Source organism: Carassius carassius, chromosome 9 (genome assembly GCF_963082965.1).
Source record: "Carassius carassius chromosome 9, fCarCar2.1, whole genome shotgun sequence".
Taxonomy (NCBI): Eukaryota; Metazoa; Chordata; class Actinopteri; order Cypriniformes; family Cyprinidae; genus Carassius; species Carassius carassius.
This window is the reverse complement of record NC_081763.1, coordinates 29,154,616-29,363,481: the sequence shown is the minus strand read 5'-3', so window position 1 is coordinate 29,363,481 and position 208,866 is coordinate 29,154,616. Positions and strand designations below refer to the sequence as shown.

The window sequence follows — 208,866 nt, the reverse complement described above, 5'->3', positions numbered from 1 at the left end:
TTTCAAAGCATGTGGATGCACAGCACTACAGAAGGAAAGGTGTGGTAGTTGTTCCTGATTAAAATGTTAGAGTCAAAGAAAATGATCCAACAGTAATAGAAATAAAGGAAAGAGGAAATATGTGATTCAGACAAGTAGGCCTAGAGAAAGATAGATCAAATTCAGGAACAGGAAGGAACTAAAGCAATATTTTGAAATTATATTGGTTCCCCACAAAAAAAATAGAGTTACAATTATTAACATAAGACCTCTGCGATTTAATTTAGCCTATTGACTTAGACATGACTGAAATATTGTCTGGATGTGTGGTCATGAAACAGTTACCATAATTATAATGTAAATAATTAAGCATATAAATTACGGTGATGATCACCGAGCAATCTGACATGCGCGTGAATAATATCGTTACGTTAGCTAGGCTAATTGCCATATGGCAAAAGGGGAGGAAATAAATCAGAGAGAGAACTTAATGAACTCGGATACTCAAATTTTTGTTGAAATCACAAGTAAGAAATCGGCAACGAGAAAAAAAAACATACTAAAAAGCCACACAATGTAAACATGATTTTACCACAGAGCCCGCGCGGACGGTGCGAGTTCCTTCCTCCGCCAGTGAGCGGCAGTAGCGCGCTGACGTGCTGCTGATCTCCGCGGCGTAGAGGAAGACGAGCAGAAGAAACACACCACGAGTTTACCGTCCGCTGGAGGAAGCGTTATTTACTGAAGAGTACACAATGAAAACAGACAAACAGCTCAAACAACAGAAGAATGAGAAGCATTCCAGGTAAATCAGAGGCTTAAACCTTCTTCAATAAGAGTGTTTCGGAGGGATATGTGGCTATGTCTGGAAATCTTTTCAAGTGGTAAACTAAACATCAATAAAATGAAGTAAACTAACAACCAGATACTAGAACACATTATTTTAGCCATATACGTCATATGGATTTACAGAAAATGTTGAAGGCGGTGCAGAGTTTCTTTTTGTTCGGGTATGCCTAAAGATGTAATGCTTAATAGCTTGAATTCTTCCCAATTTGACATTTCTTATTACAAGGCCTAAATCCCACATGAAGATGTATGAATATTCACTATGTGTTTTCAAAATTGAAAATGCCACATTCATAGACCGTGTATTCATATGACAGAAATGACATGGAAATGTATTTGGTTGTGGAGCTCATGTATAGTTCTTAAATGTTGTTCATCCTGCATTTTTATTCATTTATTTTAAAGAAATGGACAGTAGGTTTTTTCTTATACACTTACAAAAAAGTTTTTATAATTAATTAATTTTATTTTATTTTTAATATATGTGCCAGCATTGTTGAAAACCATTTTGTTGCTTCACAGTTGCACTATTTAACATTGCTCAGTCAGACATTGCTTTTTAGGTTAATATCTAATTGTAGAGAGTTTTGTCTTCTTTTAGTAAAAAGAAGTCAAAGAAAAGTTATGACCCTGCATCAGATGACCACCTCCAGCAGATTCCTCATCGCTTGCGTGAAATCATGAAGAGTAAAGAGATGATGGAACAGGGCTCCAAAAAGAAGAAAAAAGGTACTGCCAGTCTTACACAATCATGTTAAGTGTTTCAGTTTGTACCGCACAATAAAAGCAGATCCATACTTACACAAATAACAATTCACATTTTTTTATATTAAGTTAATTCCTTAACAAAAAAGTCTCTCTCTTTAAAATAAATAAATAAATAAGTAAATACAGGTTTTTATTAAAAAGTGACTTAAGCCTTGGCGATTGATAATAGTGCCAATAATGTTCCTGTAGCTCAAGTGGTAGAGCATCTTGCTGTATGTTCATATATGTTTCTTATTTTAGCCTTTAAGCCAAAGATGCTCTCAGGAGATATTCCTATTCCACACTTCCGCAGAGAGCGATACGAGTCCGAGAAGAATTATATCCGCCGCATGACTGAAGAGGCTGAACATGTCCTCTTCCTCACAAACAACCAAGAACAGAGACAGCCGGAGGTCAAGCTGAAAAAAGAAGTAGAGAAAGAGGAGAAGAAATCCACTAAAAAGAAATGGTTAGTTCAACACAGGGTTGTTATTATTATTAACTAAAACTAAACCTATGAAAAAAGTTTCTTTTTCATTATTTGTAACATTTTTATAATATTTTTTATTATATTTGTATTTCAGTTAGTTTCCAATGCAACATTTTTCGTTTTTGTTTAGTTTATCGAAGTACTTAAATAACTCCTAATATACTAAAAATAATAATAAAAAAATTATAATGCTAAAATAATAAGTAATACGAATACTAAAATGTATAAATAAAAATGACAAAACCACACACATTTAAAATAACTAATTATTAAATAAAAAATTTAAGTGAAAACAGACAATATACAAATACAATACAAAATATTAACAAAAACTATAATAGTATATACAATTATTATTATGTGTATACTATTATAGTATACAAAAAACTCTGGTTCGACATGCATTTGATGTTCATGATTTAAAGCTAATCAGTTGTTGTTGCCATTTTTTTTTGTGCAAATGTATATAGTAATTATGCAGGATTTTCTATAAATAAAGCCTGTATTAATTTCTAATGCTGCACTAGTGTTAAAGTGTCTTTGTCTTTGTTTTAGGCTCAGTAGAGGAAGACTTCAGAAACAGAAAAAGAAGATAAACCAGCAAGAGGAACACGAAGAGGAGGAGATGTTCAAAGGCATGCATTACTTCTATTATATTTAGTCTGTAAAATTCGGGATCAAATTGCAAAACGTATTCATATTCCATCATTTCTCTTCCTCTTAGATGAAGTACCGTTTGGAGAGGTTGCTATGGCGCCCCCATCACTGAGTGTTAAACCAAAGAAAGCCATAGTTAAGCCCCAGGTAAATTCTTTAGGTGCATACACTCCTTTATGAGATGCTAATTAATGCTGTTTGTTCATTACTATCATCCTGATCATTCCTCCAGGGGGCAAACAAAGGTCTTCTCCTGAACTCCCTCCTGGGTCACAGTCCTGTGTCGCTCATCAAACCATCTATGGCGAGGAAGAGGATCGTGGAGGAAGAGCGGGAGAGAGTGGTGCTGCTGTACAGACAGATGAGGCAGAAGCAGAGAGACAAACAAGAGCAGGACAGAGCTGCCAAGACCTCCACATGATGCACTGCTATTTGTATTAAATAGTATTGTATTATCTCTCTGTGTATCTTTCATTTTTCTACAACTTTTGCTACGTCTGCTGGTCAACAATACCATATTGATGGATCTTGTGCTAAAATATTTACAAGCGGATGTAGCAGGACTGTGTATAATGCAAAAAAATAAATTCACACTTTAATGTAATGCACAGTGAGTTCACATGCATTTGGTCTCTTAATACTCAAAATGACTCAAGTAAAATACTGATTTTTGAAAAAAATTAAAGGATTATCTGGTGTTATAATATAAATATAGGCATTTATTCTCATCCTGCTCCTTTTATGCTGCAGAATGATAACTGAAACTGGCTTGTTGAAAGCTGTGATGTTACTTTTTAAAAGCAAGTGATCATTGATTGTATATATACAACACACATTTTTACATTATTTTTATTTGTATAATTTAACACTTGGATTGTTGATGGTTTTATTTCCCTTTCATGCTTTCCCATTTAATTTTCGAGTGGATATATGGTGTAGACTGGGTATTCTTCACACAGTCATTGATTTGTGAATGCGTTTGTTTAAAGATGTTATTAAATCCATAAGGAATCCAGCATTGTGCAAGAATGCACAGTGATATTTATCTTCCAGTGTATTCTTTTTCTTTATTTGAGCTAATACAGTAACAATAGACTCCATGTGTAGACCGCATCCCACTCCAGACGCCCACTTCAGTCCCAAAAAAGCGGCCCAATGCCACAGATCGATATCATGTAACATTGAAAGAGGAGAAACTCACAATCAAAGCGGTCGTCATGGCAACAGCCCAGCTGGATTCCACCAATCAATGCGCTTCATGAGGCTGAGTGATGCTCAGCGATGTGCCAACGTCCTACATAAAGAGTGTGGGACAGGGAGACTGGGCAGCACACACACACAGAGAGAGAGAGAGAGAGAGAAGCTGGAGTGGAAAAAAGGCAAGGTAGGACGACATTAATACAGGACGAGAGATGGTGAACTCTGGAGGAAGCGTTCCTGTCTGGGTCTTTCTGGCCAGCCTTTGTGTGGCACTTTGTGTAGGAGGTAAGATCAGAGTTTTTTTAACAGTTGATAGAATACAGGGGTGGACTGGGAGTAAAAAGTGGCCCTGGACTTTCTGGGACAGAGCGGCCCACCACACCCGGACTGTTTTTTTGGTGCTTTTCTATTTGGTCTTATATTTGTCATTTTTCAGGAGGTTGACATCTTTTGTCATTTTATTGAATAGCGCTCCAATTGTGGAGTATAAAAATTCTTACGATGATGAAAAATACAGTAAACAGTAACATTGTGAAATATATAATGTTACAATATGAAATAGCTCTTTTCTATGAGAATACATGTTAAAATGTAATTTATTCCTGTGATGCAAAGCTGAATTTTCAACACTATACTGCAGTCTTCAGTGGCACATGATCCTTCAGAAATCAGTCTTATATACTGATTTGCTGCTCAAGAAACATTTCTGATTATTATCATTGTTGAAAACCGTTGTGTTGCCCAATAGTTTTGTGGAAAATGTGATACATTAGCATTCAGTCAGGGGTAAGATTAAAAAAATTATATATAAATTAATACTTTTATTCAACAAGGTTGCATTCAATTGATTTAAGTGACAGTAAGAGATTAATACAAATTACTGATTTATAAAAATAACTATTCATCAAATAATCGTGAAAAAGTTAAAGTATCACAGTTAAAAAAAGTTTTAATAAGAACCATTATTAATAATTGTGCACAAATAATAACTGATAATAATTAGCATATTAGAATGATTTCTGAAAGATCATGTGACTGAATACTGGAGTATAGGCTAAACTTCAGCTTTGATCACAGAAATAAATTACATTTTAAAATATCAATAAAATATCTGGCCAGTCAGCCACTGCGGTTATAATGAGATTTTTCCATTTGTTTATTTATTTATTTTTTAAATTTTTATTCAAAAAGCTATCTTTAATATGATCCGAGCAATTAAGATTGAATTTTTTATTGAATTTTATTGTAATTTTCTGTACAGCAGTTGCATTATTTGCACAAAAGCACAATGATATAGGCTATCTAATATAGATTTCAAACATGATTTCACTTAAAAATCGAAATATCTAAAGCATTTCTTTATGTAGACATAATCTTGCACTATTCAGCTGCATTTATAAGAGAAGCCACCATCTTCACAGGAAATGCAGTAGCTTTCAAACAAGTGAACTGATCAAACTGTCTGGTGTGAGTGAATGAGTCACATGATTTGAAGAGCAGCAAGCTTGGAGTCTTTCACTCAGATCTTGCTTGTGATTCAAACTTTTTCTTCATTTTTTCGGCCTGAACTTGGGCTCTTTCACACTTAAAGTGCCTTTGGAAGCCAAAATGCATTATAATTTGTCTGACACTTAATTTTATAGTCCTTTGATTGCTTGGAAAAATATAAATTTGCAGTTGAGAGCCATAAAGAAATGGATGGAAACATTTTTTTTGGGTGTGTTTTGCATTCAAAACACTGGTTCCAACTGCATAGATGACATACAATCAAGAATGGCTACAATTATTTGAAAGATTATGTTCATGCATTATTCAATAAATGATAAAATATGCAGTGCAAATGCATGCAAGAACATCTAAACTATTCATTGTCCTAGGTTTTTGAATGCATAAAAATGATTTGCTACTCTTCTGAAGTTGTGAGATTTTAAATAGCCCTCGTTCTTAATCCATTCTGCTCACAAATCTCCCATTTCTGTCCTGCAGCTGCATTAAAGTCGGATGTGGTGTTGGAGAACAGTGCTACCACACTGAACCATTCAATGGTGCTGGTGCAGCGCATGGAGGCCCTGCTGACCCAGGGAAACGGCAGCGACGTGATCCTGCGTGTTCAGACCTTAAACACAGACGAGGTGAAGCTCATCCATGTTCACTCGCTGGTGTTGACTCTACAGAGCGACGTGTTTGATGAGCTCCTACAGACTCGTAACTCCACTGCGATGGTCCTCAGAGAGTCACCGGACTGTGCAGCTGTCTTTGACAAGTTCATTAGGTGTGTGATTCATTACTAATTGTTCACTTATTACAAACACAACCCCCAGGGAACAACATAGGGCTGAGGTGATAGTTAATTACCCTTGAGCCTACAACCTTACAGTTACCAGCCTAAATCTATAATAAATAAACCATAACAGTCCACTAGCTGGGAGCAACCTACTGGGCTTTCTAGGAAAAGGTCTATGACATCTTTTTGCCTTTTTAGTTGACTTTGGTAGACAGTAATGTATTGCTCACAATGATCTAAATTTCTCTTTTTGAGTTTAATTTTGAAGTACTGGAGCAAAAGATTCATATTAAATTATAATGGCCCAAAAGCAAGGTTTATTAATTAATAGGTTTATTTTTACATTTTTAATGTTATATTATAGATTGTCAATAAAACTTTAATTCGTTTTTACTGTTTGTATTTGATATTGTAGATTAACAAAAAAATGCTTAACTGAAATCTACTTTATTAATATTTTAGATTTTAAACAAAATGTTTACACACACACACACACACACACACACACACACACACACACACACACACACACACAAAATATAATTGTATTAGATGTTGTAGATGTTCAACTAAACATTAATTTTATTTATATTTCCAATTTTTTATTACAACCCGAATTCCGGAAAAGTTGGGACGTTTTTTAAATTTTAATAAAATGAAAACTAACAGACTTTCAAATCTCATGAGCCAATATTTTATTCACAATAGAACATAGATAACATAGCAAATGTTTAAACTGAGAAAGTTTACAATTTTATGCACAAAATGAGCTCATTTCAATTTTGATTTCTGCTACAGGTCTCAAAATAGTTAGGACGGGGCATGTTTACCATGGTGTAGCATCTCCTTTTCTTTTCAAAACAGTTTGAAGACGTCTGGGCATTGAGGCTATGAGTTGCTGGAGTTTTGCTGTTGGAATTTGGTCCCATTCTTGCCTTATATAGATTTCCAGCTGCTGAAGAGTTCGTGGTCGTCTTTGACGTATTTTTCGTTTAATGATGCGCCAAATGTTCTTTATAGGTGAAAGATCTGGACTGCAGGCAGGCCAGGTTAGCACCCGGACTCTTCTACGATGAAGCCATGCTGTTGTTATAGCTGCAGTATGTGGTTTTGCATTGTCCTGCTGAAATAAACAAGGCCTTTCCTGAAATAGATGTTGTTTGGAGGGAAGCATATGTTGCTCTAAAACCTTTATATACCTTTCAGCATTCACAGAGCCTTCCAAAACATGCAAGCTGCCCATACCGTATGCACTTATGCACCCCCATACCATCAGAGATGCTGGCTTTTGAACTGAACGCTGATAACATGCTGGAAGGTCTCCCCCCTCTTTAGCCCGGAGGACACGGCGTCCGTGATTTCCAACAAGAATGTCAAATTTGGACTCGTCTGACCATAAAACACTATTCCACTTTGAAATAGTCCATTTTAAATGAGCCTTGGCCCACAGGACACGACGGCGCTTCTGGACCATGTTCACATATGGCTTCCTTTTTGCATGATAGAGCTTTAGTTGGCATCTGCTGATGGCACGGCGGATTGTGTTTACCGACAGTGGTTTCTGAAAGTATTCCTGGGCCCATTTAGTAATGTCATTGACACAATCATGCCGATGAGTGATGCAGTGTCGTCTGAGAGCCCGAAGACCACGGGCATCCAATAAAGGTCTCCGGCCTTGTCCCTTACGCACAGAGATTTCTCCAGTTTCTCTGAATCTTTTGATGATGTTATGCACTGTAGATGATGAGATTTGCAAAGCCTTTGCAATTTGACGTTGAGGAACATTGTTTTTAAAGTTTTCCACAATTTTTGTACGCAGTCTTTCACAGATTGGAGAGCCTCTGCCCATCTTTACTTCTGAGAGACTCTGCTTCTCTAAGACAAAGCTTTTATAGCTAATCATGTTACAGACCTGATATCAATTAACTTAATTAATCACTAGATGTTCTCCCAGCTGAATCTTTTCAAAACTGCTTGCTTTTTTAGCCATTTGTTGCCCCCGTGCCAACTTTTTAGAGACCTGTAGCAGGCATTAAATTTTAAATGAGCTAATTAAGTGGATAAAAGTGTAAAATTTCTCAGTTTAAACATTTGCTACGTTATCTATGTTCTATTGTGAATAAAATATTGGCTCATGTGATTTGAAATTCCTTTAGTTTTCATTTTATTAAAATTTAAAAAACGTCCCAACTTTTCCGGAATTCGGGTTGTATATATATATATTCTGTTGTATAGATTTAAAACTACTGCAACCAAAGTGCAGTTAATACAGGGACATTCCCAGAACTAGACCTCACATTTTGTCAGATAACTAAATGGATTATGAACAGAGAAAAACACTATTAATGCACCATTTTGTGTAGCATTATCAATCTTCATGGAGGCTATGGAGATATAATTTCAAGGAAATCAAAGGTTGATTTTTCCCCTGCAGGTACTTATATTGTGGTGACATCACAGTGCATCAGAACCAGGCCATTCCTCTACACAAGCTCGCCAGCAAGTACCACGTGTGGGACCTCCAGCAGGGCCTTACCCAATACATGACCCAGCACCTGTCCAGCGACTCGCTCACGGGTCATGTGGTGAGCTGGTACCAATACTCCATGCAGATTGGGGATGTTACCCTGCAGAACAGCTGCCTGCAGTACCTGTCCTGGAACCTGTCATCGGTTCTACACAGCACTGAATGGAGCTCAGTGAGTGAAGAACTGCTGCTTGCTTTGCTACAGCGTTCAGACCTGGTTCTGCAGAGTGAACTGGAGCTGTACGAAGCTCTGGAAGCCTGGATCAACCAGAACCAGCCCTCAGTTGAGATGGCCAAGAACGCACTTAAAGCAATACGTTACGCCATGATATCACCTCAACACTTGTTCCACCTACAGAAGAAGTCATCTGTGATGCTGAAATATTACGAATCGGTACGCGATCTGCTCTTCCTAGCCTTCCAGTTCCACGCAGCCTCACCCATCCAGCTCGCAAAGTACTTTGATGTAAACTGCAGCCTCTTTATGCCACGTAACTACCTGTCACAAGCATGGGGCTCCCCATGGGTGATCAACAACCCAACCCGGGACGACCGCAGCTTCAGTTTTCAGACTCAGCTTGGACCGAGTGGCCACGATGCCAGCAAACGTGTGACCTGGAATGCTCTTTTCTCACCCCGCTGGCTTTCTCTAAGTGTGCGATCTGCTTATCCAGAGCAGGGATCCATGCAGCCCTCTCGTACCGATGGAGGACGTCCGCGGATCATCGTCACACCGGCCACCTCAAGCCCAGACTTTGCTGGCGTCAGCTTTCAAAAGACTGTCATCGTTTCAGCCCGGAAGCATGGGAAGGTGGTGGTCCGTCATGTCTACAACTTTCACCAGAGTACAGAGGAGGCGGGAGACTTCCTGTTGGAAGCGGACCTGCAGCGTAGAGCATCCGAGTACCTCATTGACAGCTCGCTTTACCTGCACATTATTGTGAAGCCCCTATATCACAGCCTCATAGTAGGGAAAAAGTAAGAGTCTTGTTCCTCTAATCAGTGATTTCTGATGCAAGTTCTACATGTCCAAATTTATTTACATGTATGTATTTGGCAGATGCTTTTATTCAAAGCAATTTAAGTTGCATTCAAGGTACAGATTTACATTTTGATTTTACACTCATTTGGACTCACTTTTGATTAGCACAAAATGAAATAAAAAGTGAAGCTACTTTCATAGATTTTCCTGTTGCATTCTGGTGTGCAATACCTATTTTTCTCCATTCAGTCAATCCCCAACGGATAAAATCAAAGTCCGTCCTACTCTTTCTAATTTTACATCTTAAAATAAGAGATTTAAGAGGTAAAATGAGTTGTGAATGGTTACTTCCGTAACCAGTTTTTACTATACTGCATGAAAGCTCAACCTAATTTATTTGTACTTGGAAATCACCATAGTCACATTTGTAATATTGCTATGTTTGACTTCAAAGTGTAATCCCTTAAATTGTATGGTGAGCATGCTGAATGCTTTCATAAAAAGAAATAATAATAATAATAATAAATTGCATTGATTTTTTTTTGCGCACTTGTGTTATATTGCAATTCATGTTAAATTTAAATAAAATCACAATTTATAAACCCACATATTACTGTGTCTACTCATTACTAGACTAAGGCTATATTTTATGCACTGGTAAAATAAATAAATAAACGCACACACACACATGTTTGGTTTTGTGAAAAGTGGGGACATCTCATAGGCTTAATGGTTTTTATACTGTACAAACTGTATATTCTACTGTATATTTGTGTCTGAGCCAGAAATCTCCCTCAGTATCACTTAAATACATCAGAATTTTCAGGTTTATTCCTTTCTATTCTTTGAATCACATGAAACTGAAACCATTGTGAAACCATTGAAACTACATCTGTTCTCTCATTGCCCTCTGATGGTCAAAACGTGGCGCATGCTGTTGAGCCATCGAGCTATTAGAACAGAGAGAGTGGGTTATAGGCTGGCTGCTGGTATGCAGACGCTGACTCTCGTGTTGACAGGTTTCATGATGCCATTTGGCTTGAGTAAAGCTATCAGAAGATAACTATTAGAAAGCCAACTGGAGCACAGCAGTGCAAACACAGCGTTTAGAAGCAGCTGCTGGAGTGATTATGGATTCTGGGCAGGTGCATGTTGGGGAAAATAAACATCATGCTCAGGGTACAGTATGTTTGGAACAGAATACTAGCTTACTGAAGCCTATATACACTGTATACTACAGACTAGAGGTTATATTAAAAAATGTCAAACAGCACAGTGTAAAATGCAGGGATAAACATTTAAAAACGTGTATTTATCCAAATTAGTGTAATAATGTAATAACTTTTAATCTGATCAATTACAAAGTTCATTAGAAAGCATCACACCAGTTGAGTCAAGTGCATTGCATTGTGGGATACATTACACACAGAGCACTCTGCTGAATAATACAAAATTTGGCTAATGTATTAGGTAAACCAGGTATTCTTTCCATACACAAAATGTCCATGCTGCATACTTTAGTTATAGTTTTAGCATTGCAGTGTTTCCCATACATTGATTCATTTGTGGAAGCCCGCCACAAATAGATTTTCCAAAAGGCTTCGACTTTGTTGTATAAGCATGAGCTCTGCACATTTCAAAGTCAACACGTGGCCCTGGTCTTTTATATGAATGTATCTCTGAAAAGATCTTCAGAAAAGGTTTGATGTCATTTTCATTTAGTGAGGACAAGCTCTGCTATGTATACAGCCGTTAATGGGGAAACCACAAATTCAGATGTGCCAAAAGTGCCTCCTGCTGGCAGGGAATGAATTTACATTTTCAATAAACCTGTTTGCAGTTTTATATATTTTCCTCTGGGGAAAGTACCACCACACAGAGAAAGTGTAAGTGTGTGTGCATTGTGAGAGTCAACACTTGATTCAATGTGGCTAGAGGTCATTAATGGAAACAGCTTTATGTAATCAGTGTTGGAGGGAATGTGTAATGCGTCAGTACTGCTCAGTCAATCATACTGCATGTGGAGATACCAACAGAGACAATAATACAGTCTCTGGAAAAGAAACCTTCCTATTCATCTCGTGGTTTGACATATTTTAATCTTAAAGGAGCACTCCACTTTTTTGGAAATAGGCTCATTCTCCAACTCCAACAGAGTTAATAAATTGAGTTTTACTGTTTTTGAATCAATTGCACTGCTATCCCCAGTGCATCTGGGGATAGCACTTTCAGCATAGCTTAGCATACATTATTGAATCCTATTAGACCAGTAGCATCGTGTTAAAAAATGACCAAAGAGTTTAGATATTTTTCCTATTAAAATTTGACTCTTCTGTAGTTATATTGTGTACTAAGACAAGCGTAAAATTAAAAGTTGCGATTTTCTAGGCCGATATGATTAGGAACTATTCCGGCGTAATAATCAAGGAACTGTGTTGCCGTATCATGGCCGCAGCAGGTGCAGTGATATTACGCAGTGCCTGAAAATAGTCCCCAGCTAGTTTGTGTAGTTGCAGCAATAGCAGAGTTGCTGGGAACTATTTTCAGGGACTGCATAATATCACTGTGTGGAGTGTTCCTTTAATAAACTAATTTTCCGCATTTGTCTTTAAAAAATAAAGCATTGTGAATAAGAGGCTAGTCGGCTGTTAAAACTGTTTGTCGTTTAAATCAGCGACAAGTAATAGGCTACTCAATCAAACTAACCTCTCAAATGGGTGTCATTTAATTTCTATTAATTAAAACACAACGATTTTGACCAATTTTTCACACATTTTAATAGAAACTCAGAAATTAACTAAGAAATTTAAAGCTTACGTGGTTGAGCAGAGTTGGGCTATACCCGTTGGAAGTCAGAATTGACAGTTAATTAATGATGTAGAGTTCTTGAAGTCTCATTGGCTAGAATTAATCAGGTGCTGAAGAGCTGATGCACCTTTAATGTATTAGAATATCAATATTAGTTTTTCTTTTTCTCCCTTGCAGAAATATTTAAGAAATGATTACACCACAAAAAATACCAGCAATGAATGAATTAATAAATCAGTCAACGATCTGTACATTTTATTTAATAATAGCCTATATATTTAGGCCTAACAATATGAATACATTGTATTACAACAAATATATATATATATATATATATATATATATATATATATATATATATACAGTACAGACCAAAAGTTTGGACACACCTTCTCATTCAAAGAGTTTTCTTTATTTTCATGACTATGAAAATTGCAGAGTCACACTGAAGGCATCAAAACTATGAATTAACACATGTGGAATTATATATGGAATTATATACATAACAAAAAAATATGTCATAATCTAGGTTCTTCAAAGTAGCCACCTTTTGCTTTGATTACTGCTTTGCACACTCTTGTTAATGGCTCTCCAGGGTCGGAAGTCCTTCAGGATCAACAGTCGATTATCAAATCCACGTTAACTTCAACATCCACTGACTTCCGGGGTGTGAGAGGACGCTGGCTCAGCTGGATGCCGCTTCTCAACCCATGTGTTTTAGTTATTTTTTATTTTAAAATTTGTTTTATTTTATTTTGCTACCAACTTTTTAAATGATTTAATAGCCTATTAGGCCTACCTCTCGTCTCGGCATTTGGGTGTGGGGTTCCTGTTGGGCTTGGATTGCTGGTCGCTTCTGGGGTGGTTCCTCGGCGTTCTTCTTGTTTCGGGTGGCGGGTGGCGGGTGCCGGGTGCGGCGCCTGGACGGGGCTGGAGGCTGTGTCGTCTCTGGTCTGGGGTCGGTGTGTGTCTGCGTGTGTGGATTCGCCGGCAGTCTGTTGCTCCTGCAGCCTCTGCGTTCTGGTTGCCGGGCAGCTCCCGCGACTCAGAGTGTTGCGATCTTCACAATTTTATCAGGATTCCATTGGATGTGGGCATGCTGTTTCCTTTTGCTGCATTCTTTTCACTGATGGTCTGTGCTGTGACTGGATCCTGTGGAGCACTGGAGTCAGGATTGTGGAGCTCCAACATGATAAGGTACTCACATTCTGAGCTTTTTTCATTGGATCATCATCTGCCTCCCAGCGCCTGTATTATTAAAACTTTGCGATCATTCAAACTTTTGCATCGGCCAAGATATTTGCATCGTGGCTCCCGCCGATGTCTCTATCCTTCACCTGCTGGAATAAATGTACTTCACTCCTCATTTAGGCGTTCAAGTCTTCTGAGCTCTCGTGGCATCTGTTCATCTAACTTACATTTTCCTCAGAAAACGTTGCAGAATCGCGTAAAGAACGCAAGGTCTAAAATTAGACTCGCTTAATTAAATGTGCGTTCAATGAACAAGAAAGCCGCACTGCTTCACGATATAATATTGGACAGAAAACTTGATTTTTTCTGTCTCTGTGAGACATGGCAGCAACCAAATGACTTTTACAATCTTAATTTAGCCAAACCACCTGGATTCACCTACATTGACAGACCTAGACTCACTGGTAAAGGTGGTGGTCTTGCTATTCTATACAGATCTGATTTGTTTATTGCAGAAGTAACAATACCTGCTGTGTCATCTTTTGAATGTTTGACTATCAAAGTTAACTGCACTTCACCAGTACTAGTTGTTTTAATCTATCGCCCATAAGGCTGATGCGAGGTTCTTTTCTGAACTTGCAGAATTATTGACTCTGCTAAGTCCTATTTGTCCAGACATGCTGCTAATAGGGAACATGAATATTCATGTTGACAATCCAAACTGTTCCTCTGCAGCGGCCTTCCTGCATGTGTTAGAGTGTTTTAACTTCATTCAACATGTTGACTTTTCAACTCATAAATCGGGACATACATTGGACCTATTATGTTCTGTGGGTGTTGGTATAGATCAGCTTTCAAAGGATGAAGTTAACTTTAGTGATCATAAATTACTGACAAGTGAATTTACCATCTCTGCCTCCCTGCAGTCTTCTAAACAGCGTGTCATATCCTTTAGAAATATTAAGAATATTGACCCTGAAAGGATTTCCAACCTTGTTGCGGAGCTTCCTGTGATTGGCTCTATTGACTTACAACTCTGCACTTTCCTCAATTCTTAATGTTGTTGCACCAGTGAAAGAACGAGTTGTATCTTTTTCCAAGTCGTCTCCCTGGTACACAAATGATCTGCGTGCACTTAAAGCTGAAGGAAGGAAGATTGAGCGGTTGTATAAAAAATCAGGCCTCACCGTTCACAAATTAATGTTTGAACAACACCAGCTGCAGTATCATCTTGCTTTGAAGACTAGCAGAGAGGCATATTACTCTCATGTTATCAATAAAGGTGCTGCTAATCCTAGGACGTTATTTAAGACAATTGATAGCCTTCTCAAATCTCAAAAGAAAAGTGTCTGCCCTTCTGATGAGATGTGTAATAATTTTAACAAATATTTTACAGAGAAAGTTCAGAGTATTTATAGCTCCATCTCTTTTGACTCTCCTTTGCTGACTAGTGAGTCTTACTCAAAAAAACTACCTTCTACTGCCCTTTCGAACTTTACTACTGTCAATGTAGACAATGTTTTTAAATTGATCATGACTATGAGTTCAACCACGTGCCTTCTTGACCCCTTGCCTACTGAGGTTCTAAAAAAGTGTTTATCACATGTCTGCCCTTCCATCACTGTAATTATTAACAACTCCTTAGCCACTGGCCAGGTTCCTCCGGCCCTTAAGGTGGCCGCTATCACACCTGTTCTAAAAAAAACGGGCTGTGATGTTGAAAATTTAGCTAACTACAGGCCTATTGCGAACCTGCCCTTTGTGGCAAAGGTTCTTGAACGAGTTGTTGTTGGTCAGTTACGGCAATATCTGTCCAATAACAACTTATTGGAACCATTTCAGTCTGGTTTCAGATCTGGACACAGCACTGAGACTGCACTTGTAAGGGTCACCAACGACCTACTTGTTTCTGCTGACACTGGTGCTTGCAGCATTCTAGTCCTGCTAGACATTAGTGCAGCTTTTGACACTATATGTCATATTATCCTTCTTAACAGGTTGCGTGTGTTGTTAGGCATCTCTGGTGTTGTGTTCAAATGGTTTGAGTCCTATTTAGCAGACCGTTTTCAGTATGTTTGTATGGGGAAACATAAATCTGAGGCCACATTAGTTCAGCAGGGTGTCCCGCAGGGGTCAGTGCTTGGGCCGACTTTGTTCAGCATTTATATGCTCCCACTTGGTGACATTATCAGAAAATACGGTCTGAGGTTTCATTGTTATGCTGATGACACGCAGATCTATGTTAACACTCTCCCTGATCCTAATCTTGCAATCACAGCTCTGAGCGCATGTATGGAAGAAATTAAGTTATGGATGCATGCCAATTATCTTAAACTTAATGAATCAAAAACAGAATTTCTACTTGTTGGTATGCCGGCAGCCTTGCACAAGTTTAACTGTCAAAATCTGATCACTGATTCTGATTTACTGGCCCCAGCATCACAGGTGCGAAATTTAGGTGTTATTTTTGATTCACATTTGTCTTTTGATGCCCATATCAAATTGGTTTCAAAATCAGCTTTTTTTCATCTAAAAAATATTGCAAGAATTCGACCTTTTATATCCCTGCCAGATGCAGAAAAGCTCATCCATGCATTTATCACGTCGAGACTAGATTACTGCAATGCACTATACTCTGGTCTCCCTGATAAACATATTAAGAAATTACAGTATATCCAAAACTCGGCCGCACGTGTACTAACACAAACAACTGTTCAGCAGCATATTTCCCCTGTTCTTTATGAACTCCATTGGCTTCCAGTAACGGCACGTATCGATTTTAAAATCTTGATTTTAACATATAAAGCCATTCATGGGATAGCACCGGAATACCTTTGTGATCTAGTTGTTCCTTACATTCCAAATCGTTCTCTCCGCTCATCTGACTCTTATGCTCTACAGCAGCCCACATTCAAATTAAAGTCGATGGGTGGTCGCTCCTTTACGGTTACCGCTCCGCGGTTGTGGAATAAACTTCCATTTGCGATAAAAAATTCTTCTGGACTGCTTTAAGAGGTCTCTAAAGACCCATCTTTTAAAAAATGCTTATTGTCTTTGAAGTGTATCTTATTTAGATTTTTTTTGTCTGATTTTCCTGTTTTTAATGTATTGTTTAATTATCTTATATTATGTTTACTATACTGTGTAGCGCTTTGGGTTGGAGAAAAGCGCATTATAAATAAAATGCATCATCATCATCATCTTGGCATTCTCTTGATGAGCTTCAAGAGGTAGTCACCTGAAATGGTCTTCCAACAGTCTTGAAGGAGTTCCTCGAGAGATGCTTAGCACTTGTTGGCCCTTTTTCCTTCTGTCTGCGGTCCAGCTCACCCCTAAACCATCTCGATTGGGTTCAGGTCCGGTGACTGTGGAGGCCAGGTCATCTGGCACAGCACCTCATCACTCTCCTTCTTGGTCAAATAGCCCTGATGCCTTCAGTGTGACTCTACAATTTTCATAGTCATGAAAATAAAGAAAACTCTTTGAATGAGAAGGTGTGTCCAAACTTTGGTGTGTCCAAACTTTTGGTCTGTACTGTATATATATATATATATATATATATGTGTGTGTGTGTGTTTGTGCATTATTGGGTGTTCCAATTAGGTCTAACTGGGGTTTGAACTACTGTAATATGTTCAAATATATAATCTGTCTGACTTTGTCTGAAAACAGCTACAAACCAAGTGGTTCTCTTGTTGACATTGTGCCGTTTTAGTTAAGTATTTGATGAGCTGTAGAATATATTACAGTTTTGTTATGGACAATTTATTGTTTACATTTAACTGTCATTGTCACAAAAATATAATTTTAATGCAACATTTGCATGTAGATGAAAAAAAGAAAATAATAAAAAAAATAATAAATTATAAACTGCAGTGGGGTTGCCCACTGAAAACCTACATAGTGCCCAAAGGGCAAAGCTGCTGTGGGCCTCACGTGGGCTAACCTACATGGTTTTAGGGTCAAACTCACTGCAAACAAAAATCTGATTTTTTTTTAAATCCTGACTGATTCAAATATACTGTAAGAATGAGAAACATATTGATGCAAATTCTTAAACTCACTAGGCTTGAACTAAAACCCATTGACTCACTGCCCTGTGAAACTATGCGTCATAGATTCCCCTGCAGAACATGATAGAGGGATAATCCTAATCTCACAGACATTAGAGATTAAATTGACCACACCTGAACGGATACTGCTCCGTTAATAACTTTCACTGCAACAGCTGGTTCATATTTCCTTAAGTACCTCATCTTGTAGCTCAGATTATCTATCTATCTATCTATCTATCTATCTATCTATCTATCTATCTATCTATCTATCTATCTATCGTATTTAATTATCTGTTTGTTTTCTGATTGTTCATTAAGCATCTGATGGCAAATTAAGTAATTAAGCTGTCCCCCCATCCCGTCTCCCTAGTAAAGAGGACATGTCATTGGATAATGTGGAAAATTCCCTCAGGGTGAAATTTGACTTTCAGTAGAACAAAACCGAATCCTCTCATTGGATCTCTTGTGTCCAGTCGATGCTCTGTTTACACAAACTAGAGTCATAGATTTTAATTAGTCCAGCCAGACAGTCTTTTTTTTTCTGGATGATCTCAGTGACAACTATTTACAGTCTAAAATTAATGAATTTTCTCTTTAAATATACAGCACGTTGAATATGTCAAATAGATGTATGATGTATCACTTTGGAATGTTATCTGTCAGGATTACATAATTTATGATGTGATTCAAATACAATTATCTAAATGAAATATGAAAATATGTTGCAGACCTAAATACAATTAGAAAATATAATATGGTGTCAAACAAGCATTTTAAAATGAGCTGTGTCCACACAGACCTAAATACAAAGACGAGCTATAAATCATTTTTAAAGCACACTGCATATGATATTTTCAATCGCTGTTAAGTTTTATTGTGATAGCTAGTGTCACAGTTTTATATAAAAAATCCTTTGATTAGGTATTGGTTCCCTACTTTTTCTGTTTTTTAAAACCTGCCAGCAATGCAAGTCATTATTGCTTTGGTTGTCACACATTGTCATATAAAACACAATATTATACCTTTTATCAACATATTTATCTTTCAGCAGCAGATAAGTAACATTCATGTCTTCTTTCATAAACATTGACTTTCATGTCTTTAGTCACTAAAGCTCTATTGCACATTCACTACATGAAAACAATAATTGCCCTAGATTAGCATTACTCTCATTAAAAATGTATGGCTAATCTTCAATACTGATATTATAGCACATTACAACCAACACAATCAATTATGCACTGTATGTATATCAACATTTCTTTTGTACAGAATTGCATTTGTAGAAAGAGTAGAGAAATACAACATTGTTAAGAGACCAGCTCATTAACAGGTTTTCAAATCATCTGTGATCCATAAAAGCATATCCTGCCTGTTTTCAGTCACAACCACACGTGAATTATGGAGGCTAGGTTTCCAACCTTGTGCTTCTGGTTATTTATCTTAAATCATGACATAATTGCAACAAGTTTCAAATGTTCAGTGTGTTCCTGTATTGTAGATGTAATGGCATTGACCAGATCAAAAGGAAACATTTGGTTCTCATTTTCACTACAGCCATCATTTCATCACCTCTGCTTTTGAAGTCAAACATAATTTTATCTCTGGTTTTTGCACAAGGTATTTTCTTAAACATGCTATTAAAATCCTGTGTGCGGGGGACAATCCAACAAAAACCTCTGTCCTGCAAAGTCAGGGATGTCAAAACCTGCTCCTGGAGGGCCATTGTCCTTAGATCCAACTCAAATTAGACCCCAATTGGAGCTAAACTCTGCAGGACAGTGGCCCTCCAGGACTGAATTTGGATATCCTCTGCTCCAAAAGCTACATACCTAGACAGCATCATAGACTGGCTTCAGCTGTGAAAGCTGTTCCCAAAGTAGGTAGGTAACAGCATTATGCTACTCCCTTAGGTAGCCTATACCTTATTTTGGCCAAATGTATCCTTAATGAAGAAAGCAATCCCAGAATGCATTGTGACAAGCTCAGTGAAATAAAAAAATGCATCCAAGAATGGTGGCCAGGAAACTAAGTTAAATAGACTGGTAGCACTGTGTAACAAATAAAACAATGCGTTTTCTAAAATTAGGTCAAAATATCAAACGTTGTATTTTCTGACTGGATGAAAAAAAGAAAAAAAAAATCTGTGACCTAATGCACTGCCATTTTTTTATTTGACCAGTCTGACTGCCCAAAATCTATAAAAACCAGGTGAAAACTTTGTGCAAAAGTTATGTAATGTATTTTTCTGTTCCTTGCTTATATTATCTTCAATATGTGCTGCTCTAGTCTATATTACAAATTAAATGCATATAGACTGTCAGGGTTGATTTGAAAGTTAATGCTTGTTGATCTGTCTTCTTAGATAACAAGGCTAAGTGAGTTACAACATCTGCAATCCAGACTTTTGAGGTTCCTGACAACATTTTGCTTTTAAAATAGCAGCAAAACACCCTTTTATGCTACACACCAAATAGTCAACAAAAAAAGTCTTTCTTAAATCAGTCATAACTCAGGCTGTTGTCTTGAAGGTTTGAGTTGTAGTGGTAAAGAATCCTGACTGGAAACTGTGCTTTTGACATCATCAATATTAGATCCTTCCAAGAGCATGCTGTCCCTTCTGATGTTCTTCTGGTCTTTATCATCATCATCATCGTCGTCATCCTCTGTTTCCTCTTTATCCATGAATGCTACTTCATTCTCATAACAAAAAGAGTTGGAGCTAGACCTTACGTACTTTTTTTTGGCCAAATCTCGAGCGCTGCATTGAGGTGTGCTGAGAACCTCATAGGTGTTCTCGAAGCGTGAGTAGTCCACCTTGTAATGGTTTTTCTCCTCAAAAAGGACCGGCTCAAAGAGATGACCCCACAGGATTTCACTCGTAACGTAAGAGCTCCGACACTGAGTGGTCATAGACGTAGCTTCCACCATGCCCTCCAAAATCACCACAATCTCCAGCCCCGAACTTTCCAGTTCCTGTTTGCTCATATCATAGAAAGGACTGTCCTCAGAAATCTCATGCACAATGGTGATATGGGACACTAAAAATATGCGGTCAATACCAGTGTCAAATCCGACATCAATGTCTATCTGATCCAGCGGGATGAACTCGCCTTCAGCAGTTGTGCGAGATTTGAGCAGCTGGGCACGAACATGAGCTTCCACCAAGTGGCTTTTCCGGAGATTCCCGACCCTCCACATTAGACACAGTTTACCATCTCTCATAGCTATTGTGGCATAGTGACTGAACACAAGCGTTTCATTTCTTTTCTTAGGCTTGGCCATCTTAGCCATGACTGCACCAATGATGAAGGCATCAATGATGCATCCCAAGATGCTCTGGAAAACCACCATGAAGACAGCAATGCTGCAGTCCTCTGTTACATATCGGTAGCCATAACCAATAGTTGTTTGTGTCTCCACGGAAAACAGAAATGCTGCTGTGAAGCTATCAACATTCGAAATGCATATCTGCTCTTGATTCTCAGACTCCCCAGACAAAAGTGCAATGAGCCAGAAAATTACTCCGAAAAGAAGCCAGGACAATAGGAAGGAGAGGCAGAAGAGGACCATCATCCAACGCCAGCGGATGTCAACGCACGTCGTGAAGATATCGGCCAGGTAGCGCTGACCTTTTTCACTCATGTTGATGAACTGCACATTGCAGTGTCCGTCCTTGTTGACGAAGCGGGTTTGCTCTTGCTGCTGCATGTGCACTTTGCCGCCCACATTTCCATTGCCGTAGCCATTTTGCATGGCAATAGGGGACAGCTTCATCCCGCCTTCCTCAGAGGAAACTATGCTGTACCGGTGTGTTCTCACACTTCCCATCACCGCCGTAGGAGGTGGTTGAGACTCGTCTGCTTTGGAAAACAGTCTGAGTTTTTGGTAGACTCGTTGGAGAAACACTTTCGACCTCTCACATGTGCCACCACACAAACGAAAATCTTTAATACCTTGGAATCAAGCAAGCATTGGGATGACCACTCCAAAAAAAACTGTTTTCGCTGAGGCTACGAGGATCTCTCCTCTTCTGTGGATTAAGTGGACCTCATCGGCAAAGCACGGCTATAGAAATAACATATAGACAAAGTATGAGATCTGAAGAAATGAGTCTGAGGAATGAGAGGCCAATCTATTCAGTTTGCACAAAGAAAATGATTATTTATGAACGGTGACATTACAGGGCTTTAAAGATTAACTGTCAAGATCAAGAAAAATATTTCCATGCATGTAAGGTAATTTATCCTTTGAACTTGCAGAGCTGTCCAGAAACACAGATGTTCAGATTAGAGCTACATATTCAGTTAGAGAATTATACACCACATATATAATACCAAATATATAATATATAATATGTCAACTATTAGATGAATATTTAGTTGACATATGAACATGGACAAATACACTTTTAAAAGTATGAATGTTCCATTTACAGGTATAGTTTGTTAATAAACATGAGGTCATTAAAAAAACATCCACGGTAATTATAATAAAATGATGGGGAAAAAATTCTGTTTCAAGAAGTTTTAGATGAAGTTTAGTGTAAGGACAGTTTAAAATGAGAGGATGGTTTATACAGCGAAGGAGCCACATTTGGTCTTCAATTCCATCAATGTAATTTATATTATCTAAATAGATCCAATACACGAACAGAAACAAGTTTTGAAATCAACTGAATTAAGAGTCACACTATAGGACAATAAAAGTAAACATTAAATGAAAAGGTTAAAACTAAAATGCAAAACATAAGCTCAACAAAACACAATACAAAATTCAGTATCTGAGTAGAAAGGAAAACAAATTAATGAATAAATATTTAAAATAATTATTTAATAACTGATTCAAGGCTATAAATTGTATGATGTCATTGAGACATATAGAGAAAGCTGATAATTTATCATAAAATACACATCAAGAAGGGGCTTCATCCCAGATATAGTTATATTTTATTTGAATGTCTTTTTCATTATTTTGTAACTTGCTAAGATAAACTTGTGCTTATTTATTTTGCTCAGGTGGAATTACAAAACAAGGTTTATATAGGTGGATGGAAACAGATTACACGAATAAACACACTTGATTTGTCTTTTGTTCTGAGGAGAACAATAGAGTGTTGTCTGCTATAATATGATTTTTTTAAAACATTGTAATATTGTAATTTAAACATAAATAAACATAATATAAATATATAATTATGAATCTCGAAAAAGCGTTCCACAAAATACTATATAATAATATTATTATTAAATTGATGCACATTGAAAGATAATGAATCTATCATTAAAATAAACAAAGCATAATTCACCACTGTTAAACTGATAGCATAAAATTAAATTTGACAACTGTCAAACAAGTTAAAATAGCTACTCAATAAAAAATGCCTAAAACTGACATTTGCACAGAAGTAACTACTCGTTTCTAATGACTGCAATAATAGTTTTAGCAACTGTTAAAAAAAGATATCGCCACATAACTAAACCGAAGCTTACCTTCTGGAGTTCAAGAGCAACAGGAGTTTAGATCAGCACATTTCTGCAGATATCAGTTGTGGTAAAGATCAGTCAGACATGATGGGGCTTGATGGGGGTTTTGATCATCTCACTCAGTGTTGGCCAAAGCTCAAGCCAATCGAAGAATAGTTTTAAAAAGCCTGTTAATCTCCGCCCTGCTGTCATGACAGGCAGCTGTGATTACTGCATCTCTCACAGGATGCCGTCACGATTGCACGATGACGTTAAAAAAAACAGTAAAATTATAGCTATATATATATATATATATATATATATATATATATATATATATATATATATATATATATATATATATATATATTAGGGCTGGTTATTTAACGCGTTAATTAGATTAGTCAATTATGGAGAAAAATAACGCGTTACCTAATATTATTAACGCATTTAACGCACATTGCCCCGCCCCAGACCTATGTGGATCATCTGCCATTTCATACAGTCGATTGATGACTAATATGAGGCAGAGCAACAATTTACTGCTTAATGGAGCTTAGAAAATGTCCCTAAAATCCAAGATTTGGGGCAAAACGCCCGTTTGAGAATGTGTCTCATATTTACAACACATAGGCCTAGTTAAGAAATATCACATAAGAAGTAGGCTAAGTGCAGTATCACAAGAGTGCAAATGCAGGGCTCTCAAGTTTTTAAGATAGGCAAGAGTGACACCCCCCCACCCCACCCCCCACCCCCCAAGAAGAAAATATTTGACACATGACACTGACAATTTAACCAAATACAAAGTGTTTATTCAATTTCCATTCATAAAATTTTTGTGTGTGTGTGTGTTTGAGTGTGAGAGAGAGAGAGAGAGATTATGACTGGTGTTGTTTGTTGTAAGTGTTTGTTGCCTTTTTGGACTCCTACCATTTTCGCCACCTTCTCTGGGCCAGCATCCTGTAACCTGCTCTTTTTGGGGGGGCTTTCCTCTCAGGGTGAATGAAAAGGATGCTTAGTTGCCTTTTACCTGACATCTTTGAAAGACAGATGCAATGATTAATGCATCCATGGCCAGGATTATATAATTATAAAATATGACATGATTTTAAAATTTACCTATAACATCGACAATGCAATACACTTTAATTAATTTAGTGCTAATAAAATTATTTAGCCTATTGGAGAGAGATACATTTATAATGTGACAATATGTCGTGTGATAACGAAAATATGACTAGGCCTAGACTAACGTTACTTGTTCTGAGCAGATGTTGTCAGTGAACAGGCTGTAAAAAAATCTTACCCAGATACAAAAGTGCTATTTTCTGATTGGCTATTGTGTAGCCTATTTCTTTTTTTTTGATTGGCTGATAAGTGGCAGACTCGATTAAGAACTCAGTCCAGGGGAGACGCGCTTGATTCCTGCCGGTTTCCATAGTGAGAGTGGCGCGACCAGATAACTTTTGGGCGCTGCGGCATATTAAATATATTATAAATAGTTTTTCTGCGTGAGAAATACAATGTGTGACGGGAGTGCGTGACAAAAGACCGAAATGAGTGACTGTCACGCTCAATGCGTGACACTTGAGAGCCCTGCAAATGTGATACTCATCTTATACAACAGTTCATTAAGAAGTTAATATTTTGTTATTTTATACACAATGTTGTCTGTTTTGCTTAATTTTGCCAGCCAGAAGATAAAGACAGAGCAGAACTGTTCATCTCCGAACAACCCACAGCGGCTTCATTTCTAAATCCATGTTTTAAACGAATTTGGTGAACCATTTGGCACGCTGAACCACTGGCCATAGTCGCATTGGCTTTGAGGTGGCACTGCACAGACCGATCGGTGTATGACATCAAAGTACTGCAAGAGAGATTCAGAAGCACAAGGAGTCGTCTGCTCTCTAAGCTCTTGCGGTTCTTTGATGTCACACCGATCGGGCTGATGGTGATGATCCACTTCAAGTCGAACAAGCCTCATGAGTTAATGGACCATTCATAAAGAACCATTTACTTCACTCCTGAATGAATCAGCCATTTGAACGAATCAAATGAATGAATAATGACTCGATGACTTAATCATTAAGACATTTACCACCACCTACTGGCAGTTTTAGTTTATTATTTAGAGTATAATTTCATTAAAGAAATAATTTCATATTTTCATAGTAATGATAATAAAATTAAGAAAATAAATTATTATAATTATAATTCACCCAACCGAAAATTACAATTCTCTCATCATTTACTCACATAGTCCAAAAGAGTAGGCTGTGTGTAATCAGTTTTATCAAACAAAATATTTATTTCTGAACCTTCTTTTTGTAATGCCTGTCTGATGCTTTACACAACAATGACTTTAAATTATCTTTTGGGAGTAATTTCTCCAAATTTGATGTGTGATTAATTCAATGAATTACTCACCACATGTAATTAATTAGATAAAAAATGTTAATATATATATATATTTTAGGGGTGTAACGGTACGTGTATTTATACTGGACTGTTTCGGTACAGGGCTTTCGGTACGGTGCACGGAATGACCGAATGCAGTATTTTGTGTGCGGAACCGAGGTACATTTTCATGTTTCCAAACGAACATATTAATTGGCGTAAGTCTCCGCGTTCAGCGCAAATCCCGCCCTGCATCTGATTCTAAGGCCGGTGACACACTGGTTGCGTGGCGTGGCGTTTCTGCTGTGTGTCAGTTGCGTGACGGCTGCTTCCCGTTTTCTGTGTCTTTACACACCAGAATCGTGCCTGACGCGGCGCTGGCGCGCTGCTGCTACTGTTGGTGACATAGAGGGAGACCGCAGAGGCGCCGACAGACCAGGATCTTGTCTTTACGACAACAATCTATACTTCATGCTGAGCATAAATATAAAGCCTACTGATAAAGGACACCGTCAACAGTATTGACGGCAAAATAGACTATGCTTGACAGGTACAATATGCCAGTGTGTCACCGGCCTAAGGTTTTCAAAAGGCATCACGCGAGTGTGAACATCTCTACAACTAGGAAAAAAACGATTGTAATTCAAACGCAGCTCCCGTCGGCATTTAAACAGACCTTTGCTCTTAATTCTGATCGGTCCAACGCAATAACGAAATCTGAGCAGGTCTAAAAACTGAAACTGTTGATGCTGCACTTTACACTTTGGAAAAGTTATATATATTTTTTAAATATGAGCAGGCCTAGATGCTGGGATTGGTAATGCTGCACTGTAATCATAGTTATTTATTTATATTTTTCATTATATTTTATTATATGATATTGGTTTGAGACTGAGAGTATTTTATTTAGTGGAGAACTTTGCAGCAGTATTTTATTTCTTATTCTTTTTTTATTTTATATATATTTTATTAAAAAGTATTTTAAAAAAGTGTTAGCAAATTGTTAAAAAAAAGTTTATAGTAATAAACAACCTGCAGTTTAATGTTTGCATTTCTTTCCCTTACTGTACCGAAAATGAACCGAACTGTGACTTTAAAACCGAGGAACGTACCGAACCGTGACTTTTGCGTACCGTTACACCCCTTATATATATATACATTACAACAAGTAAAACAAGTAATATATACAAATACAAACAAGTAATATATGTGTATGTTTATATATATAAAGGTCATTAAAAAGGACTATATGGTCAGTAGGATAAAAAAAAAAAACTCTTATCTGATCAAAAATACAGTAAAATCTGTCATATTGTGAGCTATTAATACAATTTACACTACCTGTTCTCTATTTTAATAACCTGTGATGGCTAAGTTGAATTTTGGCATTACCTTTCTGATCCTTCAGAAATCATAGTAATAAGCTGATTTGCTGCTGTTATCTCTCTCTATCTCTCTATTTATTTTGTATTATTTATTTTTTAATAATGTATAATCAGCTCACTGATTAGCATGCATAGTCACTGAAGCATGTCAATGCTTGCATCATAATATCAAGTACCGATAACCATCAATTGCTCAGTATCACAAAGACGACAAGGCCTTGATGATCCTGGTCATTCTCCAGACCTTCTTGACCTAAACTCATCAGCGTCCTGGGATTAAAATTTTCACCTCTGGCCAGTTATTTAACCTGAGCATCCGTCAGATCATTAGATCCAGCAGCTGAAAATATAGAAATGAATTCAAAATTAATATTTAACATTTTTTGTACAGTATTTGATTTCATTCTTAATTTCTCAGTAATGTTATGCAGTTTTCACTGGCTGCTTGTGATTGATGTTTTTACTTTTACATTCAGTGAAGTGACATTCAGCCAAGTATGGTGACCCATACTCAGAATTTGTGCTCTGCATTTAACCCATCCGAAATGCACACACACAGAGCAGTGAACACACACACACACACTGTGAGCACACACCCGGAGCAGTGGGCAGCCATTTATGCTGCGGCGCCCGGGGAGCAGTTGGGGGGGTTCGATGCCTTGCTCAAGGGCACCTAAGTCGTGGTATTGAAGGTGGAGAGAGAACTGTACATGCACTCCCCCCACCCACAATTCCTGCCGGCCCGGGACTCGAACTCACAACCTTTCGATTGGGAGTCCGACTCTCTAACCATTAGGCCACGACTTCCCCTTCACAGGGTCAGTTTAGAGTAAACAGTGTCAGAACGTTCACTGGTTTTCACTAAAAGACTTGTAGATTTGAGCTCAATCCCAGTATAGATTTGTTCTATTGGTCGACTTACACTGTCTACAATTAATAACAGACAAAGGAATACTTTGTTTAACTTGATTTCCTCTGCTAATATCACAATGAAAACAAACAAAGATGGATCTGTTTTTCACTTTCTTTAGAAAACAACTAGTGATTCAGAAAAATCTTAAAATATTATGACAAAATAATTTAAATGAGATCATTAGTTACCTGTAATTCATCAAAAGACTCAAAAATATGATCAGTTCCTGCAATAAATTCATACATTAATTTTGAGAAGGATTATAATTATTTTATCATGCATCTTATGTAATAAATTCCACAGAAAAAAATATATTGTGTTCAGGTTGAAAACACTCCACTATTTTTGAAAACTCCCCTAAAGTTAAACAGTTGAGTTTTACTGTTTTTGAACCCATTCAGCCGATCTCCGGGTCTGGCTCTAGCACTTTTAGCTGTAGATTAGCATAGATCATTGAATCTGATTAGACCATAAGCATCTCACTCAAAAATGACCAAAGAGTTTCTATATTTTGTTCTACTTAAAACTACAGAGTGAATGAAAAGTTGCAATTTTCTAGGCTGATATGACTAGGAACTATACCATGGGTGCTGCAGGCGCAGTGATATTATTCGGTGCAGGGACTAATTTCAAGTGCTGCGTAGGGATATGCCAGTATCTAATTTTCCTGTCACGAAACAAATTCCTTGTATGTGTGAACATACCTGGCAATAAAGCTCATTCTTCTTCTTCTTCTTCTTCTTCTTCTGTTGCGATTAATTGCTCATGCTTTAATCATGTTATACGGTATTAAAACAGTACTGAAATTTACTTTTAAAAAAATGGTCATAATACAGTATAACAGGTTAAACAATTTTTTTTTTCTTATAACAAGTTAAAAGTTAAAGGTTTTACACAGATTAAAGTGTAAAATAACTATAAAGACCCATAGGTATCACTTTACAATAAGACCTCATTAATTAACCATTAACATTCACAATGAGCAATAGCAACCGTCTACATTGCGAGTAAATTTATCACATATGTGACTAAATCTTCATTCTGGTGACTAAATGATGTCTAATATTAGCCAATAGCTAATAGCTTCTCAGATTTTATTCACCAGTGTGTTAGTTGGAGGCTAAGTGAAAGTTTAACACAGATATATTTTCACTCGGGAACACTCTCAGGCTGAGGGCTTCAGAGTTTTTTTCAGTTCAACTCAATGGATGTGCAGTGCTCCTGTATTTAATGTACCGTAAACTCTAGTGTGAATGTATTTTCCTGTCAAAATAACAGCATTCCTATGGAAGTCTTCAGCATAAGAACAGCCAGGTTTTCCAGTAGTGGGTGGAGTTAATGTGCAAAAGGCAATCTTATTGGCTGGCACTCACCTATTATCATCCCAGTTTTGTTTTCAGCAAATCAGTTCAATATTTTCTGTCTGCAATACCGGAGGCCGCAATTTCAGAAACTCATTTGAAGGACTGCATTTCTACGACCCTAGTTTTTCGTGACAGCACCACCTACCGAGTCGTGGCACTTTTTTTGGTCCTGGAAATGCATTCGTGGGACTGCTGTTTTCCGACTCGGTAGGTGGTGCTGTCACGAAAAACTAGGGTCGTAGAAATGCAGTCCTTCAAATGAGTTTCTGAAATTGCACCCAGTTTTAACTACTTAAGAGTTTTAGAGGTTTTTAAAGGTTTATTTCACCCAAATACTACTCTTTATTGCAATTAAACTTGGTTCCTAGGATATTGAGTAATTATTGGGTCTAAGTGTCATAATATAATAATTCTGAGGTAGATTTAAGATTGTGTATATTTTATAAAATAATATATTACAACAGCTGAACTTGAACACACACAAAAACTAATTTGTTCATGACGTGGACAACATAGAAAGAATTTCATCGACAACATCTTCACTGACTCCTAAGCAGTGTTTGGAATAACGCCGTTCTTTTAAACTGCGTTTACGACGTTATTTTTTCTGTAACGGGGTAATCTAACTAATTACTTTTCCCGTCGTTACAACGCCGTTAACATTACTGGACGTTAAATGCGGTGCGTTACTATGCATTGATTTAATAAACTATATAATCCGAACGCACCCCTGGCTCACACAGCGAGTAAGGAGGTGGGTTAATAACGAGATAAGCGATTATGATTGGCTAAGGCATTTGAGTCATTTGTTTCATGGTAGCCAATCAGAGCCAGTGTTTATACGCCAGCGGCACCAAACACACACACATGCACGAACGCAACAGCTAAACAGAGATTCGCAGCAGCAGCAGATATGGCGAGTCAGGCAAGCGATGAAAAGTTGGCATTTTCAAGGTGGAGATATTAGCACTACTTCAAATTCATTACGGTCAAAGGCAAGAATGTGCATGTAATGTGTACATGTAATGTGAGACACACGCATCTACAAAGCTAGTGGCCAAAAACACTTTTCTTACAAAGATAATACTTGATGTGCAGGATAAAACTCTTGCTGTCTGTTGACGTGCAATAAATATCGAAAGTTTGTGACGGTGGGGTGAATGAAGGACTGGAAACAATAGCGAGTTTAGACAATTTAATAAAAGTAAATAAACAAACAGGAGTACAAAGACGATGTTGGGAAGACGACACTCCAAGATGGTGGTGAGCTGGTGAGGAATCCGGATGATGACGGTGAGAAGGCAGCAGGAGAGGATGGCACAGGAACTGCGGGGAATAGAGCCGAAGGTAAGTCTTTGTGGCTGAGTGAAAGTGCGGAGAGTGGATGAGGTTGTGGGGAAAACACGGACCTCCAAACGCAAACAACACTAAAGCCAACAAACAGGGGAAGCGACATTAAACAACGTTCTCACAAACACAAGACGTGAGACAAACCAATATATAGGAAGTGAGTAATGAGTGACAGCTGCTGCTGATGACAATTAACGGAGACACCCACAAACTAAACAGGGCAGACGCGAAACACCCAGACTTCACCACAAAGTGCAAAACCCAGAGATCACGGTTTACCAACCGTGACAGTACCCTCCTCTTGGAGTTCCCAGAAGGGCCTACCTGCTGATTGTAGTCATCAATAAGGGAGTGATTCAGTATGTCCCTAGCAGGTACCCAACTCCTCTCCTCCGGACTGTAACCTTCCCAGTCCACCAGGTACTGGAATCCTCGTCCCCTCCGTCTCGAGTACAGAATACGATTTACCGAATAAGTCGGTTCCCCATCTACGAGACGCGGTGGCGGGGGAACCGGAGTAGGCGGATTAATACGTGCATAAAACACAGGTTTAATCTTGGACACATGAAAGGCGGGGTGTATCCTCCTGTACGCTGGAGGTAGTTTGAGGCGGACTGTCACCGGACTAATGATCTTGGTGATAGAAAATGGGCCAATAAATTTGGGAGCTAATTTATTAGAAACGGAACGCAGAGGAATGTTACTGGTAGAAAGCCACACCCTTTGACCCACAACGTAAACGTGAGGCTTTGACCGGTGGCAATGATGAAAATCGTGACCGCTGTCTCCTTGGCTGTCGGTAATTTGGGCAAGGGAATGAAATGTGCTGCCTTCGAGAATTGGTCCACTACGGTCAAAACGACCGTCATGCCATTAGAGGGCGGGAGGGCGGTAACAAAATCTAGAGCGATGTGGGACCAGGGTCTCGAAGGGACAGACAGCGGTTGAAGAAGCCCATCAGGAGGCCGGTTAGCAAACTGAGCAAGCCAAAACAAAATCGCGGACGTCACAAGCCATACGTGGCCACCAGAATCGTTGTTGAACCAACCCATTAGTTCGACTTATCCCTGGGTGACAAGCTACATTAGAACAATGACCCCACTGGACGACTTCGGACCTTAACTCCTCTGGCACAAATAAACGGTTCGGTGGACATCCGGACGGAGGCGTTACCCCTTGTAAGGCAGTCTTGACCTTCGACTCGACCTCCCATACGAGTGCTGAGACCACTAATTTCTCAGGTAAAATACACTCGGGAGTCACCGAGCGGGCGGAGAGATCAAAAAGACGTGATAAAGAATCGGGTTTGACATTTTTGGAACCCAAACGGTACGATAAAGTAAACTCAAAGCGACCGAAAAAAAGTGCCCACCGAGCATGTCTGGAGTCTTTTGGCAGTTCTAATGTACTCTAAAATCTTATGATCAGTCCAAACAATGAAAGGTACCCCTGAACCTTCCAGCCAGTGCCGCCACTCCTCTAACGCTAATTTGACGGCCAACAACTCTCTATTGCCAATGTCATAATTACGTTCAGCAGGAGATAATCGATGGGAAAAAAACACGCAAGGATGTACCTTATCGTCCGAAACAGCACGTTGGGACAACACTGCTCCTACCCCCACCTCTGACGCGTCGAACTCCACCACGAACTGCCGTGTGGGATCAGGGGCCACAAGAATGGGAGCCGAAACGAAGCGGCTTTTGAGGTTAGTGAACGCAGCCTCAGCTGCGTCCGACCACCTGAACGGAGTACTGGGAGAGGTCAAGGCTGTCAGAGGTGAGGCTAGTTGGCTGAAATTGCGAATGAAACGCCGATAGAAATTGGCGAACCCCAGAAACCACTGTAGGGCCTTACGGGAATCTGGAGATGGCCAATCTATCACAGCCTTAATCTTGTCAGGGTCCAAACGTATTCCCTCGGACGAGACGATATACCCTAGGAAGGGAACAGACTGTGCATGGAATACGCATTTCTCCGCCTTGACAAAAAGCCCATTCTCAAGTAACCTCTGGAGCACTCGTCTGACGTGTTGAACGTGTTCCTGGAGAGATGAAGAAAAAATCAGTATGTCATCCAGGTAAACATATATAAACTGATCTACCATATCTCTCAACACGTCATTAACGAGTGCTTGGAAAACCCCGAGCGAGTTGGAGAGCCCGAACGGCATCACCAAGTACTCAAAGTGCCCTTTGGGGGTACTAAAGGCGGTTTTCCATTCATCCCCCTTCCTGATGCGGACCAAATGATAGGCATTACGTTAAATCCAATTTTGTGAATACAGATGCTCCCTGCAACCTCTCGAAAGCTGAAGACATGAGTGGTAATGGATAGGTGTTCTTTATCGTGATGTTGTTCAGCTCTCGGTAATCAATGCAAGGTCGCAGAGAACCATCCTTCTTACCCACAAAAAAGAATCCCGCCCCCGCTGGAGAAGAGGAAGGATGGATGAACCCAGATGCTAAGGAATCAGAAATGTATTTCTCCATGGCCTCCCTCTCAGGAATAGAAAGAGAGTATAACTTGCCTTTAGGCGGAGACTTACCTGGCACTAAATCTATGGCACAGTCGTAGGGACGATGCGGAGGAAGGGAAGCAGCACGGGACTTGGTTTCGCGATGATTGCCAGAAGTGAGTAGTGTGATGGGTTCTGTGTGGTGTGTGACGTGAGGCAGTTCCTGGCCGACATGGGGAACTATCGCCAGCCGACACCACGAACGGAGCCGAGGTTGCAAGTCCTCCAGCCGGGGGAGGACGTTGAGAACTTATTGCGTCGTTTCGAGCGTCAGGCCAGAACCTGGAGATGGCCAGAGGATGAATGGAGTTATCATCTGGTTCCACTGCTGTCTGGGCAAGCGCTGGAAGCCTACCTGGCCATGGACGAGGACCAAGCGGAGGTTTACAAGGACCTGAAGGAGGCGCTGTTGGAAAAGTTCAACATTTCGTCAGAGATTTACCGCCAATGGTTCCGGGCCACTTCTACTCCAGCTGGAGAATCACCGACGGAAACGTACAATCGACTGCGGAACTTGTACCGACATTGGGGGAGGCCTGAGTTGCACACAAAGGAGGAGATTGGTGGGACAATAGTCCTGGAACAGTTTCTGCGTGTTCTACCCTATGATATTCGAGTCTGGGTCAAGGAGCATGAGCCGACAACTGGACTGGATGCTGCTAAACTGGCTCAGCAGTACCTCAATGCTCACCGTGGCAGTCAGCGCTCTCAACCTATGAAAGGTATCTTTAAAACGCCCCCCATTAATTCTGGGGAACTTAACACTGACTCTGTCACTCAGGCACAGAAAGCAGCTCCTGAGAAAAAACTTGTTTGCTTTTACTGTCAACAATTGGGTCACAAAGCAACAGTGTGTCCAGTGCGTAAGGCAAAACTGACTGGCTTTTGTTACGTCCCAAGGGAAGAGGACAGTGTGAACAATGTATGCAAAACACAGAATGTGCATGTGACTGTTAATGGACAATGTATGAATGCTTTGTTGGACACTGGAAGCTCCATATCACTGTTAAAAAAGAGTCATTTGTCACATGTTCTGTCTGATAATTTGGTCAGTGTACAATGTGTTCATGGGGATGTCAAGCAGTACCCCCAAACAGAAGTTAATGTATGTGTGCAAGACCAAACTTACCTATTGAATGTGGCAATTGTAGATGACCTACCTGCTGATATGATTTTGGGAAGGGACTTACCAGTACTCACTGAATTACTGCATTCTGTTAAAACTTGTGTGTATACCTCTAATGCTGTTAATGTTGCTTGTCCGGTAATGACACGAGCCCAGGTGAAAGCAGGTCTGCAGCCATTGCCAGACTTTCATCATAACCTGCTGCAAGGCGGGACCAAGGGCCCCAGGAAAACACGTTGCCAACGGTGACTGGACAAGGGCCTAGGTACACCAGACCCTAAGATTCAGACAGAGGGTCTGGGAATTCATGACTGGCAGGTCCCAGAGAATATTGCAGAACTGCAAAGAGCTGACGAGACTTTGAAACCCTTGTTTACTAAGGTGTTGGAGGGAAAACAAGCTGACTTGTGTGGGGAAAAATATGTTATTGTTAATGATGTATTGTACATGCGAAGCCCTAATTCTACCCGTTTGGTTGTCCCTACATGTTGTCGTCCCCTTGCATTACACTTAGCACACAGTGTTCCATGGGCAGGGCACATGACACTCCAAAAGACCTATGCACGCATTAGCTTACGATTCATTTGGCCCTCCATGTACACTGATGTTCAAACATACTGCACCACATGCAATATATGTCAAAAGACCAAAGCTGTGCGCCAACGAGACAGGGTACCATTACATCCTCTCCCTGTGATATCTGTCCCCTTTCAGCGCATCGCCATGGACATTGTGGGGAAATGCTGGAGAAAAGCAGTGCAGGGCACCAGTATATCCTGGTCATAAGTGACTATGCGACAAGGTATCCCGAGGCTTTCCCTCTCCGTTCCATCACTACACCAAAGGTCATCAATGCTCTCGCCAAGCTGTTCTCCCGAGTGGGGAGACCTGAGGAGATCCTCACAGATCAAGGGACCAACTTCACGTCGAGGCTGATGAAGTTACTGCACCGGCAGCTGGGCATCACTGCCATAAAGACTACGCCATACCATCCACAGACCGACGGGTTGGTGGAGCGTTTTAATCAGACACTAAAGAATATGCTTCGCAAGTTTGTGTCAGACACCGGAAGGGACTGGGATAAATGGCTACCATTCTTGCTGTTCACCTACAGGGAGGTACCACAGGCATCAACAGGCTTCTCTCCATTCGAGCTCCTGTATGGATGGCAGGTTCAAGGGCCGCTGGATCTTCTATGGAAAAGTTGGGAGGCCACTTCATCAGGAGACGTAAAGCAGTCTGAGAAGGGCATTGTCCAGTACGTCCTTGAGATGAGAGACCACCTAGAGAGCTACAGGGAGAAAGCCCGAGAAAACCTCCGACAGGCACAAAAAACACAGAAGATGTGGTACGACCAGCACGCTAGATCCTGAGAGCTGCAACCTGGACAAAAGGTTTTGTTATTGCTCCCAACATCAGCGAACAAACTACTAATGAAGTGGCAAGGCCCGTACAGTGTCGTTCGGAAGATGGGACCAGTGACTTATGAAATTCATCACCCTGACAAGGGCAAGACAGTACAAACGTATCATAATCATATCAACCTCCTGAAGGAGTGGAAGGAACCACCCAGGAAGACCGAAACATCACTGCTGATTCGTGAGGTGGAGGATGATCAGGATGAAGACCAGCCAGAGCCGAAAGTGAGAGAGTCAGCACAGCCAGCAGAGGTTGAACTCCGTCATCTGGGAGAAGATAAACAGGCTGAACTGCACCACCTTCTGGGTCGAAATCCCTCATTGTTCCGCCAGAGGCCTGGGCGGACCAGCTTGGTACAACATCAGATCCATCTGCTCAATCAGAACCCTTCACAACCGAGACCGTATCGTGTTCCTGAGAGACTGGTGGCACCTCTGAAAGCAGAGATTGGGACGATGCTGGAGTTGGGATTTATTGAGCCCTCTAAGAGTGAGTGGAGTAGCCCAATTGTTATCGTCCCAAAGAAGGATGATACCTTGCGTATCTGCATTGACTTTCAGAAGCTGAATGCTCAATCGAGGTTTGATGCATATCCAATGCCCCGCATCGATGACCTCCTAGAGCGTATCGGCCAAGCCAGGTACATTACAACTTTGGACTTATGTAAAGGTTACTGGCAAGTCCCCCTTGAGGAGGCATCCCGACCCTACACGGCGTTCCAGACCCCGCTGGGACTATACCAGTTTACCGTCCTACCATTCGGGGTGCATGGAGCACCCGCAACATTCCAGCGACTAATGGACCAGGTCCTCATAGGCTGTGAAGAATGGTCGGCTGCATATTTGGATGACGTGGTTATCTACAGTGCAACTTGGGAGGACCATCTTCTACACCTCAGAGAAACCCTGAGCAAGATCCAGGAGGCTGGCATGTCACTGAATGTGGCAAAGTGTGAGTGGGCAAAGTCCGAGACCAACTACCTTGGGTACCACCTGGGAAACGGAGAGCTAAAGCCTCAAGTGGACAAGGTAGAAGCAGTGCGACGTAGCCCAAGGCCAAAGACAAAGAAGGAAGTCAGATCCTTCCTAGGACTGGTGGGGTGGTATCGACGGTTCATCCCCAACTTTTCTACCACTGCTGTTCCGTTGACCAACTTGCTCTGTAAGAAAGTGAAGAACCCGGTTGTTTGGACTGAGGAATGTGAAATGGCCTTCAACACCCTTAAGAGGCAGATGTGTTCTGACCCAGTCCTTATAAGTCCTGACTTCACCAAGATGTTTGTTGTCCAGGTAGATGCTTCAGCTGTTGGAATTGGAGCAGTCCTGGCCCAAGGCGATATGGGCAAGGAGAGGCCCATAGAATTCCTGAGCAGGAAACTTCTTCCAAGAGAAAAACGATACTCTACTGTGGAGAAGGAATGTTTGGCGATCAAGTGGGTCTTGGAGAGCCTAAGGTACTACCTGCTAGGGAGGGAGTTTACCTTAGAAACGGATCACAGAGCCCTGACATGGATCCACACCATGAAGGACCACAACTCTCGGGTAACTAGGTGGTACCTTTCCCTGCAACCCTACCAGTTTAAGGTCAGACATCGACCAGGACCCCAAAATAAAATAGCCGACTACCTGTCCCGAAATCCGGTCAGTTCGCGACCTGGAGAGGGGAGAGGTGATGTGACAGAGTGACCTGTCCCTGTTGGTTATCGCAGCACACACACACACACACACACCATCTTACCTCATCCTCCGTTCCCTGCTGGGGCGTTGTGGGTAGACATGCACGCCATTAGCACACTGGTCATCATACATGCAAACATAGCCACTCCATTTCCATCCCCTTCAGAATCCCTGCTGCGCATAACAACATGCATACATACCTGAGTTGTGTTTGTTTCTGTTTCCATGTTTTATGTTTCGTCATGTTATGTTAATACATACCTATGTTCTGTGTTTGTCAGCGTCTGGGTTGCCGGTCTTTCGCGTTGCTTCTCCACCATCGATCGACCAAACCGAGTGCCACCCAGCGGCCTGGATAAATAGTGCCAGGACCGCTGTGTGTGGCCGCATCGGCGCGAAGCAACTGGAAGTCGGCTCATCCATTGTCTTGGTTCGTTAGGGGGGATAATGGAAATTTGTTATTATTAATATTATGCAAATTTTTATGTGTCTACATTTGTATTTGTTATTTTTGGTTTGGAGTTTGTTCCTGTAAATATTTTGCTATTTTTGTGTGTCTATATTTTTGTGATGTTGTGAAAATTGTACATACTCCCCTGAAATACTTACCCACTAATTTAGGCAATGGTTTTAACAAAAGGGACGGGGCTTGGACTATAAAGAGGAGCCCCAAAGAACTTTTGGGTGTCAGTTAACCTGGCGAGCGAGCGTGCAAGTGTGGTGCCGTGAGCAATCTATCATTGGAGGAGTTTGCGTATATATATTTATATATATATATATATATATATATATATTTTTTTTTTTCCCCTTTTGTATAGTGTTTATTGTTTCAGTTTTTTTTTCTTTGTTACTTTTGTATATAGCTTTTGGTTGTTTGTGTACTGGGACTGTTTCACCTCTCGAGCACTGTAAATAAACATCACTTTACACCTTACATCTCTGCGAGTATTGCCATATCTTTTTTTTTTGGGGCAAACCCAGTTTCACCTGACAGCGGGCCTGTGAAGACCCGTTGTCCCACAATCCCACTGCGCTGCCTCGTTCCACTGGCATGCGGCCGCCAGGGTACGGAATTCGATGGAGTAGTCCGTGACTGAAGATGTGCCTTGACGCAGATCTGAGAACTGGTGAGCGGCCTCCCTGCCGGCCGCGGCTCGATCAAATACCCTTCTCATCTCCTCCGAGAGGGTGTGGAACGAGGCGCAACACGGATGTCGATTCTCCCACACCGCCGTCCCCCATAGGGCGGCCTTGCCCGACAGTAGCGTGAGTGTAAATGCCACTCTGGTTTCTTTGGTGGCGAAGGTGCGGGGCTGCAAAGCGAAGTGCATAGAACATTTATTCAAAAAACTTCTGCAAAAAGCTGGCTCACCGGAGTAGTTTTCTGGCGCCGGAAGTCACGGCTCTGGCCAGAAGTGATCCTGGGAGGTCTCCCGGGGGACGGGCGGCGCAGGCGGTGCGATGGGCGCAGTGGGAGAGGTGAGCTGATGGATCTGCTGGGTGAGCTCGGACACCTGTGCCACCAGCGCTTGGACAGCGCGTCCGGTGTTCGAGATACTCTCCTGCTTCTGATCCATACCTTTCGCACTGTGGTGCATGAAGTCCGTGAGGGTGTTGGTGCTCGCTGCTTCCATGGTGGGTGAGAACGTTCTGTGACGGTGGGGTGAATGAAGGACTGGAAACAATAGCGAGTTTAGACAATTTAATAAAAGTTAATAAACAAACAGGAGTACAAAGACGATGTTGGGAAGACAACACTCCAAGATGGTGGTGAGGTGGTGAGGAATCCGGATGATGACGGTGAGAAGGCAGCAGGAGAGGATGGCACAGGAACTGCGGGGAATAGAGCCGAAGGTAAGTCTTTGTGGCTGAGTGAAAGTGCGGAGAGTGTATGAGGTTCCGGGGAAAACACGGACATCCAAACGCAAACAACACTAAAGCCAACAAACAGGGGAAGCGACATTAAACAACGTTCTCACAAACACAAGACGTGAGACAAACCAATATATAGGAAGTGAGTAATGAGTGACAGCTGCTGCTGATGACAATTAACGAAGACGCCCACAAACTAATCAGTGCAGACGTGAAACACACAGACTTCACCACAAAGTGCAAAACCCAGAGATCACGGTTTACCAACCGTGACAAAGTTATGTTCGAACACCTGTCTGTTCTACTCATTTTAGCTGACTTGTGAAAACTGCTAAAAAAAATATTCTTTGACATATAGCAAACTTTTTTACAGTAACGCAAATAGTTACTTTCCCTGGTAACTAGTTACTTTTATTATAGAGTAATTCAGTTACTAACCCAGTTACTTTTTGGAACAAGTAGTGAGTAAAGTAACGTTCCCAACAGTGCTCCTAAGAAAGAGAAAGAGAGAGAAGTGAATGAAATTAGGAACATTTAGCTGAACAGTTCTACTCTCTAATTTTAAATTTCATATTTAAAAGATCTTCGTGAACACAGAGTGCACACACATTAACAATACAAAAATAACTATATAAATCTTCATACCAATTACAATGTTCATAATATTGTTATTGCATACTGTTGAAAGATTTGAAAAAAAAAATTCAGCCTCCAGTTTTGCAGGCAGACACTTCCGAGTTCGAGCGAACGCACAAAACCTGATTAATATTCATGAATCCAGCAGCTCATTAATCCTTACTGTGTTTTATAGTTCTTATTAGTAGAATTCATATCATTATCTTATCAGTATTGTTATGATGTCCCCTGTCTAGGGTAGAGAAGAAATAAAAAAAATAAAAATAAAATAAAAACTATTAAATTAAACTAATTGTACGTCTTCAGAGCCCCTGTCTCTTGTCCAAGCACTGATTCAACACCTGAACCATAAATCAAGCAAAATAAAGATTTATTGATGGAACATAAGAAACAGTAACAAAAGAAAACAAAAGATGAAAGCAGTTAAATTCAGGAGGGGGTAATGGCCAAAATGCAAACAAAAATAAGTCTAAATATTTTAGTAAATAAATAACCTAAACATAAAATAACGATGCAACCAAATGAAAATACTAACCTACCTCCCTTACTACCCATAAACAGGAGAAAGATATTTAAAAATAAGTGGCACCCACCTCCCTACAGCTTCCTTAAATCAAAATATAAAGTATTTTTTACATCCATCCATCCATCTTCTTCTGCTTTTCCGGGGCTGGGTTGCGGTGGCAGCAGTCTAAGCAGAGAGGCCCAGACTTCTCTATCCCTAGACACTTCCTCCAGCTCTTTTGGGGGGATACAGAGGCATTCCCAGGCCAGCTGAGAGACATAGTCCCTCCAGCGTGTCCTTGATCTTCCCCAGGGCTTCTCCCGGTGGGAAGTGCCCAGAACATCTCCCCAGGAAGGCATCCAGGAGGCATCTGGAACAGATGCCCGAGCCACCTCAGCTTGCTCCTCTCAATGTGGAGGAGCAGCGGCTCTACTCTGAGCTCCTCCCAAATGGCAAAGCTCCTCACCCTATCTCTAAGGGATCGCCCAGCCACCGTGCGGAGAAAGCTCATTTCGGCCGCCTGTATCCCGGATCTTGTCCTTTCAGTCATGACCCACAGCTCATGACCGTAGGTGAGAGTAGGAACATAGATCGACCAGTAAATCTAGAGCTTCGCCTTGCAGCTCAGCTCCTTCTTTACCACAATAGAGAGGTACATTGACCGCATCACTGCAGAAGCTACACCTATCCACCTGTCAATCTCCTGCTCCATCCTTCCCTCACTCGTGAACAAGACCCCAAGATACTTGAACTCCTCCACTTGAGGCAGGAGCTCTCCACCAACCTGAAGGGTTGAATGCATTTATTTAAACAATAATGAAATAAAACATTAAACAACTGGCCCTGCACTCAGGGATTCAATGAAAAAAGTCCTATAACAATTAATAACTGAAAGAAACCACATGTCTACAACAGGCAACAGGGACTCTTCGCAGGAGAGACAGAGGGAAAACCTCCCATCCCCACAACACTGGAGAACTAGCCGGATTTTGTGGTAGGAGACAGTCACAAGAGCAAATCAGCAGAGGTTGACAGTTAGAAGCGCTGATTAACAACATGTGTTGCTACTTAACCTAGAAAAGCAGAAACAAGAGATACAACAGGCATACACAAAAGATACGTACAATTACGTAAGAGTATTTTTATAAGTTGTTTCCCAGAGGTTTTTTTTTTGCAGAAAATGACCAAAAAAAGCACAACCACAAGTTCAGTTAAAATGCTTAAAAAACTGCGCCATTTTACAAATTCAATTTTCAATTGCCAAGGTGTCCGTAGAGGGTTTGTTAAAAAATACAAGTTTTAGTTCATGTTAGCTAATTAAACAATACAGTTGCAACTAGATTTTAACCGTTTATTAAATATTGGACTGCCTAAGATTAATGAATGTTCAGAAGAATTTTTCAGTTTATGTTAACTAATGAATTAACTAATGTTAACTAATGAAGCCCTAATGTAAAGTGTGAATTAACAATAAAGAATCAAAACACCTTCAAACAATATCTAGAGCATGCTGTAGTCTTAAAAAAAAGTAAAAAAATAGACTATTAAGTCTAAATACTTAAGTATCTGGCACTGTGATGAACATCATAGCAAATACACAAATCTGAATGGCTATTTAAAATGATTTTAATATGTTTTAGAAAGTAGTGGCTGCTTTATTTATGGGGTTTCCAGGGTAAGGGCTGCATTTTCTGCAGTTTAGTGCCATCTGCTGTCAGAGAGTGAATGTGCTTTCATTTAGCATGTATCTCACGTGTTCCCCCATGTGCTTCTCATGCCAGCACACAGCTTAGCATACAGCATGTTGTGCATTTTGACCAGTTTATCGGAATATTATTCTTAAAATGCATTCTAAATTCTGAATAATTTGTAATATATAATTATTCACGGTGTTTAGAAGTGCCCATGATAACAATATGAGCGAGATGCCCGAATCAGATTCAATGATCTATGCTAATCTGCAGTGCTATTGCCAGACCCGGTAGATTGGCTGAATGGATTCAAAAACGGTAAAGCACAACTGTTTAACACTAGGAGAGTTGTAAAATGAGCATATTTTCAAAATAGTGGAGTGTTCCTCTAAAACTATTAAGAACTGAATGTTTTGTTAGGCTACACATTTTTTTTTATAATAAAATAACATCCAGTTGACATATGTTAGTGTAATAAATATCATGTTAATTTTTTTTTCCAATTGTGACATCAGTCCTGTTAGTTAAAGGTTATTTCTAAGTGTCTTTCATCTCAGCTTGTAAAGACTGACCAGGCCGCAGTGTGTTGTAAAGCACGTCACTCTGGTTCTGCTCTGATGTCTGACTGCTGTTCTTCTGTTGACTGACATGAGGGGGAGACTGAGATCTTACACCTAGAAAAACATAAAATTATTATGTACAATTTTTAAAACTGACTTTTAATCTCCTTCTTGCATACATACGTGTGAGAATGATAGTGTTTAGCGACTTGTTTTTTTTTAATCACATTATAGATTTGTTCAGAAACAGCTGCTTCACTGTCTGCTGTCTTCATAGACTGCATCTTACTGTAACTCAAATAGAACAAAAGTGACTTATTTGGAGCACTACACATATGCAGTAACTATGTGTATCATACAAATATAAAGGACAAGAAGACTTTATGGCCTAAGCTCCAGCCTTTTCAGTCTGTCCAGAAGAAAACTGTGCAGAAAGCTTCTAAAACTAGCCAACAGCTTTACCATGTTGGGAGACCAGCTAAAACCAAAACCAGATAAGACTGTTGCAGGAAAGCAGCTCACAAGATTTAGGATCAGAGTTAGTGTCTACCAAAATGTTATGAATTTTAATATGACAGATGAAGAACCTTTGTTTCTGTAGCGCCACAGAAGGACCAAGAAGACAATGATCACAAATGTGACGGTCAGTCCTGCAGTCACTCCAATTATGACGAGACTGAACCCTTCAGATCTTGATGTTCTGGAAGAAGCTGAGACAAATATATTTCACATTCAGATTATTGCTGTTAATGAAACAGGCACATTTTAATAGTGTTCTAGTTCTCAATCTCACCTCTGACTGAGATCCAGCTCTTGGGTGACTCTCCTCTCTCTGAGTGTTTGCAGTAGTAGAAACCCTCATGTGACTTTGAGACAGTAGAGATGATCATCTCTGTAGTTTGATTCTGGATGAGTGATCCATCTTTATAGAAATCAGCTCTGAGGTTTGATGGAGTTGAATGTTGATATAAACAGCGTAGAGTCAGAGTATCTCCTTCAGTCACAGGATGAACAGGAATCTCCAGAATCACACCAGCTACAGAAACAGATGAAACATGAGCTGAGTGTAAACATAAGAGTGTGGTAACATAAAAATGATAATTTAAAAAGTATATTTTCTAATAAAACTAATTTTTTGTGTGTTTTTTGCCCACTGATGCTTCCTGCATGTTTTTACTCAACCTGCTTTACGTATTGATTGTAAATTGCCAGTGAAATTAATAAATACATAAACAGACCCACAGTGTACAGTGATATTAACAGGATGGTAGTTCTCTCCAGATTCAGCCTGACACCAGTACACTCCAGTGTCTGATGTGATGGTGGAGCTGATTGTACATGTAGATCCTGTTTGTGATGCCCACACTGATGATGAACAATCTTGCAGCCCCCAACTCTCTGTGTATCTTCTCACTCTCCATCTATCAGAGTTACTCTGGTCCTCACAGCTCAGAGAGAAAGAGACAAATGTGAAGTGTTGAGTTCTGCTGGGACTGATGATCAGAGAGACTCGAGGAGAAACACCTGAGAAGACAATTACAGCTACAATTTAAGAAATGTTTCAAAATAAATGGATATTAAAGTGGTCAGAGCACATATCGTTTTTATCAGGCATGTTTATATATTGTCCCTCATATCCTTATCCTTTGTAGCCGGCAGCCATATTACCCTGGAGCCCAAGAACGGTTGCCCACTGAAGCTAAGCACGGTTGAGCTTGGTCAGTACCTGGATGGGAGACCTCCTGGGAAAACTAGGTTTCTGCAGGAAGAGGTGCTAGTGAGGCCAGCAGGGGGTGCTCACCCTGTGGTCTGTGTGGGTGCTAGCGCCCTAGTGTAGTGATGGGGACACTATACTGTTAACAAGCACCATCCTTCGGATGAGATGTTAAATCGAGGTCCTGACTCTCTGTGGTCATTAAAAATCCCAGGATGTCTTTTGAAAAGAGTGGAGGTGTGACCTCGGCATCCTGGCTAAATTCGCCTGTTGGCCTCCGACCATCATGGCCTCCTAACAATCCCCATATCTGCTGATTGGCTTCATCACTCTGTCTCCTCTCCACCAGTAAGCTGGTGTGTGGTGGGCATTCTGGCGCAATTATTATTATTAATTAGTAATTTTGTTCCACAAATAATTATATTTTAGTTTATCATAAACATATTCCAATCTCTCTCTCACTCTCAGAGTTAAATAAATACCTCATCAGTCCCTGCTGGCAGATGTCATAACTACACTGTCTAGCCGCAAAATGTTTTTCTTTTTTTCTGTATCGACAGCCGTTCAAATGTAGCTGTGAATTATGAAAGAGTACATTTGTAACATTTGTAAATCACAATATATTAGAGCTTTCTTGCATCTCATTGCTTATTACAAAACTGAAGTTTAAACCCTAAATTCTGATTGGATGAGTCACATTTTAAGTGCAAATAAACACCTGCAACACACATTCTGTGTTTATTCATGTGGCAAACTGCTACATTGCATTGCAGGAGTAAACAGCCTACAGTAATAATGAACTTGCCAGAAGATGAAAGATCATTAGACAGTAACAGGAAATATAAAATAAAAAAGTAACATGTAAGTGAATAAAATGTTTATTAAGAAATTAAATGAGTAAATGAGAATTACAAAGTAATGTGAAAGAGATGAAGAAACAACATAAATAAAGTGAAGCCCAGAGTTATGTTTGTTCTCTTCAAGCTGCATATACAAAGATTGCTATTTAATAGTTCAAATGAGATCCTCAGATCCTTCACTTATTACCTGTGGAAAATTCAGTGTAATGCTCAGCCTAAAGATGATTCTACATTTGCTATATGCTATATTTTGGAACGGAGACTTCTGATTTTTTAAACAGTATGTAAACATCAAGAATTTGATTTCTCATGATACAGAGTAATCAGTTAGTGTATCATATAACACTCTCACACATTCTTGTTTAATTTGGGCTTCATTCATTCTGTTTGAACTCACCAGTGACCAATAGTGGCTGTTTGTTGCTGTAGGTTGTTTTATAGGCTGGTTTTCCTCTCTCTGCTCTGCACACATAAACTCCTGTGTGTTTTAGAGCAGCAGAACTGACAGTGTAGTTTCCTCCAGCTCCTCTGCTGCTGTCTGAGAGCAGCTGATAATGATTTCTGTAGTCTGTAGAAAGTGAAAATTTCCAGTTACCTTATGAAGCTGTTTACACAAGTCTTGTAAATTACCTCTGGTAATAATAATAAATATTACATTTAATTTATAACGCACATTATATTTCAACAAAAAGTGCTACACTAAGCAAAAATAATTGAATAACAATAGATAATTCAGATATTAAGGCATGGAACACATTATATCTTACATTATATCTTACCTGATGAAACCGCATACCAGCTGAATGTCCAGCCTGTAGAGGAGTTGTTAACCTCACAGATCAGAGTCACTGAATCTCCTTCAGTCAACCACTTCTGTGAAGAAACACTTAAAACTGTATCTGAAATAGAGAAATCACTCATTAATAACATGTAAAGAGTGTGTGTATGTGAAGAGATGATCAAACTCACCTGATACTGTCAGTGTAACTTCATCACTGATGTTTGATGTTCGTGATCCTCCTCTCTCTGTTCCATTACAGGAGTATTTACCTGCGTCAGACTCAGTAACAGAACTGAATGTGTGTTCCTGTAGTTCACTGAAAACACTGTTTGAATCATCTTTATACCAGCTGTACTGCCAGCTAGTGACTCCTTCACCATCAATGTCACATCTGAGAGTGAATGTCTCTCCTCTGAATACATGATGATCCGGTTTAATGCTCACTTTGGCTTTTGGTTTTTCTGTACAACAACAAAAATTCACAATGAAAATAATGTGCTGCTTTTACTGTATGAACAGTTACTTAATTGTAAAAAAAAAATCAGGTTAGATTGAAGTGTTGTTCTCTATAGGTGTTTTAGTCATTTATTTAGTGTCTTTGAATCATTTTCATTGTGTTCTTAGAGCAGTTCATTTTATGAGAAAAATATACTTGCCGTATATTATCACTGTTAGGGGCTCACTGTAATGTGTGTAATATCCTTCTCTTCGTGCTCTGCAGCTGTACTCTCCTCCATCAGAGACTTTCACTGAATCGATTGTTTTAGTTGAAGCTTCAGTAGATTCAGTGTTTGAGTTTTTACTCCAGAGAAACTCCCATCCATCCCATGAATGATCCACCTCACATCTCAGAGTAACTGAGTCTCCAGTGAACAATGAACTCTGTGGCAGCACAATCAGAGTTGGTTTGGGAATATCTGTCAATAAAAAGTCACATAGAATTTGGAAACATGAGTGGTGAACGATTTTCAGCAGAAGAGCTTGTCCTCTTACTGTATAATAATTTCTGTGCTGTAGGACCTCAGGGAACAAACACACAAAAGGGCTAAAAGCCCTTGCTACATGTACTGTACTGTGTTTAAGCTAACTGAGACTTGTTATTGCACTTGTATATTATTGTTCTTTTGTTGTTTTTGATTGCTTCCATTGTCCTCATTTGTAAGTCGCTTTGGATAAAAGCGTCTGCTAAATGACTAAATGTAATGTAATGTAAAACCTATGTCAGCATTAAGAGAAGTGATTACGTGACTCCACAACAGAGGACATCTGTTCTGAAATACTCCCGCTCATCATAAAAACTAATCATAAACTAATCATGTGACGTTGATATCCTGATTTGGTTTCCTTTCAGCCGTGTTGTTATCCACTCAAAAGAGTTGATGGAATTAACTCTTTTCACAAGATACAACCCTGCAGGATTCATTAATAATTAATAGGGGATGCACTGATACTGAGCACCTGTACTTGTTCTTGTACTCATTAAAATGCCCCGATCCCAAACGCCGATACCACATTGCATGTGATAAGGGCCATATTCAGACAAAGAAACACAGAAAACAGAACAACAGATAACATAATGGAGTTATTAGAGATTAAAGTTGTCTACGTAGGATATCTATGCAAAGAATATAATATTAAACATTCAGTATTAACGCCTGTAAAGCTGATGTGCGCAAGCTGATAAAGCACACTGAGTGGATTGAGCGTGCTGCGGTGGCGATGTACGAGCTTCGAGAGAATATACAGTTCATCACTAAAAAGTAGGAAGGTATTTGGATTAAAACTATATCGTAAAAAAAGACAATTTATATGGGTATTCACTATAAACATCATTTATTTTCAACCTTAGGCATACATGACTTTCTGGTGAAAGTGAATCTAGAAGCCTGTGTGTAATGCGCTATGCAGTACACTACTACTGTTCCTCTCGTTCTGCACCAGTACAAATACATTCAAGATATTTCTCCATGTGATAAATTGAAGTCAAGTCACCTTTATTTATATAGCGCTTTAAACAAAAAACATTGCGTCAAAGCAGCTGAACAACATTCATTAGGAAAACAGTATGGCAATAATGCAAAATGACAGTTAAAGGCAGTTCATCATTGAATTCAGTGATGTCATCTCTGTTCAGTTTAAATAGTGTCGGGGCATTCATTTGCATTCAAGTCAACAATATCGCTGTAAATGAAGTCACCCCAACTCAGTAAGCCAGGGCTGTAGAGGTCCTTTCTAGGTGCCAATCCACCATCTGGTCTGGATACATACTGGATCTGGGTGACTGCAGTGACCCTCTGATCTGGATACAGACTGGATCTGGTGGCTACGGTGACCTCGGAATAAGAGAAAACAGACTAATATTAGCGTAGATGCCATTCTTCTAATGATGTAGCAAGTACATCGGTTGTTATGGGAAGTGTTCCCGGTTCCGGTTTACCTAATTAATGCAGCCTAAAAATCCTTTAACGGATATTGATATTGATATGAGAGGTTAAAGAGATGGGTCTTTAATCTAGATTTAAACTGCATCATGTTAAGATATGCACGCTCCACCTTGCAACAAGTCGATTGGAAGATCGCGTTGTGGGACCAAATCAGCTTGGACAAAACCCCAATTGTGAAGAAGGACTTGCTGTTACGGGGATTAGCCAATCAGCGGCTTCGTTTCGGGGTCACAGAGAGAACACAGTTTTAGCGCTGACAGTTTTTAGTTTCGTTTTGAGTTGGTCGTGAGATTGGCCGGTAAACGCATCGTAAATATTACTGAGGTGAATAGTTGTCGTCCGTGTCGATATCTGTGCATGTGTGCGTTCAGAGACATGTGAGTACCCTGGTGTAAATGTTTATGTGTTTATGTGTAGTTCGGTGCATCGGGTTGTTAAGAGTTTATTCTGAGATACTCTATTGAAATGCAGTATGTTAGCATAAAGTTCGCTAGCATCATGTTAATGCCTATTAATATTAGTTTTTATATTAATATTGTGTTTATGTGTGTTCTCACTTGACACTGTATAGTTATTATCTGAATGTAATTATGGTTGAGAAGTAGAGAACTATGTTTTTTGGGTTGATAGTATTGATAACTAGCAGTATGAAGGCTGTTCTTTAATTCAATAAGAAGATAATGTGTTATCAGGTATTTTATTTGGTTATTTGATATGTATAAGCAGCTAAAACTACTTAAAGGGAAATGTATAATAATTACAATTTATTAGCTTTGCTAATTGAATTCTGTCAGCACTGTTGTTTAATTGTATGCTGATATTTTCTTTCTTTTATTGTTTATTGTAGAACCACACACATACTGTACATACATGAAGACAGATAATCCTCTGCTGACTGTCAATAAACCCATCGAAGAGATTTACAGCATCCAATCGCATTCTTACCGATGCACCACAGTGGTCACTTATCCCCAACTAGCTACAGTTACAGTCCTAGCTATCAAGTCGTCATTACAAAATTGGTCCTTCGAGCCGGATAGTTTGTGACCGCTGTGCGTGAGGATGTTCCCATATTCGAGAGAGGAGGCAACGCCACTTCCTGATACCCGCCCGAGACGTCAGATACGTCCGCCAACCTGGTTTGCTGACTATGAAGTCTCCCTGCCTGTTGTGGAGAGACCCTCCCCAGCTGCAGCACTCTCCTCACAACCTCACCATCAGATGCAGGAGCCCTACTACGGTGGTGACAGGATCGATCAGCTGTTAACATGCACCTCCCAGCTTTATGATCAGTGGAACCAGACTGTTGCTCGCCCTAAGTATCCCAGAGAGTCAGCATTCTCAGGACCCCATTATCAGAGCACCCCAGACCCACTGTCTCACAGAGTAAACTCAGGGGCTTCACCTGAAATATTAGATGAGCTGCAAAAGATTAGGGAGGATAACCAGAGACTTCAACTTATCATAATGGAGATGCAAACACAGCTTAGTTCAAGCAGAGGCCCAGATCCATCACACCACACTGCTCCCTCCCCCGAGGAGTACAGCCTGCACGCGCAGTCGGGAGTGCTCGCCGCGGCTAATAGCTCACCAAGGCCCACAACACAAGCTACAGTCCATAACACATTAGCACCTGTGCAAGTACCCAGTGAAGTAGAAGTGGACGATGAAGACTGGCCCCTCCCCCCCCCCTCCAGTGGCAGATGTTGAGGAGAAGCCACAACTATCCACTACCACACTGCCCAAAGAGTTATTAGCAGAGCTGATGACATGCCTTAAGAAAATGGGGATCACTCAAGAGCAGCTTCCTGGAATGCCGGCATTTGGCAGCGATAATCGGGTTGCATCTGGTCAGATGGGGAGGTCACACCAGCCAACGGATCCACAAGTCCGTCCACAGATATCACCCCCTTTAAAACCTCATGAGCCAGGCGCAGCTAATGAAACGAGACACGAGGACTCTCACTCTCGCCGAGCAACAGAGTACATATATCGGGGTCCGCAACCCACCATCCCAGACTTTAATAGAGGGGACCCATGCGAGTTTGCTAGGCTGAAGACCTCCCTGGAAAATCTCCTCCCCCACGATGTTACGGAGAGGTTTAAATATCAGATTTTAGTTGATCATCTCAAATTTGAAGAAGCGCTCCTTATCGCAGATTCATACACCAACTCTACACAACCCTACACTATCTGACACTGAGCAGCGGAGAGACTGGATTAAGAAAAACAGGCGGTGCTGGCGTTGTGGTCGTTGTCACCGGGCCGCGCAGTGCAAACTAAAGGCCAGGTGCAAGAATTGTGATGGCAGACATCTGGAAGCTCTCCACGACCTTAACATTAGACCAGCCATAGTGACACCAGCCACAGAGAACACATCATGCTTAGTGAGTACTGCTAATGAAGTTCTCTATCTGGATAGGCCGTCTGGCAGCAGTCAGGTGCTCCTAAAGGTGACAAAGGTTGTGCTACATAATGGACAGAATGCCATGGAGACCTACGCGATACTGGATGATGGGTCCTTTTTAAACTTAAAGGGGAGTCAGAGAACCTTGCTTTAAGGACAGTGCGCCAGGATCTTAGGGTTCTATAAGGAATGTCGGTCTCATTCTCAATTTCTCCTGCTAGGCACCCCCAAAAGACTTACAAGATCCGGAGAGCCTTTACCGCTGATCAATTGGGCATTGCAGAGCATTCACAACCGGTGAAGACTCTACAGCGCAAATATAAGCACCTGAGGGGACTTCCTTTGCAAACAATGGAATGCGTTCACCCCATGGTCCTCATTGGGTCAGACTATACGCACCTGATCACCCCAGTAGAGCCGGTTCGTATGGGTCCACCTGGCGGACCAGCTGCTGTAAAGACCAAGTTGGGCTGGACTATTCAGGGCCCAACCAACTTCATCCGACAGCATCTTCAGCCGCATCCGACAGCATCTTCAGCCGCAGCAGTGTCTGCATATATCCACACAGTCACCCTCTGCAGAGCTCCTTTATCACGTGGAGAAACTATGGAAAATGGATGTACTGCCGTTCAGGAGTGAGAAGATAGTGATCCGCTCAAAGCAAGATCAAGAGGCAGTTCGCATGCTGGAAACCAGGACAGTGAGGGTGGAAGTCGACAGAGTACATCGCTACGCCACCCCCTTGCTTCGTGTTAATAACATGCCGCGTCTCCACGCCCCAAAAGATGCTGTACTGGCGAGTCTGCGGAGCACTGAGAGACGTCTGATGAAAGACCCAACATGAGCATCAGCCTATGCAGCAGAGATCCTGAAATTGGAACAGGCGGGGTACGTGAAGAAGGTAGCAGAGGAAGATCTGGGTACATCAAGAGAGTCCTGGTTTATACCTCACCACATGGTGAGTCATAATGGGAAAAACAGACTCGTATTTAACTGCTCCTTCGTATACAAGGGCTACAACCTAAATGAGCTTCTACTTCCAGGCCCCACATTGACCTCCAGCCTGCTAGGTGTCCTGTTGAGATTCAGGGAGCATTTTGTTGCTATAAGCAGCGACATAAAAGGCATGTTCCATCAGATCAGGTTAAAATCGGGCACTTCATGGTCAAAATCGGACGGCGTAATGAGAAACGTTGGGGTATACTATTTAAGTGCCTCACTACCCGAGCTGTCCACATAGACGTCCTGACTAGTCTCGACCAGGATTCCTTCCTTATGGCCCTCCGCAGATTTATCTCACGCAGGGGAAAACCAACGGAGCTTCTGTCGGATCAGGGCACAAATTTCAGAGGAGGTGAGAGGGAAATCCATGAGTCTTTCAAGGCACTGCACCCCACTTTACAGGCAGAACTGGCCAAACATCAGATCCAGTTTAGATTTAACCCTCCAAGTGCCCCTCACTTTGGTGGTGCATGGGAGAGGGAAATTAAATCTATCAAAGCTGCCCTGTATGCAACAATTCAGATGCAGACGGTGACAGAAGAAGTCCTGCGCACGGTCCTGATTGAGATCGAGGGCATCCTAAACTCTAAGCCCTTGGGGTATGTGTCCAGTGACGTCGCGGACCCTGACCCAGTAACCCCCAATTTGCTCATGATGGGGCGGCCAGACCCCTCGCTGCCCCAGGTGTTGTATCCTGAGTCCGAGCTGTTGAGCCACCGCCGCTGGAGGCATACGCAGGTCCTTGCCGACCAATTTTGGAGGGCATTTATCAGGCACTATCTGCCGGCCCTGCAGACGCGCACCAAGTGGCAGAAAGAAGTGGCCCCATTACAACCTGGTACTGTCGTCATGATCATTGATCCGCGGCTCCCAAGGGCGCTCTGGCCTATTGGTCACATCACAAAGGTTATCCCAGGTGCAGATGGGAGGATAAGGACAGCGGAGATCCAGGTGAACGACAGGAACTACATCAGGCCAGTTGCCCGTCTTGTTCAACTTCCTGCCATACCTGAGACAGCATCTGAGACCAACAGTCCTTCTATGGGACAGCAAATTTGACTGTGCAAATTTGGGGGCGGCTGTGAAGAAGGACTTGCTGTTACGGGGATTAGCCAATCAGCAGCTTCGTTTCGGGGTCACAGAGAGAACACAGTTTTAGCGCTGACAGTTTTTAGTTTCGTTTTGAGTTGGTCGTGAGATTGGCCGGTAAACGCATCGTAGATATTACTGAGGTGAATAGTTGTCGTCCGTGTCGATATCTGTGCATGTGTGCATTCAGAGACATGTGAGTACCCTGGTGTAAATGTTTATGTATGTGTATTTCGGTGCATCGGGTTGTTAAGAGTTTATTCTGAGATACTCAATTGAAATGCAGTATGTTAGCATAAAGTCCGCTAGTATCATGTTAATGCCTATTAATATTAGTTTTTATATTAATATTGTGTTTATGTGTGTTCTCACTTGACACTGTATAGTTATTATCTGAATGTAATTATGGTTGAGAAGTAGAGAACTATGTTTTTTGGGTTGATAGTATTGATTACTAGCAGTATGAAGGCTGTTCTTTAATTCAATAAGAAGATAATGTGTTATCAGGTATTTTATTTGGTTATTTGATATGTATAAGCAGCTAAAGCTACTTAAAGGGAAATGTATAATAATTACAATTTATTAGCTTTGCTAATTGAATTCTGTCAGCACTGTTGTTTAATTGTATGCTGATATTTTCTTTCTTTTATTGTTTATTGAAGAACCACACACATACTGTACATACATGAAGACAGATAATCCTCTGCTGACTGTCAATAAAACCATCTAAGAGATTTACAGCATCCAATTGCATTCTTACTGATGCACCACAGTGGTCACTTATACCCAACTAGCTACAGTTACAGTCCTAGCTATCAAGTCGTCATTACACCAATGTATGAACGAATTCAGCATGAGGAATACAGGGTTTTGGCGCATGTGGAGGCGGGATTGGCGACAGCTGATCTGTGGCTGTAGAGTGCATGGTAGGAAGTGGCGTAGAGTCCGGAAATGATCCTGAAATGGAGGATGGCATTTTTGATGCGGATGAAGGCGGGAATGGAAATAATGAATGGAATATAGTGTAAAGTCAGAAAAAGTAATGCATCAGAAACTGACAGTGAAAATGGACTCATCTGACAAGAAAAAGGAAGGAAGAGTATAAGGTAGTAATGAAACTTTAAACCGGATCCTTCAGTGTCATTAATCCGCTGAAGTTATCTAAAAATATTAAAGAAGTGATAGGATTGATTGAAAGTGTTAAGAAGTTGAGGGATGGTAGATTGCTAATATATTGTAAGGATAGTAGGCAACAAAAAAAATGGGTGAAAGTAGTAATAACAGGGATCCCCTCAGATGTAACAGTTGAAAAGATTAAGATTTATAAGCTTCCTGGTTTGGCCCTATGTACCCCCTCTCCTCTAAGATGTTACCAACTCCAAAAGTTTGGGCATGTAGCGGCTGCAGAGGCAAACAGGTGCACATGATGCTGCAGAGGCAAACAGGTGCACATGATGCAGCAGAGATCACGAGTGTGGCAAATGCATGGTGAGGAAACATGCGGCTCAAGTTCAAAATCTTAAAACACAGGAAGGATTGTCATACTCTGAAGCTCTAAAGAAGTTAGGGAAAAAATTTGCAATCAGGAGACAAAAGTAAAGAAATCATTCCACAAAAGAATGAAATGGCAAAAGAAAAAACTAAAGAGAAATTTGGGATTAAAAACAATGTTGCATTTTTTACTTTTATAGCTGAAGTAGTGAACTGTTCAGCGCAAACTGAAAGCAGGACAGAAAGAATCAGAATTATAATCAAAGCAGCCCAAAAGTATCTAGATATCTAGGGTATTTTGGTGGATATGATTAATGAGAAATCAAAGATCTCGTCATTATTGCAACACGCTTTCTCTCACAAAATGCTTTTACCACAACTAACAGCAAACACATGAATACACCACATGAATACAGAAAGAGCTTTGTTGTGCAGCATAACAGCGTCATTCATTGTAACGGCAGTTTAGGCAAGTGTGCAGATATACTCGCAATGTGTGACAGCTCCGAAAAAATAAAGGGAGCATTCTTTGATCGCTCTCTGTAGTTAAATCACAATTTACATTACAGATTTGTTTCATGCTACTAAGAGAAACAACGTGGAGTTGATCGTATAGTCACTGGCTTGATTCACTGATGCATAAACAGTATTAAACGATTTAAAAAGAAAGTCTGTGTGAACTTGAATAATTTGCTACACATCAGAAATCACTGATCACAGATCAGGCATTAATGAACACGGTTACTCACTGTTTTTGGCGGTGCGGTCGAATCCATATCATAAAAGTCTGTTTGTAACGCCTGTGCTGACATTGCAACTGAATTCTATGTAAATATTTGGGCGGGCAAAACAGAGAAAGGGGAGGTAACATTTCTCCTTATAACGTCACAAGGAGGAGATTCAAGATCAGACCGGTTGAGCTTCCATTTTCTCAAACGCAGAGAAAGATAGCAAAATCTCGATTTACACAGATTAAAATTTCTAGAAACTTGGGGACCATATACAGGCTAGGGGAACTCATATTAATGTTAAAAAACCTCAGAAAGTGAAAATTTCATGTCATGGGACCTTTAATATTTCACTGGAATACGAGAAGCTTATAGCTAATGGGCAAGAATAAAAAAAGAAATCATTTCTGATTTGGAAAATAAACATGATATAATATGAATTCAAGAATCATGGCTCATGAGTCTTTTTTGATGTAGAAAAATCTTACGATATGTTGTGGAAAGAGAGCCTTTTAATAAAATTGGAAAGCTTGAGAATTGATGGAAAAATGTATAACTGGATTCTGAGTTTCTTGTTTGGAAGAACGATTCAAGTAAGGGTAGGGACTGCTTTTTCTCAGATAATAATTATTTAGATAATAATAATTTAATTTATAATTTCTGTCCCCCTCACTTCTGAAAAGATGGCTACGCCCTTGCCTGCACATGTGGGTGTTAATGGAAATGAGGAAGTAGACTTGCAAGCAAAGAAAACATTAAATCGTCCACAAATAGAAATTAAGTTATAAAGCTGAATTCAGGAGACTGATTTCATTAGAAATAAGTAAAAAATGGCAACACCTATGTAATACTGGGTCTAAAGGAAGACATCTATTCCAGATTCAGGAGGGAGTTGGAAAGGAGAGGAAAAGATATGGAAATAGGGAGAAAGATGACATCCTTTCAAGACTGAGAATTGGACATAAAGCATTGAATTATAATATAGATAAGCATGAATCAGGAAAGTGTGACAAATGTGGACAGTTAGAAACAGTGAAGCATATTCTTTTTGAATGTTCTGCATATCAAAGGGAGAGATTTCAATTAATTCAAGAATTAGGATGGCTGGGAGTTGAAAATATTTCTTTGAATGTATTGTTAGAAAACGGTTCAAGGCAATCAACAGTGCATGAAATTTTGTTCAAATACCTGAAAAACACTGGAACAATAGGTAGAATCTAGTGTTTTTTTTCCCGTTATTTATTTATTTTGGGTTGTTTCTGTCTTCCAAATTTATGTACACTCCACACTCCAGATCAGTAGGTAGCAGTAATGCACAATTTTCGCTGGTTTGCCAAACCGCCATAAAAAACTAGAAGAAGAAGAAGAAGAGGAATTTTTGTCCGACGGGTGTGCGCCGCCGTTGAGCTCCACTTAGGTTTTGCTGTGTAATATCTGATTGAGCTGCACTATAAGTCTACTCACTGATCAGAGCGTGTTTTTTGGCGACCGGAAAGCGATTCGCTAGGGCGCCACGTGGGACTGGAGGAAGGACGGAGTAGGAAATGATGGAGGTAGAGGGTGCGGGTGTGAGTGGAAGTAAGCGGAAGAAAAAGAAATCATTGGAAATATCAGATGATTATAATGAGGTAAAAGATAGGGAAAAAGTAAAAGAGTTTAATGTGTTCACACACAAATCACACTGGTGCAGGAGGGAGTGACTTTTGATAGATGGAGTCCAATACAACTTTCGAAAGCTATACATAAGGAAATAGGGGAGGTAAATAGTGTGAAAAAATTAAGGAATGGATCACTATTGGTAAAGTGTAAGGATGAGGTGCAACAAAAGAAGGCAGTAAGGGCAAATGCATTAAATGGACAGAAAGTAAAAGGGGAGAAAGTTCAAAGCCGAATCAGAGGAGTAATAACAGGAATCCCTGAGAAGGAATCAATGGAAGGAATGTGTACAAATATAAAGAATGTAAAGGTGAGTGAGGCAAAAAGATTAAAAACAAAAAGAGATGGTGTAGTATGTGATAGTCTCTCAGTACTGCTAACCTTTGAAGAAGAAAGACTTCCAGAGAAAGTTTTTATAGGGTACATGAGCTACGATGTTAGGATGTACATACCGCCCCCTTTGAGGTGTTTCAACTGCCAACGATATGGGCATGTGGCAGCAGCATGTAAAGGAAAAATAAGATGCAGTAAATGTGGCGGTGAACACAAATATGATGAATGTGAGGAAGGGGCAAGGAAAAAATGTTGCAATTGTGGTGGAGAGCACAGTGCTGCATATGGAGGGTGTGAAGTGTACAAGCGAATGCAAGAAGTTCAGAAGGTTAAAATTAATCAGGAAATCACGTATGCTGAAGCAGCCAGAAGAGTACCAAAGATACCACAAAATGCAGTGAACAAGAGTAAAGGCAATGACGGATGTGTAAAGTGTAACAGGATTCAGGAAGAAACATTGATAGTGAGCAAAATAGGCTTTGTGCTTTTCATGGCAGAAATCATTAACTGCACAGCCCAGACGACTAGCAGGACTGAAAGGATTAAGATTATAGTAAAAACTGCTGAGAAGTATTTGGATGTAAAAGGGTTACAGTGGGAAAATATTAGAGAAACCCTTGAGGAAACTCAACAATCTCAGTCATGGGCTGGATCCTCTTAATGGTGTTAATAATACTCCAATGGAATGCCAGGAGCTTAATTGCGAATGGCCAGGAGTTTAAGAAGTATGTGGAAGATGTTAAGGAAAAACCCAATGTTATATGTGTCCAAGAAACGTGGTTAATTCCCAGGCTAGATTTTATCATAAAAGGGTATAATGCAGTAAGAAGGGATAGAGAGAATGGGAAAGGTGGAGGGATCATGACTTTTATACAGAAAGGGCTGCAGTACAAGGAAATTAAGAAAGGAGAGGAATTGGAATATGTCACTGTGGAAGTGTGGGCAAAAGAGGGTAATATTAAAATTATAAATTTTTACAACCCATGTAATCAGTTAAAAAGCAGCCAGCTTGAGGAAATTTGGAAAGATTTGGAGGGCAGAGTTATTTGGTGTGGGGATTTTAATGCACATAGCACTTTATGGGGTGATAAAGATGATGTAAATGGGAATGTGTTGGAAGAATTTATAGAAGAGAAGGAACTAGTATGTCTTAAGGATGGAACTTGGACAAGGATAGATGTATCTAGGGGAAAAGAGTCAGCAATAGATTTAACCTTGGGCACGAGAAATGTGGCAGACAAATGTGAATGGGAGGTGTTAAGAGGAAATACAGTGGGTAGCAATCACTACCCTATAAAGGTACACATAGGTGTGGAGATGGAGAAAGAGAAAGAAGTGAAAGTAGAGAAGTGGTTTGTGGAGAAAGCTGATTGGAATAAGTTTGAAGAGCTAAGTGAGGAATGGCTATCATGTATTGATGGTAGTGAAAGTATTGAAGTGTTAACTAGAGAAATAAGGTCAAGCATTATAGCAGCAGCAGATGCCACTATTCCAAAATCCAAACCCAAACGCTTGAATAAAATAGTGCCATGGTGGTCAAGAGAGTGCAAGGATGCTGTTAAAGAAAGAAATAAGGCATTTAGATTACTTAAGAGGACACACAATTTCCAACATTTGATAGAATACAAGAGAACGCAAGCAATGGTAAGACAAAATGTCAGGAAAGCAAAAAGGGAGTACTGGAGGACGTTTTGTGACTCTTTAGGACGAACTACTCCAATAGAGAAGGTTTGGGGGATGATTAGGAAAATGAAATGAAACGGTAGGGAATATGGATATCCTGTGATAATTGATGGAGATGGCAGTATAACTTCTAGTAAGGAGAAAGCAGAAGTTATAGGCAAAACACTAGCTAAAGTACACAGTTCAGAAAACCTTAGTTATGAAGAGAGAAAAGGGAGAGAAGAAACTGTGTCTAAATATCAAAGGGTGTTTGAGAATGGGAATGGGGAAAATGATAGTTTGAATGAGAAATTCACAAAAGGAGAATTGAATAGAGCACTGAAGAAGTTAGGAAAGTCAGCCCCAGGAAAAGACACTATATGCTACTCAATGTTAGAGAATCTGAGTGATAGTGGTAAGGATGTCTTGTTGAAGTTGTATAATAAGATATGGATGGAGGGAGTTATCCCTAAAGAGTGGAAGGAATCTATCATTGTACCAATTAAGAAGCCAGGGAAAGACCCTCATAGTCCAAGCAGTTATAGACCTATAGCATTGACATCGCAGATGGGTAAGACAATGGAGAAAATGATAAATGATAGGCTGATGTATTGGGTGGAGTCAAAAGGATTGTTGCAATGTTACCAGAGTGGTATTAGAAGGGGAAGGGGTACTATGGATCCAGTGGTATGCCTGGAGGAAGCCATTAGAAAGGCCCAAGTGAATAAAGAGACTGTAGTGGCAGTGTTTTTTGACATCGAGAAAGCCTATGACATGATGTGGACAGAAGGACTATTAATTAAATTAAATCAGATGGGAGTTAGGGGAAGGATGTATCAGTGGGTCAGAGACTTCTTATCTGAAAGAACAGTGAGAGTTAAAATTGATGGGGAAATAAGTGAGAGTTTTAGAGTAGAAAATGGAACCCCTCAAGGAAGCATTGTGAGTCCTTTATTATTTGTAATTATGATAGACCAGATATTTAAAGACTTGCATGGCCTAGATGGAGTAGCGTTATTTGCGGATGATGGTGCAATGTGGAAGAAGGGAAGGAACATTGAGTTTATTGTGCGTAAGATGCAAGATGCTGTGAATGTAGTTCAGCAATGGGGAGTGAAATGGGGATTTAGAATCTCAATAGAGAAGACAAAGGTTATGTTCTTTACAAGGAAAAAAATTTGCAGAGAATTAAAAATAATGGTGTCAGGTAAAGAGTTGGAGAGGGTTGAGATCTTTAAATATCTGGGAGTCTGGTTTGATAAGAGGTTAACATGGGCATGTCACATCCGATAGATGGTAGAAACATGTAAAAGGATACTAAATGTCATGAGGTGTCTATGCGGGATAGATTGGGGTGCTACAAGGTCAGCATTGAAAACCATCTATACAGGTCTAATGAGATCAGTGTTTGACTACGGCTGTATAGCATATGGATCAGCCTCCAAGACAAGCTTGAGCAAACTTGATGGTATGCAAAATCAAGCAATGAGGATAATTAGTGGTGCAATAAAAACTTCTCCAGTAGCTGCAATTCAAGTAGAGGTGGGTGAGATGCCACTGCATTTGAGGAGGGACCAGCTAGCACTGGTATACTGGGCAAACATCAGGGGTCATAAAGAGAACCACATGTCTCAGACAGTATTAAGAGAATGTCAGGAAAAAGAAAGTATGAAAGTTAAAAGTTATGGGTGGGTTATAAAAGATAAGGTGAATAACATGGGAATTGGGTCACTGAACATCAGCCCTACAGTAGCATATCCAGTAGTGCCTCCTTGGATGTTGGAAGAATTGAGGGTTGATTTAGGACTGTTGGAGGAAAGAAAGAAAGATGGAGTGGATAAGTATGGGGTAAGAAATTATATAACAGGAAAATACAAAGAGTGTGTAAAGGTTTTTACAGATGCGTCTAAAAATATTGAAAATAGAGTAGGGGTAGCTTTTGTAATCCCTGAGATGGGAATAGCAAAGGCAAAAAGGATAAATGATGACCTATCAGTGTATACTGCTGAACTGGTTGCCATATGGTTAGCACTCGTGTGGATAGAGTCTAACAATTGTCTGCAGGCAGTGATTGCCTCTGATTCAAGTTCAGCAATGTTTAGTGTTCAGAATTATCGGTCTGATTCAAGGGAAGATATTTTAATCGAAATTTTACAGCTGGCAAGTGGAATACAAGCATCAGGAAGGAGGGTGACATTCTTATGGGTTCCAGCCCATATAGGAGTAGAGGGTAACGAACTGGCCGATGAGCATGCAAAGAGAGCTACAGACAAAAGCAATATAGATGTAGATGTAAAGTACAGTAAAGCAGAAATAAAAAGTATAGTAAAGGCGAAAACGATTAAAAAGTGGCAGCATATTTGGGATAATGGGTACACAGGAAGACATCTTTATAGGATACAAGGGAAAGTGGGAAAAGACACACAAATAACCAGATCAAGACAGGAAGAAATTATACTAACAAGGATGAGGTTGGGTCATACAAAGTTGAATAGTACAATGTTCTTAATAAAAAAGCATGGAGATGGAAATTGTGAGTATTGCCAGAACAATATACCTGAAACAGTAGAGCATGTAATAATGCACTGTCATAAATACAATGAGGCAAGGCAGAGGCTTGTTAATGAGTTGAAAACAAAGAAAATGTCGTTAGAAATTAAAACACTATTGAAAAGAAGCTCAAGGGAAAATTTTGATTTATTACTTCTTTTTTTGAAAAGTACAGGCCTGTTAAAAAGGATACAAGTGTTTTTTTTTTATTTTTTTATTATTATTATTATTATTATATTAGTTTAACGTGCTGGTATATTTAGTTTGGGAATAGTTAGTAACTCCCGTGCCTACTTCAGTCCAGTGGTGGCGGTAAAGCACAAGAAATAGTTGAAAACCGCCAATCAAAAAGAAGAAGAAGAAGAAGAAAGAAGAAGAAGAAGAAGAAGAAGAAGAAGAAGAAGAAGAAGAAGAAGAAGAAGAAGAAGAAGAAGAAGAAGAAGAAGAAGAAGAAGAAGAAGAAGAGGAATTCAGCGTGCTTCCTTTTTCGCCAAGGCTTGAACTACCTACTCCAAAACGCTGCTAGCGTTCTTGCCATCCAGAACTCAAAACACTTGCAAACAGCGAAACTCTCAGATGAACTTCCGAAGCTCCTACATAACCAGGCAACCAAGCAATCACCAGGAGGGTTTTCCCAAAAGACCTTATACAAACGACAGATCTGCAACCAATCCTAGGAGCACGGATTTCCTGAGACGAGGCAACAAGCGAATCTCCAACTCTTCTGAACCCAGCGCAAATGTAAGTAAAACAAACAAATAAACTTAATTTCTTGCTGAAATAGGTGCAAATTGATCTTAAGCAGTAAAGATAAGACAAATCTCTGCTTCTGTGATTTTCTTGGTCGATCTAATGAATAACTAAGTTAGTAGACTCCTGGGACTTCATTCAAATTCCGTTAATCCTCCTCTTCAGTAACTCTCTCTCTCTCTGTGTGAGTGTGTGTGTGTGTGTGTATGTGTGTGCTCTTTAGCATAGTTTCATGTAATAACAGTTAGTAAATAAATTATTGTTTAGATTATAAAGAAGTATTGTCTTGTGTGGTGTATTTTAAAGTTCAACTTTGCCTACATCCCATGCTACCTAGCTTATAGCTTATAAATGATCAATGTTGTTTGTATGCTTATTGGCCAAGAAGTAGTATAAACAGAATTGTGAAAATACACTGATTTTAACATTCGCTGGATGAACCGTTGAAGAAGTATAAACTAATTAAATTTGGAATCAGTTCAATTAAAGCAATTCAAATCTTTAGATTTGATTCTCCTCTCTTAAAAAAAGTGAATTTCTGTACAGTGCTTTGGTTTCAGTATCATTTGATGTCGGACCTAAGTCTTTCACATGAATAAAATAAATAAATAATAGATGTGCATTTATAATCATAATAAAATGTAACTCTCATTTCTCAACTCTAAGTTGGTTTGTAAGTAGAATTACTCGTATGTGAGAAATATATGAATCAAATTCACTCACCTTCAGTGTGTCCAGAGTGGAAGTTTGAAATCAGCACTAAAAACACAGAGAAAAACTCATTACAGGTTGAACATGGAGCTGATCAACTGTGCATTTCATCTTATAATTTGTCTAGAGATAATGGCATCTGTATGAGTACAGATGATGATGATCTGGTTAAAAAATAAGATTCAAAACATGCTGCTAAAAAAAGAGCTTGATCCGTCTATAAAATAATGAATCATGTTACATTACTAAAATACACATTAAAAGTGTTTGTGAATACACAGTAAATGGAATTCTTCCTTTAACAGATATCAAATACTTAAACGAGAAAGATATCTTGTTGTACATGCAGTGTTGTCGTGTTATATTGTACTTTTGTGTTTGGCATTGCTGTGATTTTGTTGTTGTTTAGAGTTTACAGTACCTCACAAATTTTACTGCTTAGTTTACAACACAGTTTTACAAAGACTCCTGACCTTTTTACACAACTAAACAGACGTCCCGGAGTGAGTTTGTTTCAGGAGCTTCAGTTTTAAGGACCTGAGAATTTTCAGATACAATTTCCTAGAATATGATAATTGCAAAGATTAAAACCTATTAAGAGGGGTATGGGTCCAGATAAATATTAAAACATCTGACTAATAGCAGAGGTATCTAAATATCTATAGACAACGAACAATAATGGCAAAACATACCAACAGAACTGGATCAACACCATTAAACAGCACAAAACTGAAGGACTGAACAAACACACACACAGATCTACAACACAACAGAGTGCAATTCACAAACAGCACTAACTTTCTCTTCCTCTCTCAAACTCATATTTAACTCATATATCATGGACTAGAGCTGGATTTTAAATTCAGAGAGCAGCAAGAAAATACATAAATAAGTATCACTAAAACACTTGATCATTTACATAATATAATAGCAATTACCAATATACAGTAAATAAAAAAAAAAAAAAAAAAAAAATACTCACAGAGCACAAGAGGAAGTTGACTGAGCTCCATAACGACTGAATAATGACTGACAGTTATAGACACAGAAAGTGTTAAAGCCTTAAGACTTCCTGAAAACTTACAGTCATCATGACAGACTAAAGATTCAAGATTTAAGATTTTTATTCGTCACATACACGATTATTTAGAGCATATATAACCAGCAGTGAAATTTGAGTCAGGTCCACTCCATGGACAGTGCAATTATTAAAGAATACGACACAGATTAAAGTATACATAAATATAGGAATTAAAGAATGAAATAAAAGTAAACAATAAAAATATAAGAATAAATTATAAGAAAATTGTATACTGTAGAATTAAGTATAGAAAATAATGTGCATGAAAGTATACTGTAGTCTTAAATATTAAGATACACAGGAATGTGCAAGAGGTGAATGTGCAAACAAGACATACAAATGTACCAAATGTAAAGTTTTCTACAGGAATGTTGTAATGACTTGATTTCCAGAGAAAGGCTCAAGACACAGGATACTCGTAAATCAAATCGGTGCGCCAGTCACTCTGAAGCAAGCTAACCAACCAACTCTTTCACAGAACAGCTTTCAACATTAACAATGACAATTCCAACTCAGTAAGGAGATAGTCAAATTTGGGGCAAGTAATCAAGATTGATGGTCAAAGAGATGCACAGCATGACCATCACATATAAATCAATGATAGTAATCACAATCACAAGCTCTTTGGATTGATTTCCCCGACCTAGAAGATGAGCCAGGCTGATGTTACACACACATTTGATTATCATGTTCTAATCACTTATTGTGTGTGTATTTTGAATAAAGTGAAAAGTGAAAGTCGTGCCACGGAATTGGTGCTCTGCATTTAACCCATTTAACCCATCCAAGTGCACACACACAGCAGTGAGAAGTGAAAACAGCATGAACACACACCCGGAGCAGTGGGCAGCTATAGATCCAGCGCCCGGGGAGCAACTGGGGGTTCAGTGCCTTGCTCAAGGGCACTTCAGCCATGGGTATTGAAGGTGGAAGAGATCGCTGTTCATTCACCCAACCTACAACTCCTGCCAGCACCGAGACTCGAACCGGCGACCTTCGGGTAACTAGTCAAAGTCTCTAAGTTCATGCTTTAAATGTTTCTATCAATCAATACTTTATCAAATGTGTTATACAGAAATTTAATGGATGTGCATCGGATGGTATCCAGTGGTAACGGGTAGGTTATTGTACTAAAGGCAGTGTGTATGTATAGTCCAGTGTTGAACTTTTAAAGTTAAAGTGCAGTGTGTGGCATACCATATTGTGGGAGTATGCTGTAGGGTGCTGTAGGGTGTATTAGTTCTGACTGTTCATCAATCTGATAGCCTGAGGGAAAAAGCTATCCCTCAGTCAGCTAGTGCAGGATCAGATGCTGTGGAGACGTCTTCCTGAGGGCAACAGAGAGAGCAGTCTGTGGGACAGGTGGCTGGAGTCACTGATGACTCCAGCCACATTTTACACAACATTTCATCACAAAATAATTAAGGCAATAAAAGAATTAAGACTAAAATGTTTTAAAACCTTTGTTAGTTCTCTTATAATCAATTACAGCGTACAAAACAATCGCAGCAAAATGGCAGCAATTGGGTTTGTATGAATTGAGAGGGAGTCCGCAAAACCAGGATGATATAATTAAATAATTGTACACCATTTTTTCCTCTTTTTTTATTAGCAAACAAGTCAAAATGAAAACAATGTAACACCTTAATTTAACATCATCCAAACCCCCTCCCCCTCGCTCTTCAACCTTGTGGTCTCTTTACAATGGGGAGCACCCTAATAGAGTTAACAGAAAAAGTCACAGTGATCATGGAACATACATTTCTGGGAGAAAAAAATAAATAAACAACAACACCCATTTCATTCTAAGTCCATTCATTGTCCTGTATAATATATTTGTAGATCTTTTCAGCAGCTATAGTCCAATGTAAAAAAAAAATTACCATATTCACCCGGCAGTGGATATTTCTAACATAATAATCTCTTGAAGTTGCATTAGCCACTTTTACATAACCAAATTATGTGGAGGGAGCCAGTGTTGAGCTAACAATTTTTTGGCAGATGTCAACCCGGCAAGTCGAATAATTTTTTTTTGCAACTCAATATAGAATCGTCATTCAGTAGTAATACAGCAGGGTTCACTGGTATAGGGTACTCAATAATTTTTGATAAGACAGTACATACTGCATTCCAAATTCTTTGACCTTATCACATTCCCACATTATGTGGAAAAAGGTTCCAAGTTGTAAATCAGAACAGTTATTGCAGAAGGGGCTGAATGAAGAGTCAATCTGATGTCTTGATGGGGTGGGTGATGGGTGAACGACTACACCAAGGTATGTAATTGAGGACTGAATGGGAATATCACATGGCATTCTGACTGCTTTGGCCATACTATTAAGTGGAAGCAAGGAGGATTTTTCCCAGTTCATTTTGTAACCGGACAGAGTGCTAAACTTTCCAAATACCTCTAGAATCTGCGGTATTGAAACTTGAATACCCCAAAATAAAAAGTAATATATCCACATAAAGAGATATATGTTGTTAATAAGAACTAACTGAGATTGAACAAATATTTTCCTGTCTCATCAGATGTGTTTAAGGCTCGAGCGACAATGCAAATAACATTGGGGATAAAGGGCACCCTTGTCTTGTGCCTCTTTGTAAATTAAAGGGTAGAGAGTTCAACCCATTAGTTATTACAGAAGCCATGGGGTTCTAGTATAAGACCTTAATCATATCTACAAAGCCTTCGCCAAGTCCATATCCATCCAAAACAGACCAGAGGTAGTGGGACAGACCTGAGTCTCATGTATGACATGCATAAGTCTCTGAATATTGTCCACAGCCAGACTGTTTGGCATAAAGCCGGTCTTGTCTGGATGTACTAGTTTATTTATATACCGCTGTAATTGCAAGGCAAGGATTCTAGCAAACATTTTAATATCAGTATTTAACAAACAAATGGGTCTATAATTTGCACAGTCTAAGTGATTTTCACAGCCTTTTTTAAGTATCAACAAAATCAGTGCTGTATTATTTGCGGATGAAATGCGCCAGCCTCTACAGCAGCATGTATGGAAGTTAGGAAGACAGTCCCCAGTTAATCTAAATATTTCAGAAAAAGCTCTACTGGGATTCCATCTATGCCTGGCACTTTGCCTTTCTTAGCACTTTGTAAAGCCTCTTTAAGATCCTCTAAGGTGACCGGCTGCCCTAAAAGTTCAGCATCTTCATAACTTAGACGGGGTAGATTGAGAGACTGCAGAAAGTCATTATGACTTGAACTTGAAGAGTTAAGTTCAGAGGTGTAGAGTTTGTAATAGAAATTAGAAAATATAAAGATAACTTCTTTTCCATCCCTGACCAACCCTTTTAGATGTGTGATTAATTATGTCAATACAGGCTTTCGCCTGACGTTGTTTCAGTCTTAGGCCTAAGAGTTTGCCTGGTTTTATCACCTCTGAAATAATAGGTCTGCCTGGTCCTGAAAATCTCTAATTCAGCTTTCTTTCTTAAAAGATCATTCAGTTCTTTAAGGGTCCGAATTGTCTTGAATACCAAACTAGAATAAGAAAAGTTTAGTGCAATTCAAGCTTTTGACATTCTTTTTCTAAAAAGTCAATTCTTTGATTTTGCATCTTTTCATATTGGTGCCAAAAGCTATAGAGAAATCTTGAAACCATCCAAACAAATATAGGGTCATCAACAGAACCAAAATTAAAGGAAAGAAATTCAGACAGACCGGCTTTGAAATCTTTGTCAAACTGGCTATTCTGCAAAAGAGAAATATTAAAACGCCACCGCTGAGATCTTTCAATCAGCGGATTGCACTTAAATTATGTCATTATAGGTTTATGATCTGCAAGAATAGCTGGATGTATTTCTGTATGCTCAAAATCATTTAAAAGTTCTTTGGAACACAGTAAATAGTCTAGTCTTGAAGATGAAAGATGTCGTGTTGAGAAAAAAAGTGTAATTCCTACTCGAGGGGTTCTCAAATCTCCAAACATCAACCAGATTCAGTACTTTTACAAAATCTTTAAGTGCAGCAGAAGAGTTAAGCTGAACTAAATTGGAGGAAGAATCTGTCCAGTACTGGGTTTATAACTGCATTTATACGCCCCCCCTCCCCCCAATAATCAAAGAATAATTTGTTAAAGAAAGCAATTGACTAGAGAAAAAAAATCAGCCTCAAATATTGTAGGAGCTTAGACTGATATGAATGCTATGTTCTTCCCCTTAATATTTTTGCAAAAATAAGCAAGCCTGCCAGACTGGTCATGACTTTCCCTATCAACCTTGAAGTTACAGCTGTGAGAAATCAAAACAATGGTACCTTTAGTTTCAGTATTATACGTAGAAAAAGCAGCCACTTCTTACAATTTATATTGTGTCCTCTGTACGTCCATTCTCTTTAAATGTGATTCCTGAATTAACGTAATATCTATCGCTTTTCTGCGCAAATAGATAATAAAATTGTCTCTCTTATTTGGACTATTGAGCTCTCTAGAATTCAGTGATATAATTTTGAGTTTATTCATAATCTACTAAAAGGTTACAGATTTTAATATATTTAGCAAAACAAAAATGTTTCAGTTTAACCTTTGACAAAACCACAACAGTGTAAAAAATTAATAAACATAAACAAATATCCCCTATCAGAGACCGCTAAAACCCCTAATAGTACAAGGGCCCATGACAACATTAACCGCTATTCACCAGAACATCAACCTCATCCACCCTCTTCCACTGAACATGAAATATGCAGTATATTAACAATAAGTAAAGATAACAATCGTATATGCCTACATGAACAGACTGAATACACATCAAACCGTTTGACTGCACAAAAATTAAATTAAATTAAATCGTTACACGACTGCAATCATCTGAAACCGATGGAGGATGCACTTCATAAACAGAGCACTCACTCATTCCTGGAACTTTTAAAGGCTCGCTTTAGTCATCCATTAATTCTGTAGGAAGTGGAGGTCCATAAAAGGTCAATTTATGCCCTGCACCCGATGCCTGACCATTACAAGCTTCGGTCAAGAATTCTTCAGCTTTTTTAACTGATTTGGACGATTGTTGACTGCTTCCAGAACCAACGTGAAGTACAGCGGGGTAAATGAGAACAATTTAAATTCCCATCGCATAGAACTCCTTCTGAATGCTTCTGAAGGCCTGTCTTCTGCGGGAAGTGAACCCGCTGTAATCAGCAAAAAAATGCAGCAGGGGCTCCTTATCTCATATTGGTTCTGTTTTCATCGCTTCCCAAGCAAATGGAAAATCACATTGATACGGCATGGCCTGTCTTCTAACAGTTTTGCTGCTCTGTTGTGCACATCTTTATATCCTTCTTCATCTGTCGAGTTTCACCCTGAAGCTTGTCAACCTTTGACGTTAAGTCTCGTAGAGTGTTTGTTTGAGATTGTACTTCTTGGCAGAGCTCAATCAAAGAAGTTTTAACATCTTCCATAGCCGCTCGTGTCATATTCTGGACTGTAATTTCCAGAGAAATTTGTTGTTTTGAAAGTGACTCTGTAATGGCCTCAGTCAGTTTAGCCTCAGCACTGAGCCTGAGGGAGTTGTGGATGGCAAAAAGTCAGTTTTTTTTTGTTTACGTACATTAAGCGGATAATATTAAAAACAGAAAAATAAAGGTTGATGATACTGTAAGTCTGTTAAAATGAAAAAAGAAGAGGGTTTGGATAGAGCGTTAGATTCCCTCGACCATCTTGTGAATTGGTCAAGTGACTTCTCCAATTGTACATCAGTTTGAATCAAGTTTTAATATTTTATTAGCTAAACAAACGTAAAGTTTCCACCAAGAAAAAAAAAATAGTTCAAGCAAGATCACAGCGCCGACTGGTGTTACCCAGATGAGTCTATGTTATAAGCTTTAACAGGTTGTTATCCAGGAATAACATAGCTCTGAATGTCGCGACTGACCGATCAGAATCAAGTATTTCACAGAGCAGTGTAATAATGATTTGTCTGTTTCCAAATAAGTATGCACCTTTAACTCATTAAAACATTTTAATATTGTAATTTAAACATACATAAACATAAAATAAATATATAATTATTAATCTCGAAAAAGCGTTTCACAAAATACTATATTATTGAAAACTGTTGTGGTGGCTTCTCCCGGTGTTGTGAGGAATCTTTCACAAGTCTTGGGGTTTTTGATTCCAGAAAAGATTTTATTTTCAGACAATAAAATCGAGAAAGCTCTGCAGAAACATCTGGTGAATATTTTTGTGTATTTTTATATACAGTTTTTTTTCTCTAGGCATGATCAATACATCTCATTCATGTTTTGCATGAGATCACAATGTAGTCATGAGGCCTTAATGTTATGTTCTGTGAACACAAGGCACCATTGTGTGCCATCAGGTGTTCCACCATATGTCTGCACATTGGATTCCCTTACAGATTTCCATACATGCAGGCGAATATACAGGATTATAGACACTTTGCATCATAAAGGGCTATCCTTGGGCAGAGCTTAGGCTAGCAGTTGCACCCAGGGTATGGTTCATCTTTATACTTCTTCTTCATCCTCAGTTGAGGAGCTAGAGTCTCCATCATTTGTCATTGTTTGTGACTTCCAGTTGGGTGCATAAGGCCAGTATTGTTAATGTACATTTGGGTTACTCTTCAAAGTCAATTTCTCATTATCTTGAAATCTTAGATTTTCCAATTGAAAATTTCCAATAGAAATTTTTGCAAAAAATCGCTAATATTTGCTAATGTCATATAATTACAGACTGCATGATAGTGCCACAACATATGTCTGATCAGGGCGATAACTGCCGTAGACATTGATGGGGGCTAATCCCCCCAATAATTAGAAATCGCTAAACCATTTTATCAAATATTGCCTAATCTAGAGAGAGAGAGAGAGAGAGAGTGTATTCGCGTCTGTGTGTTTATCTATTTAGAGTGAGTTTACTTAAAAACAGCGATTGTATCCTCTCTTCGCTGGAAAATATAATGTAGCGATTCAGTATTTAAACTGTATTTAATAAAAGTCGTGGGGCAGCGTTGACAAGTTTTATTTTCTCCTGGATGTGTGAGCTACGCGATTTCCGATGTGTGTGTGTGTGTGTGTGTGTGTGTGTGTGTGTGTGTGTATGTCAGTAAGCAGCTCATTAATACAGAACGATAATTAAAGGCTCTAATGCACACCAGTATATGTGTGTATTGAAAGAGCTAGATGACGAATGATGGCGTGTGACGTCATGGTAGTGGTGTCCAAATACTTAGGGGAATATTTTCTCCCCTGTTTCAAGGGACAAAGGGAAGGGGTAGGCGGAGGGGTAGGGGTAGGGGAAGGGGTATAAAATAGAATTGGGATTGGGCCTTACTCAAACAGTACACTGACTGAACTTCTGTGAAGAGAGAACCGAAGATGAACACCGAGCCGAGCCAGAACGAAACGAACGAAAGATTGACTTGTTCCTTTTGGTTTATGGAAACACTCATATACTTGTTTATAATCTGTTATACCATTCTGTAACTTTCTACTTCTCTTTTTTTTCTATTTTCATATTTGGACTTACATCCGAATACCTGACACCAAGATCCCCAGAGCGGTCTAATAACATAATCTTTAATCTTTTAATTACCCCAAAATCCCAAAAGTCTTGTAAAGTCTGTTAAATGACAAAAATATTCTACCAAATTCAGCCCATAATAGATAATAATGTGGATTTGGTGTGGCTATTACTTTGTTTAAAGGAGATTTGGAGCACAGCAAGCAATTTTCTTTTCCTGGTTCTTTGGCAGTAAAGGTTGCCCATCTATACCACTCATTATTTTGTGCTGTCTTCCATAACTCGTCATCTTGACTAATTTCTTCATCATCTTGGGTATCATAGTCAATGTTTCTATTGTAGTGAATGTGACAGACATAATTCACCATTGTTAAGTGTAGTTCTGTACACTGTGTTCTGCATAACTGTTCAGGGGTCGTGGTCCCTTTAAATGTTCAGAATGCGTGATGACGTAACACGCCGATCAGCGCCTTTGTTGGATTATTCTTTTTTCTGCTTAAAAATAAACGAGACACGCATTTCGTGTGCTCAAAGTGAGAAGTTGTCTCTTGCAAATTACTGCAATTTCCACACTATGATATTTATACATGTTTTGGACTTGCATTATTAGATTTATTAGGAATGTGATTATCATCAGATATATTGTCAGACATATCCTTTCTCCTCTCCTGTTTGTCTGACAGGAGAATGTGAGCTCCTTGTGGATCTTTTTTTGAGCTTTCACCCTCTCTCCTGGGATCATTCCACTTTTCTCTGGAATACCCTGGATATACATGGTCACCTGGAACATTTGGACATTCTGACTCTTTTTTTTGTTTCCTGTAAATAGATAGCTTTATGTACGTGTAACGGGACTGTAAGTCTCGCCTCGTAGGGGAAAATTAAAACGCTACCTTGGAAGACTTAAAAGCGAAAGGATCTTAGTCCCCGCTCGAGTGCTTTGAGCCTCAATATGCAATATGTTAATGTATATGTTTTCTCTTACACTATTTTATACTACAGGAATAGGTAGCGTAGGCTTCAGGTGAGTATGTCGACACGGTGGCTTCCTGAAGTGTATGTAAGTGAAAAATAAATTGAAATTCACAACCCCACCCACCTAATCCTAATAGTGTAAGTGAGACGCCCCTACCCCAAGGTAAGTTCAAAAATAACTGTCAAATGTTTCACGTTTTAACAATTAGCAATTTATTTTCCTTCTCTCTGTAAATTATATTTCTGCTGGAAGGATCTGTTTCAATAGCATAAAATACCAAAAAGTAACAAAAAAAAAAAAATTAAACCGTTTTGAGATTGTTTTGTTTTCTTGAAAGATCTTCAGATAGTTAACACTTTCCAAACAAGCCTCTTTTAACACAATCAAAAGTGTTTCCCCAAAATGATTGTCAGAATAGGGCACAAACTCATCTACAAACAACACTGGATGTTGATGACCCTTATAGTTCAACACAAATTATTCATTTCAAAGAACCTCTTTCAATAGAATAGATAACACTGACTTCACTTAAATGACTCACTTCTAACAACTCATTTCGAATGTAGGTGACCTTGAAATCACTTAAACGATTCCCATGAATCAATTTGATGATTCAGTTTCCAAACAACTCAGTTATCACAAACACAGTTCAAATTGACAGTTGAAACCCTCAGTTTGTTCAAACACTCAGTTCAGTTCACACTATATCAGTGAAATGTTCGTGTGTGTGTGTGTGTATCGAACTGTAGTACCAGTCTGTGGCAACGACAACTTTGATGTGATGACTTGCGATGACTTGCAATGACTTGCGATGACTTGAACAACAGCTGTAACGATGTAATGAACAGCTGAGACAGGACAGTGAGATGTCGTAAGGATGGCAGGGCAAATAAAAAAAAAAAAATAAAAAAATAAAAAAACAAGAAAGTTTCAGCACGGCCCAGGAAAAACTCAGGAACTTTCTGGAACAAAATGGCGCAGCTCAGCCAGCTCACACGCGGCACGCATAGATCGAATGATCTGAATCACACACAAAAATGTCTCTCAAGAACAAATTTTGATGTTTCATGGACGATCATCAGTCGCTAAAAAAAAAAAAAAACGAATCACTCCTTCAAAATCGATCGTTCAGCTCACATACGCATTCTCGCGCACTAACAAGTGCACTTAAATGATTCACCAACAAAAAAAATAAATGTCTCTCGTTCCAAAACAGTCTGTAGATCACCCAGAAAAACAGTAGGACGCTCAAAATTTCTTAGTCATACTAACGTTACGGAAAAACAAATGTTCTGGATTAAACTCACGGCTTTAGCAACTCTCTCTCGTGCTCTCAGCCAGTCTCCAACACCGTTCTCCGTCCGATGACGCGATCGACCGAAATTCTGTTTCAACTGTGTCTACAGTCTCACATGACAATGTTGATGTACACTATTACTCACGAAACTTAATCCGAACTTGCATCACTGTTTTACATTACAGCTTAAACGGAAAAATATCGACCTCTTGTACAGCAATCATGGCGTGTCTCTCTCGTAAAACTATTGCGCTCTCTTCTTCTTCCCAGATGTCTTTTCATCTCCCGCGAGCACGCCGGAGAAAAAAAAACCTGTCAAAATAAAAGTCCCCATAGAGAAAAATACCTCTGTTACATTCCCCCCTGCTAAACCCTGCCATACCATCGACATCTCCAGACAGCCTGCCCCTGGAACATAAACAGAACACAATTTAAAAGTGCAACATTGTACAAAATACATTCTTTTCAATCTCAAACAAGTTCATCCATATTCCTCATCACAACCTCAGTTAATTTTTCTTCTTTCTACCTTATTTCATCAGATAATCAGCTCTATACCTCACAGGTAATTTACCACGAGTTTGCCTTTGAGAGCGTCTGAGCTCTGGAACATTTTCACATTCAACATCTGAAATGTCAGCATCATCAGAAACTTCTTGTACTCCCAACTCTACATCAGAGACCACATCTTCCACTACATTCCCCTGTTCTTGTGTTACACTCCCTCTTTGTTCTACATCATTGGTTTCCATCTGTACCACCCCTTTATCTTTACTCTGTCTATGTGCAGTGGCTGGAAAACAAACAAGATCTGGGAATTCGGTTTCGGAGTCTGACTGGTTTACGGGCCTACATGTGGTTGTAAGTGGCATAACAGGTGACAAAGGAAAGGTGCAGTGACGGAGCTGATCTCTGTGTACTACTCTGGATGGACCCCCCTTTTCAGGTTTGATAGTAAATACAGGTATGTCTGAATGATTCTGCTTTACTACAATGTACGGTGCATGTTCCCACTTGTCTTGAATCTTATTTCTGCCCCTATGTTTGTGATTACGTAGCAACACACGGTCACCCGGCCTTACAAGCGCTCCAGAAGATTTGCGGTCATACACTCTTTTCCGTCTCTTGGAAGCTTCCTGTGCGACCATATTTGCGACTTCTACGGCAGTCTTTAGTCGACCATGATGACTCTTCACCCATTCGTCCAAGTCTTCTGCATCACTTTCCTCCACATCCTTTCCACCCAACACATCTAATGGAAGGCGCGCATCCCTCCCAAACATCAAGTAAAAGGGAGAATAGCCAGTAGATGAGTGGACGTGATTGTTGTATGCCATTACTAGCTCAGGTAGGTGAGTTTTCCAGTCTTTCTTTTTCTCAGGTGTCAACGTTCTCAGCATATCATGCATTGTGCGGTTGAACCGCTCGCACTGAGAGTTTCCTTGAGGATGGTAGGGACTTGTACGACTTTTTCCAATACAATAGGCTTTACAGAGTTCCTTGATCACTTGCGCCTCGAAACATCTTCCCTGATCTGAATGCAGACGAGCTGGGCACCCGTAGCAGACGAACCAATGTTTGATGAGGGCCTTTGCAGTGGTACTCGCTGTTTGGTTCTTGGTTGGGACGGCAACTGTAAACCGGGTAAACATATCAGTGAGAACCAGTACATTTTCATACCCTCCTGAGGACATTTCCAGCTGAGTATAGTCCATTGCCAGCACTTCTAAAGGAGCAGTGACATTGCTACAGGTCATCGGAGCTCGGATTCTTGGAAAGACATCCTTTGCAAGGGTACATCTTTTACACTGTGCTATCCATCCTTGAACATCCGTAGACATTTTAGGCCAATAGTAACTCCGCCTCATCAGTGTCAGAGTACTCTTTTCTCCGAAATGACCCCCATGCTCATGTTGACTGTCATAAACTGATCGCTGTAATGGGACCGGAACAACCAGCTGCTTAATTTTTTCTCCATCCCTTGGATCAAGAATGCATCTAAACATCACTCCATTATGCAGTTGAAGACGTTCAAACTGTCTGTAAAGCTTTTTCCACTCTGGTGGCATACTCTGTTGTTCTGTCCTGCTTGGTTTTTTCTCTTTGAAAAGTGCATTGTACACGGGACCCATCAAGGCATCAGTTCTTTGCAGCTCCCTTATTTCATTCCAGCTGTAACCATTCAGCACTTTCTTGATGGACGCTTGTACGGCCACTTGAACATCAGTCTCGCCCTGCTTGGAGTCTTGCGCGGGCCACAGGCATGCACGCACTTCCTCAGAGTTCAGTCTGATGAAATCCTTCTCTGTGTCTTCCTGTTCTGGAACTTCACTGGAGGGCATTCTCGATAGAGCATCCGCATTGGTGTTCAGTCTTCCAGGCTTATAGAGAACCTCGAAATTAAGCTCCGCTAACTGGGCCACCCAGCGTTGCTCAACTGCACCAAGATTTGCGGTCTCCAGATAACGCAGTGGATTATGGTCAGTGATTACAGTGAACTTGGAGAACATCAGGTACTCTTTAAATTTTTCTGTTGCAGCCCACTTAAGGGCCAACAGCTCCAGTTTGAATGCACTATAGTACTTGTCATTTCGCTCTGATCCTCTCAGGCCTCTGCTAGCAAATGCAATGACGCGCTCTGCTCCACCTTGTTTTTGGCTCAATACAGCTCCGAGTCCCTGTTGACTTCCATCTCTAGTGAGGATAAACGGAAGGCCAAAGTCGGGGTAAGCAAGGACAGGTGGCGACATCAGGTATTGTCTCAATTTGTCAAACGCAGTCTGGCATTCGCTACTCCACATGAACAGTTCAGATGCTCTCCTTTTGTCTTTGCTGCCCATCAACGCATGCAATGGTTTGGCTATTTGAGCAAACTGTGGTACAAACCGCCGGTAATAACTCATGAATCCGATCAATTGTCTCACTTCTTTCACACTTTTAGGCACGGGCCAAGCATTCAAGGCACTAACCTTTTCACTGTCGACTTGGATTCCTTCAGAGGAAATCACGTGGCCCAAGAATTTTACTTCAGATCTGAAGAGAAAGCATTTGCTTGGTTTTAACTTTAGGCCATGCCGCTTCAGTCGATCAAAGACCAGCTCTAGTCTCTCACAGTGACTCTTGAAGTCTTTAGAAAACACGATAATATCATCAAGATATATCAAGAGGACATCGAAGGTCAAATCCCCGAGCACTACTCCCATAAGGCGCTGGAAGGTGGCTGGCGCGTTGCACAGCCCGAATGGCATCCGCGTCCACTCAAACAGTCCAAACGGGGTAGTGACTGCTTTCTTTTCACGATCACGCTCATTTACAGCTACCTGGAAATAGCCAGCTGTAAGATCTAAGGTGGAGAACAGCTGAGCATTTCCCAGTGCGTCCAGAGATTCTTCCACTCTGGGAAGTGGATATGCGTCTTTGCATGTGACTTGATTTAACCTCCTGTAATCACAACAGAAACGCACACTGCCGTCTTTCTTCACAACTATCACTGCTGGGGATGCCCAGGGACTCGCACTCTCCTTAAGGATGCCTTGTGACACTAGGTCCTGCACGTGCTTTTTTGAATTCTTGGAAAACATGTGGCGGTACCCTACGGTGCCTCTGTTTCACTGGTGGAGCTTCACCGGTATGAATGTCATGCGTTACTGACTGTGTGTACCCAAAGTCACTGTCACTTTTGGAGAATATGTCTCTGTACTTTGCTAACAACTGGTTAAGTTCCTCTCTTTGTGCAGGGGTGAGCTTTTCGTAATTCACCTGAACTGGTACTGGGGGGTTGTCAGAGATTTCGACTGCTTGAACATGCACCACTCGTCTGACATGAAGCGTCCCTTCCTCCTCTTCAAACTCCAGTGTATTCTCAGTTAACACCTCCTGTGGTTTAGAAACTACTGCCACTCTGCATCTTGGGTTAAGTCTGATTGTCCGCTCGCTCGAATTCATGACACGTACAGAAACTTTACCACCCTCAGTTTTTGTTAGCACATTAGCCACTAGCAGCCCCTTGGGTAGACTCACACCAGTGGTGGGCTCAATTAATACTTGGCACTTCACTTTAGGTGGCACTCTGCAACGACCTTCGAACACCTTTTCACTTAGTGGAGGGATGGTGACGGCCTGTTTTCCACCGACTTTGACAAACCCAATCTTGCCGTCAGGACTCAGAGTTTCGGTTTTCTCAACGCTGGCTAACATCCTTCGTATCTTTGCTTCTGCAGGTTGTCCATATTTGTTAACTGACTTCACATTCTCGCCTGTGACGAACACTGAATTGAACTCACTGATTATATTCATTCCGATTATTCCTGAAAGTCCTTTTATCTCCTCTGCTTGTGGGCTTGTGTCTGTTAGCACAAAGATGCATTTTCCTGGGAGAACCTTCCCCATACACTCCACATCAGCTTGCAGACATCCTAGAACCGGAATGTCGAGTCCATTAGCTGCAGTGAGTCGTACCCAGTGAGCAGATGACAGTCTCAGCTCTTGTTCTCCGAAGTGCTTCCTAAAGTGTGACTCTGTAATAGTGGACACTTCTGAGCCTGTATCCAGTAAGCAGTTTGTCTTAACACCAGCTATTCTAACTTTGACAGTCAGACAATCTCCAAATGCACCACTTTTCAACTTCTCTGTCACGTCGTCAGTCCATTCAGCTGTATGACTTCTTATCATAGATGGCCCAGGGCTGGTTTGAGCTGTACTGGATGGAACGTTTCTTGTGTTAGTTCCAGGCATCACTGTAGAACGTCGGGACTGATCAGTTACTGTAGTTGCTTCAGTACCTTTGGGACAGTACCTGCTAGTGTGCCCAGGTTCACCACATGAATAACAGATGTATCGGCCATCACTGTCCTTTAGGGGTTGTCTTTTTGGACGACTCTGTTGAAGTTGTACTCTGCTATTACTGTGTACTGCTTGGTAAAGTTCATCTTGACGGGCGGCAATCTTCTGTATAGCTTCGTGCAGTTTTTCCAGTGTTAACGCAGAGGAAGCTTGCTCTGCATCAGCACTTACAACTCTGACACGGGGGCTGTGTTTTGGAATGTCTGGCGTTTGAGTTTCTTCTTCTTCAGCCCAAGTGATTGCGGCTTGCATCACCTGAACAAAAGTCAAACTTGCATCCTCTTTAACTCGCCTTTTCATTTCACGCCTCAGAAAATCATCTCGGAGGCCCAAGACAAGTTGTTCTTTTAACACACTTTCGGCCTCTGGAACTCTGTTTGGCTCTCTGCGCTGAACTCGGCTGAGTCTTTCTTGTAGGTCATATGCGTATGAGCGTATCATCTCACCTTGCATTTGCTTTCGTTCGTAGAAATCTTTCAGTCTGGTTCCAATTGGTACTTTGTCTCCATAGGTGTCTAGTAGGACTTGAAAGATATCATCGGTAGATTTTTCACCATCACCCAACATGAACCTCACAGTTGCTTTGGCCTCATCTTTGAGATGTTGTTTCGCCAACTCTACACGATCTTCTGCAGGTACTCTCATCACTTGGAAGGCAGATTTCATTGATGCAACCCACTCTTCAACGCTCAACTCTCCAGTTTTGGTCGAACGGCCACTGAACTCTGGCAGTTTTCTGTCCCTGGGAATGTAAATGGTAGCTGGGGGTGCTTGAGCGGTAGCCTGATGCTCGATGACAGCTCTTGCTAGTGACAGGGCCTCTCTTTGTTCAGTTCTTGCCTGGTCGAGTGCTCCCGCCTGTTCGGCAAACCGCCTCTGCATCTCCGCCATCTCCCTCTTCAGTTCCTCAAACTCTGCCATTTTTCAGCTTGTAGGCCTGGGACGTGTGACACAAAACAAAAAGGTAAATACAGTCTAATTCTATCCTGTTCGTGACGCCAAATGTAACGGGACTGTAAGTCTCGCCTCGTAGGGGAAAATTAAAACGCTACCTTGGAAGACTTAAAAGCGAAAGGATCTTAGTCCCCGCTCGAGTGCTTTGAGCCTCAATATGCAATATGTTAATGTATATGTTTTCTCTTACACTATTTTATACTACAGGAATAGGTAGCGTAGGCTTCAGGTGAGTATGTCGACACGGTGGCTTCCTGAAGTGTATGTAAGTGAAAAATAAATTGAAATTCACAACCCCACCCACCTAATCCTAATAGTGTAAGTGAGACGCCCCTACCCCAAGGTAAGTTCAAAAATAACTGTCAAATGTTTCACGTTTTAACAATTAGCAATTTATTTTCCTTCTCTCTGTAAATTATATTTCTGCTGGAAGGATCTGTTTCAATAGCATAAAATACCAAAAAGTAACAAAAAAAAAAAAAAAAAAAAAAAAAAAATTAAACAGTTTTGAGATTGTTTTGTTTTCTTGAAAGATCTTCAGATAGTTAACACTTTCCAAACAAGCCTCTTTTAACACCTCAAAAGTGTTTCCCCAAAATGATTGTCAGAATAGGGCACAAACTCATCTACAAACAACACTGGATGTTGATGACCCTTATAGTTCAACACAAATTATTCATTTCAAAGAACCTCTTTCAATTGAATAGATAACACTGACTTCACTTAAATGACTCACTTCTAACAACTCATTTCGAATGTAGGTGACCTTGAAATCACTTAAACGATTCCCATGAATCAATTTGATGATTCAGTTTCCAAACAACTCAGTTATCACAAACACAGTTCAAATTGACAGTTGAAACCCTCAGTTTGTTCAAACACTCAGTTCAGTTCACACTATATCAGTGAAATGTTCGTGTGTGTGTGTATCGAACTGTAGTACCAGTCTGTGGCAACGACAACTTTGATGTGATGACTTGCGATGACTTGCGATGACTTGCGATGACTTGCGATGACTTGAACAACAGCTGTAACGATGTAATGAACAGCTGAGACAGGACAGTGAGATGTCGTAAGGATGGCAGGGCAAATAAAAAAAAAAAAAAAAAAAAATAAAAAAACACAAGAAAGTTTCAGCACGGCCCAGGAAAAACTCAGGAACTTTCTGGAACAAAATGGCGCAGCTCAGCCAGCTCACACGCGGCACGCATAGATCGAATGATCTGAATCACACACAAAAATGTCTCTCAAGAACAAATTTTGATCATGGACGATCATCAGTCGCTAAAAAAAAAAAAAAACGAATCACTCCTTCAAAATCGATCGTTCAGCTCACATACGCATTCTCGCGCACTAACAAGTGCACTTAAATGATTCACCAACAAAAAAAATAAACATCTCTCGTTCCAAAACAGTCTGTAGATCACCCAGAAAAACAGTAGGACGCTCAAAATTTCTTAGTCATACTAACGTTACGGAAAAACAAATGTTCTGGATTAAACTCACGGCTTTAGCAACTCTCTCTCGTGCTCTCAGCCAGTCTCCAACACCGTTCTCCGTCCGATGACGCGATCGACCGAAATTCTGTTTCAACTGTGTCTACAGTCTCACATGACAATGTTGATGTACACTATTACTCACGAAACTTAATCCGAACTTGCATCACTGTTTTACATTACAGCTTAAACGGAAAAATATCGACCTCTTGTACAGCAATCATGGCGTGTCTCTCTCGTAAAACTATTGCGCTCTCTTCTTCTTCCCAGACGTCTTTTCATCTCCCGCGAGCACGCCGGAGAAAAAAAAACCTGTCAAAATAAAAGTCCCCATAGAGAAAAATACCTCTGTTACATACGGCATTTAATTTCTTCATATAAGATCAAAGTTCCATTTGCAATTTCTCTAGAGTAGGTCCTTCGTAGGGACCTCTACAATATGGCACAGGCATGGGTCGACCCGTAAGCATTTCATGCAGTGTTAAATGTGTTTTTCTGTTAGTCTGCATACGATAACTAATTAGTGCAAGTGTTAACGCATCAATCCAGTTAAGTTTAGTACTTCCACATATTTTGTTTAGTTTGGCCTTGAGGGTTCTATTAAATCTCTCTACCATCCCTTGTGATTGTGGATGGTAGACGCACCATAGTCTCAGCTTTATTCTCAATTGTTGAAATACTTGTTTTACAGTTTTTTGTATGAATGTTGATCCATTATCTGAACTGATTTCTGATGGTATTCCAAATCTAGGAATTACTTCCCTTATTAGAAATTTAATTACTGTTCCTGCTCCCTGATCTGCTGATGGTACTGCCTCCACCCATCTGTTAAATCTGTCAATGATAAAAAGCATGTACCTTTTGTCTTGTACTCGGTTTATCATATCCACATAATCCATTACCGGATGTTTAAATGTTCCTTCTGGTAACTGGTATATTGCCTATTGGTTTTGTTATTCCTTTTCTCACATTGTTTTTGACACAAACTTCATGTGTGGCAAGAAAATCATCTACCATTGCATGTAAATAAGGAGAACAATATCCTTGCCGTTTACTTTTCCTGATCACCCCTCCCCTGTTGTGTAATGGTCAAAACCATGCACATCTGAAATAAGAATATTCAAAAGTGAAGTTGGGGCAACAATTTGTCATTCATGTTTACACCAAATCTTTTGCGTGTGTTTTTGACTCCCCTTTGGTGCCACGGTGAGTTCTCATAGGGGCCTGCTTTTGTTGAATTTGAATTTTATCATCCAACATTCTACAGGTGCTAATACTGCTACCTGACACCCTGAGGCTTTTTTAGCTTCAAAATCCACTGCATTGTTCCCTTTAATGACAAAATCATTTCCTTTTTTTATGAGCCTGACTCTTGATTATCACTAGTTGTTTTGGTAGCATCGTAGCAGACATTATTTGACCTATTTGTTCAGCATGTTGTATGGAAGTCCCGTCACTTTTTTTAAACCTCTTTGTTTCCATTCAAACATTCAAATATGTATGAAAAATCTACAATGCAAAAATATCAACACAGTCTTTACTGAAACATTTTTTTCTAATCGCATTCACTCCTTCTAATCCATTTATTCACAGGGATCATGCATTCATCCTCTGTCCCTTTATTTATAAGGCTTATTCAGTCACTCATCCCTCTCAGGTGTGGCACTAACTGCGTCCAGTTCTGCCAGGTCACACTTAAGTGATGGTCCAGGAATGGTCCACAGCTTTTACCCACCCAATATGGAATTTATTTTCTCAGACATGCAGGCGAATTCACAGGATTACAATAGTAGAATAATGTGACACGTAAATGGCTATATTCCCATTGATTTTACTTGAATAATTTATATTTTGCTTAATAAACTCTACCACACTGTCAAACAAGTTAAAATAGTTACTCAATAAAAATGGCCTAAAACTGAATTTGTGAAATTTGCACAGAAGTAACTGCTCATTTCTAATTACTGCAATAGTCAATAGTTTTAGCTACTGTTAAACAAAGATATCGCCACATAACTAAAACGAAACTTACCTTCTTGAGTTCAAGAGCAACAGGAGTTTAAATCAGCATATTTCTGCAGATATCAGTTGTTGTTATCCAGTGGAAAAGATCAGTCAAACATAATGGGGCTTGAGGGAGGTTTCGATGATCTCACTCAGTATTAGCCAAAGCTCAAGCCGTTGGAAGAATAGTTTTAAAAAGCCTTTTAATCTCCACCCTGCTTTCATGACAGGCAGCTGTGATTACTGCATCTCTCACAGGAGATAGGAGACTACAGTAAGGTTGGTGGACGGGGCGCAAGATGGCGCAGATTGAAGAAGTGCTTTAATTAGCTCAGCTTGGCCAACTTTTATTTGACTACCTGTCATTCAAGCTCAGGTTTTGACAGCTCGAAGACTATTTTACACAACAGATTAAAAATGGCAAGATGACACCCAAAACAGCACAGAATCAGTGAAAATAAGATAAATAGAAATCTAGTTATATTAATGTCTCATATCATGTAGCCTGACCTGATAATTCAGATGCTGAGATAGCCCAGTTAGTTATTCTTTCATCACTTCAGATAAGATGGTCTTTAATGACATGTATATCGTTATTGTCAACTGATCCGTGGATCGATTCTACAATTTTTTGAATGCATCATGATTCTCTTGAATCGATTCTGAGATTAGCTTTTACCAGCAGATGGCACTGCGTTCTTGAGAAACAGCTGTACTCTGCCTGCTTCCAGTTACTTACACACACACACCACTTAAACCTAAAATAATAATTCATAAAGTTCGAAAAGATTGAAGTGAATTACAAGACTCTCCACAGTGGGCTGTGTTTACATTAAACTCATGTCATAAAAGCATGTGTTAACAGTTTATCAAGTCAAGTCACCTTTATTTATATAGCGCTTTAAACAAAATACATTGCATCAAAGCAGCTGAACAACATTCATTAGGAAAACAGTGTCAATAATGCAAAATGATAGTTAAAGGCAGTTCATCATTGAATTCAGTGATGTCATCTCTGTTCAGTTAAATAGTGTCTGTGCATTTATTTGCAACCAAGTCAATGATATTGCTGTAGATGAAGTGACCCCAACTAAGTAAGCCGACAGGGGCAAGGAACCAAAACTCCATCGGGGACAGAATGGAGAAAAAAAACCTTGGGAGAAACCAGGCTCAGTTGGGGGGCCAGTTCTCCTCTGACCAGATGAAACCAGCAGTTCAATTCCAGGCTGCAGCAAAGTTATCAGTTATTTTATAAATTGTATTATTATGTGGGATCCAATATAAAAAGCTAAGACCCCTTCATCATGTGGATATCAATAATTATACATTTGACTTAAAAGTTCACAGACTTTAAAGAAAATCATACAGTATACTGAAAATTATGTTATTTCCTGTCACATCCATAATGCATGACTATTTGCCTTTTTTGGGGGTGGCTTAAATATATTTTAGAAAAATATATTCTGCCTGTCAGTTCTCCAGATTGGGTGCTCTGAGAATATGCATTGCCAATTTAAATATTGTAAGAAGTTTATTTTTACTGACACACTTTAGCTGTCATTATGATTTCAAATGTCACATCCATAATGCTGGAATTGCCCTGCTCTAGGCGATGGAACCTCAAATTATATGGAGTTCGCAAAACCGAGGCAGAGGACGTCCGGAGGGAAGTCATAAAGATCTGCCAATCATTGTTACCGGAGGAGAAATCTAGGCTTGTGGATGGCATCGAGGCAGTACATCGCCTGGGTCCCAACAGGAAAAAGCAGAGTGATTATCATGAAGTTCATCTCTCGTGCACTTCGAGATGCAGTTCGGAAAGCAGCCAAAAGAAAATCATAATTTTTGCAAGTGAACAAGCTTTGATTCACTGAAGACCCATGTAAAACTGATTGTGAAAAGAGACAGCTGTTATGGCCCGTGATTGATAGCGCACGCAAGTCTGGTAAGAAAGCATACTTTGTGTGTGGCCAAGATTTTTTTATTGAAAGGACGAAGGTGTATTCCCCTTCCTTGGCAATGTCTGACTCATTTGAACGGTTAATTAACAAAATGGTATGAAGCCATGTTTGTTGTGAAATTTGCTTCTTGTAAGTATTGATTTTCGGGTCTATCTGTATTATGTATTACTTTTTCACAGTTTATTTTTGTTTGTTGGCTAAGTAGCCTTAAATATTTTTAAGCTGACTGAAGCAGCTTTTGTTTTAGGTTGGTTGTTGACATGTCGTTATCTTTTGTTTCTTTAAATGCCAGGGGGTTGAGATGCAGTCTTAAACACAAGGTGCTATTTTTGTTTATTAAAACTCTAAAATCCGTTGTTTTTTCTTCTTCTTCCAGGAATCACATTTTACCTTCAGTAGGTAAATTTTTACTGATCACAATGGGACAATAATCTTTGGGCTTCACATGTTTCAGAACATTCAGTGGGTGTTTGTATCTTTCAAAATATTTTTCTGGTTGCATCTTACACAGTGATTACGATCCTATGGGACATTATCTTCTCTTATTGATTAAATTTATCTCACAGTGTTCCAAGATTATTTTGCTTAACTTTTATGGTTATAATTCAAAATTTCACATTTCGAGTGAGAGCAATGTTACATCGTCTTACCTTGTAAAATACATTGTTACAGTTTTCATGTGTCAAACACAACTATGCAAAAAAGCTTTTTTTTTTTTTTGCATTTATTTTTGGCCATATGACAGAGGCATAAAACTGAAGAATATTCGGTACATCATACTGTATTCTAAAATGATCTGATATTAACTTTTGCATGGATTTTATTGAAAAGAGCTTAGGCTCATATAACCAGTCATTTCACAGTGTGTCTGTGAAATGCTGAGGTACTGTAGTAGTTTTGTGCGCGCGTGAACATCAGGGCAACGTACAACAAAAAATTACCTCACGCGGGAAACGTAATGCATAAATGCAAGTAACTAACGTAAGGTCCAAACATGGACTAAACATGAGATAACATGTATGTGTTCTCAGAATGAACAGAATATTTTTATGGATCACGTTGCCTCCAATGAAAGAAGGAACCATCTCCGAAGTTTGCACTGTGCTTCTGTTTGCCTAAATGTCCAATAATTTGCATGTCCTGCCACTCTTTTTCCGCAGCTAAAGAATCCAGCCGTATGTTGTACATAATGTCTGGAGAAAGCTTCTGGCTACTTTTCTACGGTGGCCTAGTGGTGCACAACACAACGACATTAAAAAAGCAAACATAAGCTCACAACACAACGACATTAAGCCACAACACAAATACATTAAGCCACAACACAACGAAATTCTCACAACACAAATACATTAAGCCACAACACAAATACATTAAGCCACAACACAACGAAATTCTCACAACACAACGACATTAAGCCACAACACAAATACATTAAGCCACAACACAACGAAATTCTCACAACACAATGAAATTAAGCCACAACACAACGAAATTAAGCCACAACACAAATACATTAAGCCACAACACAACGAAATTCTCACAACACAACGAAATTAAGCCACAACACAAATACATTAAGCCACAGCACAAATACATTAAGCCACAACACAACGAAATTCTCACAACACAACGACATTAAGCCACAACACAAATACATTAAGCCACAACACAACAAAATTCTCACAACACAACGAAATTAAGCCACAACACAACGGAAGTGCTCCCGACCACTAGGGGGCAGTGTTGAAAGTTAAACACCGATATTTCATCAAGACGTATGTGTAACTTAATATGTGTAATCGATTTTTAAATGAAAAACGTGTTTTTTTTATGTTTTGATATCCTGATAATCTTAATGTATCGATTCATGAATCGAGCAAAAAATAAATTGATAATATTTGGACCGTTTAGCTCTGCTCTTGTACACAATGTTTTTCCTCAGGGGGGCTTATGTAAATCCGGTGCTGTGCGGGGAAACCATTGCTCTTTCCGTAGAGCTTTCAAATTGACAAGAGGAGAAGATTTTTCATCTTACAAGAACTTCCCCTGATGACTGTAAATGAATTTCATCGCGCGGAGAAGGGCATTAAACGTTACATCAACAACTTTAGGGTGAGTATTGTTCTATCGTCTTCTAGCAAATCTAGCTAATAAGGCTGGATAACGCTGCTGCACTGACTTGATCAGCTCAAAAATAGCAGGGCTAAGTTAGAGTTTAGCTTTAAACTCCGTCCACCTCATCTTTTTATAACTCGTAAGAGATAGTAGAAATAACAGCAGGACTCCCGGTAATCCACGTTGATTTGCATCGGTGGTTCTGATAGGTGTTTGCTGTGATATAAACTTCTTCACTTGATATAAAGTATTTTAAATACTGTTGCCATTTTTAGATTGCCATGTATCGTAATAAATCTTAAAGGACCGTTCACACCAAACTATAAAGAAAACGATAAAGATTTTATTTAGTTTTAAAAATCGTTCTCACTATTTAAAAAAAGAGTCCACACCACAGCTATAATGATAAAGAAGAGAAACAATATCATTGGAATTAAGAACTATTTTTTCCCAGCTGATGAACGATTAAAAACATTGACAGCCAATCAGAATCCTGCTATAACGTGTGCACGCTTAGAATAAACAGATTATATCGTTCGCTGCTGTGGACTCTATCGTTATCTTAATAGTTATCATTCATTGTGTGAACGGGGCTTTAGTCTGACAGTTATTGTTATATTTTCAAATTATATTATCTGTAACCTGAAGCTTGAATTAATTGTTCACATTTATATAGCAGTTTTCCAGGGATCCCCAACACAAGCATGATAAAGCTATTCAGTAAAAAGCAAAAAAGATCAGAAATGGTTAAGAGAGATAGGGACATCCTTTGAAATATTACTGATCTCTTTACAGTCTATTGGCATGTTTGTAACATTATATAAAATATTAATTATTTGTCATAATTTATTTTAAATATAGAGTAATTTACAATGTAATAATTTAAAATGCAACTGGAAGTAATTCCAAATGTATCTGAAATCAATTAAATATGTAAACCAATGTTATTATCTTCACAGATTGTTTTAACGGACTCCCATCCATACTGTTGCAGCACTGTAGCAGACAGCACACTATTCAGAACTGAGAATCAGTCCAGTTCCTCCTGTACAGAGCTGCACTGAAGGGAGCAGAGCTGGCACAAACCTAGAACAATGGTAAGTAAGAGAATTATCAAATTCTTTAATGTATGATAATTAATAAACTTTGATTAATAACATTAACACGCCCCATTGGTATGCCTAGAGAATTAAGCCAGGTCCTGTCAGTGGGATGGTGGTCCTGTTTTCAAGAGAGGAAACTCGCCGAGTGGTTAAGGTAGGAGGAAAGTGTCTAATATTGATACATCATCTTTTCATATCTTGCTTTTATTCATAATGTATAACATGCCTATTTGATTAGCCCTAACAGAAAAAAGAAAAAAACACAATCATAATGATTATGGCTCTATTCATTATGCATGCAACTTGTAATGATGGTGGAAATTTTTTATTTTTCTTAATGGTCAATTTACACTATACCTTTGTTTTTCATCTCAGGAGAATGTTTACAGTGATGTCACCAGTGATCTGCCTGACCTAGCAGTCCTCCAAGTGGCAGAAGTGTTATAAAAATATTGTAACACACCATTACACTGTCATAGTTATTAGTATTTGTATTTTACATAACTATTTAAACTGTATCAAAGTTTAAAAAATTTAATTGTGGATATTTACATGTTTACACTACACTGGTGAGCAAGAAAACATATTAAAATTACATATATGTGCACTTACATAATATTTAATTTACATTTTATATTGTAGTCTGTACAAATAAAACCAATTGAATCCATCCCAAGTTTCTTGTGTAAGGCCAGATCTCTCTGTGGAAGATCGACTGAAAGGTGGACCATGAAGAGGGGGAACTCATCGAAGGGCTGCAGAGACTGACACTGTCAAAATAATTGTTAAATAATTATGATACATGCATGTAATGTGTGCATCAAAAAGTGAAAATAAATATAACATTTTTTTTCTCTGTCACAAACAATACAATATCAATATTTACCATTGCATTGCTTGTTATTCCAACTTCTCTCCTCGCTGTAGCTGTCCTTGCTCTGGTCACACGAACCATGTGGAATGCAGGTTCAATAACTCTCCAAATGGCCATTAAATGGATCTACTTTTCAAATCTAGATTGGATGAGACATGTTTTCAGAAAATACACACCAAACAATGTAAAAAGTTTGTTTGCCTACACTGAACCTGAAGGATACTTAAAAATGTATAATGTATTGACATACAAGTGGAAAAAAGGTAGGTCTGTAAAAAGATTTTAGCTGGGGTTTTAGCTTATTCTCCCTCGTGTCATTCTAAACTGTTCTGAATTTATTCTGTGGGGTCTATCTAGATAGCTGACTGACGGTAACATTTACAACATTTCTGTATGACAATGAAAAAAGCAAGCCATATGGGTTTACAGCGACACATTTGTTGAGTATGATGACAGCTTTATTTTTTTTATTTTTGGGTTAATCATCTACTAACAGGTATTGCCTTGATCCACGGAAGAGGTTTTTAAACAAACAGGCAACCACAGCGACAAAAAATAAATAATGACAATTAAAAAATTCACAATAGGCCTACATTGTGCTCGTTAATATAGTAATAAAGGTTTAGATCTTACCTAGTGTAGATTTGCATGCTGTTGTCATTCTTGAAGAGGCGCCTGCAGACTGAAGTATCAGAAGTGATGTTGAAATCCTTAAATCTTACATTACCAATTTGAATCCACTTATTTCGTTTCTCACAAAACGGGTCACAGCAATAGCGGTGTAAACCACCCTCACAGATGTCTATGGAACTCTTCATTAAATAATTATATTGCTGTGGTATACTTAATTTGTCGTATTATAGCAAAATGTATAAATATTATGTAATATTCATCGTTTATGGATAAAAGTTTGCAGCTGGTAATGCACTCTCTTATTCGCCCTGAGATTTCACAGGAAATATGTAGTCTATTGCCCGTTTCTGCAGACCAACTGCCCCCTAGTGGTCGGGAGCATTTCCTTTGTGTTGTGGCTTAATGTATTTGTGTTGTGAGAATTTCGTTGTGTTGTGGCTTAATTTCGTTGTGTTGTGAAAATTTCGTTCTGTTGTGGCTTCATTTCGTTGTGAGAATTTCGTTGTGTTGTGGCTTCATTTCGTTGTGAGAATTTCGTTGTGTTGTGGGTTAATGTCTTTGTGTTGTGGCTTAATGTATTTGTGTTGTGGCTTAATGTCGTTGTGTTGTGAGCTTATGTTTGCTTTTTTTAATGTCGTTGTGTTGTGCATTACTGGGCCACCGTACTTTTCTCCTCGTGTAGCATTTACAGGCTCTGGCCAGAGCACTGCATAATAAGTAGCAACGCTTCCCTTGGAGGGCGGGGGCAATAACAAAAGAAACAACAGCCGGCTTATCTAGTATGGAAATACACACAGACAATGACACGCCACTACTGCGCGCTCTAGTCACTCTGAAAAACAAGCCGATTTCAACCTCAAAATGTATGCTTTTAAATAAACCAATACTGCTAGTGCTATCTCAAACACGAAGAGGCTTCTTCGTGATCTCAACTAACAGATTCTGCAAAAAAACTTAAAACGCTTCTTTCTCATTTTGCTCGAAAGTTGTGCTGCCTGCTTGTGTCGCTGGTTTCCGTGTCACATATATACAAATGCAAACAATCTCTTATCTGATCAAAAATACAGTAAAATCAGTAATATTGTGAATTATTAATACAATTTACAATAACTGTTCTCTATTTTAATAACCTGTAATGGCAAAGTTGATTTTTGGCATTACCTTTCTGATCCTTCAGAAATCATAGTAATAAACTGATTTGCTGCTCTAAACTCTCTCTCTCTCTCTCTCTCTATTTATTTTTTATTAATTATTTTTTAATAATGTACAATCAGCTCACTGATTAGCATGCATAGTCACTGAAGCATGTCAATGCTTGCATCATAACATTAAGTACTGATATGAACACCATCAAGTTCTCAGTATCATAAAATCAACAATGCCTTGATGATCCTGGTCATTCTCCAGACCTTTTTGACCTAAACTCATCAGCGTCCTGAGATTAAAATTTTCACCTCCGGCCATTTATTTAACCTGAGCATCCGTCACATCATTAGATCCAGCAGCTGAAAATATAGAATTGAATTAAAAATTAATATTTAAAAAATGTTATACAGTATTTGATTTCAGTTTTAATTTCTCAATAATAATTTGCAGTGGCTTCTTGTGAACTGTGATTGTTTTTACTTTGACACTCACCTTGATGGGTCACCAGGGTCAGTTTAGAGTAAACAGTGTCAGAACTTTCACCGGTTTTCACTAAAAGACTTGTAGATTTGAGCTCAATCTCAGTATAGATGTGTTCTATAGGTCGACTTACACTGTCTACAATTAATAACAGACAAAGGAATACTTTGTTTAACTTGATTTCCTCTGCAAATATCACAAAAAAACATGACACAAAATAATAATAATAATAAAAACACTTTCCTTAGAAAACAACTGCTGATTCAGAAAAAATATTGAAATATTATTATGACAAAATAATTTCAATGACATCATTAGTTATGATGTAATTATGTAACAATCACCTATAATTATGATGTCTTTGTTAATCGTTTCATCAAGAGACTCATAAATATAAGCAGTTCCTCATATTTAAACAAATAAATATGAGAAACTGCACTAAATTCATTAATTAAATTTGAGTAGTATATTTTGAAAATTATATGAAATCAATTCCACAGAAAAAATATTGTGTTCAGGTTGGCTTAAAAATATGAAGCACTTAATGTTTTGTAATGCTATTTTTTATAATAAAATAACATCCAGCTGAAAATGTCAGTTTTAAAAAATCTCATGTTGAACTTAAGTTTTTAAGTTGTGAGATCAGTCCTGTTAGTTAAATGTTATACCTGAGTGTCTTTCATAGACTGCATCTTACTGTAACTCAAATAGAACAAAAGAAGTGACTTATTTGGAGCACTACACATATGCAGTAACTATGTGTATCATACAAATATTATGGACAAGAAGACATTTTAGCCTAATCTCCAGCCTTTTCAGCCTGAGAAAGTAGAAATACCTGCACAGAAAGCTTATTTCTGTGCAAACTAGCCAACAGCTTTACCATGTTGGGAGGCAAGCTAAGTCAAAGTGAAAAGTGAAAGTCGTGACATTTGCCAAGTATGGTAACCCATTACTCACAATTGGTGCTCTGCACTTAACCCATCCAAGTGCACAAATACCAGGAGTGAGTAGGGAACACACACACACACACCCGGAGCAGTGGGCAGCTATATATCCAGTGCCCGGGTAGCAACTGGGGGTTCAGTGCCTTGCTCAAGGGCTCTTCAGTCATGGGCATTGAGGGTGGAGAGAGCGCTGTACATTCATTCCCCCCACCTACAATGTCTGCTGGCAAGGAGACTCAAACCTGCAACCTTCAGGTTACAAGTCCGATTCTCTAACAATTAGGCCACAGCTACCCCCAAACAGATGACCAGATTAGACTGATGCAGGATCAGAGTTAGTGTCTACAAAAATGTCATGAATTTTAATATGGCAGACAAAGAACCTTTGTTTCTGTAGCGCCACAGAAGGACCAAGAAGACAATGATCACAATTGAGACGGTCAGTCCTGCAGTCACTCCAATTATCACGAGACTGAACCCTTCAGATCTTGATGTTCTGGAGGAAGCTGAGACAAATAAATTTCACATTCAGATTATTGCTGTACATGCATTTTAATAGCGTTTATTTTTCTCAGTCTCACCTCTGACTGAGATCCAGCTCTTGGGTGACTCTCCTCTCTCTGAGTGTTTGCAGTAGTAGAAACCCTCATGTGACTTTGAGACAGTAGAGATGATCATCTCTGTAGTTTGATTCTGGATGAGTGATCCATCTTTATAGAAATCAGCTCTGAGGTTTGGTGGAGTTGAATGTTGATATAAACAGCGCAGAGTCAGAGTATCTCCTTCAGTCACGGGATGAACAGGACTCTCCAGAATCACATCAGCTACAGAAACAGAGGAAACACAAGCTGATAGTAAATATTATATTAATAATGTGGTAACATAATAATAATAATAATAATAGAAAATATATATTTTCAGAAATAAATAGATTTTTTGTGCCACTTGCCCACTGAGATTTATTTTTTATTTATCACTGATACGTCCTGCACTTGATTAATCAACCTGCTTTATGCATTGATAGTAAACTGCCAGTGAAACAAATTCACACAGACTCACAGTGTACAGTGATATTAACAGGATGAGAGTTTTCTCCAGATTGAGACTGACACCAGTACACTCCAGTGTCTGATGTGATGGTGGAGTTGATTGTACATGTAGATCCTGTTTGTGATCCCCACACTGATGATGAACAATCTTCCCACTGTCCACTATCTGTGTATCTTCTCACTCTCCATCTATCAGAGTTACTCTGGTCCTCACAGCTCAGAGAGAAAGAGACAAATGTGAAGTGTTGAGTTCTGCTGGGACTGATGATCAGAGAGACTCGAGGAGAAACACCTGAGAAGACAATTACAGCTGCAGTTTAAGAAATGTTTCAAAATACATTTATATTAAAGTGGTCAGAGCACATATTGTTTTTATTAGGTATATTTATTCATTGTCCCTCAGATCCTTAATAATTTTTGTTCCACAAATAATATAGATTTTTTTCATAAACATTTTCCACTCTCTCTCTGACTCTGAGGTTTTTTTTTCTGTATCGACAGCCATTCAAATGTAGTTGTGAATCATGACAGAATATTTTTTTTTTTACTATTTGTTAATCACACGCTTCTTGCACCTCATTGCTTATTACAAAACTGAAGTTTCAACTCTAAATTCTGATTGGATGAGTCACATTTTAAGTGTTGATAAACACCCGCAACCACACATTTTGTGTTTATTCACGTGGCAAACTACTACATTGCATTGAAGGAGTAAACAGCCTACAGTAATAATGAATGTGACGAGTGGGGCGGGGCCGAGGGACATGGGAGCGAGGCCGGTGGAGTGATTGGAGATGAGCTACACCTGTTCGACCCGCCGGTCTCGAGGCCCACGGAGGAGATGGAAGGATATAAAACTGGAGCGACGATAGTGAAGGACGAGAGAGGACCAGGCCTGGGCGTTATTTTAGGTTTTGGTTTTATTTTGTGCGCACCAGTCGTCCGTGAGGGGCTGGTGCGCACAAAATAAAACCAAAACCTAAAATAACGCCCAGGCCTGGTCCTCTCTCGTCCTTCACTGTCGTCGCTCCAGTTTTATATCCTTCCATCTCCTCCATGGGCCTCGAGACCGGCGGGTCGAACAGGTGTAGCTCATCTCCAATCACTCCACCGGCCTCGCTCCCATGTCCCTCGGCCCTGCCCCACTCGTCACAATGAACTTGCCAGAAGATGAAAGATGTTGATCATTAGACAGTAAGAGGAAATAACATAAAATAAAAAGGTAATAAGTAAGTGAATATTAAGAAATGAAATTAGTAAATGAGAATGACAAAGTAATATGAAAGAGATGCAACCTAAATGAAGTAAAGCACAGATGTACTGTATGTTTGATCTCTTCAAGCTGCAAATACAAAGATTGCTATTTAATAGCTCAAATGAGATCCTCAGATCCTTCACCCATGACCTGTGGAAAAATAATTTTAATGCTTAGCCTAAAGTGGATTCTACATTTGCTATATGCTATATTTTGGAACAGCGACTTTTGATTAGGGCTGCACGATTAATAGCATGCGATATATAAGCCGGTTCTGTTATCAGCAGTAAATCTCAATCACCTGGGCGCTTTCACATGGAGCAGCATTAACTATATAGAGCCATTGTTCAGTGATAAGCTGCGAAGAACATGAGCAAAATATGATCGTGTTTTTGCGCAGCTTGTCAGTGAACAACGGCTCTGGATAAAAGCTTCTGCTAAATGCATACATTTATTTAAATTTATCTATTTATATACAGTATAGAGAGAGAGAGAGAGAGAGAGAGGTTATTTCCAGGTCCAATACATAGCTGGTTTTCGTGCACTTCAGCAAGTCATTAACATATTTTTTTTCCCCCAGTCTTTGAAGCATTTTTCAGTCATTTAATTTAAATGTGTATTTCAATTTTTTTCTGCCCTTTTTAATTATTTAATTTATAAATAATTAATAAAAAAAAATAAGAAAACTAGTCATAAAATGTACAATAAAGCACAATCCAATCCTTATATTATAATCACATTGCACTTGAATCAAGTTAAAGGTGTAATCTGCCGATTGTCCTGCAGGTGACCGCATAAATCTGTCTTCTTACGATACACTTAGGGCTTTATGATTACCCCAGAGCACACGTAGATCTACAATGATTTTCGTAATATTAAGAGCAGTCGTACGATCGTTTTTACGAACTTCTTAGGCTTACAAAGCCATTGGGAAACTCAGCCCTGTGTAGTTAATGCTGCTCCATGTGAAAAAGCACAGGTGATTGAGATTTACCGTTGATTACTGAACCGGCTTTACTGACAAGATGTGCATTAAATATGGCATGCCATTTATCATGCAGTCTTACTTTTGATTTCTGAAACAGTTTGTAAACATCAAGGAATTTGATTTCTCATGATACAAAGTAATCAGTTTATCATATAACACTCACACATTCTTGTTTAATTTGGGCTTCATTCATTCTGTTTGAACTCACCAGTGACCAATAGTGGCTGTTTGTTGCTGTAGTTTGTGTTATATGCTGGTTTTCCTCTCTCTGCTCTGCACACATAAACTCCTGTGTGTTTTAGAGCAGCAGAACTGACAGTGTAGTTTCCTCCAGCTCCTCTGCTGCTGTCTGAGAGCAGCTGATAATGATTGCTGTAGTCTGTAAACAGTAAAAATGTGCAGTTACCTTATGAAGCTGTTTACACAGAAATCTTGTAAATTATTTATTGTATAAAACAATAGATTGATTCAATATTTTTAAATCTCAGTAATATTTTTGACTGACTTGAATAATAATAGTTAATTCAGATGTGAAGGCATGAAACCTTACATCTTACATTATATCTTACCTGATGAAACCGCATACCAGCTGAATGTCCAGCCTGTAGAGGAGTTGTTAACCTCACAGATCAGAGTCACTGAATCTCCTTCAGTCAACCACTTCTGTGAAGAAACACTTAAAACTGTATCTGAAATAGAGAAATCACTCATTAATAACATGTAAAGAGTGTGTGTATGTGAAGAGATGATCAAACTCACCTGATACTGTCAGTGTAACTTCATCACTGATGTTTGATGTTCGTGGTCCTCCTCTCTCTACTCCATAACAGGAGTATTTACCTGCGTCAGACTCAGTAACAAACGTGAATGTGTGTTCCTGTAGTTCACTGAAAACACTGTTTGAATCATCTTTATACCAGCTGTACTGCCAGCTAGTGACTCCTTCACCATCAATGTCACATCTGAGAGTGACTGTCTCTCCTCTGAATACATGATGATCGGGTTTAATGCTCACTTTGGCTTTTGGTCTTTCTGTATAATGACAATAATTTACAATGATATAATGTTCTGTTTTTACTTTATGGACACGTTTACTTTATTGTAAAGAAGAATCAGGTTATATTGAAGCGTTGTTCTATGTAGGCTATATATATATATATATACATTTATGAGAAAAAATACTTGCTGTATATTGACCTCCGTCTGTCACATGAATAAAAATTAATAACAATTGTGCATTTATAATCATAATAAAATGTAACTCTCATTTCTTTACTTTAAGTTGGTTTAGTAGTTACTGTAGAATTACTCATATGTGAGAAATATGTCAATCAAATTCACTCACCTTCAGTGTGTCCAGAGTGGAAGTTTGAAATCAGCACTAAAAACACAGAGAAAAACTCATTACAGGTTGAACATGGAGCTGATGAACTGTGCATTTTATGTCATCTTATAATTTGTCTAGAGATAATGGCATTTGTATGAGTACAGATGATGATGATCTGGTTAAAAAATTAGATTCAAAACATGCTGCTAAAAAAGAGCTTGATCTAGCTTGATCTTGCCTAGACTGAGTTTGAGTTTCAGGAACTTGAGTTTTAAGGAACTGAGAATTTTCAGTAAAAAAGTCCAGAATTATAATTGCAAAGATTCAAACATTAAGAGGGGATATGTGTGCAGATAAATTAAAACTAAAATCTAAATATCTATAGACAATGAACAATAACTGCAAAACAAACCAACAGAACTGGATCAACACCATTAAACAGCACAAAACTGAATGACTGAACACACACACACACACACACACACACACACACACACAGATTTATAACACAACAGAGTGCAATTCACAAATAGCACTAACTTTCTCTTCCTCTCTCCAACTCATCTTTCACTCATATATCATGGACTAGAGCTGGTTTTTAAACACCAAGAGCAGCAAAAAAAGACATAAATAAGGAACACTAAAACACTTGATTAGTTACATAATATAATAGCAATTACTATGCACTGAAATACATAGTAACACATAATAATACTCACAGAGCACGAGAGGAAGTTGACTGAGCTCCATACTGACTGAATGATGACAGACGGTTAAAGACACAGAAAGTGTTAAAGCCTCAAGACTTCCTGAAAACTTACAGTCATCACGACAGACTAAAGACATACAGATGCTTCATATGTTACAGAAATTCTTTTGATAATGTTGATAATCTTGTAACATTTTCTGAAAATATCATACTGAATAACATGTAAGTTTTCTACAGGAATGTTGTCATGACACCAGTGGCGGCTGGTGAAAATTATGTTAGGTGGGGCTGTCATATTCGGTTATTTTAAATAGCTTGGCCTTGGTAACCATGGGACACCAGGTCTTATAGCATTGTGGCTCCCAGGTTGTGGAATGCTTTTGCTCAAGACGTCTGTCAAGCATTCACCCTTTTCTCCTTCAAAACCTTTTTTTTTTGTCTGAATATTACTCTTTAGCTCAGAATCTTTAAATTTTACCTTATTATTAATGTTTATGTTACTTGCTTGAATCTTTAACCTAACTTTGTAACTGAACTCTGTATATTTATATCTGCCCTTGGTATGTCTATCTTTGATGTTGAGGTTTATTTAGTTCAATTCCTTAACCTAGGCCTATATTGTAAAGCGACTTTGTTGGAAAGGCTATATAAATAAAAAAATCCTATTATAATTAATAACCACCCAGGATACCAGTGCTCTGTGAAAAGTAATTATTTAATGCCAATATTAAAAGGTTGAGGCATTTTTGCACAAAAACAAACATATTGCACAAACTTTCTATTTGCATTTGAAATTTAACTCAAACAAAATACTTAGTCATTAATTAGCTGATTAAATACAACTATTACCTGCAACAATTTTGAGTGATTTCAAACAAATGTTCCACAAAATGTACAGTAAATAAACGTAATAAACTCGATACTTTAGTAGTGGCTCGCGCCCATTGCTCGCGCCTCGCGGCCGCGCGCAGTTTGGGGCGCTAGGCGAAGCGCCCATAGCTGACTAGATTTTAGCTCGCTGATTGGCTACAGTTTATGTCAAACATTTATATCTAAAATCAGCAATTGGCTAAACTGCTCCAAAGACCCGCCTTTCTGGGGCGCTTTCTCCAGCGCCCCAGAGCTGATCACGTGTACAGAACTAGACGGGACGTGTAGAAAAACAAACATTTTGAATTTCTATAATATTTTTCAAATATACTAGCTGCATTTACTATCTCAAACACACAAATATTGATAATTTTATATATGATTTATTTATGTATTTACATGTATTTGACTGCAGTCTATGGTATATGCTCATGGGGGGGGGCGGCGCCCTAGCGCCCTCTATTGGCCAGCCGCCCCTGCATGACACATTCAGTGTTAAACTGAACATTTATTTACAGTTATGAAAAGGTATTTTCTGTTGTGTTTAATGAACCAGGAAAGGTCAACAATATTTTGATGGCTTTTATTGTAAATGCAGTATTGTATTTATAAATTTATTGAAATAAAGTGATCAACCGCTGCTCCTTCCTCAATGGTTAGTGCCACTGAAATGAAATACAACAAACCAAACCACAACTAGACCTCACATCAGCCTATTTCTATCACAGCAATGCCGAACACAAAAGTAAAATAAAACACGACAACACTGCATGTGCAACAAGATATCTTTCTTGTTTAAGTATTTGATATCTGTTGAAGGAAGAATTCCATTTACAGTGTATTTACAAAAACTTTTAATGTGTTTGTAGAGAGTTGTGAAGTAATGTAACTTCATTCATTATTTTATAAAACACCACGTGTATCTTAAACGGTGGTTTGTCTTATGAACAGCAGGTCAGTAACTCAGTAAGTCATTTGTTCAGTATAAATGTTGTTTTTTCCCCAAATATTTTTAGAAAGATACATCAAGCATAAATATTTAAGTGTGAGACTGAAGTGAAAGAGGAACTACTGTATACTGTGGACAGAATAACAGCTTTAGACACATCACTAAGAATTTCTAGCTGATGGTGCCATGATGCCAAATAACCCCCATACAGCTTGGGGACAACAGACTGCATGTGGTTTCAGATCTTATTTTATTAGTGCTTCTTGCAGAATGAGCAATGCTAATAAAACCTTAACACATTAATTTGAACTGGTCCTTTTTCAATGCGTGCATGAGAAACATCAGTATTGTTGTTGTTCATAGATTATCTTGCACAGCATTTTGTGTGTGTTTAAGTAAAAGTTTTCTTAACTGGAGACACTGTGTCAAATAGATTATTAGCTTTTATAAAACACAGCTTAGCAGCCAACTCACCATCAATTGCTGGAGCCTCACAATGGTTGCACGTGTAAAAGCTGACTGACTGCAGTAAGAGGTCATGGTTCTTTAGCTTTCAGTGTGACATTGCAAGAAAGTTTTAACAAAGCATCAGCTCCAGAATATTTTAAAAGGGACTGTTTCTTTATTTTAAAAAGAACACATGAACAGTTAAAAATAAGAAAAACCCATAGGGCATTACAGTCAGCAAACTTACACTAAATTACAATGTGGATTCATGTGCTTATAATGTGGCACTAGTACACATCTTCTGCACAGAAATTCCAAAAAAGCACAAGTGAAGAAAAAAGAGACACCAGATACTAACACACGTAATCTAACATGATCATCTGACATGAAACAACATCAAACTGTAATGTTATGGAATAAAATGTCAAATGATAAAGAGGTAATAATTAAAGTCAAGCTTTGGGGTGTCGATCAACTCCATCTATGTTTTGATTATCTTTCTGAATCCAATTCATAGTCTTTTTTCGTTCAAAATGTTATATCTTTATTTTTCATCAAAAGAAAAAAAAATGCATAAAGCTAGAATACATTTTTTTTGTTTACAAGCAGATACCCTGTTCTTTCTTAGAATTTTAATTTTTTTATATTCAGATATTCATTTAACAAAATAAATACAATTAAAACCTAAACAGGGACATAGTAGTATACTCAAAGTATGATGTAAAGTTCACTTAAAGATAACTTGTGGTGGAGTATACTTGCAGTATTAAACTACTAAACTATTAGTTTTGCTGTAATTTACTTTTTGGTTATATATGTATTACAATAAATTAAGATCTAATTGCTACAATGCTAGTGTGTAGCATGAGTTACTTGATTGTCATAAATGTGATGCTTGATGACATTCATGTTTATGGTTGAGTAAATATTTATAAATATCTTTGAACAGACTGAACAGAACTGAATTTTCTATCTAAAATCACAAATGTCTTTAATGTTTGCAAATGCTTTTATTATTATAATTATTATTATTCATTATAAGAGTATTTACTTGTCAATATGCTTATTCAGTGTTTTATTTTGAAAACTAAGACTATGGGACCTATTTTAACGATCTGAAACGCAAGCGTCAAAGCGCAAAGCGCAAGTAACTTTGTGGGCGGGTCTCGGCGCTGTTGCTATTTTCCCGGCGGGATAAACGGCTCTTGCGCCAGGCGCAAATCTAAAATGGGTTGGTCTGAAGTAGCTTCATTATTCATAGGTGTGGTTTGGGCGTTACGTGAAATAACCCAATCAGAGCATCATCTCACATTCCCTTTAAGAGCAGGCGCGCTTGTTCTTAAGCGGATTCCTATTATAACGGCGGATTTGCCAGACGCCCGCCAGGAGCGGTTCACAGCCAAGGAGAGCAACGCTCTCGTCAGGGACGTTGGGGATGGAGAAACCCACCCAAAATAACCTCGGTTAAAAAGGCGTATTATAATTTGGGTAAATGTGTAAGCTAGATGTATGCTTTTATAATAAATTGTCTATCTATCTATCTATCTATCTATCTATCTATCTATCTATCTATCTATTATCTATCTATCTATCTATCTATCTATCTATCTATCTATCTATCTATCTATCTATCTATCTATCTATCTATCTATTATCTATCTATCTATCTATCTATCTATCTATCTATCTATCTATCTATCTATCTATCTATCTATCTATCTATCTATCGTAATAATGTATGATTTGCAAAAATGATAACTGCTGCTTCTGTGTAGATGAGAGAATCGTGCGCGTTGTGCACACGCTACATTGATTATGGCCAAGCATGCGCCCTTAAAATAGCATATGAATAACATGCGCAACGCGCCACTGACTTTAAACTATTTTTTCCTGGTTAGTGGCGCAATTGTTTTCTAAACCTGCAAAATAGCATGAAGGAACGTTTGCGCCGGAACACGCCTCCTTTTTTGCGCTGAACCGCCCAGGGAGCGCAAGTTCATTCCCTAGTTTAGCGACGTGCTTCTTTGGAGGGAAAAGCGCGCTTTGCCCGGGTGCAAAATAGGAATGACACATGCGTCGGTGTCAATTGCGCTGGGTGCAAGATAGGGCCCTAGGTCTAAGTTGAAATTGGTGAGGAAGGGACTAGTTGGCTAGAAATTGAAAAGTTATACTCCAGTCTATTCCTACAAGAAGCTCTTGAATTTAATAATTAAAAATAACCGATTATAAATTGTTTGTGACTTTCTTATGGAGGGAGGTTGAAAATATTTATGATCTTCCTGTGGGCCTTTCATGACTAACATCCATATCACACAAAAAAAATAAAAAAATAAAATAATAATATATATATATATATCACATTTACAGATATCTCCAGATTTGTCTCTTTAAATATCAAAATTGAAAAATAATAAAAATGGTTAAAAGACAGTCTGTCATCAGTTAAGCTTATTCTGCTTAATGACTGGTAAAAAAGATCAAGTTTGATTGGCCCACTTTCTAGTATATAAAAGTATACTTTTAAGTATACTTTAAGTATAACAAGTATAAGTATATAAGTAGCAAACTTTGAGTACACAACTAGTTTACAGCTATGTTTGTTTGTACTGCAATTATACTAAAAGTGAACTTATAGGTATCCTGATAGTTTACCAATTAAATACTTTGTACACTTTGAAGTATAGTCTCAGTAAACTACAGTTTATAATTATAATTGTGAATTTTTTTTTTTTTTTATAACTAAAATCAAGCTACAACAAAAGTCAAAAACCTTTGACCAATGAATGGCTTTCCATTATTATTATAATTATTAGTTGTTTGCCATTACTGGATAAGCAGTTATAAAATCTAAAGCTTAGACTTGCACAGATGCCACAGCCATATCACCCTGCAGCCCTAGACCAGTTGCCCACTGAAGCTAAGCAGGGTTGAGCCTGGACAGTACCTAGATGGGAGGCCTCCTTGGAAAACTAGGTTACTGTTGAAAGAGGTGCTTGTGAGGCCAGCAGGGTTTGCTCACCCTGTGGTCTGTGTGGGCCTTTATTCCCCAGTGTAGTGATGAGGGAAACTATACTGTCAACAAGTACTGTCTTTCGGATGAGACGTTAAACCAAGGTCCTGATGCTCTGTGGTTATTAAAAATCCTGTGGCACTTCTCGTAAAAAGTAGGGGTGTAACCACAGTGTCCTGGCCAAGTTCCCTCTACAGGCCCTTGTCAGTCATGGCCTCCTAATAATCCCCATCCACTTGATTGGCTCTATCTCTCCCTCCTCTCCACCTGTAGCTGGTGTGTGGTTAGTGCACTGGTGCTGTTGTACTGTGGCTGCAGTCACATCATCCAGGTGGATGCTGCACACTGGTGGTGGTTGAGGAGAGACCCCCCATATGATTGTAAGGCACTTTTGGTGTACAACAATACACAATAAATGCAGAATTTATTCATTCATTCATAGAGCTATTCACAGCAATGCAATATTTTAGAGCTAAAAATGGCTAGAAAATTTAACATTCACTTTATAAAATTATAACAACCTTTTCTGGAAAATTTTAAAATTCACTGACCCCCTTTAAGAACAAAGAACAGTGCTAAAAAGATAATATCTGACATTAAATTCTGCTAAATCTATTGCCATAGGGTACATGGGGTGGTTGTTAAGGTGTTCATATGCAGTTACTAAGGGTACCTGGGGTGGTTGCTAGGGTGTTGCTATATGGTTTCTAGGGGACCCAAGTTGGTTGCTAAGTTTTTGCTATGCTGTTGCTAAGGGTACCTGGGGTGGTTGTTAGTTTGGTTTTGTCAGGGGATAAACGACAGGAAGCAAATTGCAAGTAATAAGATTTATTTATATCCCGATGAGTCAGGCTGGATTGATGGTGGGTGGCGCAGGGACTTTGATGGCAGCACGGGTCGGTGAGTTGGTGAGGGAAAGGCGGGACGAATGTGTGCTGGGAGGAAGTATAAGGCGGGCTTCCAACGGGCTTATGTTCTTGGTGACAGTGAATGGCCAATAAATTTGGGAGCAAGCTTATTAGAGATGGAACGGAGAGGAATGTTCTTGGTAGAGAGCCACACTTTTTGACCCACAATGTATATGAGAGGCTTAGACTGGTGGCAGTCGGCTTTAGCCTTGGTATGCACCCCCACTTGGAGTAGAGTCTCGCGGGCTCTAGTCCATGTGTGGTGACACCTCTGGACAAAGGCATGAACGGAGGACAACTCGACTTTGGATTCCAGACTGGGAAAAATTGGTGGCTTGTATCCTAAACTACACTCGAATGGAGATAGGCCCATAACTGATACAGGTAACATATTGTGGGCGTACTCCACCATAGACAGTTGCTGGCTCCATGAGGAAGGATTCTTGGAGACCAGACATCGCAACACCCTTTCCAAATCTTGGTTGGCTCTCTCGGTTTGACCATTGCTCTGGGGAGGAAACACTGACGACAGACTTACAGTCGGTCTTAGCAATCTACAAAATTCTCGCCAAAATTTGGACACAAACTGGGGTCCCCTGTTGGAAACCACATCTGTCGGGAGGCCATGTAATCGAAAGACGTGATCTACGACGGTCAACGCTGTCCCCTTGGCTGAGGTTAATTTAGGCAAGGGAATAAAGTGGGCCGCCTTCGAGAACCGGTGTTGAAACTACCGTGTTGCCCTGGGAGGGCGGTAATAAAATCTAGTGCGATATGGGACCAGGGTCTCAAAGGGACCGGCAGCGGTTGAAGTAACCCATCAGGGGGTCGATTGGAAGTCTTACCAGTGGCACAAACCGAGCAAGCCAAAACAAAACTGTGAACGTCACAAGCCATAAGTGGCTGTTTAAAAAACAGTTTACTTCCTCCAGCACAAATAACCGATTCGGTGGGCACCCAGGCGGAGGCGTTACCCCTTCTAAATGTGGAGTGTGGAGACCACTAATGTCTCGGGTAAAATTCACTTGGGAGTAGACGGGCATTCGGAATGGTCAAAAATGAGCGACAAAGAATTAGGTTTGATGTTTTTGGAACCCGGGCGGTACGAGAGAGTAAAATCAAAACGACCAAAAAAAAGTGTCCACCGAGCCTGAATGGAGTTCAACCTTTTGGCAGTTCTAATGTATTCTAGATTCTTATGGTTGGTCCATACTATAAAAGGAACCCCCAAGCCTTCTAACCAGTGGCACCATTCCTCCAATGCCATCTTGACTGCCAACAACTCTCGGTTACCAATATCATAATTAAGTTCGGCAGGGGATAACTGGTGGAAAAAAAAACGCACATGGGTGCATCTTGTTGTCTGTGGGAGAACATTGGGATATCACTGCACCTACCCCCACCTCCGACCCGTCGACCTCCACCACAAACTGTGTCTGACCACCTGAACGTAGTTCTGGGGGAGGTCAAGGTGGTCAGAGGTGCAGCTAGTGGGCTGAAGTTGCGAATAAAACACCGGTAGAAGTTGGCGAACCCCAGAAACCTATGTTGGGCCCTATGGGAATCTGGACTTGGCCAATCTACCACAGCCTTAACTTTCTCAGGATCCATACACATTGCCTCAGTCGAAACGATGTACCCCAAAAAAGGAACAGACTGTGCATGAAAAGCGCATTTCTCCGCCTTGACAAAAAGCCCATTCTCTAGCAACCTCTGAAGCACTCGTCGGACGTGCTGCACGTGTTCCTGGAGAGAAGAGGAAAAAATCAGTATGTCATCCAGGTAGACATATATGAATTGATCGACCATATCTCACAGCACGTCATTGATGAATGCCTGGAAGACCGCTGGGGAGTTGGACGGGGCCAGGGAGACTGATATTTTACACATAAGATAACAACAAATTATTATGTAAATGTTCTGAGGAAAAGGTTGTCAGAAATAAAACACATCTGACTTTTAATCTCCTTTATGCATACGTTTGAAAAATTAAATAGTCCTATAATTCAAAATGATCCTAACTGAAATGAAATGTGATAAATGACTCTTTTGAGCACTTTACATGCAGCAACATGTGCATCATAGAAATATTGAACTCGAATAAGACGTGAATATTTAATGTTATTTTTTATCAGTACTTTTCAGCATTAAATAAATAATAAACCTAAGCTTGCTTAAATTGGTCTCTCAATCATGACCTGCTGAAAAATGTCAAAAGGCTCACAAGCTTTAGAAACAGAGCTCTGCAAATGTGGAATGGATGTGTCATTTAATTTTAAGAAGTCAGATGATGAAACAGCAGGACCAAGAAGACAATGATCACAAATGTGATGGTCAGTCCTGCAGTCACTCCAATTATCACAGGATTGAGATCATGAAGATGAGATACACAAATTTGAGCATTTAAAATCATGTTGTAAATGATACAGGGACATTTCAATTGTTATTACAGTATGAACATGAGTCTGCAGAATCACACCAGCAGCAAAACAGAGGAAACATTAATAGTAAGACTATGTTAACAATGTGGTGACAATAATAAAAACATGAACAAAAACATTTTTTTTAATCCAGCACTCCTGCCCCTAACCCTAAGCATAAAGTGTCTGATTATTTTATTCATTGAACTGTAACTAATGCGTACTGCACTTGTTTAGTACAATAAATACAGAAAAACAGACTCACAGTGTACAGTGTTATTAACAGGATGACTGTTTTCTCTTATATATGCACAGTCAGACACACAGTCTCTTATATATTGACAGGGGTAAGTAATGGCCTAATTGTTAGAGATTCAGACTCGTAATCCAAAGGGTTCGAGTCTCGGGCCGGGAAAAAATAGGTGGGTGGGAATTAATGTACAGTTCTCTCTCCCACCTTCAGTACCACAACTGAGGTGCCCCTTGAGCAAGACACTGAACCCCCAACTTCTCCCCGGTGCCGCAACATAAATGACTGCCCACTGCTCCAAGTGTTTATGGTGTGTGTGTGTGTTCACTGCTCTGTTTGTGCACTTTGAATGGGTTAAATGCAGAAATTCCGAGTATGGGTCACCATAGTTGGCTGTATGTCATATCATTTTCACTTTCACAATTTATATATGCACGAATAGATGTAAACGCACAAATTAACTTGAACTGATATGTGCTAATGTCACATCTGAGAGTGACTGTATCTCCTCTGAATACATGTTGATCAGGTTTAATACTCACTTTGAGTTTTGGTTTTTCTGAACAATGACAACAATTCATAAAGAAAATAATGTGCTGCTTTACTGTATGAACACTAAATAACTTAATAATTTACATAATATAATAGCAATTATCATCCACTGAAATACATAGAGAGAAAATAATACTCACAGACCACATGAAGAAGTGGACTGAGTGCCATTCTGACCAAATCATGACAGATGGTTAAAGACACAGACTGTTAAAGCCTGAAGACTCCTGAAATGTTGTCTCATTCTGTATCAAATTGAAAATTATTTATTTGCTATTTATGAAAAGTTATACTTCCCTAGAAGGGGTATGTTCCCCAATAAGGAATGAGAGCTGCATCTCCTCGCCATGCCTAGGGCATCTCCTTCAGACAACCAAGTTGGTGACATGTTTGGCAGATGTCCTTTCATATTTCTGAGTACCTGCCTGTGATGTCACGAAAAGGTTGAAGTGGTTTCACACATTCTTCAGATGACCAGTCCAGCTGGCCCCAGACTCCAAAGTCCCCAAATATTTAATAATTGACATGTAAAACCTGACTGACTGCAGTAAGAGGTCATGGTTCTTTTGCTTTCACTTTGACACTGCACAAAGGTTTAAACAAAGATTCAGCTCCAGAATATTTTAAAAGGAACTGTTTCTTTATTTAAAAAAAGGAAACAAACAGTAAAAAAAAAGACAGAAAGAAATAAAGAAAATATGGAAGTTCTAAGCGGCCATGCATTATAATTTTTTTCCTTCTTGTTTTCTCGTTATAACGATTTAATTTTCTCGTTATCTCGACATAACCAAAGTCATTTTCTCGTTATAACGACTTAATTTAATCGTTATCTCGACATAACCAAAGTCGTTTTCTCGTTATAACGACTTACTTTTCTCTAAGAAGTTACAAAACTGCGCCAGCAGGTGCCACTACATACCTGAATATAACTGATGGGGTGTTGTACACTATCCACTTTACTGTACGCGGATTTGTGCAGTCTTGTTCATTACTGACATTTAATTAATTCATAAATGTTAAATGCTTGAATCAATATGATTATTTTGTATTAAGTTCTGTGTCATAAAATAACTGCTTATCAAAACCAAGGTTCAGGTCACTGTATTCTGTTTGCACCTATATCTTTATTTGTGCTTCTTTTAGGCACATGATTAGGTAGTTAATAAGCGGAAATGTTCTTTTTATCTACAGTAGGAGGGATTTAACTAGGCTATTTGTGATGTGCTTCTTTTCCTTATTATTAATATTTACTGTTAACCACACTGATGAGAAATGTGATGTATATGTAGACAGTGTGGTGGTCTATACCTCAAATGCCCCCCCCCCCCCCGACATAATTAAGGTGATTTCTCAAATCAAATGTAATTTATTAACTTGTCCAACTACCGTATTTTTCGGACTATAAGTCGCACCTAAGTTTAAGTCGCAATAGTCCAAAAATACGTCCTGACAAGGAGAAAAACATATATAAGTCACACTGGACTATAAATCGCATTTATTTATAACCAAGAACCAAGAGAAAACATTACCGTCTACAGCCGCGAGAGGGCGCTCTATGCTGCTCAGTGCACAGTAGACTACAGGAGCACTCAGCAGCACAGAGCGCCCTCTCGCGGCTGTAGACGGTAATGTTTTAACTTTAACTTCAATGGTAAACAGGGAGAGCAGTCAATTGCTTCTGTGTCATTGTCGTCTTGTATGGAAGCATATGGGTAGCGATATTCAATTTGGAATGTAATATGCAAAATGAAAATGCAATATGTAAAATGGCAATGCATTTCTGTATTTACATTTACATTTTCCAATACATTTGTGCAACGTTTGGTGCAAAATGAAAATGAAAATTAAATTACATAATTTTCATTTGGCATTTCATACACCAGTTTTAATATGTAAAATGAATACTAATTTTAACGCTTTATAAGTTGCAAAATGAAAATGAAAATGTATTACAGAAATTATTAGATATGTATAACATGTTCAAGCAAAAACTGTGGCAAAATTATCATTTAAATGCTTTTTTTCTTAAATGCATTAACACTCACAGTCAAGACACTTCGATTGCATTTTCATTTAATGTCCCGCAATGAATGTAGCAAAATTCAATGTGCACATTGAAAATGCATTCCGAGCCGATCACGTGTCCGCCCCCTCCCGCCATGTCAATCACTGCGTGAACAAGGCGGGGCTTGCAGAAGGTCAGAGACTCAAGACTCTGAAGAGGATTCAAGTGAGAGAACATGGATAAGACCCATAGACTGTAAAAAATATGGACAAAGCGTCTGTGACGTCACCCATAGACTTTCTGAAGAACGGGTTTGAAGCTGTTTATGGGGGGTATGGGCTGCGCCATCTTGGAAAATCTTGGGAAATCCTAACCCCGCCCACCTTCTGACGCAGCGCGCTTCACTCAGCTCGCTCTGCAAATTCGGTTATCTCTGTGTATATTTTAGGCAACGAAATATGTTATAAAACACCATACTAACTATTTTCGTTTTCATTAAAAGAAATCTTAAACATTATAGCCACACAAATGTGGTTCAGGCAACGCATATTGATTATATTCAACTACACATAACGTTTGCCTATTTATGAAAAAACAAAATATAAAACACAAACCGGCCTCTTTTCATTTTAAATATAATATAAAAATATTAAACATTTTATGGTCCAGGCAATATGTGCATTTGTACTAAACAACAGATTTTGCAGTAAACAACATTACAGATCATCTTCGCTGTATTAAAATTTAAAATGACAAAACTCAACCCAGTCTCTTTTTGTTAAATTTCAGTTTTATCAATATTAGCCATTATAAAAGTATAAGTAAAAGGTATAAGAAGCTATACAAATAAAGCAAACAATTCAGTTAAACATACAAAGTCAGCGCTCTAGTCTAACCATATCATTTCATGATACAGAAACAGTAGTATTATATGTCAACTGTATTAAAAAATGGCGCTTCTTGTTGTCATTCTCCGTGGCGCTGCCTTGTCAGCTGTCAATCAAGCTGTCACTCAAAGTTAACCACACCCTTATTGCCATATATTTTATATCTAAATACGATCTAAACTAACGAGTTAAAAAAAAAATCACCCCCCTCACAGTTGTCAGGCACTCGGAAGCTATCGAAAAATACAATAAAAGTCCATGGGACCAACTTGTAAAAACATGAATTTATGCTGTGAAAACGGACATTTTAACATGGAGGCTATGGACATTTGCTCCCTTTTGGGACCTTCCCCTGGCGGATTTTCGATGTATTGCAGTTTTTCGCACTTCCGGGTAGGCTGCATTTTTCAGATCAGAATGTTGCCGCTTGATAAGACCGTTGGTCCGTGTACGTTTTGATCATTTCGGTTTATGGCTTCAATATTTCATACGCACTTGTGGGCGGCGCTGAAGCGCTCCTTTCCTCTGATTGGTCGAATCGCTCCACCTTAAGCACAGTCTTTTCATTCTTTCAGGCAGAATAAGAGTCAGTGCGAGTGAAGCACTGTAATGTCTGAAACCACCGCTCACTGTTAATTAGCATAATATTTGAATCCGATGATGCTGGACACATTATTCGTGCTGCTGCGACTTGCAAGAGACCCCGTTAAATTTTTTTCTAGGTTATAGTATTGTATAAATATTGTCCCACTGATAAAAACAGTGCAAATAGTTCTGTCTCCTTGGATAACAGTGAAGTGGAAATAAATATAGTTACATTTATGAAATAAAATTAAATAGGAATTTTGGGGAAGGTAAGTCTGGCCAGTTATACAGCAACACGAGTCAGAAGAGTCTGAAGATCTGAGCTGAATTTGGTGAAACATTAAAGTTCTAGTCTGTGTCAATTACTCTCATAATAAATAATAATAATAATGTTACCCGTATTTTTCGGTATAAGTTGCATCAGTCCAAAAATGCATCACGACGAGGAAAAAAACATATAAATGACGCATTTATACAGAACCAAGAGAAAACATTACCGTCTACAGTCACGAGAGGGCGCTCTGGGGTAGGCTACAGGAGCACTGAGCAGCATAGAGCTAATTTTACTATTTTTATTTCAGAAATGTAACAATAATAATTTTTACAATTATTTATTAATGTCACACACACATACCTAGTGCCTTATGACTTAAAAGATGAGAGTGGTAAATGTTAGAGACATGGAACTGTTCAGTTTATTATTGATTTTTATTTCCACTTCACTTTTTTCCAAAGAGACAGAACTATTTGCACTGTATTTATCAGTGGGACAATATTCATACAATACTACAACCTAAAAATAATTTGCAGGTCTCAGCAGCACAAATTATGTGCCCAGTTACATCTGATTCAAATATTATGCTAATTAACAGTGAGCGGTGGTTTCAGACATTACAGTGTCACACTCGCACTGACTCTTATTCTGCCTGAAAGAATGAAAAGACGAGTTGAAGGTGGAGCGATTCGACCAATCAGATGAAAGCAGCGTTTCAGCTCCGCCCACCAGTGTGAATGAAATATTAAAGCCATAAACTGAAATGATAAAAACGTACACGGACCAACGGTCTTATCCATGTTCTCTCACTTGAATCCTCTTCTTGAGATTTGAGTCTCTTGACCTTCTGCAAGCCCCGCCTTGTTCACGCAGTGATTGACATGGCGGGAGGGGGCGGACACGTGATCGGCTCGGAATGCATTTTCAATGTGCGCATTGAATTTTGCTACATTCATTGCGGGACACTGAATGAAAATGCAATCGTAAGTGTCTTGACTGTGAGTGTTAATGCATTTAAGAAAAATAGCATTTAAATGATAATTTTGCCACAGTTTTTGCTTGAACATGTTATACATATCTAATCATTTCTGTAATACATTTTCATTTTAATTTTGCAACTTATAAAGCGTTAAAATTAGTTTTCATTTTACATATTAAAATTGGTGTATGAAATTGCAAATGAAAATTATGTAATTTAATTTTCATTTTCATTTTGCACCAAACGTTGCACAAATGTATTGGAAAATGTAAATGTAAATACAGAAATGCATTGCCATTTTACATATTGCATTGTAATTTTGCATATTACATTCCAAATTGAATATTGCTACCTTTATGCTTCCATAGTCCTGAGATCATTCTTCACTCGTTTAAAAAAAAAAAACTTTCGATCCCTGGAACATTTTGAATTGTAGCTAAACGTCTAGCGTCCTTGTCTTTCTTTAACTTTCTTTTTGCAAAACCACTCAACTGATGTCTGTCCATTTTGATTCATTTTCTGTTGCCGTTAAAAAAATTACACATTTGCGCATACTTGTTGTGGACCAACTAAACTCAGATTGGGGACGGAAGGGGGGAACTGATAGTGGTCATGGAATCTTTATTTATTTATAATTTATTATTATTATTGTTGTTGTTAAGTTAGTGTTCATAATGTATGTTTAGAGTTATGTATGGTCTTTTAAGAATTTCAAGTTAATAATAAAACAATTTACGAAAAATATTTTTAAAGCTTGTGTGATGTGGTGCCCCCCTAGATTTTGTGATTGGTTGGTGCCCCTGGGCACTGGCCCAAGTGCCCTTATGGATAATCCGGCTCTGGGTATACATGAACGATCTTTTCAAACAGAAGCTTGTAAAGCATATGATATATCTGTCACAGCATATAATGACTACTAAAAAATACAAATTATATAGAATTTTATTTCAAATAAAGGGAAAATTAAAAGTGAGTTTAATCCAAGCAGCTCTAAAAGATCTTAGAGTTCTGCATCCTTCTGAGTAGTGTTCACGGTGTTGCCATTTAAACATGTTAATTACAAAAACAAAACGTTTGGTGTACTGTCTCTGGAAAAATCAACGATGATCAATGATTGTAATTTATGATTATATAACAATGATTGATCAGCCTTTATTTATGTACAGTATTATTACCTAGCCGAAGCAAAATTTGCTGAAATATATGCTTCAGTAAGAGCGCCTGCATGGTTGTCCATCAGACCCAGCCGGCATTTCAACGTTGAAACCACAACTGACCTTATTTCAACCATATTTCAACGATGAAAGTTGGTCATGTGCTGGAAGTTTTTCAACCATTCGGCTTTAAACGTTGAACCAATGTTGTTTCAACGTTGAAACCACAACTGACCTTATTTCAACCATATTTCAACGTTGAAGTTCGGTCATGTGCAGGCTGGGGATGCGTGTCAAAGTTGAGTTCGTTACTATAGCAACAGTAAAACTGGCATGTCGTTATAACGAGAAAACAAACTTTCTTTATGTCGAGATAACGAGAAAATTAAGTCGTTATGACGAGAAAACGACTTTCGATTGTCGAGATAACGAGAAAATTAAGTCGTTATAACGAGAAAACAAGAAGGAAAAAAATATATAATGCATGGCCGCTTAGAACTTCCGTAAGAAAACATACAGGCAATTACAGCGATACAAATCAGGAAACTTAGGAATTAAAAATATAGATGAATGTACTGTACAATATACATTTGATAAGTAGGCAAACATCACAGAGACTACGTAACATAGATATACTGAGTCTTATATTCTAAAGGACTGAACTACTTTACAATAGAGGTGTGCAGTATGTACCATTGCTATGCTGATGATACACAGCATGGATGAAAAACCATGACCCTCAACTCAAACTAGTAAAGACAGAGCTTCTTGTCTTCTATAGCAACTCCAACAATACAGCAAAATTTCACCATCAAACTCGAATCATCAGTAATAACCCCAACCAGATTGGCCAGAAATCTTGGGTTGATCTTTGATGACCAGCTGACCTTCAAAGACCGTAATACAAAGACAGGTTTACACTGAACAACATCAGGAAGATCAGCCTCTTCCTAACTGAACATGAAGCACAACTCCTGATCCAGACCCTTGTCATCTTCTGCAGTGCTCTTCTGGCTGGACTTCCAGCATGTGCAATCAAACCTCTTCTATATATATAATATCAACAAAATCCCCAAAACAGACATAAGTATTTTTATCAATATCACACACCCCTACTTATGACATTAAAGCAGAAAAAAGTAACGTTTTACTTCTCTGATAAACAAATAATGAAAAGCAACTGAAATAGCAGTAATGTAAAATAAGCTTTCCAAAACTTTATGAATAAACAGTTTAGTTCAGTCTGTGTGTTGTCAGGCCACAGAGAGACATTTGATAAAAACAAACAAAGAGGTGTTGTATAGATTGACACCCATGTCTATTTTTAAAATCATTATGAAATCTAAATTTACCTTATTTATTTTCTTAGCTATTCGAAAGAAAAACAATGTATAACAGCATATATTTACAATCCAGTTAAATCCTGATGGATAAAATTATGTTCTGCTCTACATGTTTTCTCGTTGAATATCCTGAATATCATTTTTTTTGCGATGCTGGTTCATGTTGACTTTAACAGCAGTGAGATGCCAAAAATCACTCCTAAAACATGACATTTACAGTAATTAAGAAAGTTCAGCCCGAACATCTGAATGAGATGCTGAGAGATTCCAAGATGAAGCTGAAGATTCCTCGCCATCAAAGCAGATTAATATCAGATTGCAGTTTCTTCCTCTTTAAGAGATGTAACTGTTAGATACACACACAAACAACCAAACATTTATTTGAACAGGTAGCCTATTAGGGCTGACCAATATGGGCTAAATTTATATTATGATATATTTCTTAATTACAGTCTACACTGAAAAAAAGAATTAGTAAATTTACTTAATTTTTATTTGGCAAGTTTTTGCACAAGCATTTTTCAAGTAAATTTACACATTTGGAAATTAAGTAAATCTACTTAACTAAGTGAAGTAAAAATAAAAAAACTAATAAGTACATGTAACTTGACATGTTAAATTTTATTGAGTAAATTTAAATTAAAGCAAGTAGCAGACACTTTTATCCAAAGCAACTTACAGTGCATTCAGGGTAACAATTTTCACCTATCGTGTGTTCCCAGGGAATCAAACCCCCAACCTTGTGCTTGCTAATGCAATGTTCTACCACTGAGCTACAGGAACACTTCAAGATTTTATGAAAAATAAGTGAAAATTTCACTTACTTACTTTTTTATTTTGGAAAAAGGAATTTGGAAAAGTTTTTACACTAATAAAAAACCTGAGATTCTAGAAATTTCTAAATTTAAAATTATTTTTTTCAAAACAGTTTTATCAAATGAGGGTAAATAAGTCTCTCACTTCTGTCACTTTAAACCAGTTTACAGCAAAGACAGCACGAAGGACTGGATTCACGTGATAAATATTCTGCAATTAAGAAAACAGACAAAAGAAATTGCACTGTAAAACCCGATAAGTAAACTTTACTCAAACCGTTTGAGTAAATAGATTGCCTTGATTTAAACCATGTAAGTTTTAAAACTTTGCATTTAAGTAATTAAGTGATTAACTAAGTGCTGATTGAGAATTAGTGATGAACAGCTGCTGTTAACAAACAGAATCACTGAAGAGAAACACAAGAACTACTACAACTGACTTCAGACACAGCCTTAGATGAAATCAACTGAAATAAAATACATGAAATCTCTCAAGATCTGATTAAACAACCCCACAAACAGCATCACCAGCTCCACTTATTAATAACCAGACTGACTTTATTTCTTTAACTTTACGTCTACATAAGTTCTTATTGAGAATGAACTAAGGTTTAGATGTTGATTTATTGTTTCATTTGAAGTAACCATGTTAAAGATCAGTGTTTGCTTTAGTTGTGCTCTTGACCCTTGATATCTGTCTTAATTTTTTCTCTGGCTGTTATAACCATATGTTTCTAAAACATGTTTGTTGTAACCTAAGAGCCCAGAAGAAATATCATCAGATGTTAACCTGTATCTAGGTGTAGGTTTTTATATGTTATATCGGTGATGAGAATTATTCTCAATTATTGATCTGTACGGAGTCTCATCTCTGATTATGATCTGATTTTTTTTTATGGTCACTATTTTTGAGGTTCATATTCTGATTATTGATGTCTTTGTGTGACTGTTTGACACCATAGAAGACTAAACTATTTGAAAAGTCATCCAGATTAATGGATTATCACAGAACCACTTTTACTATAATCAATCAAATTACACAACACCTATTTCATCAGAGATTAGACTCCGTATGGATCATTAATTGATGATTATCATCACCAATATGAAGTATAACAACCTACACCTAGGTACAGGTTAACACCTGACGGCATTTCTTCTGGGCTTTTGAGTTACAACCAGTGTTGGGGAGTAACTAGTTACATGTAATGGCGTTACGTAATTTAATTACAAAATTAATGTAACTGTAATTAGTTACAGTTACTAAGAAAAAATGAGTAATTAAATTACAGTTACTTATGAAATTTTTAACGATTACAAAGGGGATTACATTTGAATATTTACACACATCCACATACAGATTTAACTGATTTCTTTCCCAAATTGCACTGACTATTATGAGACATACGACCTAATAATTTCCGGGATCCGGAAACACAGTCTGGTTTATAGAATCCAATCATAAAAACGAAATGCCTAACGCGGACGGAATGTGCCACATTTTGGATGACTATATCAAAAGTAGGTAAGTACACTTGAATCAAAACATGACATCGACTAGTGTCTGTGAATATTAAGCTCCAAAAATGCAATATATGACTCCTGCACGTTCCGCGTGTCTGTGGAAATCAGGTGCGGACTGGACACCGGGAGAACCGGGACAATTCCCGGTGGCCTGGCAGTCGATTTGGTCCTCTATTTTAATATTATTATTGTATAATTGCCTGCCGAATGTACTAAAGCGATCATTTGCGAATCTGCCATTTGATAATTAAATCTCTAAAAAGTCATGTTAGTCATGACTCATGCGCTCTCCGCGCCTCCGCCAAACGGGTTGGATCAGACTCAGAGTAATCAATGCGAGAGAGAGAGAGAGAGAGAGAGAGAGAGAGAGAGAGAGAGAGAGAGAGAGAGAGAGAGAGAGAGAGAGAGAGAGAGAGAGAGAATAGAGTGGAGTGTGGAAGCGCACAGCTGGAGCAGAGAAGCAGAACTACTGTTCAGGGTTTCAGGTCAGTTTCATCTGTAAAGATGCTTTTTTGTCTTTGTTTTTTTATTTATTTGATCAAGCAGCAGCACGTTGCTCATCAGTCATCACTCAAAATACTATTTAAAGGACATCATTATTATAAACGTTATTATTAACGTTTTTTTATTTTACTATAAACCCAGAGAAAATGTTTAGCTACTATTGTTTAACTGTGGTAACCAAAAATGTAAAATTATTTTACAAATTTATTTAAAAATAAATACAAATCCATTTGCAAAATAAAAAACCAAACAAGGTTATTGTATTTTTATATAGGCTAATAAAAGCATGGTCAATTTTTGTAAGGGAAAAACATGACTCGTGTACAGTATTAGGATTTTTCTATAAAGATATTGTAGTATTGTAGAGTATTGTATTGTAAAGTATAGTTTTGTTCAATCTTGAGTATTAAAGTCATGAGAGAGATGGATAACAGGGCAAAATAAAGAGACTGAAGAGAAAAATTTAAGTTAAGGTGCAGTTCAGGAGATAACTTTAAATTATTTTGCATGTCCCCAAATTAAAGATTTAAACCTTTTTTATGCCAGGTCCATAAAAAAAAATAGTTTTGTCCATGAATTTGTTTGTATGAGTTTGAATTTTCCAGTCTGAATTTTTTTCCCAGTCCGCCCCTCCTGAAAATTAATGGCAAAGACATGGTTTCATTTACTACACATAGGCCTACTGAAGCTCGCAGACCTCTGCCGCCTCAATATAGGAGTACACGAGCACATAAACATAATTTCTAGAACTGCTCTGTGTCACTTCATGCATTTTACTTATTTTGAGAAAACTATCATCATATCATATACAAAGAGACAGCAGTTTAAAAAAAACACCAATGTTTCAGGAGTTTATTATACAGAATATGACACATGCTTATTAGATAACTGTATTTGAATTGATATATATGCTTTTATTTATTATTATTTAATTTTCACAAATTTAGAAAAGTAATCAAAAAGTACTCAAAAGTAATTAGTTACATTACTTTAATAAAGTAATTGAAAAAGTTACACTACTATTACATTTTAAACAGGGTAACTTGTAATCTGTAACCTATTACATTTCCAAAGTAACCTTCCCAACACTGGTATCAACAAACATGTTTTAGAAACACAGGGTTATAACAGCCAGAGAAAAGACTAAGACAGAAATCAAGGGTCAAGAGCCCAACTAAAGCAAACACTGATCTCTAACATGGTTACTTCAAATGAAACAATAAATCAACATCTAAACCTTAGTTCATTCTCAATAAGAACTTATGTAGACGTAAAGTTAAAGAAATAAAGTCAGTCTGGTTATTAATAAGTGGAGCTGGTGATGCTGTTTGTGGGGTTGTTTAATCAGATCTTGAGAGATTTCATGTATTTTATTTCAGTTGATTTCATCTAAGGCTGTGTCTGAAGTATTAATCGCAATAAAAAAAGAAATGTTTTTGTACGTTTTTAATATATTTTTTAATGTAATAATTTCACAGTTAATCAAATTAATGTAGAAACAACATAATGACAGTATATTTTAAAAACTTGTTTAAATGGCATCTTTTTATGAATGAAGGCCAGTATTACTGATATTAATACAGCTACTGATTTTTTTTAATTTTTTTACATTTATTATTAGGCTTCAAAAATATAACAGTTTTTAATTTAAGTAAACTTAAAACAATGCTAACATAAACCCATAATAAATGTCATGTTTACTCCTGCCCTTCCTGTCTTAACAGTTAGGAAATATGCAGAAATTTAATAAAGTTATCAAAGTTATATGCAGTCTGCACTGCATAAACTATAAATTAAATAGTTAATCCTTATTAAAGCTACAAAAGTTATTTAGTCAAGAGCAGCGAGTCATTTTCTCTGTTCCCTTTGTTCTTTATCTTTACTGACAGGAAGCTTTATTGGCTGCTGTCCCTTTAAGAGCAGACAGACACGCGGATCTCACCGTTTATATACTGTCTATGGATCTCGCCTCATTCTCTCACAACTCTTTTTGTTCATTTTAGACTTTATATAAATCTTTCAAGATTGCTCTTATGAGGATAATCGACAAAACTGGCACTTTGGGATGTTTATTGTTAGTTCAAGCGCTTAAGAGAACTGGATTCTGGCGCCCTGTCTATGCATTGTGTGTGTGTGTGTAGCCTACGTGTGTATGTGTCACATAAGGGCATTCACAGACAGCGCATTCTCTTTTGTCTTGCCACGCTTGAAATGTTTAAAAGCATTTAAATGAATAAGAGCGTGATCATATAATGTAAAGCTAGCCAACGGATGGCAGAAAATACGGATGCTGCGTTAATTGCGTTAAATATTTTGACACGTTAAACCGGACAAAAATTAATCGCATGCGTTAACGCGTTAACGTTGACAGCACTAAAATTTAGTAATTCTTTTTTTCAGTGTATATGATATAATTCAGATATCTATATGGACAATATTTTAAATAAGCCTCAGGAAAAACTGCCAAGAAAGCCCACAACAGATGCCTGTATGTTAAAACTTCAGAAAAAAAATTATTTGCCAAGTCTATGAAATGCACTTCAATATAAAACTTTATAATATTTTAGAAACAAAAATAGTACAAATAAATTAATGGACACCTCCTTTTTTTTAGCCTTCATACAAACAAGAAATGGGAAATCACCATCAAATAAATTTAAGACTCTCAGACTCACCTTATTATTATTGATATCTTTAAATTTAACTATAACATAGTTCTGATAATGTTGCTGATTATTATTAAAGACTGAAACAAAAGTGCTTCAGCCAGGATAAAGAATATGAAAAGTGTTTAGAGTTGCTGAAGAAAACAGAAAAAAGAGTGAGCAACAAATAAAACACATGTTGCTGAAGACAGGCTGATCGAAAATGCACATTCATTCTCTGACAGCAGGTGACACTTTTGGAGCGGCAGAACCCTTGGTTTCCCCTGTAATGGCTGTAAACAAAGCAGTGCTGCAATCATAAACAGCGCTTTGTAAGATAAAATGAAAATGCCATCGAAACTTTTCTGAAGATAATCTGTTAAAACACCCACGCTGTGTTTTAAAGGGATAGTTCACTTTCAAATTAAATTTTTATGTTTTAGCTTACCTCAAGGGCATCCAAGATGTAGGTGTCTTTGTTTCCGCAGTAGTTTCCATTTTTATATTTTTAAGTCAAACCGTTCTTGCCTGTGACTCAAATAATGCAGGTCTATGGTCACCAACTCAAAGAGCATGCACAGAGAAGTCCAAATTAAAAAATTCCCCATCGTAAGTACACATTGATGGCCTAAGACACTAAACGAGCACTTTGTGTAAGAAAACGAACAGTATTTATATCGTTTTTACCTCTTTTACACGACCACGTCCAACTGATCTGAGGGCGCGCGTGCTTCCTGGTGTGTGACGTGTGCGCTCTCTGGCTTAGTCTGCGCAAGCGCGGAAAGCACCGGCAGTGGTCTCTCGCGAGTGTACGTCACTCATAGTTTACACATATTTCGGAAGTGTTACCTTTCACTGTGAAGATCTAAACATATTTAGACGTACAGGAAATCGCAATGGAAGATGATTTCGATATATCAACAGACAAAGTTGAATTTTTTTCACAACCATATGTATTTGAACCAGAATACACAGATCAAGAACTCGATGGAGGAAGCATCCGCTGCAGCAGCACGTCTACAGGCCTCAGAGAGACAGAGATCTTTTCAAAATTGGTGGTTTTAGTAGCAAGTGTTGTGAGATGCCAACAGAAGTGGAGAGCATATGTTGTCACGAATGGAATATAGCAATGCCACAACTACAAGACGATGACGAGGAGGACATTGACAGTATCACAACACACTGCCTGACTGAAGATCCTGAGTTTTCTCCGCTGTTGAGCCACAGCGTTTTACACGTTGTGTTTTGTTTTTCACGTATAAACTGGAGGCGACGTCCAATGCCAGAGGGACCCAATGGCACGCTGTCAATAGAGTGAGTAATATGTTGTATTTTTATTATAATTGCAATGATTTTAGGGTGCATTATAAAGCAATTAATTAATTACAATTACTGCATTATATTTCAGACAGTGCAGATTGGTGGCGTATAGTGTGGTAAACAGTAAACAATGAGTGATGTACATGCACGAGAGATCACTTCCGGCGCTTTCCGCGCTTGCACAGACTAAGCCAGAACGTGCGCACATGTCACAACAGGAAGCATGCGCGCCCTCAGATCAGTTGGACGTTGTTGTGTACAAGAGGTAAAAACGATATAAATACTGTTAGTTTCCTCACACAAACTGCTCGTTTCGTGTGTCATAGGTCATCAATGTGTACTTACGATGGGGAATTGTTTAATTTAGACTCCTCTGTGCATGCTATTTGAGGTGGTGACCATAGACCTCCATTATATGAGTCACAGACAAGAACGGTTTGACCTAAAAATATAAAAAAGGAAAGTACTGTGGAAACAAAGAAACCTAGATCTTGGATGCCCTTGAGGTAAGCTAAAACATACCAAAGTTTAATTTGAAAGTGAACTATCTCTTTAACTCTGAAACGTGCAGTCTTCATGTTTATTCAGCGAAGTCAAAGCTTTTTGGAAAATCTATTTGTGAGGGTCAGTTTTGATACTGTATTGGCCGCAACAAATAAATGGGATGTATGGGATGTTTCCCAATGAATGGGAAACCATCAATGTACCAATGTACAGTATATTGAAATATCAGAGATGTGTTTTTAAAATCAAATTACAAAATCATCAATATATATAATTGGTGTTTAACTGAATATAGTGAATATAATGTAATAAACCAGACAGACATTTACCTCTCATCCTGCAGCATTTGAAAATCAGCACGACTGTCACTAGCAGATATGGACAAACTGCCAATACAGAACTGAGTGTGTGGAGGACAGAGATCTGAGATTCTGAAGGATAGGCTGAAAAACAGACACACAAGCACTTTATCATGTGCTATATCTGAACGAGAGGATAAGAAGAAATAAATCAGCTCACAGTTTCTACTGACTCTCACCTCTGACCGAGATCCAGCTCTTGGGTGACTCTCCTCTCTCTGAGTGTTTGCAGTAGTAGAAACCCTCATGTGACTTTGAGACAGTAGAGATGATCATCTCTGTAGTTTGACTCTGGATGAGTGATCCATCTTTATAGAAATCAGCTGTGAGGTTTGGTGGAGTTGAATGTTGATATAAACAGCGTAGAGTCAGAGTATCTCCTTCAGTCACAGGATGAACAGGACTCTCCAGAATCACACCAACTACAGAAACAGAGGAAACATGCAATGTTGGCAAATCGTAATATTATATGAAAAATATGACAATGAAAAAACTGCTTTATGTATTGATGCGTAAACAGTGAACTAAAGAAATACATAAACAGACTCACAGTGTACAGTGATATTAACAGGATGAGAGTTTTCTCCAGATTGAGACTGACACCAGTACACTCCAGTGTCTGATGTGTTGGTGGAGTTGATTGTACATGTAGATCCTGTTTGTGATCCCCACACTGATGATGAACAATCTTCCAGCTGTTCACTCTCTGTGTATCTTCTCACTCTCCATCTATCAGAGTTACTCTGGTCCTCACAGCTCAGAGAGAGAGAGACAGATGTGAAGTGTTGAGTTCTGCTGGGACTGATGATCAGAGAGACTCGAGGAGAAACACCTGAGAAGACAATTACAGCTACAATTTAAGAAATGTTTCAAAATAAATGGATATTAAAGTGGTCAGATACATTCTGTTTTTTATTAGGCATGTTCAATTATTTTCCCCCAGATTCTAAGTATTTCCCCCCCCACAAATACTAATATTATTTTTTTCATAAACATTTTCCACTCTCTCTCTGACTCTCAGTTTTAAATGGCTGTTACAGTCGAGGTTTTGCTGGTACCTCATCAGTCCCTGCTGGTAGATGTCATAACTACACTGTCTGCCGGCAAAATGTTTTTCTTTTTTTTTCTGTATCGACAGCCGTTCAAATGTAGCTGTGAATTATGACAGAATACATTTTTAACATTTGTAAATCACAAAATATTATAGCTTTCTTGCACCTCATTGCTTATTACAAAACTGAAGTTTAAGCATTTGAAAATTAGCACGACTGTCACTAGCAGATATGAACAAACTGCCAGTACAGAACTGAGTGTGTGGAGGACAGATATCTGCGATTCTGAATGAGACACTGAAAAACAGACACACAAGCACTTTATCATGAACGATATCTGAACGAGAGCATAAGAAGAAATAAATCAGCTCACAGTTTCTACTGACTCTTACCTCTGACTGAGATCCAGCTCTTGGGTGACTCTCCTCTCTCTGAGTGTTTGCAGTAGTAGAAACCCTCATGTGACTTTGAGACAGTAGAGATGATCATCTCTGTAGTTTGATTCTGGATGAGTGATCCATCTTTATAGAAATCAGCTCTGAGGTTTGGTGGAGTTGAATGTTGATATAAACAGTGTAGAGTCAGAGTATCTCCTTCAGTCACAGGATGAACAGGACTCTCCAGAATAACATCAGCTACAGAACAGAGATTAAATTAATTGATTAAAAATAGTCTGAAAATATAGACAACAAGGCGACATTTTTTTTTGAAGAAACTAGATTTTTGTGGTATTTCTCATTGCAAATGTTGCCCCCATGACACTAGGGTGCTTGGGATTATTTTTGTCATCTCACTCAGCGCAACAGCATAAACAATTGGAAATACAGCTTTATGTGAAGCATGTATTTTGTTTTCTGATGCCTTTTTATTGACCAACATTCATTTCAGACTTTTGGAGGTCTTAAAAAAACAAAACTTTATGGCTTTTTACAAGCATAATGTAACGCCACGCCAGCAGAGGGAGCCCTCACCAGAGTATTGACTGTTCACCACTCGCTCTGCTTCTACAGTCATTTACTGTTTGGGACTATTTAACATGTGCTAGCTAGTCTAAGTGGTGCCCACAGAATAACATAGGTTTCATAGACAATTGGACGAGCTTTTGGGGCAGACCTGACCTGTTTAAAAGAGATGGTCTTCATCCCTCCTGGGGTGGCGCCACTCTTCTCTCTAGAAATATGGCAAATAGTCTTAGTGTTTATACTTGACTAACTGGGGCCCAGGTCAGGAAGCAGACAGACTGGCTAAACCGACCGTCTGCTAGCTGCCTCCCGTCACAGAGGTCAGTTAATTCTCAGCACATAGAGACTTTTTCACCTAGATATCACACTATAGAGACTGTGTCTGTTCCCCGAACTAGAAAAAACAAAAAACGTCCAAACCAAGTTAAGATTAACAATTTAATTGAGGTTCAACAAATAAAAAACAGAAGCAATATGGATGATAAAGCTTGGCTTATTGAATATCAGATCCCTTTCTACGAAAACACTTTTTGTAAATAATATGATCACTGATCATAATATAGATGTACTCTGTTTGACAGAAACCTGGCTAAAACCTGATGATTACATTATTTTAAATGAGTCCACCCCCCAAGATTACTGTTATAAACATGAGCCACGTCTAAAAGGCAAAGGTGGAGGTGTTGCTTCAATTTATAACAACGTTTTCAGGATTTCTCAGAGGGCAGGCTACAAGTATAACTTGTTTGAAGTAATGGTACTTCATATAACATTATCCAAAGAAACAAATGTTAATGATAAATCCCCTGTTATGTTTGTACTGGCTACTGTATACAGGCCACCAGGGCACCATACAGACTTTATTAAAGAGTTTGGTGATTTTACATCTGAGTTAGTTCTGGCTGCAGATAAAGTTTTAATAGTTGGTGATTTTAATATCCATGTTGATAATGAAAACGATGCATTGGGATCAGCATTTATAGACATTCTGAACTCTATTGGTGTTAGACAACACGTTTCAGGACCTACTCATTGTCGAAATCATACTCTAGATTTAATACTGCCACATGGAATTGATGTTGATGGTGTTGAAATTATTCAGCCAAGTGATGATATCTCAGATCATTATATAGTTCTTTGCAAAATTCATATAGCCAAAATTGTAAATTCTACTTCTTGTTACAAGTATGGAAGAACCATCACTTCTAACACAAAAGACTGCTTTTTAAGTTATCTTACTGATGTATCCAAATTCCTTAGCATATCCAAAACCTCAGAACAACTTGATGATGTAACAGAAACTACGGACTCTCTCTTTTCTAGCACTTTAAATAAAGTTGCTCCTTTACGCTTAAGGAAGGTTAAGGAAAACAGTTTGACACCATGGTATAATGAGCATACTCGCACCCTAAAGAGAGCAGCCCGAAAAATGGAGCGCAGCTGGAGGAAAACAAAACTAGAGGTATTTCGTATTGCTTGGCGGGAAAGTAACATATCCTACAGAAAAGCATTAAAAACTGCTAGATCCGATTACTTTTCTTCTCTTTTAGAAGAAAACAAACATAACCCCAGGTATTTATTCAATACAGTGGCTAAATTAACGAAAAATAAAGCCTCAACAAGTGTTGACATTTCCCAACACCACAGAAGTAATGAGTTTATGAACTACTTTACTTCTAAAATCGATACTATTAGAGATAAAATTGCAACCATTCAGCCGTCAGCTACAGTATCACATCAGACAGTGCACTATGGACCCCCTGAGGAACAGTTCCACTCATTCTCTACCATAGGAGAGGAAGAATTGTATAAACTTGTTAAATCATCTAAACCAACAACATGTATGTTAGACCCTATACCATCTAAGCTCCTGAAAGAGGTGCTTCCAGAAGTCATAGATCCTCTTCTGACTATTATTAATTCCTCATTGTCATTAGGACATGTCCCCAAAACCTTCAAACTGGCTGTTATTAAGCCTCTCATCAAAAAACCACAACTTGACCCCAAAGAACTAGTTAATTATAGACCAATCTCGAATTTCCCTTTTCTGTCCAAGATACTAGAAAAGGTGGTATCCACACAATTATATTCCTTCTTAGAGAAAAATGGTATATGTGAGGATTTCCAGTCAGGATTTAGACCGTATCATAGTACTGAGACTGCTCTTCTTAGAGTTACAAATGATCTGCTCTTATCATCTGATCGTGGGTGTATCTCTCTATTCGTTTTATTGGATCTTAGTGCTGCGTTTGACACAACTGACCACAACATTCTTTTGCATAGACTTGAATACTTTGTTGGCATCAGTGGAAGTGCATTAGCATGGTTTAAATCGTACTTATATGACCGCCATCAGTTCGTGGCAGTGAATGAAGATGTATCCTATCGATCACAAGTGCAGTATGGATTACCTCAAGGCTCATTACTAGGGCCGCTACTCTTCACGCTTTATATGTTACCCTTGGGAGATATCATCAGGAAACATGGTGTTAGCTTTCACTGTTATGCTGATGATACTTAGCTCTATATTTCTTCGCAGCCCGGTGAAACACACCAATTTGAAAAACTAATGGATTGCATAGTCGATATAAAAAACTGGATGACGAGTAATTTCTTACTGCTAAATTCTGAAAAAACAGAGGTGTGCAACAGATGGTTGCTCTGTCAATTCTTCGTCATCAGTTAGGAACCTAGGTGTGCTACTTGATCGCAATCTTTCCTTAGAAAGCCACGTTTCTAGCATTTGTAAAACTGCATTTTTCCATCTCAAAAATATATCTAAATTACGGCCTATGCTCTCAATGTCAAATGCAGAAATGTTAATCCATGCATTTATGACCTCAAGGTTAGATTATTGTAATGCTTTATTGGGTGGTTGTTCTGCATGCTTAGTAAACAAACTACAGCTAGTCCAAAATGCAGCAGCAAGAGTTCTTACTAGAACCAGGAAGTATGACCATATTAGCCCGGTCCTGTCAACACTGCACTGGCTCCCTATCAAGCATCGCATAGATTTTAAAATATTGCTTATTACTTATAAAGCCCTGAATGGTTTAGCACCTCAGTATTTGAATGAGCTCCTTTTACATTATAATCGTCTACGTCCGCTACGTTCTCAAAACTCAGGCAATTTGATAATACCTAGAATATCAAAATCAACTGCAGGCGGCAGATCCTTTTCCTATTTGGCGCCCAAACTCTGGAATAACCTACCTAACATTGTTCGGGAGGCAGACACACTCTTGCAGTTTAAATCTAGATTAAAGACCCATCTCTTTAACCTGGCATACACATAACATACTAATATGCTTTTATTATCCAAATCCGTTAAAGGATTTTTAGGCTGCATTAATTAGATAAACCGGAACCGGAAACACTTCCCATAACAACCTATGTACTTGCTACATCATTAGAAGAATGGCATCTACGCTAATATTTGTCTGTTTCTCTCTTGTTCCGAGGTCACCGTGGCCACCAGATCCAGTCTGTGTCCAGATCAGAGGGTCACTGCAGTCACCCGGATCCAGTACGTATCCAGACCAGATGCTGGATCAGCACCTAGAAAGGACCTCTACATCCCTGAAAGACAGCGGAGACCAGGACAACTAGAGCCCCAGATACAGATCCCCTGTAAAGACCTTGCTCAGAGGAGCACCAGGACAAGACCACAGGAAACAGATGATTCTTCTGCACAATCTGCCTTTGCTGCAGCCTGGAATTGAACTACTGGTTTCGTCTGGTCAGAGGAGAACTGGCCCCCCAACTGAGCCTGGTTTCTCCCAAGGTTTTTTTCTCCATTCTGTCACCGATGGAGTTTCGGTTCCTTGCCGCTGTCGCCTCTGGCTTGCTTAGTTGGGGACACTTCATCTACAGCGATATCGTTGACTTGATTGCAAATAAATGCACAGACACTATTTAACTGAACAGAGATGACATAACTGAATCCAATGATGAACTGCCTTTAACTATCATTTTTGCATTATTGAGACTGTTTTCCTAATGAATGTTGTTCAGTTGCTTTGACGCAATGTATTTTGTTTAAAGCGCTATATAAATTAAGGTGACATTGACATTGCTAGCATGTCACTTCTCTGCGAAATATTGCCAGTTAACCTGCCTTACCAAGCACTTTCCTTGTGAGTATTCTGACTGCCTGTTTGATCACGATTCTGCCTGTTATCTCGTTCACGTCTCTTGGATTGCCCCTTTGGATATATTGCTTGATTGGACTGATGTTTGTGTTTGACCTGTTCGCCTGCCTACTCGTCTCTGCCTACTGTGTATGTTGAAAGATCGGACTGCCCTTACGGTGCTGACACAATGCCTGATAACACGACTCTGTTTGTACGGTCTTCCTTTAATAAACTCCTGCAAATGGATTCACATTCTGCCTCAGCCTCTTCGTTACAGAATACTTTGCCTCAACTGAATCCAGCGGAAGTTTCTAACATGTAAGCGGCGTTCGCTTATCAAAGTGAAGTCTTAAAGGGGTACCAAGATCAGTTGAGTAAACTTCAAGCAGTCAACGAGCACTTGACGAACTACATCCAGTCGCTTCCATCAACTACGCCTAGAGCGGTGAGTTTTGCACTACCCGATAAATTTGATGGTTCAGCTGATAGATGTCGGGGCTTTGTTCGTCAGGTTAAGATTTATTTCGACAATCAGGAAGACAAATTTAATTCTGATGAAAAGAAATGTGCCGTCATGATGTCTTTATTGTCTGGGAAGGCAATCGACAAGGCTGCAGCCGTTTGGGATACTGACATGAGATTCAGATGATCCTTTGACTATTTCCTGCAACAACTTTGAGAAGTGTTTGAATATCCCGCAGGGAGCAAGGATATATCAACTCAACTTCTGCAACTGTCGCAGGGAAACAGAACAGCCACAGAGTACGCCATTTTGTTTCGCACCCTCGCTGCTCAGAGTGGGTGGAATGATGTTTTGCTAAAAGCTGTATTCCAGAGAAGCCTCAACACGGATCTCCAGGCAGAGCTCGTATGTAAAGGAGAAAATTCATCGTTTACTGACTTCGTCACGCTTGCAATCAAGATGGATAATTTGATGAGACAGACTCCGCGAGGAAGGTATGTGAAGGAGATACCGCCTGTTATCCCAACTGTAATTAAAATGCCCGAAGAACCCATGCAAGTCAACGATACCAAACTTTTGGAAAGTGAATGAGCACGGCGATGCCATCTCCATCTCTGTTTTTACTGCGGTGAACCAGGCCATCATTGCCAGAGATGTCCACACAAGGCCCAGAAGCCCATTTTGGTAAATATGGAACACTTGTCGATCCCAAATAACCAATCCTTCAAACTTCCCCTTACCTTAAAAACTGAAGAACTGTCCATCTCATTGACAGCAATGATTGACTCCGGAGCAGCATTAAATCTCATTCATGAAGATATCATCAAGAAGTATAACTAACCCGTCCAACCATGTAACCCACCCATTAAAATCAAGGCCATCAACGACACAGCAATCAGAACTGGTATAATTCAACAAACTAAGTCTTTTACATTACAAGTGGGGTTATTTCACCAGGAATCCATATCCTTCTATGTTGTTAACTCTCCTAAGCATGAAGTCATCCTCGGATTCCCATGGCTGTCCACTCACGACCCCGTCCTGTCCTGGCATCAGGGTGAGTTGACCAAGTGGTCAGCCTTCTGTGAAAATAACTGTTTCTCATCAGTGCCCCAGCCTTACTGTATCACTAGTGTTGAAAGCCCTTCAAGCACCAAGCCTGTCAATATTCCCCCGTTACGATGACCTAACAGAGGTACTTAGCAAAACTAAGGCAACACAACTACCACCTCATCGTCCCTGGGACAGTAATATTGATTTACTCCCCTATGCCATGCCTCCCAAGAGTCTTGTATATCCCTTGTCTCGTACAGAATCCCAAGCCATGGAGGATTATATTGAGGAGGCCCTAAGTTCAGGACTCATCCGACCTTTCACTTCTCCAGCTGCAGCAGGGTTCTTCTTTGTGGAGAAAAAGGACGGAGGACTCAGGCCCTGTATTGATTATCGGGGATTAAACAACGTCACGATAAAATTCCGCTACCCTTTACCATTGGTCCCTTCAGCTCTGGAACAGCTCCGTGAAGCAAGGATTTACACCAAATTAGACTTACGAAGTGCATACAACCTCATTCGCATCAAGGAGGGCGACGAGTGGAAGACTGCCTTCCTCACCACTAGAGGGCACTATGAGTATCAGGTCATGCCGTATGGACTTGCCAACGCACCTGCTGTCTTCCAGTCTTTCATAAATGAGATCTTCCGGGACCTGCTTAACCAGTATGTAATTGCTTACATTGATGACATTCTCATTTACTCCAAGTCTGAGGCAGAACACGTTAACCATGTCAAGACCGTCCTCACTCGGCTCCTGAAAAATCACCTGTACGTCAAGGCAGAGAAATGTGAGTTTCACGTCAAGCAGACATGATTCCTGGGTTATCACATTAGTCATCAGGGTGTTCAGATGGACGAGGCCAAGGTCAAGGCAGTAACGGAGTGGCCTCAACCTTCCACTATCAAGGAACTTCAGAGTTTCCTGGGATTTGCTAACTTTTACCGAAGGTTCATTAGAAACTACAGCATGGTTGCAGCACCACTGACAACACTTCTCAAGGGGAAACCTTCCAAGCTCAGGTGGAATGAGGAGGCTAGTCAAGCATTCAATGTCTTAAAAGTAAAATTTACCAAGGCTCCTATCCTCAAGCATCCTGACCCCAACTTACCATTCATCGTGGAAGTAGATGCCTCGGACTCAGGCATTGGGGCCGTACTCTCTCAGTGCCATGGTCAACCGGGTAAACTGTACCCTTGTGCTTTCTTTTCCAGGAAGTTAACGGCAGCCGAACAAAACTATGATGTAGGGAATAAAGAACTCCTGTCTATGAAAGCAGCAATAGAATAATGGAGGCACTGGCTCGAGGGAGCAGTCCACCCGTTCCAAGTGATTACTGATCATAAAAACCTAGAGTACATTAAAGGTGCAAAACGACTCAACCCTCGCCAAGCTCGATGGTCCCTCTTCTACACTCACTTCCAATTCTCAGTGACTTATCGCCCAGGAAGTAAAAACAGTAAGGCAGATTCTCTATCCAGGCAGTATGATCTCCTCATTGACAACAAAACCCCAGAATACATTCTTCCCCCATCAGTAATCATTGCCCCAATTACTTGGGAAATCTTATAGGAGATTCAACAAGAACATATCCAAGATCCAGCTCCTACCAACTGCCCACCTAACCTCCATTACGTTCCACAAAGTCTGCGCCACAGAGTCATTCAGTGGGTCCACTCCTCAGTCAGCTCTGGCCACCCAGGTATCTCTCGCACTCTACACCTGGTACGTAACTCATTCTGGTGGCCTTCAATGTCCAAGGACGTCACTAATCATGTCAAAGCTTGTCAGGTTTGTGCTCAATCTAAGACCCCCAAGGAATTACCTCTGGACTCCTGCAACCTCTGCCCATTCCACAATGTCCCTGGTCTCATCTCTCAATTGACTTTGTTACTGACTTACCGCTGTCCCATGGTTTCACGGCAGTCCTTGTTATTATTGACAGATTCTCCAAGTCCTGCCGGTTAGTCCCCTTGAAAGGACTCCCCACCGCCATGGAAACGGCTCAGGCTATGTTTCTATAGTCAGTGACAGAGGTACCCAGTTTACATCTCAAGTATTGAGAGCATTGTGCAAACAGCTGGATATCAACGTCAGTCTCACTTCTGGTTATCATCCCCAAGCCAATGGTCAGGTGGAACGCTTGAATCAGGAACTAGGCAGATACCTACGGTCCTATTGGAGCAGAGAACAGCATCGTTGGTCAGAATTCCTACCATGGGCAGAGTATGCACAGAACTCATTGACTCATTCGTCAACAGGCCTAACCCCTTTCCAGTGTGGCCTCGAATACCAACCCCCTATGTTCCCATGGTCTGGCGAACCATCATCAGTCCCTGCTGTGGATGACTGTATTCGTCGGAGCAAGAGGGTGTGGGACAGTGCTCACGTCCGCCTACAACGAGCTGTCAGAGTACAGGAACTCCAGGCTAACAAGCGACGTCGACCACATCCATCCTACCAACCAGGACAATGGGTCTGGCTCTCAACAAGGGATCTCAAGTTGCGGCTACCGAGCAGGAAGCTCAGCCCAAGGTACGTTGGCCCTTTTTAAAATTCTAAGAAGAATCAATGAAGTCACGTACCAATTAGAGCTTCCTGCTAACTACCGTATCTCTCCCTCCTTCCATGTCTCACTGCTGAAACCGGTCCACACGGATGCTGACCCCAATCATCAGCCTCAAGAGCCACCACCACCACTGGACATTGATGGAGCACCGGCTTACACGGACAAGGAATTACTGGACTCGAGAAGGAGAGGGGGTCAGCTCCAATATTTAGTGGACTGGGAGGGCTATGGACCTGAGGAGAGGTCATGGGTAGCCGCCAGCGACATTCTGGATCTGTCTACGGAGGACTTCCATCGAGCCAGACCCGATCGACCAGCGCCATGACCACGGGGACGTCCGCGTCGAGTGCCAGGAGGCACTCCTAGGGAGGGGGATTCTGTAATGCCACGCCAGCAGAGGGAGCCCTCACCAGAGTATTGACTGTTCACCACTCCCTCTGCTTCTACAGTAATTTCCTGTTTGGGACTATTTAACATGTGCTAGCATGTCACTTCACTGCGAACTATTGCCAGTTAACCTGCCTTACCAAGCGTTTTCCTTGTGAGTATTCTGACTGCCTGTTTGATCATGATTCTGCCTGTTATCTCGTTCACGTCTCTTGGATTGCCCCTTTGGATATATTGCTTGATTGGACTGATGTTTGTGTTTGACCTGTTCGCCTGCCTACTCGTCTCTGCCTCCTGGATAACCCCTGTGTATGTTGAAAGATCGGACTGCCCTTACGGTACTGACACATTGCCTGATAACACGACTCTGTTTGTACGATCTTCCTTTAATAAACTCCTGCAAATGGATTCACATTCTGCCTCAGCCTCTTCGTTACACATAACAGTTTGAATAGGAATAAGTGTTATTTGTAAATAATGTAGATTAAAATGTTAAGTCAATCAACTATACAGCAAGCTATCTTAACTGCTGTAAAATACATCATGTTAACAAAATTACTTAGTTACTGTACGAATAAAAACAATATTATATAACACATTATTCCAGCCACTGTTAAAAACTGTACATGGTGAATTAAGTTGTATGCGCACACCTTACAAATTTTAAATCTGTGAATCAGATTTCAGAATGACTAATCATTCAGAATGGACGAGTCCCCTCAAAATTTGACGTTACAAATGTCACCATCATTTGTAATGTCATATTTTGAGGTGACTCGTACATTCGCTGATCTGACAGAAGCTACTGTAAACTAAATAAGCTGGGAAAATGCCTGTTAAACCATTTACAAGCTTTTGACATCTGTTTTGTTAGAGAGCCAAGTGAAACGTAATATATAGAATCACTTGATTGGTAGTGTTTTCTCATTAAAATCTAATTATTTCCTGTTAATTCACGAAAATGTGTGTGTATAACAATATGACAAAGTGGTGGGCCTCATATGTTATTACCTCATGAGAAGTTGTGTTTTTTTTCATATTATAGATCTGTGATTGGACCCCTCTTTTGATTACTGACATTGTTGATTTTTATCTAATAGTTAAAGTTTTTGCACACACAAATTTCATTCCATATTCCTTTACAATCATCCTGATTGCTTTGACTATAAACAGCAAGTGGAATTAATAAACACAGACTCACAGTGTACAGTGATATTAACAGGATGAGAGTTCTCTCCAGATTCAGACAGACACCAGTACACTCCAGTGTTTGATGTGGTGATGGAGACGAATGTACATGTATGTACTTGTGATATCCAGTTAGAAGAACAATCTTCCATCCCATAATTGTCTGTGTAACTTCTCACTCTCCATCTATCAGAGTTACTCTGGTCCTCACAGATCAGAGAGAAAGAGTCAGATGTGAAGTGTTGAGTTCTGCTGGGACTGATGATCAGAGAGACTCGAGGAGAAACACCTGAGAAGACAATTACAGCTGTAATGTTTCAATATTGTGCATTAAAATTCTCTTTATTAAAGATCTAATCATTTAATCATTCTTTTTATACTCACCAGTGACCCATACTGGCTGTGTGTTGCTGTAGGTTGTGTTATATGCTGGTTCTCCTCTCTCTGCTCTGCACACATAAACTCCTGTGTGTTTTAGAGCAGCAGAACTGACAGTGTAGTTTCCTCCAGCTCCTCTGCTGCTGTCTGAGAGCAGCTGATAATGATTGTCGTAGCCTGTAGAAAGTTCAAATGTGCATGTGTCATGTCATCTTCTTTCCACTTCACATGAAGCACATTATATCTTACCTGATGCAGTTAGAGTGTACCAGCTGAATGTCCAGTCTGTAGAGAAGCTGTTAACCTCACAGATCAGAGTCACTGGATCTCCTTCAGTCAACCACTTCTGTGGAGAAACACTTAAAACTGCTCTGGAAACTTAAATTAGGAAATCACTCATTAATATCATGTTATAATACAGGTTCAGTTAAGACAGCTTGTGGCATAATGTTTATAACCACAAAAATTATTTCCACTTGTCCCCCCTCTTCTTAAAAAATAAATAAATAAATACTAAAAATAATTTAAATTTCTGGGTTACAGTGAAACAATTACAATGAAAGTAATTGGAGCCAACTTGTAAACATAAAATACTCACTGTATCAATAGAATAACATTTTCTGTAAAAGGTTATGTCCAATTATACAAACCAATGAAACAAATAAATAAGTACAAATCAATTCCCCTATATTTATTATAGCCACTCATTCAGTGTTTTATAGATTACTTTCATTGAGCTCTCAGAGCAGTTCATTATGTGAGAATAAGTACTTGCTGTGTACTCAGCTCACTGTTAATTATGCTAATGGTAGTTGAGCTGTTATCTGATGCATGTGTGAATTGAAACTGATTTTAGTTCTTTTATTTAGTCTGCAGTGCAAAGAGATAAACTGATTCATCTGGCGATGCAGTCAGTGATCACTGATCTGTCAGGCTCATTTCCTCTGGTGTATTTACACATAGACCATCCAACCATTGGATTTGCAAACTACTGTAGTTCTGTGCAATTTAAAATTTCAGAAATAAACATTAAACATTAAAATTTTATCAAAACATTAATTGAGATATATTTGATTACTCCCTGTGGATTAGGCAATATAAACATATTATTATATGAGGTTGAACTCCTTTTCTCAGGCAGTTTAAATCAGTTGTAAAGTCACATATATGAGATCAAATATATGAATCAAATTCTCTCACCTTCAGTGTGTCCAGAGTGGATGTTTGAAATCAACACTAAAAACACAAAGAGAAAAACTCACTACAGTGTTAATATGGAGCTGATAAAATGTGTAGTATACATCAAACACATATGGGTATATTCTTCTTTCTCTTGTCCAACACCATAATTTTACACTCAAATATTTCTCAGTTTCAGAAAAAAAATGTTTTTCTAGTGGTGCCTATATAGTCGATGATGATTGGGTTACAAACGTTAAGATGCAATTTAAGAACAAGGGTTTCCTCAAATTTTTAAAGGGGTCATTTGATGCTGCTAAAAAAATTACATTATTTTATGTATTTGGTGTAATGAAATGTGTTTATCCGCTTTAAGGTTGGGGTGTGTGTTAGAACGAGCCGTTTTAAGGGGGCAGGGACGAGTGTTAACTTTTGTTTAAGAGCTTGTAGCACTCGAAGAGAAAGGAAAATTTGAAATCGCATCATATGACCCCTTTAAGAAGCTTGATCTGTCCAGATTGAGTTTTGAGTGGGTTTCATTTTTGTGTGAGACTTCATATGAGGCCAGATAAACATTAAAATGTCTGTTTTATATTTTATAACTTTCCTAATCATGGCAAAACCGTTTAGAAAACATCAAGCCAAGAGTCTGATCACAAGCAGAGAAATAAATGTATAGACTTAAAAATACACTCAATCATATATCATGAACTAGGGATGTATTTACTATGAAGCCCCAAAAGTTTGTAAGGTTTGCTGACAACATTTTTGCCTTTCCCCAAGTAACTTTGGCAAGAGAATTAGATGTTTTGTGAGCAGACACAAAAGCACTGAATTATAATTTTCCCTCTCATCTCATATTTTCCCATCACAATCTCCTATATGCTCTGAAGGATTTTAAATTTTGAGAGGAACACGAAACAATGTATAATTTTCATAATATAAGAGAAATCAAAATCCACTGAAACACACAGAGATAAAATAATACTCACAGAGCACAAGAGGAAGTTGACTGAGCTCCATACTGACCGATTATGAGAAGTTAAAGACACAGACTGTGTTAAAGCCTGTGTTACAAATGTACAAACCAGTGAACAGCTGCTGACCTCTCACACTGGTTAGTAACACTGAGCTGAAACAGACCAAACTAACCCACAGATCTAATCTCTGTCTACATCAGGCCTCTCACACTTGATGGTGCTGAGACTTTGCTGAAATATAAATGTAATTAAAATGTAGTGAAGTGACATACAGCCAAGTATGGTGACCCATACTCAGTCAGAATTCATGCTCTGATTTAACCCATCCAAAGTTCACACACACAGCAGTAAACACACACACACACACAGTGGGCAGCCATTTATGCTGCAGCGCCCAGGGAGCAGTTGTGGTTTCGGTGCCTTGCTCAAGGGCACCTCATTCATGGTATTGCCAGCCCAAGACTCAAACCCACAACCTTAGGGTTAGGAGTCAAACTCTTTAACCACTAGACCATGACTTTTACTAGGCTCTTAAAATGTAGCTACTTATAGATTCAAATGATTCTTTTAGTGCCCTTAAAAGAGAAACAGTTGGGGGGGAATCACTATTGTTTTCTTTCCTCAGAATATGGGCCACAGCAGACGTGAGTCAACAGAGAGAGTGAGGAGGGTGAAAGAGGAAGTACTTTATTAAAAATAAACTTAGACGCATTTCTATTTGATGGTGCCATATTCGCCACATACAGTGTGAAGAGAAGCTCACATGCACCAGTGGTTTTCAAATCTTGTTTCTTTTTTTTAGTACTTCATGTGGAATAATATCATTAGTAACACTTAACACATGACATTTTTAATCACTGTCGCTTATAATTGTGTTGGCCCCTTCTCTGATTAGGGTTCTTTGAACCATCCTAAACTTACTCCTCATTCCAGCGCCCCTTTTAAAACTTGACTGCCTGTAAAAAGAGGTCAAGGTTCTTTTGCTCTTTTTGTACAGGTCACACATTAAGACATTGCAAGAATTTCTTTAATAATATTTCAAAAAACTGGTCCGTTATTTACAACACAAGCAGCCTGTAAATTTTTTTTTTTTTATAGATCTACAGAGCATTGCAGTGCAGCTAGTCATGAGATTTACACTAAGAAATAAGGAATATACATGCTGACAAATTACAGTTCATGTGGTTGTGGATGTCAAGCAGACAAACATCATCACTGAGGCTTATGCTGTAAAGGTTTCTCTGTATTACAATAAAGTAAAAAAAAAATTCTTCGCTTACAAAAAGTATACCCATCACCCCATTCCCCATTCATATAATCCAGATTGCATGTCTGATAGCAGATGGAGTATTCTGACGACGACTTTCATACCTTTTATGGAACTTGACACTTATTTATTTGGCAGTCTTTTGGCACTTTTCTATTACCAGTACCAGCTCGACTCCCCTTGTCTCTACTCGGCTCCCTTTTTGCTCCGTTTTCCATTGCAGATATACCTCCACAAAAGCACCTGGTCGTACCTGGAAGCAGGTACAGGTAAAACTTTTACACAGTGGAAAACCAAACAAAGGTGAGTCGAGTTGAGTCGAGCTGGTATGGTGTAGTGGAAAAGCACCAATAGCATCAAATAACAAATACAAGATCATGAAAATAATCTCATAAGGTGTGAAGAAATAAACAATATAAAGACCATCATGGTGGCCTAAAGACCAGAAGCAGGGCCAGAGGGAGAACGCTAACAATCGCGCTCCTCTTCAGAGGCACAAGGGAGCTGCTGATGTTATGAGAAAAAAAGCAAGATCTGAAGGAAGTGACTGAAGTGAGAAGATTTGCTGAGAAGTAATATCTCTCCTCTCCCTTTACGTTGAACTCATTTACCTAACAATCAATAACGGAGATAACTGCAAGATGGTAGCAGCTGTGTCTGTATGAAAAGAAAGAGCAGTATGACATGAGACATGAAATCAACACAGTTTCAGTTACGCGGATATGCGGCCTGATAGAAGCATTGCCATAGACAATGTAGAATTATCAGACTGGATGGAACATATTAACATAACAGAAAAGATAACATTCATCTTCATAAAATGAATATTCATCTTCATAAATAAGTGCTCATTATTTCAGAAATTACTCCTAAGGTTTTATAAAGGTTTTTGAGAAAACACTAAATAAGTGGAAAGAAAGAAGGATCGGTTTCAAAAATGCAAAGGCCTGGACTTTTTTAGTGGCCAAGTCATCAACAACTGCATCAAATCAATGTTGATTACTCATGAAATATAATTTATATATTGAGGTTTTTCCTATTACTATTTCCATCAGAAACTATTTTTAAAAGTTCATGACAAAAAGTTGTACCTGAACCTCCAGGTATTTGCTGCTGGACGGTATTTTTCACTCCTCATTTACATAAAGTTGAGCATTTCACGAGTTCACCCTTACATCTAATCTGAAGGCGAATAGTTGGCATATTTTGGCGTGCTGTCCTGGGGGAGGGGTCCAGGCCCGGAGCATAGCCCGAACCCAAATAACTTCCCCATCCCTAATTTGGGATTAATAGATTAGAAGTGAGGAGTTGGGGTGGAGGAGGGATGCCGAAAAACTGTCATGGGACAGGAGGTAGGAAGACTGGATATATGCACGCTTGTGTGCTAGTTAAGATGATTAGCTAAACGAGATACACCTGTGCCAAATTGGATGATTATCTGATCGTGCTCCTCCCGAACTTTGTTAATAAAACCAAATTTCTCAAATTCTGGACTCTCAACACTTTCTCCATTCCACTGTCAATATCATAATTCACTGTGTGAGCAATGACTTTCATAGGAATCAAGTGAAAATGCCCAGACTGCTACACTCAGTCCACTCCAGTGTTAACACACTGTTTAATATATGTGTTTAATATATGTTTATTTTTACAACACAGCTAATATAAATCATAGGTACACACAACCGATTACAGTTGTAAAGATGCAAGCTTTGGTTCCAAATGCCCAAAGTAAACCTACAGTCCAACCACCACAAAAACATCTAAACTGCAATATTTAACACACACACACACCCACACACAGACACACACCCACACACAGACACACACACACACAGACACACACAGACACACACACACACACACACACACACACACACACACACACACACACACACACACACACACACACACACACACACACACACACACAAGCAAGGCAAACACAAGCAAAGCAATGGAATGCAAATTTAAATTCAAAATATGGGTAAAACACCTGGGAAAATTCATATTAACAAAACATTGGGTCATATTTTTACATTGTGCAAAACTAAATGAAATTTTCTGTTTCCTTTAATCAGCACATGAAGGAAGCATCACTCATATATATTAAGTATTGTTAAATCTTTTGCCATCAAGTGCTCAATAACACAAAGATGATAAAGCATTGATGATCCTGGTCATTCTCCAGCCCTTCTCAACCCAAACTCATCAGTACCCTTGGATTGAAAGTTTCTCCTCCAGGCATTTATTTAACCTGAGCATACGTCACATCACCAGATCCAGCACCTGAAAATACATACATTAATTCAGAATGCACTTTTAAGTTGTTTCTATATAGAGTATACGTTAAACCAAATTAACTCAAAAAAAAAAAAAAAACTGTATTCTGCATAAAATTACCTTCATGGATCAGAATTTCACAGTGAACAGACACAAACAGATGTTTTGTAAAATATTTTGTGATTTTTATTATTTTTTAAAGCTGTGGGAGAAATTAAACCAAAGGAAGCTACTGTTATGATCATAAAATCAATAGAATAGAGACTTCTGTTTCTGTTTACCATTGTTTTCTTTCTTTTTCATCTGTTTTTTAGTAGATTTGTGTTCAATCTCAGCATAGGTGAGATCATTAGGCCCACTTTTACTGTCTACAATGAAAAGTAGAGAAATTAATAAAACACTTTATCTTGATTATCTCTGCAAATATCACAGTGATAATTTTGATTTCCAATTTCTTTAGAAAATAACTTGGTTTCAATAAAATATGACATTAAATACTTTAAATTAAATAAGTTACCTGTACTTATGTCTTTCTTTATGGTTGCATCAACAGAATCATAAATATGAGCAGTTCCTGTAATAAATACATTATTTATTATCATAATTAATTTCCAGTAGATTTGTGTGTGTGTGTGTGTGTGTGTGTGTGTATGTCATACATTTTAGGAATTTAATCATCCAGAAAAAAATAGTTTTTATGTTAACACTAACTTAAAAATAAAAAAAGCACTGGGGTCAAATATTTTATGCTCTCTTCATTCTAAATTATTCTAAATTAAAAAGTTATACCTGAGTGTCTTTAATCTCAGCTTGTAAAGATTAATGGGTGTTTATTTATGCTCAACAGATAAAGACTGACCAGACAGCAGTGTGTTGTTTCTCGCATCACTCTGGTTCTGCTCTGATGTCTGACTGCTGTTCTGCTGTTGACTGACACGAGAGGGAGATCTTACACCTAGACAAATATAATGATTATGTAAATATTTTGAGGAAAATTTATTTTTATTTTAAATCTCTTTCATGCATACATGAAAGTGATGAAAGTATGAAAATGACACTGTTCTGATTTATTTATAATATTATGGTTGTAAATGCATAGTAAACTCCCTCGCTGTCTGCTGTCTTTATAGGCAGCATCCTCACAGAAATGGAAACTGATAAATTATTAATTTGGAGTGCTTTAGATGCTGTACTGGTGGAAATAAAAGGGAGGACTGGACACTCAATACAGATAACATGAATATTCATAATATATGATTTCTGACCACTCTTACACTAATTTGATGTCATACATCAGGGGTTCTCAACTTTGGCCCTCAAGGTCCATATTTTTTCAAGGTCCAGAGTTTAGCTCTAACTTTGATCAAACTCACCTGCCATTAACTTACTAATAATCCTGAAGACCCTGATTAGCTTGTTCATGTGTGTTTGATTAGGGCTGAAGCTGAACTCTGGATCTCGAGGGCCAGAGTTGAGAACCCCTCTCATACACCAATCAGTATGTGCAGCGCCACTTCAAATCAAACACACCTGTTGACAGACAGCTGAATTCAGAAGCTCCATATTTTAAGAGAGGTCATGCTTTTCACCACTTAACATAAAAAATAAAAAAACAAACAAACAAAAAAAACCATACAGAGCATTTGTATTTTCAGTTTAAGCATTCAAAAGATTTTAAACCATACAAGCACGTTAAGATGTGAAAAGAACTGATTAATTGACTCACGTGCTGTTTTCCATGTGCACATGCCCAAATCATGCTTAAAGTGACAAGCTGTCTTATGTCATTAATGGTAAAGAATAAAATAAAAAAATGCATTACTCTGCTCAAATCTGCTTTAGACTGAATAATGTATTTAGCTTTAATAAGTATAATTCTAAATCTAATTTATACATTATAGTATTTCGTTCCTGGATACAACTGTTAGACTTGAAGAACTAATTTGTATTTTTGTTCTATTTATATTTATTTGTGCTATTTTTACTCTTTATTTATCTTTATTTAACATTCCTTATAACATACTGCAATGAAAACTGTGACCCTGACGGTGTGAAAATTACCCAGAAACCCTCTAAAGCTAGCTGGCAGACCAGCTAACACCAGACAACCAGTTTACACTGATGTAGGATGGCAGCTCACAAGGTTTAGAATCAGAGATAGTGTCTGGAAATGTGGTACTGAATGTTAATATGGCAGAAGACCTTTGTTGTTTCTGTAGCACCACAGAAGTACCAAGAAGACGATGATCAAAAATGTGACGGTCAGTCCTGCAGAGACTCCAATTATCACAGGATTGAAATCATCAGCTCTTGAGGCTGCTGAAGATGAGAAACATATATTTTTAACATAAGTTGAGAGCTGTAAATAATACAAGAACTGATTTTAATAGTGTTTTTTGATCTACAGTCTGACCTCTGACTGAGATCCAGCTCTTGGGTGACTCTCCTCTCTCTGAGTGTTTGCAGTAGTAGAAACCCTCATGTGACTTTGAGACAGTAGAGATGATCATCTCTGTAGTTTGATTCTGGATGAGTGATCCATCTTTATAGAAATCAGCTCTGAGGTTTGGTGGAGTTGAATGTTGATATAAACAGCGTAGAGTCAGAGTATCTCCTTCAGTCACAGGATGAACAGGACTCTCCAGAATCACACCAGCTACAGAAACAGATGAAACATGCAATGTTGGCAAACAGGAAGACTATATTAAAAATATGACAAAAAAATAAAGGTTTTATATTTTATGATAAAATAGATTTTTTTGTACTGCCTGCCCACTGATTGTTTTACTCATTTATTTATTTTTGCCCACTGATGTGTCCTGCATGGGTTAAATTCACCTGCTTTATGTATTGATGCGTAAACAGTGAACTAAAGAAATACATAAACAGACTCACAGTGTACAGTGATATTAACAGGATGAGAGTTTTCTCCAGATTGAGACTGACACCAGTACACTCCAGTGTCTGATGTGATGGTGGAGCTGATTGTACATGTAGATCCTGTTTGTGATGCCTGGTGTAATGATGAACAATCCTCCAGCTGTCCACTATCTGTGTATCTTCTCACTCTCCATCTATCAGAGTTACTCTGGTCCTCACAGCTCAGAGAGAAAGAGACAAATGTGAAGTGTTGAGTTCTGCTGGGACTGATGATCAGAGAGACTCGAGGAGAACAACCTGAGAAAATAATTACAGATCTTTAGTAATGTTTTAAAATAATTTAAGTGTGGACTCTCCCTTTTTAAATGGGTTAAATGTCTTTGTTGGGCCTATTAAATTGGTTTCCTTCAGGTTCACTGATAAAAATTATTTAATTTATAATATCAGTAACATTTGTGTTCCATACATAGTCACGCTTCAGTTTTTAATGACTATTTCTTCTGTTGCGAATTGGAGAGGAATTTTTAATTCTGAAACAGTGTGATTTCATAGTACATCAAAGATCTCAAAACACCAAGGAAACTCTGATTTCTCTTTATATGACTCTAGATGCACCATTCATTGTATCATACAACACACTCTCATACATTCTTGTTTCAGTTCTGTCTCATTCAAACTGATCCTGTTCAAACTCACCAGTGACCCATACTGGCTGTGTGTTGCTGTAGGTTGTGTTATATGCTGGTTCTCCTCTCTCTGCTCTGCACACATAAACTCCTGTGTGTTTTAGAGCAGCAGAACTGACAGTGTAGTTTCCTCCAGCTCCTCTGCTGCTGTCTGAGAGCAGCTGATAATTATATTCATTGTCTACAAAACATGAGAATTCATGAAGATTTCACCTTAAGGAGCTTTTGCTGTATGATTTTACACGAATTAATTATTTTAGTTTGGGTAATTCAGTATATTCAGTTTAACTGAAACAGGGCCAGAGCAAAACTCATGGAAATTATGTGCACCAAGACATGCACATAAAACCAATGAATAAAACCAGTTAATTGTGTTGTTACCACATGAAGCACATTATATCTTACCTGATGAAGCAGTTACAGAGAACCAGCTGAATGTCCAGTCTGTAGAGGAGCCATAAACCTCACAGATCAGAGTCACTGGATCTTCTTCAGTCAACCACTTCTGTGGAGAAACACTTAAAACTGCCTGGACTCTTTCTGAAATAGAAAAATCAATCATTTTATAACATCTAAAGAGTGTGTGTATTTGAAGAGATGATCAAACTCACCTGATACTGTCAGTTTAACTCCATCACTGATGTTTGATGTTCGTGATCCTCCTCTCTCTGCTCCATAACAGGAGTATTTACCTGCGTCAGACTCAGTAACAAACGTGAATGTGTGTTCCTGTAGGTCACTGGAGCTGTAGAATGCACTGTATTTATACCAGACATACCGCCAGCTAGTGACTCCTTCACCATCAATGTCACATCTGAGAGTAACGGTCTCTCCTTTGAATACATGTTGATCAGGTTTAATGCTCACTTTGGCTTTTGGTGTTTCTGTGTAATGACAACAATTTATAATTAACATAATGTGCTGTTTTTACATAAAAACTTGAGTACAAAACATACATGCTAAATCAAGTTAAATTGTTGTTTTCTATAGCTATTACAGTCAATCATTTAGGGTTATGAAATCATTTGTGCAGTATGTAAGCAAATAAGGAAATACACTTGCTGTATATTGTCACTGTTACTGGTTCACTGTAATGTGTGTAATATCCTTCTCTTCGTGCTCTGCACCTGTACTCTCCTCCATCAGAGACTTTCACTGAATAGATTGTTTTAGTTGAAGTTTCAGTAGATTCAGTGTTTGAGTTTTTACTCCAGAGAAACTCCAATCCGTCCCATGACTGATCCACCTCACATCTCAGAGTAACTGAGTCTCCAGTGAACAATGAACTCTGTGGCAGCACAATCAGAGTTGGTTTGGGAATATCTGTCAGTATAAAATCATTAGTAGCATAAGTCATGAAAATATTTCAGCAGAATATTTAATTCTCTCAATGGTTAACATGGTGTATGAGCCATTTAATATATTTGTTAATGTCAATATAGCGATACTTGCTGGCTAAAGAATGTTAGTGATATTCAGTGTTGGGCAAGCTACTATGCTCTCTCAGTGATCAATAAAATGGACAGTCAAGCAGATAGACGGGCATAATAGTTCAGTTTAGTTGTTTATTAAATAACTGTTCCAAACCCATTTGTCAACAAAAATCAGTATCATGCACAGGGCCGGATTTACCTCATATTGTGACATAAGCAACAAATTTTTGCTGTCAGCCAGAAACCTCCTATTGGTAGTTGGTATTGTGGCTTTATTGTATTCAGATACATTTATATAAATGGTAACAATAAGGTTCATTAGTTAACATTAGTAAACTATTGTAGTTAACATGAACTAAGAATGAAAAATACTTCTGCAGCATTTATTTACTAATACATTAATAAAATCAAACGTTGTTTGTTAACATTAGTTAAAATTCTGTGAACTACCAATAAACCACTGTATTTTCATTAACTAACATTAACAAAAATGAATAAATACTGCAACAAATGTATGATACATTGTATGCTCATGTTAGTTAATACAATGGCTAACATCAATGAAATCTTATTGTATAGTGTCACCATATAGATTTATAGGTCTACAAATAACTTAGGCTATGGTTATTTGCATCATTGCATGTGTCATTATATTATTGACATTTCACCAAAATCAAACTAACACTCCTGAAATGTATTTGCCTTTAAAAATCAATACATACATTCATAATAAGACAATATGGAACTGTTTCCAGTCCAATTCAATCACTAAAAACAGAATTCACAGAAGTTAAAAAAATATGATGGAAAAATATAATGAATATGAATTTCAAACTAAATGCCCCAGTAGGCTATAGACGGTGGCAAATCACTTAATGAGTAAGTCACAGAATAAATTAATATGTCAATATGTTAAAAGCAGATGATACATTCAGTAATAAATCACTGCTGTGTGTTGCTCAGAAACTGTTTTTGAAAATTCTGAAATGGATTTGTTTGGAACTATTTTTAAATTAAATTGTGTCTGAAATGTAATTTGATTAATATTAACTTATTGTTTATTAAAAGTTTGTATAAAATCACTATCACGTTTTACAATCATGCTTATATTCGTGAAAACAGCTTGTGGCTTAATTTAATGTTATAATATGAAAAAAAGATCTCATAAGTACTTAGTTTTATTCAGTTTATCAGAAAAGAAGAATTCATATCTTTATATTACATGTCAAGTAAATATATCTTGATTTAATTATGCGTAGATAATTGTATTGTAAAACAAGATATTTATTTTGTATTATTTATTTATTTATTTATTTATCTTTTCTTTAATTTATTTATTTTGCAGGGCATGCAACATTTAATGCCATGACTTTATGCATTTCCTTTTAAGTCCCACATAAACCCTGATAAACCTTATAAGTGCATTTTAATTCCATGGACAATTAAATAAATGCAGCTGCAAGCAATTATAGGAACAAGTGAGGTCAACATTCGTTCAGCATAATGCAAAGAGTAAAAGGAGAACAAAGTCTTTTGCAACTAAACCATGCTAGGAATAGTTCAAAACCACATCCTTTAGGTTAGCAGCACAGAGCCCAACCCACCATGACACATCAGCAATGGCAGCAGTCAGAGAGACACAGCATTCAACAAAGTGTTTTACGGGTACAGAAGTTACAAAAATCCTAAATAGCTAAGTAGAGATTTAAAATAAAATTAATTTCAGACCAAGAGCTGGTGGAACAAAAACAGCAATTTATTTTACAATTTCTCATAATCAATATAACAGAGATTTTAAATATCTTCATTTCAGGATTAAGAGAAGGATCTTGTTTTTAGTCCAAGTTCAAAGTTATCAACAAAAGAAAATTCACTACACATGTTTGGTGCTTGACCCCTAAATATCTGAACACTTCTCAACCACTTCTGAGGAGAAGCACTTAAAACTGCTCTTTGGGATCTTAAATTAAACTCTTATGTACTGTTCGTTTGGGGGATACACTCGTGCTGTTTGGCATCTCCAGAGACCCCAGACAACAAAATGTGATAATGCTTTTTTAAAAACAAATGTAATTTTACTCAGTTTATTCATGTTTTTTTTTCTTTCTCTATATCTGTGCAGTTTTGGGATTATACATGGATTTATTTATTTTATATACATTATATATATATATATATATATATATACAGTATATATATATATATATATATTCTCCTCCTGGTGGAATGACCTCCCCAACTCAATCCGAACAGCTCAGTCCTTAGCCATCTTCAAGAATCGGCCTAAAACACATTTCTTCCACCTTTATTTCACCCTTTATTTTATTTTTATTTCACCCTCACCCTCTATTTCACCCTCTTTTATCCAGAGTAATTTTCAAATTATTGCAATGAAAGCAATCAAAATCAACAAAAGAGCAATGATATATAATTGCTATAACAAGTATCAGTTAGCTTAAACGCAATACACATAGAAAGGGCTTGTAAATAATATAATAAATAAAAAGACAACAGACAGAATAGAAAAAGAATAGAACAAGCAAGTGTTAGAGGTCTGTTTTTTTTTTGCTTTTGTTAATTGTATAATAAATGTAAAGAAAACATAGAATACAAAAATATTAAAAAGTTAGTTAGAATTTCTTTTTTTTTTTTTAAGAATAGAATTAGAATAGTGAGTGCTGAAGTTAGAGGGTGAAATAAAGGTGGAAGAAATGTGTTTTAAGCCGATTCTTGAAGATGGCTAAGGACTGAGCAGTTCGGATTGAGTTGGGGAGGTCATTCCACCAGGAGGGAACATTTAATTTAAAAGTCTGATAGGTAAGACTCAAACCACTGGAGTGTGGTTCCTGAGATTCCCTTTGCCAGTAAGGTTAACAGGAGGATCTCGTGGTTAACGGTGTCAAAAACAACAGACAGATCAAGCAAGATAGGTATTGAAGATTTGGATTCAGCTCTTGCCAGTCTTAGGGCTTTAACAACTGAGAGCAAGGCAGTCTCAGTTGAATGTCCACTTCTGAAGCCAGATTGGTTGCTGTCAATGAGGTTGTTCTGTGTGAGAAAGGCAGAGACTTGGTTGAACACAGCTCGTTCAAGTGATTTTGCAATGAAAGGAAGAAGGCAAACTGGTCTTTAGTTCTAAATGTTGAGGGAAAAACACCAGTGTGGAGGGATGTGTTAATGATGTGAGTGAGTGCAGGTACAACCGCAGGAGAACTGGCTTGAAGGACATGAGATGGAATAGGATCAAGCTGACAAGTAGTAGGATGATTAGAAAGGATGGGTTTGGAGAATTCTGCCTCAGAAAGTGAAGAGAAGGATGTGAATGAGTGTATGTTTGCTGGTGAAATGTGCTTGATGGATTGTACATATATATATATATATACAGTCAGTGTTGGGAAGGTTACTTTGGAAATGTAATAGGTTACAGATTACAAGTTACCCTGTTTAAAATGTAATAGTACTGTAACTTTTTCAATTACTTTACTAAAGTAATGTAACTAATTACTTTTGAGTACTTTTTGATTACTTTTCAAAATTTGTGAAAATTAAAGAATAATAAATGAAAGCATATACATCAACTTAAATACAGTTATTTAATAAGCATGTGACATATTCTGTGTAATAAAACATTGAAACATTGGTGTTTTTTTAAACTGCTGTCTCTTTGTATATGATTATAGTTTTCTCAAAATAAGTAAAATGCACATTAAGTGACACAAAGCAGTTCTAGAAATTATGTTTATGTGCTCGTGTACTCCTATATTGAGGCGGCAGAGGTCTGCGAGCTTCAGTAGGCCTATGTGTAGTAAATGAAACCATGTCTTTGTCATTAATTTACAGGAGGGGCGGACTGGGAAAAAAATTCAGACTGGAAAATTCAAACTCATACAAACAAATTCATGGACAAAACTATTTTTTTTACGGACCTGACATAAAAAAAGGTTTAAATCTTTAATTTGGGGACATGCAAAATAATTAAAAGTTCTCTCCTGAACTGCACCTTCACTTAAATTTTTCTCTTCAGTCTCTTTATTTTGCCCTGTTATCCATCTCTCTCATGACTTTAATACTCAAGATTGAACAAAACTATACTTTACAATACAATACTCTACAATACTACAATATCTTTATAGAAAAATCCTAATACTGTACACGAGTCATGTTTTTCCCCCTACAAAAATTTACCTTGCTTTTATTAGCCTATATAAAAGTAAAATAACCTTGTTTTGTTTTTGTTTTTTTGCAAATGGATTTGTATTAATTTTTAAATAAATACATTTGTAAAATAATTTTACATTTTTGGTTACCACATTTAAACAATAGTAACCATTTTCTCTGGATTTATAGTTAAATATTTAAATGTAAATTTTCGTAAGGGTTGTGTTGTTGTCTGTCGTAGCTCCCCCTAAACCTATAAAAAAATCTGAATTTTTTTCAGATAAATTCCTACTGTAACATTACAACAGATAATAATGATGTCCTTTATATAGTATTTTGAGTGATGACTGGTGAGCAACATGCTGCTGCTTGATTAAATAAATAAATAAAACAAAGACAAAAAAGCATCTTTACAGATGAAACTGACCTAAAACCCTGAACAGTAGTTCTGCTTCTCTGCTCCAGCTGTGCGCTTCCACAGTCAACTCTATTCTCTCTCTCTCTCGCATTGATTACTCTGAGTCTGATCCAACCCGTTTGGCGGAGGCGCAGAGAGCGCGCGAGTCATGACTAACAATTCATGACTTATTAGAGATTTAATTATCAAATGGCGGATTCGCAAATGATCGCTTTAGTACATTCGGCAGGCAATTATACAATAATGATATTAAATAGTGGGTCAAAATCGGCTGCCAGGCCAATGGGGATTGTCCCGGTTCTCCCGGTGTCCAGTCCGTGCCTGATTTCCACAGACACGCAGAATGTGCAAGTCATATAGGCCATTGCATTTTTGGGGCTTTATATTCACAGACACTAGTCCATGTCATGTTTTGATTCAAGTGTACTGACCTACTTTTGATTTAGTCATCCAAAATGTGGCATATTCCGTCCGCGTTAGGCATTCCGTTTTTATGATTGGATTCTATAAACCAGACTGTGTTTTCGCATCCCGGAAATTATTAGGGCGGTATGTCTCAGAATAGTCAGTGCAATTTGGGAAAGATATCAGTTAAATCTGTATGTAGATGTGTGTAAATATTCAAATGTAATCCCCTTTGTAATCGTTAAAAATTTCATAAGTAACTGTAATTTAATTACTAATTTTTTCGTAGTAACTGTAACTAATTACAGTTACAATAATTTTGTAATTAAATTACGTAACGCCGTTACATGTAACTAGTTACTTCCCAACACTGTATACAGTACAGATCAAAAGTTTGGACACACCTCATTCAAAGAGTTTTCTTTATTTTCATGACTATGAAAATTGTAGATTCTCACTGGAGTCATCAAAACTATGAATTAACACATTATATATAGAATTATATACATAACAAAAAGTGTGAAACAACTGAAAATATTTCATATTCTAGGTTCTTCAAAGTAGCCACCTTTTGCTTTGATTACTGCTTTGCACACTCTTGGCTTTCTCTTGATGAGCTTCAAGAGGTAGTCACCTGAAATGGTCTTCCAACAGTCTTGAAGGAGTTCCCCGAGAGATGCTTAGCACTTGTTGGCCCTTTTGCCTTCTGTCTGCGGTCCAGCTCACCCCTAAACCATCTCGATTGGGTTCAGGTCCGGTGACTGTGGAGGCCAGGTAATCTGGCGCAGCACCCCATCACTCTCCTTCTTGGTCAAATAGCCCTTGATGCCTTCAGTGTGATTCTACAATTTTCATAGTCATGAAAATAAAGAAAACTCTTTGAATGAGAAGGTGTGTCCAAACTTTTGGTCTGTACTGTATATATATATACATACGGCTGGCGGCGTGTGATGGGGCACACCTGATGGAAATGGAGCCTTATCACCGCCGCGGTTTAAATGATGATGTCTCTATTTGTTTCTATGTTTTGCCAAGGGATTTACATCCCGTGGTAACTAGGATATACACAAGCTCCAGTCTGGATCCAGAACACCTGAGAAGAGATGAGGCTGACCCCTCAGAAGACCTCAGATGTTGCTTACCCTGAATCAACAAACAGAACTAACAAATATTGCTACAAGTGTGACTGGATCATATAATAATTGCTGTTAATAATGTTTATCATCTGGCTGACAACGTCTTGTCTTAATTTTTCTGAAAAATCCTGTCATATGCGCACAAACGGACAGTCACACACTTCTGAACTAATTAGCATTTGAATTAGGCATAAAATGACATGATGTGCATACGTCCATTTCGCAAATGTACTGTCTTCTGCCATCTTCACCCATTAGCCACTTTTCCACCAGCCAGTGCGAGGCGGGGCTAACAGCGAGCCGGATGGAGCTAATAGCCTTGGACCTCGAGCACAGATGAAATCATGCCGCGCCATTCCAGTATCCTCACGGCACTCCTGTAAAACCCACCCTAAACATGCCTTCACTGGACTATGTCACACAATTGATTCGTGAATGATATTTTGGCCAAAAGATGTGTTGTAACGCAAGGGTTACTGAACATGTACCAGGTAAAATATTACTGAAAATTGATTAGTAATGCCTTACACTACTGCGTTACAGCAAAAGTAATATTTCAGTCAGGACCACTTCTGTCAAGTATATGTATGACAATTATATTGCATACAGTTAGTGTTGGCGGTATGGTTATGTTCTGGGCAACACTCCACACGCCTGTCCATTCAGCCATGCTTGGACAGAGCGGGGAGAGCAGCAAGACAAACCCCCATGGGGTACAGAACAGAACCATTATAAGCATACATAATTACAATTCACAATTACATGAGTTGTAAACACTGCTTGCAATGAAGAGACTGTAAAGAAAGAACAAAGTTAGATTGGATTACAGGTTCAGTTGGTGGAGTTGAGTTTGGAGGAGGGAGTTAATTGCAAGCAGTGATGCGATGGAAGAGACACTGAAGAATGGGAACTGAAATAGATTGCATGTGGTAGGTGTCAAGACTGGATTGGTACACATCAGGAACAGCTGACTGTCGGCTGATGCAAGTGTGACTAACGTGGCCTGACTGAACTAACGCGATGCTCAGTGTTACTGTCCCAACACTGTACATAAACGATCGATTTTGCAGGGCCGCGGATCTTCCACGCATCTGTCTAATTTGTCTTATGAGTGGGTTTTATGGGCATGGAGTGGGGGTTGTGTGGGTTTTTCCTCCACCGGAGATGTGATGTGGTTCAGTTTTGCGTAGTGGTGGATTTAGTGATCTTATTAGACAAATAAAAAAGAAAAAGTATTGATTTTATCATTTACCCATTCATTTCAGTGTGACTCCAAGCATTCTGAGTGTTGTTTTTTTTCACACTAACATACAGCAAGATATCAATCCAGTGTTTTTTTTTTTTTTAATTTTTATAAAGCTACCAAGTGTTGGCAACCGTACAAAGTCTCATGCCATGTAGATAAAGTTAATATTTATATTATTATTATTATTATTATTTCAGCAAATATCATTTGTGGTCAAAAAGATCCCAAACAGCACTTAAGGGTTAAGAAGTCACTATTTAATAGCATCTTTAACTTTGTGTGTATATGACGAGATGATCAAACTCACCTGATACTGTCAGTGTAATTTCATCACTGTTTTGTGAGGTGCGTGATCCTCCTCTCTCTGCTCCATAACAGGAGTATTTACCTGCGACAGACTCAGCAACAGGACTGAATGTGTGTTCTTGTAGTTCATTGGAGCTGTAGAGTGAACCATCTTTATACCAGCTGTACTTCCAGCTAGTGACTCCTCCACCATCAATGTCACATCTGAGAGTGACTATCTCTCCTCTGAATACATGTTGAGCTGGTTTAATACTCACTTTGACTTTTGGTCTTTCTGTACAACAACAACAATTCACAATAAAAAAGGATGTGCTATATAATATAATAAATAAAACATGCAAATTTAAGAGGGTTTCAAACCCACAATCTTTAGGTTAATAGCAGGTTCGATTACAGTAACTGATGATTGAGAGTTTAGTAATTGAAATCATCATCTGCATTCTAAAATCAAAATCTTAATTTTTAAATCTTAAACTTTTTCATCCACTGTTGAGAAACACTTAAAACTGCTCTGGTATCTAAAACTGAGAAATCACTCATTAATAACATGTTATATGTGTGTGTATACTGTATGAAGAGATGATCAAACTCACCTGATACTGTCAGTGTAACTTCATCACTGATGTTTGATGTTCGTGATCCTCCTCTCTCTGCTCCATAACAGGAGTATTTACCTGCGTCAGACTCAGTAACAGAACTGAATGTGTGTTCCTGTAGTTCACTGAAAACACTTTTTGAATCATCTTTATACCAGTTGTACTTCCAGCTAGTGACTCCTTCACCATCAATGTCACATCTGAGAGTGACTGTATCTCCTCTGAATACATGTTGAGCAGGTTTAATGCTCACTTTGGCTTTTAGTGTTTCTGTACAACAAAAATGATTTACAATTATAATAATGTGCTGCTTCTACTGTGTGACCACATTTGCCTGTCTGTAAAACATTCATGCTAAATAAGGTAAGACTGAAGTGTTGTTCTCTGTAGTTGTTGGGTGGTGTGGTCACTTGTATCTAACACAATCATTTGTACATTCTGCAAGTAAAAGTACTCGGTCATGTTCATCTATAAATGTTGTTTAAAAAGGTGTGTATATAATCAAATTGTTTATTTTCTCATCTGGTTTGTAGCCAATAGCGAGACATCACCCATATGTTATGAAATGTAGAAGTCAAATTCACTCACCTTCAGTGTGTCCAGAGTGAATGTGTGAAATCAGCACTAAAACACAAAGAGAAAAAACTCATCACAGTGTGAACATGGAGCTGATCAACTTTCTTTTATAATTTAGACAAAAAAAGTTTAAAGGAATGCCATAATTTTACTTTCAAATGTTTCACAACTTGTTTTTCTAGATGTAGTGGCATCTGAATGAGTATTTCTGTAAAAAAGACTTCCAGAGTCTGAAAACAGTGACCGTTATGAGTAGTAACTCATATTAAGATGTTGTGGGACTACATGTGTGTGTGTGTTCAGATAAACACCGAAACATTTGTTTGATGTCTTATAGATTTCATCATCAGCAGAGATAACTTGAACTTGTTTAGGGAACTTGAAGCAAACAGTCAGATAAAGATACACTTTTAGTAACTGTGTACTAGTGAACATCTACTAAGGCATCAGGGATAGTGAATTGTAAAATAAACCAACAGAACTGATTCAACAAACACCATTAAACAGCACAAACCTGAATGACTGAACATACACACTGATCTACATCACAACAGAGTACATTTCTCTTTCACAAACAGCACTAACTTTCTCTTCCTCTCTCAAACTCATCTTTCACTCATATAACATAGTGCTGGATTTGAAACGCAGAGCAACAAGAAACGACATATATCAAGGAACACTAAAACACTTGATTAGTTACATAATATAATAGCAATTACTATGCACTGAAATACATAGTAACACATAATAATACTCACAGAGCACGAGAGGAAGTTGACTGAGCTCCATACTGACTGAATGATGACAGACGGTTAAAGACACAGAAAGTGTTAAAGCCTCAAGACTTCCTGAAAATCCTGCAGTCAGATCTTTAGAAACATCAAGACAGATTAAAGACACGCAAGCGTACCTCATGTGTTATAGAAATATTTTGATAATATTTTAAGGGTATGTAGTTTACAGTTGCTTACTGAAGGCCCTGACTGAAACCCCAGGGTACGCTTCTGTTGATAATCTAGTCACATGTTTTCAGAAAATTTTACTCTAACATGCATGTTTTCTACACAAATGTTCATATTTGAATCATATCAAATTGATAAGCTTAAATTTCATTATGATAATAAGTGATATTCTGGTGTGTTTACTGAATGATGGAAGCAGCAGAAACTAATGAACGACTGCTGCTCGTCCATCACTGATTAATGTCACTGACCTGAAATAGATGCTGAGTTTGTTTCTACTATATTTGTATTTGTGGACACAGTTTAATATTCATATATCAAGACAAGTAATGAGAGTCATGGAACTCCGGTTTCATGCTCTTCTAGTTAGTTCTTGAAGATTTTAATTTTTTTAGGGGGGGGAGGGGGGATGGGGGGGGTTGTTGCAGTCCTATTCTTAATATCCTCAGCAGTCTCTTCATGTAAAAGGTCATAAGTATTTTATTATCATTTTCACAGGTCACTTATGATAAAAAACAACAACAAAAAAAACAAACAAACCAACAAAAAAACTAACAACAAAAAACATGGAAATCTGTGAGGAACTGTAGGCTCTGGACAAAACAGCAGTGATACAACAATACACAGGTGTATTGACACAAATTTATTCAAACAATGTTTTTCCTCAAGCACAAACTGTTTTTTTTTTTTTAATTTGTTTTTGAAATACATCCCCCCATTAAATCTGCAGTCGTTTCATCTCAATATGCATTAACAGGATGTAGTGGTTCATTAAACTCATGTTGTTTACCATATTTATGCCATTTTCAAACAGCGCAGTTCACTCGTGGAGAATTATCACTCAATCCAAAATTCTGATTTTGTGCCCATCCCCTCTCACAGAAAACTATTCTGCATAGTGACTAGGGCTGGTAAGCGATTAATATGTTTAATCTAATTAATTACATGATGTGGCGATTAATTAATTGAATTAATCACACATCAAATTTGGAGAAATTACTCCCAAAAGATAATTTAAAATCATTGTTGTTTAAAGCAACAAACATAGATTACAAAAAGTAGGTTCAGCAAGAAATATTTTGTTTGGTAAAATTGATTACATAAAGCCTCTTTTGGACCACATGAGTAAATGATGACAGAATTGTCATTTTCGGTTGGTGAACTACAACTATATTCACTTATTTTCTTAATTTTATTGTTATTACTATGAAAAAATGAAATTCTTTCTTTAATGAACTTTTACTCAAAACATTAACTAAAACTGTATGGGATTTAAATGCTGCCATGATTCAAAACTGAAAATACAGGTCTGAAAGGTTGAAACTAAGTGTTCGAAAACTCAAAATCTTACAAAAAAAAGTTTTGCAAGATCGAAAAATAAGATTTGCAAGCTTGCAAAATGTAAAAAAAATAAAAATATCTGTGCAAACATTATGTTGTTTTTGAGATTTCCTTCTTCAGAACTGCAACATTTTTTTACGATGTTGCGCAAATAATTTTTCAGAGTTTCAAATTTGTCAGTGTTCTCCCACTGTATTAGATTGTTTTCCATGTTTGAAACCTTGTAAATGGTGATCTGAAAACTGGTGTGCGAATGTGTGAAAACAAGTTTTTGAAACTCTGAAAACAGAGCTTTGCAGGCTTGCAAAGTGGTAAAAAAAATTACATCTCTTCAAACGTAATTTTGTTTTTGAGTTTTCCCTCTTCAGAAGTGCAACACTCTTTTTTATGGTGTTGTGCAATCATTTTTTCAGAGTTTCGAATTAGTCACTGTTCTCCCAGTGTATAGTTTGCTTTCAAGATTTGAAACCTTGTAAATAGTGATCTGAAAACTGGTAAGCGAATAGGTGAAAAAAAGTTTTGAAACTCTGAAAACTGAGGTATGAAAGGGCGAAACTTATTACATTACATTAGCACTCTTATTGCAGACTATTTTTTCAGAGCTGAGTTTACCACATCCACAGTTGCGAGCTTGCGTCTCACGTGATTTGTGGCAGTGTTGTCACGCAGCTCTGCTCTGAAACTCTGAAACTCAGACTGAGCGAAAATGAAGCTTCGCAACCTCGCAAATAAAAAAAGCCTGGAGGGAGGGCCTTCTGCTCTTGGCCAATGCTTTGCTGTCTGCTGACGTACAGTCCAATCACAAGTCGTATTTACTGGAAAGGTGGGATTGACCGACTGCTCCCTCCAGGCTTTTTTTTATTTGCGAGGTTGCGAAGCTTCATTTTCGCTCACGGCTCTGATCCACTTGTCCGTGCGACACTTCTGTCACGTGACTTTGTCGCACCCGCAAAGCATTCCGGGAAGGCGGCGCTTCATTTGAAAAAGTGCTGCGCGTCAAAAAGCTGGCCGATGCCCATCTTTATGCAAATGAAGTCCGTCAAACGCGGCGCGTCTATCCAATAGAAGTAGAGCATATGGAGACGGAGGGAAGTCTCTTCGCAGGTCACATCCTACTTCAAAAATGCGCGGAAACTTTAGTTCCAGAGTACAAAATGGAGGAGAAACTGATTGTGGCTGTCGCAGGATTCCCTAATTTATATGATCCGACTTTATTGTCATATAGAGACAACGAGCTACGCAGTTCCGCATGGAGAAGGGTGCCAGAGGTCGTTGGAGTCCCTGGTGGGTTTTATGAGTTTGTATTGTGTTAAATAAAATGTTAATTGATTCATAGCAGACAGCATATGTACATCTGCAGAAACGGGTTCATATGCTTAGTAGTATTTATGATAGCAGGTAACATTAGGATGGTAGGTAGAGAGATTTTGATGGACTTTTACATAAATAAATAAATAAATACCACGCCCATAGCGGCAAACAGAGGAACGCCCATCAACGTACAAATGTGGGGAGGCGTCGCGACACCACGCGACAGTCGTGTCAGACAAGTGGATCAGCGCCGTCAGTCTGAGTTTCAGAGTTTCAGAGCAGAGCTGCGTGACAACACTGCCACAAATCACGTGAGACGCAAGCTCGCAACTGTGTGGGCGTATCTCGACAAAGTGGGTGTTGTAAACTCAGCTCTGAAAAAATAGTCTGCAATAGGAGTGCAAATAAAATGTAATAAGTTTCGCCCTTTCGTACCTCAGTTTTCAGAGTTTCAAAACTTTTTTTCACCTATTCACACACCAGTTTTCAGATCACTATTTACAAGGTTTCATATCTTGAAAGCAAACTATACACTGGGAGAACAGTGACAAATTCGAAACTCTGAAAAAATGATTGCACAACACCATAAAAAAGAGTGTTGCACTTCTGAAGAGGGAAAACTCAAAAACAAAATTACGTTTGAAGAGATGTAATTTTTTTTACCACTTTGCAAGCCTGCAAAGCTCTGTTTTCAGAGTTTCAAAAACTTGTTTTCACACATTCGCACACCAGTTTTCAGATCACCATGTACAAGGTTTCAAACATGGAAAACAATCTAATACAGTGGGAGAACACTGACAAATTTGAAACTCTGAAAAATTATTTGCGCAACATGTAAAAAAATGTTGCAGTTCTGAAGAAGGAAATCTCAAAAACAACATAATGTTTGCACAGATATTTTTATTTTTTTTTACATTTTGCAAGCTTGCAAATCTTATTTTTCGATCTTGCAAAACTTTTTTTTGTAAGATTTTGAGTTTTCGAACACTTAGTTTCAACCTTTCAGACCTGTATTTTCAGTTTTGAATCATGGCAGCATTTAAATCCCATAAAACTGCCAGTAGGTGGTGGTAAATGTCTTAAAGAAATGAAATGCCGCTGTGGGTTGTTGGGAGATGAACAGTTCTGTTTTGTCTTTATCTTCTGGTTGGCAAAATTGAGCAAAACATACGACACAATATTAACTTCTTAATGAACTGTTGTATAAGATGAGTTTCACGTTTGGACTTGTGTGACACAATCTCAAATGGGCGTTTTGCCACATATCTTGAATTTTAGGGATATTCTCTAGGCTCCATGTTGCCCTGCCTCATATTAGCAGTGGTGTCAAAAGTATTCACATTCATTACTCAGGGAGAAGTATAGATACTAGGTGTTGTAAGGATCCACCCGCCAGCCCAAATAGCAGAATCCGCGGCCTGGTCGAAGGTTTAATGCGTATTCGTATGCGTTTTACTTGCGCTTCTGAATTTATTAGGATTTAGTTTAAATCCTAGTCTAGCTCCATGCTCAATCTGACTCCAATTTCATGTGATCATTAAATTTAGACAATGTTTCTATTTAAACACTGATCACAAAGGTTGATTATGTATCAATTTTGATATTTGATTATTCCGGACTCAATATACTTTCAATTATCCGTTCACTGGGGACCTAATGTCTCTTTTAAGTCTCACGCTAGCTTCACGTGGATCTTATGATCACAAACTCGCCATTCTGATGCTAGTCAGAGGATGTAGGTAGACTAATGCATGTTTTGCCTGCCGCCTACTGCTTGCTTATGAAAAAAGTGTAGTTTATTTAGTCTTTTCCCATACAACTTGCTAACAGCAGTGATAGACAGAAATCAGAAGGTCTCCGATGATGTGCCTACTGCTCCTATCATTCTTGAGCCTTCAGTTTGACCTATCCTAGCCATAGATTTGCGGTAACAAAAGCCTCCTCACAGTTTACTAGTCATATGGATTTCAGACGAGTTTAGGATAAATCTAATATAACAATTTATTATTAGTCAGGTATAATTGTATCATGTCAATTACATAATGAAACAATTAGAAGCCAATTTAGAAAGGATAGTGCAATTGCGAATCACATTAAAAATCACAGGACTTAATAACTACAGCCCCGTTGCTTTAACATGGTCATGGAGTCATATAAGATACTGGTGCTGGGCTACTTGAAGGACATTACTGGACCCTTGCTTGACCCCCTGCAGTTTGCTTACAGAGCAAACATGTCTGTTGATGATCCAGTCCACATGTGATTGCACTACATCCTCCAACATCTGGACAAACCAGGTACTTATGCAAGGATCTTGTTTGTGGACTTCAGCTCCGCTTTCAACACCATCAAAAAACAACAACCTTCAGAATAAACATCTGTCAGTAAATCACCAGCTTCCTGACAGACAGGCAGCAGCTAGTGAGGCTGGGAAAACTTAAAACCAACACCCGCACCATCAGCACTGGAGCTCCTCAGGGCTGCATTCTTTCCCCACTACTCTACTCCCTCTACAAATGACTGCACCTCTAAAGACCCCTCTGTCAAGCTCCTGAAGTTTGCAGATGACACCACAGTCATTGGCCTCATCCAGGACGACTACGAGTCTGCTTACAGAGAGGAGGTTGAGCAGCTGGCTCTCTGGTGCAGTCACAACAACCTGGAGCTGAATACACTTAAAACTGTTTAGATGATCGTGGACTTCAGGACCCCAACCCCAGCAGAGGTTGTACTTCCTTCGTCAGTTGAAAAAGTTCATCCTGCCACAGGCACAGATGACACAGTTTTACTCGGCTATTATTGAGTCGGTTCTGTGCTCTGCTATAACAGTCTGGTTTGGGTCAGCAAGCAAATCAGATTTAAAAATACTGCAAGGGACTGTTAGGCCAGCAGAAATTATCATTGTTGTGCACCTGCCCAGTCTTCAGGACTTTTACATCTCTAGAGTGAAGAAACAGACACATAACAACATCATAGACCCTTTTCACCCTGGACACAACCTGTCTGCACTCCTCCCCTCAGGCTGACGCTACAGATCTCTGTGCACTAGAACATCTAGTTTGTTCCACCATGCCATCTCAAGCTTAAACAGCTAACATATGAATCATTACCTGTGTTCTGTAATTAATTTCTGTAAATCATTCTACATCTTAAATGATTGCCTTTCTCAAGTATTATGTAAATACATATGCATATCTCTTTATTTATACAGTTCTATATAGAGTAAAATTGCACAAATCTGTACATAAATCAATCTACTGTCCCAGATTCATAATCATTATTTATTGTTAAGTCTTACTAATTAAATTTTATTTTTATTCTGTTCTTATGTCAGATGTGTATGTATGCATGTATGTATGTACCAGGAGCACTTTAAAAAAAAAATCTGATTCTGATGATAGTCAGGGCTATATTTAAGAATATCCAAATGGACCCTAAAGGCCAAATTCAAAAGCGGTGACACTGCCAACTGCAAGCAGCTATAGTAGCTATAGTAATTAAAACCAAAAAAACAAATGTAGCCATGACACTGTTGACAAACTTCCAGGACCTGTCCATTTTTTTGGCTGACCTTTTAAAACAGACAATGGAACATCAGCTGTCAAATGCCAAGTAGCCAAAGCTAGTACTTACTGTTTAAACTGTGTGCACGGATTGCTGTGGATGCATCACAGGTGGACATGGCAAGAGGAATCTATCAAGCACTGAAAGAAATAAACATCTTGTAAAAACTGCAGAAAGTTTTGTATGATGGCTAGGTTATGTGATCGTAATAACGTGCTTTTCATTTTAAGGCATTGTTTTCATTATATATTTCATTATGTAGTGATTAAAAATAGTAATCAATAAATAATTAATTTTTTAACACTCTGCACGCCTCCCGTGACATGTTCTCATGCATGAACAGGCAGCATATCTCACTTTCGGGGCATCCTCTTTAACTGGGTTGAGGTTTGGGGGTTGGGGCCTGGAGCTCTGCAGGCGAGGGTGCAGTCATCAATAATATTTTAAAGGAAGCCAGCTCAACAGCCCTGACTGCATCACTATCTTTACTCGGTGTTTTTAGGGAATATTTGCATTTATCTACATTCTATTGGAATAGCTATTCATGTGGTGGACTGTCATGGTTTTGGCTAATGCAAGACAATACTGAATGATACGCATCAGAGGGGATTTAACATTAGAAGTGGGTAAACACAAAGCCGACTGTTAAAGAAATGGTTATATGCCATGTGCATGTGTATACCCTGCACTACACAGTTTGTACAATATAAAAACCACACGGGATTTGAGTTTCCTGATTATATCAATAACAGGTAAATAGTTTTTTAAATTTTTAATGTGTAGTTTCATGTTAATTTAACTTACCTCAAGAGTAAGCTGGAAACCGCTGGAAGCATTCAAAAATCAAATGCCAGTACCTCGAGGTCGGCGAATGTGGTTTAGCAACCAGGCACCTCAGCTCCACTCACGTCCTGCCTCTTTGCCCATTTCCAATTATCCAGGAGTGATGTGCGGTGACATGCAGCTAAGATGGTAAAGACCAGCTCCACCCACTTTAAGCTTCAAAAAGTCTCCTCGGAATACAACGGGTGACAACACGAACACTACATCCCAATTTTTTTTTTTACAGTCTATGAGCTGAACTTGATTCATGATTGGCCAGATTCTCCGCATGACAACTATCACATGTGCTTGGGGTTTATTCTAACATTTTCAATTCCAATAGTGGCCTCAAATCTATGTTTTAGAATGGTAAAAACTTTTTTACTTTAGTCACACTATTATATTGAGTCACGTTTATCATACAACACTGTTAAAATCATATATACCCCCAGTTTATTAGTATTTAAATAATAGCCTATATAATTATGTTGAACTTTGTTCTTAAAAAGATGGTGCTGTATTACGCAGTATAAAAAGAAAGTGTTTCTGTTGCTCATGAAAACATTTCTGAAATGTCTAAGTATTTGACAAAAATTGCATTTAATTCACTTCATCTGTGACAGAGTATGCAAACACTGCATTAGTGTCACTAACGGGAGCAGAAAGTGTCTGGCTTGACGTGTCTGTTTTCAACTCCGCCCCTGACTGGAAGCTGCTACTCTCATTGACCACCGTCTGTACCACTGCTTCAAGTTGGGGTTAGCACATAAACCTATTCTGTCTGAGCCGGAAAGAGAATTGATTAGTTCATCTTTCGAGTCGGTCGTTCTTTTGTCATGTGAATTGACAGCACTGGATAGAGAGGTTAATTTCCTTACAAACAGGTACATAGTTATTATTATTATCATTTGTCAAGTCAAAAGTCTGCTTTATTGTCAAATCTGCCACATGTACAGCACATACATACAGAGAATTGAAATTGCGTTACTCTCAGACCCTTGGTGCATACTGTTAACACTTAACTTTAACAGTATACACAATCCAGATTAATAAAGTTTCATATATATATAATAGGAGTAAGAGGAAGATGCTGGTAGATTTGAAGCATATGGGGACAGCAGCCTTTTAAAAACTTAGTGAGATGTTGCAAATGTCCAATGCACAGTCTCTCAGTGCACAACCAGGAATGTTGTCAGGACCTTTGCGAGCATTGATTCTGTTGAGGGATCTCCTCACACTGTCTTGGGACAGCGTCACCACCTGGTTGCCGGGAGGAGGTGGAGTCTTCTATGCAGAGGTGTTGTTTTGTGCCTCAAAGCTAGTGAACAAAGCATTCAGCAGTGAAATGGTGCTGTCACAGGTCCGTGGTGGGTGCTTATAGTCCGTAATGGTCTGTATCCCCTGCCACAGGCTCCAAGTGTTTCTGCTGTCGCTGAAACGATGGTGCTAACCTCCTGAAGTACTGTTTCTTAGCCTCTCTGATGCCACAAGACAGGTAGGCCCTAGCTGTCCTCTGGCCCATCTCATCTCCAGCTCTGAAGGCAGCGTTCCGTGTCTTCAGGAGTCTGTAGTCCTCCCCTGTTAGCCACGGCTTCTGGTTGGCCCAGACAGTGATGGTTTTTGTTACAATTACATCATCAATGCACTTGGTGATGTAGGCAGTGATAGTCTCTGTGTACTCCTTTCTGTGGTGTTATTATATGTGGCAGGCTGCTTAAACATATTCCAGTCAGTGGTGTTAAAACTGTCTTGAAGAGCCTCTGACAACCCTTCCTGCCACACTTGTATCTGTTTGAAAACTGGTTTGGAGAATTTAACGAGCACTCTGTATGCAGGCATTAGCATCACAGTGATGTGGTCTGAGGTGCAAAGATGGGAGAGATGTAAGGTCTTGTAAGCTCCACTCTGAGTGGTGTAAACAAAGTCTAGAAGGTTGTTTCCCCACATTGGAAAGTCTATATTTTGGACTATTTCTGGGAACACATTCTTTAAGTCTGCGTGGTTGAAACCCCAGCTTAGATAAGAAAAGCATCTGGTTGGGCTGTCTGCTGCTCACTTATGTGCTGATACACTTAATTCAGTGCCTCACTCCTGTTGTTGTTGGAACTGGGAGGGATTTTTACAGCAACAAGCAGTGTGGCTGAATATTCCCTCGGTAGGTAGAATAGCTGACACTTAATAATCATAAACTCCACCAGGGGTGAGCAGTGTTTGCAAACTTCAACAGCATCGTGGCACCATGCATCATTGATGTTATCATAAAGACCAGGGGTCTTACCTCCTTTAACGAGAACTCTGTCCACTCGATAGCATGTTAGTTGATTGAGTTGAATAGTGCAGTCAGGAACGCTGTTGCTGAGTCATGTTTCCGTGAATACAAAAACACAGTATTATCCTACAGTCCTTGTAAACATCGTACAGAGTAGAGAGTAGTAGACGGATGGAATACAATTTATTATCCAAAGAGCGTCCGTTAGCCAGTACAATGGTGGGGATTGCTGGTTTGTTTGGGTAAACCGCTAGCCTAGCCTGCATACTTCCGCACTTACCTCTCTTATGCTTCCTCTCATGCCGCTTGTGGGCGAGGTGCAGCAGTGGGGGTCAGTGATGGTGTAGGCCTCCAGAGCAGACCAAGGACCAGCAGCTCTTTGGCTTGAGTGGAGTTAAGCTGTAAAAATGTGGTTCTACCGATATCTAGCAGATACTCACGACTGTATGGTTGCTTAGAGACAGATAGACATGACGAATACGCACAAAAACACTGCGACTAACAAAATAAGAAACGCCGCAGCGTGTGCACATGCCTCCATCTTAATCATTATTATTTACTCTTACAGTTACTTGACGAGTTTCTGGTCTCAAATTATAGCTTTTTATTTCTTAGAGTTTATAAATGTGTGAATTTCTGTCATGATGGTTCTCTTTCATAACTCTGAATGTGGTAACAAAGGTAAAAAATAGTTGGTTATTAGTCTCTTTCTGGCTCAGACTGCATAGGATAAGCTTATGGTGCTGTCGCGTGATGAACGAATGACTCAAAAACCTGAAGACTCAAAGATGAACTAATCAATTTTCTTTCTAGTTCACACTGCATTGGTTAAGATATGGGGCTGTCCTGTGATGAACAATCGACTCGAAAAACCCAAAGACTCGGAACAGGGGCTGCGTTCTGCCCAGACTAATGTCTTTTTTTTTAAGGAAACAGTGGTTTGTTGAACACCATGTTCTGATGATGCAAGAGTTGCAACTATGGCAGCTGAGAAGGCCATTCTTCATGTTCTTTTTAAAAAAAAAATTGGAGCCTGATGAAATCAGGTATAAATGTGGTATAAATGTGTTTAATATTGCAAATTACGCTTAATAATTCAGTCACCGCCCCTTGTCATCCATAAAAAGAAAAAAAAAAAGAGAACATCCCAATCGAGTGAAAGGATTTGTGGAAACTGTGGTTCCTTATTATTTTTATCCAACATTTGGACAAACATTTCAGGTGAAGTCAGGCCCGGCGCCACAAGGGGGCAAAAGGGGGCAATGCCCCCTCAGATCTGACTTGTGCCCCCTCTGTTTCATTTTTGTATTCATGGTTAAAAATAAAATGTTCAACCTTTTGAGTTAAATAATAATTTAACCTTATCCCCATGGGATTTAGAATGTTCAGTGTTGTGAATCGTGACATTACTGCCAGATTTAAACGTCTTTCGCGTTGGTTGGCGCTGAGCCAGATACGGACAAGCTCAGCCCTGTCATATATCCAGTGTTGGGAAGGTTACTTTGGAAATGTAATAGGTTACAGATTACAAGTTACCCTGTTTAAAAAGTAATAGTAGTGTAACTTTTTCAATTACTTTATTAAAGTAATGTAACTAATTACTTTTGAGTACTTTTTGATTACTTTTCTAAATTTTTGAAAATTAAAGAATAATAAATAAAAGCATATACATCAACTTAAATACAGTTATCTAATAAGCATGTGACGTATTCTGTGTACTAAACTCCTGAAACATTGGTGTTTTTTTTAAACTGCTGTCTCTGTATATGATGATAGTTTTCTCAAAATAAGTAAAATGCACATTAAGTGACACAAAGCAGTTCTAGAAATTGTGTTTATGTGCTCGTGTACTCCTATATTGAGATGGCAGAGGTTGAAAACACTGCGAGCTTCAGTAGGCCTATGTGTAGTAAATGAAACCATGTCTTTGCCATTCATTTACAGGAGGGAAGGACTGGGAAAAAAATTCAGACTGGAAAATTCTAACTCATACAAACAAATTCATGGACAAAACTATTTTTGGTATGGACCTGACATAAAAAGGTTTAAATCTTTAATTTGGGGACATGCAAAATAATTAAAAGTTCTCTCCTGAACTGCACCTTCACTTCCATTTTTCTCTTCTGTCTCTTTATTTTGCCGTTATCCATCTCTCTCATGACTTTAATACTCAAGATTGAACAAAACTATACTTTACAATAAAATACTCTACAATGCTACAATATCTTTATAGAAAAATCCTAATACTGTACACGAGTCATGTTTTTCCCTTACAAAAGTTAAACATGCTTTTATTAGAAAAATAATTTTTTTTTTTATTCTTTTTTTTTATTTTTAAATAAATACATTTGTAAAATAATTTTACATTTTTGGTTATCACAGTTAAACAATAGTAACCATTTTCTCTGGATTTATAGTTAAATATTAAAATGTTAATTTTCGTAAGGGTTGTGTTGTTGTCTGTCGTAGCTCCCCCTAAACCTATAAAAAAAATCTGATTTTTTTTTTTAGCTAAATTACTACGGTAACATCACAACAGATAATAATGATGTCCTTTATATAGTATTTTGAGTGATGACTGATGAGCAACGTGCTAAATAAATAAAAAACAAAGACAAAAAAGCATCTTTACAGATGAAACTGACCTGAAACCCTGAACAGTAGTTCTGCTTCTCTGCTCCAGCAATCCTCTCTCTCTCTCTCTCTCTCTCTCTCTCTCTCTCTCTCTCGCATTGATTACTCTGAGTCTGATCCAAACCGTTTGGCGGAGGCGCGGAGAGCGCGCGTCATGACTAACAATTCATGATTTATTAGAGATTTAATTATCAAATGGCAAAAAAAAAAAAAAAAAAATCAAATGGCGGATTCGCAAATGATCGCTTTAGTACATTCGGCAGGCAATTATACAATAATGATATTAAATAGTGGGGCAAAATCATCTGCCAGGCCACCGGGAATTGTCCCGGTTCTCCCGGTGTCCAGTCCGCGCCTGATTTCCACAGACACGCAGAATGTGCAGGAGTCATATATTGCATTTTTGGGGCTTTATATTCACAGACACTAGTCGATGTCATGTTTTGATTCAAGTGTACAGACCTACTTTTGATTTAGTCATCCAAAATGTGGCATATTCCGTCCGCATTAGGCATTCCATTTTTATGACTGGATTCTACAAACCAGACTGTGTTTCCGCATCCCGGAAATTATTAGGGCGGTATGTCTCAGAATAGTCAGTGCAATTTGGGAAAGAAATCAGTTAAATCTGTATGTGGATGTGTGTAAATATTCAAATGTAATCCCCTTTGTAATCGTTAAAAATTTCATAAGTAACTGTAATTTAATTACTCATTTTTTCTTAGTAACTGTAACTAATTACAGTTACAATAATTTTGTAATTAAATTACGTAACGCCGTTACATGTAACTAGTTACTTCCCAACACTGCATATATCACAACTATGCAGTGTTTTCTACCTCATAATGTTTATTTAAGATTTCAGACATTTAAATACACATAAGCACTGGTAAAACAACAGCCTACATTTGGAGTTTGTAAAATACACACTGATGTCTGTGGAAGCAAGTGCTAGAGTCGCGTTGCTTGTCGCTGAGCCAGAAACGGACGAGCTCAGCGCTGTCATATCACAACTATGCAGTGTTTTCAACCTCATAATGATTATATAAGATTTCATACATTTAAATAGGCTACACATAAGCACTGGTAAAACAATAGCCTACATTTTGAGTCTGTGAAAGCAGTAAAAACAATCTATTCAAATATAATTTGCCGAAGTGTGTATTTCATATCAGATAAACAAAGTGGAAGTAGGCTAACTATAAAGTTTACTCTATTGTTATAAAGATTTTTAAACGACCAAACACACTCACTTACACATATTTGAGAATCGGAATATAGGATAGTTGATGACATGGTAAGTAAGTTTGTTAATATTTCGAATAAAAAGGAAAAACTAAATGAAGGATAGCCTACATCTGTTATACAGTATTATTATTGTAGCTGCGGTGTTTCACGTGACAAATATGACGCGTTGCCATGGAGACATTAAGGGGGAACGTTCTAAAATAACTGTCGCCTTGAAAAATCTTACTTGCTAGTCTCTTGTTACCTGCAGTTGCATATGGAGTGTTTTAGGGAGCGCTGAATTTAAAAATCTGTCATTGCAAAGCGAGATCTCAGTGTGTATTAATCATTGATGGTGTAATAAAGTTAAGCCCCCTTAACAATTTCACATGCCCCCTCAGTCATTTCATCCTGCAGCCGGGCCTGGGTGAAGTCATAATCCACTTCTTACCTCCGAGTCTGTTATTATCTATATGACATTATTTTTATTGTGAGTATTAGGCTTATCTTTATTGCTGATCAATGTTGTGTTGCTATGATATTGTAATATTTACCATTACAGAATCAGAAAAGTATAGCAATGGTATGAAAGTATCACTCGACAATACAATAGAAAAATATATAAATATGTATAGTAAGTTACATTTTTAATCAGTGTCTTGCACACCTTCCAAAGGAAAGGATATGAACCAGAAGACATTGCAATTACTAAATTATATTTAGACAGACTTAAAGAAGTTCCAGATCTATACTTGTGCTCTTATTAGTGCAGTTATTTTGCCTTTAAATAAACGTTTAAACAATATGCTTGCTCTTGTGAATTTATTTTGATGTTAATAACATTGTGCCAGCTGTCTCTTTAATACCGCGTGGTTTCTATACATGTTGGTGCTGATTGGGCTGACATGCTTAACACACCCACCAAACAAGAGAAAACGTGTCTCAAACCCCGTTGCACACATTGCACACACATTCTGGTTGCTTAAACCAGAAACCATAACAAAACGTTGGGCAACCGTTTGAGCTTGAACTTGCCCCAGGTGAACTAATTTCATTTCAGAATCCATTGGATGTTGCGCATGCGCAATGAATCACTCCCTAAGATGACTCGTTCGTCTCCGAGTAACATTAAAGATTTAATAAAAATGAATCATTCAAGAACTACCCATCACTAATAACGTGGGGGAAAACAAACCATTCGAATGAACGCATGGAGACCTTGTTAGGTGCTTGATATTTACTCTTTGAGATAATTTATTTTTATTTTTTTTTTTTATTTTTAAATAAATACATTTGTAAAATAATTTTACATTTTTGGTTATCACAGTTAAACAATAGTAACCATTTTCTCTGGATTTATAGTTAAATATTAAAATGTTAATTTTCGTAAGGGTTGTGTTGTTGTCTGTCGTAGCTCCCCCTAAACCTATAAAAAAAATCTGATTTTTTTTTTTAGCTAAATTACTACGGTAACATCACAACAGATAATAATGATGTCCTTTATATAGTATTTTGAGTGATGACTGATGAGCAACGTGCTAAATAAATAAAAAACAAAGACAAAAAAGCATCTTTACAGATGAAACTGACCTGAAACCCTGAACAGTAGTTCTGCTTCTCTGCTCCAGCAATCCTCTCTCTCTCTCTCTCTCTCTCTCTCTCTCTCTCTCTCTCTCTCGCATTGATTACTCTGAGTCTGATCCAAACCGTTTGGCGGAGGCGCGGAGAGCGCGCGTCATGACTAACAATTCATGATTTATTAGAGATTTAATTATCAAATGGCAAAAAAAAAAAAAAAAAAATCAAATGGCGGATTCGCAAATGATCGCTTTAGTACATTCGGCAGGCAATTATACAATAATGATATTAAATAGTGGGGCAAAATCATCTGTCAGGCCACCGGGAATTGTCCCGGTTCTCCCGGTGTCCAGTCCGCGCCTGATTTCCACAGACACGCAGAATGTGCAGGAGTCATATATTGCATTTTTGGGGCTTTATATTCACAGACACTAGTCGATGTCATGTTTTGATTCAAGTGTACAGACCTACTTTTGATTTAGTCATCCAAAATGTGGCATATTCCGTCCGCATTAGGCATTCCATTTTTATGACTGGATTCTACAAACCAGACTGTGTTTCCGCATCCCGGAAATTATTAGGGCGGTATGTCTCAGAATAGTCAGTGCAATTTGGGAAAGAAATCAGTTAAATCTGTATGTGGATGTGTGTAAATATTCAAATGTAATCCCCTTTGTAATCGTTAAAAATTTCATAAGTAACTGTAATTTAATTACTCATTTTTTCTTAGTAACTGTAACTAATTACAGTTACAATAATTTTGTAATTAAATTACGTAACGCCGTTACATGTAACTAGTTACTTCCCAACACTGCATATATCACAACTATGCAGTGTTTTCTACCTCATAATGTTTATTTAAGATTTCAGACATTTAAATACACATAAGCACTGGTAAAACAACAGCCTACATTTGGAGTTTGTAAAATACACACTGATGTCTGTGGAAGCAAGTGCTAGAGTCGCGTTGCTTGTCGCTGAGCCAGAAACGGACGAGCTCAGCGCTGTCATATCACAACTATGCAGTGTTTTCAACCTCATAATGATTATATAAGATTTCATACATTTAAATAGGCTACACATAAGCACTGGTAAAACAATAGCCTACATTTTGAGTCTGTGAAAGCAGTAAAAACAATCTATTCAAATATAATTTGCCGAAGTGTGTATTTCATATCAGATAAACAAAGTGGAAGAATTACAGAATCAGAAAAGTATAGCAATGGTATGAAAGTATCACTCGACAATACAATAGAAAAATATATAAATATGTATAGTAAGTTACATTTTTAATCAGTGTCTTGCACACCTTCCAAAGGAAAGGATATGAACCAGAAGACATTGCAATTACTAAATTATATTTAGACAGACTTAAAGAAGTTCCAGATCTATACTTGTGCTCTTATTAGTGCAGTTATTTTGCCTTTAAATAAACGTTTAAACAATATGCTTGCTCTTGTGAATTTATTTTGATGTTAATAACATTGTGCCAGCTGTCTCTTTAATACCGCGTGGTTTCTATACATGTTGGTGCTGATTGGGCTGACATGCTTAACACACCCACCAAACAAGAGAAAACGTGTCTCAAACCCCGTTGCACACATTGCACACACATTCTGGTTGCTTAAACCAGAAACCATAACAAAACGTTGGGCAACCGTTTGAGCTTGAACTTGCCCCAGGTGAACTAATTTCATTTCAGAATCCATTGGATGTTGCGCATGCGCAATGAATCACTCCCTAAGATGACTCGTTCGTCTCCGAGTAACATTAAAGATTTAATAAAAATGAATCATTCAAGAACTACCCATCACTAATAACGTGGGGGAAAACAAACCATTCGAATGAACGCATGGAGACCTTGTTAGGTGCTTGATATTTACTCTTTGAGATAATTTATTTTGATTTTTGCTTGGTGCAGTGCTGGAAAGTTGTTCTGTGTCATTCTGTAACCCTAATAAGTTAAAAACCTGATCTGAAGATATAGAACTGATAAATGGACTAGCACTGAGAGGGTAGCACTGCTTACCACTTTCTGCATCATGACATAATTATAAATACATCATCATAATCCATTCATCTTAACACAGTTAAAATAGTTTAGCCATTTATGTGGTCTTAAAGTATCATTTCTACAGAGGCAGAAGTAAAAGTACAGATACACCTTGCTAAATTTTAGTGAAGTACAAGTAAAAGTACTACTGTCAGATGTCTACTTAAGTAAAAGTACTGAAGTACTTGTTTTCAAAAGTACTTGAGTATCAAGAGTACAAGAGAACATTTTCTAAATATCGCATTACTACTGCCACAGTGCTTACATTTATGTACAGAAACGTCCTACATGGAGTTATGAAAAATGTTAATACCTTGGAGAATGTAAAAGGGAATGAAAGTAAAATCAAGTCATTTTCATCTTTTCACCATGTTGCTTTATTTAACATCTCTCACTTGCCCACAAGGCAATAGCACAATGGCAACACTCTGACAAACCTTTGCTAGAGTTTTAATGGATTTTTGGCACCCACATTTGAACCTGACTGTGTTAAATACACTCAAGAACATCAAAGCAAATGCTCAGCTTACATTAGTGTGTAATTTCAGAAAAGAAAATTCAGCTAACAATTGTGTACATGTGAATTTCTCTGTTTTTTCATCAATCAAATCAATAAACCTAAACCAGAAAAGAAGGCAATATAGCAATGTTCTGACACACCTCTGAATCTGACCGTGTTATACATGCAGTATAGAAGAGAAAATAATAATGATTAAAGAAAATCAGCTAATCAGCTGTGTTTAGGTCAGTGTACAAAGAAGGAAAAATTTAATTCAAATCATTTGAGTGACAGTATTAAGCCCCTTTCTCTCACATTGACATACAGGCAAAGGCAGGAGAAAATACTTTCAGCTGAATAACACCATTCTAACACAAACAATCTATGGGTCCCATCATACACCCGGCGCAATGCGCAGCGCAAGTATGTTTAGTAGTTTCAGTCTGGGCTGTTTGTATTTTTCCATCCAGCGCCATGTCGTTTAAATAGCAAATGCATTTGTGCCCATTTGTGCGCCCATGGGTGTGCTGGTCTAAAACAAAAGTGTGTTCAGGCACAATTCTATTTTAAGGAGCTGAAAATAGACTGCGCCATAGACCAACTCAAACCTGGTCTAAAGTCTAAAGTCAATGGCGCAATATTTATGTTATTTAAAGAGCATGTTGGTAGAAAATGCACCTCTGGGTGGGTCCATAGTGCGCTTTGACTTTGCTTATTACACACAGGCATCACACAAACAAGCTAAATATTAAAAACAAAATGATTACAGTGTAAAAGAATATTATTGTGTAGACTACATAAATATGAAAAATATAATGATGGATAGTCATTGTGTGTATTAGAATTAGGTTACCTATTTGCAATTCAGTCTATTACTACTTATAATGATAAATGAAATTGGCCAATTAATTGAACAATTGTGCCAATGCAGACATGTATATATTAACTGACTCATTGCGTGGAGCTATTTGAAAGCATGCACTGCTACTTCATCCCACGCCTTCTTCACCTCTGAAAGCTTTGGTGGATTCCTGCTTGTCCCGTAGATGTTCTGCTTGCGCACACAAGCAGATCGGTTTCTTCACTTGAGAAGCGTTCAGCTTTTCCGCCAACAAATTCCGCCATGTAAATAGTGATCCGCCATGACGCGAGCGCATCTCGCTCTTAAAGGGAATGAGAGATGAACGTTATGCCCATTACTTGTTAACAGAATAGGGACAACCCATTCCAAAAATGCGCCCTGCCGCATGGACCATTTTAATGTCATTAGAATAGCAAAAGTGGATTTGGACACACCCTGAGTGCACCTGCACCATGCATATTACACTTTGCGTTTAGATAGTTAAAATAGGGCCCTCTGTTTGACAACTCTCTGGTCCCTATTTTAACGATCTAAACGTCAAGTGTAAAGCGCACGGCGTAGATGCACTCAGGGTGTGTTCGAATCCACTTTTGCTATTTTAACGACATTAAAACAGTCCATGCGTATGGGCGCATGGTCTAAATGGTTTGTCCCTATTCTCTAAATAACTAATGGGTGTTTTTTGGGCCTAATGTGCAATAAATCAATCAGAGTCTCAACTTTCATTCCCTTTAAGAGCCAGTTCCACTCGTGCCATGACAGATTTGCTATTTACAAGGTGGAATTTGGGAAGCGAGAAGACAGAACGCGTCTACGAGACGAAACGGAGAATAATTCTGATACATGCAATGACTATCCATTATGACATGTAGGCATTAATACATACATACATATATGTATATATATACATATATGTATATATATATATTTATATATATATATATATATATATATATATATATATATATATATATATATATATATATATATGTGTGTGTGTGTGTGTGTGTGTGTGTGCTGTGCATCCCTGTGTTTAATAAGCATCGTGTTGTCACGAAACGCACACACAAACAGGTAGATTCAAATGCAGTGTTTAATTGGGTAAATCTAGACTCTTAATCCAGCCAAGCATGCTCCACGACTCCATGACAATGACAGAACAATGCGGGTATACAAAGACAGGTGCAAACAATGAAAGTGGGAACAGCTGAGTGCAATTAACAGGTGTGCAATTAACAGTTTTGAGTCCAGACAAAGGCTTGAGGGAAATGCAGTACCTGAAGCGGGGTGACTATATGGGGAAGTGAGACCACTAGTGGACACCCAGGGATACACAAACCAGACACTGTGACAGGTGTACGCTCTTTAAATAACAAAGAAAAAAAACAGTGCACCAGACTTAAGACAAGGTTTAAGTTGGTCTATGGCCCAGTCTGTTTTCAGCTCCTTAAAATAGCATTGTGCCAGCAATGCGCCTGAACACACCTATTTTTTGCATCGCATTGCGTCGGGTGTATTATAGGGCCCTCTGTGTGTGTGTGTGTGTGTACTGTGCTTCAATTCAATCAAATGTAATGAAGTCTTTTGCGGAAAGCTGAAGGAGATTGCTGATAGGCTGTCCCAATCAGTGGCGCCTGCACAATCCAATCAAGTTTGAGAGGTAAACAACAAATTCAGGGTTTCCGAGAATCTTCTTTTTACTTTTTTTTATTTTTTTTTTAGAAGAAGTAACGGGTACTTACGGTTATGGATAGAAGTGTAGCGGAGTAAAGAGTAAAATATTTGCCTCTCAAAAGTACTTGAGTACATGAGTACTTCCCAAAAATGATACTTGAGTAAAGTACAGATCCCTCAAAATTGTACTTAAGTACTGTACTGAAGTAAATATACTCCGTTACTGTCTGGCTCTGCATTTCTAAAACATTAGTGAAAAATTAAAATGATCAGGGGCACAAGGCTGGAAGTGATGCAAAGAAGAGGAGCAGAAAAATATCAATAAAGAGTTAAAAATGAAGTTAAAGACTGTGTATTAGCCCGTGATGTTTATGTAGTAACCTATTTTTAAATAGCCTTTTTAGAACAGCTTAGTTGGCAACACTGACAACATTTTTGCATTTCTGCTTATTTAATTTGACTTTCTATAAAATAAATGTAAGCTTCTGTAATGTTGCTTTAAATTCAGTTACATTACTGCTTGCTTTTAATTCATCAAAAAGTGTCTAAATGTCTTTTGAAAAAGACCATGACTAGGATTATAATCTAGGCTTCATTAAGAAAAAAAAAAAAAATAAATTAGTTTAAGGATTTCATTTTCCACTGTACGCATGCAAAACATTTATGTATGTAGGTATGCTAATTAGACCTGAAATTAATGGAGGTCAAGTGGGCTAGTAATTCTGGTTCATGTTGACTTTAATAACCATGAGATGCCAAAAAGTTAGTCATCGTGAATCAGGAATGACTTCTGTTTTTCATGCAGACACAGAGCGATCAGAAACGTCATCTTCATTTTTGATAGTGACTGCAGTCAATATCTGAAGATGACGTTTTTTTACCGTCACAACCGATTAAATTAAAGCTTTTTCATCTTCAACATGCACCTGTTAAATACACACACACAAAACAATCTTTTCATTATTTACTTAGCGGAAATAAATTTGACAACAAAAAATGTATGTGTCAATGAGGGAATATTTATATTTTTAGGGAAAAAAGATACACAGGGAGAGATGGAGTCTTTTCATTATTAATAACACATTGTTTCTGAAGCAACTTTGCAAAGAACAAACCCTCAAGAAGTAGGCCAAAGATGATAGCCACATAATGTATGATATTATTGACTCATTTGTTGGTTTAAATATGATGATTATTGAACTTAAATAATTATTATAACATTGAATACATTAATAAAGACGTTTTACCTCTCATCCTGCAGCATTTGAAAATCAGCACAACTGTCACTAGCAGATATGGACAAACTGCCAGTACAGAACTGAGTGTGTGGAGGACAGAGATCTGAGATTCTGAAGGGTAGACTGAAAAACAGACACACAAGCACTTTATCATGTGCTATATCTGAACGAGAGGATAAGAAGAAATAAATCAGCTCACAGTTTCTACTGACTCTCACCTCTGACCGAGATCCAGCTCTTGGGTGACTCTCCTCTCTCTGAGTGTCTGCAGTAGTAGAAACCCTCATGTGACTTTGAGACAGTAGAGATGATCATCTCTGTAGTTTGATTCTGGATGAGTGATCCATCTTTATAGAAATCAGCTCTGAGGTTTGGTGGAGTTGAATGTTGATATAAACAGCGTAGAGTCAGAGTATCTCCTTCAGTCTCAGGATGAACAGGACTCTCCAAAATCACACCAGCTACAGAAACAGAGGGAACATGAACTGTTGGCAAATCGTAAGACTATAAAAAATATGATAACAAAAAATTAAGATTTTATGTTTTATGATAAAACTAGATTTGTTTTGGACTGCCTGCCCTGGGCGTTTTTTTTTTTTTTTTTGCCCACTGATGCTGCCAGCACTTGTTTAATCAACCTGCTTTATGTATTGATTGTAAACTGCCAGTGAAATTAATAAATACAGACTCACAGTGTACAGTGATATTAACAGGATCATATTTTTCTTCAGATTCAGACTGACACCAGTACACTCCAGTGTCTGATTTGCTGGTAAAGCTGAATGTACATGTAGAACCTGTTTGTGATACCCACAGTGATGATGAACAATCTTCCAGCCCCAAACTCTCTGTGTATCTTTTCACTCTCCATCTATCAGAGTTACTCTGGTCCTCACAGCTCAGAGAGAGAGAGACAGATGTGAAGTGTTGAGTTCTGCTGGGACTGATGATCAGAGAGACTCGAGGAAAAATACCTGAGAAGACAATTGTTTTGAAGACAATTTGCAACCTCCATTAACCTATATGTTATACCTATATAGTAGTATAGGAGTTTTTCCTACTACTACGCAACTCTGAAGTTGGCACAGTGGATCTTCTGAAGGCATTACCAGCATAAGTTATTCTGTCGTACACTACTGTGATGAAACGAGGATGGATATCCATGCCGAAAAAGGTGAGGAAGAGGGGAAGTCGTGGTGGTGTGCACCAGAGGTTGAAGAGACAACGACATGCCTCTCCCTATGTTTATGTTGGCTAACGTTCAGTCGCTCCGTAATAAATTGGGTGAGTTTTGGGCAAATGTTAAGTTCCTTAAGGAGTATAAGTGTGGATGCCTACTTGCTTTTACGGAAACATGGCTTAAGGAACAGAATTCTTACTCCGATTTGTGAATTGATGGTTTTGGGGAACCCAATCGCTTGAACAGAGATCCAGCTGTGATGGGTAAATCACTTTGTGGAGTATTATGTCTTAACAGGAACAAAAACTGACCTAATAGAGAAAATGGCTGCACTTCAGGATTATGTTTAGATATGGCTTCTTTTTTTACCTATAGAGATTTAGCCGGCAACAGCGAATATGGAATGTGTTCACCGACAATGTTTTCTGGAAGTATTTCTGAGCCCATGTTGTGATTTCCATTACAGTAGTATTCCTGTATGTGATGCAGTGCCGTCTAAGGGCCCAAAGATTATGGGCATCTAGTATGGTTTTTTGACCTTGTCCCTTACGCACAGAGATTGTTCCAGATTCTATGAAACTTTGGATTATATTATGCACTGCAGATGATGATAACTTCAAACTCTTTGCAATTTTTCTCTGAGAAACTACTTTCTGATATTGCTCCACTATTTTTTGTGCAGCATTGGGGGAATTGGTGATCCTCTGCCCATCTTGATTTCTGAGAGACACTGCCACTCTGAGAGTATACCCAATCATTTTGCCAATTGACCTAATGGGCTCTATAATTAATATATATAAATATATATATATATAAAGGCGCAGCGCAGTTTGCTAGTTTCAGTCTGGCGCTGTACGCATTTTCCCGTCCAGCACCACGTTGTCTAATTAGCAAATGCATTTGCACTCATTTTTGTGCCCATGGGCGTGCTGGTATAAAAAAAGGTGTGTTCAGGTGCATGAAGCTGAAAATAGACTGCGCCATAGACCGATTCAAACCTGGGGCCCGTTCTTCGTACGTCGCTTATTACATCCGAGATAAAATGACACATCCAAGATGATATCATCGTGCGAATCATGATCCGGCTAATTGGGTTCTTCGAACACACCTGTTGTGTATGATTAGTATCGCTGGATTGAGTTATCTGAGATAATTGCGCATTCATGTGTTGGCTTAAAAGGTGATATGTATCGATACTCGAAAACATGATCAGCAGTGCAGCGATTGGCTGGTGGCAAGACCAAGGACGGGAATGTAATGACGTCATATAATTTAAAATGACACCCGACGAAAAACTTGACAAATTTCCATCAAGCCACTCTTATAATAGCAGTCATCACTCAAAATAATGCACAACTCTTTTATCTGTATAGCATGTGTGTAAGACTCTAATACAATTATGAAGTAATAATTTTATGACAAATAAATATTTCAGTGAGTAAAACTAGCTGTGTCTATAGTAGGCTGTTATGGACTACACAGCATTTTTATATTATTTTTAAATAATTTTTTTAATGATTATTATTTTAAATTATTGTCCCTGGATCAGTATGATACTCTTGTATAAAGTAGCGGTGGTAGCAGGCATATTTTGAGTATCAGTTCTGGTTGAAAAGAAGCGATCTAATCCTGTTTACATGAAATAAGCCTGCTCCCGAGCAGGTTTAAGCTTATGGACCTGTTGCTATGACAGCAGCAAACATGTCAAATATTAAAAATTAAAGGATTGCAATGCATAAGAATTTTTTGTAGGCTTATTAAATAAAAAATATTAAATATAAATATTAAATATATATATATATATATATATAAATATGTCACAATAGTCATCGCATGTATCATAATTAGGCTATCTATTTGCTGGCACACAAGCAGCTCCGTTTCATCTCAGAGACGCGTTTTGTCTTCACGCTTGCCAAATTCTGCAGTGTAAATAGAAAATCTGTCATGGCACGAGTTCAACTGGCTCTTAAAAGGAATGGAAGATGATGCTCTGATTGGTTTATTGCACGTTACACTCAAAAAACACCCAATACTCATTAAGAGAATAGGGACAACCCATTTAGACCATCCGCCCGGGCACGCCAACTGTTTTCCATCGTTAAAATAGCAAAAGTGGATTTGGACATGCCCTGAGTGCACCGGCGCCGTGCGCTTTACACTTTGCATTTAGATCGTTAAAATAGGGACCAGTAAGTTGCAAATTGGTCCTCCAACTGTTTCTTATATGTACATTTAACTTTTCCAGCCTCTTATTGCTACCTGTCCCAACTTTTTTGGAATGTGTAGCTTTCATGAAATCCATGTCCAAATTTCTAAATGTCTCACTTTCAACATGTGGTATGTTATCTATATTCTACCGTGAATAAAATATAAGTTTATGAGATTTGTAAATTATTCCATTCCTTTTTTACTCACAATTTGAATCGGGTTTGTATCTTAAATTGTGTTCAGAAGACGAACAAAGCTTTTACAGGTTTGAAATGACACGGGACATTTCAGGGTGGAGTAACCCTTTAATGATGATAGCAGTAACATCTGTGTTCCATACATAGTCATACCTCAGTTTTGATTGACTATTTCCTCTATTACGAACTGGAGAGGAATTTTGAAAATTTGAAACTGTGTGATTTCATCATACATCATAGTCCTCAAAATACCAAGAAAACTCTGATTTCTTTTTATATGACTCTAGATGCATCATTCATTGTATCATACAACACACTCTCATACATTCTTGTTTCAGTTCTGTCTCATTCAAACTAATCCTGTTCAAACTCACCAGTGACCCATACTGGCTGTGTGTTGCTGTAGGTTGTGTTATATGCTGGTTCTCCTCTCTCTGCTCTGCACACATAAACGCCTGTGTGTTTTAGAGCAGCAGAACTGACAGTGTAGTTTCCTCCAGCTCCTCTGCTGCTGTCTGAGAGCAGCTGAAAATTATATCTGTTGTCTACAAAACATGAGAATTCATGTAGATTTCACATTAAGGAGCTTTTGCTTTTACAATTATAAATTGTGCTTTTTGGGGTAATTCAGTGTATTCAGTTTAACTGTAACAAGGCCAGATCAAAACTCAGGAATTAATGGTCACTAGTACATGCACAACAAACCAATTGCAGTTTTTCTCAGTCGCTTTGGTACATTTCTCGAATCATCCTTGAGATTTGCAAAACAGTAAGTGCATTTCTCAAAACAACTCTTACGAATAGCAAAACACCATGGATTACCTGCAAAAGCCAGTCTCTTGCTCAGAATCCTTAGTTCTTCTCACAAAAATAAATATCTGTGTCAATGAACATGTCAGTGCCATCGAATGACCAGTCCTTGTGTCATAGTTTATGGATAAGACAGTCAGATCGCTTAGTCATGTTGTCAATATAACAGCCCTTACGAAAGGAAAATATATTTACTAATATATTTCTTAAAATATATTGTGATATATTGTAATATATTATTTTCCCTTTTTATTTTCTAATATATTATATATTTGAATACATTGAATAATATATTGATGATACATATATTATATAATATATTGCAAAATATACTAATGATTGCCGCTTTCAATATATTGCAATATATTTGAAAAAAATAAATATTAAATCCCATATATAAGAATATATGCCTAATATATTACATGATATTTTCCAATATACTGCAATATATTTTTGTTTCATAAGGGAGTGTACTCTGGAGGGATGTTCTGATGTAAACTATGGCAACTGTTTTGGATGACAGTTACTGTATTGAACAGTATGCCATATGCTTATGTATGCCATATATCCATTTCAAAAGTAGAAATTTACACATTACTGTATGTTGGATATTGATTGAAAGAGACTGGATAGAATTCCCAGTTACACTTTTACTAGTGGTCTGGCCAAAAAAAAAAAAAAAAAACCTTTACAATGCCATTGTGATATAGAAAAGGAAAAAAAAAATATGGGCACAAAGATGAAAATAAGTCCATTGTCAGAATTTGTAACTCTTGTGTTGTCCTCTGTCTATACAGTATAAGCTTTCCAACTGAAGATTCATGAGATGAACCTTTGAGCTATTTCAGAGAAATGGTTTATCATTGGTTTATCATCTACATTCTCTTCATTAGTCAAGATTCACTTGCAAAATTCATGCCAAATTGACAAAAAGTCTAATAATAATATGTAAAAATAAAAATAAAAAGTGTGCTTTGCAGTTTATGACAACTAGATTAACCATTTAATGGCTTATACGATGAACTAAAGACTAGATGTTTTGAGGGGTAATACGATTGCACAGAAAACTGTATAATACATTTTAGAGCGACATGACATTATGAAACAAAAATATATTGCAGTATATTGGAAAATATCATGTAATATATTAGGCATATATTCTTATATATATATTTTTTTTTTCCAATATATTGCAATATATTGAAAGCGGCAATCATTTTTTTTTTTTTCAATATATTATATAATATATGCATCATCAATATATTATTAAATGTATTCAAATATATAAAAATATTAGAAAATAAAAAGGGAAAATAATATATTACAATATATCACAATATATTTTAAGAAATATATTGGTAAATATATTTTCCTTTCGTAAGGGATTAGCAGCTGATAATGTAGGAAACCAGAGATAAATGTGTGTAATCAATTGCATGAATGTACAAAAGCAATCGCAGCTTGTTCAAAATAATGAGAAACTGGTTTTATGATGTGTATAAATGACTAGATGATGTGGAGGTGGTACAAGTAGTTTTGAGAATTTCATTTCTGATTTGAGAAATGCACCAAAGTGACTGAGAAAAACTGTAATAAAACCAGTTAATCAAAATCAAAACGAGCTTTATTGGCAGGTATTCACATACGAGGAATTTATTTTCATAACAGAAGCTTCCACAGTGCAACAGAATGACAGCTACAGAACAAAAACACAGATAATAAAATAATAATAATTATACCACATTAATTGAGATGTTTCCACATGAAGCACATTATACTGCATCTTACCTGATGAAACAATTAGAGTGTACCAGCTGAATGTCCAGCCTGTAGAGTTACCGTAAACCTCACACATCAGAGTCACTGGATCTCCTTCAGTCAACCACTTCTGTGGAGAAACACTTAAAACTGTCTGGACTCTATCTAAAATGGAGAAATCAAACATTTAATAATGTAAAGAGTGTGTCACTGAACAATGAACTCTGTGGCATCACATGTTGGTTTAGAAATATCTGTCAGTATAAAATCATGATAGTAGCATAAGTTGTGAAAATATTTCAGCAGAAGGTTTCATTCTCTCATTTGTAAACATGGTGTACGAGCCGTTTAACTTGTTAATGTCTATATACTTGTCATGAAAGACTGGCATGAGGTGTCTGAGGTGGGTCTCAAACCCGGGTCTCCCAATCAAGGAACGGTAGTTCTCTACCTCTGGTCTACTGGGAAGAACAGTTTCTTAGAAGACCCATGTGCAGAAGGAAGAGCAAACTCAGAGGCTCAGGTAACTCAAAGGCAGGCAGTCTTTACTTGGTCTCAGTAGTAGAATATAAACAAAATATCAGTTACAGCTTTACAGCACAAAACAGAAGGTAGTCCAATAGGTAACTGGAAAATGAAACTCAACAGGTCTACAACACAGGTAATACGTACTGGGTAGGCTCAAGACTGAACATAGCACAATGAAACTGCCAAACTTAAATAGGTCAAAGTACAGGTGGAACACATTAACTTAATGAGCAGTCTTAATTAAAGAGTCATGGCTGTTAGTGCCACCTAGTGGCCTGGAGAGTTCTCTCGTTAAGGTGCAGGGGGTGCCCTCCAATGGTTGGGAGAGTAATTACACGTGGTAGCAGACAGCGCTCCCTAGTGGTTTGGAGAGTCATTACAGGAGGAGTCTTACAATACTGTAGTGATACTTGCTGGCTAAAGAATGTTAGTCATATGAAAGATTGTTTAAATATGGTGTCCTTAGTGAATGAAGTAATGGACTCGTTGAACTTTGGTAGACACCAGCAGATTTAAATCATTGTTTACAATAAGTTTGTTTTGGCTAATGGTATTATTGTTTCTTTTTATTTATTATCTCTTTTAATATGAATAAACTAAACCATCGTATCATACCAACTCATCATTGCAGCATTATTGAATTCACTGTAACGTCTCTAGATAAAGTGAAATATGGAAAATGGTCCCCTTTTGCGGCAATTTATTTTGAACAGTTGCACTGGCGTGACCACCGCTTTAGACAACTCATAAGCTCTGCTATTTCTGTTGCATTTGAGAAACATCAAAGGGGAAACTAAATGAAAACGATTAAGTGAAACTAAACCGCACTATGTTTCAGCTGCGCAGTATGGACCGTTTATCAGCTCGGACCGCAATGGCGACAAACTTGTCCGAGCTCAGAACAGCTTTACTCGGGAGCCAAAGTTGATTTCGAGACACTGTTACTGCAAAAATGCAATGGTGCTGCGAGATCCAATGATAAAGTTACTGCGAGACTCATTGAGAATCATTGAAATTCTGCACAGAAATCTCTGTTATAAACAGCACTGACATACGTCAGGAATCCAGAAGTGGTAACGCTGACTGTAACCATGGTGTTGTGGTAAGAATAGTCAAATAATCCAGTTTTAATGTTATTTTTACTGGGATGAACAAATTATACTTTGTGAAAAACACACACATTTGTGTAAAATTGTAAAAATACATCAAACCACAACTATAAACAGTGGACAGCAGCAGAGAAACACTTATTGGCTTATTAATCATTAATTTCTACTTTTTCTCTATAGGCTATTTTGAAATTATAAAATCACTATTATTTTACACTTTTTTTGTGTATGAAGTAAGAAAAGTAACAAACTTTTCTTCAATTTGCTACTAAATCACACATAATCACTTAAGTTGGTCAGTTCCAAATGCTAGAAAAATAATGGTACATTTAATAAGAGTGGAATATGGTAACGGTACATATATTTTCTGTATAGAAAAGGTAACTTTTGCACCTGTTAATGTTGTTAATAAAAGTAACTTTTGTATGCATCTTAACTCAGGCTTAGTGCTTTAAATCTGTATAAACAATAAACAAAATAAAAATGAACAAAATAAACATGAAATACTATTAATAGTTGGACTTATTAATGCAAAATTATAGCAATTTTATGATTAAATTATCTTTATTTTGAATATACCCCACACCACCCCCAGTGCTACCAAATCTGCTCCTGGCGCAACCATCTGTAGAACTTAGTGGCGCTGGTGCCACTGCTCTCAAATTATGAAAATGTATTTAACACTTAAGATCAATTAAAGAAAACCTAAAATGAATGAAAAAATAAATAAATAAATGTAAAAAAAAAAATAAAAAAAATCAAGATTATGATTTTTTTTCCGCTAAAAAAAAAGAAAGAAAAAAATCTGATGTTCTTCCTTATTTTTGGCCTGTTTTCTAAAACAATAATTTACATCAATCTTAATCAATAATTGTAGTCAAGAACACCAAAACTGAGACCAGAACTAGAGAACAACTAGTTACCAGTGTTTGGAAAAACGGCGATTAAAAGAACGGCGTTAGGTAAGGACGTTATTTTTTCAGTAATGGGGTAATCTAACTAATTACTTTTCCCGTTGTTACAATGCTGTTAACGTTACTGAACGTTAAATGTGGTGCGTTACTATGCATTGATTTAATATGCAATCCGAACGCACCCCTGGCTCACACAGCGAGTGAGCAGGTGGGTTAATAACGAGATAAGCGATTATGATTGGCTAAGGCAGAGTCATGTGTTTCATGGTAGCCAATCAGAGCCAGTGTTTTTACACACACGCGCCAGCGGCGCCAAACACACACAGTCACACACACGCAACAGCTACACAGAGATTCGCAGCAGCAGGAGAAATGGCAAGTCAGGAGCAATCCGATGAAAAGTTGGCATTTTCAAGGTGGAGATATAAGCACTACTTCAAATTCATTGTAGTCAGAGGCAAGAACGTGCATGTAATGTGTGACACACGCATCTACAAAGCTAGTGGCCAAAAACACTTTTCTTACAAAGAGTGCAGGATAAAACTTTTGCTGTCTGTTGACGTGCAATAAATCTCGAAAGTTATGTACGAACACCTGTCTGTTCTACTTATTTCAACTGACTTGTGAAAACGGCTAAAAAAAATATATACTTTGACATATAGCAACTTTTTTTTTACAGTAACGCAAAATAGTTACTTTCCCTGGTAACGAGTTACTTTTATTATAGAGTAATTCAGTTACTAACTCAGCTAGAGGACGCAGTGTCTCATTCCCTACTCAGGGAACCATGGTTACATTTGTAATCGGATGCGTTCCCTTTCAATGGAATGATACACTTCATCCTCTACGGGGCGCTATGGGGAACTGTATACCCACACTGCCATGCTGAGGGGAGTGCAGGCCATTTCCATGGGAGTTGCCCCTGCCTGTAGGAAGGCTTGGAATCAAGAAAGATTCCTTTAAAAGGGATACGGCTAAGAACTTAGCATTTTATACTAAGTCTTGCCTGTCACACAGGGGCTACCGCTAGCTTTCGCATAAGCTTGCTGAAAGAGCTGTCTTAACAGATCTCTAGTAGCAATACCCTGTTTAGATAGGTATCCGAGGATACATAGGTGGAGTGGCGCCCAAGATGAACAGGGCTTTTACAAACTCAAGAAAGGGCACAAAGCAACAGCGTGAAGGAGAAAGAGTGCAGTATACTAGCATGCAAACTTACCACAGTGTGGATTTCAGAAAGTTTGCAAAGACTTCATGTGAACACTTACCATAGCATGGATTTTAAAATACTGTTCTAAGGAGGGGCTCTCGTGGTAACACAAAGATGGAATGGTGCATCTCAAAACAGTATGATTGAGAGTGATCAACTCGATCTGTGGAAATAATACTGGAGCACTCTGGGGAAAAAACAGAGAACTCATTCTCATATGAGAGGAGAACTCCGAGCTCAGAGTAGCACACTCATAGGCAACCCTTCTATTGAAGGAAGTGATGCAAGAAGTGTATAAACAAATACACACTGGCTAAATGGAGCCCAAGGAACCAAGGTCTAATCATCTCAAGAAAGGGAACAAGGCAGAGCACTTAACCCTTACCATACAGGATTTCAGAAAGTGTGCAGTCTTGCGTGCACACTTACCACTTACATGGATTTTAGAAAGTGCACAGAGCTTAGCTTGTGTACCTAAGGGTTCTGAAAGCATCGCAGAGGTGCTGAACCGCACGGGAGAGGCAAGCTCAAATTTTACAAACATCTGGGGAGGGGAGCATCACCTGAGGCAGCATATACAAGAAGACTTTTGTAACTGCCACCTCCACTTCCCGCTGGATGGGACAGCACAACTAAGCAGCCAGGAGACCCCTCAGGGTGATCTGGCTGAACATCCATGAAATTCACTGCAATGCTGTGCCAGGCCTGATGATCAAAGAGGCTCCCACAAAAACCTGTGATCTCAGCTGCCTAATACCGGAACATGAAGCCGGATGGCTGGTGCTGGTGAGTGTTTAGTAAACACTGTAGCTGAGCACTGCAAAGGAAACTCACAGAGTTTATTAGTAGACACATAACCACCAGCAATGTAATACACATAAGTATATACAGAAAGGGTTACATACTCACCCAACCTCCTGCACTGGAGCCCCGCTCAAGGGGCGCCTCCTTTTTGTCTGGACCATCAGTAAGGTGGTTGCTATGAACATAGAACCAGCAAAAAACATTATAGGTCCAGCATAGGAGTCTGTTATGTAAGAGGTTTCCTCCTAACCTCGATCAGGTGGAGAACTGGTGGTTACAAGGGAATTAGGAGGGGGTGGGATAAAAGCTGAAGTTAAAAATCACTAAAGGGATTTCATATTTACCTTAGTATTGCTTTGATTCAGACGAGAACACTGCCGCATCTGGATAACGTCCCTTAAGTTCTGCTTACCTCCCCATGACCCACGATTCCTCTTACCCCTGCCCGCAGGTGGGGGAGAAGTGCGAGTCACCACACTAGTCTTTTGTGCCTGTCTTTGATCCTCAGATTGAGACAGGCCAGGACCCCTATGTTGTTTGGGCTCAGACCTGGACCTTCTTGGAACGAAGGATCTGAAACCAGCGGAATGAGCCTTCGTCTCCCTGAACCTCTCGATCACTGTCTCAACGGAAATACCAAAAAGTTTAGAAGGTGAAAACTGAGCATCGAGAAGATAGGCTTTTCTTTTCTTCCCAATATTTGACAGGTTCATCCACAGATGTCTCTCTGCCACCACCATGTGCCACCATAGTCCTGCCCATGGTGGAGGCAGCCTACTTGGTAGCATGGATAAGATCTGTGGTGCAGCGCCACTCAGCTACCTGATCAGGAGAAAGGCCCTCGCCTCTATCCAGGTCTCTTGAAGCACCACCATCGTGTGTAATAAAGCCACAGCCTGACCTGCTGCTGTGTATGCCTTGCCATTTAATCTCCCTCCTTGCCATCTAAGCCCCTTCAGGAAATACATCTCACTTAAGAGAGGACGTCTCCCCCACACAAAGAAAGCTCTTTCTACAGGGGCATCCTCTCATAGCTATTTTTGCGCATTGCCTCAATGTCGGCAAAACTCTTATGCTGAAACCGATGGATGCGAGAAGGAAATGGCCTCTTTCATTTCTCTTCGATCTCTGTATGGAGATCATGCAGAAATGGAAGGCTCACCTGAGCTGGAGGGATATGGTCATAAAGATAACGCTCATCAAGGCAGCCTCACGGCGTCACCTTGTTAGCGCACTTTCATGGCAAGTCCAACTTTGCCGTGGCGCGATCCATAACCTCCAACAGCTCTACATATGCAGGGCAGGAGGGTAAAGAAGGCTCAGCCTTAGCTTCTTCACCATCCTCAAATATCTCCTGCTTTTCCTGGGTAAAAACCCAGCAGAGCACTAACCTCAGTAACAGAAAAGATATAATATTATCCTCCTGATAAGAGGCTCTCTCTCGTCTGCCGCCATTACGGAGCGCGAAAGGGAAAGTCCCTCTTTAAACCATCCAGACAAACCCACCTGTATCTCATGAGCTCATTCTCCTCCAGTCCTGAACCTCAGGAAGCAGATGGCTGCCTTTTTTCCTTTTTTTCCTTGGAAAGAGAGACGAACAAGAACAGAGCTTTTTCATTGAAAAAACGCTCACAATGCACGCAGATTGCCTCCTCAAAGACATCGCGTGCATGCTCTTCACCCAAACAAATGACGCAAAGATTGTGTGTCATTGGGTTTCAAATAACGCCAACACGGATGCACACATTGTCTAAACGCTTGCTATGATATACAGAGAAAGATCGCTCTTACTGGTTCTTTCAGATGCACGCTTCAAACAGAACAGTCAGTCAAGACGAAGAAGAGAATGACGTGTTATCCTGGTTTATAGTTGCGCTGGTAGTGACGTCAGAGGCTGTCGCCTGCCAACAAGTTCGTGTTTTTTTTCAATGTACTGTATGCTTCAGACACGGGTCACGACATGGTGTTCCTCATAGCTCCCCCCTAGAGGACGCAGTTTGAAGTTCCCTTGAAAGGGAACTAATTTTGAATCAATAAATACAGTAATAATAAGACAATTCTGAACTGTTACCAGTCAAATTAGATCACTAAAAACAGAATTCATCGTTGCACTGCAGGGGTGGCACAGAAGCTGAAAAAATATAATGGAAATAAATAATGAATATGAATTTCTAACTAAAACCACTAGTAGGTTATAGGTGGTGGCAAATCATTTAATGAGTAGTCACAGAATAATTTATTCAGCCAATATGTTCAAACCAGCTGATACATTCAGTAATAAATCCCTACTGTGTGTTGCTTAGAAACACACAACAATTCTGAAATGGATTTGTTTGGAATTATTTTTATATTAAATTGTGTCTGAAATGTTATTCACTTAATATTAACTTGTTTGTTGAAGGTTTGTATAAAGTTGATATATAACTTTTGCAGTCATGTTCATATTCACAAAAAAAAGCTTGTGATATTGCTTAATTTTATGTTATAATATTAAAAAAATATTTTTTTTTTAGATTATTTTATTTAGTTTCTCAGAAAAGAAGAATGCATATATTTATTTAATATGTTAAGTAAATATATATTAATTTAATGATGTGTAGATTACTGTATTGGCAAACAAAATATTTAGTTATTTTGTATTATTTATTTATTAATCTTATTTAAGTCCCACATAAACCCTGATAAATCTTATAAGTGCATTTTAATTTCATAGACAATTAGATAAATGCAGCTGCAAGCAATTACAGGAACAAGTAAGGTCAACATTCGTTCAGCATAATGCAAAGAGTAAAGGGAGAACAAAGTCTTTTGCAACTAAACCATGCTAGGAATAGTTCAAAACCACATCCTTTAGGTTAGCAGCACAGAGCCCAACCCACCATGACACATCAGCAATGGCAGCAGTCAGAGAGACACAGCATTCAACAAAGTGTTTTGCAGGTACAACAGTTTATGATAAAATTCTAAATGTCTAAGTAGAGATAAAAATAATAATAATTATTATTTAATTATTAAAAATTCTGACCAAGAGGTGGTGAAACTAAAATATATTTTACAATGTCTCATAATAAATATTACAGAAATTGAAAATATCTTAATTTCGAGATCAAGAGAAGGATCTTGTATTTAGTCCAGGTTCAAAGTTATCAGCAAAAGAAAATTCACTACACATGTTTGGTGCTTAACCCCTAAATATCTGAACACTTCTTAACCACTTTGAGGAGAAGCACATAAAACTGCTCTTTGGGATCTTAAATTAAACCCCTTATGTGCTGTTCATTTGGAGGATATGCTTGTGCTGTTTGGCATCTCCAGAGACCCCAGACAACAAAATGTGATGATAATAATTTTTTTAAAACAAAAATGTAATTTTACTCAGTTTATTGATGTTTTTACTCTACATTTGTGCATTTTTGGAAATTTTGCAAGAAATAAAAATATATGTCTTTTTTTAATGCAAAATACACTTTATAAAATTCCCACATTCCTCATTTTAATTCATAGGATTATATGGCTAATGTTCCATAGCATAATGGGAAATTGTTATCATCTGCTTGCAAACAAACACTTAACAGCTCATTTGCTATTTCAACATAGGTATAGATCTTTTGTCACCCGGGGAGCAGTTGGGGGTTCGGTGCCTTACTCAAAGGCACCTCAGTCGTGGTATTGAGGGTGGAAAGAGCACTGTACTTTCCCCCACCTACAATTCTTGCCGGCCCAAGACTCAAACTCACAATCTCTAACCATTAGGCCATCACTTCCCCCAAACTTGTAGCTGATGGGGGGTGTGGTCACTTGTATTTTATGAAATCATTTGGACATTGTGCAAGGAATAGTACTTGCTACACTCTCAGAAAAAAAAGGTACACGATGGTACAAATAATGTTTCTCAAAGAACAACAGTTTTGTACCTTATCAATAACTGTAACTTTGAAGGTACAGTAAAGACTTCTGATGATACTGTTTGGTACCTTTCAAGGTGCAACTGAAATTAAGGTGCATAAAAGATCTAATTTCAAAGGTACAAGTTAGGTGAAAATTAAGTTTTCATGCATGACTGGTTGCTGTTTTAACTATTAGGCATAGTAACAAGGCTCAACAAGTTGAAAATGTAAATGTTTCAGCTACTCAAAGTAAAATGAATAGCTTAAATTAGTTCATGGAGTTATGCGCAAAATAGATTTAGCCATTTGTATAATGTTACATTTTTAAAAAATGCAATGAATTTATTTCGCATTAAATGATCACAATTACATATACAATATGGTGTTTGTCCATTGTAACTCTTAAATATCTATTATACAAAATCACAAGTTTTCATTTTCCGTCAGTCTTAGTACACGATGTAAATACAGAAGAGTCAAGTTTTAAATAGGAAATATACTGTATCAAAACTCTTTGGTCATTTTTGAGGGAGATGATAACAGTCTAATCTGATTCAATAGTCTATGCTAAAATACAGCTAAAGTGCTACCGCCAGACCCAGAGATTGTGTAAATGGATTCAAAAATGGTAAAACTCAACTGTTAACTCTAGGGGAGTTGGAAAATGAAAACAAAATTTTTCAAAATTAGTGGCATGTTCCTTTAAGAGAGGCTCAACTCGAATTATCAGAAGAAGAGAGGAGGAAATTCAAAGGTGTGTTTTATGCTTGCATTTAACCGAATCAAAAATGTATAACACCATGTTTACAATGGACTTGATAGTTCTCGCAACAGCTAAAGTCGGTCTATGCTGGACGCGACAAAACGACCACTAAAAATCATTTGAACTTTGTGTCAGTACATCATGAATAGAACAAATATTGTAAAATAATAGAATAAATTGGGGGTTATATTTCAGTAATGTACGTTATATACATATCCCAAGGCTTAAAGGTTTCATAGAATGCAAAAATCACTTTTATAAGGTGTTTGAACACAGTTGTGTGGCCGCAGTAAGTGTGTGGGAAAAAAAAAAACAGCCTATAATGGTAAAAATCCACTCACTCATTGTTTTATTATCCCAGAAATCATAAACACTCTCCACAAAAGCAGTTCCAGACTATGTTGTAGCTGCTGGAGTTACAATGTCAGCGCCAAAGAGCCATTAAAAGTGTTGTGTGTGGGGATGCACCAAAAAACACAGGAGTCTCCATAGACTGCTGAGGACATGGTTGTTAAATTTCATTTTCGAAGAAATTATCCTGAAAAAAAAAAAAAAGGAAAAAAAAAGTCCTATACTTTGTGCTAACATTTTATAGTAGACTGGTCCACAAACGAGGGTCAGTTCATTGCTGGAGTAATGCAATGATTGCTTCTGAAAGAGGGATTGATACCAATGCTTTGTGCGAAAACTGTCCAGACTCCAGACATAGTAAGCATCATACAGTCCATCACAATTTGTTTTCCAAAAGAGCTTCTTGACTCTCTGTAAGGCTAATTTTGCTAAAGCTTCCATTGTCTCTGCCTGTTTTCACTAATGCGGCCTTCACGTGCTACCAGAATGATCGTGAAGGAATGTGGTAGTTAAAAATTGCATTTGGAAGCAATGAGTGAGGTCAGTAACATGGTCACCACCAGTTAAACCATAACAACGGTATGCTTGCAAGCATGAGCTCTTGAAGCTCCACACTCATCTGAGAAAGGAGCAGGGTTGACAGGTTTTCCTTAACAAAACCCTCCCAATCTTTACTAAAAACTTACCCATAACTAGCCCAATCGCATTTTGAGGTGGCTTTCCTGGTAAAAATTGCATGCCGGGGGGTAAATTTCACGTTATTGGGGTCTATAAAAGCTATAAAATGTGGGGCATTTTGAGATAAAACTTTGCGTACACACACTGGGGACATCACAGATGTTTGTAAAATATTGTATCAGTGGATTCTATGGCACCTTTAAGATTCTCGAGTTTGGGAGCTTCACTTAAAACATATCAGTCTATTATTAATGAGCTGCTGCACAACTGTCAAATATGTCTAGTCTAATTTTCACAAAAATATTACAATAGAGACAAATTGAAATACAGGTTCTGTGTGATATACCTATTTTTCGGTCTTTGTTTTTAAAAGAAGTGATTACCTGATTCTGCTCTATCTCCAAGTCATTTACAGGTCGTTCATTGTATAGAGAACTCTGAAACTCAGCAAATGTGTCTTTAACTTTCAGATCACAGAGGTGATGGAGAACCTGTCAGTGCTGGTCTCAGAGATAGCTCATATTTTCTGAGAAATCTTGTAATAGTAATATTTACATTTATAATACAACAAGTCTGCGTCCTAAGCTGTGAGGCAAGTATTAGTACAAAATGAATAAAATTTAAAATGTAAATAAATTTAAAGTTTCCTACTAAAATTTAAATGAATAGATACTAACATAGTCTTCTATGGTCTGCAACACAATACATCTGAGATTTAACTTACTGAATGTTTCATGAGCTTTATACTAAAGAAAACAAGTCATTCACATTATATATATTATAGAATCACGCAGTGTAATATTGTCATTACATATGTGTATTTTGCATTTATACGCAGGTGAATATTGTGTCTACTGTTGGGGAGGATGCTATTTCATGCCCATGTGAAGACTTTGCAGGACCAGAAGAAGACAACCAGTAAGTCTCTTTAACTGATGTCTATAAAATTGCAGATAACTGTTGAAGGGTTAGTTCATCACAAAATCAAAATTGTCATCATCACTCATATTCCATTCCAAACCCCTAAGACTTCCATTTATCTTCAAAACACAAATGAAGATGTTTTATTGAAAATGAGAGATTTATGTTCCTCCATTGACAGTCCATACAACTACTACTTTGATGCTTCAAAATGTCATAAAAATATTGTAAAACAAATCCATGTGAACTGAATAATTTAGTCCAGATTTTCTGATGACACTATAATTTTATTTGATGAACAGATTGAATTTGTGCTTTTATTCACATGTAAACATTAATCAGTACACACATCAGATACGATAAACAAAATACTTGGGAAAAATAAAAGAGGTTCATTTTTGTGTTAAACTTCAAGTTTGAGCTTCCAGAAGAACCAGTGAAGTTTGTTCTCATGTGTCAAGTAAGGCTGAGTGTCTGTTTGTTCAGTGTTTACAGTATATGTGAATAAAAGACTAAGTTCACTTTGTTCATCATATAATGTTTCCAGGTTTCCTTAAAGGGTAAGTTCACCCAGAAATGAAAATTGTCATTAATTACTCACCCTCATGTTGTTTCACACTAATAAGACCTTAGTTCGTCTTTATAAAGATATTTTTGATTAAATCCAAAAACTTTCTGTCCTTCCACTGGTAGCAATGCAACTTACACATTCAAGGTCGAGAACTGTAACAAAGGCATCAGAGTGATACATTTCACTCACTTCTGTGGTTTAACCTCAGTTTTATGAAGCAATGTTAGAGCTTTGTTTATGTATCATTATTTACCTTTCAAAATAATTTATCCAAAGTGCATTCATGTGACAGCATAATTTCTTGTGTAAACACAACATGAATGTATTGTGGTGCTTTTGTGAAAGAGCTTGCAGATCAATGTTTCTTTGTCAGTTTGTTTTGTTTTGTCTTGTTTTGACTTGTTTTGTGCAAACGTAGCATTCACATCACTTCATAAAATTGAGGTTAAACCACCACTGGATTCACATGGATTACTTTAATAAGGATTCTTTCCTATGGTTCTGGACCTTGAATATGTAATTTGCATGGCTGCTTATGGAGGGACAGAAAGCTCTCAGATTTCATCAAAAATATCTTGCAGTGAATCTTTGTGGTATGCATGTTTTATCTTTAGACTTTGCTTGTTTTGAAAGTATGGAATGAATAATGTATGTCTTTATAGTTGCTAAATGTCTTTTTAGATGTAGATTTTTTTTATGCTGCCCTGGTTTTACATGTGTGATATTCAGGGAGAAAGTGAACAACTGTCACATTCAAACAGGTGTTACATGCAAAGAATATTTATACTCTGATACTCTGTTAATGTTTCAAGTATTTACTGTAATCTGGAAAAATGCATTTCGCAAAGAAATATTTTACTGTTCAATATCTTGTGTGTATTTGATATGTATTTTCAGTTACTGATATTAAAATATATTTTGGTTTCAGTTGTTGAATGTGCATGTTATTCAAAAGGAAAATGGCCTTTGATAGTTCTTGAAGGAACATGTTTGCCACAGTTTAGGTGATGAAGGTACATTATTGTACAGTACCAACAAGTTTAAAAAATGAAAAGGTATATTTTGGTTCCCCATGGTACAAATCAAATTGTAATGGTATACATTTTTTCCTTTATATTAAGGTACAATTCTGTACCCTTAAAATATATTGCCCCAGTTACAAGGGTTTGTACCTTTTTTGGTACAAAATTGTACCTTTTTTCTGAGAGTGTATTTTCTCACTGCTAATGGTCATTTATAAAACTCGTTTAATAAGGTGTGTTAATATTCAAAATGTTTATTTTCTCATCTGGTTTGTAACTGTTAGTGAGACCTCACCCATTTGTTATGAAATGTATAAGTCAAATTCACTCACCTTCAGTGTGTCCAGAGTGAATATGTGAAATCAACACTAAAACAGAAAGAGAAAAAACTCATTACAGTTTGAACATGGAGCTAATCAATTTTCCTTTATACTTTAGACATAAAAGTTTAAATGAATGCCATAATTTTAATCTCAAATGTTTCACAGTTTGTTTTTCTAGATGTATTGGCATCTGAATGAGTATTTCTTTAAAAACCTTCCAGAGTCTGAAAACAGTGACCGTTATGAGTAGTAACTCATATTAAGATGTTGTGGGACTACATGTGTGTGTGTGTGTTCAGATAAACACTGAAACATTTGTTTGATGTCTTATAGATTTCATCATCAGCAAAGAGAACTTGAACTTGTTTAGGGAACTTGAAGCAAACAGTCAGATAAAGATACACTTTTAGTAACTGTGTACTAGTGAACATCTACTAAGGCATCAGGGACAGTGAATTGTAAAATAAACCAACAGAACTGATTCAACAAACACCATTAAACAGCACAAACCTGAATGACTGAACATACACACTGATCTACATCACAACAGATTACATTTCTCTTTCACAAACAGCACTGACTTTCTCTTCCTCTTTCAAACTCATCTTTCACTCATAACATGGAGCTGGATTTGAAACGCAGAGCAACAAGAAAAGACATAAATCAAGGAAAACTAAAACACTTGATTATTTAGGTGTGATGTGACATACAGCCAAGTATGGTGACCCATACTCAGAATTCATGCTCTGCATTTAACCCATCCAAAGTGCACACACACAGCAGTGAACACACACACAGACACCCAGAACACACACCCGGAGCAGTGGACAGCCATTTACGCTGCAGCGCCCGGTGCTTTGCTCAAGGTCACCTCAATCATGGCATTTAAAATGGATAGAGAACTGTACATTCCCCTCCTAACCTACAATTCCTGCCGGCCCAAGATTCAAACTCACAACCTTTGGATTACGAGTCCAAATCTCTAACCATTACGCCACGACTTCCCTTGTATTACATTTACATAATATAATAGCAATTACCATCCACTGAAATACACAGAAAGAAAATAATACTCACAGAGCACAAGAGGAAGTTTACTGAGCTCCATACTGACTGAATTATGACAGACGGTTAAAGACACAGACTGTGTTGAAGCCTCAAGACTTCCTGAAACATGCAGTCAGATCTTTAGAAACATCATGACAGATTAAAGACATACAAATGTACCTCATGTGTTACAGAAAATATTTTGATAATTTTTATAATCTTGTAACATGTTTACAGAAAATTGAACATGAACCTTGGAAATCTGTGAGGACCTGTAGGCTCTAAACAACAACAGCAGCAGCACAGCAAAGGCAAACACAAAAATTGCAATACGACACAATAACAGTACATGTGCAGTACTATTCTAATTCTATTCTAATATCCTAATGATTTTTGTCATAAAAGAAATATTGATAATTTTGACCCATACAATGCATTGTTGGCTATTGCTACAAATATAACCATTCAACTTATGACTGATTTTGTTGTCCAGGGTTACATATTTTTAAACACTCATGATGAATGTCATTATCTGAACCACACAGCTGTCAGCCTTTTCTGCTCATCATTTGCACAAAGTTGAGCATTTTTCAACTTTGAACTCTCTCAACACTTTCTCTGTTCTATTGTCAGTCCCACAATTCACAGTGTGAGTGTAAACACTGTAAACACTGTGTAAACACTGTCTAATATACATTACAGACCAAAAGTTTGGACTCACCTTCTCATTCAAAGAGTTTTCTTTATTTTCATGACTATGAAAATTGTAGAGTCACACTGAAGGCATCAGGGCTATTTGACCAAGAAGGAGAGTGATGAGGTGCTGTGCCAGATGACCTGGCCTCCACAGTCACCGGACCTGAACCCAATCGAGATGGTTTAGGGGTGAGCTGGACCGCAGACAGAAGGCAAAAGGGCCAACAAGTGCTAAGCATCTCTCGGGGAACTCCTTCAAGACTGTTGGAAGACCATTTCAGCTGACTACCTCTTGAAGCTCATCAAGAGAATGCCAAGAGTGTGCAAAGCAGTAATCAAAGCAAAAGGTGGCTACTTTGAAGAACCTAGAATATGACATATTTTCAGTTGTTTCACACTTTTTTGTTATGTATATAAATCCACATGTGTTAATTCATAGTTTTGATGCCTTCAGTGTGAATCTACAATTTTCATAGTCATGAAAATAAAGAAAATTCTTTGAATGAGAAGGTGTGTCCAAACTTTTGGTCTGTACTGTTATTTAGGACAGTGTCAATATTCCGATAAAGGTAGGAGAAAAGTCTTTTGATTTACTTGCAAGAAAAAGTATACATTCATATAGCCATTCAGTGTTGGCTTTAGATTGCTGTAATCTCTTACAATCATAATGCATACTCAAGATATGTGTCCATTTAAGGTGCCCAACTATGTCCACTGATTTGAATTTAGCAGCTGATGCTGTGCCACACTGAACATGTTGATAATGAAAAAAGATGCATTGGGATCAGCATTCATAGACATTTTGAATTCTATTGGGGTAAAGACAACACATGTCAGGTCCTATACACTTATCAAAATCATACTCTAGATTTAATACTGTCACATGGAATTGATGTCGATAAATTATGCTGCCAAGCGATGATATTACCGATCATTATCTATTCTTTTGTAAACTTCTTATAGCTAAAACTGTAAATTCTACTCCTTGTTACAAGTACAGTAGAACCATCACTTATACCACAAAAGACTGCTTTGTAAGTAATCTTCCAGATTTATCTAAATTCTTTAGCACATCCAAAAACTCAGAACAACTTGATGTTGTAACAGAAACTATGGACTCTCTTCTTTCTATCATTTTAGATACGGTTGCTCCTTTAAGCTTAAGGAGGATTAGGGAAAATGGTAACGGATCAGATGATAATGACCTGGTCTTTTCATCTGATCGTGGTTGTATTAGTGCTACTGGTTCTTAGTGCTGCGTTCGAAACTATTGACCACAACATTTTCTCAAATAGACTAGAAAACTTTGCTAGAATTGATGGAAGTGCATCAACATGGTTCAAATCATACTTATCTGACCGCCATCAATTTGTTGCAGTAAATGAAGAGGTACAGTATCATGATCATGACCTCAAGGTTAGATTATTGTAATGATTTATTGGGTGGTTGTCCTGCACACTTAATAAACAAACTCCAGCTAGTCCAAAATGCAGCAGCAAGAGTTCTTACTAGAACCAGGGAGTATGACCTTATTAGCCTGGTTCTGTCAACACTGCACTGGCTCCCTATCAAACACCGTATAGATTTTAAAATCTTGCTTATTACTTATAAAGCCCTGAATGGTTTAGCACCACAGTATTTCAGCAAGCTCTTATTACACTATAGTCCTCCACGTCTGCTGCTTTCTCAAATCTCTGTCAATTTGATAATGCATAGAATATCAAAATCAACTGCAGGTGGCAGATCCTTTTTCTATTTAGTGCCCAAACTTTGGAACAAACCTACCTAACATCAGTGGTGTATAAAGTACCTGAAAGGACCATTCGTGAGCTCTCTCTTAGCGTTGTTTGAGCTCAAGACGCTAGTCGCCGCCATTGTGCAGCAGTCTTTAGAAATCAGCGCAGCGCAGTACAACTCAAGCTATGGTATGTTGACAATGTTGTGGCTCAACAATGATTTTATGTTATTGACATTTTAAGACTAATAATAAAATATGTTCGCAATGGATACAGGCCTATTTATGAAGTTGACTTTATTTGGTATCAGAACTAATATGGTGGTAATTAGCCTAGGCTATTTCGTAATGTCATTAAAACGTTTAAATTGGCAATCACTTTTGATAATTAAAATTTGGCAAACAATTTGGGTCTAAATGGCTAAGATCTATAAATGGGTAAGCATGGTGGCGTCCAGTAAGCGACCAACTATGGCAGCCATCCAACATGTCCTTGTATTAAATCAAAAACGGTGCCGGCTGCGGAGCTGTTTAGTCCATGTAAATTTTTTTCTTTGGCAAAACTTAAGCCCTTTTGACATTTTGTCTGACGTGGCTATATATATAAAAAAATTACTCCCAAGACAACTCATTATGGAGCTGCCGGACGTTCTCAGACCTAAGCTTGCCAGGCTAACGCGGCGGAATTTTGCTTTAAGCCCTGAAATCCAGCTGCTTGCAGCGCTAAGGTTTTTTGCTACAGGGAGCTTCATCGAGGGCTACGACCTAAGCTTGGTGCCCTTTTTTTACGTTGCTTCCCCAACATAATCTGTATCTCTCTCTCTCTCTCTGTTCATTGTAAATATGTTGTTTTTTATTGAAAATATTACCCAATGGCAATCAATACTGCATTAAACAGAAGTAACTGCAGCTGCTTGCCAATCAATTCTGATTGTAAAGTACCTTAACATTTATATAAATGTGTATTTCATAATTGTTAGAAGTCGTTAAACCCATGTCAAGAAGCGGCACAAGTGGAACAACGGAATAAACAGGGTGCATGATTAGAGAGGGATACCCGGTTCATCTACCCATCACAACATATTGTGTGAACATATTACTGACAATTTGATAATTTAATTAATAGTCTTTATTTTACTGATGATTTAAACTATGTTAAAATAAATGTTACTGGAATAATTTGAGGAATGTTTCATTAGCATAGAACGTGTTGTCTTTCTTAACGCTGTAATGCACCTTTGCACCTTCGAACTATTTTTGTTAGCAAAATTGAGCAAAAACAAGCAATATTATGTTTACAATGTAAGTCACATATTGCTTTACTGAACTTGTAAACTGATTTATAAACTGATTATTAAATGTGTTCATGCATCTGCAGAAAAATGGTATTAGAGATGCACCGAGGTAGCCTGATTCACACAAGCTCTCTTTTTCTCTTTCCCTGTCTGTTTCTTTCTCGCTCTCTTTTTTTATTACTTCATTAATAACTGCATTTGAATTCTATCAACGGCCTAAGCCTCAAATACCAGCTACAAAATTTCATTTTGGAACTAGCAAAAGAGGCACTGGATGAGATGCGGAAGAAATAATTAAGTACAAAAACGGGACGAATCCCTTTTAATATATCATTTGATCGATGACTCCACTTCACATCGTGGTCTCATAACCACCTCGGGTGTGCAGTATTTTTTTATAATTCAATGGCCCGTTGTCTATTATTCCTTACATAAGAAGCATACAGAAGCAGTTTTGCCATCTACAATTTAGAAGTCCTGGAATATCGAGTTTTAATAGACTAATTAATCAATGTGCATGCACTCTGTGTGTGATTTGGTGATACTTGATAATGTCAGATTGCACATCATTACAACACCACCTACCATATTATGGCAGACGATGCTGTATATCACACACCCCAGCCTGGACTTGAGTGGGAAATTAAATCATCCATGGTTTGGCACCTTCAAAGGCACGAGCAAAGGTGCGAGCAAAGGTGTTTTTTTTTTTTTTTTTACACCAGACCACTGATTCGTCAAACCGCCTTCCCTGCAGTCTGTGTTCTTCTGACTATTTTGTAGTATGTAATGAATATACTTAGGGGAAATTTATTTTAAAAGTACACAGTAAAAGTACACATTTTAATTAGGAAATGTAATGGAGTAAAAGTAAAAGTTGGCTGAAATGTAAAAACTCAAGTAAAGTACAGATACTCTCAAAAAATACTTTAGTACTGTAACAAAGTATTTTTACATCGTTAAATTACACTACTGCCTAACATTGTTTGGGAGGCAAACATACTCTGTCAGTTTAAATCTAGATTAAAGACATACCTCTTTAACGTTTAAATCTAGATTAAAGACATACCTCTTTAACCTGGCTTACACAAAACTCACTAACACATTTCTAATATTCAAATCTGTTAAAGTATTTTTAGGCTGCATTAATTAGGAAAACTGGAACCAGGAACACTTCCCATAACACATGATGAACTTGCTACATCGTTAGAAGAATGTCAACTATCGTATTCCGTGGTCAGCGTAGCCACCAGATCCAATCTGTATCCAGATCAGATCAGAATCAGAAATGTATTGCGCATACAAGACATACAAGGCATTTACACATGTAAATATAAATAGACAAATATTGCAAAATAAATCGAACAATAAATAAATTGTATGAACAGTTGTGCTATAGATGATAATGGAATAGAATAGAGTGAGATGCAGTGATGTACTAGGATGGAGGTGGTAACAAATAAATATAAGGATATTGCACATTTTTATTGCATAAGTGGGGAACATTTAACTGTTTATGAGGTCGATTGCCTGGGGGAAGAAACTGTTCTTGTGACTGGCTGTCTTGGTATATGCGGCTCTGAAGTGCCGGCAAGATGGTAAAAGTTCAAAAAGGGGATAACTTGGATGTGAGGGATTCAAAGTGATTTTCTGAGCCCCTTTCCAGGCGCTAACCCTAACCCATTTCAATAGTTTTTATATGTCTTAGTCTTACCTCTGAATGAGATCCAGCTCTTGGGTGACTCTCCTCTCTCTGGGTGTTTGCAGTAGTAGAAACCCTCATGTGACTTTGAGACAGTAGAGATGATCATCTCTGTAGTTTGATTCTGGATGAGTGACCCATCTTTATAGAAATCAGCTCTGAGGTTTAGTGGAGTTGAATGTTGATATTAACAGTGTAGAGTCAGAGTATCTCCTTCAGTCACAGGATGAACAGGACTCTCCAGAATCACATCAGCTACAGAAACAGATGAAACATTAACTGATTGTTAATGTCACGTTCGGTGTTATGGAAAACACAGGAGAGAGAACCAATTGCGAGTACGTCTTTATTAAAGGGAAATCCAAAGAGAATACACAGTCCAGGCAGGGTCAAAACCGGTAAATCCAAACATAACATTAAACAAGGCAAGGCAAGGCAAGGCAAGGCATTGACGGACATGAATTAACATTTAACATTAAACAAGGACTCCGTGACTAAGACTCAGACAGACCAGGTATAAATACACGAAAGGATGATGGGGAAACAGGAGACAGGTGGGGAACAATCAATTAACTAAACAAGGAGGAAGGTGACCAAATAAGGAGACAGGAAGTGATAAATGGTAAACACTGGGGGAACTGAGGACACCTAGTGGAAACCCAGGGAACACAACCCAGACACTGTGACAGTACCCCCTTACTAAGGAGCGGCTCCCAGACGCTCCAAGACAGACACAAAACAGAGACCAGGAGGGAGGCGGACAGGTGGAGGCTCAGGGGGAGGGACGGAGGGCCAGACTAACAGAAAGGAACAGGGACCGACATTAACACAAAAACAAAAGGAGAGAAAAAAAAAAAAAAAAAAACAACATGAAGCCCCCCAGGGCGGAGCAGAAGACCACCACACCCTTGTGGTCAAGGCCAGAGTCCTCCAGGGCGGAGCGGAAGACCACCACAACCGTGTAGTCAGGGCAAACGCCCCCCAGGGCGGAACGGAAGACCACCACGTCTGTGTGGTCAGAGCGGAAGCCCCCCAGGGCGGAGCGGAAGACCACCACACCCTTGTGGTCAAGGCCAGAGTCCTCCAGGGTGGAGCAGATGACCACCACGCCCCTGTGGTCGATGCCGGAGTCCAACAGGGCGGAGCAGCAGACCACCCAGTGACTTGACTTAACTCTGAAAGTTCAACGGTGACTGGCCCTGACTCTGGAGAGGTCACTGGCACCTGACTCGACTCTGGAGAGTTCACTGGCCCCTGACTCGCCTCTGGAGGGTCAACTGGAACCTGACTCCTGACTTGAGACGCCTCGGCTTCGGGCACCGCCTCTGGAACGGACTCGGCCACTGCCTCGGTCACGGCCTCGGGAGCGGCCTCGGACACCGCATCGGGAGCGGCCTCGGACACCGCATCGGGAATGGCCTCCACCTCGGCCTCGGGCACCGCCTCGGCCTCCGGAACAGCATCGGGCACCGCCTCGGCATCGGGCACCACCTCGGCCTCCGGAACAGCATCGGGCACCGCCTCGGCATCGGGCAACGCCTCGGCCTCCGGAACAGCATCGGGCCCCGCCTCAGCCTCCGGAACAGCATCGGGCCCCGCCTCGGCCTCCGGAACAGCATCGGGCACCGCCTCGGCCTCCGGAACAGCATCGGGCCCCGCCTCGGCCTCCGGAACAGCATCGGGTCCCGCCTCGGCCTCCGGAACAGCATCGGGTCCTGCCTCGGCCTCCGGAACAGCATCGGCCTCCGGAACAGCATCGGGCACCGCCTCGGCCTCCGGAACCGCATCGGGCATCGCCTCGGCATCGGGCACCGCCTCGGCCTCCGGAACAGCATCGGGCACCGCCTCGGCATCGGGCACCGCCTCGGCCTCCGGAACAGCATCGGGCACCGCCTCGGCATCGGGCACCGCCTCGGCCTCCGGAACAGCATCGGGCACCGCCTCGGCCTCCGGAACAGCATCGGGCACCGCCTCGGCCTCCGGAACAGCATCGGGCACCGCCTCGGCCTCCGGAACAGCATCGGGCACCGCCTCGGCCTCGGGAACAGCATCGGGCACCGCCTCGGCCTCCGGAACAGCATCGGGCACCGCCTCGGTCTCCGGAACAGCATCGGGCACCGCCTCGGTCTCCGGAACAGCATCGGGCACCGCCTCGGTCTCCGGAACAGCATCGGGCACCGCCTCGGGAACGTCCTCTGGGCTTTGAGGAACGGTAGACGCCTGTCTCCTCCTCCTCCGCCCTCTCTCTTGGCGAGTCGGTGACACCTTGTCTGGAGACTCAGGCGTTGAGTCGGCCATCTTGTGCTGTGGCGCTGGGCTGGCGGCCATCTTGTGCTGTGGCGCTGGGCTGGCGGCCATCTTGTGCTGTGGCGCTGGGCTGGCGGCCATCTTGTGCTGTGGCTCTGGGCTGGTGGCCATCTTGTGCTGTGGCTCTGGGCTGGCGGCCATCTTGTGCTGTGGCTCTGGGCTGGCGGCCATCTTGTGATGTGGCTCTGGGCTGGTGGCCATCTTGTGCTGTGGCGCTGGCTCAGCAGCCATGACGTCAACCGTCTTGGGAATCTCTAGGATCTTGGACAGCGTAGCGAAATAGTCCAAGAATGAGTCAGCGGCCCTCTTGGGCGTTGGCGCTGAGCTGGCAGCCATCTTGCACCGTGGCGCTGGACTAGCGGCCATCATGGGCAGTGACGCCACTGTGGCGGACGTGCGCTTCCTCTCTCCTCTCCGTCCGCCATGGTGAGACGGTGGCTCTAATCCATCCCACACGAGCCCCGGGTCGAAGGGCGGCCCTGGTTGAGAGCGGTGCTGAGTATCCTCTCGACCACTCCCTCCTCGGCGACCTCCTCTGGTTCCCCGGAAAACCACCAGGCGAGTTCCTTCAAATCCACTCCTCTCCCGCACTGTGGCTGGGGAGGAGACATAAGCCGACATACCGCTGGCTCTTGTAGTGACGGAGTCCTTCTGTCACGTTCGGTGTTATGGAAAACACAGAAGAGAGAACCAATTGCGAGTACGTCTTTAATAAAGGGAAATCCAAAGAGAATACACAGTCCAGGCAGGGTCAAAACCGGTAAATCCAAACATAACATTAAACAAGGCAAGGCAAGGCAAGGCATTGACGGACATGAATTAACATTTAACATTAAACAAGGACTCCGTGACTAAGACTCAGACAGACCAGGTATAAATACACGAAAGGATGATGGGGAAACAGGAGACAGGTGGGGTTAACTAAACAAGGAGGAAGGTGACCAAATAAGGAGACAGGAAGTGATAAATGATAAACACTGGGGGAACTGAGGACACCTAGTGGAAACCCAGGGAACACAACCCAGACACTGTGACAGTTAAGAGATAAATTATATGAACATTATTACTGTACAACAGACACAACCGATTTTTATATTTTTTGACAAAAATTTATTTTTGTTATGCCTGCCCATTTGAGTGTTTTTCTTTTCTTTTTCTTTTCTTTTTTGCTCACTGACGCTTTCTGTTCTTATTTAATGAACCTGCTTTATACATTGAAACTGCCAGTGAAATAAATACATAAAAACAGACTTACAGTATATAGTGATATTAACAGGAATCAGGATGATACAGTAGGTGGCCATATAAAACGGTGGTTCTACCACTGCACGTACCGCCGTCGCCGCGTCTGCAAAGTGCATTTGCAGAATTTGTATATTCTGCAGAATAAATAGGCGCAGAATAAATGGCATATAGCGCAGAATAAATAGGCATCAGCTTTGCCTCACCGATGTGTTATATTTGACTGCAGTCTGGGAAAATGAAAGAAAAACATTGTAGGCTAGTTCAAATATTTAATTTTCACATATGAAAGTTTAGTCCTTGTGAAGTTATGTGCGTTTCTTAGAACGAAATCAAGCAGGATAAATGTCAAGCCTATGAGCCTGTGCTTATTTTTTTTTACAACACATTTTAGATTTGACACATTTAAATAGTGTGCAATATTATTTATATAATATGAGTTATGTGTTATATTATTCAAAAGAAATCGTGGTTTACTTTGCATCGGAGCATTAAAAGTGGTAGTCTATAGTGAGCTAGGCTTTGGTATTAGGCTTTTATAAATTATTTTCTTTATTTTAGTAAAACGTGAGGCACTGTATAATTTCGCTCCCATTATTTTGGCCTAATTAAAACCAGTGCTTTAAGTGGACCGGTACGCACCGGTACTAAATACCGCCACTTCCAAATATAGCTCTTGAGCGTACCGCCACCTCTCCGTGCGCCCAGAACGTGCTTTTAGCATATCGGTACGCTCATTTGGACATCTGTTTTAATAGAGGTTTTAATCATTTGCCTGCTCTGCCGCTTTTCAGAGCGCCCTTCACAATGCAAGCTTCCTAATTCGTCCCACCGAGAGCGGACACTACAATACCCATACACCCTTGAGTTTTACAAGTGAAAAGCGCATGCGTCGCTTTTGCCGCTGTCAGTGTCAACAACTCAACGTGGTCGGAGAGGGTGTGTAAAACTCGCACACACGGCTCGGTAAAAATACAAATACAGTGAACAACACTTAATATGCTCTCCTGGCTTCAGACTCTGAGTACTAAAAGAACACGGTCAGAATCAGATGACTCACTGGCTGACAACCCACCAAGCCAGAATGATATCGCTGCAGGTCAGACGCAAGCAAATGAAGTAATACAGTATAGTATCTCTTTCTAATGGTTTTTTTTTTTCAAAAACCTTTTGCACATTTATTTATGTTCAGTAGCTCTTTCTAAGGGTATTTTTTCAAAATCCTTTTGCACATTTTATTTATGGTCAGTAGGTCTTTCTAAGGGTATTTTTTCAAAATCCTTTTGCACATTTTATTTATGTTCAGTAACGTTAGCTCTTTCTATCTCAAGCAAATCCACAAACTAATAAAAGGACTTATTACCTTATTACTTATTAGTTGTTGTTACCTCAGGGGATGAGGGGAGTCATCCAAAAAAAAAATTATATATAAATATATATAGACCTCGAAAGCCTATATAGGCTATATATAGGCTATAACAGAGTACCGGCACCTCTTTTAGGCCACTTAAAGCACTGATTAAAACAAGAAACGAATAAATTAAACCTGCACAATTTAACTAAATCATTGAAACTCTAAAGAACTGGGCCCGGTTCCCCAATAATGCTCACTCTAAGCGCGCTAAGAAGACCTTGAAAGATATATCTTACCAAAGTTGTTTATGTTCCTAAGAGTGTTCCCCGAAGTGTCCCTTAGGAAGCTTCTTAGCACGCTGCCTCTTACGTCCGACGTTACAAGAGCGCTGTCCAAAGTGAGGGTGCTGAATTAGTTGGCATCGATTGCTCAGGAATCGATTTTCCACTTCACACGAAGGTGCAATACAGCGTTATGAAAGACAACACGTTCTATGCAAATGAAACATTCCTCAAATTATTACAGTAACATTTATTTTAACATAGTTTAAGTTATCAATAGAATACAGACTATAAATAAAATTATCAAATGGTCAGTAATATGTTCACACGATATGTTGTGACGGTTAGACGAACCGGGTATCCCTCGCTATCCCACCCTGATTATCCCGTTGTGCCACTTGTGCCACTTCTTGACATGGGTTTAACGACTTATAAAAATTATATAATACACTTTTATATTAATGGTAAGGTACTTTACAACCAGAATTGATTGGCAAGCAGCTGCAGTTACTTCTGTTTAATGCGGTATTGATTGCAATTGGTTTATGTTTTTAATAAAAAGCAACCTATCTACAATGAACAGAGAGAGAGATAGTAAGATACAGAATATGCTGGGGAAGCAACGTAAAAAAGGGCACCAAGCCTCTCATCAGAGGAACTTGAAGTTTTGCTGGACCTTGCCACCAGGTCAGAGATCACACCCCTATGGCCCACTATAACCTGCACGTTTATGGCCACGTCTCCCTTTCGTGATAAGTAGCCTACGCCTGATCATTCACTGATGAATTGGCGATAGGGATGAGTGTGCCATCCACCAGGATGTAATCCCTGGCATGGCGGCGAAGGGCGTTGGTCACAGTGTGGACGCACCTCCACACCGAGGTCTTGATTAATCTCTCTGTAGAAAAAAAAAAAAAAAAAAAACTTAGCGCTGGGCTTCAGGGATTAAAGCAACATTCCGCCGCGTTTGCCTGGTAAGCGCAGGTCTGAGAAGGTCCAGTAGCTCCATAATGAGTTGTCTTGGGAGGCGAATTTTTTTTAATATAGCCACGTCAGGCAAAATGTCAAAAGGGCTTAAGTTTTGGCAAATAAAAAAATTGACATGGACTAAACGGGTCCGCGTCCGGCTCCGTCTTTTATTCAATACAAGGACACGTTGGATCGCTGCTATAGTTTGTCGCTTAGTACTGGACACAACCATAATTACCCAATTATAGATCTTAGCCATTTAGAGCCAAATTGTTTGCCAGATTTTAATTATCAAAAAATTGATTGCCAATTCGCTTTAATTGCATTACGAAAAAGCCTAGGCTAATTACCACCATATTAGTTCTGATACCACATAAAGTCAACTTCATAAATAGGCCTGTATCCATTACGGACATAATTTATTATGAGTTTTAAAAAATAACATAAAATCATTGTTGAGCCACAACATTGTCAACGTACCATAGTTTGACTTGTACTTCGCTGCGCTGATTTCTAAAGACTGATGTACAGTAGCGCCTTGTAATGTAATGTATGTAATGTAATGTAATTAAAGCAAATTGGCAATCACTTTTGATAATTAAAATCTGGCAAACAATTTGGCTCTAAATGTCTAAGATCTATAAATGGGTAAGCATGGTGGTGTCCAGTAAGCGACCAACTATGGCAGCGATCTAACGTGTCCTTAATTGAATCAAAGATGGAGCCGGACGTGGAGCCGTTAAGTCCATGTCAATTTTTTTATTAGGCAAAACTTAAGCCCTTTTGACATTTTGCCTGACGTGGCTATATTAAAAAAAAATCGCTTCCCAAGACAACTCATTATGGACCTGCTGCTGGACCTTCTCAGACCTGCGCTTGCCAGGCTAACGTGGCGGAATTTTGCTTTAAGCCCTGAAGTCCAGCTGCTTGCAGTGCTACTTTTCTTTGTTTTGTTTTTTTGCTACAGAGAGCTTCATCGGGTTCGTGGGAGAGGGCTATTGCCTAATCAAGACCTCGGTGTGGAGGTGCGTCCACACTGTCGCCAATGCCCTTCTGCGCCATGCCGGGGATTACATCCTGGTGGATGGCAGACTCATCCCTATCGCCTATCCATCAGTGATTGATCAGGCGTACATATTGCGAAAGGGATACACGGCCATAAAATAAACGTGCAGGTTATAGTGGACCATAGGGGTGTGATCTCTGACCTGGTGGCGATGTCCAGCAAAACTTCAAGTTCCTCTGATGAGAAGCTTGGTGCCCTTTTTTTAGGTTGATTCACCACCATATTCTGTATCTAACTCGCTCTCTCTCTCTGTTCATTGTAGATAGGTTGCTTTTTATTGAAAACATTAACCA

At 38.6% G+C, this 208,866-nt stretch overlaps 5 protein-coding genes and 1 long non-coding RNA gene across 6 annotated transcripts; 2 read left to right on the top strand and 4 right to left on the bottom strand.

Annotated features, from left to right (window-relative positions):
* Positions 1-611: 611 nt before the first annotated feature.
* Positions 612-3,179, top strand: ccdc137 (coiled-coil domain containing 137). The gene is made up of 6 exons (XM_059557367.1): positions 612-784; positions 1,430-1,557; positions 1,837-2,044; positions 2,621-2,700; positions 2,790-2,869; positions 2,955-3,179. Exons 1-6 carry the CDS (start codon positions 735-737, stop codon positions 3,141-3,143), a joined length of 735 nt encoding a protein of 244 aa, XP_059413350.1. The 5' UTR covers positions 612-734; the 3' UTR covers positions 3,144-3,179.
* An 840-nt stretch (positions 3,180-4,019) lies between these two features.
* Positions 4,020-10,323, top strand: LOC132148668 (BTB/POZ domain-containing protein 17-like). The gene is made up of 3 exons (XM_059557366.1): positions 4,020-4,207; positions 5,909-6,194; positions 8,641-10,323. The coding sequence occupies exons 1-3, from the start codon at positions 4,135-4,137 to the stop codon at positions 9,713-9,715; spliced, it is 1,434 nt and encodes a 477-aa protein (XP_059413349.1). The 5' UTR covers positions 4,020-4,134; the 3' UTR covers positions 9,716-10,323.
* A 9,401-nt stretch (positions 10,324-19,724) lies between these two features.
* Positions 19,725-22,302, bottom strand: kcnj2b (potassium inwardly rectifying channel subfamily J member 2b). The gene has a single exon (XM_059558838.1). It carries the CDS (start codon positions 21,598-21,600, stop codon positions 20,275-20,277), a length of 1,326 nt encoding a protein of 441 aa, XP_059414821.1. The 5' UTR covers positions 21,601-22,302; the 3' UTR covers positions 19,725-20,274.
* Positions 22,303-27,830: 5,528 nt separating this feature from the next.
* On the bottom strand, positions 27,831-154,419 carry LOC132149743 (Fc receptor-like protein 5). The gene is made up of 11 exons (XM_059559149.1): positions 154,367-154,419; positions 153,621-153,656; positions 153,030-153,302; positions 143,946-144,218; positions 143,740-143,874; positions 143,345-143,515; positions 142,664-142,945; positions 142,182-142,424; positions 141,971-142,087; positions 42,662-42,763; positions 27,831-27,946 (listed from the first exon to the last, which is right to left on the bottom strand). Exons 1-11 carry the CDS (start codon positions 154,395-154,397, stop codon positions 27,831-27,833), a joined length of 1,779 nt encoding a protein of 592 aa, XP_059415132.1. The 5' UTR covers positions 154,398-154,419.
* LOC132149518 (uncharacterized) lies at positions 140,045-140,830 on the bottom strand. Its single transcript, XR_009435031.1, has 3 exons — positions 140,628-140,830; positions 140,286-140,342; positions 140,045-140,136 (listed from the first exon to the last, which is right to left on the bottom strand). It is a non-coding gene; the product is annotated as an uncharacterized LOC132149518 (long non-coding RNA).
* A 20,042-nt stretch (positions 154,420-174,461) lies between the features above and the next one.
* Positions 174,462-195,981, bottom strand: LOC132149517 (low affinity immunoglobulin gamma Fc region receptor III-like). Its single transcript, XM_059558836.1, has 8 exons — positions 195,957-195,981; positions 194,889-194,924; positions 181,829-181,963; positions 179,605-179,775; positions 176,335-176,616; positions 175,861-176,103; positions 175,652-175,765; positions 174,462-175,330 (listed from the first exon to the last, which is right to left on the bottom strand). Exons 3-8 carry the CDS (start codon positions 181,893-181,895, stop codon positions 175,320-175,322), a joined length of 888 nt encoding a protein of 295 aa, XP_059414819.1. The 5' UTR covers positions 181,896-181,963; positions 194,889-194,924; positions 195,957-195,981; the 3' UTR covers positions 174,462-175,319.
* Between the last annotated feature and the right edge of the window lie 12,885 nt (positions 195,982-208,866).

Bases quoted from the DNA above. Each gene is read 5' to 3' on its own strand.
- kcnj2b (XM_059558838.1), bottom strand. From the start codon at position 21,600: ATGGGAAGTGTGAGAACACACCGGTACAGCATAGTTTCCTCTGAGGAA.
- LOC132149517 (XM_059558836.1), bottom strand. From the start codon at position 181,895: ATGTGTGAGGTTTACGGTAACTCTACAGGCTGGACATTCAGCTGGTAC. The intron at 179,776-181,828 runs GTAAGATGCAGT...CATGTTTTGTAG, and splicing joins CACTCTAATTGTTTCATCAG to ACAACAGATATAATTTTCAG. The intron at 176,104-176,334 runs GTGAGTCTGTAT...CTGTTTCTGTAG, and splicing joins TGTTAATATCACTGTACACT to CTGGTGTGATTTTGGAGAGT.
- LOC132148668 (XM_059557366.1), top strand. From the start codon at position 4,135: ATGGTGAACTCTGGAGGAAGCGTTCCTGTCTGGGTCTTTCTGGCCAGC. The intron at 4,208-5,908 runs GTAAGATCAGAG...TCTGTCCTGCAG, and splicing joins TGTGGCACTTTGTGTAGGAG to CTGCATTAAAGTCGGATGTG. The intron at 6,195-8,640 runs GTGTGTGATTCA...TTTCCCCTGCAG, and splicing joins GTCTTTGACAAGTTCATTAG to GTACTTATATTGTGGTGACA.
- LOC132149743 (XM_059559149.1), bottom strand. From the start codon at position 154,397: ATGGAGCTCAGTCAACTTCCTCTCGTGCTCT. The intron at 144,219-153,029 runs GTGAGTTTGATC...GTCATTACACAG, and splicing joins AGTTACACTGACAGTATCAG to AAACACCAAAAGCCAAAGTG. The intron at 143,516-143,739 runs GTAAGATATAAT...CATGTTTTGTAG, and splicing joins CTCTGTAACTGCTTCATCAG to ACAATGAATATAATTATCAG.
- ccdc137 (XM_059557367.1), top strand. From the start codon at position 735: ATGAAAACAGACAAACAGCTCAAACAACAGAAGAATGAGAAGCATTCC. The intron at 785-1,429 runs GTAAATCAGAGG...GTCTTCTTTTAG, and splicing joins AAGAATGAGAAGCATTCCAG to TAAAAAGAAGTCAAAGAAAA. The intron at 2,045-2,620 runs GTTAGTTCAACA...TCTTTGTTTTAG, and splicing joins AAATCCACTAAAAAGAAATG to GCTCAGTAGAGGAAGACTTC.